At 41.9% G+C, this 288,358-nt stretch overlaps 2 protein-coding genes across 5 annotated transcripts; one reads left to right on the plus strand and one right to left on the minus strand.

Annotated features, from left to right (window-relative positions):
- Window positions 1-18,003: 18,003 nt before the first annotated feature.
- On the plus strand, window positions 18,004-100,331 carry LOC140195180 (uncharacterized). Of its 4 annotated transcripts, none has more exons than XM_072253087.1 (11): window positions 18,004-18,056; window positions 18,313-18,373; window positions 49,459-49,554; window positions 49,742-49,820; window positions 52,391-52,505; window positions 65,235-65,419; window positions 74,104-74,258; window positions 79,713-79,875; window positions 83,018-83,176; window positions 95,096-95,263; window positions 99,998-100,331. In XM_072253087.1, exons 1-11 carry the CDS (start codon window positions 18,035-18,037, stop codon window positions 100,205-100,207), a joined length of 1,413 nt encoding a protein of 470 aa, XP_072109188.1. In that variant the 5' UTR covers window positions 18,004-18,034; the 3' UTR covers window positions 100,208-100,331. The 4 variants fall into 4 exon arrangements, with proteins under 4 accessions (XP_072109188.1, XP_072109177.1, XP_072109207.1 ...); XM_072253076.1 differs by having other exon boundaries at window positions 18,031-18,216; XM_072253097.1 differs by having other exon boundaries at window positions 18,044-18,076.
- Window positions 100,332-109,198: 8,867 nt separating this feature from the next.
- On the minus strand, window positions 109,199-194,576 carry zbtb10 (zinc finger and BTB domain containing 10). The gene is made up of 5 exons (XM_072253062.1): window positions 193,422-194,576; window positions 138,099-139,071; window positions 127,191-127,259; window positions 116,306-116,481; window positions 109,199-115,131 (listed from the first exon to the last, which is right to left on the minus strand). Exons 1-5 carry the CDS (start codon window positions 194,163-194,165, stop codon window positions 114,781-114,783), a joined length of 2,313 nt encoding a protein of 770 aa, XP_072109163.1. The 5' UTR covers window positions 194,166-194,576; the 3' UTR covers window positions 109,199-114,780.
- Between the last annotated feature and the right edge of the window lie 93,782 nt (window positions 194,577-288,358).

Genomic DNA, 288,358 nt, shown 5'->3' on the forward strand with positions numbered 1-288,358 from the left:
CTGCGTAACACTAAGGGGCAGAAGACGCTGGTGGGAGTTGTGTACAGGCCACCTAACAGTAGTAGTGAGGTCGGAGATGGTATTAAACAGGAAATTAGAAATGTGTGCAATAAAGGAACAGCAGTTATAATGGGTGACTTCAATCTACATGTAGATTGGGTGAACCAAATTGGTAAAGGTGCTGAGGAAGAGGATTTCTTGGAATGTATGCGGGATGGTTTTTTGAACCAACATGTCGAGGAAACGACTAGAGAGCAGGCTATTCTGGACTGGGTTTTGAGTAATGAGGAAGGGTTAATTAGCAATCTTGTCGTACCCCTTGGGTAAGAGTGACCATAATATGGTGGAATTCTTCATTAAGATGGAGAGTGACATAGTTAATTCAGAAACAAAGGTTCTGAACTTAAAGAGGGGTAACTTTGAAGGTATGAGACGTGAATTAGCTAAGATAGACTGGCAAATGACACTTAAAGGATTGACGGTGGATATGCAATGGCAAGCATTTAAAGGTTGCATGGATGAACTGCAACAAATGTTTATCCCTGTTTGGCAAAAGAATAAATCAAGGAAGGTAGTGCACCCGTGGCTGACAAGAGAAATTAGGGATAGTATCAATTCCAAAGAAGCAGCATACAAATTAGCCAGAGAAAGTGGCTCACCTGAGGACTGGGAGAAATTCAGAGTTCAGCAGAGGAGGACAAAGGGCTTAATTAGGAAGGGGAAAAAAGATTATGAGAGAAAACTGGCAGGCAACATAAAAATGGACTGTAAAAGCTTTTATAGATATGTAAAAAGGAAAAGATTGGTTAAGACAAATGTAGGTCCCCTGCAGGCAGAAACAGGTGAGTTGATTATGGGGAGCAAGGACATGGCAGACCAATTGAATAATTACTTTGGTTCTGTCTTCACTAAGGAGGACATAAATAATCTTCCAGAAATAGTAGGGGACAGAGGGTCCAGTGAGATGGAGGAACTGAGCGAAATACATGTTAGTAGGGAAGTGGTGTTAGGTAAATTGAAGGGATTGAAGGCAGATAAATCCCCAGGGCCAGATGGTCTGCATCCCAGGGTGCTTAAGGAAGTAGCCCAAGAAATAGTGGATGCATTAGTGATAATTTTTCAAAACTCGTTAGATTCTGGACTAGTTCCTGAGGATTGGAGGGTGGCTAATGTAACTCCACTTTTTAAAAAAGGAGGGAGAGAGAAACCGGGGAATTATAGACCGGTTAGCCTAACGTCGGTGGTGGGGAAACTGCTGGAGTCAGTTATCAAGGATGTGATAACAGCACATTTGGAAAGTGGTGAAATGATCGGACAAAGTCAGCATGGATTTGTGAAAGGAAAATTATGTCTGACGAATCTCATAGAATTTTTTGAGGATGTAACTAGTAGAGTGGATAGGGGAGAACCAGTGGATGTGGTATATTTGGATTTTCAGAAGGCTTTTGACAAGGTCCCACACAGGAGATTAGTGTGCAAACTTAAAGCACACGGTATTGGGGGTAAGGTATTGGTGTGGGTGGAATGTTGGTTAGCAGACAGGAAGCAAAGAGTGGGAATAAACGGGACCTTTTCAGAATGGCAGGCGGTGACTAGTGGGGTACCGCAAGGCTCAGTGCTGGGACCCCAGTTGTTTACAATATATATTAATGACTTGGATGAGGGAATTAAATGCAGCATCTCCAAGTTTGCGGATGACACGAAGCTGGGTGGCAGTGTTAGCTGTGAGGAGGATGCTAAGAGGATGCAGGGTGACTTGGATAGGTTGGGTGAGTGGGCAAATTCATGGCAGATGCAATTTAATGTGGATAAATGTGAAGTTACCCACTTTGGTGGCAAAAATAGGAAAACAGATTATTATCTGAATGGTGGCCAATTAGGAAAAGGGGAGGTGCAACGTGACCTGGGTGTCATTATACACCAGTCATTGAAAGTGGGCATGCAGGTACAGCAGGCGGTGAAAAAGGCGAATGGTATGCTGGCATTTATAGCGAGAGGATTTGAGTACAGGAGCAGGGAGGTACTACTGCAGTTGTACAAGGCCTTGGTGAGACCGCACCTGGAGTATTGTGTGCAGTTTTGGTCCCCTAATCTGAGGAAAGACATCCTTGCCATAGAGGGAGTACAGAGAAGGTTCTTCACCAGATTGATTCCTGGGATGGCAGGACTTTCATATGAAGAAAGAATGGATGAACTGGGCTTGTACTCGTTGGAATTTAGAAGATTGAGGGGGGATCTGATTGAAACGTATAAGATCCTAAAGGGATTGGACAGGCTAGATGCAGGAAGATTGTTCCCGATGTTGGGGAAGTCCAGAACGAGGGGTCACAGTTTGAGGATAGAGGGGAAGCCTTTTAGGACTGAGATTAGGAAAAACTTCTTCACACAGAGACTGGTGAATCTGTGGAATTCTCTGCCACAGGAAACAGTTGAGGCCAGTTCATTGGCTATATTTAAGAGGGAGTTAGATATGGCCCTTGTGGCTACGGGGATCAGGGGGTATGGAGGGAAGGCTGGGGCGGTGTTCTGAGTTGGATGATCAGCCATGATCATAATAAATGGCGGTGCAGGCTCGAAGGGCCGAATGGCCTACTCCTGCACCTATTTTCTATGTTTCTATTTTTCTATGCTCTGGGACAGGAAGTTACTGCATCGGGTTGGGGGTCTGTTGAAGCATTCAGGCAGTGGAATTCAGGACTCTGAGGGGGGAGGTTGACTGGCATGTGTTGCCGTATCAAGAGTGAGAGTTGGTTGAGGGTAGCAAGCAGATGGTCAATGGTTCCCCGCTTCTTCTGGATTGTGCGCTCATGTCAGCAAATGACTTCTTTTTGGCAAGTAAGCTCTGCTGAGTCAATCGTTGGTTCACCCATCCTGTCAGGAAATGTAAAGAAGGCCTGACCCAAATGCAGAGAAGCGAGCATGATTTAGCAGTAAGCGATAGCTAAAATAACAAGCCATGAAGGACCATATAAGAAGAGAGAACAGATACCGAACAGACAGGGCAAAAAGGTAACAGATTCCTAGGAGCAACTGGTTGAGGCTGGCTGGTTTGGTAGGTGAACAAGGGCTTTGGATAGGAGCTTGGTTTAAATAAGCAGCAGATGATGAGTTGGAAGTGAGGCAGATTCTGTTGACTCCTGTTAGCTGGGTGGAGACTGGAAGGCGCCTAACACTTCATTAACAAGATTCTGCAAGACATGCTACACAGGTAAGTGTTTGTCTGCCTTGACGACATCCTCATCTTCTTCAAGAACCCCAAGGACCATGCCTGTTGCATCCGTTCATTCCTTCAGCATCTCCTCAAAAACCAACTGTATTGCAAGTTAGGAAAATGCCAGTTTCACATCCCGGTCATCTCCTTCCTGGGGTATATCCTTTCATTCCAAGGCATAACCATGGACCCAGAGAAAGTGTGCACCATCATTGAATTGACCCAACCATGCACCCTCAAACAGCTACAGCACTTCTTGGGCTTCTCCAACTTCTACCTCCATCTCATCAGAAACTACAGCCAAATCACCACAACTCTCACCTTCCTCACCACATAGCTGCCTTGCTGAAAACCTGGTTTGCTGCTGAGGAGCTCAGGAGAAGCTTCACCACAGCTTCTATTCTCTGCCATCCAACTCCCTCCAGACCTATTGTGGGAGAGGTAGATGCATCTGATATAGGCTCTGGGGCCATCCTCCCCCAGTGAGGAGAGGGCAGGATTACACACCTTTGTGCCTTCTTCTCGTGCACGTTCGATCCTCCACAGTGCTGTTATGGAGTAGGAGATAGGGAGCTACTCCCTAATAAATGGGCCATGGAGGAATGGAAATGTTGGTTGATGAGGAACACAAAGCCCTTTCTGATCTGGACTGACCACCAGAACCTCACATCCAGACCCACCAACTCAACCCATGTCAGGCTCACCAGGCCCTCTTCTTCACCAACTCCTACCGACCCAGCTCCAAGAATAGTAAAGCGGTTGCCCAGTCATGACAGCTCAACCCAGTTGAAATGGAGGCCGACCCTCAGCTCATCATTCCATCCTCACATAACCTTGCCCCAATTGTCTGGGACCTTGAGAACCAGATCCACTAAGCCCTACAGCGCAAGCCTGCCCAGGCTGACACACCTGACAGCCACATGAACATGCCAGTGGCCGTGCGCTCTGAGGCACTCCAGTGGGCCCACTCCTCATCCCCCTCTGGCCATCCAGACCCTGGATTATCTGTGACACTGGTTCTGGAGGCCCACCCTGATCACAGATGCACGTCACTGTCTGCCTTCAATGTGCCCAGTCCAATTCCGCCAGCTGGCAGCCATCTGGACCCCTGCGGCCTGTACCGGACTCCCAACGCCCGTGATCCCACCGCTGTGGGTTCCTCACGGGTTTACCACCTTCCAATGGAGCAAAAGTGATGGTGACTGTGGTGGACCTGTTCTCCAAGGCAGCCCGCATCATTGCCCTCCCCAAATTTCTGTCAGCCGCTGAGACAGTGGATCTTGTTTTCCAATCTGTAGGTCACCTCCACAGTTTCCCTCAGGGCATTTTGTCGGACTGGGGCCGACAGTTAGTCTCCCAATTCTGGAGACCCTCCTGCTCCGTCCGCCACACCCCGGTGAGCTTGTCCACTGTCTATCATCCACAGATCAATGGTCAGTCAGAAAGAGCCAATCAGTAAGTGAAGAAGTTTCTGCAATGCTTTGCTGCTTTGAACTGGCGTGGGAGTTCCTGCTGCTGAATAGATGGTCCAACGCTACAAGTGCATGTGGAGATGAGCCAAGGCGTCTTTGCTGCACACTCAGAAACAATATGCTCTGGTGACAGCTGAGGCCTCTCAAGCCAGGGGGAAAAGTCTGGCTGGCCTCTAGAGATCCTCCTTTGAAGGTTGAGAGCCGCAAGTTGGCCCCACATTATGTGGGACCATCCGTAGTTGAGAAGGCTACCAACAGAGCCTCCCATTGACTGCGTCAACCATTATCAATGACGATTCACCCAGTGCTCCGTATTTCCCAGTTCATGCCAATGGCTTCTTCTCCCCCTTGCTCCAGTCACGATCTCTCTCGCTCCTCCATGGACGGGTCCCTGGTCTATTCCGTGCGGCACCTCCTGGCACCTCACCAGGTGTGGGGCAGAGTTCAGTACCTCATGGAACATTCTTAGGTTTCAACTCATGACATCCTGGACAAGTCGGTCCGTCTGGATTTCCCAGAGAGCACAGGATTTAGATGCCTCTGGAACCGTGCCTAGGGAGGGGGTCCTGTCACAAGCATAGACTCTGACACGAAGTCAGGGTGCCCTCACATGTCACAATCACACTCATAAGAGTGCACATTCCAGCCAATTAGGATTTCTTTGTACCCACTTACTGCCCGTTACACTGCTGGCGTTTAGGGCAGCAATGAAGGTCCTCCATCTCCGTCTGTTCATACCACTGCACACAGATATAGAAGGATTCATCATTGCTGTGTCCAAAACAATTTTTTTTTCACCAGTCAAGTGTTTCTCCTTCTGCACTTGGGCCATCACTGAACATGGTGTCAGGGAATCCTTGATGACGGATGCTGCTTTCTTGTGACAATGGTCCATGTAAATGTGTTCAGTGATGGAGAGGGCTTTGCCTGTGATGGACTGGACTGGATCCAACACTTTCTGTGCCTATTTCTGCTTCTGGGCATTGGTGCTTCCATTCTGAGATGCAGCCAGTTTATACTGCGCATATATAGAAGTTTGCCAAAGTATTTGGTGACATGCTGTAAGGAAAGAGTTAATTGTGATTCCTCCTTAGTACGTGTTCAACAAAAATGGAAGTTCGAAGACAAAATAGTGTCAGCTTGGAATGTGGTGATAGTCTGGAGATGTGCACGAGTGCACATCCCCGAGATTAGATAATGAATTATGTTTTCCTCCCTACAGACCCGTTGTCTCTGTTTTCCTAAATTATGTGTCTCGGCTGAAGGTTGTAAGAGATAAGAGGCTGAAGCTGGTACCACCAATGGATGGATAATTGTGTTAGAGTTTTGAAGGGATCTTAAACAGGTATGAAAAGGGCCACTTCCTTAGCACAAGGTAGAGAGTTTTGTCTTAAGTTAGGTTACGACCAATGCTAGGGCTAAGAGCTGGGGAAGATAGGGACAAGCCTGTTGAAAGAGTTAAAGTATGTTGTCAGAGGTAGAGAGCACAGGCAGTGTGAAAGGTTGTCAGATCTGTGGCTCCCCTCTAAGATTGGCTTATTAAGTGGATGATAAGTAAAATGTTTTCTGCACTATTTCGGGAATCATTCGTCTTTCTATCCACATTGTATTTATGTTCGTTCCAATAAAGTGATTTTTTGTGGCTTTCAATACGTGTGCAGAGATTCCTATTGTTTGCAAATATGTATGTGAATGCCCTGAGCTGAATCAGTAAAGAACTCATAACAAATTTTACAATTATTTTTGCTACACACGCTGAATCTAAAAAAACTTCTGAGAAAGTAGAGGAACTGTCATGCTTCACAAACAGGAGAAAAACTGCAGATGCTGGAAATCAAAGCAACACACACAAAGTGCTGGAGGAACTCAGCAGGCCAGGCAGTCCAAAATGTCGATTGTTGACTCTTTTCCATAGATGCTGCCTGCCCTGCTGAGTTCCTCCAGCAATTTGTGTATGTTGCACTGTCACGTAAAAGCCAGGACCAACAGGCTCCGGGACAGCTTCTTCCACAAGGCCATCAGACCGATTAACTCACGCTGATTTGAGCGTATTTCTATGTTACATCGACTGTTCTATTTATTATAAGTTATTATATATTACTGTGATTACACATTGCACATTTAGACGGAAACGTAAGGTAAAGATTTTTACTCCTCATATATGTGAAGGATGTAAGAAATAAAGTCAATTCAATTCAATTCAATTCTTTGTAATAGTATTTACGTGATGGCCCTGGTTAGATCTTCTGACATGATAATGCCAAGGAATTTAAAGTTACTGGCCCTCTTCACCACTGATTCCCCCAATGAGGACTGGCTCATGGACCCTCCAGTTTCCTCCTCCTGTAGTCAATAATTAGTTCTTTGGTTTTGCTAACATTGAAGGAGAGGGTAGCTCTTTTGGCTCCACTCAGCCAGATTTTTATTCTCCCCCCCCATGCTGATTTGTCACCACTTTTGATTCAGCCAGCCACAGTGGTGTCATCAGCAAACTTAAATATGGCATTGGAGCTGTACTAGCCTCACAGTCATGAGTATAAAACTAGTAGAGCAGGGGACTCAGCAGACAGCCTTGTGGTGCACCTGTGCTGATTATGAGTGTGGAGGAGATGTTGTTGCCAATCCATACTGACTGTATGATAGATAGTGTTGATGCTGAGCAGTGGTCAATGAAGAGCATCCTGACATATGCATCTTCATTGTCCAGGTGTTCCAAAGTTGAGTGAAGGGCCAGTGAAATAGTCAACTGGTCAATGTTGTTGACCTGTTGTGATGGGAGGCAAATTGGAGTGGGTCCAAGTCATTCCTCAGGCAGGAGTTCATATGCTTGTCTTTTCCTATCATTTCAGATCTCCCCCTCCCCCTCCCACTTTCATAAGGGTCTCGGCCCGAAACGTCAACTGTACCTCTTCCTAGAGATGCTGCCTGGCCTGCTGTGTTCAAAAGCAACTTTTATGTGTGTTAGTTGATATGCTTCATGACCAACCTCTCAAAGAACTTGATCACAATGGATGTAAATGCTACTGGGTGGCGCTCACTGAAGCAGGTTGGCATGTTCTTTTTGGGCACCAGTCAGATTGAAGCCTGCTTAAAGCAGGTAGGTATCTCAGACTGCTAAACTGAGAGGTCGAAGGTATCCGTAAACACTCCAGGCAGTTGATCACCACAGCTCTTCAGTATTCAGCCAGGTATGCCCTCTGGACTAGATACTCTTCATGGATTCACCCTCCCGAAGAATGCTCTCATGTTGACCTCAGAGACTGAGCTAACAGGGTCACCAGGGGTTGTCAGAGTTTGTGAAGATGCCTGCATGGTTGGTTGTTCAAAGCGAGCATAAAAGGCATCGAACTCATCTGGGAGCGAAGCCTGTTGTAATTTATGTTGCTTAGGTTTGCTTTGTAGGAAGTGATTGCGTTCAAAACCTACCACAGCAGTCGAATATCCTTCTGTGACTCAAATTTAGTCCAGAATTGCTACTTTGTATATGAGATGATTTTCTGGAGATCACACCTGGACCTCTTGTACTTTCTTGAGATGCCAGCTGCATGAGCAAACTGAAAGATCACATGGAGCAGCTGTTCAAAATAATGGGTGATTTATTAAAAACCGGTGACTACCAGGAGACCAGCCAAAGCTGATCTCCCTGAGCGTGAAAGTGGTACAACTTTTACATTAACAAACAAGTAAAAATATGCAAATACTGGAAACCCAAGCAACACCCACAAAATGCTGGAGGATCTCAGCAGGACAGGCAGCATCTATGGAAAAATGTACAGTCGATGTACGGTCAAAAAGTACAGTTGAAGAAGTACGGCTGGAACATCGACTGTACTCTTTTTCATAGATGCTGCCTGGCCTGTTGAGTTCCTCCAGCATTTGTTGTGTACAGCTTTTACATTCTCAGTTGATGAAATTCCCAGTAAAACTACATTTTGATAAAAGAATGGTGGTGACAGGAAGACTTAATTAAGTAACAAACTAGGTCCTGATTACTGAATAAAATCCAGTTTTTTATTACAATGGATGCACGGTCTAATATAATTAATGAAGTTCCTGAAACCCGGGTGTCTTTGCTGCTGCATTCCATGTCTCTACTTTTGTCTGTGGTTCCCTGTCAGCATATTAGGCCAATCCACAACACTATTTATTAGTTATTGGCTCTCACTATTCTCTCTCCTACAACACCAGTCCTGAATGGCACTAATCTAGCCCTCAGCAGATTTTGAATCTCTTAGTCCATCCAGCACTTTTGGATGGAGAAAACTCTGGATAATTTTGTAGGAGTGTTTTATAACATCAGTGACAGAGTCCTTGAACATAACCCAGTCCTCTGATTTGAAGCAATCCTGTAGCCATTCCTGTCTACCATGACCAGTTCTTTGTTGTCCTTACTTGTGTGTTGCTCTTTAATCTATGCCTATATACAGGTAGGAGGAGGATCAGATCTCCCAAATAGTGTCGCAGTAGTTGAGTGCATTGGGTCCTCTAGTGCTGCAGGCGATGTCCTGAAGGTAATTGGGTAAAGATTTCTTCAAGCTAGCCTGACTGAAGTCCCCAGCAAGCATGTGAAAGGCGTCAGTGTAGGCCTAATGCTAAATTCCATCCAAATTTAATCTAAATGCTAGATTCAAGTTCACTTTCTGTTATCATATGATCTTAACGAAATCAAAGATTTTATTTAAATTACTGTAACTCTCGGTTCGGCTAGCAGCTTAATCTAGGGGAAGACAGCCCCCGGCCCAGCCCCCTTGAGAAATCTTGTTTGGGTGGATGCTGCATGATGAGTTCCCCTGTTACAAATCAGTACCACGAAATAACAAACTGTACACAATATGCAATTAAACGATTGAGCTTTATAATTCTTAATTTGACTGTCTAATGCATAACGTTGGAGCTTACTGTTTTCCCATCTGTTTGTTCTCCATTGATTCCACACCCCCCCCCCCCCCGGGTGTCAACTCCTGACCCCACTCCAAGTCTACTCCATCCTGCAGACTACAACTTCCCTGTTCTGGCATCTTCTCTCTCCATCTTCCGCTGAACAAAAGCATGCAAAACCTTCGCTCGGGCCCACAAGAAAGGAAAACATCTCCCCTCAATGGCCAGCGCGCATTCCAAAACCCCCATTATCTCTAGTCGTAACCCAAACACTGCGCTACAAAGAAACCATTACATTGACAGGGAAACCTTTCCCAGGTCGTTACATTACAAAAATGACAGATAATGAAATTAAGTTAATTTTAGAACTAGAAAGCCACTTGTTATATCATTAGACCATAACATTTGGAGCAGAAGTAGGCCATTTGGCCCATCGAGTTGGCTCCGCCATTCAATCATGGGCTGATCCATTGCAAAATAATTATAAACAGGGATACTATTTTACAATGTTTATGTATAGAAATAATGTTCTTATGAATACCCTGACTTATGTTATAACACTAACTTTCTGATTGTCTGGACTCTTAGATCACAGTCTCTTCCGGGGCTTTGCTATTGCTTGCATGGCACGTGGTGGGGGGCTGATGCTTTTTCTGAAGCAGTGGGGGTGAGGAAGAGGGAGGAGGGAGGAGGGTTGATGCTTTCCTGCTGCTTGTGCATGGGAGGGGGAAGGGTGGCTTTGGGGTTCTATGTTTTCCTGTCATTCATTCTTTGGGGTTTTTCTTCTCTTTTGTGGGTGTCTGGATAGAGTAAGAATCTCAGGATGTATAGTGAATACCTTCTCTGATATTAAATGGAACTCTGAACCATTCACTGTTTCTAATTTATTAATTTATTCATTGGTTCTTATTTTATCCTCTACATATAATGTATCTCTTAAACTAAATTTAAATATAACTGTCACTAACATTTTGAACATTTTAGAAGCCAATAGACTATAAATTGTCAATGCAGTTAGTGCTCCTGCCAGTTTGGGACACCAGAAAAATTGTGAAATCAGGTAAAAAGATTTTTAAACAATGGACAGATATGCTAAAATGGCATCTCTGCATATTCCAGGGGAGCCGTAAAGAATTACTGCAATTGCTGTATCTTTCTTATGTTGCATATTAGCCATCAAAAGACTTGTAGCCACAAAGCAAGTCGAGGTGATAACAATATGATGCCATTTCATACATATCTGATGCTGTGTCAGGCATGTGTTGTTTATATTTTGTAATTTCATCACAGAATTATTTTTATCATGATGTATACCAAGTAAAATAGATATTTATATGATTAACACACACAAAACATTGTAGGCACTCAACATGTCAGTTGATCTCGACCTGAAACATCAACTGCTTATTCTTCTTCATAGAAGCTGCTGAGTTTCTCCAGCATACTGTGTGTGTTACTCTGAATTTTCAGCATTTGCAGAAACTCTTGTGGTTATATGACTTATGCCTAACACATGGTTGCTGGTGGATCCAATTTTTCGGCTTACTTTTCTCATTTGGATGCATTACATAATCTGTGAATAAATCAAGACCTCATTGACTGAAACCTACAGGCTTCACAATAAATGAGGATGAAACCAGTTTGTTATTTCCCAGAGAGATTATATCTTGTGCAGATTACATTAAGGATAATGATTGTCTAGTGAATCACAAGGCAGTAATCAAATCAAAAGGTTTTCTTCCAGTATGTAGATTATTAAATGGTTATGTTTTTAATAGAACATGTCTGCTCAATATTTGAAAAACATAACCTTGGAAGTACTTCCTGCATGAAGTACATTATGTGTACATATGTTTACAGCCAAAACGGATTTTACTACCACAATTTACTTGTTTGATAGAATGATATGTTTAAAATTTTTGATACATGACCTGTGACATTACAGAATCTAAAGCAACACACACAAAATGCTGGAGGAATTCAGCAGGTCAGGCAGCATCTATTGAAATAAATTAACAGTAGATGTTTCAGACCGAGACCCCTTCTTCAGGATTAGAAAGGAAGGAGGAAGATGCCAGAATAGAAAGGTGCAGAGTGGGGAAGGGGAAGGAGGATAAGCTGGAAGTGAAGCCAACTGGATAGGAAAGGTAAGGGGCTGAAGAAGGAATCTGATAGGAGAGGAGAGTGGACCATAGGAAAAAGGGGAGGAGGGGACCCTAGGGGAGGTGATAGGCAGGTGGGAAGAGGTAAGTGGTCAGAGTGGGGAATAAAGAGGGAAGAGGAAGGGATTTTTTTTTCCCTGAAGGAGAAATCAATATTCATGCCATCAAGTTGGAGGAACTCTGACGGAATATAAGGTATTGCTCTTGCACCCTGCAAGATATATCGGAATGGGAATGGGAATGGGAATGTTTGGCCACTGGGAAGTTCTGCTTTTGGCAGATGAAGCAAAAGTGCTTGACAAAGGAGTCCCCCAATTTACAACTGGTCTCGCCAATGTAAAGAAGGCCACATCTGGAGCACCGGACACAATAAATGAATATTTAAAGAATATAGCTCCTCAGAAAACATGTTAAGGAACTGGAGCTGAAGCTCAGTGATGGATAGGAGTTACAGGGAGGTAGTTGCACCAAAGTTACATGAGGCAGGTACTTGGGTAACTGTCAGGAGAGGAAAAGGAGATGGAGTGATAGGGCTGTGGATGAGACAGTTGATATCCAAATAGATGCAGTGTGTGGTGAGATTTAGAGGAAGGACAGGCAAAATCACAGTCAGTGGAATGAATTGAAGCCTAACATGGGGCAAAATCGAAATGGGTGATAACTACAGGACTGAAGGTATTATATTTGAATGCATGCAGTACACAGAATAAGGGTAGATGATCTTGTAGTGCTTTTAGAGATTGGCAGGTAGGGCTTTTGTGGGTATAGGGTAGGAAAACTGTTGAATCCTTGTTGGTAGAATTAAGAAAATGCAAAGGTTTCAATATTCAGGTAGATTAGCAAATCAGGTTGTTGCTGGATCCCGAGAGAGAATTTGAGGAATGCCTACGAGATACCCCCAGGGGTGCCCGAGAGGCAGGGAGGAAGAGCACCCCAGTCGGATGGACATAAAGGCATTAGACCCAGGCAATGAACAAACGACGATGAGGAAGCAGTGTGCATGTGGCAAAATCTGCAAGAACGATGGCGGCTTGAAGACCCACCAAGCGAGGATGAAGTGTTTGGCGGGAGCAGGAGCAGCACAACGCGCAGGTGTCCAACCTGGTGAGACGAAGGAGGTGCCAGGCCCAGAGTCACCCCATAGTGCCCGGAACCTCCAAGTGTTGCAGACTAATCCTTTTAACATGAAGTCTAACAGGATGCGGATCAAATAGCCTGCAGCTAACATGACTTCACTGTGGAAGCAGTTTGATGAAAATGTTAACCAAATCCTGGAGGCAACGGCAAAGGGAGGGGTTGATAGGAAGCTGCAAGCCATGACAAGGGGATTTGCAGCCCGTTCCTTAGTTAGAGCCTTCAGCATTTTGGGCATCGAGGGAGAGAGGAAGAGAAGAGCCATCCGCAGTACCACCGATGTGGCAGAGAGGCCCTCAAGATGGCTGTGGCTCAAAAGAGGGGAGCCATGGAGTCATAAGTAGCTAGCCATCTAGACACATGGTGGGGTCTGATGAGTATCGGCTGGCTCAACTGGAGGAGGTTGTATGATGTTGAAAGACCCGAAACACCCGATGAATCCAGGAACATCACTGAAGGTGTGTCCAGAAGCATCAGTAGATGTATGTACACAGCAGAGCAGCTTGCAGTTGAGCCCACAAGGGAAAAGGCTATTCTAGATTGGGTGTTATGTAATGAACTGGATTTATTAGGGAGATTAAGGTGAAGGAACACGTAGGAGACAGTGATAATAATATGATAGAATTCACCCTACAATTTGAGAAGGAGAAGCTAAAGTGAAATGTATTAGTAATATGGTGGAGTAAAGCAAATTATAGAGGCATAAGAGAGTTGAATCGAAGGGGACACTGGAAGGGATGATGGCAGAACAGCAATGTTAGAGTTCCAGGGAGCAATTCGGAAGGCACAGGATAGATACATCCAGAAGAAGAAAGGAGTATTCTAAAGGCAGAATGGCACAACCATGGCTGACAAGGGAAGTCAAAGACAACATAAAAGCAAAAGAGAGGACATATAATACAGCAAAAAATTGTGGAAAGTTAGAGGATTAGGAAGCTTTTAGAAGCCAACAGCAGGCAACCAAAAAGCCATAAAAATGAGGGAAGAGATGAAATATGATTAATAATATCAAAAAGGATACCAAAAATATTTTCAGATATCTAAAGTATAAAAGAGAGGTGAGAGTAAATATTGGACCACTGGAAAATGATACTGGAGAGGTAGTATTAGGGACAAGGAAATGCAGATGAACTGAATATGTATTTTGCATCAGTCTTCACTGTGGAAGACACTAGCAGAGTGCTGGAAGTTTAAGAGTGTCAGGGAGCAGAAGTGTCGGGGTGCAGTTGCTATTACTAGAGAGAAGATGCTTGGGAAACTGAAAGGCCTGAAGGTAGATAAGTCACCTGGCCAGATAGACTACACCCCAGGGTTCTGAAAGGGGTAGCTGGAGAGATTGTGGAGGCATTAGTAATGATCTTTCAAGAAACACTAGATTCTAGAATGGTTCTGGAGGACAGGAAAATTGCAAATATCACACCACTCTTCAAGACAGGAGGGAGGCAGAAAAAAGGAAATATTAAGACTTGGCATAACTTCAGTGGTTGGGATGTTGGAGTCATTTGTTAAGGATGAGGTCTCAGGGTACTTGGAGGCACATAAGATAGGCCTAAGTCAGCATGGTTTCCTTATGGGAAAGTCTTACTGACATACATATCTGTTGGAATTCTTTGAGGAAATAACAGCAGGATAGACAAAGGAGAATCAGTGCATGCTGCGTACTTGGATTTTCAGAAGGCCTTTGACAAGGTACCACACATGAGGCTGCCTAACTAGGATTGGCTGATTGGCACAGGCAAAAAGTGGGAATGAAGGGAGCCTTTTTTGGGTGGCTGCCGGTGACTAGTAGTGTTCCACGGGCATCAGTGTTGAGACTGCTTCTTTTTACATTATTTGTATCAAAGTACATACAATATACAATCTTGAGATTCATTCTCTTGCTGGCATACTCCATAATGGAATCAATGAAAGTCCACAGCAACTTGAGTATTCATCCAGTGTGTGCAAAAGCCACAAAAGAAAGAAAGAAATAATAATAAATATAAAAATTGAGAACATGAGATGAGGAGTCCTTGACAGTGAGTCCATAGGTTGTGGGAACATTTCAGTGCTGGGGCAAGTGAAGCTGTGGTTATCCCCTCTGACTCAACAGCCTGATGGTTGAGGGGTAGTAACTATTACTGAACCTAGTGTTGCGAGTCCTGAACCTCCTGTGGCAGCAGTGAAAAGAGAACATGACCTGGGTGGTGGGTGACCCTGATGATGAATGCTTCTGTCCTGCAACAATGCTCAATGGTATGAAGGCCTTTACCCATGACAGGCAGGGCCATCTCCACTACTTTTTGTAGCACTTTCTGTTCAAGGGCATTTGTGTTTCCATAATAGGCAATATACTCTCCACTACACATCTATAGACGTTTGACTGAGTTTTAGATGTCATACTGAATCTTTGCAAACCCCTAAGGAAGTAGAGAGATTGTTAATGTCATATTAATGAAGAATGATTGAGTGGATTGATTTCCTTCCCCCATAATAAATCAGATACAAATAAGTATGAGCTAAATGCTATTTCACCAGGATGATAAGAAACAGAAAGAGATGTAGGGTATCTTAACCTCATCCCAGCTTCAGTATTGAATAAAATGATGGCACCTTGCCACTTTTCTGTTTTTCTCCCATATCCCTTGACTCCCTTAATATACAAAGATCTACTGATCACTGTTCTCAACGTTCTAAATGACTGAGCCACCACAGTCAATTTAAGTAGAAAATTCCAAAGATTTATTACATCTGGGTGAAGAAAAATCTTAAGTCCAGAATGGCTGACACCTTATTTTGAGACTCTGTCCCTGTCAAGCCCCAGAAGTATTTTTGTGTTTCAATCGGATATTACCATTCAAGTTTCATGAACCACTTATTAGCACAAAGACATACTGTCACATAAAGATTTGGTAGGAGGCAGGAGCACACTGGTTTGGGAAAGAAATACGACTTATAAAGGGCAGCATGGTAGCGTGGTGATTAGCACAGTGCTTTATAGTACCGGCAATCTGGGTTCAATTCCTGCTGATGCCCGTAAGGAGTTTGTACATTCTCCCTGTGACCTCACACGTTTCCTTCGAGTGCTCTGGTTTCCTCCCTCAGTCCAAAGACATACCGGTTGGTAGATTAATTGGTCATTGAAAATTGCCCCATGATTAGGCTAGGGTTAAATTGGGGGTTGCTGGGTGGCACAGCTCGAAGGACTGAACCCGCGCTGTATATCAATAAATAAATAAACATTCATCCCCACTTACAATAGTAAAGTAAGTAAAGGCATCCGTTAGTCTTGCGAGACCATGGATCTGTGCTTGGAAAGTCTTCACTCTCCAAGGCAAGGTTGTATGGAAGACCAGCAGTTGCCCATGCTGCAAGTCTCCCCTCTCCATGACAGCAATGCTGTCCAAGGGAAGGGCATTAGGACCCATACAGCTTGGCACCAGTGTCATCGCAGAGCAATGTGTGATTAAGTACCTTGCTCAAGGACACAACACATTCCCTTGGCTGGGGCTTGAACTCATGACCTTCAGGTTGCTAGTCCAATGCCTTAAGCACTTGGACACATGCCCACACGGGTATTTGATAGTGTGGATACTGAAAATCTTCACATCACTTAACATTACTGGCCTATATCTCAATATCACTTTTAACACACCAAAGACCTGTATAAGGTGGAAAATTTCATCGACAGGCAAGCCCAACTATCACAAATAACGCTATTGACTACAATGCTATTTTGGGCTTGCTTTGTGTGGCCTGCTTGTTTTATTTTATAGAAGGCTTTACAATTTTATATTTTCCTTGTGGAAGGATCATGCTAATCTTGTATTATTTCATTTTAAAAATGCTGTGGTTGTGTGGCATTGTTTGTTGAATTGACTAATGATTTGTTCCTAATAGTCACAAAAATCATTTAGCCCACTGCTCGTCCATATAACTGTTATGGCCTGCACATGCTGAGTAACACATTTCCAAATTCAACATTGTATCCCAAACTTTGTCTTAGAAGGAGATTAACTGGCAGAGAAAAAGATTTAATGAAGCTTACTTCAGTAAGTGCAACATCCCGATTCCTGGAATTTCTGTCCCATATTGAGGAGTGATTCTATCAAGAATCTTGAGGCTATGCATAGGGACCTAACGAGTTGCATGAAGCATAACCCACTCAAACACACGTACATACCGCTGGGTACAACCTGCCGCATGCATGGAAGAGACTGCCGGTTCCACATTTGCTTCATTAGCTATCTCAGAACCAAAATGGAAGCAAGTAAACCTTGTTCCCAAGTGACTGTTTAAGAAGTAAGACCAGTCAGTGCAGTATATCCTAACTGCACAAGGTGTCACATCATTCCCACCATTTCAAATAGTAAGTTCTGAAAAAAAGTTTGAGCAGTTTGGTTGCTGATAAATGTGCCAGCCAACCACTGAAATAGTTAAATATGTAACACACACACAAAAATCACTAACAAATTTCACAACATATGCAGTGATAAAAACCTGATTCTGATAATGATGTAGAATCTTAACAAGTCAGGCAGCATCTACAGAGGGAAAGAAACAGTCAATATTTCGGCCAAGACACTACATCAAGTCTGGAAAGGGAGGTAACAGAAGCCAGTTCCCTCCATAATGCTGTCTGACTTGCTGAGGTTCTCCAGCAATTTTTGCGCGTCACTCAAGATTCCGGCATCTGCAGAATTTCTTATGTCTCTGGTTAAATGTGTTAGCCTGATCACCACACTCATCACCCGGCGAGTGCAAATTATAATTTTTGTGTGCATGGACCACAATGATTATCATCCTACGATTTTCAACCGTCATAAAAATCCGTCGTATAAGTGAATTTTTGCACCACAGAGACACAAAAGCCATTACATTCCAACATCTCCCGTGGCAACATTTCTAGGCGGTCCGGTTTGATGATCAGCTGAAGCTTTAAGAACTTCAGCTAAGGCAGGCTCACAGTAACCCACTGAGATCAATCAGGGTCGCACAAGAGTAATTGCAGATAATCTTTCTAATTAAAAAAAAGTTTTCGGCGAGCCCAGCTGCATCAATGGAAGGTCCCGCCCAACGCAGCTCCAGGAGCCAGTTCCGCCAAGTCTCCGGGCAGTTGGGACTGGCAGCTGTTGCTGTGGCAACCTTGTTTGCTGTTGACAGTGCAAACTTTGTACAGTGTGGTTGTAGAGGAAGGAATGAATCCAAGTGAAATGTCTGGTGAGAGTCATCCAGAAATTGTCAGTAACAAGACGTATTTCGGGGAAAAGTTTTACTTTGGCTGAAATGCTAGAGGCTGCATTAAGGCCAGTAAGGTGTTCACAGGCGCTCCCTTCAGAAGACGACGAGTTTTGGTCTTGTGTTTTATTTAGTCTTGATAGTGAGTTAATTCTTGCTTGACGAAGCGTATCGCTTAACTGTTGAATCCTATTGCCTTAAAAGTTTGTTAAAAAGTTAATTTATATTTTCTTTCTAGAAAAAATGAGAAATTCCAGTGGGAAATTGTTGAAGAAGAGCAATTTGCCGCTTAATTTCAGGTACAAGAATTAGTGCAAGCACTTTGTGTGTGTGTTGCACAATAATTAGAACGTTTTCATGATATGTTAACAGTATGTAATCACTCTTGAATGGACTACATCTTGTTTTTCTGGTCATCCTCACTTTGTACTTTGACAGATTTGAACTCGAAGTGGAAATATTGGCGACATTTTTGTGTTAAGTACTGTATGTCAATTGAATCCAATGTTATTAACAATTTGAAGATATATATTTCAAAGGGAAGAAATTGGAAAACAATCTTTTTTTCCTCTTGACTAACCCAAAAGAGAAATTTTAGATTTCTCATGAGGCATGGGCTATAAAGAACAAAAGTTAATTGTTATCTTTTGTATTTAAAGAAAAACACAAGAGCTGAGATTTTTACTTAGTTTTTCTTTAGTAAGGTGCTGACACATATGTTGTGCTGGCATAATGATGTATGTCATTCATGTACTTTTTGCATATAACACAATGAATTATCTAAACAAAAATACTTAATATTTACAATATTACTGAAATATTAAATACACTGCACTCCACACTGCTTAGTTATAAACTCCCAAGTGAATATTGAATGCATCTCAACTCCAATCTCAATCTCTCTCTCTCTCTTTTTTTATATATATATTTTTTCTCACTTTTCTGTATAATACAGCTACTATATAGACATCCATGGCATAATAAATTTTACATTGTCCCATTCAGGCCTAAAGATTTAATCACTGTGGAGGATTTCTTACTGTTGTGAGATAAAGTGTTTCCTTAAAAAGGGGTTACTCTGCTTGAGACATTATCAAGTGAGGCTGTGGAACAATCTCAGATTTTGGGGTGTCCTCTGTGATAGTTGTACGAGTTGACTCTGGGACTACGGGAAGAGGTTCTGATTGCTTTAGACACTCTTCTTCTCTAACAATTGCCTCTGCCCTCCTCAACTGATCGATGTGTCATCTTCAGATGACATCAGACGCAGTCTCCACTGTATAGGACAGTGTTCGAGTTCTATCCTTAATCTTTCCAAGTACCCACTTTTGATCATCTCTGTAGTCACTTGCTATGACTGCTTGTCCAGGAATGAAAGTGTGAACCACCTTGTTTGAGCAGCCCTCAATTTGTCTCAGCTGTTTGTCCTGCATACTCCTTGTGAGATTGGGTTTGAGGAGATCCAAGAGATGACCCCGGAACAGCTCTATTGTGATATGCAAAGAGGAAATTGGTGAGCATTTGATTCTGTGTCACTGTAGTGTGTTCTGCTGACATTACTTGCAGTGTGTTCTTTAGACTCTGGACAAACCTTTCCCCAAGCCACTTGTAACTGGGTGGTACGGTGCAGATGTAATATAGAAACATAGAAACATAGAAAACCTATAGCACAATACAGGCCCTTCGGCCTACAAAGTTGTACCGAACATGTCCCTACCTTAGAGATTACTAGGCTTACCCATAGCCCTCTATTTTTCTAAGCTCCACGTACCTACCCAAAAGTCTCTTAAAAGACCCTATCGTATCCGCCTCCACCACTGTTGCTGGCAGCGGTGGTGGAGCTGGATACTATATTATATTAATGCTATATTCTGCTTTTTGACCTACCAAAATGAGCTACTTCACACTTATCTGGGTTGAACTCCATCTGCCACTTCTCAGGCCAGTTTCGCATCCTATCAATGTCCTGCTGTAACCTCTGACAGCCCTCCACACTATCCACAATACCCCCAACCTTTGTGTCATATTCCATTCATGTTCAGGAATGACTGAAACTGTTCGACAGCAAACTGTTGTTCATTGTCACTGACTAAGTGTTCTGGAACACCAGTCCTTAACAAGAGGCTTCTCGCACATCAGTAGTGTGTGGGGCTGTAGTGGAGACTACTGGGAACATTTCTGGCCACTATAGAAACATAGAAAACATACAGCACAACACAGGCCCTTCGGCCCACAAAGCTGCACCGAACATGTCCCTACTTTAGAACTACCTAGGCTTTACCTATAGCCCTCTATTTTTCTAAGCTCCATGTAGCCATCCAGGAGTCTCTTAAAAGATCCTATTGTTTCTGCCTCCACCACCACTGCCGGCAGCCCATTCCATGCACTCACCACTCTCTGTGTGTAAAAAAAAACAAAAAAAAAAAGCATACCCCTGACATCTCCTCTGTACCTACTTCCAAGCACCTTAAACTTGTGCCTTCTTGTGGCAGCCATTTCAGCCCTGGGGAAAAAGCCTCTGACTATCCACACGATCAATGCCTTTCATCATCTTATACACCTCTATCAGGTCACCTCTCATCCTCCGTCGCTCCAAGGAGAAAAGGCCGAATTCACTCAACCTGTTTTCATAAGGCATGGTCCCCAATCCAGGCAACATCCTTGTAAATCTCCTCTGCTCCCTTTCTGTGGTTTCCACGTCCTTCCTGTAGTGAGGCGACCACAATTGAGCAAAGTACTCCAAGTGTGGTCTGACCAGGGTCCTATATAGCTGCAACATTACCTCACAGCTCCTAAATTCAATTCCACGATTGATGAAGGCTAATGCACCATACGCCTTCTTAACCACAGAGTCAACTGGCGCAGCTGCTTTGAGTGTCCTGTGGACTTGGACCCCGAAATCCCTCTGATCCTCCACACTGCCAAGAATTTTACCATTACTCTCTCCCCCCTCCCCCCTCCCCCCTCCCCCTCTCCACCACTCCCTCTTTCTCCCCTCGGTCAGTTAGTGCAGTTTGATATGTGCATCCTCGAGTGGCTGTACAGGCTGATCCTTGACAGGCACTGCTTGCCACGTACTTGGCAGGTGAGGCCTGGAGGGGCAGTAGGGGCAGAAGCTCTGTTGCAGCGCTTCCTGTGCCTTTCTTCTGTTGCCTCGTTGAGCTTGTTCTCAGCAGTGTCCACACCTTTTCTGATGGCGTCCTTCCACTGTGAGCAATCTTGAGCCAGATCCTCCCATGTTGATGGGGCAATGTCAGCTTTCTTGAGGCTCCTGTGCGGAACATCCTTGTACCGTAGTCGCTTTCGAGTACCACTGGACAGTTGGCCGTACAAGATGTCCTTGGGCAGTCTTCCATCAGGCATTCTGACAACATGTCCTGCCCAGTGCAGTTGGGCTGACATCACCAAGGTTGAAACTGCTGGCATTCTGGCTCGAGAGAGGACCTTGGTATTGGAGACCTTGTCTCACCAGCTGATCTTCATCAGAGAGCGTAGGTGACGCTGCTGCAGTTGGTCAAGCTGGCGTAAGTGTCTCTGATATGGGCACCATGTCTCACATCCATATAACAAGGTTGATATGACAATGGCCCTGTATACCTTGCACTTGGTGGCCAACCTGATGTTCTGTGGCCAATCGCGATCTTTCAGCTGACCAAAGGCAAAGCAGGCTTTTCTGGCTCTTGACTCAATCTCTGCATCCAGAGAAGCTGAGGATGTTATTATGCTGCCCAGGTAGCAAAACTTGTTGACAGCATTGAGACGACTGTCATCTGAGGACAGTTCGTTCTTCGTACTTGAGCCAGGAGCCGGTTGGTACAAAACTTCCGTCTTTTTCAGGCTGATTTTCAAGCTTTGGGCTAAACTGGCAAAGTGACTGGTGACCTCCTGTAAGTCTTCGAGAGAGTGGGCAACCAGTGCACAGTCATCAGCAAACTGTAGCTCATGCGCCACAATGTCCCTGACTTTTGTTTTTGCTCTCAGTCTTGCAAGGTTGAGGAGCCTGCTATCAGCCCTCATTTATAGGAAGACCCCTAACTTCAGGTCTGATGTGGCATCCTGAAGAACAGCAGCGAAGAATAGTCCAAAGAGTAGGAGCCAGAACACAACCCTGTTTTACACTGTTGCTGATGGAAAATGGGTCTGACAACTCACTACACATGTTGATACAGCCTTCCATGCCTTTGTGGAACTGACGGATGATGTTGGTTAGGCGTGGAGGGGGCAACCGAATTTTGGTAGGAGCTTCCGCAGACCATCTCTACCAACAGTGTCAAATGGTTTGGTTAGATCAACAAGTGTGACATAGAGACTTCTCTGCTACTCAACAAATTTCTCTTGGAGCTGTCTCAGTGAAAAGATCATATCCACTGTACTACAACCTGTTTGAAAACCACACTGGCTTTCTGGAAGGATGTTGTCACTGATGTTGGACACCAAGCATCTAAGGATGATCTTCGCGAGGCATTTTCCCGCAACTGACAGAAGAGAGGTGCCACGGTAATTGTTGCAGTCTCTCTTGTCTCCCTTGTTCTTGTAGATGGTCACGATTGATGCGTCTTTAAAGTCTTGTGGTAGTTCTGCAGCTCCCCACAACTTTGTGAACAGCTGGTGCAGGCACCATGTCAATGTGTGACCACCATACTGGTAGATCTCGGCTGCGATACTGTCAGGCCCTGGTGCTTTGTTGGGTTTTAGCTGTTTGATGGCTTTGATGACCTCATGAAGAGTAGGGGGAGCATCTAGATCGAACAGTATGGGTCGGGGGTGTGCTTTGCCCAGTGCTTCATTGGTGATGGTTCCTGGTCTGTTCAGCAGCTCGTGGAAGTGTTCTTGCCATCTTTTCATGTGCTCTGACTTCTCAGTGAAGATGGATGTACTGTCCTTGCTCAGGAGTTGTGAAGTGCCTTGTATTGATGGACCATACACAACCTTGATTGCTTCATAGAAGCTTCTTAAGTCATTACAGTCAGTGAAGGCTTGTAACTCCTTGGCCTTGTTCGCCCACCACTGGTCTTTCATAGCTCTGAGCTGCCTCTGCAGAGTTGACTTTGCTCTCAAAGGGGCAGGTTTTTTGGAACTTGAGTTTGGGTGTCGAAGAAGAGCCTGGTGTGCAGCTGCCTTAGCTCTTAGAAGGTCTTGCACAGACTGGTTGCTCTCAAACCAGTCCTGATGTTAGAGCTTGACTTTCCCTGAGGTGTCCTGGGCAGTGCTGTACACCGTTTCTTTCAAGGCATTCCAGTGCTCAGTAATATCGTCTGGTGGATTCTCAACCAGTCTGCTTAGAGCAGTTTTCATGGAGGATTTCAGGGCATCAGCACACTCGTGATGTTTCAGTTGGTGGTGTTCAGATTTTTTGGTGGTTTGGCAGCATTCAGTCTGCGTGGAGGTTTGATCGATAGACATAGATCCGACCACACCATTTGATGATCAGTTGAGCACTCAGTTCCACGCTTAGCTCTGGTGATACGAATATCAGAGATGTCTCGTTGTCGGGTGATGACATGGTCAATGAGGTTCCAGCTTTTAGATCGTGGATGCATTCATGTGCGTTTGAGCTTGTCTGGCAATCTGAACAGTGTGTTAGTAATGCACAGTTTGAATTCTGTGCACATCGAGAGGAGCAGTAGACCATTATCGTTACTGTTGCCAACCCCTTGGTGTCCAATCACACCAGGCCACACAGTGGACTTCTTGCCAACCCAAGCATTAAGGTCTCCCAGCAACAGCGGCTTATCGGAAGTTGCCACGCTGCTGATGGTGGTTTTCAGCTCACTGTAGAATGCCTGCTTGACTTCACTGGGACTAGTCAGAGTTGGGGCGTAAACGTTGACTGTGGTGAGGTGGTGTTTTCCTTGCAGAGGTGTACGTAAGGTCTGGATTCGGTCATTTACAGCAACAGGCAGGGTTGGTAGCTTTGCTGCGAGGCAGTTCGTGATAGCCAAGCACACACCAGATTCTCTTCGTTCTTCTTCGGGCCTGCCAGACCAGAAGAATGTGTACCCTCCTTTCTCTTCACAAAGCGCGCCCTCTCCAGCGAGTCGGGACTCCTGGAGAGCCGCAGTGCCCACTCTGTAGTCCTTGAGCACACGAGCAACAAGTGCAGTGCGTCTCTCTGGGCGATCTGAGTTAGCATTGTCCAACAAAGTTCGTATGTTCCATGAGGCGACGATCAGATTCTGCTTGTGATTCTTACCGTGAGAGTTGGATGACGCCCCCCCAGCGGCGGCAGACTGGCCAGGTTGGTGTGAGTGGGCTTTGCTTGAACTACCTTTTCTGGGCCCTTCCCTAATGATAGGGTGAGCAGTGCGTCCCTAAACAGGGCTGCTCAGACGCAGAGGGTGCTGCCTCACCAGATCTCCGCTCTGTAATCCATGTGCGGCCACTCTCCCCCTGCCGCCTGCACGCAGACTTGTGACTACGGCTCCCAGATGGTCAAGCCTACCACTTCGCCACTTGTCTGTCGCTACAGGACTTGGGTGTGTTGAGGATACCCCACTCCTCAGAAAGGAACAGTGTGTGCGTGAGTGGATTTTGGGTGAGTAGGGGGCTGCACAGGTCCAGACCCACCCTCTCGACATCCCCTCCCGGATCCAGCGGCATGGTGGGGTCCAAGACGGCTGGGGGAAGTTCTGTTGCAGTGAATGGCCAGACCAAGCTTCGATGCAAGGGATGCCCTTTCCCCGCTTCACGGCACGTGTTTGCTAGATGGCCGTTGACCCCACGAGGGGGTTCATCCGCCCTTTGACAGGTCTTGTTTTTTGTTCTGCAGGGTGTCTTGCCACCCTCCTCAGCAGGCAAGCCTGGTGGGGGAGCGGTTTAGTCACCGACCACCCGACCATGCGACAGGTAGTACTGGGTTACATGGTACCAGTAGCACTTAGACGAGTGACCTGACATCATTTACCATTAATACTATATTCTGCCATCGTATTTGATCTACCAAAATGAACCACTTCATACTTACCTGGGTTGAACTCCATCTGTCACTTCTCAGCCCTCCACACGATCCACAACACCCCCAACCTTTGTGTCATCAGCAAACTTACTAACCCATCCCTCCACTTCCTCATCCAGGTCACTTATAAAAAATCATGAAGAGTAAGCGTCCCAGAACAGATCCCTGAGGCACACAACTGGTCACCGACCTCCATGCAGAATATGACCTGTCTACAACTAGTCTTTATCTTCTGTGGGCAAGTCAGTTCTGGATCCACAGAGCAATGTCCCATTGGATCCCATGCCTCTTTACTTTCTCAATAAGCTTGTCCAACCTCTCCCTATAACTTAATCCCTCAAGTCCTGGCAATCTTTTAAATCTTTCCCAGACTCTTTCCAGTTTAATAACATTTTTTCTATAGCAGGATGACCAAAACTGAATATAATATTTCAAGTGTATGACCAAGAAATTTGTGCTCATGAATGGTTCAGCAAAATTCATATGGATTCTCTGCCAGGAGAATGCAGGCCATTTCTGGGGATGGAGAGTTGCTGCTCTTGGCATCTGTCTGATGTGTTGGCATTCTGAACAGTGCATGCAAGCCACTCAATCTGCTGATCTATCCCACGCCATCAGACAAAGCTTTGAGCCAATGTCTCCATTCTGACCATGCCTAGATGGTTGGCATGTAGCTCCTCCAACACCTTAGCTCTCAGCAAATCTCAATCCCCATATAAGGCCACCCCAATCAAGGGCAAGTTCATCCCAGCACTGGTAAAAATGAGGAACTAGAATTTTTGCTGGACATTCCAGCCATTTTATGTGGCCGTACAGACCTGAGAGTGCAGGGCCTTTTCTGGTTTCCCTTTGGATCATCTCTGCTGTAATAAGAAAACATTTGATTTGCAATAGGGAAGATACATCAAGAGCAGTGTCCTTTTTTGTAAATTTTTCAGGTGTTTCTTTTTCCAAGGGTAAATGGAACAATCTATCAGCATTTCTATGATTAATTGTCCTCTTGAAATTGTATCTCTGCATTTATGCTGCTGTTAGTGGAACACCCTTCTGTGGATTGAAAATGGATACTGGTGGTTGATGATTGGTAATGAGGGTAAACTCTTTGCCATGCAGGTACTGGTTGAAATGTTTTAAACCCCAAACCAGACTGAAGGCCTCTCTGTCAATCTGTGTGAAATTTTTCTCTGCAGTGGTAAGGGAACGTGATGCATATGTTATAGGGTGTTCACTTCCATAACTCATAACATGCGACGTGACTGCACCTATACCTTATGGCGGAGCATCACAGGCAAGTTTCACTGGATGATATAGATCATAATATGTGAGTACAGTGTCTGATATCACCATTTCCTTTTAGAAAGCAACCTCACGCTGTTTTGCCCATTGCAATTTCTTCCTGATCTGTGGTAATGAGATCACAGTAGCCAGGTTTGGCAGGAACCTGTTACTACTTACTTACTGCCTATTTCTTACTGCTTGTGTTTAGGGCAGCAATGAAGGTCCTCTATTTTTGTCTGTCCTTGGCCATACCATTACACACAGATATAGAAGGAGTCTTCTTTGCTGTTTCTGTAACAATTTTTTTTGATCAATCAGGGTTGCTAGCTCTGAAGTGAGTCCCTGAACCTGGAGGACTGGTGGATCACTCTCAGTCTGACCTCTACCCTTTGACCTGTTTGGCCACAAGCCAAAGCACAAGGCCATGACTCCAGCCAACATAGCTCTATGGGTCATTGAGGCATGTAAGCCTCCAAACCCTACAACAAGGTTGTGGCTCCCTTTGTGGAGGAACCTGAAACAGTAATTGACAAATCCTAAAAAAGATCACAACTCTGACAAGTCTTTTGGCCTTGGGGCATCCACCACTGCTTGAATTTTCTCAGCACACTTGTGTAAATCTTGTATATCAATGGTGTGACCACAGTAAATGAAGCTTGGTTTAAAAAGTTCACACTTAATCGCATCGTGCTCTGTGCCTATAATCTTCTAATTTTTTAAACACAGTTGTGAGATTTTGGAGATGCCCCTTGTCATCCTCACCAGTAACAATGATGTCATCCAGGTAACACTGAGTGCCTGGGCAGCCTTGCAGCACCTGGCCCATACCTTTCTGCTCAAGTGCAGGTGCAGATGCTACTCTAAAAATAAGCCTATTATAGTAATAAAGCCCTTTGTGAGCGTTTATGGTGAGAAATGCTTTAGAATCTTCTTCCATCTCCATCTGTAGGTAGGCCTCAGCTAAATCGACTTTGCTGAAGTGTTTTCCTCCAGAAAGGTTTACAAAGATATCCTCCAAACTGGGCAGAGGGTATCGATCAACTTTCAGTACTGGGTTGATCACCACAGATCCTGATAGACCCATCCTTCTTTCTCCTGGAACCACTGGCATTGCCCATGGGATCTACTCAATCTTGGAAAGAATTCCTTCAGCCTCCATGAGATCTAGCTCATTGGCTACTTTATTGCAGATGGAATAAGGAATCCGATAGGCTTTGTAAAACTTGGGTGTGGCATTTTCGTTTAACACTATTTTACCTTTGATATGTGTGAATCAGTGCCATCCTTGAACATTGCAGTGGCATCATCCAGTACCTTTCTTAATTTGCTTTCAGTTGACTCTTGCAGGCGATGTGGCAAGTGAGTGGTGGATGGATCTCCGATTAAATTGTATTTGTCTCAACTAGACATGACCCCACAAAGCTGGCTCTTCTGTTTTTACCACATACAAGCCCAGAGTGGCTTGTTGGTTTTTCTGTTTCACTGTTACGAATGTCATTCCCACAGGAGTTTAATTTTCTCCAGTATAAGTTTTTAAATTGAATATCTTTAGACTTCAGTTCAGTATCTTTGAAATGCTGTTCAAACTCATTTTGTGGAATGACTGAATCAGCCTCACTAGTGTCCAATTCCATAATTAATTTTCTGTTCACTTCTGGTGTAAGCTATATTGCTTGTCTCTTTTTAGTTTTCACATAGTAAATCTCAAGGCTATACAGTCTTGTGTCACACTCACCATTGTCAAAATTTTCATCAACAGCATGCAAATAAGTGCTCTCTTTGAAACTGCAACTTAACTTTATAGCTTTTTCTCTTCCCTGTGCAGTCCGGCATGCTCTTTGCATGTGTCCTACTTGGTTGCATTTTCTGACCCTGCCACAACGGTAACACAGTTTGTTCAACCAAGCATGTTTCTGTTTAGATGTTGCAAATTTGTTCACACTCACTTTTATTCCTGACTACAACTCAGTTGCATCTGTCTGTGGTTTCCGTTGATACATTCCATTACTATTTCAACTGCACTTTTACACGTAAGTTGTGCTTCAGTTTTTGAATTCTTTCTTTTAAGATTTCACAAGCTAAACAATCTCTCAGTGCATCATTAAACCAACATTAAACTGACAATGCTCGGGCAATCTCTTCAATTCAGCCACGTGAGCTGAAATGGACACCCCTTCTTTTTGATTCTGCTTATGCAACCTAAAGCATTCTGCATTCAGCAATGATTTCACTTCTAAATGTTCCTGCATTACTTTCACAACATCAGCAAAGGTAATTTCAGCTGGTTTCGTTCGGGCAGTTAAACTTCTAACCAAACTGTATGCTTTTCCACCCAGCAATACCGGCAGTCATTTTTCATTGGTTATTTCCTTTGCTTCAAAATAATTCTCAATTCATTCAGTATAAATCATCCAGTTATCTGTTGTGCGATCAAATACATCTGCCTTTCAGATGTAGCCAGCCATTTCTGCCTCTTTAAAGAATGTATTATTATTATCACCTGGCAATCACTGTTTATGAACCCATAGCCGTACTCATTGTTTGCTAATTTCAAAGATTTTCTGCCCTCTTTTTTACTCAAACGTCTCTCACCTTCCAAAGAAAAGTGTGTTGCACTTCAATAGGTAGGTGGCTGTCTCAGGTTCGTTTTAAAACTTCCTTGACTGTTATGTTTTGTAACTCTAGTAACTAATCAAAAGAAAAACACAGGAGCTGGGATATTCGCCTATTTATTTATTTTTCTTTGGTATGCCACTCACATATGACGTGGTAGCGTAATGACATATAATACATACTTCTAACGTATAATCTAAAATGAATCAGGTGAACAAAGAGTGCTCAATCAAACAATATATTTACATTATTACTCATTACTGAAATATTAAATACACTAAGAGCTTAAAAAGCATACTGTTAATTTGCAGTACTTTTTAAATTTTGCACTTCAAACTATAGGAAGAAAATAGATTTACTTGGGGCATAACTGATCTATTAGTTAGCTGCTTAGTATTAGTAAAGGAATGCAATTGTGTAGTATAGAATTTAATATAAAATTCTTGGTGTTTTCAATAGCTGAATGGTCCAGAGTGGGGGCTACAGGAACAAGGTTTAAGATATTCAAGATGTAATATGGGAAATAAGATTCAAGATTGTTTTGTGTCATTTCCAGTACACAAGTGTAAAGGAGGATGAAATAATTGCTACTCTGGATCCAATGCAGCACAAATAAACCATAATATGTAATCAGAAAGCTTATATACGCACTGTACAGTAGGTGGCTGACTGGAAGTGATTAAGTAGTGCCGGTGAGGGGTGTGGAGGTGTGGGTTAGTGGGCAGAAGCTTTACTTCTTGTGGAAAGTAACTCTTTTTGAGACTAGTGGTCGTGGCGTGGATGCTCCATACCTTACTCCCTGATGGGAATGAGACAAAAAGTCCATGAGCAGGGTGGGTGGGATCTTTCATGATGTTACTGGCTCTTTTCCAGCACCTTTCTGTACATACGTCCTTGGTGGCAGGTAGGCTGGTGCCGGTGCATTGGGTAGTTTTGACTATCCATTGAATAGCCCTCCTGTCTGCCATAGTGCAGTTTCTGTATGATACAATGATGCAGCATGTTAGGATGGTCTCTACTGCGCATCTGTAAAATGACATGACTATAGATGTGCATAGTCCAGCTCTCTTCAGCCTCCTCAGAAAGTAGAGGCATTGGTGAACTTTCCTGATTGTATGGGATATGTTCTGGGACCACGAGAGGATGTGCAGTCCCAGGAGTTTCAAACTGTTTGCACTTTCCACTGCTGTGCTGCCAATGTAAAGAGGGGTGTGGGTGGTGTGAGTTCTCCTGAAGTTGATTACCATCTTTATTGTCTTGTTGACATTGAGGAAGAGGTTATTTGCCTGGTACCAGACCCCAAGCTCTACCACCTCCACTCTGTAGGCCATCGTTGGTGATGAGCCCCACCATGTCGTTGTTATTGGCAAACTTGACAATGTAATTACTCAGGTGCTTGGCCATGCAGTCATGTGCGAGCAGAATGTACAGCAATGGGCTCTGCACACAGCCCTGGGAGTCACCCATGTTGAGAATGATGGGAAGGGAGGAGCAGTTGTGCATTCTGACTGTCTGAGGACTGTTAGTTAGGAAGTACAACTCCCAACTGCACAGTGGTGTTTTTAGACCAAGAAGTAGAAGTTTGTTCACCAAGGTCTATGAACCAGCGTTCTGATATAAGTGCAAACAACAGGAATTCTGCAGATGCTGGAAATTCAAGCAACACACATCAAAGATGCTGGTGAACGCAGCAGGCCAGGCAGCATCTCTAGGAAGAAGTGCAGTCGACGTTTCAGGCTGAGACCCTTCGTCAGGACTAACTGAAGGAAGAGTGAGTAAGGGATTACATTCTGATATAAGTGTCCTTCTTTTCTAAGTGTGTCAGGGCCAGATGCATGACAGATGCTATGGCATCTTTTGCAGAATGATAAGAGAAAGAGTTGACATTCAATTTCATTGTTAGTGACTGGAGCAAGAAAACTAAGGTGACATTCAAGAATAGATTAGGTAGCTAGATGGACATAAAGGCGATAAAAGAAAATGGAACTAGAACAGTTAAGTATTAAAATATAATATTCTCTGACGTGGAGATAAATTGTTAATCTTTATGGTCTTGGGCAGAGAATTTCAGCATTGGAGCTTCCTTGTATTTTTATGTATAAACCCACACCTGGGATCATTCAAATCAGTATGCATTGAAAACTGAGCAGGTGGGTTGGGGTGCTACATAGCACCATAAGTCACAGGGGCAGGATTAGGCCTTTCGTCCCATTGAGTCTGTTCTGCCATTGCATCACAGCTGATTTATTATTCCTCTCAACTCTATTCCCCCGCCTTCTCCCGAAACCTTTGATACCCTTACTAATCAAGGACCTATCAACTTCTGCTTTAAATACACCCAATGACTTGGCCTCTTCATGTTCACTCCATCTAATCCTTTCAATATTCAGTAGATTTCAATGGGAACCCCCATACTTATAAATTCTAGCCAGTACAGGCCCAGAGCCATCAAATGCTCCTCATGCATTAACCCTTTCATTCCTGGGTCAGAGCATGTTCCTAGTTTGTAAGTTAAGTAAAGAAAATTGACAATTGCAGTTTACTAGCTTTTTCAGTAGAATTAAGAATTAGGTGTAAAAGATGGAATTATTTTCCACTAAATATACTTTCCACTTTGGTAGAAGAAATGCAAGGGTTGACTATTTTCTAAATAAAGAGAAAATACTAAAAACTGAAGTGCAAAGGGACTTGAGTCCCTTTAATCCCTATAAATGGTGAGCCTTTATAAGAGACTAGTCAGGCTGCACTTAGAGTATTGCCAACAGTTTTGGACCCCATATCTTAGAAAGGATGTGTTGTCATTGGAGAGAGTCCAGAGGAGGTTCACGAGGATGATTCAGGGAATGAAGAGATTACCATATGAGGAGTGTTTGGCGGCTTTGGGCCTGTATTCAGTGGAATTTAGAAGAACGTGGTGGAATCTCATTGAAACCTACCGAATGTTGAAAGGACCAGGTAGGGTGGATGTGGAAAGGATGTTTCCTGTGGTAGAGGTGTCCATAACTAGAGGGCACAGCCTCAAAATTGAGGGGCGACCTTTTAGAATAGAGGTAAGAAGGAAATGTTTTAGCTGGAGAATAATGAAGGTGGAAGTTGATTGTTTCCTGATTGGTCAGGACATCAAAGGGTATGGCGAGAAGGCAGGTGTATGGTGTTGAGTGGGATCCCGAATCAGCTATGATGGAATGGCACAGCAGACCTGATGGGCTGAATGGTCTAATTTTGCTCCTATGATAATGTCTGTTGTGTGCTGGGGCAGCAGGCTGAGGGTAGCAGACACCAACAGATCAACAAACTCATTCGTAAGGCCAGTGATGTTGTGGGGATGGAACTGGACTCTCTCACGGTGGTGTCTGAAAAGAGGATGCTGTCCAAGTTGCATGCCATCTTGGACAATGTCTCCCATCCACTACATAATGTACTGGTTGGGCACAGGAGTACATTCAGCCAGAGACTCATTCCACCGAGATGCAGTACAGAGCGTCATAGGAGGTCATTCCTGCCTGTGGCCATCAAACTTTACAACTCCTCCCTTGGAGGGTCAGACACCCTGAGCCAATAGGCTGGTCCTGGACTTATTTCATAATTTACTGGCATAATTTACATATTACTATTTAACTATTTATGGTTCTATTACTATTTATTATTTATGGTGCAACTGTAACAAAAACCAATTTCCCCCGGGATCAATAAAGTATGACTATGACTATGTCTTATGGGTGTCCTTGTGCAGGATTCCCTGAAGATTAATTTGCAGCTTGATGAGGAAGGTAAATGTGATGTAAGCATTCATTTCAAGAGGACTAGAATATAAAAGGATGTAATATTGAGACTTTATAAAGCGCTGGTGAGGCCTCACTTGGAGTATTGTGAGCAGCTTGGGTCCCCTTATCTTAGAAAGGATGTGCTGAACTGGAGAGGATTCAAAGGAGGTTCATGAAAATGATTCCATAAGACCATAAGACAAAGGAGCAGAAGTAGGCCATTCGGCCCATCGAGTCTGCTCCGCCATTTTATCATGAGCTGATCCATTTTATCCTATTTAGTCCCACTGCCCCGCCTTCTCACCATAACCTTTGATGCCCTGGCTACTCAGATACCTATCAATCTCTGCCTTAAAGACACCCAATGACTTGGCCTCCACTGCTGCCTGTGGCAACAAATTCCATAGATTCACCACCCTCTGACTAAAAAAATTTTTTCGCATTTCTGTTCTGAAAGGGCGCCCTTCAATCCTGAAGTCATGCCCTCTCGTACGAGACTCCCCCATCATGGGAAACAACTTTGCCACATCCACTCTGTCCATGCCTTTTAACATTCGAAATGTTTCTATGAGGTCTCCCCTCATTCTTCTAAACTCCAAGGAATACAGTCCAAGAGCGGACAAACGTTCCTCATATGTTAACCCTCTCATTCCTGGAATCATTCTAGTGAATCTTCTCTGTACCCTCTCCAATGTCAGCACATCCTTTCCTAAATAAGGAGACCAAAACTGCCCACAGTACTCCAAGTGAGGTCTCACCAGCACCTTATAGAGCCTCAACATCACATCCCTGCTCCTATACTCTATTCCTCTAGAAATGAATGCCAACATTGCATTCGCCTTCTTCACTACCGACTCAACCTGGAGGTTAACTTTAAGGAAATCCTGTACGAGGACTCCCAAGTCCCGTTGCATCTCAGAACTTTGAATTCTTTCCCCATTTAAATAATAGTCTGCCCGTTTATTTTTTCTGCCAAAGTGCATAACCATACACTTTCCAACATTGTACTTCATTTGCCGCTTCTCTGCCCATTCTTCCAATCTATCCAAGTCTCTCTGCAGACTCTCCGTTTCCTCAGCACTACCGGCCCCTCCACCTATCTTCGTATCGTCAGCAAACTTAGCCACAAAGCCCTCTATTCCATAATCCAAATCGTTGATGTACAATGTAAAAAGAAGCGGCCCCAACACTGATCCCTGCGGAACGCCACTGGTAACCGGCAGCCAACCAGAATAGGATCCCTTTATTCCCACTCTCTGTTTCCTGCCGATCAGCCAACGCTCTATCCACGTATGTAACTTTCCTGTAATTCCATGGGCTCTTACCTTGTTAAGCAGCCTCGTGTGGCACCTTGTCAAAGGCCTTCTGAAAATCCAAATATACAACATCCACTGCATCTCCCTTGACTAGCCTACTTGTAATTTCCTCAAAAAATTGTAATAGGTTTGTCAGGCAAGATTTTCCTTTAAGGAATCCATGCTGAGTTCTGCCTATCTTGTCATATGCCTCCAGGTACTCTGTAACCTCATCTTTGACAATCGACTCCAACAACTTCTCAACCACCGACGTCAAGCTAACAGGTCTATAATTTCCTTTTTGCTTCCTTGCCCCCTTCTTAAATAGCGGAGTGACATTTGCAATCTTCCAGTCCTCCGGAACCATGCCAGAATCTATTGACTTTTGAAAGATCATCGCTAATGCCTCCGCAATCTCCACAGCTACTTCCTTTAGAAAACGAGGGTGCATTCTATCTGGTCCAGAAGATTTATCGACCTTTAGCCTATTCAGCTTCCTGAGTACTTTCTCTGTCGTAATTGTGACTGCGCACACTTCTCTTCCCTGCCACCTTTGAGTGTCTGGTATCCTGCTGTCTTCCTCAGTGAAGACTGATGCAAAATACTTGTTCAGTTCCTCTGCCATCTCCTCATCTCCCATTACAATTTCTCCAGTATCATTTTCTATTGGTCCTATATCTACTCTCACCTGTCTTTCACTCTTTATATAGTTGAAAAAGCTCTTAGTATCCTCTTCGATATTATTTGCTAGTTTCCTTTCATAGTTAATCTTTTCTCTCTTAATGACCTTCTTGGTTTCCTTTTGTAAGGTTTTAAAGACTTCCCAATCCTCTGTCTTCCCACTAATTTTTGCTTCCTTGTATGCCCTCTCCTTAGCTTTAACTTTGGCTTTGACTTCTTTTGCCAACCACGGTTGCATCCTTTTTCCACTCGAAAATTTCTTCTTTTTTGGAATATACCTGTCTTGCACATTCCTCATTTCTCGCCTCCGGTTCATTACACAATACCCAATCCAGTACAGCCGATCCCCTAGTGGGCTCAACAACAAGCTGTTCTAAAAAGCCATCTCGCAGACATTCTACAAATTCTCTCTCTTGAGATCCAGTGCTGACCTGATTTTTCCAATCTACTCGCATGTTAAAATCCCCCACAATTATCATAACACTGCCCTTCTGACAAGCCTTTTCTATTTACAGTTGTAATTTTTAATCCACATCACTGCAGCTGTTTGGAGGCCTATAAATAACTGCCATCAGGGTCCTTTTACCCCTGCGATTCCTTAGCTCAACCATAAAGATTCTGCACCTTCCGATCCTATATCACCTCTTTCTAATGATTTAATATCATTTCTTACCAATAAAGCCACGCCTCCCCCTCTGCCTACCTTCCTATCCTTCCGATACACCGTGTATCCTTGGACGTTCAGCTCCCAGAGACCTGCATCCTTTAGCCAGGTCTCAGTGATGGCCACAATATCATACCTGCCAATCTGTAGCTGTACAGCAAGATCATCCACCTTATTTCTTATGCTGCGTGCATTTAAGTACAACACCTTAAGACCAGTATTTGATACTTTTTGCTTTGATTTCACTGCAACTTTAATGCACTGCAACTCATCCCAATGGCTACACATTTGCCCCATCACCTGCCTGTCTTTCCTGACATCTTTACTGCTCACTATCTTAGATTTATTTCTGTTTTCCCGTTCCTCCGCTCTATCATTCCGGTTCCCATCCCCCTGCCAAATTAGTTTAAACCCTCCCTAACAGCTCTATTAAACTTTCCCGCCAGGATATTGGTCCCCTTCGGGTTCAGGTGTAACCTGTCCTTTTTGAACAGGTCATACTTCCCCCAGAAGAGATCCCAATTATCCAAGAATCTGAAGCCCTGCCCCCTACACCAGCCTCTCAGCCACGCATTCATCTGCCTGATCCGACTATTCTTGCCCTCGCTAGCACATGGCACAGGTAGCAATCCCGAGATTACTACCCTGGAGGTCCTGCTTCTCAGCTTCCTTCCTAACTCCTGGAAATCTCTCTTCAGGACCTCCTCCTTTGTCCTATCTATGTCATTGGTACCAACATGTACCAAGACAACTGGCTGCTCACCCTCCCTCTTTAGAATATTCTAGACCCGATCCGAGACATCCCGTGCCCTGGCACCTGGGAGGCAACACACCATGCGGGTATCTCTGTAATGATTCCAGGATTGAATGGCTTGTCCTATGAAGAGTGTTTGTTGGCTCTGGGCCTGTATTTACTGGAATTCAGCAGAATGAGCAGTGACCTCATTGAAACCTATCAAACGGTGAAAAGCCTTGATAGAGCAGATGTGGAGAGGATGTCTCCTATGTTGGAAGAGTCTAACGTCAGAGGACACTGCCTCAGAATAGAGGGGAAACCTTTTATAACTTCAGCCAGAGAATGGTGAATTTGTGGAATTCTTTGCCATAGGCAACTGTGCTTTAAGTATGCATATTTAAAGCAGAGGTTGATAGATTCTTGATTGGTCAGGGCATGAGGGGATACAGGGAGAATGCAGGAGACTGAAACTGAGAGGAAAATTGGATCAGCCATGATGAAATGGTAGAGCAGACTCAATCAGCCAAGTGGCTTTATTCTGTTCCTATATCTAATGGTCTTATGGTAACTTCTGCAAAATAGTTTCGTAAATCTTGCTGGCATCACTTCAGGAGTAGTATCTGTCAGATTTGTGCTTTTTAAATTGCAGAAGTGATAATTCCAAAAGCATTTGTTCCTTATTATCTAATCAGTTAAGAAGGAGAGTGTGTCAACAACCTCCTTAAATTGTTGACAGTAAAAGTACAAGGTACGCTAGCAAAATCACAAATAATGGTCATCATTCAAGATAAGGGAAAGATAATTTAAAAGTGACTTGCTTTAAAATTTTTTTATTGCAGCTGATGGTGGCTATCTGGAATTCTCTGTCCCAGAGGATTGTGGTGGCTCGATCACTATGAGTATTTAAAGTAGTGGGTCTGTATTTTTGAAAGATTGGGAAATTCTGAGTTCTGAAACTGGCCGTTCAGCCATGAACACACTGAATGGCAGGCAGGCCTGAGGGGTCATGTGGCATATTTCTGATCCTTTTCTTGAGTTCTGGAACATGGTACCCTCTTTCAGGGATTTCATTCTGACCCTGCCCAAGTTGTCTAAACATTCTTTACACTTATGACTGTGCGGCTGAACATACCCCCAATGCCATATTTAAGTTTACTGACGACACCACTGTGGCTGGCCGAATCAAAGCTGGTGATGAATCAGCATATAGAAGTGAGATTGAAAATCTGGCTGTGGTTGCACAACAACAACCTCATACTCAATGTCAGCAAAACCAAGGAGGTGATTATTGGCTTTAGGAGGAGAGAACTGGAGGGCCATGAGCCAGTCTTCGTCGGGGGATTAGCAACTTTAAATTCCTCAGTGTTATTTCCAATAACCTGTCCTGGCACCACTCATAAGTGCAATTATGAAGATAGCACGGCAGTGTCTCTACTTCCTTAGAAATTATGAAGAATCGGTATGACACCTAAAACTTTGATAAACTTCTATAGATGTGTGGTGGAGAGTATATTGACTGGCTGCATCACCACCTGTTTTGGAAACACCCAATGCCCTTAAATGAAAAATCCTACAAAAGCTCCCAACTGCGATGTTATGAAAGTATGAAAACATCATAATTTAGAGCTGTGAGCTTTCCCACTAAATCCACCCTCTCCCACCCCACCTTCACAAAACAGTAACACAAAAATATAGGAGAAGAAGTCAGCTATTTGGCACTCAGTCCTATCCTGCCAGTTAATATAATTATGCCTGATATCAGCTGACCTTAGCTCCTCTTGTATGTTATTTCCCAATGCCCCTCTATTTATTGATCTATCAAATATTTATCCAGCTCCACTTTATACACTTATGATCCAGTTTCCATCATCTGCCAAGGTAAAGAATTCCAGAGGTTCACCGCACTCTGTGAGAAAAGTTCCTGTATGCCTCCATCTTAAGTGATAGGCCTCTTATCTTATAGTTGTGATTTCTTGTTTAAGACCATCTAACTCTTAAAAACATTCCAAAATTCACTGTGCTTTATAAGTTTCAATAAGGGCATACCTCATTCCTCAGTAATAAAATAAACAAGGAATACAGGCTTAAACTATTTAGTTTCCCTTGGCAGGTCAACCATGACAACAATAAGACATTCACGAGAACTGAGAAAGCTATAAAGTTTTGTGTATGTGTGATTAAAAATATCTGTGTAAATATTTGGGAGAAGTCAAACATCTCAGTATCCACAACTTAAATGAGTTTTTGCATTACAAACTAGATCAAGATTAAACAATCATTATTTGATGATATGTTGAACTATACAGTATAATCAAATTAATTTACACAGGAGTAAGAAACTCAATAGTATCATTGCTGATTCAGCATTTGTCAAGTTCACTTTCCGGCACTTTCCCTTCATGCTTGATTCTGCCAATAATTAGAAATCTATTGATCTCAGTATTAAATATATCCAGTGGCTCTGTCTCAAGTTGCCTGTGGCAAGGAGCTTCAAAGGCTCTAAAGGTTTCTGAGAGGAAAAAAAATCCCTCTTCTTACCCCTTGTTCTAACACAATACCTGAACTCTCCCATAAAGTGAACATCCTTTCATGATTTTTCCTGTTGTAGCCCCCCTAAGAATTTTAAATACAGTGGATTCCAGTTAAGTGGGCCTTGGTTTATTGGAGCAGCCACATATTTGAGACCATTCTTAAAGAACAAAAACTAATTGACCAATAACTGGGATTCCCTTTATTTATTTGTGACATCATGAGCACAGGCCTGGATAGTATCCAGGACATCTTCATGAAGCGATGTCTCAGAAAGACGGCATCCTTCATCAAGGACCCCCTTCACCCAGATCATGCCTTGTTTTCATTGCTTCCATCAGGAGGGAGGTACAGAAGCCTGAATTCAGGAACAGCTTCTTCCCCTCTGACATCCGATTTCTGAATGGACATTGAACCAATGAACACTACCTCACTACTTGTTTTATTTCTATTTTTGCACTACTTATAGAACATAGAATAGTACAACACAGTACAGGCCCTTTGGCCCACAATGTTGTGCTGACCCTCAAACCCTGCCTCCCATATAACCCCCCACCTTAAATTCCTCCATATACCTGTCTAGTAGTCTCTTAAATTTCACTAGTGTATCTGCCTCCACCACTGACTCAGGCAGTGCATTCCCCGCACCAACCACCCTCTGAGTAAAAAAACCTTCCTCTACTATCCCCCTTGAAGTTCCCACCCCTTACCTTAAAGCCATGTCCTCTTGTATTGAGCGGTGGTGCCCTGGGGAAGAGGCGCTGGCTATCCACTCTATCTATTCCTCTTACTGTAATATCTTGTACACCCCTATCATGTCTCCTCTCATCCTCCTTCTCTCCAAAGAGTAAAGCCCTAGCTCCCTTAATCTCTGATCATAATGCATACTCTCTAAACCAGGCAGCATCCTGGTCAATCTTCTCTGTACTCTTTCCAATGCTACCACATCCTCCCTATAGTGAGGCGACCAGAACTGGACACAGTACTCCAAGTGTGGCCTAACCAGAGTTTTATAGAGCTGCATCATTACATCGCGACTCTTAAACTCTATCCCTCGACTTATGAAAGCTAACACCCCATAAGCTTTCTTAATACCCTATCTACCTGTGAGGCAACTTTCAGGGATTTGTGGACATGTACCCCCAGATCCCTCTCTTCTTCCACACTACCAAGTATCCTGCCATTTACTTTGTGCTCTGCCTTGGAGTTTGTCCTTCCAAAGTGTACCACCTCACACTTCTCCGGGTTGAACTCCATCTGCCACTTCTCAGCCCACTTCTGCATCCTATCAATGTCTCTCTGCAATCTTTGACAATCCTCTACACTATCTACAACACCACCAACCTTTGTGTCGTCTGCAAACTTGCCAACCCACCCTTCTACCCCTACATCTAGGTCGTTAATAAAAATCACGAAAAGTAGAGGTCCCAGAACAGATCCTTGTGGGACACCACTAGTCACAATCCTCCAATCTGAATGTACTCCCTCCACCACGACCCCCTGCCTTCTGCAGGCAAGCTAATTCTGAATCCACCTGGCCAAACTTCCCTGGATCCCATGCCTTCTGACTTTCTGAATAAGTCTATCATGTGGAACCTTGTCAAATGCGTTAATAAAATCCATGTAGATCACATCCACTGCACTACTCTCATCCATATGCCTGGTCACCTCCTCAAAGAACTCTATCAGGCTTGATCTGCCCTTCACAAAGCCATGCTGACTGTCCCCGATCAGATCATGATTCTCTAAATGCCCATAGATCCTATCTCTAAGAACCTTTTCCAACAGCTTTCCCACCAGCTTTCCCACCACAGACATAAGGCTCACTGGTCTATAATTACCCGGACTATCCCTACTACCTTTTTTGAACAAGGGGACAACATTCGCCTCCCTCCAATCCTCTGGTGCCATTCCTGTGGACAACGAGGACATAAAGATCCTAGCCAGAGGCTCAGCAATCTCTTCCCTCGCCTCGTGGAGCAGCCTGGGGAATATTCCATCAGGCCCCGGAGACTTATCCGTCCTAATGTATTTTAACAACTCCAACACCTCCTTTCCCTTAATATCTACATACTCCAGAACATCAGCCTCACTCATATTGTCCTCACCATCATCAAGTTCCCTCTCATTGGTGAATACCAAAGAGAAGTATTCATTGAGGACCTTGCTCACTTCCACAGCCACCAGGCACATCTTCCCACCCTTATCTCTAATCAGTCCTACCTTCACTCTTGTCATCCTTTTGTTCTTCACATAATTGAAGAATGCCTTTACCCTAATGGCCAAGGCCTTCTCATGCCCCCTTCTTGCTCTTCTCAGGCCCGTCTTAAGCTCCTTTCTTACTTCTCTATATTCCTCAATAGACCCATCTGATCCTTGCTCCTAAACCTCATGTATGCTGCCTTCTTCCACCTGACTAGATTTTCCACTCAACTTGTCACCCATGGTTCCTTCACCCTACCATTCTTTATCTTCCTCACCGGGACAAATTTATCCCTAACATCCTGCAAGAGATCCCTAAACATCGACCATATGTCCATAGTACATTTCCCTGCAAAAACATCATCCCAATTCACAACTGCAAGTTCTAGCCTTATAGCCTCATAATTTGCCCTTCCCCAATTAAAACTTTTCCTGTCCTCTCTGATTCTATCCTTTTCCATGATAATGCTAAAAGCCAGGGAGTGGTGGTCACTGTCCCCCAGATGCTCACCCACTAAGACATTTGTGGCCTGACCTGGTTTGTTACCTAATACTAAATCTAGTATGGCATTCTCCCTAGTCAGCCTGTCAACATACTGTGACAGGAATCCATCCTGGACACACTTAACAAACTCTGCCCCATCTAAACCCTTGGAACTAATCAGGTGCCAATCAATATTAGGGAAGTTAAAGTCACCCATGATAACAACCCTGTTATTTTTGCACCTTTTCAAAATCTGCCTCCCAATCTGCTCCTCGGTATCTCTGCTGCTGCCAGGGGGCCTATAGAATACTCCCAATAGAGTAACTGCTCCCTTCCTGTTCCTGACTTCCACCCATACTGACTCAAAAGAGGATTCTGCTACATTACCCTCCCTTCCTGTAGCTGTAATATTATCCCTGACCAGTAATGCTACCCCTCCTCCCCTTCCCCCTCCCCCATCCCTTTTAAAGCACTGGAATGCAGGAATATTGAGAATCCATTCCTGCCCTGGTGCCAGCCAAGTCTCTGTAATGGCCACTACATCATAATTCCATCTATGTATCCAAGCTCTCAGTTCATCACCTTTGTTCCTGATGCTTCTTGCATCGAAGTACATGCACTTTAGCCCTTCTACCTTACTACCTTTACATCCTTTATTCTGTTTCTCTTTCTTCAAAGCCTCTCTGTATGTTAGATCTGGCTTTACTCCATGCAGTTCTTTCACTGTTCTATCGCTCCGGGTTCCATCCCCCTTGCAAATTAGTTTAAACCCTCCCTTACTTATTTAACTATTTTATATACAGTATATTTACTGTAATTCAGTTTTTTCTCTATTATTATGTTTTACATTGTATAGCTACCACAAAGTCAACAAATTTCATGACAAATGCTGATGATATTAAACCTGATTCTGACACTGTGCTGCTTAATTGGGACGTGAGACTGTTGCTGAACAGTTTCTAACTAGCATCAGTCACGTGCACTTGTATGACTGTTGGACACCAGACTGTACTTCGAGTGAACAGTTTTTAAGTAGCATCAGCTGCTTGAGTTTCTGTTTAAAAAGCAGTGATTTTTGTACTGATGGTTGGTGAGAAGTAAGCAGTAAAGCAATCTAGAATTGTTTTCCTCACTGTGATTTTTAAGCATTCAGGCTTGGATATGCCAGAAACAGCTGGGAGTGAAAATGAAACATTTCACTACTTCAACAAGTTAGAAATTACGAAAAATTTGAAGGTATCTACAACCATCTTGAATGTTACAATGAAAATGCAGTTTTGGGGGATTCAGTCATCAATAGCATTGTATGAAGGCAGTATCTGCACTAAGTGTCTGTGTTGATTTTGTTCACTTACCATCAATCAAAAGAACACAGCAGTGTGTACTGGATGAATTCCTCCTTCGATTACTATTAGGAATTAATACACATTTATTTTTTTTTTTAGGTTACCAGAATTTATCCTCCTCAGCCCCAATCTCCTGTTTTCTCCCCCTAACCTTTGCCACCCCTACTAATAAAGAACATATCAACCACCACTTTAAGTATATCCGATGACTTAGCCTTCACGGCAATCTGTCGCAATAAATTCCTCAGATTTACCACCCTACTGCTAAAGAAATTCCTCCTCATATCTGTTCTAAAGGGACATCCTTCTATTCCGAGGCATAGAGTGGGGGTGATATTAGAATGGATAGAGGATTGGTTAACTAATAGAAAGCAGAGAGTTGGCCTACCCCTGCTCCTATTTCTTATGTTCTTATGAGACTGTACCTCCTTGTTCTAGACTCCCCCACTATCCTCTCCACATCCACTCTATGTAGACATTTCAATATTCAATAGGTTTCAATGAGATCTCCCCACATTTTGCTAAACTCTAGCAGGTAAAGGCCCAGCACCATCAAATGCTTCTCACACACTTTCACTCCTGGGATCATTCTTGTGAACCTTCTCTGGACCCTTTCCAGTGCCAGCATATCCTTTCCCCGATAGTGTTCCTCATAATACTCCAAGTACAGTCTCACCAATGACTTATAAAGCCACAGCATTATATCCTTGCTTTTATGTTCTAGTCCTCTGTAATGAATGCTAACATTGCAATCGCTTTCCTTACTAACAACTTCAAAAGGTGTTGGAAAAAGACCCTTAAATTACTTTAGGTTTGACTGTAAACCGTGGAAAATATTTATGAAAAATTACTGCTAAGTAGCACTATACAATAATGTACCCCTTATTGTATTGAAAATCATCATGTGTAAGTCCCCCTCCCCTCCCCTCCCCTCTACTTCAATGCAAGAAGATTATACACTTATTAATTTCAGTTTTAGTTGTAATTAGTTGGTAGCTTCTGCTTCTCTACATGCTTTCCTTTTCTGACCAGGCCAAACATTTAAAGCTTTCCATGCCAATCTCTAAACTTGCATCTTTAGTTTCTCTCCCATATCTCTTTATATTCTTCATCGTCCATTGATCTAGTCTACAATTTGCATTAAACTATTGACCACCGAATTTCCTTTCCTAGCTTTGTTCTGTGATGTTATTAATAATCTGTGATGCTCCCGATTAATACCAACTACCTACTCTATCCTTGCAGGTTGCAACCCAGTCTCCAACATCCCTTTTCTCTTATTGGGTTGAGTTGTTCCCTTCTTGCACATGTTTTGTTACCATACGAGGAGACATCATCAGTGCACTGTTGATTATGGAGTGTCCTCTGAATGCTTGGCTTTTAGATACTTATCAATCAACTGATTGGTCACTATTTTGGAAACTCAGTTGTAATGTGTGGAGGCAATCTAATCGCTCATTGGTTGTGTGGCGGACTTCATGTGTTGTGGTCTGGAGTTTTGCCTGCCTTGGCTCATAAATAGGATCGAATCTACATGTTTGTTTATAGTATTGTTTGTGAAAAACCACGCTTGTAGGAATTCCCTTGCATGCAGTGTGTTTGCTTGTGCCATGACTTTCACTGATGCCCAGTTGAATTTATGTCCCCCTCGATCTTCACAGGTAGAGACTAGGGAGAATTCGTCATGCCGCTTTACAGCCAGTTGATGTTCATGGATTCTTTTGGATAGTTTTCTCCCAATTTTGCTGATGTAATATTTGCTGCAGTCCCTGCATTGGTCTTGTCTAATAGTTTGGTTTGTTCTTTTGGTCTGCAAGGTACTCTCTTCAACGTTGCTGTTGGCTTATGTGCAACTGAAATTCTATGTTCTTGGAGCAGTCGGGCTGTTATTTCCAAGATTTTTTCAGATGTGTGGAAGGACAACCTGTTTGGTTGTTTCTTGGTTGGTGCATTGTCAACCTCCTGGGCATCTTCGTTTGAAGTTCTGTAGCTATCAGTTTTGTACAAATACTTTAAAGAGGTACCTCTCCGCTTAATCCTTTAGTTCTGCTGTGTGTGTCTGCTCTTCGGAACAAAGTTTTGTTACGGCTCTTGTTGGGTACATTTGGATGATTGCTCTGATAATTTAGGATCTGAACTGTATGTGTTCCCATATGATAAACAGAAGTTTCCAAAGTGCCTTCTGTGATTCTACTGAAACAGAAACTGAGGGGAAACTACCATTCTTGGACGTGCTTGTCTCTTTTAAAGCATTTGCACAAAACGAATATTCACAGAACTTCATTTGAAGATACCTACGAGGTCAACAACACACCAACCAAGAAGCAACAAGACAGTGGACCCTCCGTACATTCGAAATATCTCAGAAATAACAGCTCAGCTGGTCCAAGAACATGGAATTTCAACCACGCATAAGCCAACAGCAATATCGAGGGGAGTACTCTGCAAACACGTGGCATGCAAGGGAATTCATAAAAGTGTTGTTTCCCGTGAACAATTCTGTAAACAAACGTGTAAACCTTGATCCTTTTTTTGAACCAATGCGGGCAAAATTCCAGACTGGCATTCAGAGGACACACCACAATCAACAGTGCACTGATGATGACTCCTTGTATGGTGACAAAAGTTTGCAAGTAAATTGCCAAGATGAGAGAACAATTCAACCCAATCATCAACCACTGGAGCTACACATTTTCTGAATTTATTTCCAATCCCTTTTCTTTCTTAGATCTCTTTTTTTTTTTTAGAAGAGTCGTAGCCTCCTAGATCGTTGCTCATCCTTCCCCAATCTTCTCATTTGAAATCCTTTGCCAATGTCAAAACAGATTCTGTCAAAGTTCCTAATGAAACATAGAGACATAGAAAACCTACAGCACAATACAGGCCCTTCGGTCCACAAAGTTGTGCCGAACATGTCCCTACCTTACAAATTACTGGGCTTACCTATAGCCCTCTATTTTTCTAAGCTCCATGTACATATCCAAAAATCTCTTAAAAGACCCTACCGTATCCGCCTCCACCACCATTGCCGGCAGCCCATTCCACGCACTCACCACTCTCTGCATAAAAAAAACTTACCCCTGACATCTCCTCTATACCTACTCCCAAGCACCTTAAACCTGTGCCCTCTCGTGGCAGCCATTTCAGCCCTGGAAAAAAGCCTCTGACTATCCACATGATCAATGCCTCTCATCATCTTATACACCTCTATCAGGTCACCTCTCATCCCCCGTCGCTCCAAGGAGAAAAGACTGAGTTCACTCAACCTGTTTTCATAAGGTGTGCGCCCCAATCCAGGCAACATCCTTGTAAATCTCCTCTGCACCCTTTCTATGGTTTCCACATCCTTCCCGTAGTGAGGCAACCAGAACTGAGCACAGTACTCCAAGTGGGGTCTGAAACATGTCTGTTTATGATATAGAAAATTAATCCCTTCTTGTTCTTCCCAGTCTTCATACAGTTTTTGATGTACACTGTTGTGCCGAAGTCTTTGGGCACATATATGTAGCTAGGATGCCTAAGACTTTTGCATACTACTGTAACAAAGGATGTTGGGAATTGCGAGGATAGGGCGCTGTGGAGGGGTGTGGCACAGGTGGCAGAGAAGCAGTACCGGGGCAGGGAATTGGTCTGGGTGCACACACTCAAAGCGAGGTCATTTGACTCCAAACGATTGGTTTATTGATCATTATAAAAAGTTTCTTGCTCCCTCCCCTCTCTCTTCTCCTTTTCCCAACCATAGAAACATAGAAAATAGGTGCAGGAGTAGGCCATTCAGCCCTTCGAGCCTGCACCACCATTTATTATGATCATGGCTGATCATCCAACTCAGAACCCCGCCCCAGCCTTCCCTCCATACCCCTTGATCCCCGTAGCCACAAGGGTTATATCTAACTCCCTCTTAAATATAGCCAATGTACTGGCCTCAACTGCTTCCTGTGGCAGAGAATTCCACAGATTCACCACTCTCTGAGTGAAGAAGTTTTTCCTAATCTCGGTCCTAAAAGGCTTCCCCTTTATCCTCAAACTGTGACCCCTCGTTCTGGACTTCCCCAACATCGGGAACAATCTTCCTGCATCTAGCCTGTCCAATCCCTTTAGGATCTTATACGTTTCAATCAGATCCCCCCTCAATCTTCTAAATTCCAACGAGTACAAGCCCAGTTCATCCAGTCTTTCTTCATACGAAAGTCCTGCCATCCCAGGAATCAATCTGGTGAACCTTCTTTGTACTCCCTCTATGGCAAGGATGTCTTTCCTCAGATTAGGGGACCAAAACTGCACACAATACTCCAGGTGTGGTCTCACCAAGGCCTTGTACAACTGCAGTAGTACCTCCCTGCTCCTGTACTCGAATCCTCTCGCTATAAATGCCAGCATACCATTCGCCTTTTTCACTGCCTGCTGTACCTGCATGCCCACTTTCAATGACTGGTGTATAATGACACCCAGGTCTCGTTGCACCTCCCCTTTTCCTAATCGGCCACCATTCAGATAATAATCTGTTTTCTATTTTTGCCACCAAAGTGGATAACTTCACATTTATCCACATTAAATTGCATCTGCCATGAATTTGCCCACTCACCCAACCTATCCAAGTCACTCTGCATCCTTTTAGCATCCTCCTCACAGCTAACACTGCCACCCAGCTTCGTGTCATCCGCAAACTTGGAGATGCTCCATTTAATTCCCTCATCCAAGTCATTAATATATATTGTAAACAACTGGGGTCCCAGCACTGAGCCTTGCGGTACCCCACTAGTCACCGCCTGCCATTCTGAAAAGGTCCCGTTTATTCCCACTCTTTGCTTCCTGTCTGCTAACCAATTCTCCATCCACATCAATACCTTACCCCCAATACCATGTGCTTTAAGTTTGCACACTAATCTCCTGTGTGGGACCTTGTCAAAAGCCTTTTGAAAATCTAAATATACCACATCCACTGGTTCTCCCCTATCCACTCTACTAGTTACATCCTCAAAAACTTCAATGAGATTCGTCAGACATGATTTTCCTTTCACAAATCCATGCTGACTTTGTCCGATCATTTCACCGCTTCCCAAATGTGCTGTTATCACATCTTTGATAACTGACTCCAGAAGTTTCCCCACCACCGATGTTAGGCTAACCGGTCTATAATTCCCCGGTTTCTCTCTCCCTCCTTTTTTAAAAAGTGGGGTTACATTAGCCACCCTCCAATCCTCAGGAACTAGTCCAGAATCTAACGAGTTTTGAAAAATTATCACTAATGCATCCACTATTTCCTGGCTACTTCCTTAAGCACTCTAGGATGCAGACCATCTGGCCCTGGGGATTTATCTGCCTTCAATCCCTTCAATTTACCCAACACCACTTCCCTCCATGATTTCCCTCTCCTTGCCCCCTTCCCACTCTCAGTCCACAACAGAGGTGCATATCAGAATTGGGTATATTATCACTCACATATGTCATGAAATTAGTTTTTTTGTGGCAGCAGTACGGTGCAATACATAACATTACTAACCATATATATACTGTATGTGCATAAGACTTTTGCACAGTACGGTATTTTTCCTAATTCACGACTTGCTCAATTATTTCTCAATTTTAAACTCTCTGAGCAAGATTTTGCCACCTAATCATGTGGTTCACTGTTGAATTTTGCCTGTTGACATTCCTGTGAAGTGATTCGGACTGGGTTTATTATGCTAAGGATATCAAATAAGTGCAAGTGGTTATTGATTGTAGTAATTTACTTAATGTAATTATGCATTTTAACAATATTTTGTGCATAAGAATGTAATAAAAAAAGCAAATACCAAATATTTGTATGTCAAAAAAGCTATGTTTTCCAAGTGTAACTCATTTAGAGAGACAGCACAGTACCAGGCCGTTTCTGTTCTATGTGGCTGTGCTGCCCAATTACATCCATTTGACTAATTCTGAATGTATAAGACATGGCTCACTTTATCTGGAGTTGTTCTTGTATCTCTAATGCAGTTTTTATTTTGAAGGTTCGATTTTTTCCTAAATCCTTCGTCTTGATACTTCAACTGTTCAAACTAAACTAAACCAAAATGTTGAGGATACATTTTGTATTATTTCTGTTTTTGCACTACTGTTCTTGCAATCTAATATACGTATATACTTCCTGCGATTTATTTATTTTCTATATTTATCATGTATTGCATTGTACTGCTGCCGCTAAGTTAACAAATTTCATGACATATGCCGGTGAAGTTCTGATTCTGATATTTGAAAATCCTGAAGTTGAGTCCAAAGAACAGAATATGTTAATTCTTCTAGTTAATTATAAAGGAAAGGTACGTCGCATCTGGAGTTTCTCCGGTTAGTGGACGATTTCCCTCCGTGCCTCTCTGACGTAGTGGGGAACCTCGTACAAGGCAAGTTACAGCAGTGGTTTGCCACTGCCTTCTGCCGGGTGAGTTTCCAAAAAGATCACCAGCTCGTAACCCAGCACGGATGGAAAGCGTGCAGGGGAGCCGGCTGGATTCGAACTCAGGACCTTTCGTCTTGACATCCGGCATTTTATCAGTGCTAAAAAGTGGCTTGCTCTATTTTATATATTATCTACAAAAATAAGTTCAAGAGGAGTGTTGTCTACATATGTGACTTGCCTCCTGTCTCCCAAAGCCTTACTAGTATCTAAAAGGTACATCAGGAATGTAATGCAATGCATAACACCTGTCTAAATTAGCCTATAGCTGTTCAAGAAGTTGAGTCAGTTATCTCAATCACAATGAATGCCTTGAATCTCTGCTTGATGTAAATGATTGCAAAATGATGAAGTAATACACATGCTTGGTTCCCACTTGATCTACTGTATTTCCATTTCAGAAAATGGACAGCAAAGCCACTGGCTTCAATTGAAACTGAATACATAAAGAATCTTAAGCAGCAGATTTGCCTGTTGGAATTAGAGACCAGTTTTCTATATCCTTTAGAATTTCTAGAAAAATAAAACTTAGTTCATATCTTGTATGTAATCAATAATAAAACCAAACATAAGTTATTTTGTTTTTTATCTATTAGGAATAACCATCACAATAGTAAACTCTAATGTTCTGTCAATATTGCTGATAACATTTTAAAAATTTGCTCCTTAACTGCAAGTATTAACACGAGAGCAAGCTAAGAAAGCTGCGAGTATTCCACCACAGATTGCACAGGAGGCAGAGAAAATGCTGAATGAAATGAAGGTATTTACAACTATGTCCTAGCAGATTTTTACAAATTTGAGTTAAATACAGCACTAATGTGAAAACACTTTAATATGTTCAGCATCCTCGATGTCTAGGGATGTTGGTTTTTAATTTTCATGTATGTATTGTTCCCTTCTTCTGTAGCATCATTTTCCCATTGTTTTTCCCTTACTGCTTGAAGATGATGAATTTGTATTGTATACGTCCTCCAGTTCTAGCAGTTCTCCATGATTCTTTGTTCCAGATAGCTGTCTGATGAATTTCCCTTCAGATAGTTTGAATGTGTTTTCTACTTTGTCCTACAGGCACACATTCTGAGTTTACTATTTCTGAGCTATGTACTAAGCACTTTCATTCTAGTGGCTCTGTGATCTCCTTAGACAAATAAATGAACCATGTCTTTAGGCTTAAATAGCCTATCCCTATAACACACTTACTACAGTTTCCCATTCATTTAGAATTAGAAACGAAAAAATAAATTATTCATACTTATTGTATTTTAATTTCTTAATAGTTTTTTATGTTTAAATGTTTTAGTATGTGCTTTTATTTTTCAATTTTAATTTTAAATTTGTTTTCCCTGTCAAGGGTTCTCAAATGTTTCTGATATTCAGCTACACTTAAAGACTATCAAGACTGCTTCCCAGTTTTAACAGGTTAGGCTTTACCCCAATCTTGCCTCATATGATAGGCTGTTGCAGTGTTCTGGGACCTGAGCATATCAGGTCTGCTCATTGCCGATGTCTTGCTGTATCTCACTGCCTGGACTTCCAAGGTGGTTGGTCAGGATGTCTGGCCCCTCACATACGTATCAATTCAAGAGGGAATGGACATAGATAGATAGATATACTTTATTGATCCCGAGGGCAATTGGGTTTTGTTACAGCCGCACCAACCAAGAATAGAGCATAAATATAGCAATCCAAAAACCACAAACAATCAAACAACAAAATGCAAACTATGCCAGATGGAAATAAGTCCAGGACCAGCCTATTGGCTCAGGGTGCCTGACCCTCCACGGGAGGAGCTGCAAAGTTCGATGGCCACAGGCAGGAACAACCTCCTGTGACGCCCAATGTTGTATCTCGGTGGAATATGGCCGGGGTCCAACAGCAAAAGGTTCAATATCCGGTCTACAAACACATTCCTCGATTGTAATATGACCCGGATTGCACCATCTGTTGTTCTAATCTAGTTTGATTCAGTTTACTCAAGGCCGAGATAAATGAACAGGTGAATCAAGAAGTGAAGAGATCAGTTAGGAAGGTGGAGTTGAAGCCTTGTACACCAAACAGCATTATTTGATTGAATGTTTGAGCTCGAATTACTTGCTCCAAATATTTCTTATATTTTGATATTTTTAAGCATGATTTCTTCATATGTGCATTCTGTTGTTTTGGTGGTATAGTTTAGCTTTCTTGACTTGTTAATACTATGCTGTGGTGATTAGACAAGGCTGAGTATACGATTGCCATGTATCTTTCAACATTTCCCCTTGGTTATCATGAAGCCCTTTGAATGATATGTATCATGCTTTTTTCTTCAATTACAACATTTTACATTTATATATTAAGTTCAATCTGTCTGGTTATGATAACTTATTGTGGAGTCATACACTGAAATAGGCCTTTTGGCCCTCTGAATCCATAGTGACTGACAGAGATCCCTTTTTACTGATCTACATAATCCTTTTTTAAAATTCTCCCCTCATTCCCATCAACTCCCCCAGATTGTACACCTACTAGAAATAATCTATTGATCCACATGTCTTTGAGATGTAGTAGGAAATCAGAGCACTCGATGGCAGGACTCTGCAGAGAGTGGTGCGGACAGCCCAGCGTATCTGTAGACGTGAACTTCCCACTATTCAGGACATTTATAAAGACAGGTGTGTGAAAAGGGCCTTGAAGGATCATTGAGGACCCGAGTCACCCCAACCACAAACTTTTCCAGCTGCCACCATCCGCGAAACGGTACCGCAGCATAAAAGCCAGGACCACTGGCTTCTTCCACCAGGCCATCAGACTGATTAATTCACACTGATACAATTGTATGTCTATGCTATATTGATTGTCCTGTTGTACATACTATTTATTACAAATTACTATAATTTGCACATTCTAAAGGAGATGGAATGTAAAAATTTTATTCACGTATGTGAAGGATGTAAGAAATAAAGTCAGTTCAGTCTATTCAGTTCACTCAGAGGAAACCTATGGGTTCACAGGGAGAATATACAAATTCCGCACAGGCGGGGTTGAACCAGGGCCCTGGTGCCGTGAGATAGTGGCTTTATTACCTGCACCACCCTGCTCCTGCAACTCAATTGTGCAAGTACAACCCTGCCCCATACTCCAAACTAAATTCTTTTTTAATAACCTTAATGAAAGGCATATTAAAAATAGCTCCAGGCTGTTAGGAGAACTGGAATGAACAAAGGCAAAAGCAGTTGAAGCAGACTGTAGATTAACTAAAAAGTATGCAAATTAAAATTTTACTTTTTTTTTTGATTTTGAAAAAGTACATAAGTTCTCAGGATGTTTCCAAATTATCTTTAACTTTTATAGGAACTGCAGGCTGAAATTGAATGTATCGAACTGGAAATTAGGAAGAGAGACACTCAAATTGCAACATCAAAGTCTGAGAAGGAACTTTTACACAGAAATCTTTATTCAGCACAAGGTGCCATTTGGTTAATTTTATTTTTAAAGAATTCAAATGTGTGGTTTAAATACATTATTCCTGAACGTGTCATATAGTAAATAATGAGAGAAGTCAACCAGATTTCAAGCTCGGATGAGAATGGCCAAATTTCCTATTTCAGTTTATCCATCTTGGAAAGCCCCCCTATGCCTTTCTATTCCTTAAATGAGTTAGGGTGATGGAAATACCTGTCTAGAATTTGGTTCTGAATATGAATCATTCTGTGTAACAAAAAATTCTGACGGCCTAATCAGTGGCAGGAGCAGGCCACATCAACAAGGTTTCTCGCAGGTCAGCGACGCATGTTTAAAAGTACAGAAGGGACAAGCAGGGCGGCCATTGTTGGGAGTAGGCCAGTGGTGAGAGTAGGGGTGTCAGGCTTTGGCTCTAAGGAGGTTTCGGCTCGTAAGAGGCATTGGCTCTGGGTAAGTTTTTGTTAAGATTCTCTTTTTTTTTCTCTTACTGTACCTAGTGTAGTAAATGGCTGTTGTGTGTTCTTCACGCCGGATGTTGGAGACTACGTCTGTAAAGTGCATCCTTGAAGACACTGATAGGGATCTGGAGCAGCAGCTGGATGACCTTCAGCTTGTATGGGAGAGTGAGGAAATAAATGATCAGAGTTACAGGGAAGTAGTCACCCCTGAGTTGCAGGAGGTGAGTAGCTGGGTGACTGTCAGGAGAAATGGAAATGTGAATAGGCATTTGGCAAAGAGTACCCCTGTGGCCATTCCCCTCAATAATAAGTATACCGCTTTGGATACTGTTGTGGGGGATGACCTCCCAGGGGAATGCCACGGAGACCGGGCTCCTGGCACTGAGCATAGGTCCATCGTGCAAGAAGGAAAGAGGGAGAAGAGGGGAGTGATAGTGATTGGGAAATCAATAGTCAGGGGAACAGACAGGAGATTCTGTGGACTTGAACAGGACATCCGAATGGTAAGTTGCCTCCCTGGTGCCAGGGTCAGGGATTTCTCAGATCACATTCACAGTGTATTTGAGAGGGAGGGAGAGCAACCAGATGTCTTGGAAAATATTGGTACCAATGACCTTGGAAGGAAAAGCAAAGAGGTCCTGAAAAGCATGAGGTTGCTTATTAAGTTAAGAGCCCATGGAATTACAGGGAAGTTATTGGTATAATTGGAGCATTGGCTGATTGGTAGGAGGCAGCGAGTGGGAATAAAGGGATCCTTTTCTGGTTGGCTGCCAGTGATTAGTGGTGATCCACAGGGGGTTGGTATTGGGACCACTTCTTTTTACGCTGTATATCAATGATTCAGATGATGGAATAGATAGCTTTGTTGCCAACTTTGCAGATGATAAGAAGATTGGTGGAGAGTCAGGTAGTGTTGAGGAAACGGGTAGGCTCAGAAGGACTTAGATTAGGAGAATGGACAAGAAAGTGGCAAATGGAATACAATGTTGGAAAATGTATGGTCATGCACTTTGGTAGAAGAAATAAATGTGTAGACTATTTCTAAATGGGGAGAAAATGGGGAGATGCAAAGGGACTTGGGAGTCCTTTTGCAGAAAACCCTAAAAAGCAACTTCCCGGTTGAGTCGGTGGTGAGGAAAGCAAATGCATTGTTAGCATTCATTTCAAGAGGTTGAAAATACAGAGCAGGGATGTGATGCTGAGGCTTTATAAGGTACTAGTGAGGCCTCACCGTGAGTATTGTGAACAGTTGTGGCTCTTCCTCCAAGAAAAGATGTGCTGGCATTGGAGAGGGTTCAGAGAAGGTTCACAATGAAGATTCTGGGAATGAAAGGGTTATCATACCTGTAACATTTGATGTAAATCAGTATTTATCACTCTTCCTAAGAAACCTGGAGCAATAGAATGTGAATTACATAGGACCATAAGTTTAATGAGTCATAGCACCAAGATACTTATAAGAATTTTGATGACAAGAGCTAAAAGTAAGATACAAGCTGAAATAGGTAAAGAACAAGGTGGTTTTGTGAAAGACAAAGGTACAAGAAACACAATATTGATGTTAAAGGTACTATCAGAACGAGCTATTCAAGGGCAAAAAGATTTGTTTGTTTTATCGACTACACAAAAGCATTTGATAAAGTGAAGCACAGTAAGTTATTTGAAATATTACAGAAAACTCTAGATCTAGATTGAAAGACCTCCGCCTAATCAGAAATCTGTACTGGGAACAAACTGCCACTGTAAGAGTAGATGGAGAAGTGAGTCAATTTACCAAAATCAAGGGAGGCATTAGACAAGGGTGTATTTTCTCCCCTGATTTATTTAATGTGTACAATGAAACAATATTAGAAAAAAGAAGAGACATCTTGGGAATCCAAGTTGGTGGTGAAAACATCAATAATTTCAAATATGCAGATGACACTGTGTTAATTGCAAGTACGGAGGAAGAACTACAAAACTTAATTGATATAATTGTTGAAGAAAGTGCAAAAATGGGTCTATCTATCAATTGCAAAAAGACATAATGTATGGTGATATCCAAAAAGAAGGAGAATCCTATCTGCAGGCTGAGAATAAATGGGGAAGACATAAAACAAGTACAGAATTTTTGCTGCTTAGGAAGCTGGGTGACATCAGATGGCAGGTATGACATGGACATCAAAAGAAGAATAGGGATGGCAAGAGACACCTTTACGAGAATGAAGAGTATACTGACCAACACTAAACTAGGCATGACAACCCGCCTCAGAGTACTGAAATGTTATGTTTATCCAGTTATGTTATATGGCTCAGAATGTTGGACAATATCTAGTAACATGAGGAAATGAATTGTAGCAGCAGAAATGTAATTTTTGAGGAGGATGCAAAGAATATCATGGATGAAATGAATATCTAACAAGGATGTCATGAACAGAGCAAACACAAAAAGGGAAATAATGTATGAGATCATGAAAAGGCAACGTAACTTGATTGGACATGTGATTAGGAAAGAGGAGTTAGAATGCATGGTAATTATGGGATAGATTGAAGGGAAGAAAGCAAGAGGAAGACAAAAACAAATGATGATAGAGACAGCAGCCAGAGAACTGGAAATGAATACCAATGAATTGATCCACTTGACCCGAAACAGGAGTGTGTGGACCATGGCAGTCAAAGCTCAAACTGGGCGTGGCACCTGATGATGATGATGAACGTTTGATGGCTCTGGATCTGTACCTGCTGGAAGGATGAGGGGGGGATCTCATTGAAACCTTTCGAATGTTGAAAGGCCTAGACAGAGTAGATGTGGAAAGGATGTTTCCCATGGTGGGGGAGCCTAGGACAAAAGGGCACAGCGTCAAGATAGAGGGGCATCCATTTAAAACAGAGATGTGAAGAAATTTCTTTAGCCAGAGGGTGGGATTTATTACCACAGGCAGCTGTGGAGGCCAGATTGTTGGGTGTATTTAAGGCAGAGCTTGATAGTTCTTGATTGGACACGGCATCAAAGGTTACAGGGAGAAGGGCAGGGAATGGGGCTCATTAGGGGGAAAAAAAGGATCAGCCATGATTTTATGGTGGAGCAGACTCAATGGGCCAAATAGTATAATTCTGCTTCTATGTCTTATGGTTTAAAAATGGATTCCATATGTTAATTGTACATTTGCCTTTAACTAGTTTGAGCCTGTGGCACATTTTTTTCGAATTTTGTAATTCAGCTTTTTTTAAATAATCAGAGGGAATAGTATTTTAGATGTATTGCCCTATAATGCACATAGCATTGTTGACAAGTAACTCTCAGTTGAGTAAGTAGGTCCCTGATTTGGCCCGTTTCATTATAAGATTTAAAACATATGACTGGAATAATAGTATTGACAGTATAGAAACAGCATAATTGGGCAAGTGAGTATTTTATGCTTCATATGAGTTCCACCATTCCAACTTCTAATCATATTAAGATGTATCTCTGTTTCTTTCTTGGCACCAACCAGTTCCCCTCCACCACCACTCTCCTCCGTTAAGCGGAACTTGTCCTCATTCTTAATAATAATTTCTCCTTTGACTCCTCCCACTTCCTTCAAACAAAAGGTGCAGCCACGGGCACTCGCATAGGTCACAACTATGCCTGCCTTTTTGTTGGCTATGTGGAACAATCTATGTTCCAAGCCTGCACTGGTTTCCTTCCCCCACTTTTCCTGCACTAGATCGATGACTGCATTGATGCTGCTTCCTGCACCCAAGTGAAACTCATTGGCTTCATCCACTTTGCCTCCAACTTCCATCCTTCCCTCAAATTTACCTGGTCCAATTTCCGATACCTCCCTCTTCTTTCTCAATCTCTCTGTCTCGATCTCTGGAGCCAGCTTATTTACTGATGTCTATTATAAATCCTCAGACCCTCACAGCTACCTGGACGATATCTCTTCCCACCCTGTTACTTCTAAACACGCCGTTCCCTTCACTCAATTCCTCCAACTCAGCTGCATCTGCTCTCAGGATGAGGCTTTTCATTCCAGAACGAAGGAGATGTCCTCTTCCTTCAAAGAAGGGCGCTCCCCTTCCTCCTCCATCACCGCTACCCTCAACCATATCTCTTCCATTTCACCCACCTACAAACGCTACACCTGCCCCTACACCACCTCCCTTACTACCGTTCAGGGCCCCAAACAGACCTTCCAGGTGAGGCGTCACTTCACCTGTGGGTCTGTTGGGGTCACATACTGTGTCCGGTGCTCCTAATGTGGCCTCCTGTATATCGATGAGACCTGATGTAGATTGTGTGGCACGTGGCCAAGTGGTTAGGGCGTTGGACTAGCGATCTGAAGGTTGTGGGTTCGAGCCTCAGCCGGGGCAGCGTGTGTGGCCTTGAGCAAGGCACTTAACCATACATTGCTCCAGTCTTCCCAGCTGAGAATGGGTACCATCAAAAATGCTGGGGGTGAACCTCGAGATAGACTGGCATCCTATCCGGGGGTGGGGGGGGTGGAGTCTCGTACTCTTAGTCGCTTCACGCCACGAAAGCCGGCATAAGCACTGGCAGACTTTAATCTTTAATCCAGTTGGGAGACTGCTTCCCCAAGTACCTACGCTTCGTCTGCCAGAAGAAGCGGATCTCCCAGTTTAAATTCCACTTCCCGTTCCAATTCCGATATGTCTGTCTATGGCCTCCTCTACTGTCGTGATGAGGCCACACTCGGTTTGGAGGAACAACACCTGATATTCCATCTGTGTAGCCTCCAACCTGATGGTACAAACATCGATTTCTCGAACATCTAGTTATGGCCCCCCCACCCCACCTCACCCCACCTCTCCTCTCCTGTCCTTCACCATAGAAACCATAGAAACTACTGCACAGAAACAGGCCTTTTGGCCCTTCTTGGCTGTGCCGAACCATTTTCTGCCTAGTCCCACTGACCTGCACTCGGACCATATCCCTCCATACACCTCCCATCCATGTATCTGTCTAATTTATTCCTAAATGTTAAAAAAGAACCCGCGTTTACCACCTCGTCTGGCAGCTCATTCCATACTCCCACCACTCTCTGTGTGAAGAAGCCCCCCCAATGTTCCCTTTAAACTTTCCCCCCCTCACCCTTAACCCATGTCCTCTGGTTTTTTTCTCCCCTTGCCTCAATGGAAAAAGCCTGCTTGCATTCACTCTATCTATACCCATCATAATTTTATATACCTCTATCAAATCTCCCCTCATTCTTCTACGCTCCAGGGAATAAAATCCCAACCTATTCAACCTTTCTCTGTAACTGAGTTTCTCAAGTCCCGGCAACATCCTTGTAAGCCTTCTCTGCACTCTTTCAACCTTATTTATATCCTTCCTGTAATTTGGTGACCAAAACTGAACACAATACTCCAGATTCGGCCTCACCAATGCCTTATACAACCTCATCATAACATTCCAGCTCTTATACTCAATACTTTGATGAATAAAGGCCAATGTACCAAAAGCTCTCTTTACGACCCTATCTACCTGTGACGCCACTTTTAGAGAATTTTGTATCTGTATTCCCAGATCCCTCTGTTCCACTGCACTCCTCAGTGCCTTACCATTAACCCTGTATGTTCTACCTTGGTTTGTCCTTCCAACGTGCAATACCTCACACTTGTCAGTATTAAACTCCATCTGCCATTTTTTTTAGCCCATTTTTCCAGCTGGTCCAAGTCGCTCTGCAGGCTCTGAAAACCTTCCTCACTGTCTACTACACCTCCAATTTTTGTATCATCAGCAAACTTGCTGATCCAATTTACCACATTATCATCCAGATCACTGATATAGATGACAAATAACAATGGTCCCAGCACTGATCCCTGTGGCACACCACTAGTCACAGGCCTCCACTCAGAGAAGCAATTCTCTACCACCACTCTCTGGCTTCTTCCATCGAGCCAATGTCTAATCCAATTTATCACCTCTCCATGTATACCTAGCGACTGAATTTTCCTAACTAACCTCCCATGCGGGACCTTGTCAAAGGCCTTACTGAAGTCCATGTAGACAATATCCACTGCCTTCCCTTCATCCACTTTCCTGGTAACCTCCTCGAAAAACTCCAATAGATTGGTCAAACATGACCTACCACGCACAAAGCCATGTTGACTCTCCCTAATAAGTCCCAGTCTATCCAAATGCTTGTAGATTCTGTCTCTTAGTACTCCCTCCAATAACTTACCTACTACTGACGTTAAACTCACCGGCCTATAATTTCCCAGGTTACTTTTCGATCCTTTTTTAAACAACGGAACAACATGAGCCACTCTCCAATCCTCCGGCACCTCACCTGTAGACAGCGACATTTTAAATATTTCAGCCAGGGCCCCTGCAATTTCAACACTAGTCTCCTTCAAGGTCCGAGGGAACACCCTGTCAGGTCCCGGGGATTTATCCACTTTAATTTTCCTCAAGACAGCAAGGACCTCCTCCTTTTCGATCTGTACTGTTTCCATGATCTCACTACTTGTTTCCCTTAATTCCATAGACTTCATGCCAGTTTCCTTAGTAAACACAGACGCAAAAAACCTATTTAAGATCTCCCCCATTTCCTTTGGTTCCTCACATAGCCGACCACTCTGATCTTCAAGAGGACCAATTTTATCCCTTACAATCCTTTTGCTCTTAATATACCTGTAAAAGCTCTTTGGATTATCCTTCACTATGACTGCCAAGGCAACCTCATGTCTTCTTTTAGCCCTCCTGATTACTTTCTTAAGTATTTTCTTGCACTTCTTATACTCCTCAAGCACCTTATTTACTCCCTGCTTCCTATACACGTCATACAACTCCCTCTTCTTCTTTATCAGAGTTGCAATATCTTCCTTATTCCTATTCACCTTGCCTTTAATCCTGACAGGAACATACAAATTCTGCACTCTCAAAATTTCTGCTTTGAAGGCTTCCCACCTACCGATCACATCCATGCCAGAGAACAACCTGTCCCAATCCATGCTTTTTAGATCCTTTCTCATTTCTTCAAATTTGGCCGCCTTCCAGTTTAGAACCTCAACCCTAGGACCAGATCTATCCTTGTCCATGATCAAATTGAAACTAATGGTGTTATGATCACTGGAACCAAAGTGCTCCCCTACACAGACTTCTGTCACTTGTCCTAACTCGTTTCCTAACAGGAGATCCGATATTGCATCCCCTCTAGTTGGTCCCTCTATATACTGATTTAGAAAACTTTCCTGAACACATTTTACAAATTCTAAACCATCTAGACCCCTAACAGTATGGGAGTCCCAATCAATATATGGAAAATTAAAATCCCCTACCACCACAACTTCATGTTTCCTGCAGTTGCCTGCTATCTCTCTGCAGATTTGCACTTCCAATTCTCGTTGACTATTGGGTGGTCTGTAATACAATCCCACTAATGTGGCCATACCTTTCCTGTTTCTCAGCTCCACCTACAAGGACTCAGTAGACAAGCCCTCTAATCTGTCCTGCCTGAGCACTGCTGTAATATTTTCCCTAACAAGCAATGCCACTCCCCCACCTTTCATTCCTCTGCCTCGATCACATCTGAAACATCGGAACCCTGAAATATTAAGCTGCCAGTCCTGCCCCTCCTGTAGCCAAGTTTCACTAATTGCTATAACGTCATAATTCCACGTGTCAATCCACGCCCTCAACTCATCCGCCTTCCCCGCAATACTCCTAGCATTGAAATATATACACCTCAGAAGATTTTTACCACCACTCACAACCTTTCTATTAGTGGATTTGCTTGAACTTTCACCATTCCCCATCCCCTTTTCCCTCTTTTACCTTATCTCCTTGCCTGCCCATTGCCTCTCTCTGGTGCTCCTGCCCCCCTTTCTTTCCTCATGGCCTTTTGTTCTTTCCCATTGGACTTCCCCTTGTCCAGCCCCATATCTCTTTCACCAATCAACTTCCCAGCTCTTTACTTCACCTCTCCCCTTCCCAGTTTCACCTTTCACCTTGTGTTTCTCCCTCCCCTCCCCCCACCTTTTAACTCTACTCCTTGTCTTTTTTCTCCTGTCCTGCTGAAGGGTCTTGGGCCGAAACATTGACTGTACTCTTTTCTATAGATGCTGCCTGGCCTGCTGAGTTCCTCCAGCATTTTTGTGTGTGTTATTGACAATAGGTGGAGGAGTAGGCCATTCGGCCCTTTGAGCCAGCACAGCCATTCACTGTGATCATGGCTGATCATCCACAATCAATACCCGGTTCCTGCCTTCTCCCGATATCCCTTGACTCCACCATCTTTAAGAGCTCTATCTAACTCTTCCTTGAAAGCATTCAGAGAATTGGCCTCCACTGCCTTCTGAGGCAGAGCATTCCACAGATCCACGCCCCTCTGGGTGAAAAAGTTTTTCCTCAACTCCGTTCTAAATGGCCTACCCCTTATTCTTAAACTGTGGCCTTCGGTTCTGGACTCCCCCAACATCAGGAACATGTTTCCTGCCTCTAGCGTGTCAATCCCTTAATAATTTTATGTGTTGCTTAGATTTTTGTGAGTTCATCAAGCTTTCTCCTTAAAAGCTTGATGGTAATCATCTCAACTGCTCCATGTGATGCTGAATTTGATCATGAATAAAACTATCTGTTATGAATAAGCTCAACAACTACTGTTAATCTAGTTACCATAGAGAAATATCTGGGTGAGGCAGTCAAACAGAGAGGTGGGAACAGCAGCTTCCATCTCATCCATTAGGAGGGGCTGAGAGAGGCTGTAGGATACAGAAATCTGCCAATAAATGGAGCCGTTGCTGCCAGTGCTGAGCAATGTCCCACAATCGCTGAGCCACTCCTACACCCATATCTCAGCACCGAGCAGCTGTATCGTTCACCCCAGCTCTCACAGCAGGGAAGCTCACTGAATTGCCTGCTGATGAGATCACTTTAACCATTCTATTACTGTGGGAGCGGAGTAGAGCAGAGGGCTGAGCTCTTATGTTCTCAGCACCGCAGTACTGTCATATATAATGTCATAAATTAACTTTATAACCACCGATTTACTGCTCACATTCCCAGGAGTACACCCTAAGCATAAAATAAGATACCTGGTCTATTTCTCGTTTCTAGACTGGCCTTCTTTATGTCTCCCAACTAAATCCTTCATTTTCTTTTCGGCCTCTTAGTTTAGCTCTTGATCTTATGTTTTTTTAAAGAGTCCCTACCTTGCTCAATCTTTCCCCATAGTTATAATCACTCAATTATAGTCTCTTTTTTTCACTGTATCTTGTAGCTCAGAATCCCATTTATAATATGAATATGACAAGTGTTCATTGTACAATGCTTACAAAATTTATCTGCTCTTGTTTTAAAAATGAACCCCAGTATTTTATTTATTGCTTTAAAACTTGCATCACTACTGTTATTGATTTAGCCAGCAGCAATCCAGATCCCTCTGCTGTTTTAAAAGTATTCATGCTGTTAAATTTCATGGATTATGAGGCTGCTATATTTCTTTTTTGTATATTGGTGGCACATATTCAGACTTTTGTTGAAAAGATAAACAGGTGCTGAGTGGCTGCTATGCTAATGATACATGCCTGTTGAAGGATTTGAGTTTGGAACTAAGTGATTATTGTCATAATTTAAACTTGCCTGGAGGTACTAAAGCAGACAGCTGCGAGTTTAATGCAGTGATGATTAGAAACAAATCCCCTGAACAGAGTATGTAGCATCTGCACAGCTGCTTCCACAAAATATGTTTCTGGACTCTTTGGTGACCAAAGTGAAGAAAATGCCAGTTTTTTTTTGACGAAACATTTGGAGGTTCAGAGGAAGATGGTGCCCAGGAAGAGTGTGGGCGGTGAGATGATTGCCCTCCTGTCCCTTCCTCCATCCCAGTTGTGCCCAAGTGAGGGATCTGAGTAAGAAAAAGATGCCTATCAGCAAATACTCCTGTACTCTAGGTGACTGCAATGTACTATAGCATAGCTTTCGCTCTCTTTAAAACCTCAAAGAGTTTCAATAAACAATATTGGCACTCTAATGAGATCTTGACTAAGTTCCTCTGAAGGTCTATTATGGTGTCTCACTTGTCCTTTTCAAACTTTCTTCAGTGAGCAAACATTGAATATTTAACATGGCTTTGTGTGGTTTTTAAAATAAATCCTCTGCAAGAACTTGACTTCAGATGATCTGTATTGGAAAGACATTGATTGAAGGGCTAATGGCAAAAGGCCTGTAGTCTCTTTATGTGCACAAGCATTTAATTGCCAATCAAATTTTCAGCAGATTTTTAGCTCTTGTCAGGCACCCATCGGGAAGGTGGAATTTTGACCTGCATTTGGGCTAAATGCAGGCATCATGCCTTAATCATGAAGACAAAAAGTGCAAGACGACAGGGGAAATAAAACAGGGAATGAAGCTAACAAAAATGCTAGGAAAAATTCAATGAGTCTGATGATCGTTTTCTTTCTTATAGTGATTGATGAATTTGGGACAAAGTAAGGGTGCTGCTGAGAGAAATTTTGTGATAGTATGCCATAAGTGTACAAATGATTTTTAGCGCAATGTTATCTTCAGATAAGAATTAACAAAACAAAACACTGAAGTTGCCAGATTCCAAAACAAGAAACTGTTAGTCAGAAGTCCCTGAAAGGTGAACTGGGTGGTTGTTATTCATTTTATTTATTTAAGCGATACAGCCCTTTCAGCCCTTCGAGCCACATCACCATTCACCCTTATTTAGTAATATGTCAAATGTAGAAGCACGTGTGACAAAGGCCACCCAGTTTATTTTTCAAAAGAATGGCTTAGGTGACTCAGTAGAGCAACAGAGGTTCTTTCAGAGCTTTTTAATTCTGCAGTTGATCTCTGAAAACTAGTAAACTTGGCCTGCAACTCTAAGTGTTTATTGGGATATTGCAGTGAATGGATTGTTATTGTAAACAGCAATAAAGGTTATTCCTGGATTAATGACACTGTGAGTGCTTGACCTTGGTGCTTCCAAGTTTATATGTAATAAGCAATATTTGAATCTTGTTTTTTATTAGTGTTATTAAATGAAGAGAAATGCTGATGCTTGTATCTGAACCTTTTTGAAAATTAGACTGAAGTAGTTCTCTCAAAACTTTTGCTTAAAAAAGCTTGTCAACACTAATTGACTTGAGTACTGAAAATTTGCTGTTATATCAACAGGAGCATAAGAAATGCAAGAGAACACTTAAGAAAGAAGTCAGGAGACAAGTGTGACATGTTGTACTTTGTGAGGACAAACTAGGGTAGGTCTTACAAGGTGAGTGTAGGGCACTGAGGAGTGTGGTAGAAAGAGGGATATGGGAATAGAGATCCATAATTCTTTGAAAATGGCATCACGGGTAGATAGGGCTGTAAAGAAAGTTTTTGGCATATTGCCCTTCATAAATCAAAGTATTGAGTACAGGAGTTGGGATGTTATTGTTGAAGTTGTATAAGACATTGACAAGGCCTAATTTGGAGTATTGAGGACATTTACAAGGATGGTGCCAGGACTTGAGTTATACAGAAAGGTTGAATAGGTTAGGACTTTATACACTGGAGTGTAGAAGAATGAAAGGAAGAATTGAGAGGCATACAAAATTATGAAGGGTATAGATAGGGTAAATGCAAGCAGGCTTTTTCCACAAAGTTGGGTGAGACTAGAACTAGAGGTCAGGGTTAAGGGTGAAAGGTGAAATGTTTAAGGGAGTGGTGAGTTTGGAACAAAATGCTAGTGGAACTGGTGGATGTGGGTTCAATTCCAACAATGAAGTGAAATTTGGATAGGTACGTGGATGGAGGCATATGGAGGACTATGGTCCAAGTGCAGGTCAATGGGACTAAGCAGATTAATGGTTCGGCATGAACGAGGTGGGACAAAAGGATTGTTTCTGTGCTGTAGTGTTTTATGACTCAGTTAAAGCACTACAATTTATTTTAACATCTTAAGATTAATGGCAGTTGTAAATAATTTAATTTCCATACCATAGATTGTCACAAACCACCTTAACATTAGAAATCTACAATGAGTTGTTAAGGGCCTTATTTTCTCCATAAATAATCTCCTCCCTTGTCAGTTATTACATTAGCTCTCAACCCATAGTCATTTTAACTTTCCCTTTCCATCTATTAGAAAAGAGAAGCGATAGGCTGTCTTTCTGTAATATGTTTTTAAGCTGTTTTTGTGTTCTAAAGGTAAAACTTGTTTTGCTCAGAAACAATCAGATTGAGGAAAAGATTGGCAGTATTTTCACACCTAAAGTCTTTCACCCTTCATCATAAGCAAAGATTTTTAGTAATCTCTTGCTATTGAAATGCATTAAGACTAAAAATATGACTGATATAGAGTCTAGTTCCAGAGAGAAGAGATTGTTGATAGAGGAAATGGTCCAACTGAAGAAACAAAAGCAAATTGCTAATCAGGACATTGCTTATAAGGAGTCTGAACTGGTGAAAGTCAAACAGGAACTGGAAAGGACAAATGCTGCAGCAAAAGATGGAAAACATCAAGTCTGGTTGCTAGAGAAACAGGTTTGTTTGGCAGAGTTATGGTATTTTTCACTTTGTTGAAATCTTACATTTTTAAGTGTATTTGTATATTCCATAAAAGTCTGCATTTCTCCAAGGTTAAAAACATTGGAAAATGGATTTAATCTTGGAGAAATGGAGACCTGACAAATCCAACATTACTGTCCTACTTTGGATCACAGGTCATTGAAATATGATAACTGTCTAGCATAAATTATTTAAATTTGCATATTTACCTAATCTGATTTTTTTATTTAATATAGTCACTGGATTCCAACTGTATAAAATTTCTATGGTATACTAAGGAAAAAGAAATGATATGCTTTAATTACTAAGCAATGTCTGTTCATAGGATTTTCAGGATAATTTTCATTCCTATTTCAAAATGTTAGAAGAGAATGACTTCCATTTACTCCATTTACTTCCATTTTTATGTTAGTAATGTCTCTCTTGATCATATACTGTACAGTACTAATCATATATGAGAATCAGCTGCTGGTTTCACTTTGTAATCTAAACCTCCAGTTATGTAACAATTAAAGTAATGGATTTTTAAAATAGACCAAGCTTCCGATTAAAGTCTTGGCTAAGTCACCCAAGTCTGTGGCCATTCCAGAGAGCCATTATATTTCAGAGAGGTATTGAGCTAAAGGAAGATGCATCTTGCCAAGTAATAAGCAGGAAATATTAAGTTTCTTGCTGGCCTGCTGAGGCCATGCCAGTACTCTTGAGATAACACAGCTATTTATTGTGAATCTCTTTTTGCTGTAGCCTCTAAATAGAATTATAGATTTGTCCAGCATGGAGAGTAGCCCTTTGGCCCTTGCTTGTCTTTGCCAACCAAGATGTATATTCAAGCTAATTCCATTTCCAAGAACTTGCTCCATATCGCTAAAGTTCTTGTCATCCATATACCTGTCCACATACTCAAATGTATCTAGTGTACCTTCCTTAACCATTTTCTCTTACAGCTGTTTCCATATACCTATCACCTGCTGGTAGATATAAAAGAGTTGCCCCTCAAGTTCTTATTGGACATTTCACTTTCAACTTTAAAACTATGTTCTCTTGTTTTGATTTTTTTCAACCTTAGGAAAAAGACCGCTTGCGCTTTCTATGCCTCTCGTGTTTTTAAATACTCTGACATCACTCCTTAGTCCCGTACGCTCCAAGGAGTAAAGGCCCACCCTGCCAAGCCTCCACCTGTAACTCAGTCCCTTGAGACCTGACAACAATCTAGTAAATATTTTTTTCTCCTTTTCCAGTGTAAATACATGTTTCTTATAACAAGGTGATCAAAACAGAACACAATATTCCAAGTGTGGCCTCACCAACTCCTTTTTTACAATCGCAATATGACCTCCAAGTATATTCAGTGCTTTGACTGATGAAAGCCAGTATGCCAAATGATTTCTTCACCACCTTGTTATTCCACTTTAAAGGAACTATGCACCTATATTCCAAGATCCCTCTGTTCCGCAACAGTACCTAGGGTTCTTCCATTCAATGTAAAAAATCCTACATTGATCTGTCTGAATTGTCCCTGTCTGAATTAAATTCCATTTGCCATTCCTCAGCCCACCTATACAACCAATCAAGATCCAACTGCAATTCTTGATGCTCTTCTTCACTGTCTACAGTACCACCCATCTACAAACTTTTCCTTGATTATTCAAGTTGTTAATATTGATGACAAATAATAACGGGCCCAGTATTGACCCACTGGGACACACTACTAATCACAAACTTCAATCTAAAAAACATCTTTCCACTAATACTTCTGATTCCTAACATCCAGCTAATTTTGTATCTAGTTTGTTAACTGCTCTTGAATGTCATGTGATCTAATCTTCTAGAGCAGCCTAACCATAGGGTGCAGAGGAGATTTACAAGGATGTTGCCTGGATTGGGGAGCATGCCTCAGGTTAAGTGAACTCGGCCTTTTCTCCTTGGAGCGACGGAGGATGAGAGGTTACCTGATAGATGTGTATAAGATGCTGAGAGACATTGATCGTGTGGATTCTCAGAGGCTTTTTCCCAGGGCTGAAATGGCTAACACGAGAAGGCACAGTTTTAAGGTGCTGGGAAGTAGGTACAGAAGGGATGTCAGGGGTAAATTTTTTTACACAGAGAGTGGTGAGTGTGTGTAAGGTAAGTACGTGTTCGGCACAGCATTGTGGGCCGAAGGGCCTGTATTTCTATGTTTCTATACAGAGCTTTATCAAAGTCTTATTGAAACCTGTATGTATTGCATTTTCCTTCCTTTATCAACCACCTTCATCATTTCATTAAAAATCTCAATCAAATTTATAAGACAAGATTTTCCATGTATAAAGTCTGGGCTGAATGGCCTACTTCTGCTCCTTTGTCTTTGTCTTATGGTCTAAAGTCATGCTGGCTAGCCCTAGCCTTTCCAAATTAAGTATATTTTATCATTCAGAATGACTTCCCGCCTACCACAGATGTTCAGTTAAAGTGTCTATAATTACCAGGTCTATCCTTGCAGCCCTTCTTATATGCACAATATTCTGCTATCCTCATGTCTTCAGACACCTCATCAGAGGATAATAGTGTTGCAGTATCTTATTAAGGGCTCCTGCAATTTCTTCTCTAGTTTCATCTATACCTGGAGATCTGTCTACCTCTTATATCTTAACACATGCACCACCTTTTCTGTAATGTGGACCACTCCCAAAACATCCCCATTAACTTTGCCAGATTTTCAAGTATTCGCATCTTTCTCCATGATAAAAACAGAGGAGAAATATTTTTTGAAAATTCTGCCCATCTCCAGCAGCCTCACAAATAGATGTCCATCTTGGTCTTTGAAGGGCCCTATTTTCTCCCCTAATCTACTTTTTAAAAATTCTTAGGATCTTCCTTAATTTTCTCTGCCAAAGTCATTTCATGCCCCCTTTTTGCCCTCGTAATTTCCTTCTTGGATATATTCCAGTATCCTCTATATAACTCCAGTGACTCTCAGTCCCAGCTGCCTGTATCTGACCCAAGCCTTCCTTGTTCTTAACCACTGTTACAATATCCCTGGACGTTCCCATCTCCCAGCAGCTTTGCCTTTAACAGAAACATGTAATCCTTGAAATCTTGCTGCCTCACTTATAAAAACCTCCCACTTACCAGAGGTCCCTTTGCAAACAACCTAGCCTAAACAATCTTTGCAAGCTCTTGTCTTGGCCAGTTCAAAACGCGGACCTGCAGACCAGTTCTGGCCCTTTCTATAACTGCTTTAAAAACTAACTGAACTATGGTCATTGGTCCTAAAGTGCTCCCCCACTGAGGCCTCAGTCATTTTCCCTTCCTTATTTCACAGGAGTATATCAAGCTTTCTCCCCTCCCTGGTGTGTCTCTCTGGTACACTGCCTGATGAAACTTTACTGATCAAATTTTCTGAATAAATTTTGCCTCTTCTAAACCTTTAACATGACGGCAATCCTAGTCAATGTTAGGAAAGTTAAAATGACCTACAATGACAACCCTATTATTCTTACATCTTTTCCTAATCGCCCTGCACATTTGTTCCTCTAATTTCCGGGGACTATAGTACGATCCCAGTAAGGGGATCCTCCCCTTCTTATTTCTCAGTTTCACTCATAAAACCTCACCAGACGATCCTTCAGTAATATTATGTCTAACTATTGCCGTGATGTTCCACTTAATCAAGATGGCATGTTGGTTTTGATAACAAATTTGAAAAACTTTCAATGCAAAAAAAATTTTCAGTGCAGTCGATTTGTGCAAAACCACGCTAAGTTAAAAAAATCAAAATAGTAGGTGAAGTAAATACAATCATTTGTTCTCTATGTTACTTCCACAACAAAGAATAGTCTTCAAAATTTATATTTTGTTTATTTTCATCAGATGTGTAAAACTACATAGATTTTATGCAGTACAGTATTGGACTATGCAAGCTAACCAGTTTACTTTGACCTTTTTACTCCTTAAGACTCACCTTCTGTTTTCTTCATCTAAATCTGTCAGCAGAAACTCCCTTCTGTTCTGTGCCCTCTTCAGGCATTCTGCATGAGCCACTCCTCGTGGTCATGAGTTCTACATTCTCACCATTCTTTCATGAAGAGTTTTTTTCTGAATTCTCTATTGCATTTCTGGCTGTCTATCTTCTACTAATGGTCTTACAGTATGTTTTTTCCTACATGGCAACATTTTTCTGTTATCCGTTCTTTCAAAGCCTTTCATTATTTTAATAGGGCTCAGCTGTCTTGTCTCAAAGGGAAAGAGAGCTAGTCTTTTCTGGTGTTTGAACACTTGCACTTTTGACATCCTCCTTGTAAATCATCTCCACGGCATCTGTATCCTTTTGATAACCAGGCCCTATTGTGAACTAAGCAATGTCTGATACCTTCCTTTTCAATTAAATCCTTCCTTAAAAACAAAAGCCTTGGGTCTGGTTTGGTTTTTTTTTGCTTTACTATCTTGTACTTCAACATTTAGTGACTGTCTTTGTACTCTGATCCTGTTATTACTCTATCTCTCTGGAGAGACTCTTAAAGAATAACTGCCCTAAGTGTACAACCATACATTTATCTGTATCTAAATCTCATCTGCCAAACACTTGCCACTTAGCAAATTATTGATGTCCTCTGTAACTTGCAGCGGTCTTCCTCAATAACATTTGCATATTTCTGTTAGATTTTCTGTGACTAAGATGACTGTCTAAGATTCTCTTGGAGTGTCCTGTTCCCCTTGAATATATCCTAATTCTAGTGATCATCTTGGCATTATATCCTATTCTAATAAATTATTGAATTAATTCCTCAGCTGTCTCTTTCCATAATTCTTAAAATATTTGCATCAGAGCATTTATCCTCTTTTGAATTTTTGTTTAATGTGTTCCCTCTTTAAATTTCTCTGCACTAATGCACCATTCTGTCTGTTTGCTTTTTCTGCCTGAGGCAAAAATGTTTCTGCTAATCCATTTATGGCCCTATTCAGCTCTTGTATCTTTAAAATGGTTTATTGTCTTAGATTCAAGGAATGATATAGCTCAGAAACATGTCCTTTGCCCCACCAAGATCCTGCTGATTATCGACTACACTAATAAAATTTAAATTTACATACATTCCTATCAACTCCTACCACTCACCTGTACATTAAGAGCAGCTTACAACACCCGGTTAACTTACAAACCCATAGATGTTTTGAATGTAGGAGGAAACAGGCACCCAGAGGAAACCCAGGAGATCATGCAGACTCCACACAGACAGCTCTAGAGGTCAGAATCGAACCTGGGTTGCTGGAACTCTGAGGCAATAGTGCTGTTAGCCCTGTCACTCTCCCAAACCTACCTCTTTATTTTATTTTACTGGATAGTTTAATTTCTCTGGATTTCCAACATCTGCAGAAACTCTTGTGCTTATGAGTTGCATTTCAGGTCTCTTTTAAAGCCCTTCCCTATAAGACCATAAGACATAAGAACAGAATTAGGCCATTCAGCCCATTGAGTCTGCTCCATCATGGCTGATCCTGAATCCCACTCAAGCCCATACATCTGCCTTATCGCCATATCCTTTGATGCCCTGACCAATCAGGAAACTATCAACTTCCACCTTAAATATACTCACGGACTTAGGCCTCCATCACTGTCTGTGGCAGTGCATTCCGCAGATTCACTACTCTCTGGCTAGAATAAATTCTCCTTACCTCTGTTCTGAAGGGTCACCCTTCAATTTTGAGGCTATGTGCTCTAGTTCTGGATACCCCCACCATAGGAAACATCCTCTCCACATCCATCTTATTTAGTCCTTTCAACATTTGGTAAGTTTTAATGAGATCGCCCCGCGTTCTTCCAAATTCCAGCGAGTACAGGCTCAAAGCTGCCAAACGCTCCACATATGTTAACCCCTTCATTCCCAGAATGATCCTTGTGAGCCTACTCCTCAACTCTCTCCAATGACAACACATCTTTTCTGAGATATGGGACGCATAACTGTTGACTGTATTCCACAAGTACGGCCTGACTAATGTCTTATAAACCCTCAGCATTATCTCCTTGCTTTTAAATTCTATTTCTCTTGAAATAAATGCCAACATTGCATTTCCTTCTTTATCATAGACTCAACCTGGAAATTAACATTTTGGGAGTTTTGCACGAGGTCTCCTAAGTGTCTCTGCACCTCTGATGTTTGAATTTTCTCCCCATTTAGATAATAGTTTGTACTGTTGTTCCTTTTACCAAAATCATTATCATACATTTCCCAACACTCTATTCCATCCGCCACTTTTTTGCCAGTCTTTCAATTTGTCTAAGTCCTGCTGCAATTGCATTACTTCCTCAGCACTACCTACCCCTCCACCTGTCTTCGTATCATCTGCAAACTTTGCCACAAACCCATCAATTCCATTATTTGTCAATGATTTACATAATGTGAAAAGTAGCAATCCCATATACTGACCCCTGAGGAACATCATTAGTCACTGGCAGCCAACCAGGAAAGCCCCCTTTATTCCCACTTGCTGCCTCTTGCCTGTCAGCCATTCCTCTATCCATACTAGTATCTTTCCTGTAGTGCCATAGGATTTTACCTTGTTAAGCAGCTTCGTGTGGCACCTTATCAAATGCCTTCTGAAAATCCAAGTAAATGACATCCACTGCCTCTCCTTTGTCCACCCTGCTTGTTACTTCCTCGAAGAACTCTAACAGGTTTTTCAGGCAAGATTTCTCTTCACAGAAACCATGCTGACTTTGACATTTTATCATTTGTCTATAAGTTACCCCAAAACTTCATTCTTAATAATAGACTCTGACACTTCCCCAACCACTGAGATTGGACTAACTGGCCTATAATTTCCTTTCTTTTGCCTCCTCCCTTCTTAAAAAGTGGAGTGACATTTTCGATTTTCCAGTCCTCTGGGACCATGCCAGAATCAAGTGATCCTTGAAAGATCATGACTAATGCATCCATTATTTCTTCAGCAACCTCTCTCAGGACTCTGGGAAGTAGTCCATCTGGTTCAGGTAACTTATCCACCTTAAGACCTTTGAGTTTGCCTAGCACTTTTTCCTTTGTAATAGCAATGGCACTTACTCCTGCTCCCTGACACTCACGGACCTCTGGCACACCGCTGGTGTCTTGCACAGTGAAGACTGATGCAAAATACTCATTAAGTTCATCTGCCATTTCTTTGTCTTCTATTACTACCTCACCAGCATCATTTTCCAGTGGTCCAATATCAACTCTCTCCTCCCTTTTACTCTTTATATAACTATAAAAACTTGTAGTATCCTGCTTTATATTATTGGCTAGTTTATCCTCATTTAATCTTTTTCCTTCCTATAGCTTTTTCATTGCATTTTGTTGGATTTTAAAAACTACCCAATCATCCAACTTTGCACTCACTTTTGCTACATTATATGCCCTTCCCTTGGCTTTTATGCAGTCCTTGACTTCCCTTGTCAACCATGGTTGCCTATCCCTGCCATTTGAGAACAATTTCTTTAGTGGGATATATCTATCCTGTGCCTTGTGAACTATTCTCAGAAACTTCAGCCATCTCTACTCTTCCGTCATCCCCACTACTATCCTCCTCCAATCCAGCTGGGCAAGCTCCACTCTCATGCCTCTGTAATTCGCTTTATTCCATTGCAATACTGATACATGCGATTTATGCTTCTCCCTCTCAAATTCCCTCTTATCTTGTATCTATGCCCACTAGTTTTGGACTCCCCAGTCCTGAGGAAAAGACTGGCCACCCATACTCTTCATGATTTTATAAACTTCTATAAGGTGACCTCCCATTATTCTGCACTCCAGAGAACAAAGATCCAGCATGGCCAACCTTTCCCTGTAAGTCAGGCAACATCCTTGTAAAACTGCTGCATCCTCTCCATGTTTGACAACGTCTTTCCTACAAAAGAGAGATGAAAACGACACAATACTCCAAGTGCACCCTCACTGACAACTTATGAAACTGCAGCATAATGTCCTTGCTCCTAAATTCAATGCCCTGTCTGACAAAGGACAGCTTGTTAAATGTCTTCTTCACCTCTCTGTCATCCTTGACCACAGACTACATTCCTTTCTAATATAAAGTTCCCGATCAGTAAATTTCTGTTCTGATCTTAAACACCATAGACTTTCACCTTCCTCACAAGTTGTGAATATAGCATGCCTCTCAGAAAGCGCAGTGTTTGTAGGAGCAGCTAGTCAGAATCTTGGAGACTGTTCTACAGGAGATGACTGGGGAGTGCAAGCAAATAGCTCAAAATGTGAAGGAGCCAGATAAATAAATTACATTCTTTAAAGTACAAAAAGCTTTGGAAAGTTCTGGGAATTAAGGTTTGGAGATTTAAATACTATTTTCAGTCATTTGATCCTTAACATTTTACTGCTTACTTTATTGCTTAATAAATCCAATCAACCAGATTAACTATGTTACAAACATATAATTTAAAAAAACAAGAATTATAAATTACGATTTATTTTTCCTTGTTAATTATATACTGTGATGAATTATTTCTTCATTAACAAGGACAAGCCATTATTTCAGAATGATTTTGAAATAGGTTTGTGCAATTGATAAGTGGAATTGACTAAGACCTTTAGGCCACTACTGGTTTTCTGATGGTAGAAGACAACAATAACTGTAGAGAAATCTGATGCTTTATCTCAATTGTCGTATCAGTTACATATTGTTCCTTAAAACCTTTTAAGCTTAGTCAGCATGTTGAGAAGCACCAAGCAGCAGAAGTTCAGCTTGAACAAAAGAAGCTGGAATTGTTAAAGGCCCAAGTTGCCCTTCATCAGTGTGAGGAGGAATACTACACTAGTACTGTGTCCATGCAAGACCACATTGCAAGAGACCTCCGGTGAGGAAATAATGGATTTGAACTGCATTATTTTTAATGAAAGCTTGTAAACTAATGAAAACGCACAAACTGCTGGAGGAACTCAGCAGGTCAGGCAGCATCTATGCAAATGAATGAACAGTCAGCATTTCAGGCCAAGATCCTCCTTCAGGACTGGAAAGGAAGGGGGAAGATGCCAGAATAAAAAGATGGGAGGGGGAGAGAGATAGCTGGAAGGTGATAGGTGAAGTCAGGTGTGTGGGAAAGGTAAAGGGCTGGAGAGGAAGGAATCTTGTAGGAGAGGAGAGTGGACCACAGGAGAAAGGGAAGGAGGAGGGGTCTCAGGAGGAAGTGATAGGCAGGTGAGGAGAGGTAAAAGGCCAGGGTGAGGAGGGGGGAGGAGTTTTTTAAAACCCGAAAGGGAAATTGATAATCATGCCATCAGGTTGGAGGCTTCCCAGACAGAAAATCAGGTGTTGCTCCTCCACCCTAGCATGGCACAAGTAACCGGAATTTAACGCAGACTTCCTCAGTGTTCATGTTGCATCTGGTAGACATGTAGGAGTTTATGGAAACACTATATTTGAATTCCTACTGTAAAGAAATAAAAGGCTGATTCCAGCATGAAGACTTTTTTTCTGTAACACCCTGAATGTCGTACAACTAAGAATTTAGAATGTTTATCCTGTGGATTGTACACAGCCCTAATAATTAAATATTTTTAAATTTTTGTTTGAGGAAACTGATTAATATATTTTCATGTTTAAGGTTTTCCAAATTCCCCTTTCCCTACTGATATTCTATCATTTTACAACCCCTGGTATATAGTATTGGAAAAATAAACTGGGTGGGGTGGGGGCTTGGGGGGAGTCTCAGTAGCTCAATGTCTATAACCATATGAGGTTGAACATTATTGAACCAATAATACTGGAGGACGGTATCTGTCAAATACAATTTGATTTTTTTCCCCTGGCTAAGATAAAATAAAATGCTTGTCATCTTAAACTGTGGTCTTGAGCTTGAAGGAAGAAAGTAGAATAATGGTGGAGTGAAAGTCATTAAATAAGGAGAGAGCGGTAAAGAGAGCCAACAAGTAGGACTCAGGGAGAAATCCCATATTAAATCCAACTCTGCACACACTGAGGATTGCCGTTCCCAATTGATTTAAATGTATATACTGTATGCGGAACAGATTTGAATTTTCTTTACAAGTAATATAGACAATAAATCTGTGTTCCACTTCCCTATTTTCCACACTTATTCCCTATCTATTCAATTTTGTTTTCCTCCTTCCAAACTAATCTAATCATTTATTTCAAATGATGCCACCTCTGATCTTTTGTGCTATTTTAAATTTCTTTTAAGTTCCATGAAATTATAGTGGTGTCAGTCAAGATAGTAAGGTCGAAGTTGATTCTGCACCCCAATACCACCTTTTTGTCCCATTCTCATCACCTCTGATTTTCCTTAGTGACCAAAAATCTTTCTCTGTGTCAAATACACTCAAGGACTTACCATCTTTGGGTATGATGTAAAAAGAAATTGCAAAATTTTATATCCCTTCGCATTTAAAAAAAACACTTCTCAGTCTTAGATGGCCTTGAGAACATGCCCTTTAGATCTAGATACACTGGCAAAGGAAAGTGTTTTCTACAACACCCTGAATCTTGTGTATTGGTAAGATGACTTCTCATTCTTCTAAAACCCAGTAACTCTAAAACTCTAAACCCTAAAACACAGTCAGTTATACTCTCCACCACCCTCCACCCCATCTGTGCTAATCACAGGAATCAGTCTAGTACATCTACGTTGCATGAACTCCCAGGGAAATATACTTAGTGAGAGACAGGAAATATACATGCCATGTTGATCTCTTTAGCTAAGGTCCAACATAGTTTGAGCAAAGCTTCCTTTGTCCTGATCCACATATGAGGGGTGATTGATATGTTCATGGCCTAAGGTAGTAGGAGTCAATCTTAGAAAACCTAGCACATTTATTTTTCAACATAGTCCCCTCCTACATTTACACGTTTAGTTCAGCAGTCGTGGAGCATACGGATCTTGGACCTCCAGAAAGTGTCCACAGATGGGTGATTGATAAGGTAGAAGGAGATGAGTTATTTAGCTCTTGTTATATGCACATGCAGGTCAACTTTGAGTGATTATGCAGAAAGTTTGAAGTTAATAACTCATCTCCTTCTACTTTAGGCCACGAACTTAGTGAGAGCTATTCAAATTGTTATTCAAATAACAAGCCATGGGTAACAAAGGACATTAAGGACATCCTGAACGCTACAAAGAGGGCGTTTAGAGATGGATATAGGGAGGAGCTGAGGGCAATACAGAGGGACCTGAAAGCCAGGATCAGGGAGGCTAAAGACAGGTACAGGAGGAAACTTGAGTGGAAACTCCAGCAGAACAACATGAGAGAGGTCTGGAGGGGGATGAGGACCATCACTGGGTTCCGGCAAACTAGCAACAGAAGAGCTGAAGGCAGTGTGGACAGGGCCAACGAACTTAACCTGTTCTTTAACAGATTTGACTTTGTGGCCCCTGCCCATCCCCCACATGAGCCATCTGTTGCTGGACCCCAATCAATACATATTCCACTCTCCCCTCCTACCCCTCCTCACAGTCCCCCACCCTGCTCTCATGACTATACCCCTTTCCCATACGAAACCACCACGGTGGGCTTCACAGCTGAACAGCTGAGAAGACAGCTGAAACGTCTCAACCCAAGCAAGGCTGCAGGACCGGATGGTGTCAGTACCAGGGTGCTCAAAGCCTGTGCCCCTCAGCTATGTGGAGTACTTTGCCATGTATTCAACCTGAGCCTGAGGCTCCGGAGGGTTCCTGTACTGTGGAAGACGTCCTGCCTCGTCCCTGTGCAGAAGACGCCGCGCCCCAGCGGCCTCAATGACTACAGACCGGTGGCATTGACCTCCCACATCATGAAGACCCTGGAGAGACTTGTTCTGGAGCTGCTCCGGCCTATGGTCAGGCCACACTTAGATTCCCTCCAGTTCGCCTACCAGCCCCGACTAGGAGTTGAGGGTGCCATCGTCTACATGCTGAACCGTGTCTATGCCCACCTGGACAAGCCAGCGAGCACTGTGAGGGTCATGTTTTTTGACTTCTCCAGTGTGTTCAACACCATCCACCCTGCTCTGCTGGGGCAGAAGCTGACAGCGATGCAGGTGAATGCTTCCCTGGTGTCATGGATTCTTGATTACCTGACTGGCAGACCACAGTACGTGTGCTTGCAACACTGTGTGTCTGACAGAGTGATCAGCAGCACTGGGGCTCCACAGGGGACTGTCTTGTCTCCCTTTCTCTTCACCATTTACACCTCGGACTTCAACTACTGCACAGAGTCTTGTCATCTTCAGAAGTTTTCTGATGACTCTGCCATAGTTGGATGCATCAGCAAGGGAGACGAGGCTGAGTACGGGGCTACGGTAGGAAACTTTGTCACATGGTGTGAGCAGAATTATCTGCAGCTTAATGTGAAAAAGACTAAGGAGCTGGTGGTAGACCTGAGGAGAGCTAAGGTACCAGTGACCCCTGTTTCCATCCAGGGGGTCAGTGTGGACATGGAGGATTACAAATACCTAGGGATATGAGTTGACAATAAACTGGACTGGTCAAAGAACACTGAAGCTGTCTACAAGAAGGGTCAGAGCCGTCTCTATTTCCTGAGGAGACTGAGGCCCTTTAACCTCTGCCAGACGATGCTGAGGATGTTCTACGAGTCCGTGGTGGCCAGTGCGATCATGTTTGCTGTTGTGTGCTGGGGCAGCAGGCTGAGGGTAGCAGACACCAACAGAATCAACAAACTCATTCGTAAGGCCAGTGATGTTGTGGGGATGGAACTGGGCGCTCTCACGGTGGTGTCTGAAAAGAGGATGCTGTCCAAGTTGCATGCCATCTTGGACAATGTCTCCCTTCCACTACATAATGTACTGGTTGGGCACAGGAGTACATTCAGCCGGAGACTCATTCCACCGAGATGCAGCACAGAGCGTCATAAGAAGTCATTCCTGCTGGTGGCCATCAAACCTTACAGCTCCTCCCTTGGAGGGTCAGACACCCTGAGCCAGTAGGCTGGTCCTGGACTTATTTCCTGGCATAATTTACATATTACTATTTAACTATTTATGGTTTTATTACTATTTATTATTTATGGTGCAACTGTAACGAAAACCAATTTCCTCCGGGATCAATAAAGTATGACTATGACTTATCAATCACCCCTGCTGAGTTATTAACTGATGAGTTATTAACTTCAAACTTTCCGCATAATGACTCAAAGAGCTGAACTGCATGTGCATGTAAAGAGAGCTGTATAACCAATTTCCCCCGGGATTAATAAAGTGTGACTATGACTGTGACTGTAACTCACCTCCTTCTACCTTAGGCCATGAACTTATCAATCACCCCGATGAGTTATTAACTGATGAGTTATTAACCTCTGTGTCCACACCCCTGCTGTGGACACTTTCTGTATGCTCCACGACCACTGGACTAAGTGTGTAAATGTGGGAGGGGACTATGTTGAAAAATAAATGTGCTAGGTTTTCCAAAACTGACTCCTTCTACCTTAGGCCACGAACATATCAATCACCCCTCGTAAAATATCATTTACCTGCTGAATAACTGCTGAACTCGTTTTCAGCTTTTACCTTTTGAGAAACAGCACACCAGGATTCCTTCAAGTATCAATAATTACTGGTTTTTCTCATTTAAAAAATTGTAGTTTCCTCTGTTCTACAGAGGTGTGAAACTTTTCCATATGGTGTATTTATTTCACTGCCACCTTCCTGCCTTACTTATTTAACATGACAGACCTTTAATCATTTAATTTTCATCCTGTAAAAAATGGTTACTCCACATAAGTAACTTCCATCAGTAACTAAGGCAGAAAGTTGTAAACTCAGCCAGCTCCATCATGGGCAGTAATCTCCCCATCATCCAAGACCCCTTCAAAAGGCGATGCCTCAAAAAGGCAGCATCCATCATTAAGGACCCCCATCACCCTGGACATGCCTTCTTCTCCTCCATGAAGGAGGAGGTACAGGAGCCTAAAGACACACACTCATCATTTCAGGAACAACATCTTCCACTCTGCCATCAGATTTCTGAGTGGACAATGAAGCCATGAACACTACCTCAGTACTTTTTCTCTCTTTTTGCACCCTTTATTTTATTTATACACACACACACACACATATATATATGATTATAAATATATGTATACATATATAATATAGTAATTTATAGTTATTATATTCTGCAATGAACTGCTGCTGCAAAACAACAAATTTCACAAAGTACACCAGAGATATTAATCTTGATTCTGACTCTGATCATTTCCTTACTTGTTCAAGTCATGTCATACATAATCCAAGGAGAAATAGAATGTACATGCTCATTTTTACTTCCAGGTAAAGGTTAACTGGTTTAATGTATTTCCAGAAATGAAATCAGTAGTCTGCAGCAAAAGCTGAGGGAGCAAGAGGTATTAGCAGAAGAAGAAAAGTTTCTCAGAAATAAAGAGGCTGAAGACTGTAGCCGCTTGACAAAAGAAAATGCCATTTTGCACTCTCAGGTGATGGAACTAACACAAGATGTGGAGAGGGTAGGTATAGTTTAAGAAAACTGATTGTTTAAATAGTTATTACTGTATATTGGGTATAAATAATCTGGTGTTATGTCTGCCTTTTTATTTTACAAATATGCAAACCAATACAGAGAGAAGTCTAAAATGGGAGGAGAGAACAATTTGAAGTTTGCTCTACTTGTAGGTCATTTTAAAAACAAACTGATCAATTGAGTGGTATACTGAAGGATATTGCTACTAATCATTTAGGTTAAATTAGGTTAAAAGCTAAATGTGTATAATTAAAGCAACACACCCAAAATGCTGGAGGAACTCAGCAGGCCAGGCAGCATCTATGGAGAAGAGTACAGTCGACGTTTTAGCCTGAAATGTCAATTGTACTCTTTTTCCAAAGATGCTGCCTGGCCTGCTGAGTTCCTCCAGCATTTTGTGTTTGTTGCTTGGATTTTCAGCACCTGGAGATTTTCTCTTGTTTGTGCATACTTAAAAACACCTAAAAGACAGCGACACTGGCTGAGTTACAAATTTGGAACAAAACACAATTTTAAGTGACATAAGCATGTTGTGCTTACCCTTGCTGTCTCGCTGCAAGATTCAGAACCATGAAGAGAATAGATCTTTTTGACTTAACAGTCCTAATAAATGAAAAGGGGCAAAAATAAAACTATTACACAAAAGTACACTGGTTGGTGCTGTGGGCTTTGGCCCAACTTTCAGTCTGCCTAGAGCATTGAGATTCCAGCAGACCAAGGAACCAACTGTAAAAACTGATTTCCATATGGTATTGTGATATTTCTGCAGTTCTTGGAATGGAATGAATCAGAATACTTGTTTTCTTTTGGAGCTGGATGGATAAATGCGTAACATTGATGTCACTCAAATAGTCCAGTATGCCATGAAATTAAAGTCAAGAATTTCCATATGGTCTGACTTTTTAAAATCCATGACAAAAAATGTAAATCGATTTTCTTTGAGAACTTTGGAAAAATATAGACTATGTTAAACAAAATTATTAACCTTAGTCATCTGTCAAACCCCGCCCCCCCTCATGACAGCATGCCAAGAATATCATTGATTGTTCATTCAGGGCTTTACATCTTGCCTTTTCAGATAGATTATGTATGATTAATCAGCATCGCTAACAGCTGTGTAATCACCCTCACAACATACAAATTTGTCTTTACATTTTCAGTAGAACCTTTATCATTTAGCCAGGACTGCAAAGAATGAAAGCTAGAGGGGGATGTGTGGAACTGTATTTTATATCATTGTACCAGAGGTACAATTGTCTCTTCTCCATTCTGGCCTGCAAATATGAGGGAGAAAGTAGTGGTTAATTTATATGAGTCACAGTTTTTCTAGTTCAGCTACTTTGTGGATCTCCCAAAGCTGTGAAACTGAAAGAACATTGAGGGATTCACTAAGTTTAGGTAAGTAAAATTATACATTTTTGCAAATCCAATTTAAGCACAGTTAGATCCGCAGTTCTATCTCTACCATACTAAAACTTACTGTAATTAGTGCCATAACTACCCTTTGTCGTTAAAAGGCAGTTGCTTGGGTTATTTGTTATCCTGTGCTGTCATTACTGAATATTGTTAATTCACTGCTACTACCTCCAGGTGCTACTGTTATGAGTTATTGGAATTTATACAATGGATAGTAATAATGATAGAGAGATGAGAATAAAGACTGATATATTGGCTGGCTGTCACGAGCAATTCAGAGTAGGTTTGCTTCCGAGGAAGAAACATGATTACCCTAAAAGTTAATGAGTGACTTTGTTACAATTCCTCATTATTTAAGAGGGATAAAGGCAGGTACTTCCTTTAAATAAAAGCCAGTATCACAAAGGCTGTTGGCAATGACACTAAGACTGCAGAGGCATACAGTGAACAATCCCTTCATAGCTAGAACAATAAGGTGTTAGCTTGTGTATAAACTTATTGCTGGTATTCCAGACCCTGACCATGATCCCAGCTCTGGCTACTGCCTTTTTATCGCTGGTGAAATTACTCTGATATGGAAAGGGGAGACTGCCTTTATAATGCTAGTGAGATCACTCTGCTATGGAGAGGGAGAATGTCACCCAGGTCTTCTACGTTTTGGAGGTGGACTTGGACTGTGGACTTTTTTTTTCAGTCTCATGTGTTTTTTGTGTGTTCTGTGTTTTTCGCCTGATCTTGGTTTTTTTTTGTATGTGGAGGGGGAGGGGGATTTGGGGGCTGATGATCCTTTCATTTCTTTCTTGGTTTCATCAGTATTTGGAGAAGAATTTCAGAGTTGTATAAATGAACCTTTGAACTTTTGAAGTCATTGCCTGCAGTTCAGGCTCTGAATCTACCTACACATCAATCAAAGTTCCTGACCCTGACTTTGCAAGAGCATTGATTGCAACAAGGATTTAGTATTTGTTTCACTGATTTGGCCATCTCAGTCATCATCTGAAAATATCTTCACCTAATTATTTCCCACATAGGCTGAAATTTTGCACGTGGTTATTTACATTGTCACATCATCCTCAGAAATCCTGTCCTGTACTATTGTTTATTGAAGCAGCTGCTTACCTATGGGTTACCTTAACTGTGTAAGTATTCCTTTAAATAGTGCTGCATATATTGCAATGCATTTGCAAATTTTTGGTCTCCTTAGGCATATTTGGTTCCTTCCTACTGAGACTAAAGGAGTGATTAGAATCTATTTAATATTATTTAGATTTATTGTTTGGCAGAGTTTCTGATATTACTTCGTGACATCTCAGATACATGTCATGCATCGATGAAAACGTTAACCTAACTTTTACTCAGGTTAATATTGTAAATCCATGGCTTTATTATTGAACCATTTCATTTATTATGATCTGTACTATTTACAATACAGTAAATCATTTATTATGTGTAGGAATAACAATTTGCTTAGTATTCTGGTAAAATTTGTTACTTAGTAAAAGGTGTTAATTTATCCAATTCTTCTTTCATTTAGAAGAATTGTTCTCTAAGTGCTATAGCAAAACCTACGTTTTCCTGCTGCTATTAGCATTGACGAAAGTTGTATCAATGTTTAATTAACTGAAATCAAAGTGTTCTGGAATTGCTTATTATCCTTAAGGCTTATAACTTAGAAAAACTTCATTATAAAATGGTTAAAAAATCTACTGCAGGCTCAAGCAGCTCGAGATGAGAAGAATTCCCAGCATTCAAATAGCATCACAGAATTAAAGTCTCTAAAAGAGAATGAAAGACAACTTGAATTGGAACTAGTCTTTTTAAAAAGAGTTATTGAGGAAGAGGAGGAGAAGGTCATCAGTGCCATGGAGCAGGTAGGTAGTTACTTCACTTGGGCATTGTGCAAGAGTTTTTTGGTTCCTCTCAGTTTTCATTGAGACATATCAATAATTATCATCTTTTGAATGTGTGGCAAGTCTGCACTGCAGATCAAGTAAAAGGTAAGTAACTTAGCAGCAATTTCAGATGTAAATAACACTTTCTGTACACTTTTATTTTGGATACAGAGTGCCTTCCATGTAGTTGATAATTGTATTCAAGGAAGACTGTTGCCCCTCAATCTACTAGGAAGGACAATTAACAAAATGTTTGATTAATTTCAATCCAGTCTTCCATGCACACAAATCTGGCAGTGAAAAAGTTGAAAATTAAAATTGCAGGAGAGCTTACCATTGCACACCAAGGATAAATAAATTTGTTCCCTCTCATTACTACAGCTCCAGATTTAAGGTGGTAAAATATAAATATTTGTCTTGGAAATTGACTGGTACCTCTAAAGGCAGGTTAACACCTTATAACCAGGCGACCATACGATATAGGAGCAGAATTAGGCCTGTGGCACATTGAGTCTGCTCTGCCATTTCATCATGGCTGATCCATTTTCCCCCTCAGCTCCATTTCCTGCCTTCTCACAGTAACCTTTCACACCCCGACTAACCAAGAACCTATCCACCTCCACCTTGATTATGCCCAATGACCTGGCCTCCACAGCCACCTTTGGCAATGAATTCCACAGATTTGTGACCCTCTGGCTAAAAAAAAAATTCCTCCTCACCTCCATTCTAAGTGGACGACCCTCTGGTTCTAGGGTCACCTACAATAAGAAACATCCTCTTCACATCCACTTTTACCAAGCCTTTCAACATTGGATATAATTCAGTGGGACCCCTCTCATTCTTCTAAATTCCAGTGAGTATATGCCCAGAGCAGTCATACGATAAACCTTTCATTCCTGGAATCATTCTCGTGAACCTCCTCTGAAACTTCTCCAATGTCGGCACATCCTTTCTTAGATAAGGGACCCAAAACTGCTTACAATACTCTAAGTGAGGCCTCACCAATATCTATATAGCCTCTGCGTTACATCCTTCCTTTTGTACTCTAATCCTCTCACAATGAATGCTAACTATGTATTTGCCTTCCTCACCACTGACTCAACCTGTCCGTTAACCTTCAGGGAATTCTGTCCAAGGACTCTCAAGTCCCGTTGCATTTTGGATTTTCAAATTTTCTGCCCATTTAGAGTATAGTTTATGCTCTTGTTCCTTCTACCAAAGTGCATGACCGTACACTTCATGACACTGTATTCCATCTGTCACTTCTTTGCCCATCCTCTTAATCTTTAAGTCTTTCTCCAGCCTCCCTATTTCCTCAACACCACCTGCCACTCTACCTATCTTCGTATTGCCTGCAAATTTGTCTGCAATTCTGTCATCCAAATCATTGACGTAAAGCATAAAAAGAAGCAGTCTCCACACCAACTCCTGAGCGACATCACTAGTCACCGGCAGCCAACCAGAGAAGGTTCCCCTTATTCCCACTTTTTGTCTCCTGCCAATCAGCCAATCCTCTATCCATGGAAGTATCTTAGAAACATCGAAAACCTACAGCACAATACGGGCCCCTTGGCCCACAAAGATGTGCCAAACATGACTCTACCTTAGAAATTACTAGGCTTAAGCATAGCCCTCTATTTTTCTAAGCTCCATGTACATATCCAGAAGTCTCTTAAAAGTCCTTATCATATCTGCCTCCACCACTGTTGCCGGCAGCCCATTCCATGCACTCACCACTCTCTGAGTAAAAAAACTTATCCCTGACATCTCCTCTGTACCTACTCCCCAGCACCATAAACTTGTGTCCTCTTTTGGCAACCATTTCAGCCCTGGGAAAATGCTTCTGACTATCCACACGATCAATGCCTCTCATGATCTTGTACACCTCTATCAGGTCACCTCTCATCTTCTGTAGCTCCAAGGAGAAAAGGCCAAGTTCACTCAACCTGTTTTCATAAGGCATGCTCCCCAATCCAGGCAACATCCTTGTAAATCTCCTCTGCACCCTTTCTATGGCTTCCACATCCTTCCTGTAGTGAGGCGACCAGAACTGAGCACAGTACTCCAAGTGGAATCTGACCAGGGTCCTATATAGCTACAACATTACCTCTTGGCTCTTAAACTCAATCCCATGATTGATGAAGGCCAATGCACCATATGCCTTCTTAACCACAGAGTCAACCTGCGTAGCAGCTTTGAGCGTACTATAGACTCAGACCCCAAGATCCCTCTGATCCTCCACACTGCGAAGATTCTTAGCATTAATATTATATTCTTCCATCATATTTGACCTACCAAAATGAACCACTTCACACTTATCTTCACTCTATCTGCAACTTCTCAGCCCAGTTTTGCATCCTATCAATGTCCCGCTGTAACCTCTGACTGCCCTCCACACTATCCACACACCTCCAACCTTCGCAAACTTACTAACCCATCCCTCCACTTCCTCATCCAGGTCATTTATAAAAATCACGAAGAGTAAAGGTCCCAGAACAGATCCCTGAGGCACACCACTGGTCACCGACCTCCATGCAGAATATGACCCGACTACAACCACTCTTTGCTTTCTGTGGTCAAGCCAGTTCTGGATCTACAAAGCAATGTCCCCTTGGATCCCATGCCTCCGTACTTTCTCAATAAGCCTTGCATGGGGTATCTTATCAAATGCCTTGCTAAAATCCATATACACGACATCTACTACTCTTCCTTCGTCAATGTGTTTAGTCACATCCTCAAAAAATTCAATTAGGCTCGTAAGGCACGACCTGCCCTTAACAAAGCCATCCTGACTATTCCTAATCATATTATACCTCAGGATCTTCTCCATCAGCTTACCAACCACTGAAGTAAGACTCACTGGTCTATAATTTCCTGGGCTAGCTCTACTCCCTTTCTTGAATAAAGGAACAACATCTGCAACCCTCCAATCCCTCGGAACCTCTCCCGTCCACTTTGATGATTCAAAGATTATCCCCAGAGGCTCAGCAATCTCCTCCCTTGCCTCCCATGGTAGCCTGGGATACATCTCATCTGGTTCTGGTGACTTATCCAACTTGATGCTTTCCAAAAGCTCCAGCACATCCTCTTTCTTAATATCTACATGCTCAAGCTTTTCAGTCCACTGCAAGTCATCACTACAATCACCAAGATCCTTTTCCATGGTGAATACTGAAGTAAAGTATTCATTAAGTACCTCTGCTATTTCCTCTGGTTCTATGCACACTTTTTCACTGTCACACTTGATAGGTCCTATTCTTTCACGTCTTATCCTCTTGCTCTTCACATACTTGTAGAATGCCTTGGGGCTTTCCTTAATCCTGCCCGCCAAGGCCTTCTCATGGCCCCTGTTAGCCTTATAATCTTCTAGATCTCTAACATTACCTAGCACTCTGAACCTTTTGTAAGCTTTTCTTTTCTTCTTGACTAGATTTATTACAACCTTTGTACACTACGGTTCCTGTACCCTACCATAACTTCCCTGTCTTATTAGAGCATACCTATGCAGAACTCCACGCAAGTATCCCCCTTTCCCTGAGAACATCTGTTCCCAATTTAAGCTTCCAATTTCCTGCCTGATAGCCTAATTCCCCTTACCAATTAAACGCTTTTCTAACTTGTCTGTTCCTATCTCTCTCCAATGCTATTGTAAAGGAGATAGAATTATGATCACTATCTCCAAAATGCTCTCCCACTGAGAGATCTGACACCTGGCCGGGTTCATTTCCCAATACCAAATCAAGTACAGTCTCTCCTCTTGTAGGCCTATATACATCTTGTGTCAAGAAACCTTTCTGAACACACCTAACAAACTCCACCCCATCTTTCCTGTGAATCTATGGGCTCTTGTCTTGATAAGCAGACTTGTTTGCGGCACCTTATCAAAGGCCTTCTGAAAACCAAGTACACAACATCCACCGATTCTCTGTTGTCTATTCTGATTGTTACTTCCTCTAAGAATTCTAACAGATTTGTCAGGCAAGATTTCCCATTCAGGATATCATGCTGACTTTGGCCTATTTTATCATGTGCCTCCAAGTACCCTGAGACCTCATCCTTAACAATCAACTCCAATATCTCCGCAAACACTGAAGTCAGCTAAATGGCTTATAATTTCCTTTCTTCTGCCTCCCTCCCTTCTTGAAGAGTAGAGTGACATTAGCAATTTTCCAGTCCTCTGGAGCCATGCTAGAATCTAGTGATTCTTGAAAGATCATTACTAATGCCCCCACAATCTCTTCAGCTGCCTCTTTCAGAATGGTGGGGTGTAGTCCATCTGTTCCAGGTGACTTACCTACCTTGAAACTCTTCAGCTTCCCAAGCAGCTTCTCCTTAGTAATAGCAATTGCACTCACTTCTGCCCCCGACACTGTCGAATTTATAGCACGCTGATAGTGATAGTGTCTTCCACAGTGAAGACAGATACAAAATACTCACCTAATTTATCTGCCATTTCCTTGTCCCTCATTATTATCTCTCCAACGTCATTCTCCAGTGGTCCGATATCTACTCTCACCTCTCTTTTACTCTTTATATATCTGAAAATACTTTTGATATCCTCTTTGATAGTATTGGCTAGCTTACCTTTATGTTTCACATTTTTAGTTGCCTTGTATTGGATTTTAAAAGTTTCCCAATCCTCTAACTTCTCACTAATTATTTACTCTATTATATGCCCTCTTTTGTTTTTATGCTGTCCTTGACTTCCTTTATCAGCCACAGTTGCCTCATCCTCCTTTTAGTATGTTTCGTCTTTGGGATGTATCTTTCCTGCGCCTCTGACTTGCTCCCAGAAACTCCAGCCATTGATGTTCTGCTGTCTTCCCTGCTGGTGTCCCTTCCAATCATCTTTGTGCAGCTCCTCCTTCGTGCTTCTATAATCCCCTTTACTCCGCTCTAATACTGATACATTTGACTTCAGCTTCTACCTCTCAAATTGCAGGATGAAGTCTATCACATTATGATCACTGACTTCCAAGGGTTCATGACACAAAACCCAATCCAAAACAGCCTTTCACCTAGTGTGCTCAACCACTAACTGCCCTAAAAAGTCATCATGTTGACATTCTACATATTCTCTCTCAGGATCCAGCTCCAACCTACATATTGAAATCCCCTATAACATTGCAGAGCATCAGGCAGAAGGTACTGGAGCATACGAACTAGAACGGTCAGGCTGGGTAACGCCTTCTTTTCCCCAGCCTATTAGACTTCTTCACACTGTGCTGCCACCCAGTACGCATGTACACCCTGTCTGAAGGCTTCTGCTCAAACAACACCCCCCACCCCGTCAACTTTATCTGTTATTCCTGCTGTTTCACATATTTATACTACTGCTTGCTTTATTGTAATAGTGCCAGTAACTCTATACTGCCTTACATAAACATGTACCTCACACCTTATGTCAACCTGCCAACTTCAGGCCATGTCGTTCCGGTAGTTGTGCTTATATTAGTTTGTGACTGTATGTGCTGTGTGTGACTATATGTGTTGTGTTTTGCACCTTGGCCCATAGGTGAATGATCTTTATGGTTGAATGACAATAGGCCTCAACTTGAATTTGATATGTAGGCAAAATATTGAGAAAGAGACAACAGGTCCTGGAAGCTAGAGCAATAAAGATGAACTTACAGCAGGGGTTCCCAACCTGGGGTCCGTGGACCTCTTGCTTAATGGTATTGGTCCACGGCATTTAAAAGGTTGGAAACCCCTAACTTAGAGGGTCAGGGAGCATCTGAAGAGAGAAATGGATAGTCGATGTATCAGGCTGAAATTCTTCATCTGGACTGAAGGATAGAGGGGAGATTGCCAGAATAAAAGGGCTTGAGAGAGGGATAAAATATTAATACTAGTTGAATTTTCATTGCGTGGCAAGACTTGCTTAGTCGTTGAAATGTGAAATGCAAGATTGTATATTTTCAAAATTAGTCAGGAACTACATAGGATCAAACAGCACATGAAGTAGCTATTTAATCTACCACATTTCTGCTGGCATTTGATAGAGCCATCTAATAAATCACACCCCCTCCTGCATTACTGCCCAACCTTTACTGGCATCCTCAATGAATGTACATGCTGTAGTCACAGCATAGTACGTATCTTTTTTTTTAGAAAGAGATACAGAAATAGGATAAGGAAAGTGGAGTTGTTGTTATCAGCTGTGATTTTCCAGAAGTAAGTGGTATCTCAAATCCATCTATCAGTGGAAAGTTCCGCATTGTTTATTGATGTTTTGATTAAGACCATAAAACATAGGAGCAGAATTAGGCCATTCAGCCCATCGAGTATACTCCACCATTCCATCATGGCTGATTCATAATCCCTCACAACCGCATTTTCCCACCTTCTCCCCATAACCTTTGACACCCTTACTAAGCAACAACCTATCAACATCTGCTTTTAATATAGCTGATGACTTGGCCTCCTTCCACAGCCATCTGTGACAATGAATTCTACAGATTCACTACCCTCTGGTTAAAGAAATTCCTCCTCATCTCTGTTCTAAACAGACATGCTTGTATTTAGATGCTGTTCTCTCTGGTCCTAGACTCCCTCACTATTTAAAACAGTCTCTCCAAATCCACTCTATCTAAGCCTCCCAATATTCGATGGGTCTCAATGAGGTCCACCCCTCATTCTTCTAAACTCCAGCGATTACAGACCCAGAGCCATCAAATGCTCATCATACATTAACCCTTTCGTTCCTGGGATCTTTCTCCTGAAGTACTCCAATGCTAGCACATCTGTTCTTAGATAAGGGGCCCAAAAATGCTCACAATACTCCAAGTGCCATCTGACCTATGTCTTGTAAATTTCTGCATCCCATCTCTGGCAAAATTTGAACAGTCCAAACTTTCCCAGTCTTAAGTTGCACATTCTTGATACCATTCAAGCAAATTGCTCGACAGAACCCTTTCGAGTAGAGTTGTGTCTCGATTTGGACACCATGATCTGTGGAGGTGATTTACAAAGAGAGGCATACCTGATTTCAGATTACATTTCAAAAGCCACAAAGGCCACATTTCAACTTCTACCTCAGACTACATTTCCTTTAACTTGCACTGATGTTGCTGTGCTTATTGTTTTTAATTGTGTAGGCTATGAATTTATGCTTATGCTGTGTTGATATGTTTGTAATGTACTGTGCTTCTGTAAAAGAAAAGGTAATTTCCATGGCATTTATAACCAGGTTACATATGCCTATGAAATGAAACGTGAAAGACTTTGTTTAGGCAGTTTGAATTGTCAGCTTTAAAAGATTCAAAAGATAGTTGAAACATGAAAATATTATGGCTACTGAACACCTGAAGATGGCATTATTTTTATTGTAATTTTCCATTTGAAACTATTCTGGATTTAAATAAATTATTCACTATTCAAATTTTAATTCCCGGGTAAGTTCAAACTCCACAAACAAGTTCGTACACGTTTGAAATGTGCTCTGTCTGCTTCACCAAATTTAAGTAAACTTTGGAGCAACAGAATACAGAACTATTGAGAGCAATGAAGATGGTGTTGGAGGAACTCAGTGAGTCAGGCACCCTCTATGGAGGGTGTATGGGGTGTCAGGGAGGGGTAGCACCTCTGGTGGGGGAACATGTCACGTCCTTTTCAGGGCGGTTAGTCCACCTTTGGTCCCCACCTGGCACTCAGCTCTCACCTGTGGCTCCCCGTAGCTGTTTGCATGCAACAGTGACCACACCCCGGGCAACGGCTTCGACAAGCCGGCTAAGCCAGGTGAGGGTAGCCGATGGGTCTCAAACCCTCGGTGTGATAGGGAGTTGTCTATCTCAGCATGTGAAGACAGACTCCGGCGGATTGAGCGGACGAGACCAATGGAAGGTCCAACGGTCAAGAAGAGGTCTCTGCAAGCGTCGTGGAACGTGTAGAGTAGGACAAGACACAGAAGACGTCCTGGTCATCCACTGCGCCTAGTCCCATCTCCAGCTGTCTAGACTCTGTCTTGCCACTGGATCCAGATCGGAATTGGGAAGAGAGAGTGAGGCTGACGCTGCGCAACTCTCCCTCACTTAAATCCAAATCACGCGCTAGTCTCGACACCATCATAATGGTGTCGAGGTCCTCATCGACGTCAACGATGGACGAACAACAACAATGGAGGGAACTGGACTGCCAATATTTTGGGTCAGGACTCTTCATCTGGATAGGTCCCTTTATGTTCTTCGAATTTACCATTAGTAATACCCAATGATATTTTGAAAAGAATTAACTTCTGTGACTTGTTTGTACATCCAGGAGCTGAAAGCTTAAAGGAAACCTTAAGAAATAACCAGCATGAACATATTGTGATTATACTTTTTCAGTCCAGAGAGAAAACTTTCAGATGGGACTCGGGCTATTTCTCTGAATGAGTTTAATAAAAACAAATTTTACTTATTGTGAATATATTAAAATAATTATTGGCGAGACTGGCATGTGCAAAAACAAGCTACTTCTTGTTCATAAACTTTTTGACCAATCTTGCTGTTTTTAGAACAAATGCAAAGAATGAATTTCTCTCTCTTATATTTCTATTGGATTATAAAAGTTTATAAGCACTGAAAGCTTCCAGAACTTTTACTTGTATGAGATTCAAGGTTCAATATTATTTAATGTCATTTCCAGTTCAAAAGTGTAAAAGAAACCGAAATTATTGTTACTCTGGATCTGATGCAGCACAAAATAAAACACAATAAGACAAAGAATACAGCAATTTAAAAACACAAATACATAAGATAACTTATATACATTAATTGTATGTCCATAAAGTGACACTAGGCACAGGAGTGTCTGTACATAAGGTGACTGACAGGAAATGATAAAAGTAGTGATGGTTGGGGGTGTGATGTGTTGGGGTGGGGTGGGTTTGTGGAGGAGGTGCTGATCAGCCTTACTGCTTGGAGAAAGGCAACTGTTTTTTGAGTGGGATGGTCCTGGTGTGGATGCTACATTGCCTCCTCCCAGAAGGGAGTGGGACAAACAGTTCATTTGCAGGATAGGTGGGTTCCATCATGATGTTACTGGCCCTTTTCCGGTACCTTTCTGTACATATGTCCTTGATGGCAGGTAGGGGTAGGCTGGTGCTAGTGATGCATTGGGTAGTTTTAACTACCTATTGTAGAGCCACCTTGTTCACCACAGTGCAGTTTCTCTACCACACAATGATGCAGCATGTTAAGATGCTCTCTGCTACACATCTGTAGAATATGTGAGTATAGGCGTGCATCGTTCACCTAACTTCAGCCTCCTTAGAAGTAAAGCCATTGGTGAACTTTCCTGTTTGTGTCGATTGGGTTCTGGGACCATGAGAGGTCGTGTGAGAATGTGCACTTCCAGGAGCTTGAAGCTGCTTGCAGTTTCCAGTACTCTGCTGCTGATGGAAAGAATGGTGCAAGTGGTGAGAGTTCTCCTGAAGTCAGTAACCATCTCCTTGTTGACATTGAAGAGGAGTTTATTTGCCTGACAGAAGGCCTCTAGCTCCTCCACCTCCTCTTTATGGTGATGAGCCCCACTATTATCATGTCATTGGCAAAGATGACAATATGATTACTTGGGTGTTTGGCCGTGTAGTCATGTGAAACTAGAGTGTACAGCAATGGGTTCAATTTATAACCGGGGGTGGGGAAACCATGCTGAGGTTGATGGGAAGCGAGAAGCAGTTGTGCATCCTGACTATCTGAGGTGTGTTCGTTCTGAAGTCGAACACCCATTTGCAGAGAGGTGTATTTAAACGAGGAGTAGGGTTCTACCCAGATATAATGCAGAATTTATAGGATCATAGAACGCTGCTGCACGGAACCAGACCCTTTGGCTCATCTAGACCATGCCAAACTATTATCCTGCCTAGTCCCATGGACCTACACATGCACCATAGCCCTTCACCCACCTTCCATCTATATACTTTCACAAACCTCTCTTAAATGTTGAAATTAAACCAACATCCACCACTTCTAATGGCAGCTCATTTCACACTCTCACCACCCTCTGAGTGAAGAAGATCTCCCTCTGATTCCCTTTAAATATTTCACCTTTCACCCTTAAATCCATAATCTATAGTTATAGTCCCACTCAACCTTAGTGGAAAAAGCCTGCTTGCATTTACCCTATCTACACCCCTCATAATTTTGTATACCTCTATCAAATCTTCCATCATTCTCCTACACTCCAGGAAATAAAGTCCTAACCTATTTAACATTTCCATATGACTCAGATCCTCAAGTCCTGGCAATTTCTTGTAAATTTTCTCTGTACTCTTTCAATCTTATTGATATTTTTGCTGTAGGTAGATGGCCAGAACTACATACAATACTCCAAATCAGGCCTCACCAACACCTTATGAAACTTCAACATAACATTCTAACTCCTGTACTCAATACTTTTGGTTTATAGAAACATAGAAAACCTACAGCACAATACAGGCACTTCGGCCCACAAAGTTGTGCCGAACATGTCCTGTGTTAGAAATTACTAGGCTTAGCTATAGCTCTCTATTTTTCTAAGCTCCATGTACCTATCCAAAAGTCTCTTAAAAGACCCTATCGTATCCGCCTCCACCACTGTTGCTGACAGCCCATTCCATGCACTCACCACTCTCTGAGTAAAAAACTTACCCCTGACATTTCCTCTGTACTTTCTCCCAAGTACCTTAAACCTGTGTCCTCTTGTGGCAACCATTTCAGCCCTGGGAAAAAACCTCTGACTATCCACACAATCAATGCCTCTCAGCATCTTATACACCTCTATCAGGTCACCTCTCATCCTCTGTCGCTCCAAGGAGAAAAGGCCGAGTTCACTCAATCTATTTTCATAAGGCATGCTCCCCAATCCAGGCAACATCCTTGTAAATCTCCTCTACACCCTTTCTATGGCTTCCACATCCTTCCTGTAGTGAGGCAACCAGAACTGAGCACAGTACTCCAACTGGGGTCTGACCAGGGTCCTATATACCTGCAACATTACTTCTCGGCTCCCAAGTTCAATTCCATGATTGATGAAGGCCAATACACCGTACGCCTTCTTAACCAGAGTCAACCTGCGCCACTGCTTTGAGTGTCCTATGGACTCGGACCCCAAGATCCCTCTGATCCTCCACACTGCCAAGAGTCACAATTAATACTATATTCTGTCATCATATTGGACCTACCAAGAAGAACCACTTCACACTTATCTGGGCTGAACTCCATCTGCTACTTCTCAGCCCAGTTTTGCATCCTATCAATGTCCCGCTGTAACCTCTGACAGCACTCCACACTATCCACAACACCTCCAACTTTTGTTTCATCACAAACATGAGAAAATCTCTAGATGCTGGAGATCCAAAGTAACACACGAAATGATGGAGGAACTCAGCAGGCCAGGTAGCATTTATGGAGAAGAGTAAACTATCAACGTTCCAGGTCTGATGAAGGGTCTCGTTGATTGTTCACTCTTTTCCACAGATGCTGCCTGGCCTGCTGGGTTCCTCCAGCATTTTGTGTGTGTGTTACTTTTGGTTTATGAAGGCCAATGTGCCAAAAACTCTCTTTATGACTCAATCTACCTTTGATGCCACTTTCAAGGAATGGATCTGTATTCTCAGATCCCTCTTTTACACCACTCAGCAAATTAAATACCTGAAGAAGGGGGTATTCAATCCACAATGAGTAAGATGCTGTTAAGGAAGGAAATAGAATCAGGAACAGGTGTTAATGATTAGATTCTGCCTTGTTCTACAAATTAATGTTTGAGAAATTAATTCAATTTGCCAAACAGGAGTGCCTGCTTGGTCAATGTTAGAGCCGTGTACCAAAGATCTAGGAGAACTTGAAAATACAAGAGTAAAAATATATTAAATTGATGAGTAGCAAGAACCTGGAAAGCAGAATAAATATTTAATTCTATTTGTAATTGCCTTTACAGATTCGACGTCTGGAGCAAGGGAAGAGTTCTGCAGCACTGAACAGGCAATCACTTCAGAACCAGCTAGTTACATTGGAGAAACGACATTCCAGTATCCAGCTGGAAATCTCCCATCACAAGAGAGAGAAAAACAGTTTAGTCGAACACATCTCTGAATTACATAAGCAGGTATTTTGATTTAAAGTGTGTAGCAATTATTTAAGTCTGCATTATGTTATAAAACAAATACCTGTCTTCAGCGCATGGTATGTCAAAAGTATAACAGAGTTATACAACCCTACAGCTCAGAAGCAGGCCCTCCAACCCCTCTTGTCCGTGCTGGTACGATCTTCTGCCTAATCCCATCTACTTGGACCCGAGGCCTGGGATGCACTGCCCGCTATGGTGGTAGAGGCAAATACATCAGAGGCTTTTGAGAGATGTTTGGATAGTCACATGGATGTATGGAAGATGGAGGGATATGGAAATAGTGTAGGTAGGAGTGATTAATGTTTGGGTGCTTTTGACTTGCTTTTTAGCTGGTTCGGAACAATATTTTGGGCTGAATGGCCTGCTCCTGTGCTGTACTGTTCTATGTAAAATTATCCTGTTCATGTACCTATCTAACCTCTGCCCATCCCCTACATGAGCCATCTGTTGTCAGCCCCCAACCAACACATATTCCACTCTCCCCTCCTACCCCTCCTCACAGTCCCCCACCCTGCTCTCATGACTGTACCCCTCCCCCCACACGAAACCACCATGGTGGGCTTCACGGCTGAACAGCTGAGAAGACAGCTGAAACGTCTCAACCCAAGCAAGGCTGCAGGACTGGATGGTGTCAGTACCAGGGTGCTCAAAGCCTGTGCCCCTCAGCTATGTGGAATACTTCTCCATGTATTCAACATGAGCCTGAGGCTCCGGAGGGTTCCTGTACTGTGGAAGACGTCCTGCCTCATCCCTGTGCCGAAGACGCCGCGCCCCAGCAGCCTCAATGACTACAGACCGGTGGCATTGACCTCCCACATCATGAAGACCCTGGAGATACTTGTTCTGGAGCTGCTCCGACCTAAGGTCAGGCCACACTTAGATCCCCTCCAGTTTGCCTACCAGTCCCGACTAGGAGTTGAGGATGCCATGATCTACCTGCTGAACCGTGTCTACGCCCACCTGGACAAGCCAGCGAGCACTGTGAGGGTCATGATTTTTGACTTCTCCAGTGCGTTCAACACCATCTGCCTTGCTCTGCTGGGGGAGAAGCTGACAGCGATGCAGGTGGATGCTTCCCTGGTGTCATGGATTCTTGATTACCTGACTGGCAGACCACAGTATGTGTGCTTGCAACACTGTGTGTCCGGCAGAGTGATCAGCAGCACTGGGGCTCCATAGGGGACTGTCTTGTCTCCCTTTCGCTTCACCATTTACACCTCGGACTTCAACTACTGCACAGAGTCTTGTCATCTTCAGAAGTTTTCTGATGACTCTGCCATAGTTGGATGCATCAGCAAGGGAGATGAGATTGAGTACAGGGCTATGGTTGGAAACTTTGTCACATGGTGTGAGCAGAATTATCTGCAGCTTAACGTGAAAAAGACTAAGGAGCTGGTGGTAGACCTGAGGAGAGCTAAGGTACCGGTGACCCCTGTTTCCATCCAGGGGATCAGTGTGGACATGGTGAAGGATTACAAATTGTTGGGGATATGAATTGACAATAAACTGGACTGGTCTAAGAACACTGAGGCTGTCTACAAGAAGGGTCAGAGCTGTCTCTATTTCCTGAGGAGACTGAAGTCCTTTAACATCTGCCGGATTCTACGAGTCTGTGGTGGCCAGTGCTATCATGTTTGCTGTTGTGTGCTGGGGCAGCAGGCTGAGGGTAGCAGACACCAACAGAATCAACAAACTCATTCGTAAGGCCAGTGATGTTGTGGCGATGGAACTGGACTCTCTGATGGTGGTGTCTGAAAAGAGGGTGCTGTCCAAGTTGCATGCCATCTTGGTCAATGTCTCCCATCCACTACATAATGTACTGGGTGGGCACAGGAGTACACTCAGCCGGAGACTCATTCCACTGAGATGCAGCACAGAGCGTCATAGGAAGTCATTCCTGCCTGTGGCCATCAAACTTTACAACTCCTCCCTTGGAGGGTCAGACACCCTGAACCGATAGGCTGGTCCTGGACTTATTTCATAATTTACTGGCATAATTTACATATTACTATTTAACTATTTATTACTATTTATTATTTCTATTACTATTTACTAATAGTAATATTACTATTACTATTTATTATTTATGGTGCAACTGTAACGAAAACCAATTGCACCCGGGATCAAAAAAGTATGACTATATAGTTGTAACAATTGAATCTGCAACTAACATTCTGCTGGCAGCTCATTACACACTCACATCACCATCTGAACTAAGTAGTTCCCCCTCAGATTCTCCTTAAATGTTTCACCTTGAACCTATTACCTCTAGTCCTAGTCTCACCACACGCGAGGAGAAAAAAGCCTGCAAGCATTCACTTTATCTATACCCCTCATAATTTTGTTTATCTCAGTAAGAACTCCCCTCATTCTCCTGCCCTCCGGAGAATAAAGGCCTAACCTATCACCCTTTCCCTACAACTCAGGTCGTGAAGTCCCAGCAACATCCTGTAAATTTTCTCTGCACCCTTTCAAATTACTGTAATGGTATCTCTCATGTAGGTAGGTGAGCAGAATGGCACATAGTACTCTAAATGCAAGATGATGCCAGCGACCAATGTCAACATCTTGCAGACAGTTCACTAAACTACTTCTCTTTCTTCTTTCAAATATACTTCTATTACTAATCTGGATGCGATTGGAGCCTGTAAGTTACATTTTGATAATGTATTTTTGGACTGACTGAGCAATCTCATGGTTTCTGTGCTGTAGTTTCTATGGTTCCTATGTGGGACTAGGCAGAAAATGGTTTGGCACAGCCAAGAAGGGCCAGAAGGCCTGTTTCTGTGCTGTAGTTTCTATGGTTTTGCTGTCTCTGAGGGAGGTTGACAAGGTTGAGCACGGAGTGTGCAGCTTAATGGTGTAATGCAATTAAAGTGTGGAACAAGATTGAACAAGGATGAAAGTGGAAGGGGAGCGGGTGTTCAGCATCATATAGCTGTGTTTGACCAGTTTCCTGCTTCCTTGCTGCTGCTGAAACAAGGTGCAGGGTCTGGGCAAGGTTTGACTGGCGCGGCTTGAGGATTGGACTTGTTTTTAAGAGGACTCTGTGGTTAATGTTACATATTTCTCATTACTAGTTTTTTAATAGCTATTTTACATGAATTTGATTGGGGCACTTCAATGTGGACTAGCTCTGGGGCCTGCAGTCAACAAATGATAGAGTTAAATTGAACTAAACTGAACATTCCTAGACTGCTTCAAGAATTCTGCAGTTTGGTGTTTAAGATGCTGTGTGTCATTCGCTCTTTATTTGCCATTTGCACAATTTGTTCTTTTTTCACATGTTGGGTGTTTGATGTTTTTTAAAAAACAGATTCCATGGTGTTTCTCTTTTTCACGGCAGCCTGTGGGAAGATGAATCTCAGGGTTGTATACTGTATACATTAATAATAAATGTACTTTGAATCTTTGAGTCTCAAAACTTCAACATAATATTCCAACTCCTGTACTCAATGCTCTGATTTATGAAGGCCGATGTGCCAAAAACTCTCTTTATGACTCTTATCTACCTGTGATCTCACTTTCAAGAATCATGGATCTGTATTTACTGGGTCCGTTCGTTCTACTGCACACCTCCAAGCCCTACCATTCACAATGCCTCACCCCGGTTTGTCCTCCCAAAGTGCAGCACCTCACACCTGTCTGTATTAAATTCCATCTGCTATTTTTCAGCCTATTTTCCCAGCAGGACAAGATCACACTGAAAGCTTTGATAGCCTTTCTCGCCAATGTGCCATCAATTTTGGTGTCATCTGCAAATATCCTGATGCAGTTTATCACATTATCTAAATAATTTTATATAGATGAGAAATAATAATGGGCCTGGCCCCGATCTCTGCAGCACACCACTAGTTATCGGTCTCCATTCAGACAGAAAACCATCGATCACCATACTCTGGCTTCTCGCATTAAGCCAAAGTTAAATCCAATTGGCTACTTCATCCTTCACCTGCTGGACCAGCCTCCTATTACTGACTTTGTCAAAGGCCTTGCTAATGCCCATGTAGACAAAGACCACCTTTCCTTTATCAACCTTGGTAACCTCCTTCAAAAATTCTATAACAATGGCTAGATGAGACCTAACTTGCAAAGCCATGTTGACTATCCAAATCAGGTCTTCTATCCAAATACTTAGATATCCTGACCTTGAAAATAACTTCCAATAATTGCTTACAACTGATGTCAGTCTCATTGGTCTATAATTTCTCTACAAAATGAGGTATGACACAATATTGCTGGATGCTATCCATATGATTTAAAAACTGTAAATGTTTTCTAGAACTAAGTATCACATTGAGCATTTAAAATTATACTTCATTAATTTAGCTAATCCTCAAGAGGATGAAGAGTTGAATTTTCTTTTGCTGAATAACAGATGATTTTAAAAATTAATTTAGCAGCTATAAGTAGTGGTAATTATGGTTTCTTGTTCCTAAACAAGTGAACAATTTTGATTACTATTAGATTGTAAAAATGATCAAATGACAATGGCTACTGCAGTTACTCTCATACTAAACTATCATCCATTAGTTTAATATAAGAGTACAGTTTGCAGCTGTACATACTGTATTTGGGGTGTGAAGATTCTATTTTTATAAACATTTATCAAATTGTAAATTTACTAGATGTAAATATTCATAATTATAATGTTCCTCTAGTATTTATTCCCTGGTATATCTTATTTGTTGTCTCCTTGCATTGCCAATGTAGATCTCTGAAAAAGATGCTGAACTTCTTCGAATGAAGGGATACATTGATACACTAGCTCAGGACCTGGGTGTCCTGAAATCACAACTCAAGATGGAAAGTTCTCTTCGGTCAAAAAGTTGCAAGGAAATTTCTAGCATTGTTGACACCATGCAACAAGTCGCAAATACTATAAACAGAAAGAATGTTAAAATCACATCAATTCTTCCCTAATTTTTCAAAATGATGCATGTTATTTTAAGGCTCGTGTATTTACTCCAAAATGTTCAGGTTTTTAAATTGGCATGGGGCATAAAGTTTTCAACCTTGAATTAAGATTAAAAGAAAATAAAACCAGACAGGGTAATATGATATTTTTTAATGTTTTAAATATTACATGTACAGCTAATCTCTTTTTGCTGACATAATTTTTGAAATAATTTTTGGTATTTGTTTACAAAGCCCTAGATTGCAAAAATAAAAGCAAGTACAAATATCATTCTAAGCTCAGAATTTTATCACTTTGGTTAATTTGCACCCCATGACTGCTTTATCTCAAATATTTTTTCTATTTTCTCCTCCATAATATCAATTCTATTCCTCACTGCTTGAGTTTATCTGGCATTCGAGCATTTTACATCTACAAACTCAACTAAACAGAGGAGGCTAGCTTTTGGCTGGTCACTCATCCACATATCTTAGTACTCATCAGAATGGGATTGAAAATTTATGGCCTTTGCTATCCTAACACTTACTTGATAGTTTATGCAATCACTTTGTATATCTTCAGCACTGATTACTGTGTTACGTAATACCTTGTGTCTTATCAGATATGATAGGCTTTCTAGGTCTAATGGAAAAATTGAATATTTGGGGTTAAGAACTGATACTCCCCTCCACCTATTTAAAATTAGCCAGTCTGTTACCTTAGGGATATTTGCAGTGCCTTCCAGGGTGGATACTGCTTCAAAGATTGATTTGATATACCTACCATATCTTATTTCCTGTTATTAATTTGTCAGCCTCGTTCTCTAGATGTCCCAACCCCGCCTTCCTATTTATACATCCATAGAAACTTTTATGTACAAGTTTTCCGACCAAAGCAATTTTTTCTTTTATCATCAGCTTTTTAGACTTTCACTGCTGAATCCAAAAAAACAACTTTCCAGTGCTGTGGCCTACTACCAGCCCATGAAACTTCGTATTTTCTACTTTTCAATTAAATATTATCCTTGACTTCCTTTGTTTACTACAGATTGTGCCTCTTTCTCACAGACTTTTTTTAAAAATTGGAATAAATTCCTGCTAAGTGTTACAGTCTAGCTGATTGAATATCATCAACTGACTTGTCCCTTAAGCTTATTTTCCAATCCACTTCAATTTCACCTTCAGGTCATTATACCTGCTCTTATTAAATTGAGTTTAGTTTTGCATAGAACATCAAGTACTACAGAATCAGAAAAAGGCACCTTGGCCTACAACATCGTGCCTTACTAAATCACTTCCTCTGACAAAATGTCCATAGCTCTCCATTCTCTGCACATTTGTGTGCCTATTTAAGAGCCTCTTAAACATCTCTGTCATATTTGCCTTCACCACCAACCATGGCAACGCACTTCCAGACACCCATCGACTTGTAAAAGAAAAACTTGCTCTGCACTTCTCCTTTGAATCCCTCTCTCAGCTTAAATGCATGACCTCCAGTATTCGATATTTCAATCATGGTAAAAATATGCCAACCACCTATCTATGCCTCTCATAATCCTATAAACTTCTAACAAGTCTCCATCACAACCTCTGCTACTCCTGAGAAAACAATCCAAGTTTGTCCAACATCTTCATATAGCACACAGTCATAGTCATACTTTATTGATCCCGGGGGAAATCGGTTAATTACAAGACAAAGGAGAAGTAGGCCATTTGGCCCATCAAGTCTGCTCCGCCACTCCACCATGGGCTAAGCTATTCACCCATCTAGTCCTCCTTAAACACCCTCAATGATCGGGCCTCCACAGCTGTATGTGGCAATGAATTCCATAAGTCCACGACCCTCGGGCTAAAATCTTATTTGAGATTACCTCAAAAAATTCCAATAGGTTGGTGAGGCAAGATCTTCCCTTCATGAAACAATGCTGGCTTGTGCCTATCTTGTCATGCACCTCGAGGTATTTCATAATCCAGGCAGCATCCTTCCTATAGTGGGGCAACCAGAACTGCATGTAATATTGTAGATGTGATCTAACCAGATGTTTTAAAGCTGCAACATAACTTCCTGATTCTTGAACTAGCTCAACAAATAAAGTCAAGTATGTCATATGTCGTCTCTATCACACTACCAACTTGTATAAACACTTCCAGAGAGCTATGGACTTGGACCCCAAGATCCCTCTATACATCAACACTGTTAGTGCCCTGCCTTTAGATTTGATCTTGCAAAGTGCAACATCTGACAAATTGGTCAGATGGTACTCCATCTTCTATTACTCCACCCTTTGTTTCAGCCAGTTTTTTTGGAACATTGTATAGCCTAGTCCTGGTCACCCTGCAACATCTCTATAACAGCAACTTATGAATTTGATCTAAAAGCTATCTGTACTGTCAAGACATATTATTGCAAATGCTATCTGTATTCAAATAAAGACTGCTAATTTAAGTCTGGGCTTGCTCTGTTCTGCAAACTTTAGGTTACATTTTCTGTGCATTTAAAACCTAGTTAATAAGTTGTTACTCTGTACCCTCCCAAAGTTTCTACATTTCAACATCCATTTCTTAGAAACATAGAAAACCTAGTTTGTTATTTACAAAACTGAGATAACACAACTTCAACTCCACATTAAAGTCACTATCCTATCTAATAAAAAAAAGACACAAAGTCTTAACAGTAATACTTGGAATTCTCTGCCACAGGAAGCAGTGGAGGCAAAGTTGTTACACATTTTTAATAAAATAAGAGTATTTCTTAATGCTTTAAAGGATATGTGGATCAGCAAATACAAAGGGCAGAATGGATTACTACTGTTGATGATTTGTTTCTGGATAAACGTGAATAATCTAAGAGCTGGTAAATTAGTAGACATATACTATGCAGTAAAGCAGCCAGCAAACTCAAGGACCCCATCCAGCCCAGACATTCTCAATTCTCTCCATTTTCCTCAGGCAGATGATAGAAATATTTGAAAGCACATACCACCAAGCTCAAAGGTAGCTTATATCCCATTATTATCCGACTCCTGAACAGACCTCTTGTACTATAAAATGGACTTACACTATAATTTACAGTTGCAAGCAAAAGTTTGTGACCCCTTTGCAATTTCCTACTTTTCAGCATTCATTACTCAAAATGTGGTCTGATCATTTTAGTTACAATAATAGACAAACTCAATCTGCCTAACCTAATAACACACAAACTATTGTACTTTTCATGTCTTTATTGAACACATTGTTTAATCATTCACAGTCCAGGCTGGAAAAAGTATGTGTATTTAATAACTAGTAGAATCTCCCTTAGCACCAATAACCTTCACCAAATGGTGAAGAGGAATTTTAGATCATTCCTCCATACAGACTGTTTCAGTTCATCAATATTTCAGGGATACCTTGCATAAATAGCCTTCTTCAGGTCATGCCACAGCATCTCAACTAGGTTAAGGTCTAGACTCTGATTTGGCCATTCTCATTCAAAAATGTTCTTTTTAAACCATTAATGTTGATTTACTTTTGTGTTTTGGATCATTGCTTTGTTGCATCATCCAACTTTAATTAAGCTTCATTCTCCTGTAAAATGTCTTTATACAATTTTGAATTCATTGTTCCCTCTATGATTGCAGGCCCTGGGGCAGTGAAGCAGCCCCAAACCATGACTCTACTTCCATCATGCTTAACAGTTAGGATGAGGTTTTGGTGTTGATGTGCAATACCACCCTTTCCCCCAAATATAGTAGTGTGCATTTCTGCCAAAAAGTTCAACTTTTGTCTCATCTGTCCACAAAACATAGTGGAACATCCAGGTGGCCTTTTGCAAACTTGAGACCTGCATTTTTTTTGGAGAGTAGTGGCTTTTTTTCCCTGGTGTTCTTCAATGAACACTATTCTTGTTCAGTGTTGTTCTTATAGTAGACATATGAACAGACTTCAGCAAGTTCTAGAGATTTATGCAGGTCTTTTACTGTTACTGTTGGGTACTTTTACACCACCTCCTTCATTGCATTGTGCTGTTGGTATGGTCTTTGCAGGACACCCACTCCTAGGGAGAGTAGCAAGAATATGGAATACTTCCATTTGCAGAGTTTCTCTTACTGTGATTTGATGAACACCCAGGTCTTTAGAAATACGTTTGTAGCCTTCATGCATCTTTACAATTCTTCTTCCAAGGACCTCTGAAAGTTGTTTTGATCGAGGCATGATGTCCATACAGATCTTTCTTGAGCTAAGCAGGCTCTGTCAGCAACCTTTGCGTGTCTTTTTTTAAATATAGGATAGGGTACCTCTACAACACATACCTCCAATCTCATTGATTGGAACAACTGACTCCAAATTGTTTTTGTTTTTAAAGACATTACCCCAGAGGTTCACATATTTCTTTTGAACCGAGATTTTTTTAAAATGGTGTACTCAAAATTGATGAGTACATTTGTTTGTACGTTATTAGATTAGGCAGATTGTGTTTATCTAGTATTGTGACTTAGATGAATATCAGACCACATTTTATGAGTAGTTAATGCAGAAAACCAGGTAATTGCCAAGGGTTCACAATTGTACCTGCACTGCACTTTCTTTGGTAGCTTTTACACTTTATTCTACACTTCCTGGTTTACCTTATTGTAGTTCAAAGTACTGTGTAATGATTTGATCTACATGAACAGCATGCAAGATAATCTTTCCACTGTATCTTGGTATACATGACAGTAATGAACCATTAGAACAATTTTTTTTTGGATTAAAGGCTAAGAAGCAATTTGAAATTTCTTAAAATGTTAGTGAGTTTTAAAGCATTCTTGCATGTGGTGACACTGACAAGGCAATTTTGCCAATCCTTGCCAGAACTAGATTTGTGTTTTGTGTAAAAATAACAGTTTACACATATGACATTAATGAATGAGAATAGGGAAATACTTTCATCGGGGAAGAAAATTTGAGATGATCAATTTACAGTTTTAAACCTTTAACATGAAAGGATTCTTAACTTCTCCCTCCACTGGATTTTCCACCATGGCATATTTTGCACAAAGGCATAAGTAGCTAGCAGGATGTGCTTTTTAAAAAGTCAATACTTAAAAGTAGATGTAGATACAAAACTATAGAACATGGCACTAGAATAAGATTGTCATTGTTCTGTTAGTGTCAGAACTAGTAACCCTGTGCTAATAAGTCTTTTTATATGCTGTAGATCTGTATGGTTGCTTTTCCAATCCCAGTCTTCTTTATGTGAAAGAAGCCATTTCCTTTTCCATTGACTTACACAAGGTAACTATTATATTATGTTTATCTTGAATTATCTGGTTTACAATTAATATTCACTCCCGCTCCTACATCTGTCACTGTGAATGTGACTTCACAGTGCTTTCAAATAAAAATATCCCATTTTGTCTTCTGTCCATCTGTTCCACAGCAGGAACAATGCAAGCATTGCAAATGATTTTTTAGTCTGAACAAGTTCTTCATGCCTGGGATAAAGTCAAATATCTGGACAAAAAGTATGCCGGTTTTCTGAAATAACATTACAATTTAAGTTTGTAATTGCATTATCGCAAACTGAAATTCTTCCAGGAACCAACACAATAGAACATTTCAAAATGTGATTGTTTATTTCTCCCTTGCATTTTTTTAAGAAAACTTCAACTCTAAAGTAATAACCTGTGTATTTATTAATACAGCTAAAGAACCTTGTTACAAAAAGGTAATTTTATTGTCCGCTTCAAAACTTGCAAGTAGCCTGAGTATAAATACCAAAAACTCCATACTAATTGCCTGAAATTGGGCTCAACTCCTGGAAACTTGTCCTGTTTATGACTAGAGCCAGATTCAGAACAGTATTTTCAAATTGACATAGTAAAACCAACTCAATATAGACAATTCTCCATTACATTAACAGCGTGTTTCACTGCCAACATTACCACCCAACACCACCTCAACCTGCTGCCTTTGTTCCATTGATGACTAGGAATGAGCATTTGAAATTTTGGATAGAGATTGTTTATCAAAATGCTTTTCTTGTCTAGTTGGGAAATGGTATCCAAAATAAGAATGCTGGCATATTTTGCCTTTCTGAAAATCAGATTGACTATACACATTTTATACATCCATTATTGAGTCATATTTTCATGTAATTTCAGTACTGACCTTACGATTCATTGTTCTACATATACTCCCATTCTTCTGAATACTTCCACCCACTGCCTCACTCATTCATACCTTTAAATTGCACTTGTTATCCTTCAACACAAACATAGCTTTAACTGCTCCTTGCTCATAATGTACACTTGCAGGTATCAAGCATAAATTCTATTAGTATGAAATAAATGAAACAAAGCAGAAAGTAAACAACTGCATAGTGCAGAACATGAACAACTTCCATTTATATAGCACCTTTAAAACAGCAAATTAATCCCAAGGCACTTGGTGGAACATATCAAGCTAAAATCCGATGATGGTAAGGCACACAAGAGCAATGTGGTAGATGATCAAAAACATACTCAAATGGGAGTATGTCTTTAAGGAGCATTTTAAAAAGATGGAAGTTGGTCAAGACTTGAAAATGTTTAAGCAGGAATTTCTGAAATTTATGGCCATGGCAGCTGAAGGTACAGGGACCATAGTTGAGTATGAAGGAGGAAATAATTTTTCTAAAAATTCACTTGAACATAACCAACACTTCTAATATTGCTAAAATTTAAGCTTAAAGATCAACTCTGTTCCCAGAACATGATTTAATACATTCTCAGAATCAGCCACTTCAATACATGAGACACACTAATTGTCTGCATTGACAGTGGAAATCACAAATTCAACACAGCTCTGATTAAAATCATGTTCTTATTCAATGGTGAAACATGAAAGTGTGATTAAAGATCCAAAATATCAAAACAAATCATTCAACATTTGTGTTGAGTTCAGTACAAGTATAGCACCAGCTTAGACAAGCAAAAATAGTCACCAATAATAGTTAAGTCTTTACAAAAAGAATTTACAGTTTACTGCATACAATCTACAAACTGATCATTTATCAAATTTACATATTAAATCACATCAAATCTAAAAGAAAATTAGTAATAAGAAAAAAAAGAATGTGCAACACAGAACCATTTTTCATTATTTAAAGTGAATTTTTTTATCTCATATCCATAATTCATGTATTCATAGTTACCCTGAGGCCTTTGGAGAAACATGAGAAGGTTTGGAGAAAAGGAATAAACTTGTTTACTCAAAATAATCTTTTTAAAGAAAGTCCAGGCTTTAGTACAACTTATTTAATACACAGAACACTCCTGGGCCTTAACTTAAATTTTAACATTCCACTTCAAAAATAAAAGGAGGTTGCAAATTAAATGTTTCGTCTTATCTGAATTCAGCCATTAATTACTCAGACATATTCTTCCATCTGGCTGCATAAGGCTATGTACTTCTGGATACAAGGAAGTATATCTTCTGGTTATGTGTTTAGATTTGTATGAAGAAAATCAGATTAAGAAAAATGTTTTTACACACACTGTAACATCATAAGTTTCAAGTGTCACAGTGGAACTCACAGAAAGTGAATCACTAATACTACACTAACTGTTAGGCAGCATTTGTTCATAACTGAATTCCACAAACATTGAGATGACCAATTTTTTAAAAATGTTATTGGGTGCAGAAGGAATGATCACAGAAGCTGATAGAACCCCTCATATTTATTTGACTAGTATCATAGAATATTTAACATGATTTTAAGTGGACAGTTTCTCCATTTCCCAGTTTCCCCCAACCTTTATCTGTTTTTTTTACAACACCACTTTGGTCTACTTCCTGAGGTTTAACTTATTCTTAACAAAATCAAGAGAAAATGACTTTGGTTTAATCACGAGCAAAATGCAAAGTTAAGATGCTGAAGTTGCATTAGTCTGTAACTGAAATAATATAGTGCAAGAACAATATTCAGCAGACCTCAGTGTATTGAATATTGATTTAGAGCTTGGAGTTTCTTTAACAAGTTCCAAAATTAGAAACACACAACTTATTAATTAATATTTTCCAAAGGAAAAATATTTCCATAATTTTTACATACAAGCATAGAGAAACAAAGATTCTGCCTTGGTAACGTGTCGCATACATAATAATTTTTTTCTTCTGTTCAGTGCTTCAAAACTACAGAGTTAGGTACAAAAAGCAACTAAGAATGTGTACATGGTGCCACATATTTTGACACTCACAAGAAAAAGAAATTGTTATACTGTTGATCTGGGTTTTGAAAATTAACATGCATAGTTCTCAGTCAGTGTTTACAGAAAAACAATCCTTAGGTACTACAGCAGTACAGCAAGATTAAAACCTCCAATAGGCAATTATGTAGGTGTTAATGCATATAATTGTTTTGAATTCAGGCAATGGATTTTATTTTCTATTGATCTCTATACTGAATTGAAAAATTCATCTTCTGGGTTACTGCTACCACTACCAGTGTGTAATGAAACCTATAGTGTTTGTTGTGAAGGTAGCGATACAATGCTAATTTTAGGTATCTGAAGTACAGTTGGGTTTTCCATTAAAATTACGACTGTTCTTTCTTTCTGGCTCAACACACACACATTTGAATGATTTTATCCCTTAGCCATGTCATCTACTATTGCCAGAAAATGAGAATACAGTTAAATTAGGGCTTCCATTTAATAGTGGATGTTTTAGTTTCAACCCAACGAATTAAACATTCACTATTGCGCTTTTGATCCCAAATTCATTTATAAATCATTTTTGCAAAGAAAATCCTCTGCCCTTAACTATTAAGTAACTTCAAAACAAAACACAAATGTTTGAGGACTATTAATCTCTCAAGAATGAATGTTTTTCTTAACTGAGCTGCAATCACTCTAATAGGAAAATATATAGTTGCTACAGTGTATATATATTATTTGTATAAAGTATTTTAAAAAAAATTAATTTGAACTTGTGTTACGCTGCATCAGTTGAAGGTGATGCATATCCAGAAGCTCTTCCTACCTTACAGAAATGGCTCCCAAGTCAATTCTTAAGTGACTTAATATCATTTATTATAACTTAATATCAACATATCGGTGCCCTTACACAATATCCCCCCTCCTCTTTTGGTACAAAAAAAATTCCATTATTGCAGAACAGCACGTTTGGTCTACACACTGAGTGAAATCAAGAAATAATCCCATCATCAAAATTCAGCTGAACAAATCAACCAATCTGTTATTTGAAAGTCATAACTCCTAAATCTGAGGTAAATTCCACAGCCAATTATGATATTCATAATTAAATTCAGAGGTTTACGACAAGGGCAGTTGACTTTCTACAATTTGGATTTTGTCAATATTGCATGTGAAGATTCAATTACCTTATTTTTCTAGTCCTGAAAACCTCCCTATCTTCTCCTTCCTCATATAAATAAATCAGCTGCTTTATGCTGCCACTATTAACTACAGATATTTATTACACACAGCAGTCTATACAGTGGAAATAAATCCATTATACTATATAAATAACTGGTAGGAAACAAGAATGGGAACAAAAATGTACTATGTTTAAAGGTCTGCAAAAATTACTTTCCAAAAGCACAGCTTATTAATTTTGTCTCATGGATAATTAACATAACCTGCAGAGTTACAAATTGTCAGACTTGCTGATCACATATACAATAATAAACTTTGTTTATGGATTAGACACACAACTACCTTAAACAATAGAATGCTATGTTTCATAATAATCAGTGGCGGGCAAATCCTCACAGGGCACAATTCTTGGGTCTCTGATATTTCTAAACCTTGTTTAGCCCCATATCCTTGAAGTGTGTCAAATACAAAATTGAAAAGGTTTAATCTAAATCAGTTAGTTTGCTGTACCCAATTTCAACTATAAATACCTGTTGACATCAAATGGAAAATTACAGCCAAAGACACAATCCTTGATATAAATAACATCTAACTGTTTGATCTAAGTCATATTTAAGTATTTCATTCATGTGGAATATTTGAAAACAATTCTTTTGCCCTTTAAATAATAAAATTGCTTTAATAAACTGAAATGATAAAACTAGAAGTATCTACAAAAAAAGACTTGGAATTGTACAATTTGCTTTTCAGAATAATTATCTCACAATCTCTTGAATAACCATAATACTGTATTTTGTCAGAATTCTTTGGTAATTATGGTTACTGAGATCTAAGCTGAGGAAGTTGGATCATGGTTCATCTTTTGGATCAGAAAAATATATCTTACTAACCACGGCCTGAATTACAGTGGCACTAGTCTTATGACTGTAAAATAATTTGCTTTATAGAAGTATCCATTTTTAGTACAGACCATTCCAATATGCACCAACACCTTCAAGACTAAGTAATTCTTTCCAGTAATGTATAATAATGTCCCATAGTGAAACTATCATGTTATTTCAACAGGGAGGATCCAATAAAGGAAAAGTAGATTATAAAGACTAATAGTTCCCTTCTGTATCAACATTAGTGCATTAATAATCTCACAAAATGATGCTTGCAACTCTAAAATATTCTGGCTGAGGTGCAGGGGCTTAATAGCATTGAAGCACACCAAACCATTACAAACATTAACAAAGAACAAAGGAAGATAAATGGCTGAATGTCAGTTTGCAGATAGCAGATGGAAACCTTAACATTAAAAAGTCTAAGAAATAAATAAAAACAATTATTGTCAGACCATAAATAAAAACAGGGCTAAAATGATCCAAGAGACAGCACTACATTCTTGGTGGGGCGGGGATGGTTGGCTGTGCAGAACGAACATTAAGGGGCCTCAAACATTTAAAAGGCAATATCTATAGTTTTATCAGAGCCAAGGCAAAAGTTTACTCTAACATGCACAATTGTCAATGCAGTGACATCGCTGTGTCCTGTTTCCAAACATGGTAAAGTGCATTAATACCAAAATGTGTGATAGTATAAATAGTAAAGATTGTATAAAGAATTAACTTCATACAATTCTAAGTTATCTTGATCTTAACTTTCCATAAAACTGCCTCTAGCATTAAAAAAGGTAACACATTCTTCAAAATTCTAAAATATTAAAAAGACGTAAATATGGACAAAGGCTACCAAGTTGCCTCTTATTTGGCTTGAAAATTTCTAGTCAAATAGATATGTTAAATCGTGATGACACCAGTGACAAAACCTAAATGGACTAGTGAAACTGGCAAGGAAGCAGTAAAATATTGAGCTAAACTTCCTTCAGTCGTTAGAAACATAATGTAAAAGGTGTAATAAGCCATTCTGCATTATTAATCAAAAGGTTCAGCAAGCCCATTTTAAATCAACTTCTTCATGTCTGTATGCAGAACTTACAGAAGTTCATACATACACAGAATTACCTCAGTCCTGATGAAGGGTCTTGGCCCGAAACATCGACTGTTTACTCCCATCCATAGATGCTGTCTGACCTACTGAGCTCCTTCAGCACATTGCTCTGGATTTCCACTCTCTGTAGTACCTCTTATCAAAAGTTATCTCTGTCCTTTTTAAAGTACAATACAATCCAATAGCCAAATAAGGAAATACTGCATTTTATATGGTACTGTCTTGGGCCCATGGTTTAATCTTCCCCAAATTACTTGATTCAGACCATAAATCAGACCATGTGATCAGCCACTAATCACATTTCCAATCAATTCCAGAAAATCCAGTTCAAGAAGTCTGTGGAAGTCTTTTTGAGTAGTGTCAGTATCACCTTTGATGTGCCTCTACATTTACTCAAGGTGCCCGTTTCACACTACCTCAGGATCATCAGATTAGTGCAGTTAAGACCCAAAAATTTAAATAGCTGAAATGCTGAGGACACAGCTTTCCAGAATACAAAAACAGTGAAGGAAATTTTACAGAACATAACCTCCTGCTGCCACTAAACAGCAATCTTTGTATCACATAAGACAGTGATAATAAACCTGATTCTGACAATTACCTTTTAAACTACCAGTCCCTATTTCATTTTCTCCAGTGCTGCAGTCTCCAATTAAGTTGCTGCTACTTCATTTGGTGAAACAGTTATCCATCCAATACAGTTGGAAATTTGAGATGAGAAAGGTGAAATAGAAATTGACACAGCTATGTGCTGAAAAACTCACCTGATCAAGATGTCACTTGCTTGATGTGCTCATTTACAATAACATTAAACGTCAACTAAAAATACCCATCTTTAATGGTTTCTATTCCTAATAGTTCTCTTTTCACTAATAATTGAACTTATATTTCTGTTTCAGTGTTCCAGAGCATTCTCAAAACAATGACTGCACATGATTTTTTGGTATGGAAAGCACAGGTTTTTGAAATCAATTCCTACTCCAAGATACAGAAGCACAGATCAAAAGTATCAAGAAGAAATCAAGAATAGTCTCAACTACAAAACTGGGGTAAGGGTTTACTGATTGTAACTGTAGCTTAATGGTTTTGAATACATAGCAAAAGTGTATGACTTCAAATGAATCACTGTCATTAGATATGAGAGTACTCAAAAGCATTGTTGTAGCTTTGGCTAGTGTACTTCCATTGGGAAATAAAGCAACTTGGGTTTTATAAAGGACTTAATGTTTCTAATTTCTACTCTACCCACCGTCCAAAATGGCTGGATTAAAGTAATACACTCAAACTCTTTCAACTGCATATACATTCACCAGTTCCGATGAAAGTTCATCAACCTAAAACATTAACTCATTCTTTTCTCTAAGAAGATGCTGCCTGACCTGCTGAGTATTTCAATAATTTTCTGTTTTTACTCATGCCTTTTGAAGCAGCTATATTTTAACACTCTTCAAATAACTTAGGTGTAATTTGAGAATTTGTCAGTTATTTCACAATGATCTGGCTTAATATACTTGAAAAGTGGGTAATTTGCAAATTGCCCTGTTAGATTCAACAATCTTCCTCTTCACCATCCCAGCAATTCTTCCTTCCACAATGGATCAGTTTTAAATAAAACAGCCAACTGAAGGGTGTTGGAAACAAAAGTATCAGCAGCCTTACTCAACGTGTAAAACAAAAGTCATACTCAATAGCAGGTAAATTGATGGACCAAGTTGAAGTGTTTTCTTTGCAAAACCACTAACACATAGTGGCATTTCATAATGTAGTGCATAAAGAATTTCAGACTCAAGAATGCTAAGGATGAGCATGCAAACTGGATATTATGTAGTTCATCAAGTAGCACACACACTGTTTTGTGTACACCATACCCAAACATTACATCTTCTCCTGTAAAAGGGAGAAAATACTATTCACTGCTTTTCAGTTAATCCGAATTCAGTTATACTGGTGTCTAATTTATTCATTATGACACAGACCTTGTCTGTCTCAGAACAAGTAAATTACCAGCTTAAACGTACACATCAAATTGTTTCCTCTCAGTTCACAGAAATAAGACTATAAAGCATGGTCTTCATTAATGATGTTGTATCATGAATTTCTTTTGCTTAAATGCCACAAACAGCACTTAGTGAAGGTGCCATATATACTGCAGATAACTTCTCTGTGGAATGCAGTAAGATTGAATGCTGACTTTGCTCATTTTAAGTGACACACAAACACTTCAAAAGTTTAAAGCTACTAGCACCTATATAATAATTGGCTTTCTTGCCTGCAAGGTTGAGCCTTGAAAATGCATAGAATAAACCAATACTCCAGACATCAAATTCCAAGTCCAATCCTTCAGAAATTTCAAACCCTGTTCATTCCACTATTACAGCTTCATCTGGGGATAGTCAAGCTCCAATTGCAATATTGTCTAAATTGCTTGCCTTTCATGGAAAGAAAAATACTGCTTCCAAGAAAGTTGAAAGGTGAACAAAGATCCTGAGTACAGGGGGTTGAGTTGAAAGGCTGAAAAAAAAAAAGAACAAAATTTTCTTTGGATAAAAACATGAATTTAAGATGACCCAAGATGACATTGTCACGACTAAACCTGATCAACTATTTTAGCAAACACTGACGTGAAGGAATATGAAGGATGATTGAGGAACGAGAGGAATTAACAGTAGTTTGCAAATCTGTTTCACCCAAAAGGTAATGTTAGCTGTGCATTAATTATCAGGAAATGCTAGTGACTTTAAAAAAAAAAGCACATGGTTTCAAGGAACAACTGAATGTTTTCATTTGAAAGAAGCAAAAAGGTAAACCCAGGGTTCACCATTGAAGAAATGATGTTTGTTTGTGTTTGATGGTCTTCTCCTGTTACAAGACAGTCTGTGGTCTTAGTTTCTTTTGTATACCAGTCAGTGAGATGGCTTCTGCTTGATTCGACACTTCAGGTCGCACACCACTACATTTTTGCTTAATACTTTCTTGTTTAGTTAGATTTGTGGGAAAAGAACATGGTTATATCAGTTTCGGTTATAATAAGGAATTGCCCATCACTGACTCCAAGACTCTTCCATCATTACTGTGGTGAAACCACTAACTACAATCATTAAAATATCAATTATCCAATAATTACAGCTATCAGAAAAATATGAAAAATTTAGTGTTTTGTTGCCAATCCATAATCATTGCAATTCAAATAAAATTCATAGTTTGCCAATACAGTGAAGAAACATAATTATACTTTTTAGTTTTACAGCACAAGGGCTGAAGAACCAGCTAGTCATTATCTAATATGACATATGTCTCACTAGCCCCAGCATCTTCCCACTGCTCTCTATCGATATCCCCTGCTCCTTCTTCATCTGGTACATCTTCACCAACCATTCTCTCATTTTCTTCTTGTTCCAGTCCACCTGGGTCATCCTGTTCTTCTTGCTGCTCTTTAAAAAATTCTGGATCAACCATCAGGTCCATACCATCGTGGTCACCTTTTGTCTGTCTATCACCACCAGAACAATCCAAACACACGCCGTATCTTCGAGATCCGTGCCTAATTCCAACACTGGCTGCTAGAGTGAAAAACTTTTTGCAAACCATACATTTGTATTTTTTATCCTTCTTGTGTACCTGTGGGGAAAAAAAATCAAGTTAGTCAATCAAATGCAAACAGGCAATTCTTGTTGTCAACATATATTTTCTAATAAAATTAGTAAATGGGAAAATGAAAGATGGTACACCGTAACTAATATACAATTCTGCTTATTGCACAAAGACTATAAGAGAAAAATTACTAAATTATTAGATGTTTACATACTAATCAGCTAAGAATTTTCCAAATATACAAGCTTTTATTCATTTCACCTTTTCCAGTCAAAGAACTTTCACCTGAGGTTATGAAAGCATAGATCCCTTAAGCACCAGAGATCAGAATCCTTCCCTTTCATTTTACACAAACTTAAAGTCTGCTTTGACTATCTCACCAACCTGTAAAGAAGTAAGTTCAAGAATTTCAGTCAGCACAGTGTAGAGGCGGTCAGAGGAATAGCTCAAAAACTGGCTGCAAACTTCACAGATAGCAAAATACAATATATGATAACAAAAAAAGGCAGCTCAGAGATAGAATCAAGATAATATGACACCAAACCAAGAGACAGAAAGGGAATAATCAAAAGTTTAGTTACTGAGATAGGTTTTAAACAGCATCTTAAGCAAAAAGAGGAAAATGGAGATGTTTACAGAAAGGAAATTCAGATTGGCTAAACACATAGCTACTTGAAATAGAAGGCCACAAGATCAGATAGATATTTGTATGGTCCAGGGATTTTTGAAGGGTGAGAAGGCTTCATGGCCAAGAAAAATTTAAACACTATGTTAGGAATTGTAAATTGAAGGCACAGGTGGACCATCTATCTAACACGTGTTACAGTATGATAATTCAGTGAGGAGGTACGATTTTGCAGCAGAAGTTCAGATGACCTAAAACTTGAGAACAAAAATCCAAACTGGAAGGTTCTGAAAAATGGAATATGGCTCAGATTTACTAAACATTAAACTAATCTACCATCATGATTATAAAAATTGTAACAAAGACTAAAGAATAATGCTTTGGTATGCCCGGTCCTTAAATGGAAGGTACAGCTAAGTTTATAAGCAAACATGTTTGAGGATGTTACTAGAATACAACAAGGTCATGAGAAAGAGGCAGGGGTGAAAGAGAACTAATCAAATACTTGTAACCAAGTCAGGTTCCAAGACCTTCAATCACAGGTTCATAGTTCTTATAAATAGTACCCATACTCACCAAGGAATGTCTCTTAACATGTTCTCTTCGTGTGAACAACTTTCCACAGATGTCACAAGCAAAGGACCTCACACCAGTGTGTATCAGCTGATGTCTCTTCAATGTGCGCCGATACTTGGCAATGTAATTACAATGTGGGCATTTAAATTTATTTTGGCTACCAATTGAAGCATCACCTGGTAGACATAAAATTGATGCAGTTTATTTACATTCCTGTTCAAAATAGGCATTGTTGAAAATTTGAAATTATTATGATGCAAATAAATGGCAAGGTAAATAAGCTTTTCAGATACACCCATGTGTAAGTATTTTCTCTTTACATAAATGGAGGTAGCATAAAATTATAGATAAATAGTTTATTTAATTGGAGCAGATTACATTTATTCTTTAAAAATAATTTTAAGCATGTTTAGGGGAACTGTCTTAATAAGGAAGGCAGTATTAATGAACATCGGGCTAGGAATCTGATGGCCATGTGGAACACGAGAATCAGCGATCACATCAGGTTGTTTGATGGCTGTGGAGAAGCATATTAACTACTTCAATGTTAAAACGTTCAATTAAAGAACAGCCAATTCCAATTACATGATAATGAGAAGGTAGGCAAAAAATAGAAACAAAGTTCAAGATTCAAAACTAATTGAACATTGGCTGGTCTTCAGGCTTCACTAGTAGCCCAAATATATTCTCATGAAGGAGGAAAAGTAGGGATTAAAGCCAGAACTTCCTGGATGACCAAAAAGGGTACAGAGTAACATTACGCAGAAAAAGCAAGTATATGACAGATTCCACATTGTTAACACAAATGAGAAACCATGTTGATTACAGAGAGAATTTCGTCAATGAATATGCTGTTCTGGAGCCTCAAAGATGTAATTGAGATTCAGAGGTGCAAAGGGACTTGGGAGTCCTTGGCTAGGACTCCCTAATGGTTAACTTGTAGGTTGAATTGGTGGTAAGGAAGGCAAGTGCAATGTTAACAATCATTTCAAAAGAACTAGCATTACATCCTTGCTTTTAAATTCTGAGGCTTTTTAAGACATTGGTTAGACCACAAATGATTGTGAGCAGTTTCTGACCCCTTATCTAAGAAAAGATATGCTGGCATTGAACAAGGTCCAGAGGAGGTTCATGAATATAATCCCAGGAATGAAAGGGTTAACATACGATGAGCATTTGATGGTCCTGGGCCTGTATACGCTGGAGTTTAGATGAAGGGAGATCTCATTGAAACCTATCGAATATTGAAAGGCAAACACAAGGAATTCTGCAGATGCTGGAAATTCAAGCAACACACATCAAAGTTGCTGGTGAACGCAGCAGGCCAGGCAGCATCTCTAGGAAGAGGCACGGTCGACGTTTCGGGCCAAGACCCTTCGTCAGGACTAACTGAAGGAAGAGCTAGTAAGAGATTTGATGTGGGAGGGGGAGGAGGAGATCCAAAATGATAGGAGAAGACAGGAGGGGGAGGGATGGAGCCAAGAGCTGGACAGATGATTGGCAAAAGAGATACGAGAGGATCATGGGACAGGAGGCCCAGGGAGAAGGAAAAGGGGGGGGGAACCCAGAGGATGGGCAAGGGGTATAGTAAGAGGGACAAAAAGGAGAGAGAGAAAGAATGTGTGTATATAAATAAATAAAGGATGGGGTACGAGCGGGAGGTGGGGCATTAGCGGAAGTTGGAGAAGTCAATGTTCATGCCAGCAGGTTGGAGGCTACCCAGATGGAATATAAGGTGTTGTTCCTCCAACCTGAGTGTGGCTTCATCTTTACCGTAGAGGAGGCCATGGATAGACATATCAGAATGGGAATGGGATGTGGAATTAAAATGTGTGGCCACTGAGAGATCCTGCTTTCTCTGGCGGACAGAGCATAGGTGTTCAGCAAAACGATCTCCCAGTCTGCGTCGGGTCTCGTCAATATATAGAAGGCCACATTGGGAGCACCGGACACAGTATATCACCCCAGCCAACTCACAGGTGAAGTATCACCTCACCTGGAAGGACTGTCTGGGGCCCCGAATGGTGGTAAGGGAGGAAGTGTAAGGGCATGTGTAGCACTTGTTCCGCCTACAAGGATAAGTGCCAGGAGGAAGATCAGTGGGGAGGGAAGGGGGTGACGAATGGACAAGGGAGTCGCGTAGGGAGCGATCCCTGCGGAAAGCGGGGGGTGGGGGGAGGGAAAGATGTGCTTAGTGGTGGGATCCCGTTGGAGATGGCGGAAGTTACGGAGAATAATATGTTGGACCCGGAAGCTGATGGGGTGGTAGGTGAGGACCAGGGGAACCCTATTCCTAGTGGGGTGGCGGGAGGATGGAGTGAGAGCAGATGTGCATAAAATGGGGGCGATGCTTTTGAGAGCAGAGTTGATGGTGGAGGAAGGGAAGCCCCTTTCTTTAAAAAAGGAGGACAACTCCCTTGTCCTGGAATGAAAAGCCTCATCCTGAGAGCAGATGCGGTGGAGACGGAGGAATTGCGAGAAGGGGATGGCGTTTTTGCAAGAGACAGGGTGAGAACAGGAATAGTCCAGATAGCTGTGAGAGTCAGTAGGCTTATAGTAGACATCAGTGGATAAGCTGTCTCCAGAGACAGAGACAGAAAGATCTAGAAAGGGGAGGTAGGTGTCGGAAATGGACCAGGTAAACTTGAGGGCAGGGTGAAAGTTGGAGGCAAAGTTAATAAAGTCAACGAGTTCTGCATGCGTGCAGGAAGCAGCGCCAATGCAGTCGTCGATGTAGCGAAGGAAAAGTGGGGGACAGATACCAGAATAGGCACGGAACATAGATTGTTCCACAAACCCAACAAAAAGGCAGACATAGCTAGGACCCATACGGGTGCCCATAGCTACACCTTTAGTTTGGAGGAAGTGGGAGGAGCCAAAGGAGAAATTATTAAGAGTAAGGACTAATTCCGCTAGATGGAGCAGAGTGGTGGTAGAGGTTAACTGATTATGTCTGGAATTCAAAAAGAAGTGGAGAGCTTTGAGACCTTCCTGATGGGGGATGGAAGTATATAGGGACTGGACATCCATGGTGAAAATAAAGCGGTGGGGGCCAGGGAACTTAAAATCATCGAAAAGTTTAAGAGCGTGAGAAGTGTCACGAACATAGGTAGGAAGGGATTGAACAAGGGGGGGATAAAACCGTGTCGAGGTGTGCAGAAACAAGTTTGGTGGCGCAGGAGCAAGCTGAGACAATGGGTCTGCCAGGACAGGCAGGTTTGTGGATCTTGGGTAGGAGGTAGAAACCGGAAGTGCAAGGTGTGGGAACTGTAAGGTTGGTAGCAGTGGATGGGAGATCCCCTGAGCGGATAAAGTCAGTGATGGTGTGGCAGACAATGGCCTGGTGCTCCTTAGTGGGGTCATGATCAAGGGGTAAATACGAGGAGGTATCCGCGACTTGTCGCTGTGCCTCGGCAAGGTAGAGGTCAGTGCGCCAGACTACAACAGCACCCCACTTATCGGCGGGTTTAATAGTAAGGTTAGTTAGGATTGCTGCGGAGGGAGTGGAGAGCAGAGCGTTCGGAAGGAGTAAGGTTGGAATGGGAACAAGGTGCAGTGAAGTCGAGACGGTTGATGTCCCATCGGCAGTTAGCAATAAACAGATCCAGAGCAGGCAGAAGACCCAGAGCGGGGTGTCCATGAAGAGGAGGAGGGCTGAAGACGGGAGAAAGGTCATCAGTGGGTGTGGAAGAGTCCTTGCCAAAGAAGTAGGCTTGGAGACAGAGATGGCGGAAGAACAGTTCCGCGTCATGGCGAACACGGAACTCGCTGAGGTGTGGGCGAAGGGGGACAAAGGTGAGGCCCTTACTGAGGACAGTGCGTTCTGCCTCAGACAGTTGAAGGTCAGAGGGGATGGTAAAGACCTGGCATGGATGAGAGCTGAGATCAGAGGGGGGAGGGGGGAGCCTGAGGTGTAGGGTTGGGGTGAGAGGAAGATGGAGCCTCTGAGGGCCCACGAGCTGACGGTGGGATCTGAGGGAGACGGGGTTGCAAAGTGGTGGTGGGGGAAGGGAAGATGGGAGTCACAATAACAGCACATAAAGACCTGGCCTGGAGTTCAAGGTTGAATATTGAAAGGCCTAGAGAGAGTGGATGTGGGGAGGATATTTCCTATAGTCGGGGAAGTCTAGGCCTCAGAATTAAGGGACATGCATTTAGAACAGATGAGAAAAAATTTCTTAAACCAAAGGGTGGTGAATCTGTGTGGGTTTCATTGCCCCAGACAGGCCTAGTCGTTGGGGTGGTGGTTGATATGTTCTTGATTATTCAGTGTGTCAAAGGTTATGAGAAGGCAGGAGATTGGGATTGAGAGGGATGATAAATCAGTCATGATAGAGTGGTGAAGCCAACTTTATGGCCTAATTCTGCTCCTGTGAGCTATGGTCAGGGATGGGAATGAGAGGAGAAAGGAGGGGAAGGAGGAAAGGCAGGGCAAGGTGAGTTGTAGGCACCATAATCTTCTAACATCTATAGATTCAGAGTAGTGCCCAAAGACTGGAAATTGCAAATGATACACTCTTATTTGAAAAAAAATGTTCTCAGAAAAACACTTTCAGTTAGTATTATACCTAAGCAGTGAATAAGCTTTTAGAAACAGTAAATAGGGTAATATTTGCACTTTGACAAATATGAATCAATTAGCAAAATTGGTTGTGTTGTGTATTTAACTTCCAAAAGCGTACAATAGATTAAATCTGTGAAATAAATATTAGGTATAGCAAATGTCTAAGTAATAGGAAATAGCAATAAAAGACTTTTTCAGACTTGTGGGAAGTGTACAGTGGAACTCAAAGGAGTTGTACTAAGTGCACGGCTTTTCTTCTTTATATCGATAAAGTGGATGTGGGTATACAAGGCATAATTTCCAATTAAACAAAACTTGGAGATAAAGTGAACTGTAAAGAGGATAGTAATAGACTTTAAGGATACAAAAGCAAACCACTGAGATGAAGATGTGGCAACATTGACTCAATGGGCCTTCTTGCATATTTGTTACTAACAGAAAGAAATATAAAAGGCAAATTTAAACTAGAGAGCACAATTGTAAGAGAGGTACAATAACAGAAAGATTTCGGATGTAATATTATTATCAAGGATTGCATTCATCTATCCAGCATCCTCTGACTTTCTACCATCACGCAGGAGACTCCAATAAGTAAAAACAGGAATGGTAGAAAAGGAAACAATTTCTTCCCTCAGGCCATTAGGCTTCTGAACTCCTAGCGCATCGCATTCAAAATGTCACTGTTTTGTACCTCACATTTATGCACTTTATTTATGTGTAATAAATCTGTAGATTTCATCCTTACTTTCATAAGTCATTATGTGTTATGTGTGTTATGCACACTACAGTTCTTTACACCCTGACTTGGAGAAACATCTCGTTTGATGGTATACATGTATATGACAATAAGCTTGACTTGTATGTGCATTGTATATCACAAATAAAAAGACATGGATACCATAGTTGTAAAAGCATATGACACCTTCGCCTTTACGTGTGGCGACATGGAAAACAAATGCAAAGAAATTATGAAAAACCTTCATAAAAGATTAGTTTGGGCTCAGATGGAGTATATCCAAGTCTGGGAACCACTATTTATGAAAGATGTGAAGGACTTTGTGGCTACAATGAGATGTATGAAAATAATTCCAGAGATGAGGTAAACTTTGTCCGGGTAAACTAAAGAACCTGGAATTGTTTTCTTTAGAGCAGAGATTGCAAGCAGCACAAACGAAGTTAGTATGACTTTGAGTGACAGACATAACAGATACAGTCTAGATATACACTTCAAACCAATTAGACTGCGGAGAAATCACCAGATGACTGGCATTGTACACTCATCTCTGTCACGTCTTCTATGGTGCCCTCATAAGCCTTTGATCCCAATTGATACATAAAAAAGAGATTTTGTCTCACTGTTCTCTGACTCAAAATAAATATGTCATCTTTGTCCTTGAAATGCAGGTTGAGAGTCTAAAGACCATAAGGTATAGATTACTTAACCCCAAGTTTGGAATAGCTCAAAAAAGTTGTGCAAAATCTTTGTTACTAGCTATTGTTACTGAGCTGATATTCACTATTTTAAAAATATACCTGTTGAAACATGAGGACAACATGCACAGACATATCAAATGATCTGAATTTTATCAACTTGAAACTCAATACCAACGTTGCAATTACCCTTATATCTCTATAAAAAGGTATACACCAGATTAATTTATGCATATAATTATAGAGCACCACAGCACAGAAACAGGCCCTTCAGTCCATCTAGTGTGTGTCAAACAGTTAGTCTACCTAGTCCCATCAACCCACACCATCCATCCATGTACTTATCAAAACTTCTCTTAACAGTTGAAATCAAGCCTCCATTCACCACTTCCATAAGACCATAAAATATAGAAGCAGAATTAGGTCATTTGGCCCACTCCGCCATTTCATCATGACTGATCCAATTTTCCTCTCAGCCCCAATCACCTGCCTTCTCCCCATATCCCTTCATGCCCCGACCAATCAAGAATCTATCAATCTCTGCCTTAAATATATATAAAGAATTGGCCTCTACAGCTGCCTGTGGTAAAGAATTTCACAGAATCACCACTCTCTGGCTAAAAAAAATTCCGCCTATCTCCATTCTAAAAGGACACCCCTCTATTTTGAGGCTGCATCCTCTGGTCTTAGACTCTCCCACCATAGGAAACATCCTCTCCATATCAACTCTATCAAGGCCTTTCACCATCTGATAGGTTTCAATGGGTTCACCTCTCATTCTTCTGAATTCCAGCAAATACAGGCTCAAAGCCATCAAATGCTCTTCATATGACAAGCCATTCAATCCTAGAATCATTTTTGTGAAACTCCTTTGAATCCTCTCCAGTTTCAGCATATACTTTCTAAGTTAAGATTCCTAATTGTTCACAATACTCCAAGTGAGGCCTCACCAGTGCTTTATAAGTTTTCAACATTACATCCTTGCTTTTATATTCTAATCCTCTTGAAATGAATGCTAACATTGCATTTGCTTTTCTCATCACAGACTCAATCAGCAAATTAACCTTTAGGAAATCCTGCACAAGGACCCCCAAGTCCCTTTATGCCTCACACATAAAAGTTGCTGGTGAACGCAGCAGGCCAGGCAGCATCTCTAGGAAGAGGTACAGTCGACATTTCGGGCCGAGACCTTTCGTCAGGACTAACTCAAAGAAGAACTAGTAAGAGATTTGAAAGTGGGAGGGGGAGAGGGAGATCCGAAATGATAGAAGACAGGAGGGGGAGGGATGGAGCCAAGAGCTGGACAGTTGATTGGCAAAAGGGATATGACAGGATCATGGGACAGGAGGCCTAGGGAGAAAGAAAAGGGGGGGGGAGCCCAAAGGATGGGCAAGGGGTATAGTGAGAGGGACAGAGGGAGAAAAAGGAGAAAGAGAAAAAGAATGTGTGTATATAAATAAATAAATAAACGGATGGGGTACGAGGGGGAGGTGGGGCATTAGCAGAAGTTTGAGAAGTCAATATTCAAATGCCATCAGGTTGGAGGCTACCCAGATGGAATATAAGGTGTTGTTCCTCCAACCTAAGTGTGGCTTCATCTTTATAGTAGAGGAGGCCGTGGATGAACGAGGCGACACTTCACCTGTGAGTCGGCTGGGGTGATATACTGCGTCCAGTGCTCCCAATGCCGCCTTCTATATATTGGCAAGACCCGACGCAGACTGGGAGATCATTTCGCTGAACACCTATGCTCTGTCTGCCAGAGAAAGCAGGATCTCCCAGTGGCTGCACATTTTAATTCCACGTCCCATTCCCGTTCTGATATGTCTATCCACAGCCTCCTCTACTGTAAAGATGAAGCAACACTCAGGTTGGAGGAACAGCACCTTATATTCTGTCTGGGTAGCCTCCAACCTGATGGCATTTGAACATTGACTTCTCAAACTTCTGCTAATGCCCCACCTCCCCCTCGTACCCCATCTGTTTACTTATTTATATACACGCATCCTTTATTTCTCCCTCTGTCCCTCTCACTATACCCCTTGCCCATCCTTTGGGCTCCCCCCCCCTTTTCTTTCTCCCTAGGCCTCCTGTCCCATGATCCTGTCATAGCCCTTTTGCCAATCAACTGTCCAGTTCTTGGCTCCATCCCTCCCCCTCCTGTCTTCTATCATTTCGGATCTCCCCCTCCCACTTTCAAATCTCTTACTAGCTCTTCTTTGAGTTAGTCCTGACGAAGGGTCTCGGCCCGAAACATCGCCTGTACCTCTTCCTAGAGATGCTGCCTGGCCTGCTGCGTTCACCAGCAACTTTTATGTGTATTGCTTGAAATTCCAGCATCTGCAGATTTCCTTGTGTTTGCGTCCCTTTATGCCTCAGTTTTTTTGTATTCTCTATTTAGAAAACAGTCAACCCTTTCATCCCTTCTACCAAAGTACAATACCATACACTTCTTGACACTATTCCATCAGCCATTTCTTTGCCCACTCTCATCTAAGTCCTTCTGTAGCCCCTCAACTTCCTCAACACTATCAGCCCTACAGCTATCACCTACAAACTTTGCAACAAAGCCATCAATTCCATCATCCAAATTATGACATATAATGCAAAAAGAATTTCTCCCAAAACAGACCCCTGTGGAACACCACTAGTCACCAGCAGCCACACTTAGTCCCACTCTTTGCCTCCTGCCAATCAGCTACCACTCTATCAATCCTAGAATCTTTCCTGTAATAGCGTGCGCTCATGGCTTGTTAAGCAGCCTCATGTGTGGCACCCTGTCAAAGGACTTCTGAAAAATCCAAGTACACAACATCAACCCTTTCTCTTTTGTCTATCCTGCTTGGTATTTCTTCAAATAATTCCAACAGATTTGTCAGGCAAAATTTTCCCTTAAGAAAACCATGCTGATTATGCCCATTTTGTCATGTGCCTCCAAGTACCCTAAGACCACATCCTTGATAATCGACTCCAACATCTTCCCAAGCACTGACGTCAGACTAACTGGCCTTATAGTTTCCTTTCTCCTATCTCTCTTTCTTGAAGAGTGGAATGACATTTGCAATTTTCCACTCTTCTGGAACCATTCCAGAATTTAGTGAATCTTGAAAGATCATTGCTAATGCTTCCATGATCTCTTCAGCCACCTCTTTCAGAACCCTGGGGTATACTGGTCCAAGTAACTTTCAGTTTCCAAACAGCCTTCTCTCTAGTTATGGTAACGTCACACTCTTCATGATTCCTGACGTCTGAAACTTCCACCATACTGCTAGTTTTTTCCACAGTTAAGACTGATGCAAAATACTTACTCACTTTGTCCACCATTTCATTAAGCCCCGTTACTACCTCTCCGGATCATGCAATATTCACTCACGCCTCTCTTTTACACTTTACGTATCTGAAGAAACTTTTGGTGTCCTCTTTAATATTATTGGCTAGCTTACTCTCAAATTCCATCTTTACCTTCTTAATGACTTTCTTAGTTGCCTTCTGTTGGTTTTTAAAAGCTTCCCAGTCCTTTAACTTGCCACTAACGTTTGCCCTATTATACGCCCTCTCTTTGGCTTTTATGTTGGCTTTGACTTCTCTTCTTAGCCATGGTTGTGTCATCTTTCTTTAAGAATACATCTTCCTGTTTGTGATATATACCTGTGCCTTCCTAATTGCTACCAGAAATTCCAGACAATGCTGTTCTGCCATCATCCCCGCCCGTATTCTTTTCTACCTGCAGCTTGTTCCACACTCGAACCACCCTCTAAGTCAGGAGTTCCCAACCTGGGGTTAAGGACCCCTTGCTTAATGGTATTAGTCCACGGCATAAAAAAGGTTGGGAACCCCTGCTGTAAATTAAACAGTGCCCTTAAATATTTCACCTTTCACCCTAAATCTATGAAATTAAATTCTGGTCTCATCCAAGCTCAGTGGGAAAAACCTGCTTGTATTTACCCTATCTATACCTCTCATAATTTTGTATACATCAATCAAATCTCCCTTCATTGTCTTATGCTGCAGGGAATAAAGTTTTCCTATTCTACCTTTCCCTGTAACTCAATTCCTCAAGTCCCTACAACATCCTTGTAAATTTTCTCTATATCATATCGATATCTTTCTTGTAGGTAGATGACCAGAACCGCACACAATAATCCAAATTTGGGTTCACCAGTGTCTTATAAAATTTTAACTTAACATCCTGTCTCCTGTACTCTGATTTATGAAGGCCAATGGTGCCAGAAGCTTTCTTTACAACCCTATCTACCTATGACACCACTTTCAAAGATTATGGACCTTTATTCCCAGATTCATACCCCTCAGTACACAACTACCTACTACAGCGCAAACAACATCCTTGATACAGAATGGCTTTTGGTGCAATAAAAGGCAACAAAATGAACACTGGTTGGAGTATGTATGTACATATTGATTATAGAAACTTTACTTGTATCAATATTTCTCAACACCTCTTTGCTCTTCCTTAACTACTAAGCAACCTGTCAGTATTGTCTGGAAGCTACCAAATGGTAATGGAAAATCTTGGAAACTGATATACTACATACTAGGTGACCCAATTAAGCTTTAACTCTATTATACCTTATTTTAGGATGGTGATTTCTTTCTCACAATTAAAATTTAATTGCAGGTATAAAAATAATTCACTGGCTGTAACTTCTTCATTTTTAAAAAGAAATACCAATTCTAGTTTGTTTTACCCACTGGAATTCTATTCAGTAAAGTTTATGTTGAATTTTACAATGAGAAATCATGGAAAAAAATAGCACATATTTATAGACAGGAAACATACTTGTATCAGGACACATTGTTGCACGATTTATACACGTTGCTTTTTTTGTTTTGCTCAATATGACATTCAAATTTGACTTTGAAAATACTTACCATTTAGCCATGTTTCCCCATTTTGCGCTTCCTGTAACAGTCCAAATCTGAATTGATCTGATGTCCCAGCTGGAAAGGAATAGGTAATTCCATTTTATTTTATGGCTCCCAATCGTAATTAAATTCATTGATTAATCCGGACAAATCTATTACTCTAGAGGAACCCACCAGGATTTACAAGAATCTAATGAATGCATAAAGCCCATTAAAAGTAAAACTTATCTATCCTCTATCCACATAGCTAAAGTTAGGCTGAGTTCCGAAGCATCATACGGAATATTACTCCATTCTCTTACCCAATTAATACCCACTGCTTCAAATAATTTAAGTTACTTAACTGATTTGATCTAACTATCTACAAGACGGTTTGATTTGTGTCTATTTTAATGCAAGGAATATTATGAACAAAGCAGATGAGCTTAGAGCGTGGATCAGTACTTGGTGCTATGATGTTGTGGCCATTACAGAGACTTGGATGGCTCAGGGGCAGGAATAGTTACTGCGAGTGCCAGCCTTGAGATGTTTCAGAAAGGAAAGGGAGGCAAAAGAGGTGGAGATGTGGCACTGCTGATCAGAGATAGTGTCATGGCTGCAGAAAAGGAGGAAGTCATAGAGGGATTGTCTATGGCGTCTCTGTGGGTGGAAATTAGGAAGAGGAAGGGGAATCTGGCACTGAGTCTGACCCTGTGGTACAGAAGGGTGGGATGGAGAAGAGGAGAACTGCCGTCATTGGAGACTCTATAGTCAGGGGAGCAGACATGAGATTTTGTGGGCGTGAGAAGGACACCCGCATGGTTTGTTGCCTCCTGGGTCCTAGGGTCCTGGACGTCTCTGACCGGGTGCACGACATCCTGGTACGAGAGGGGTGAGGTCCTGAAGTGTGAGTTTCGGGAACTAAGCAGAAAGCTGAAGAACAGGACCTCAAGGGTGGCATTCTCAGGATTGCTGCTAGTGCTATGTGATAGTGAGGGTAAGAATTGGAGGAGATGGCAGTTGAATGCGTGGCTGAGGAGTTGGTGCAGAGGGCAGGGTTTTAGATTTTTGGATCATTGAGATCTCTTCTGGGGAAGGTGGGACCTGTACAAATTGGATGGGTTGCACCTGAACTCGAAGGGGAGCAATATCCTTGTAGGTAGGTTTGCCAGCATGGTTCGGGAGGGTTTAAACTAATTTGCAAGGGGGATGGGACCCAGAGCAAAAGAGCAGTGAAAGAAGTGCATGGAGTAAAGCCAGATCTAACATATAGAGAGGCTTTGAGGAAAGAGAAGCAGAATAAACGGTGTAAAGACAGTAAGGTAGAAGGGCTGAAATGTGTGTACCTCAATGCAAGAAGCATCAGGAACAAAGGTGATGAACTGAGAGCTTGGATACATACATGGAATTATGATGTGGTGGCCATTACAGAGACTTGGCTGGCACCAGGGCAGGAATGGATTCTCAATATTCCTGGATTTCAGTGCTTTAAAAGGGATAGAGAGGGGGGAAAAAGAGGAGGAGGGGTGGCATTAATGGTTAGGGATACAATTACAGCTACAGAGTGGGTGGGTAATGTAGCAGGATCCTCTTTTGAGTCAGTATGGGTGGAAGTCAGGAACAGGAAGGGAGCAGTTACTCTATTGGGAGTATTCTATAGGCCCCCTGGTAGCAGCAGAGATACCAAGGAGCAGATTGGGAGGCAGATTTTGGAAAGGTGCAAAAATATCATGGGTGACTTTAACTTCCCTAACATCAATTGGCACCTGATTAGTTCCAAGGGTTTAGATGGGGCAGAGTTTGTAAAGTGTGTCCAGGATGGTTTCCTGTCACAGAATGTTGACAGGCCAACTAGGGGGAATGCCATACTAGATCTAGTATTAGGTAACGAACCAGGTCAGATCACAGATCTCTAAGTGGGTGAGCATCTGAGGGACAGTGACCACTGCTCTCTGGCCTTTAGCATTATCATGGAAAAGGACAGAATCAGACAGGACAGGAAAATTTTTAATTAGGGAAATACAAGTTATGAGGCTATAAGGCTAGAACTTGCGGGTGTGAATTGGGATGATGTTTTTGCAGGGAAATGTACTATGGACATGTGGTCGATGTTTAGTGATGTCTTGCAGGATGTTAGGGATAAGTTTGTCCCGGTGAGGAAGATAAAGAATGGTAGGATGAAGGAACCATGGGTGACAAGTGAGGTGGAAAATCTAATCGGGTGGAAGAAGGCAGCATACATGAGGTTTAGGAAGCAGGGATTAGATGGGTCTATTGAGGAATATGGGGAAGCAAGAAAGCTTAAGAAGGGGCTGGGAAGAGCAAGAAGGGGGCATGAGAAGGCCTTGGTGAGTAGGGTAAAGGAAAACCCCAAGGCATTCTTCAATTATGTGAAGAAAAAAAGGATGACAGGAGTGAAGGTAGGACCGACTAGAGATAAAAGGTGGGAAGATGTGCCTGGAGGCTGTGGAAGTGAGCGAGGTCCTCAATGAATACTTCTCTTCGGTATTCACCAATGAGAGGGAACTTGATGACGGTGAGGACAATATGAGTGAGGTTGATGTTCTGGAGCATGTTGATATTAAGAGAGAGGAGGTTTTGGAGTTGTTAAAATACATTAGGACAGATAAGTCCCCGGGGCCTGACAGAATATTCCCTAGGCTGCTCCACGAGGCAAGGGAAGAGATTCCTGAGCCTCTGGCTAGGATCTTTATGTCCTCGTTGTCCACCGGAGTGGTACCAGAGGATTGGAGGGAGGCGAATGTTGTCCCCTTGTTCAAAAAAGGTAGTAGGGATAGTCCAGGTAATTACAGACCAGTGAGCCTTATGTCTGTGGTGGGAAAGTTGTTGGAAAAGATTCTGAGAGATAGGATCTTTGGGCCATTTAGAGAATCATGGTCTGATCAGGGACAGTCAGCATGGCTTTGTGAAGGGCAGATCGTGTCTAACAAGCCTGATAGAGTTCTTTGAGGAGGTGACCAGGCATATAGATGAGGGTAGTGCAGTGGATGTGTCTACACGGATTTTTGTAAGGCATTTGACAAGGTTCCACACGGTAGGCTTATTCAGAAAGTCAGAAGGCATGAGATCCAGGGATGCTTGGCCAGGTGGATTCAGAATTGTCTTGCCTGCAGAAGGCAGAGGGTGGTGGTGGACGGAGTACATTCAGATTGGAGGGTTGTGACTAGTGGTGTCCTGGGAGCTCTACTCTTCGTGATTTTTATTAATGACCTGGATATGGGGGTAGAACGGTGGGTTGGCAAGTTTGCAGATGACACAAAGGTTGGTGGTGTTGTAGATAGTGTAGAGGATTGTCGAAGATTGCAGAGACATTGATAGGATGCAGAAGTGGGCTGAGAAGTGGCAGATGGAGTTTAACCTGGAGAAGTGTTACATTTTGGAAGGACAAACTCCAAAGCAGAGTACAAAGTAAACGGCAGGATACGTGGTAGTGTGGAAGAGCAGAGGGATCTGGGGATACATGTCCACAGATCCCTGAAAGTTGCCTCACAGGTAGATGGGGCAGTTAAGAAAGCTTATGGGGTGTTAGCTTTCATAAGTCAAGGGATAGAGTTTAAGAGTCGTGATGTAATGATGCAGCTCTATAAAACTCTGGTTAAGCCACACTTGGGAGTACTGTGTCCAGTTCTGGTCACCTCACTATAGGAAGGATGTGGAAGCACTGGAAACGGTATAGAGGATATTTACCAGGATGCTGCCTGGTTTGGAGAGTTTGGATTATGATCAGAGATTAAGGGAGCTCAGGCTTTACTCTTTGGAGAGAAGGAGGATGAGAGGAGACATGATAGAGGTGTACAAGATAATAAGAGGAATAGATAGAGTGGATAGCCAGCACCTCTTCCCCAGGGCACCACTGCTCAATACAAGAGGATATGGCTTTAAGGTAAGGGGTGGGAAGTTCAAGGGGGATATTAGAGGAAGGTTTTTTACTCAGAGTGGTTGGTGTGTGGAATGCACTGCCTGAGTCAGTGGTAGAGGCAGATACACTAGTGAAGTTTAAGAGACTGGTATATGGAGGAATTTAAGGTGGGGGATGATATGGGAGGCAGGGTTTGAGGGTCAGCACAACACTGTGGGCCAAAGGGCCTGTAATATGCTGTACTATTCTATCTACCTATAATTCTAGTGGGTGGTTTTTTATAGACCACCGAATAGTAACAGGGACATCGAGAAGAAAATAGGGAGACACAATTCTGGAAACATAATAAAAACAAGGTTGTTGTGGTGGAAGATTTTATTTTCCCAAATATCGATTGGCATCCCCCTAGAGTGAGGAGTTTAGATGGGGTAGAGTTTGTTAGGTGTGTTCAGGAAGGTTTCTTGGCACAAGATGTAGATAAGCCTACAAGAAGAGAGGCTGTACTTGATCTGGTATTGGGAAATGAACCTGGTCAGGTGTCAGATCTCTCAGTGGGAGAGCATTTTGGAGATAGTAATCATAATTCTATCTCCATCTCACTGGAGAGGGATAGGAACAGACAAGTTAGGAAAGCGTTTAATTGGAGTAAAGGGAATCATGAGTCTATCAGGCAGGAACTTGGAAGCATAAATTGGGAACAGACGTTCTCAGGGAAATGCACGGAAGAAATGTGGCAAATGTTCAGGGGATATTTGCGCGGAGTTCTGCATAGGTACGTTCCAATAAGACAGGGAAAGGATGGTGGGGTACAGGAACCGTGGTATACAAGGGAGGGAGGGAGGGAATGTCAATTCAGACCATGAGAGGCCTGCGTCAGGCATTTTCATGCCTTACAAGGCGCAGATTGGAAGTCTGTGTGGGGTGCCACTCCTTGCACAGACACTAGAGCAACATGTGGTTAAGTGCCTTGCTCAAGGACACAAACACGCTGTCACAGCTGAGGCTCGAACTAGCGACCTTCAGATCACTAGACGAACACCTTAACCACTTGGCCACATGCCCAACAAAGGCCGTTGAAAATCTGGTCAAGAAGAAAAGAAGAGCCTATGAATGGTTCAAAAAACTAGGTAATGATAGAGATCTAGAAGATTATAAGGCTAGCAGAAAGGAGCTTAAGAATGGAATTAGGAGAGCTAGAAGGGGCCATGAGAAGGCCTTGGCAGACAGGATTAAGGAAAGCCCCAAGGCATTCTACAAGTATGGGAAGAGCAAGAGGATAAGATGTGAGAGAATACGACCAATCAAGTGTGACAGTGGAAAAATGTGTCTGGAACCAGAGGAGATAGCAGCCGTACTTGATGCAACACACATCAAAGTTGCTGGTGAATGCAGCAGGCCAGGCAGCATCTCTAGGAAGAGGTACAGCTGACGTTTCAGGCCGAGACCCTTCGTCAGGACAAAGGGTCTCGGCCTGAAACATCCACTGTACCTCTTCCTAGAGATGCTGCCTGGCCTGCCACGTTCTCCAGCAACTTTGATGTGTGTTGCTTGAATTTCCAGCACCTGCAGAATTCCTGTTGTTTGAGCTGTACTTAATGAATACTTTGCTTCAGTATTCACTACAGAAATGGATCTTGGCGATTGTAGGGGGACTTACAGCGGACTGAAAAGCTTGGGTATGTAGATATTAAGAAAGAAGATGTGCTGGAGCTTTTGGAAAGCATTAAGTTGGATAGGTCACTGGGACCGGATGAGATGTACCCCAGGCTACTGTGGAAGGTGAGGGAGGAGATTGTTGAGCCTCTGGCAATGATCTTTGCATCATCAATGGGGACGGGAGAGATTCTGGTGGATTGGAGTGTTGCGGATATTGTTCCTTTATTCAAAAAAGGCAGTAGAGATAGCCCAGGAAATTATAGACCAGTGAGTCTTACTTCAGTAAGACTGAGTGGCAGGATTTATGAACATTTGGAGAAGCATAATATGATTCAGAACAGTCAGTATGGCTTTGTCAAAGTCAGATTGTGCCTTACAAGCCTGATTGAATTTTTTGAGAATGTGACTAAACACATTGATGAAGGTAGAGCAGTAGATGTACTGTATATGGATTTCAGCAGGGCACTTGATAAGTAAACACAAAATAATCTGCAGACGCTGGGGTCAAAGCAACACTCACAACACGCTACAGGAACTCAGCGGGTCGGGCAGCATTCGTGGAAACGATCAGTCGACGTTAGGACTGTAGGGGGAAGGGGCAGAGGCCCTATAAAGAAGGTGGGGGGAGGGTGGGAAGGAGAAGGCTGGTAGGTTCCAGGTGAAAAACCAGTAAGGGGAAAGATAAAGGGGTGGGGGAAGGGTGGCAGGGAGGTGATAGGCAGGAAAGGTGAAGAAAGAATAGGGGAAAACACAATGGGTAGTAGAAGGAGGCGGAACCATGAGGGAGGTGGTAGGCAGCTGGGCGAGGGGGCAGAGTGACATAGGGATAGAGGAAGGGAGGGGGAGGGAATTACCGGAAGTTGGAGAATTCTATGTTCATACCAAGGGGCTGGAGACTACGTAGACGGTATATGAGGTGTTGCTCCTCCAACCTGAGTTTAGCCTCATCATGGCAATAGAAGAGGCCATGTATGGACATATCTGAATGGGAGTGGGAAGCAGAGTTAAAGTGGGTGGCTACTGGGAGATCCTGTATGTCTTGGCGGATGGTGCGGAGGTGCTCCCAGATGCACGAGACACAGCCAGCTTAATGTTCTTGAGGTATCTAAACCTACCTCTTTCTTTATCTCAAAATGTTCTAGTATTGTAGCATGTTCTACACTGATCTCACTATCCTTCATGCCCTTCTTTGTAAATACCAGACACCAAGTACATGTTCTCTCCTTTACCCCTTAAGTGGTTTTATCGTCTCTCTAGTTTTCCTATTGTATTAGATATATGTGGAATCCCTTGCAATTCTCTTTAATCCTACTTGCCAAGGGCTTTTTATGGCCTATGTTCTTGTCATCGCAAAAAGACTAACACTGCATTTGTCTTCCTTACTACTAGCTCAACCACCATGTTAACGTTAAAGGAACATTGAACTAGGACCTCTTAGTCCCTTTGTACCTCCAATTTTTGCATTCTCTCCCCATTTAAAAATAATCTATTGCTCCTTCCAACACATGACAACACACTATCCAACACTGGACTCCATCTGGGGAAGTAGCGAAGTTACAGAAGGACTTATAAACAGATTAGGAGAATTGGCAAAGAAATGGCAGATGGAATAGTTTCAGGAAGTGCATGGTCATGCACTTTGGTCGAAGGAATGAAAGGGTTGACATTTTCTAAATAGAGAGAAAATACAAAAACTAGGGAGTCCTTATGCAGGATTCCTTAAAGGTTAATATGCAGGTTGAGTCTTTGGTAAGGAAAGCAAATGTGAGGTTAGCATTTTATTTTAAGAGGACTAGAACATTAAAAACAAGGGTGTAATGGTGAGCCTTTCTGAAGCACTGGTGAGGCCTCACTTGAAGTACTGAGAGCAGTTTTGGGCCCCTTATCTTAGAAATGATATGCTGAAACTGGAGAGGGTTCAAAGGAGGGTCACAAAAATGTTTCTAGAATTGAGTGGGTTGTCATATGAAGTGCGCTTGATGGCACTGGGCCCGTATTCACTAGAATTCAGAAGAATGAAGGGTGACCTCATTGAAATCTATTGAATGGTGAAAGGCTTTGATAAGAGTGGATGTGGATAACATGTTTTCTATGGTGAGAAAGTCTAAGACCAGAAGACACAGCCTCAGATTAGAGGGGCATCCTTTTAGAATGGAGATGAGGAAATTTCTTAAACCAGAGAATGGTGAATCTGTGGAACTCTTTGTCACAGGCAGCTGTGGAGGCCAAGTCTTCATGTATATTTAAGGCACAGGTTGATAAGATTCTTGATTGGTCCGGACATGAAGGATATGGGGAGAAGGCAGGAAATTGGAGCTGAAGGGAAAATTGGATCGGTCATGATGAAATAGCAGATCAGACTCAATGGGCCAAATAGCCTAATTCTGCTGCTACATCTAATGGCTATACTATTTTACCCACTCTCCCAACCTGTCTAAGCCCTTTTGCGGGTGTGAATTGGGATGATGTTTTTGCAGGGAAATATACTATGTACATGTGGTCGATGTTCAGAGATCTCTTGCGGGATGTAAGGGATAAATTTGTCCCGGTGAGGAAGATAAAGAATGGTAGGGTGAAGGAACTATGGGTGACAAGTGAGGTGGAAAGTCTAGTCAGGAGGAAGAAGGCAGCATACATGAGGTTTAGAAAGCAAGGATCAGATGGGTCTATTGAGGAATATAGGGAAGCAAGAAAGGAGCTTAAGAAGGGGCTGAGAAGAGCAAGAAGGGGGCATGAGAAGGCCTTGGCGAGTAGGGTAAAGGAAAACCCCAAGGCATTCTTCAATTATGTGAAGAAAAAAAGGATGACAGAGTGAAGGTAGGACCGATTAGAGATAAAGGTGGGAAGGTGTGCCTGGAGGCTGTGGAAGTGAGCGAGGTCCTCAATGAATACTTCTCTTCGGTATTCACCAATGAGAGGGAACTTGATGATGGTGAGGACAATATGAGTGAGGTTGATGTTCTGGAGCATGCTGATATTAAGGGAGAGGAGGTGTTGGAGTTGTTAAAATACATTAGGACAGATAAGTCCCCGGGGCCTGACGGAATATTCCACAGGCTGCTCCACGAGGCAAGGGAAGAGATTGCTGAGCCTCTGGCTAGGATCTTTATGTCCTCGTTGTCCACAGGAATGGTATCGGAGGATTGGAGGGAGGCGAATGTTGTTCCCTTGTTCAAAAAAGGTAGTAGGGATAGTCCAGGTAATTATAGACCAGTGAGCCTTACGTCTGTGGTGGGAAAGCTGTTGGAAAAGATTCTTAGAGATAGGATCTATAGGCATTTAGAGAATTATGGTCTGATCAGGGACAGTCAGCATGGCTTTGTGAAGGGCAGATCGTGTCTAACAAGCCTGATTGAGTTCTTTGAGGAGGTGACCAGGCATATAGATGACGGTAGTGCAGTGGATGTGATCTATATGGATTTTAGTAAGGCATTTGACAAGGTTCCACACCGTGGGCTTATTCAGAAAGTTAGAAGACATGGGATCCAGGGAAGTTTGGCCAGGTGGATTCAGAATTGGCTTGCCTGCAGAAGGCAGAGGGTGGTGGTGGAGGGAGTACATTCAGATTGGAGGATTGTGACTAGTGGTGTCCCACAAGGATCTGTTCTGGGACCTCTACTTTTCGTGATTTTTATTAACGACCTAGATGTGGGGGTAGAAGGGTGGGTTGGCAAGTTTGCAGACGACACAAAGGTTGGTGGTGTTGTAGATAGTGTAGAGGATTGTCAAAGATTGCAGAGAGACATTGATTGGGTGCAGAAGTGGGCTGAGAAGTGGCAGATGGAGTTCAACCCGGAGAAGTGTGAGGTGGTACACTTTGGAAGGACAAACTCCAAGGCAGAGTACAAAGTAAATGGCAGGATACTTGGTAGTGTGGAGGAGCAGAGGGACCTCGGGGTACATGTCCACAGATCCCTGAAAGTTGCCTCACAGGTGGATAGGGTAGTTTATGGGGTGTTAGCTTTCATAAGTCGAGGGATAGAGTTTAAGAGTCGCGATGTAATGATGCAGCTCTATAAAACTCTGGTTAGGCCACACTTGAAGTATTGCGTCCAGTTCTGGTCACCTCACTATAGGAAGGATGTGGAAGCACAGGAAAGGGTACAGAGGAGATTTACCAGGATGCTGCCTGGTTTAGAAAGTATGCATTATGATCAGAGATTAAGGGAGCTAGGGCTTTACTCTTTGGACAGAAGGAGGATGAGAGGAGACATGATAGAGGTGTACAAGATAATAAGAGGAATAGATACAGTGGATAGCCAGCACCTCTTCCCCAAGGCACCACTGCTCAATACAAGAGGACATGGCTTTAAGGTAAGGGGTGGGAAGTTCAAGGGGGATATTAGAGGAAGGTTTTTTACTCAGAGAGTGGTTGGTGCGTGGAATGCACTGCCTGAGTCAGTGGTGGAGGCAGATACACTAGTGAAGCCTAAGAGACTACTAGACAGGTATATGGAGGAATCTAAGGTGTGGGCTTATATGGGAGGCAGGGTTTGAGGGTCGGCACAACATTGTGGGCCGAACGGCCTGTACTGTGCTGTGCTATTCTATGTTCTATGTTTTGAAGTCTTTCTGTCCCCGTAACACTACTTGCCCTTCCATCTATCTCAGTATCATCTACAGACTTGGCCACTATGCCTTCAGTTCCTTTATCTAGATCATTAATGTATCACTGAAAAGTTGCAGTTCCAACACTGATCCCCGATCTCCGTTATCAGAAAATGCAGTCAACATAATCAACCTGAGAAGTACCCCTTAATGCTCTGACTTCTGACAGTCAACCTATATTCCAACCAAGCTAGTATCTTGCCTTTAACCACAAGTTTTTACTTTGTTTAGTAGTCTCACGTGTGGCATTTTGACAAACCTTCTGAAAATCCAAGGTAATAACATTCACCGAAATAAAACATAACAAAACATAATCTAAAACAAGATGTTAGATTCAGATTGAATGGCCTCATATAAAATGCTGCTAAGGAAATGCAACAAGTAGTGCATGAGTTATGCAGTAATATAACACAAACAATTTCAGAAAATATCAAAGCATGTTATATTCAATTTCAGATTTTTTAAAAGTATAATTATCATTGTAATGTAGGTAATGTTGCAGTCAATTTATTTATGGCATCCCACAACACAGCAATATTAGAACGATCAGATAATCAGTTTACTTTGGACGCAGGGAATAATCAATAATCTAAATTTAATACTACCTGAAATATTACTTCTCTGAGAACAGTAGTCACTCAGTGCTGCACTAAACTGTCAGCTAAATACATGCATTTGAAGTACAAATTGAACACAATCTTCTAAGTTATAGGAGGTAAAAAAGATTGTGAACATCACTGTAATGTGAACACATATGTAGAATATCACAAAATATATAACCCCAGTAGTACCTGAGAAAGGGCCTACAGGAATATCCTGCAATCCGTCCTCAGAGAATGTCATAGGAGGTTGCATCATTAAGTTTTCTCCAGCTCCATCTTCTACTTTTGGTGCAACATTGTATACGATTCTTCTAGTTATGTGGTTTTTCCTTCGTCCACTTCGTGGACCTGCTTGTTGCAGCATTAATTTTCCCAAACTTCCCCAAGAAAAAGCAGGATTTTGATCTTGAGGTAGCCCCATCTGCAGATCTTTTCCACTATAATCTGCAAAATTTTCTTGATTCCAGGTTGTATCATTAAGCTGGTAACTGTCATCTGGGTGCATTACTGAACCCATATCTAAACCATAGCCCTCCATTTCATACTTCACTCTTTCTTCATGCAGGACTACTGTGCCACAACTATTCACTGTATTTGTAGATTTCACCACCCAAGGACTACTGGGCTCGTGTTTCAACACAACTCCTGTATTGTCTCGATGGGAAGGGTTGGACGTTTTTACCTTCTCATACTGCACTATTATTTTATCTGCTGCATTTGATTTTGTACTGATGTTTAGGGCTTCTTTAATAAAACCACGGCATGCCTGGACAATGTCAGTCATTTGCAGATAGCTTGCTACAGACATAACTTCAATGACATTTTGGCTGGTTAAAACTAAATGCCCAGAGTACATGAAATCAAGAATGACTGTGAAACCTTGCACAGCAACAACATCAAGGTGAGTTACTGTAACTTGGTCACAACTCTCATTCGGAGTATAGCAATAGAGTGTCTTAAAGTAACGGCTGCCCGCAACTAGTATGTTCTTATGGGCTTTGAAAACCTGACCCTTCACTACAATGTTGACATCACACAGAATTCCTTGCTGTCGCTGTTCATTCAGTTCTTGAAGCAGTTGATAGCAATAGGAAATTTCATTTCGATCACTTTTGTATTCACTGTACAACTCATCCGCTGATCTAGATGTAACTGCAGACTCCTAGAAAAAAAAAACACAAAAAATCATACTGGATTTAGAAGAAACATAAAAACGTACAGCACAATACAGGCCCTTTGGCCAACAAAGCTGTGTCGAACATGTTCTTACCTTAGAACTACCTAGGCTTACCCATATTCCTCTATTTTTCTAAGCTCCATGTATCCATCCAGGATTCTCTTAAAAGAACCTATCGTTTCCGCCTCCACCACCGCCGGCAGCCCATTCTACGCACTCACCACTCTCTGCGTAAAAAACTTACCCCTGACATCTCCTCTGTACCTGCTTCCAAGCACCTTAAAACTATGCCCTCTCATGCTAGCCATTTCAGCCCTGAGAAAAAGCGCCTGAATATCCATTTGATTTTAAACAATTCAAAGTGAATTATGCAAGCCTAAAAAAATTTTGTACAATTATTTCTTGTGATAAAGAGAAATTATTTCTAATAAAGGGATAAACATTGATATTGAGTAACATATGCATACATTTTTTAACTAGGTTGTTCACACTTTGATTTAATTTATTCTATCGAATAAACTGGTACAGATCAAAGCACTTTGAACTACAAACATACAAATCAATCTATTGATCAAACACAATATTAGAATCCTAACATAAAAATGAACCACTAAATAAATGATAAAAAAAAATCTGGCTGATCAGGACCCTTTTGTTACTAGCCAGTTATTCACTACATTCATTTAGATTAGATTAGATTAGATTCAACTTTATTGTCATTGTGCCAAGTACAGATACAAAGCCAATGAAATGCAGTTAGCATCTGGCCAGAAATGCAAAGAATAGTGTTATTTACAAAATAACTGCGAATAAAAAGTAAGTGCTACAGCACACAAATATAAAAGTACTGAGACAGTCCAATATGGGTGCAATACTGTTTAGCGCTGTGATGTGAGGTTCAGCAGGGTCACAGCCTCAGGGAAGGCGCTCTTCCTGTGTCTGCTGGTGCGGGAGCGGAGGCTCCTGTAGCGCCTACTGGATGGGAGGAGAGTAAAAGGTCCATGGTTAGGGTGAGATGCATCCTTGATAATACTTTTTGCCCTGCCTAGGCAGTGTTTATGGTAGATGTTCTCAATGGTGGGCAATTGGGTGCCAATAATATGCTGGGCAGTTTTCACCACACGCTGGAGTGCTTTGTGGTCTGATATGGGACAATTGCCATACCACACTGAGGAGCAGTTGGTGAGTATGTTCTCCATGGTACAGCAGTAAAAGTCCATCAGTATCCTGGGACAGAGGTGATCTTTCCTGATGCTCCGCAGGAATTTAAGGTGCTGGTGCACCTTTTTGATCAGGATGGAGGAGGATTAGGATTAGGTCTCTAATCAAACACAGCCCCAAGAAATTACTGCCATTGGGAAAATCACATTGCAATTTTTTTGCCAACTTGCTTTGGTATTGCAATACAATGGATTATGAAAAAAGATTTAGAATATCATACAGAGGGGAGGATTAAAAAGATAGGAGGAGAGATTCAATAACAAAAAAGTCGATGGAATCAACTGAAGGGGATAACAGCAGACAAATCAAATAATAAAGGTCGTTGGTAAGAGATATGGGTGTGAACAGCTGAATTATTACAATCTTCATTTGAACTTTAAACCACCGCTGACTTTATTTCTCCAGATAGCAATAGTTAGCAATGGTAGGAACTCATTTGTCCCTGTCTCAGAGCAATGCATAGTACGCATAAGGGATCTACAAACAAACCACAGTATTTTTCTGGCCAGTGTTTGATTCTTCAATAAGTATATGCATATAGATGTTACTGTTTTAAAAAAATTGAGAATGGGCTCAGGGTGCACAATGTTGTAGCATCTACAAATTCCAAATTCCAGCATACACAAATCTATTTTCCTGCTTAAAAGAATTAAGTGGAATAAAAATATAACTAGTTCTAAACTAATTTTGCAAGGTTTCAATTCAAATGGAAAACAAAGGAAATGTAGTCGAGAAAAATCATGCAAAAATTATAAAAAAATAGAAAATGCAAACAGATCAAGACTTTGTTGGAAAATATCTAGCCACTTTGGCACTCACTATACATATTCCTAAAGGTTATATGGCAAAAATTGCTAAATAACCATTTATTGTTTTTAATTATTGACGATAATGTTAGTCTACACAATGCTGAACTTTTCATGATTATGCACATAATCTACTAATGAGCATCTAAATGAATCAAACTGCCTGCTCATTACATCTAAAAACAACCTGGAGATTAACAGCAAGTGCATCCAACCTCATGCTGTGCTGTGGGATGAACTATGCACAATGCATCGGAGACTGCAACTTACAAATAGGGTCCTGCAATAAAAATGGGGCCACTAATCCAATGGAAAAGGGTATGTGCAATTAAGATTTTTAACTGTTTTAGTGTTTTAAATTCAAGTTACAGCACCTAAATTGTTATGAAATGGTTAAAAATATTTAAATCTATTTTAACAGCTTTTGAACGTGTACTAAGAGATATTTAAGCAATCATTCAAAAGTTGCACTTTTGCCTGTCCTAGTAGAATATTTTAAATAGAGCATAACTTTGAGAAAATCCACTTCAACTTTCATCAAGCTACATATTCAACATTATCAGATAACTGGCATTTTTGTTTATGTCAGTTCTTATTCCTCATTCACCTGTAACGTTATCTCAAAATTTTCTCTCACCACAGTTCTATCAGATGTTTAAGCAATTCCAGCAATTTCAGATTTCTCAATTTCCAGTAACTGTTGTGCCTATATCTCTCAATTTTAACATTTTCTTTTGTTTCCGTTTTCATTCAGCTGTTAGTTAGATGGTACTGAAAGACTGTCACCCAGAACATCCATCCCATCACAGACATTTCCTTCATTCTCACTATTCTACAGCTTATAACAAGTTTATTTCCTCACCGTTCCAGTTCTGATGAAGGATCACTGATCTGAAGCATGAACTTTACTTGTATGACAGTATTAACAAATCTGCTCTTCTCCAACAGGATACGAGGAGTAACAGGGGTAGAAATACCAGTAATATAAGAGACATCTCTGTTTACCTCACAGGACATGTGCACCATGACTTTAACTTGAAAATTTTTAATTATGAAATTGAAATCTCAAGAAATGTGCAGCCCTCATTAGCAAATGCACAGTAACAATTTGGTTGCATCAAGAGCAACCTTTATAATTTTAACATACTGCCAATAAGCCACAGGCACAGAATCATAAACCTTGTAATACAGAATCAATCATACCCATGCCAGCTCTTTGAAAACTGATTAATGCTACCTATGCCAATTAATCCTAACTTTTCTGCTTTGTGTACTTATCAAATCCATTAAAAATAGTGAATTTACTTCCACCACAGATTTCTTACACAAATACTTTAAACCAGATACTTCATTACATAAACATTCATCTTGTCTAGTTTTTTGTGTCATGTAACTTAAATGTTATGTAAGAATTCTGTCCCAGAAATGTTCATAAGTTCAAAATTGTGGAATACTTTTTTCTCAGAAATGAATGGTGCAGACTAAAACTAACTGCAACAGCACTAAGGAAAGATATTGTTATCCAAAAGCAAAATGAGTACACTATTAAACATCACTTTTTTTTTACTACTTGATAGAAACATGATCACATCACTTAACAAACCTGGGTTCCTACTGATGAAAGGATGAAGTCTTTTAATCTTTTCCGTTGCTTTGAGTATCTGTACAAACACACATATCGAACTGCAAAGAGCTGTGGACATAACTCATCATGAAAGCCAGCCTCCTCTCCCACACCACCTTCCCATCAGAAATAAGAAACAAAAGCCTGACAGCATGTACCACCATGCTCAGGGCAGCTTCAATCCCACTGTTATAGAACAGTTGCGCAGAAAGATGGACCTTTGACCTCTCGATCTAAATTGCCATGGCTTTGCACCTTCTTCTCATCTGCCTGCACTTTCTCGGTAACTCTAATACTTCATTCTGCATAATGCCAGTTTTCCTCTTGTACTATCTCAATGTACAGAGCTAACTTTTCAGGTTCAAGACCCTGCATCAGAAGTGGTTAGGAGCCAGGCAAAGCTCGTTAATTAAACTGCTAAGGGTTAGGGAGGTGGGGAAGATGCCCCCTAATAAGGCAAAACTGGGATGATAATGCTATAAACAAGTTTATCTGGTCAATCAGTAGCTAGGGAGCAGTTAAAGAGAGAACATTGACACAAGAAATGTAGGAGTTGCAACATGCAATGCGTGAAGACACGCTCAGGCAGACCTCTCTGTAACACTGCAGGAGGTTACTGTTACATCAATAAGTCAGAGTAGAAGTGCAATGGAAAAATAAAATGGGAACTCATTGTCACCCTTGCGTACTGCATTCCAATAGAATTGAGCAACCCAGTGGGCCAAAGGCCTGCTATCTTATTATATAATTATGACTGTAGCCAGCTGAAGTGCTTACTTACACAGGTTTATCAACATTGACAACAAATTAATGTAAATATGAAAACTGTATTGATGATTAGTTATTTTTGGCTTTAATATCTCCAAAGTCCTGAAGCACAGGTTGTAAAGAGCTAAAGAAAAGAGCATTAGATAACAATATAGTTACATCTATTCTGTTAATGCAAAACTAAACTCACTGGAATCTAAGTCATAATACCACAAGACCATAAGATATAGGAGCAGAATTAGGCCATTTGGTCCATTGAGTTTGCTCTATTTCGTCATGGCTGATCCATTTCCCTCTCAGTCCCAACCTTGTATCCCTTCATGGCCTGACCAATCGAGAATTTATCAACCTCTGTCTTAAATATACGTAAAGGCTTGGCCTTGACAGCTGCCTATGGCAAAGAATTCTACAGATTCGCCACTCTCTGGCTTAAGAAATTCCTCCTCATCTCCATTCTAAATTGATGTCCCTCTATTCTGGTCCTAGAATCCTCCACGAAAGGAAACATTCTCTCCAGACCTTTCAAATTTCAATGAGGTCACCCCCCTCATTCTTCTGAATTCCAACGAGTACAGTCCTTGAGCCATCAAACGTTCCTCATATGATAAACCATTCAACCCTGGAATCATTTTCATGAACCTCTTTGAACCCTCTCCAATGTCAGCACATCCTTTCTTAGCTAAGGGGCCCACAAATGCTCACAATATTCGAAAATAAGGCATCTCCACTGCCTTATAAAGCCTTAACATAATACATACCTGTAGTAAAGTACACAAATTTCTGATTTCAGTGCTATCTACATGCAACATAATACCCATCTCCATATTGCTTGCATTAATAATACTCCTAAGATTACATGGCATATTGCCAACATAACTGGCATACATCAATAACATCAGACATGGCTTTAAAATGTAATATACAAATGCTTTTAACAAATGCCTTGGTACATTTAAGAGTGGTAATTCAGTACAGCTTGCACTAAGAGCAGAAAAAGGGTTTAATTACAAGATTCTGCAGGTGCTGGAAATCTAGAGCAACACACACACAAAATGCTAGAGGAACTCAACAGCTCAGGAAGCATCTATGGAAAGGAATAAACAGACGACATTTTGGGCCGAGGCCTTTATGTTTTATCATACATAAAACCCTAATGCCAGTAATCAGATTACAAAATAGTAAAAATGGTAAAAGTAATTTTTTGTTAAATTACCCTCCAGTAGCAAGTTTCTATGATAGTCCATCTTTAGTAGCCTTTCAAAACATAGTAACCAGAATCTTTACCCTCAGATGTTTTAATGTCTGCAACCTCATTGAAGATCTGCAAGCAAATTAATTAGAAGCTTAAAAATGTACAGCATAGAAACAAGTTATGTTGCCCCTCCTTATACATGCCAATCATGATGCCTATACATGCTAATCACATTTGCCTGCATTAGGCCCATTAACTCTCTATGTCTTTCCTATTCACTAACTTTTTATGCACTGTAATTGCAGTTGCCTCCAACAAAACCACTGGCAACCTGTTCCAGTATTCACCATCTTCTGTAAGAAAAACTTGCCCCTCAACAGAAACAAGAGAAAATCTGCGGATACTGGAAATCCAAGCCACACACACAAAATGCGAGAGGAACTCAGCAGGCTAGGCAGCATCTATGGAAAAAGAATACAGTTGATGTTTTGGGCTGAGGCCCTTCGGCAGGACTGGAGAGAAAAAAACCCGAGGAGTAGATTTAAAAGGTGGGGGAGGGGAAAGAGAAACACAAGGTGATAGGTGAAACCTGAAAGGGGAGGGCTTAAGTAAAGAGCTGGGAAATTGATTGGTGAAAGAGACACAGGCCATGGAAGAAAGAAAAGGGGGGAGGAGCACCAGAGGGACGTGATGAGCGGGCAAGGAGATAAGGTGAGAGGGGGGAAAGGGAATGGAGAATGGATGGGGGGAGGGGATTTCCCAGAAATTCAAAAAATCTATGTTCATGCCATCAAGCTGGAGGCTAACCAGAAGGAATACAAGGTGTTGTTCCTCCAACCTGAGTGTGGACTCACTGCGACAATAGTGGAAGCCATGGATAGACATATCGGAATGATAAGTGGAATTAGAATGGGTGGCTACTGGGGGATCCCGCTTTTTCTGGCAGACGGAGCGTGGGTGCTCAGCAAAGCAGTGTCTCAATCCAAGTTGCGTCTCACCGATACACAGGAGGCCACACCAGGTGTACCGGACACAGTACAAGACCAGTATATGACACTATACATTTTGTTACCTACCACCCCACCAGCTTCCACGTCCAGCCCGTAATTTTTTTGCAACTTCTGCCATCTCCAATGAGATGCCACCACCAAGCACATCCCCCCCCCCCCCAACTTTCTGCTTTCCGCAGGGATTGCTTCCTACATGACTCCCTTGTCCATTCGTCACTCCAGGCACATTATCTTTGCAAGCAGAACAGGTGCTAAACCTTCCTCTACACCTCCTCCCTCACTACTATTCAGGGCCCTAAACAGTACTTCCAGGCGAGGTGATACTTCAACTGAGAGTCTGTTGGGGTCACATACTGTGTCCGGTGCTTCCGGTAAGACCCTATGTAGATTAGGAGACCACTACGCCAAGCACATAAGCTCCACCCACCAAAAAAGTGGGATCTCCCAGTGGCTACCCATTTTAATTCCACTTCCCTTTCTCATTCCGATATGTCTATCCATGGCCTCGTCTACTGTTGCGATTAGGCCACACTCAGGTTGGAGGAACAAAACCTTATATTCCTTCTGGGTAGCCTCCAACCTGATGGCATGAACATCAATTTCTCAAACTTCGGGTAAAGCCCCCTCCCCTCCTTCACCATTCCCCATCCCCTTTTCTCTCTCTCACCTTATCTCCTCCTATCACCCCCCTCTGCTGCTCCTCCCCCCTTTTCTTCCTTCCATGGCCTTCTGTCCTCTTCTATCAGACTCTCCCTTCTCCAGCCCTGTCTTTCTTTCACCAATCAACTTCAGCTCTTTACTTCATCCTTTCCCCTTCATTTTTCACCTATCACTTTGTGTTTCACTCTCTCCTTCCACCACCTTTTAAATCTACTCCTCAGCCTTTTTTTTCCAGCCCTGCCGAAGGGTCTCAGCCCAAAACATCACCTGTACTCTTTTCCATAGCTGCTGTCTGGCCTGCTGACTTCCTCCAGCATTTTGTGTGTGTTGCCCCTCATCAGATCTCTTTCAAATTTCTACCTCTTTTATTTTGGTGCCCTCTAGTTCTATACACTCCTGCTCTGGGAGTAAGCTTTGACACCAATGTAGTTGATCAATTTGAATGCTTGAATCTGCTTTAAGCACAGTACTTTTTAAAACTCAAACTTCACATTAAAATTTCTTCCAACTTCTCAATTTGCTGTATTTGCTAGTGAAATACTGCTGATTCATTCCAAATTCAGTGTAAATCTCCTAAAATCTTCTAGGTTTACAATATCAATCTTCAAAATAAAGCAAAATTAACCATCACTAATAAATTTAATTTTCCAAAGCTGAAAGTAAAATTGGCCTCTAAATAAGCAGCTTAAAATACAGAACTTCATCCTCAGCATATGCTGTATAATAACTTTTTTTTAAGCAAGTTATACATCCATGTTTTGCCAAGCAGTTCAAGTGAATTGCAGAACACAACCAGGAAGAAAGACAAAATTACCAAATGAGCACTTTCAGCACCGAGCTTCACATCATTTGTACAGAATGGAATTACATTGATTACTTAAAACATTGGCTAATACCCAAGGCAGCTAACACACATCTACTAATGCACATTTTGGTTAGGTTACCTGGACAACAGCAATAACCACAATAATTTGCACTGTTTCTACACAAATTTTTGTAACTAGACTGTTAAAACTATATTTCCAAACCATAAAATTATACTGCTTTAAATATTAAATTTGCTGGTGAACACAGCAGGCCAGGCAGCATCTCTAGGAAGAGGCACAGTCGACGTTTCAGGCCGAGACCCTTCGTCAGGACTAACTGAAGGAAGAGCTAGTAAGAGATTTGAAGGTGGGAGGGGGAGGGGGAGATCCAAAATGATAGGAGAAGACAGGAGGGGGAGGGATGGAGCCAAGAGCTGGACAGGTGATTGGCAAAAGGGTTATGAGAGGATCATGGGACAGGGGGCCCAGGGAGAAGGAAAAGGGGGAGGGGGGGAAAACCCAGAGGATGGGCAAGGTGTATAGTCAGAGGGACAGAGGGAGAAAAAGGAGAGTGAGAGAAAGAATGTGTGTATATAAAAAACGGATGAGGTATGGGGGGGAGGTGGGGCATTAGCAGAAGTTAGAGAAGTCAATGTTCATGCCATCAGGTTGGAGGCTACCCAGACGGAATATAAGGTGTTGTTCCTCCAACCTGAGTGTGGCTTCATCTTTAGAGTAGAGGAGGCCGTGGATAGACATATCAGAATGGGAATGGGAATTGATCTCGCCGGCTCCAACACCTCAGGGCATATTCAAAACCCGGACTCCAGCAACGACCATGGACACCTTCAAAGCGATTGTGCAACCACCAACTGCGACTCCAGCCTTGAACTCCAGGCCGGCTCTTTATGTGCTGCCATTGTGACTCCCGACTCCCCTTCCCCCACCACCACTTTGCAACCCTGTCTCCCTCAGATCCCACCGTCAGCTCCTGGGTCCTCAGAGGCTCCATCTTCCTCTCACCCCAACCCTCCCCCTCCCCCCTCTGATCCCAGCTCTCATCCGTGCCAGGTCTTTACCATCCCCTCCAACCTTCAACTGTCTGAGGCAGAATGTCCTGTCCTCAGTAAGGGCCTCACCTTTGTCCCCCTTCGCCCACACCTCCGCGTTCGCCATGACGCGGAACTGTTCTTCTGCTGTCGCCGTCTCCGAGCCTACTTCTTCGGCAAGGGCTCTTCCACACCCACCGATGACCCCTTCTCCCGTCTTCAACCCCCCTCCTCTTCATGGACACCCCACTCTGGTCTTCTACCTGCTCTGGATCTCTTTATTACTAACTGCCGACGGGACATCAACCGTCTCGACTTCACCGCACCTTGTTCCCATTCCAACCTCACTCTATCCGAACGCTCTGCTCTCCACAACAATCCTAACCTTACTATTAAACCCGTCGATAACGGGGGTGCTGTTGTAGTCTGGCACACTGACCTCTACCTTGCCGAGGCACAGTGACAACTCGCTGATACCTCCTCGTATTTACCCCTTGATCGTGACCCCACTAAGGAGCACCAGGCCATTGTCTGCCACACCATCACTGACTTTATCCGCTCAGGGGATCTCCCATCCACTGCTACTAACCTTATAGTTCACACACCCCGCACTTCCCGTTTCTACCTCCTACCCAAGATCCACAAACCTGCCTGTCCTGGCAGACCTATTGTCTCAGCTTGCTCCTGCCCCACCGAACTTGTTTCTGCATACCTCGACACGGTTTTATCCCCCCCTTGTTCAATCCCTTCCTACCTATGTTCGTGACACTTCTCACGCTCTTAAACTTTTCGATGATTTTAAGTTCCCTGGCCCCCACCGCTTTATTTTCACCATGGATGTCCAGTCCCTATATACTTCCATCCCCCATCAGAAAGGTCTCAAAGCTCTCCGCTTCTTTTTGGATTCCAGGCCTAATCAGTTCCCCTCTACCACCACTCTGCTCCGTCTAGCGGAATTACTCCTTACTCTTAATAATTTCTCCTTTGGCCCCTCCCACTTCCTCCACACTAAAGGTGTAGCTATGGGCATCCGCATGGGTCCTAGCTATGCCTGCCTTTTTGTTGGCTTTGTGGAACAATCTAGGTTCCGAACCTATTCTGGTATCTGTCCCCCACTTTTCCTTCGCTACATCGACGACTGCATTGGCGCTGCTTCCTGCACGCATGCTGAGTTCATTGACTTTATTAACTTTGCCTCCAACTTTCACCCTGCCCTCAAGTTTACCCGGTCCATTTCCGACACCTCCCTCCCCTTTCTAGATCTTTCTGTCTCTATCTCTGGAGACAGCTTATCTACTGATGTCTACTATAAGCCTACTGACTCTCACAGCTATCTGGACTATTCCTCTTCTCACCCTGACTCTTGCAAAAATGCCACCCCCTTCTCGCAATTCCTCCGTCTCCGCCGCACCTGCTCTCAGGATGAGGCTTTTCATTCCAGGACGAGGGAGATGTCCTCCTTTTTTTAAAGAAAGGGGCTTCCCTTCCTCCACCATCAACTCTGCTCTCAAACACATCTCCCCCATTTCACGCACATCTGCTCTCACTCCATTCTCCCACCACCCCACTAGGAATAGGGTTCCCCTGGTCCTCACCTACCATCCCATCAGCTTCCGGGTCCAACATATTATTCTCCGTAACTTCCGCCACCTCCAACAGGATCCCACCACTAAGCACATCTTTCCCTCCCCCCCCCCCCACTTTCTGCAGGGATCGCTCTCTACGCAACTCCCTTGTCCATTCGACCCCCCATCCCTCCCCACAGATCTCCCTCCCGGCACTTATCCGTGTAAGCGGAACAAGAGCTACACGTGCCCTTACACTTCCTCCCTTACCACCAGCAGGGCCCCAGACAGTCCTTCCAGGTGAGGCAACAGTTCACCTGTGAGTCGGCTGGGGTGATATACTGCGTCCGGTGCTCCCGATGTGGCCTTCTATATATTGGCAAGACCCGACGCAGACTGGGAGATCATTTTGCTGAACACCTACGCTCTGTCCGCCAGAGAAAGCAGGATCTCCCAGTGGCCACACATTTTTAATTCCACATCCCATTCCCATTCTGATATGTCTATCCACGGCCTCCTCTACTGTAAAGATGAAGCCACACTCAGGTTGGAGGAACAACACCTTATATTCCGTCTGGGTAGCCTCCAACCTGATGGCATGAACATTGACTTCTCTAACTTCCGCTAATGCCCCACCTCCCCCCATACCCCATCCGTTTTTTTATATACACACATTCTTTCTCTCACTCTCCTTTTTCTCCCTCTGTTCCTCTGACTATACACCTTGCCCATCCTCTGGGTTTTCTCCCCTCCCCCTTTTCCTTCTCCCTGGGCCTCCTGTCCCATGATCCTCTCATATCCCATTTGCCAATCACCTGTCCAGCTCTTGGCTCCATCCCTCCCCCTCCTGTCTTCTCCTATCATTTTGGATCTCCCCCTCCCACCAAATCTCTTACTAGCTCTTCCTTCAGTTAGTCCTGACGAAGGGTCTCAGCCTGAAACGTCGACTGTGCCTCTTCCTAGAGATGCTGCCTGGCCTGCTACGTTCACCAGCAACTTTGATGTGCATTGCTTGAGTTTCAATTTCCAGCATCTGCAGAATTCCTAGTGTTTGCTGCTTTAAATATTGTTGTTAGAGATCAAACGCAATGCCTGTATTGAAATGGAGCTGTATTAAAAACATCACACATCTAACGTGATGGTAACCAGAGACAAATTTTAAACATAATAGAATAAATGAAATGCAGATCCACTTAGGTTCACTTCCATACTAGGCCTTAGACAAAACTGAGATAAATATCATGACAAAACAAGTAACATGAATGATAAGCTCAAGTATAATGGTGTACACCCAGACACAATTCTACATATTCTACAATATGGTACTCAATGACATGGACAAACAATCTCCTAATCTTCAGCTTTGACTGAGGTAAAAAATGCAATGATTTTCAAATATTTCTGAATTGTAAAAGTAAACTTGGTCTTTTTTTCCCAGAAGTCATAGTGAAAATTAAGTCAGTCTACTACAGATTTGCTTTGAAATCAGATTCCTAGGGTAGCCTGAATTTGATCTGCTTAAAATTGCTTGTTCTCTATGGAGAAGAAACCCTAAGCATTACAAAAATAATTGCTATGGACTTACTTGTACTCAGATGCATGACAAATGTTTAATATCAGGAAAAGACATAAATCTTTTGCCTGAATTTGACAGATGATAGGGACATTACAGAGGTCAACCCAAGATTCCCAAGGCAGATACATATTCACTTCTGGCTTCTGTCCTCTAACTATTCTCAATAGTGACCATACCAGCTCTGATTCTCAAGCACCTCTGGGAAGAGAGAGAGAGGAGAGAGAGGGACACTTTATTGATCCCAAAGTAAATTACAGTGTCACAGTAGCATTACAAGTGCATTATTTTAGCTATTGCACTCCTTCAGGCCTGGTTTCACTCTTATCAATGAAGCAAATTTTTGTTCTTCACCTGTACTGAGGCCAGTCCTTTGGTTCCCAATAGAACATTGCCTCAACTACTTCCCTGCAGGCAAAGCCTGGGGACATCCAACTATCTGCTAGCATCTTGCACTCTTAAGGCACATCAAATACCCTACCAAGATAGAAAAGATAGAAGAATGAACAAACTTTTTTCCCATTTCCTTAACCTCATTTTGTGATCTTTAGGTTACGTAGAAACATAGAAAATAGGTGCAGCAGTAGGCCATTCGGCCCTTTGAGCCTGCACCGCCATTCAGTATGATTATGGCTGATCATCCAACTCAGAACCCTGTACCTGCCTTCTCTCCATACCCCCGATCCCTTTAGCCACAAGGGCCATATCTAACTCCCTCTTAAATATAGCCAATGAACTGGCCTCAACGGTTTCCTGTGGCAGAGAATTCCACAGATTCACCACTCTCTGTGTGAAGAAGTTCTTCCTCATCTCGGTCCTAAAAGGCTTCCCCTTTATCCTCAAACTGTGACCCCTCGTTCTGGACTTCCCCAACATCGGGAACAATCTTCCTGCATCTAGCCTGTCCAATCCCTTTAGGATTTTATATGTTTCAATCAGATCCCCCCCTCAATCTTCTAAATTCCAACGAGTATAAGCCTAGTTCATCCAGTCTTTCATCATATGAAAGTCCTGCCATCCCAGGAATCAATCTGGTGAACCTTCTTTGTACTCCCTCTATGGCAAGGATGTCTTTCCTCAGATTAGGGGACCAAAACTGCACACAATACTCCAGGTGTGGTCTCACCAAGGCCTTGTACAACTGCAGTAGTACCTCCCTGCTCCTGTACTCAAATCCTCTTGCTATAAATGCCAGCATACCATTCGCCTTTTTCACCGCCTGCTGTACCTGCATGCCCACGTTCAATGACTGGTGTATAATGACACCCAGGTCTCGTTGCACCTCCCCTTTTCCTAACCGGCCACCATTCAGATAATAATCGGTTTTCCTGTTTTTGCCACCAAAGTGGATAACTTCACATTTATCCACATTAAATTGCATCTGCCATGAATTTGCCCACTCACTTAACCTATCCAAGTCACCCTGCATCCTCTCAGCATCCTCCTCACAGCTAACACTGCCGCCCAGCTTCATGTCATCCGCAAACTTGGAGATGCTGCATTTAATTCCCTCATCCAAGTTACAGCTCTTCATCCAGACATCTTTTCAATGGGGTGAATCTGCTCTTGCCACCCTTACAAGGCCATAATCTCCAGAACATAACTCTTCTGTGGATGAATAAACAAAGACACTCAACTCTTTCCCAAACTCCCTTACTTATTATCTCCCTTAGGTTCCGGTTAAGATGGCACTGCCAAAAGGATGCAACAGCTTTTGGTAGTCAAAAAGATAAGAAATCTGACAAAAACATCACTAAAAATAGCTTTTCTGAAGGAATTGTGTTAAGTTATTGATGTTAGCAGTGAAGGGACGAACAATGGCGAGGCGAGTTCGCGGAATGAGCCGAGAGGGTGTGTTGCAGAATTCTGAAGCTCCCATGCTCATTCAACTGGCCCAGTTGCGAGGTTGGATTGGTCTAGGCATCAAGCTGATTTTAAGAGCTTGAGAGCAGCTTCAGGCTGGGGGGCGAAATCTGGGCTTAGAGCAAGTCACTGGGTGGTAAAATATGACCCCAGAGCATTTCGAGCAGCAGTGCCTAGGTCCTAGTGTGCTGTTTAAACCATTTAAACGACAGCCCAGATCGGAGGCGAGAGCCAATTTCGCTTGCTCTCTACAACGATCACTCCTCTTTCCAAGGCACGGAGCCTTTTGCTGTTCCGTTGTTGGGTCAATTTAAAAGCTAGCCCAGATAGACTGTATAAAGACAATATATCAGTTGGGACACAGCCAATTTCGCTCATTCTCTGCAAAGGTTGTCTCCATGGCGCCGAGACTACAAAGACTGCCCTGGTTGTTGTGCCCCTGTGCCCACTAATAATGAACTAATAAGCAAGGCTTTGGCCTACTCTGGAATTCAGATCTGAGGACTCAATTTGGGTTCAGAATGCTTATGCTGGTTTCAACAGTTTGCATGTTTCTTTTCCTCTTGAGCATAGTGTTGGTCTTTTATTTTTATTTGCATATTTTTCTTTAATTGGGTTCTTTTGTGTTTCTTGCTTTTCAGCTACCTATGAGCAATCAAATCTCAAGGTTGTATAATTTATAATTTGTACACTCTGATAATAAATGAAACTTGAATTAACCTCTTTCCTCGAAGAAACAAGTCTTTTCTGTTCACCCAATCTCTCAATTTTGTACATATCAATTAAATTGTCCCTCCTTTGTTCCAAAAATCATCCCAGCTTCCCTATTCTCCACCTACTTGCACAATTTTCCAATCATGGCAATATACCTGCAAGTCTCTTACATCTGTTCAAGCATCCAAGGGTCATGGTTGTTTATTGTTGTTCTTCAGTACACAAGTGTAAGAGAGAACAAAATGATTGAAGATCCAGTGCAATATAAATAAAAACAATGAGCAAAACAAAATAATAAATATAAATATAAAAGCAATCCTGATGCTGGGTAGGCTGGTGCAAGTGAAATACTGGGCAGGTTTAGCTACTCGCTGTAGATCCTGCTATCTGCCGCAGCGCAGCTTCTGTATAACACAGTGATGTGGCATGTTGGGATGCACTCAATTGCACATCTGTAGAATGCCAGGAGTATTAATTGCATAATCTGGCTCTATTCAGCCTCCTCAGAAAATAGAGGCATTGGTGAGTCTTCATGATTGTGGAGATGATGTTCTGGGACCATAAGATGTGCACCCCCAGGAGATTGAAACAGCTCACAGCTCCATTACCATGTCGCTGATGTGAAGAGGAATGTGAGTGGTGTGGGTTTTCCTTTAGTCAGTAACCATGACGAGATTGAGATGAGTAAGGCGACCTCCCCCCCCCCCTCCCAATTTTAACCAGTTTTTACAGGAGCATCAAGAGTGTCCTGACCAGCAGCACTGCTGTCTGGTACAGGAATTGCGAAGTATCTGACCACAAGTCCCTACAAAGGAATGTGAAGACTACTGAGAGGAACATCAGGGTCTCTCTTCCACCCATTAGATATATTTATCAGGAGCACAGTATATGCAGAGCCCTTAGTGTTATCAGTGATCCCTCCTATCCATCCAACAATCTCTTTGACCTACCAGCAGACAGGATGTACTGCATCATTAGGACAAGAACTGTTAGGATAGAAAACAGCTTCTTTGTCAGCCACAAGACTACTGAACTCCCTGGTATGACCCAGGTCTCATCACATTTGAAGAGTCAGGAGCGTAATATAGTGTTAACTTATGAGGGGTGATTGATAAGTTCGTGGCCTAAGGCAGAAGGCGTCAATTTTAGATAACCTAGCACATTTATTATCCCTACATTTACACACTTAGTCCAGCGGTTACGGAGCATACGGATCCCTTCTTTGTAGAAGTCGGCATCTTGGACCTCCAGAAGAGGCACACACCAGGGGTGATTGATAAGTTCGTGGCCTAAGGTAGAAGGAGATGAGAAACTTCAAACTTTCTGCATTTTCATTGAAAATTGAACTGCACGTGCATGTAACGAGAGCTGTATAACCCATCTCCTTCTACCTTAGGCCACAAACTTATCAATCACCCCTGCTGTGGGCCACCTGGAGGTTCAAGACACTCTCATTACATGCACGTGCAGTTCAACTCTTTGAGTGATAACGCAGAAAGCTTGAAGTTAATAACTCACCTCCTTCTACCTTAGGCCACAAACTTATCGGTCAGCCCTGCTGTGGGCTACTTCTACAAAGAAGGGAGCCACATGCTCCACAACCGCTGGACTAAAGGCTGATTTATACTTGTGCGTACAGGGTATGCCGTAAGCCTGATTTATACTTTTGCATAGCCCTACGCCATAGCGAGCATGCGTAGTTGTGTCTGCGTCACTCTGCAATTCACCACCAAAACACTAGTTGGCGGTGGGGTTTCTATGCCACTGTGTTGAGTTTCTTCGTGAGGAACATGGGCGAGGAAATGTACTTCAAATATTTTGGGATGTCGGCAGGTAGATTTGACGATTTGGTTCATTGTCTCCAACCATTTATTTTACATCAGTATACAGGCATGGCAGAGAAAAGCAACCGGAAATGCATATAAGGAAATGCGATGCTACCAAGCAGACCAATCACAGTTGTTGTGGTCTGCGGCGTGGTAACGCGCGAGTTACATTTTTGGGGAGGCGCACATCACCCTACAGTGTACGGTACGGCGTAGGTGCAGTACCTACGGCGTACATTTGACATACAAGTATAAATCAGCCTTTAAGTGTGTACATGTAGGAGGGGACTACGTTGAAAAATAAACGTGCTAGGTTTTCTAAAATTGACTCTGTCTACCTTAGGCTACGAACTTATCAATCACCCCTCATATAACTTGCATCATATATTTGTTAATTTATTTGTGGCAATATTACTTTGTATGTTATGTTGGTGAGCTATACATTTGCAAGAAAAAGTTTGAACCTTCTGCAATTACCTGGTTTTCTGTATTAGTTACTCAAAATATGGTCTGGTCTTCATCCAAGTCACAATAATAGACAAATACAATCTGCCTATACTAATAACACACAAAGAATTGTATTTTCATGTCTTTATTGAATACATTGTGAATACATTCACAGTCCAGGCTGGAAAAAGTATCTGTATTTAATAACTGGTAGAATCTCTTTTAGCACCAATAACCTCCTCCATCGTTGGATAGCTCCTCCTATAGCTGCTGATCAGACGCATAATGGCAAGGAGGAATTTTAGACTATTCCGCCACACAAAACTGTTTTAGTTCAATAATATTTCTGGGATACCTTGCATGAGCAACTCTCTCCCAGGCTTAATTGGGTTAACAACATCTTAATTGGGTTAAGGTCTGGACTCTGACTTGGTCATTCCAAGTCACAAATGTTGTTCATTTTAGACCATTCTGTTATTGATTTACTTGTGTTTCAGATCACTGTCTTGATGCATCATCCAATTTCTATAAAGCTTTGGGCGACGGACCACTACCCTGAAATTTTCCTGTAAAATGTCTTGATACAACTTGGTGGAGGTTATTGCTGCTAAAAAGAGGTTCTACCTGTTATTAAAAACAAGGGTTCACATACAGTGCCTATAAAAAGTATTAACCATCCCCCCCACCCCTTGGAAGTCTTCATGTTTTATTGGTTTATAACATTGAATCAGAGTGGATTTAATTTGGCTTTTTTGACACATCAATAGAAAATGACTCTTTCATGTCACAGAACATAGCAATCTACAGCACATTACAGGCCCTTCAGCCTACAATGTTCTGCTGACCATGTAACCTACTCTAGAAACTGTCTAGAAATTCCCTAGTGCCTAGTCCTCTATTTTTCTAGGCTCCTTGTACCTATCTAAGAATCTCCTAAAAGACCCATTTTTATCCACCTCCACCACCGTCGCTGGCAGTGTATTCCACGCACCCACCATTCTCCATGTAAAAAAAAACTTGCCTCGGGCATCCCCCTTGTACCTACTTCCAAGCATCTTAAAACTATGCCCCCTTGTGTTCGCCATCTCAGCCCTAGGAAAAAGCCTCTGGCTATCCACACAATCAATGCCTCTCATCCTCTATCACTCCAAGAAGAAAAGGCCAAGTTCACTCCACCTGTTCTCATAAGGAATACTCTCCATTCCAGGCAACATCCTTGTAAATCTCCTCTGCACTCTCTCTATAGTATCCACGTCCTTCCTGTAGTGAGGTGTCCAGAACTGAACACAGTACACCCTATCCTTGTTATATGCATCTTCAGACAATGCGGATTCACAGTTATGCCAGGAACCTATTTCTACCAACGTCTCCTTATATGCGTCCAAAACTCTCAGTTATGCGAGGAGCACTGCTTTCTTGCCAATACAAGTCACGTGTGCACACCTCACAGTCTTACTGTTGGGATGAGAAGCAGCGCTCTCCTGCCAATACAAGTCAGGTGCGCATGCCTCACAATCTCACTCCTGCCAGTCTCACATTGGTTTTGGCAAGGTGTGGATGCACAATCTTGCGCTCTTAAACTTTTGTTGGTTTTACCTACGGTGCAGTGATTTTGTGCTTGAAATATTTAACTATGCCTCCCAAGCGTCCTATGTCATGTCCTGGGCCATCAGGCGAGTGGCAGAGAACCACTTTAACATTCGAAAAAACGTTGGAAATTATAAACAGCGCAGCATCAGCTGAAGGTAACACAGCTCTGGGACACCACTGTCGGGAACAGAATCTTGCCTTTAAAGTTCTTTTGTTGCTTGACAATGCGCCAGCCCATCCGAAACATTTGGACAGCATTCATCCTAACATAACAGTGTGTTTCCTGCCGCCTAACACAACATCGATGATTCAACTACTCGACCAAGATGTGATCCACATTCAAGGTGTATGTTTTTTTTATTACGGCAAACTATCTCTCAGATTCTGCAAGCAACAGACGATTTTGAAAATCCCGGGAGTTTACCAACTGTGAGTGAATGGTGGAAGTCGGAACACTTGGCACAAATAGTGATGGACATGGACCCAAGTTTAGAACGGAGTCAGCATTTCAGTCGTTCCCTGCCGTCAAGCCTTCTTCCCTACAAGCAAATTTATGCTGAAAAACAAAATGCTGCCAAGCAAACAACCCTCACCACTTTCTTCAAATCGGTTTCATCTCCTGCTACCGGCAGCTCTAAGAGTTCTGTGAGTCTTCATTCACCCCTTGCTGTGCTTGATATGATCCTGACAACCACAACCATCCACCTTATCCATGTAAAGCTGCCCGACACCAGAACAACCACTCATCTCCTGGAGCGAACACATCTGCCACTGTTGGTGAGTACTGTACTGTACACCCTAGGATGTTAACTTTGTATGATTTTTTACATTGAATATTACCTTAAATTGGTGAAATATAATACAATTGTTATCTTGTAGTACTGCTGAACTTTTGTGTCATTAGCAAACTTACTAACCCACCCTTCTACTTCCTCGTCTAGGTCATTTATGAAAATCACAAAGAGGAGGGGACCCAGAACAGATCCCTGTCAAAGTGAAAATAGACCACAAAATGATCTAAGTTAATTACAAAAATAAAACAATAATTGATTGCATAAGTATTAACCCCCTTTAATGTGACACACCAAATCATCACTGGTGAAGCCAATTGATTGTAGAAGTCATGTAACTAGTTAAATGGTGATCTCTAGTGTGCAGTCATGGTGTCTCAACTGATTGTAGTTTAAAAAAAAAATACACCTGTTTCTGGAAGGCCCAACAGCTGGTGAGTCAGTATCTTGGCAAAATCTACACCATGAAGACAAAAGAGCCCTCCAGGAGCTCAGCAAAAAAAGGTTATTAAAAAGCACAAGTCAGGAGATGGATCCAAGAAAATTTCCAAGTCACTGAGTATCCCTTGGAGTACAGTTAAGTCAATCATCAAGAAATGGAAAGAACATGGCAGCACAGCTATAAATATGCCTGGAGAAGGCCGTCCTCAAAAACTGTGACCATGCAAGAAGGGGGCTATTTAAAGAGGCCAATAAGAGACTTATGACAACTCTGGAGGAGTTACAAGCCTCAGTGGCTGAGATGGGAGTGACTGCATACAACTGTTGCCCAGGTGCTTCACCAGTTGCAGCTTTATGCATGAGTGGCAAAGAGAAAGACACTGTTGGAAAAAAAAATACTCACATGAAATCTCAGCTAGAGTTTGCCAGAAGGCATGTAAGAGACTCAGAAGTCAGCTGGGAGAAGGTTCTATGGTCTGAGGAAACCAAAATTGAGCTTTTTGGCCATCAGACTACACATTATGTTTGGCATAAACTAAACACCACATATCATCAAAAACACACCATCCTTACCGCTGTTTTTTATGAGCCCCACCACTGTCATGTCATCATGTCATGTAGCATCACTACATTTTTCCTACTGACTTTGCACCTAGGAAAGGACTACAACATTTCAATATGGCTGACTACAGTTAGCATGGTGACGGCCTCATGCTGAGGGATGCTTCACAGCAGCAGGCCTTGGAAAGCTTGTGAAGGTAGAGGGTAAAATTAATGCAGCAAAATACAGTGAGATCCTGGAGGAAAATCTGATGTCGTCTGCAAAAAACTGTGATTTGGGAGATTTGTTTTCCAGCAAGATCATGCCACCAAACAAAAAGCTACATAGGAATAGCTTAAAAATAAAGTTAATATCCTGGAGTGGCCAGGTCAGAGTCCAGACCTCAATCCAGTTGAGAAATTGTGGTTGTTCACTCACAATCCCCATGCAATCTGACAGAGCTTGAGCTATTTTCTAAAGAATGGGGAAAAATTGCAGTGTCCAGATGTGCAAAGCTGATAGAGACCTATCCACACAAACTCAAGGCTGTAATTGCTGCCAAATGTGCATCTACTAAATACTGACTTGAAAGGGGGTGAATACTTTTTCCAGCCTCGACTGTGAATAATTAAACAATGTATTCAATAAAGTACAATTGTTTGGGTGTCCTTAGCTTAGGCAGACTATTATGACTTAGATTAAGGTCAGAACACATTTTATAAGTAATTAATGCAGAAAACCAGGTAACTGCCTTTTTCTTGCAACTGTATGTACTGTGTTGTGCACCTTGGACCGGAGGAACACTGTCTCCTTTGGCAGTATACACGTGCACAACTGAATGACAATAAACTTGAACTTTGTCTTGTTGGCATTAAAGGTTATTTGCCTTCTCCATCTCACTGCTGTTTGTTATGAGCTCCACTACTGTCACGTCATCATGTCATGTAGCATCACTACATTTTTCCTGCTGAGTAGTGACTTTGCACCTAGGAAAGGATTACAGCATTTCAATACGGCTGACTACAGTTAGCATTTAAAATGCAACAATCTTGACAACCATCAATGTGCACATATATCTGAGAAAAGCTGACCCTGTTAAAAGATGACAACAGGGTGTTAATTTTAAAAAGTTCCTCCAGATTTAGTGTGTGTTGCTCTTAAAAGGACAGGAAGGCAGAAGGACTTTAGAGATAAATCTGACTAAGCCAATCAGAAGTGATGAAGAGAGAGAGAAAAGTTAGGAAGATAGAAATTTGCTTCATTGGAGAAATCCACAAGGAATATGTAATAAAGTTATGCAGAAAAGTAACTGTGCAGATGAGAATTTTTAAATTGAACAACTCTAAGAGCTAGTGAAAATGGCATATCCCAAGATAACAGGAGAATATTGCAGGGCGTATCCAATCAGCAGAGTATGGAAGAACTCAATATTATGGACAGGGAAAATAAAAACCTCACGATGATCGTATGGAGGCACCAAATGAATAAGGGGTTCAGTAGCTGATGCTCTGAGACAAGAGCCAAGTTTAATGAGCAAATCTCCTTAGGTTCAGAAAACAGTGCTGAAATGTTGTGAACAGTTTGGTTCTACCAAGTGGCAAGGACTCAAAGATCACAACAGAGGATAAAGATATAATGACTTGATTTTTTCCCCCCAAGGCTGTCAAAAGAAAACTGTCAGAATAACATTTCAACAACACAGAAGCAGTGGCAAAATTCTAAGAGGTGGTGGAAAACAGCAGAGCACCAAGGTGGATTAGGAAGTGCTAAGAGGAAATAAGTGTACCACTTGAAATTCTAAACACTGGAATTTAAACACATTGCAAATGAATTGTGGCAGATTCTAACTGCATTTTCATATCCCATAATGTGTTTAAGCACATCCAATCAAGAACACAATTGGGCCGGGGACACCACTGAAGCACATTCAGGATGCTTTGCCATAATACAACAGTCGAATTCCAAAGAAACCTCATTACAGAAACTCACATCATAAAATGGTGATGGAGAAAAAGGAGGTTTGGGGTAAGAAGATGTGTGCACAGTAGTGTAGTTGTTCATGTTACACTGTTACAATGACTGTAAGGAGTCTGTGTGTTCTACCCATGACATAGGTTTCCTCCAGACACTCCATTTCCTCCCACATTCTAATGACGTATGGGTTAGGGTTAGTAAGCTGTGAATATGTTTTGTTGGTGCTGGAAACCTTCAGCATATATTCAGACTGTCATTGATGGAAATGATGCATTTCCCTGTATGTTGCAATATACATATGACAAATAAAGCTAAATCTTTATCTTCTTTTATCTTTATTCCTTCCCCTGCAGGGCTTTCAAAAGTAAAGGTGTTTTTAAGTGTGAATCTGTGGAATTCAGCTGTGCAGGCCAAGTCACTGTATATACTTAAAGTGGAGGTTATTAGGTTTGTGGTTAATAAATTAGAGCATCAAACATTATGAAGAGAGGGCAAGAGGATGGGGTTGAGAGAGACAGTACATCAGCCATGATAGCACTCTCAACTTATTAACTTTATTCATTCTTTCACTAGAAAAAAAATCAACCAAGTTAGCCTAAGATGATTCACTTTTAGCAAATCTACATATTTATTAAACCACATTTTTCCAAAGTACAATTAGTTTTATCGTAGTCTACAGACCCTAAGATTTTGCTCACACATAAACTCATGAAGCATTAATAAATATTTTTCTGACCAAGTGTAGTTGTCCTACATTGTTAATTTTGTTAACGGAGTATGACATTTGAAAAAATCTTCCACATATCTGGTTTTGGTTTAACATCCGAGGATTAGGAAGTTGAGTGTAGAAGAGTCCTTGCAACTCCCATCCTAAAGGCAGTTGGGTCCATTACAACAATGTTAATTTCTGCTACAGCAAGCTAACTGATAGCAAATTATGTGAAAAATAATCCAAGAAATATTAATATTTACTACTGTTTCCAGCCAGTCACTTTCTCCAGAGGAAATAAAATCTTTCTTTCGGCTTGCCCTGTTTCAGTGCTGCCCAACAGAAATCTAATAGACACAGGAGAACTAAAGTCTAGTGATTTTACCTTTAACTTAACTAAATAAATTACTTGTTTTCCACTCCACCGCTCTTGCATTACTGAAGGCTCCAGTATCACTTCCAAGTGAAACAGCAATACAGGTGTCCCCCGCTTTCCGAACGTTCTCTTTACCACATTTCGCTTTTACGAAAGACCTACATTAGTACCCGTTTTCGTTAACTGAACGAGGATTTTCGCTTTTATGTAAAAAGACGCTCGCTTTAAACTTGTGTTTACCCCAAGAAAGACTACCATGACCATGAAGCCTTGCCCAGGCAGGTGTGCACATGCGTAACGTGCATGTACATGCGTGCACATGCCGATTTTTTTTTCAACAAATCGATTTTAGCTCAAACTTCCTGATTCTGTTAAGTGAAATTACACTGTATATACATTATTTCTACTTTATATAGGCTATTTATATCATTCCTGCTTTTACTATATGTTAGTGTTATTTTAGGTTTTATGAACGCTCAAAAAATATTCCCATATAAATTAAAGGTAATTGCTTCTTCGCTTTACGCCATTTCCGCTTATGAACGGCTTCAAAGGAACGCTCTACCTTCGGATAGCGGGGGAAACCTGTATATAGCTTTCTTTTGATTAGTATCCTATACTTACTGCTAATGATACAAGCTCTTCTTTCTCAGAGGTCAATACACTGACTCCTCAGCCAGACCACCATGATACCCACCGTTGACACACTGTTTCTTCACCACTTCAGTCAGTTATAATCTCTTTTAAACTGCACCATATTAAATAATTTCCCTTTTGTTAACATAGAACATAGAATAGTACAGCACAATACAGGCCCTTCGGCCCACAATGTTGTGCCGACTCTCAAACCCTGCCTCCCATATAACCCCCCACCTTAAATTCCTCCATATACCTCTCTAGTAGTCTCTTAAACTGCACTAGTAGTGTATCTGTCTCCACCACTGACTCAGGCAGTGCATTCCACGCACCAATCACTCTCTGAGTAAAAAACCTTCCTCTAATATCCCCCTTGAACTTCCCACCCCTTACCTTAAAGCCATGTCCTCTTGTATTGAGCAGTGGTGCCCTGGGGAAGAGGTGTTGGCTATCCACTCTATCTATTCCTCTTATTATCTTGTACACCTCTATCATGTCTCCTCTCATCCTCCTTCTCTCCAAAGAGTAAAGCCCCCAGCTCCCTTAATCTCTGATCATAATGCATACTTTCTAAACCAGGCAGCATCCTGGTAAATCTCCTCTGTACCCTTTCCAATGCTTCCACATCCTTCCTACAATGAGGTGACCAGAACTGGACACAGTACTCCAAGTGTGGCCTAACCAGAGTTTTATAGAGCTGCATCATTACATCACGACTCTTAAACTCTATCCCTCGACTTATGAAAGCTAACACCCCATAAGCTTTCTTAACTACCCTATCCACCTGTGAGGCAACTTTCAGGGATCTGTGGACATGTACCCCAAGATCCCTCTGCTCCTCCACACTACCAAGTATCCTGCCATTTACTTTGTACTCTGCCTTGGAGTTTGTCCTTCCAAAGTGTACCACCTCACACTTCTCCGGGTTGAACTCCATCTGCCACTTCTCAGCCCACTTCTGCATCCTATCAATGTCTCTCTGCAATCTTTGACAATCCTCTACACTATCCACAACACCACCAACCTTTGTGTCGTCTGCAAACTTGCCAACCCAGCCTTCTACCCCCACATCCAGGTCGTTAATAAAAATCACGAAAAGTAGAGGTCCCAGAACAGATCCTTGTGGGACACCACTAGTCACAATTCTAATGTTCTCTCTCCTTTTCTCTTGATTGGTACTTGGCTGTTAAATTATTAACATTTTCTTATACTGAGTGAAATTCAGTAAAATACTGAATAAAATCTCTTTACATCTGCTTCAGTCAAAAATATAGCTGGTGATTATGCAAAGTCAAGGCATCTTCCAACAATGGCACTATTATGTATACATACATACTGCATAATGGCACTAGATCCAAAAGAAAATTGGGAAAATAATCTAACTGCTCAATTTATACATTTAATGTACGTATTCCTTGAGCTTCATAGCTCTATGATTATTACTCTGCTACAGAAAGTGAGCAAATGTATTCAAAAACTATCCACTCTTGATAAAATTACTCAATTCATACCAAAATCCACTTTATTATTAGAGAGTATATTTAATGACATTTCATTATCAATATGAAGGTAAACTATTCTTAAACAAATAAGTTTTACTCAAGAATTTTTAAATTTACAATCCTGCAACTTCATTTCAAATTACTTCCATCAACATGTTACCATTAACACTTCATCTTAGCACAATGCAGCTTTAAATCCTCTTCATCTTCACAGTAGCTGATGACGGAATTACAAAATCCATCACCACTGGATTATTATTTAAGTATTCAAAAGAATGCATTATAAAAATTCTACAGAAATCCCAATAGTATATTTTCAATACTAGTAAAATGTTAAGATTAACACTGGTGTCAGTGCTGAGGGATGGGCACAAGTCCTTTCAGCAGCTAAGAGCACCATAGCAGTCTTTTGCTTAGCCTTTCTCGTTTTAGAAAGATATTCACATTTGAGCATTACTTCCACTATTCTTCTCAGGATGTTGGTAAACAATCTGTTGTTCCAGGGCAAAGGCAGAAAGGTGGGAGAATGGGGCTGAGAGGGACAATAGATCAGCCATGATCAAAAGGCAGAGCACACCTGATGGGTCAAATGGATGGCCAACCGCAATAGCTCCTACTTATGCTCTTCAGCATATGGCCAATGTTACTCAGCAACAAATCATTGGGCAAATCCAACACTATCTCAATTTATAACTAACTTTATGGGTTAAAAATATTAGCCAATTGTGACATAGCCACACATCTTAATTTCAAGTTCAAGTCTGTCATTCAACATACATGAATCTCCATGAACACAGCAAAATGAAACAGCATTACTTTGAGGCCTAGGTGCAAAACACAGTACTAACAGTTACACACAGCACAAGAAATATTTAGCACATACAAGATATCAGCAAAATACAGTCACAAAAAAAAACATAGTAGTTCAAGATCCTAACTCCATGAATGTCGCACTAGCTTACAGTCAAATGCCTGTCCTCTGCTGAGTGAACACTTAGGTCAGCAGTGACTCCAAAGGGCCCCTGGGTGGCTATATACAGGCAACAGCACAGCTTGAGCCCTAGTCCTTGCAACTCCCCTGGCATCGTCCAATAAATCAGCGTATCAGACTTGCAGCATTTCGCATTAACAATGTGCAACAGGGTCTTGTGATCACAAGAAAAGCAATTAAGACGATCACCCGCTGCTGGACTGCACACCTCCTTCGTGACCTGTCCCCTCCAACACCCCTCTAACACAGGCAGCAGCACGATCTGCACCAAGTCTAGCTCCTTCAGTTTCTCCACCAATGAGCAACTCGTTGATGGGGTAGACCTGCAGTATTTGAAGTTCTTAATGTTTAGCAGGGTCTTGTGATCATAAAAAATACATTTAAAAAAGACAACACCACCTTTGGTTGACCCTTGGAAGTTGCTGCGGCCGAACATGCCGCCATCTTACCTAAAAGAAAATACATGTCAGCCAGCACATTTCTTGTTGAAATTGAAGAGGGGAGAATAATCAACCTCAATCCATTCTTATTCACAATTGTTCAAAAGGAATCCCATAGTCAAAGTACAGCACAGAAATAGACCACTTGGCCCATCTAGTCCATGTGAAACATTTAGACTGCAGACTCCCAACGATCTGCACCAGGACCACAACCCTACTAGCTATCCACCTATTCAAACTTCTCTTAATGTTGAAATTGAGCTCACATGCACCACTTGAGCTGGCAGCTATTTCCACACTATCATGACCTTCTGAGTGAAGTTTCCCCTCATGTTTCACTTAAACTTCTTACCTTTCTCCCTTAACTTATGACCCCTGGTTGTAATCCCAGCCAACCTTAGTGGAAAAAGCCTGCTTCCTTATCTGTACCCCTTATCAAATTCTGCATACCTCTATCAAACCACCTCTCAATCATCTAAATTCCAAGGAATAAAGTCCTAGCCTATTCAATCTTTCCTTGTAACTCAGGTCCTCCAGAACTAGCAACACCCTTGTGAATTTTCTCTGTACACTGTCAACAATATTTACATCTTTACTGTAGGTAGGTGACTAAAAACTGCACACTGTACTCCAAATCAAGCCCTTCCAACATCTTATACAATTTCAACATAACATCCCATCTCCTGCACTCAATACATTGGTTTATGAAGACCAATGTGTCAAAAACATTGTTTACAACCCCATTTACCTGTGATGCCGCTTTCAATGAATTATGCACTTGTATTCCAAGATCCCTTTTGTTCTACCACAATCCTCAGTGCCCTATCATTCACTGTGCAAGACCTACCCTGTTTGGTCCTACTGAAGTGCAAAATCTCTCACTTTTCTGCATTAAATTCCATCTGCCATTTTCAGCCCAATTTTCCAACCGAAGCAGATTTCTCCACAAGGCATGACAGCCTTCCTCGCTGTCCACTACACCCTCATTCTTTGTGTCGCCCACAAATTTGCTGATCCAGTTAACCATCAATATCAATGATCTGGATGATAAACAACAAAAGGACCCAGCACTTAAAAAATATATATATACTATCAATAAACAAGACACTAAAGTTGAACTCAATTAACAGGGATTTTTCCACAAAATGCTGGCTTTCCTTTTACTGTATCACAAGAAGGGGCAGTTTAGTTATTGGCTCAAAATATTAAAAAAAATACAAAATTTGTAACTGCAAAAATAGAAAACACCTGTATAGAATTTAAATGAGCTGCACAGCAAATATTTCAAGACTTTATTTTAATGTATTTAAATACTATTTCATTAAAATTAATTTGTGTTCTTTATAAATGTTGAAGTATAGAATTTAATTCAATATTTCTTAAATAAATCATTGAAACAAAAGCATTTCAAAATCCCCTGAGAGCAGCAAGTGCTTGAACGTAATGGTAGGGCATTCCAAGGTCTAACCAGAGCCTACTCAACCTTGTTTGGGTTTCTTGTGTCAGGTGGGTCAGCCCAATCATATTTGCCTGCAATAAAAGCAATATCCAACCGAGTCAGCACCAGGGCAAGCAGCATAGGCCAGGGTGAGAATATCTGGCCAATTTCTCCTTTTATAATCAATGATTTGCTATAGCTTAACAGTTACCCATTGTTGCTAACCTCCTCCAGCCAGGCAAGATTCAAAGCAAATGTTGATAGTCGAAAACAAGTAAAAGCAGAAAATTTGCTTTCAGTAAGTCCAGCAGTCCAGGAGTAAATAAAGTTAACATTTCACATTGTCAACTGAAATGCATTAAGAGTGCAAAACAACACAGAGCACAGAGGTCACATACAAGCCCTATTAAGACAATGTTAGCATTTTCTGTGCTCTGTAAATACTTCCCTAACCTGCTGCATACTTCCAATAATTTTTTTTAATATTACCCCAAAGACTTGGGGTGCAGATCTCAGACAATCTCACCTGGTCCAGGAACACCACTGGGATTGTGAAACAGGCCCAGCAGAGATTGCACTTTCTGAGGAAGCTTAAACAAGCATCACTCCCCACTAACATCTTAACTACATTCTACAGAGGCGTGGTTGAGAGTGTGCTGACCTTTTGCATCACAACCTGGTACTCCAGCTGCAGTGCTGTCAACAAAAAAGCCTTGCAGAGGGTGGTTAGGGAGCAGACAAGGTTATTGGGGTCTCCCTACCTTCTGTTCAAGACCTCTTTCAGAGTCGATTCCTCCAGAAGACACGTACATCATTAAAGACCCCTCACACCCTCTCCGTGAACTGTTTGTTCTTCTGCCATCAGGCAAACGTTACAGGAGCATCAAAACTAAAACCACAAGGCTACTAAACAGCTTCCTCCCACAGGCAGTCAGACTGCTAAATAGCTGCTCTACCTGACTCTGCTTTGGACACCTAACTTGCACTGGACACTTATAACTGATTTTAACTGACATGTGGCTGTTGTGTTTTACTATTTATTGTTATGTTTATTATTTAGTGTTGCGTTTGTTATGTTATGATTGCACTGCCCCTGAGAAACGCAGTCTCATTCTGTCCTGCAGATGTACGGTTAGAATGACAATTTTATTTGGGTTTTCTTTAGCGCTGGAAATGGTTACATCCCAACACGCGGGACAGAAGCAAGGTCGCATTGTGTATTCCATGGACCAGCAAATACCGGCCAGCTTAGCGAACAGAGCAGCGGACACCCTGCTGAAATCCGGAGGAAAACACACAGAGGATGCAGAGGGGGATCACAAAGCCAAGGAAAGAGGACCGGGTCGAGACAACAGAGACTTTTGGAGAAGAGAAGTTCAGTGGGTAATACCATTCCACCTGACCATAAGTGCACTGAGAGGGGTAAGCGTAAAGGAGTTGGGTGCTTACTGTTCTGGCTAACAACGGATGGTGCAATCCGGGGCATATTACGATTGAGGAACATGTTTGCAGACTGGATATTGAACTTTTTACTGTTGGACTTCGGCCACATTCCACCGTGATACAACACTTGGCGGCATGGGAGGTCGTTCCTGCCTGTGGTCACCGAACGTGCAGTTCCTCCCGTGGAGGGTCAGACACCCTAAGCCAATAGACCGGTCCTGGACTTATTTTCCATCTGGCATAGTTTGCATTTTGTTGTTTATTTGTTAGGGGTTTTTTGTATTGCTATATTTACGCTCTATTCTTGGTTGGTGCGGCTGTAACGAAACCAATTTCCCTCGGGATTAATAAAGTATATCTATCTAACTATCTATCAATAGAGTTTTTTGAATCTTGAATCTTGAATCTTATCTCCCATATGAGAACTGGTTGAAGCTGTGTACTTGGATTTTCAGAAGGCCTTTGACAAGGTGCCACACATGAAGCTGCTTAACAAGCTATGAGCCCATGGTATTACAGGAAAGATTTCAGCATGGAAAAAGCAGTGGTTGATTGGCAGGAGGCAAAGAGTGGGAATAAAGTGAGACTTTTCTGACTTGATTAGTGGTGTCCACAGGGTTCTGTGTTGGGACTGATTCTTTTTAAATTATATGTCGATGATTTAGATAACGGAATTGATGGCTTTGTTTCAAACTTTTCAGACAATTGGAGTTACAGCGAAGTAGTCATTAAGTTGCAGGAAGCGAGTAGCTGGGTGACTGACAAGAGAAGGAATGGGAAATTTTAAGTTGACCTCAATCATATTGTGATCACTGGCAGTTCCTCTACCATAAGCTCCCTAATGACCTTCGGTTCATTACACCAGTGGTCCCCAACTACCGGGCCGTGAGCATGTGCTATGGGCCGTGAGGAAACAATATGATTTGGCGATATGAACTGATATGAGTCAGCTGCACCTTTCCTCGTTCCCTGTCATGCCCACTGTTGAACTTAAACGCACATGAGGTCCACAGGAATAATGTCAATATTAAACCGGTCCACGGTGCGCAAAAGGTTGGGGACCCCTGCATTACACATCACCCAATCCAATATAGCTGATCCCCCAGTAGGCTCAACGACAAACTGCTCTAAAAAGTCATCTGGTAGGCATTCAACAAATTCACTCTTGAGATCCATTACCAACCTGATTTTCCCTATCTATCTGCATGTTAAAATCTCCCATAACTATCATAACATTGCCATTTTCTATTACCCTACTGTAATCTGTAGTCCACATCACAGTTGCTGTTTGGAGGCCTGTATATAACTCACATCAGGGTCCTTTTCCCTTGCATTTTCTTTACTCAACCCACAAGGGTTCAGCATCTTCCAATCCTGTCAAACCTTTCCACTGATTTCATGCCATTCTTTACCAGGAGAGCCACACAACCCCCTCTGTCCACCTTCCTAAACCTCTAATGCAATGTGTAACTTTGGATATTCAGCTACCAACTACAACCATCCTTTAGCCACAGTATCATACCCGACAATCTGTAAAAGTGGAACAAAATCATCCACCTTATTTCTTATACTCCGTGTATTGAGATACAACACTTGGAGTACTGCATTTGCTACACTTTTTGATTCAGCATTCCTAATGCACTGATACTCACCTTGCTGGTTGCAATTTTGTTCTGCCTGCCCTTCCTGACAGTCTGACTGCAAGTTATCTTCGTTTTTTTTTTAAAACCATCTGTTCTATCCTGAGTCCCTTCACTCCAGTTCCCACCCACTCCCCTGCCAAATTGGTTACAACCCTCCCCAAATGATCTCTAGAAGGTAGTGAACCTGTGGAATTCTTTGCCACGGGCAGCTGCGGAAAACAAGTCTTTATGTACATTTAAAGATTGATAGATTCTTGATTGATCAAGACATGGAGGTATAGGGAGAAGTCAGGAAATTGGGGCTGATCAGGCATAATGAAACAGCAGAGCAGACTCGATGGGGCAAAAGATCTAATCCTGCTCCTGTATCTTATGATATATTATTAGAACAATGAAACACCTGTTTTTCATATGCTATAGGAGGCTTCAACTTTCAAAGTAAATTACTTCATTTTTGTTTACTTTTGGTAATAAGAAGTAATCAGGATATAGAGTTAAAAAAAATCAAACATGTAAAGATACAACAGGTCTTTCTAAAAAATAATCAGATTGAAAATGTATTGACAACATGGAAATTAATCGATACTAGGCTTTATGGAAAATACTGCAGCTGAAAGGTTTTTGGATGTTCTATTTTGATGCTTTAGAGCAATTACCAATTTGCAGTAATCTTGACCAAACATGAGCACTGGCAAAATGGATGAATCAAATAAATATACGAAAGAAATCAAAAGATGTTACCGTGGAAAAAATACTAGGTGAGACACTATTTTCTGCCAGTTTATTAGATAATTTCTTCTGCTTCTATCTAAATAATATTTATTTGATTTCTGCAAATTATTTTTACAAATGAAATGTACTATACTTTTGAGAAGTCACTTACAGATGCCCTTCCAGTCTGCAAAAATTTTGATTATATTAATTTGCACTTGGAATTCTGGTGTACGTCACTGGAAATTATAGCTGTGGTTCTTGACATCCAAATGAAAAAAAAACGCACAGGATTCAGTTACATTTTGATGTACTTACTGATATTTTAAGCTACATTTACATATTTGTCAACTACAGGTCTCAAACCTGTAGTTGCCATGGTCAGATTTAAAACAAAAAAATCTAAGTACTAGAGAAAGGCGGCAAGGCTCGATTTCTTTTTTTTAAATGTAGCTCTGCAGTTATTCTGAAAATAAGCAAAAGGAACACTATTTTCAGACTAGAGCATTCTTCCGACATTAAGACAAACAAACTCTTTTTTTCTAATTTTCATTCATATATAAATAAGAGGCCCATGAAGTACAACATTATACTGTTAGCAGAACAGTACCAAGCAGACATTTAGCTCTAATTAAAGAAGCCCTCATAGGATAAACCCCCCTTTCTAATTTTATATTAAGGGAATGACACCAAATTGTAAGAGCATCATACTTGTTTTATTGTTCAAAACCTCAATGGTGGAGTCCAAAATGTAGTAATCAACAATACATGATGCCCCCTCTAGTCATAACCTGAATAAATTAGTTAACAAGTAGCTTTCAAGCATCTACTTCTATAGTATAAAAACCATAAGACAAAGGAACAGAATTAGGTCACTTAGCCCATTGAGTCAACTTCGCCATTCGACCAAGACTTATTTATATTCCCTTACAATCATGTTCTCCTACAATCTTCGGCACTGTTACTTATCAATATCCATTTTAAAATATCCAATGGCTTGGCCTCTACAGCCATCTGTAGCAATGAATTCCACAGATTCATCTCCCCCTGGCTAAATAAATTCCTCCGCATCTCTACTCTAAACAGATGTTCCTCTTGAAATTCCTCCGCATTTCTGTTCTAAAGGGATATCCTTCTATTCTGAGGCTGTGCCCTCTGATCCTAGACTCCCCCACTATTGGAAACACCCTCTCCATATTTACTCTATCTAGGCCTTTCAATATTGAGTTGGATTCAATGAGATTCCCTTTTCATTCTTCTAAACACCAGTCAGTACAGGCCCAAAGTCCTCAAATGCTCATCATATTAACCCTTTCATTTCCAGGATCATTCTCGTAAACATTCTCCGAACCCTCCCAAACACCAGCACCTTTCTTAGATATAGGGCCCAAAACTGCTTACAATACTCCAAATGTAGTATAACCAATGCTTTATAAAGCCTCAGCATTACATCCTTGTTTTATATTCTTCACCTCTTGAAATGAATGCTAAAATTTCATTTGCCTTCCTTATTACCAACTCAACCTAGAAATTAACCTTTAGGGAATCCTGCACAAGTACTCCCAGGCCCCTTTGCACTTCCAACTTCTGAATGTACAGGCAATTTGCAAAATAGTCTACACCTTTATTCCTTCTACTGAAGTGTATGACCATTTACTTCCTTACACTGTATTCCATCTGCCACTTTTTTGCCCAGTCTTCTAATCTGTATAAGTCTGTCTGCTGACTCCCTGATTCACTACCATCTGCTACTTCACCTTTCACTCTGCATGTCAAAGAGTTACTGGAACAAGGTTAGATAATTATATTAAATGAAATAAAATTTATTAGATATTCCCAAGCTTCAGATACAAAAAACATTGCAATATCTAGCTTAATAACTAAATGTAAAGTTGGAAAATGGAAAAGATGATCAAACCCACAGGAGCATTGCAATTAACGTAATTCTGCACAAAGTCTACTCTTCCAATAATGTGTCCAAAACTACTGGTCTAAAAATCAATTGCAAATTTTATGAACTAATACTTTGCTGCTTAACATCAGCCAACAAGTGTTTTTTTACCTACGCTTTTTATACTCCAAGTAAAAAAATCCAAAACCATTTCTCAGTTCATGTAGACATGCAGTCTCTTTCAGGTCCATATAACCCTGCCATCAGTTTCCATCAAATTTCCAATGAAACACCATACAAGGAAAATGTGATCAAAAGTAGTAACGCAAGTTGCAACCAGCTGGCCTCCACACACCTTAGCAAAACAAATCACAATTGCAGCAATTTGAAAGTATAACTTTAGTGTAATTTGACAACCACAAGTTTTGTTTATAAAGGTCGAAGTAAATTATCAAAGTACATCCATGTCACTGTATATAACCCTGAAGTTCATTTTCTTGCGGGCATACTCAATAAATCCATAACAAAATCAATGATAGACTGCACCACACGGGTGTTTAACCAGTGTACAAAAGACAACAAACTGCAAATACAAAAAGCAAGAACATGAGATAGAGTCCTTGAAAGTGAGTCCAAAGGCTGTAGGAATATTTCAATGATGGGTTATGTGAAATTGAGTGAAATTAATCCCTTTGGTTCAAGAACCTGATGGTTGCGTGGTATTAACTGTTCCTGAACCTGGTGGTGAGTGTCCTGAGGCTCCTGGACCACATTCCTGACGGTAGCAGTGAGAAGACAGCACATATTGGGTGGTGGGGTCCCTGATGATTGATGCTGCTTTCCTGCAACAGTACTTCATGTAGATGTACTCAATAGTGGGGAGGGCTTTATCTGTGATTGACTGGGCAGTTCTGGAGACACATCTCCTAGGTTCTTGTAACTAATTTACTGAAATTTAGACTGTCAAAACTGACAGGATACTAATCATGCTGAGGCAGTTTGATCTGTTGAATCTATATTGTGTTTTGTTATTTGAGGTATAAAAGTTGGTAACATTTATGTCAATACTTTTTTAAACTACATAACTAATTTGATGAACAACTAATTTGATCCACAGTAATTTCAATAGTTTACACATAGTTATTCACTGTCAATTTGAGAACACAAGTTGGCTGAAATGCCACATTCACTTCTAAAATTTTCCTTGCTATCTCCTGCCCATCTTACTTCATAAATCAAGATTACTGTTCAAATTGAAATAGTTGCCTCCTGATTATTTTATTTAAAGTGAGTTACTACAGCCAATATATTCTATTGCTGCCCAATTTATGCATTTACCAGCATGGATCACATGTGAACAATGGTTATGATGATTTTGTTTGTATAGCCTAACCCTAAAAATATAAATCATGGATCTTAAGGTGGCTCACACTAACATCAGAAATACAAAAATGAATCTCAGAATAAGGTTTAAAATCACTGGCATACTGCATGTCGAGAAATTTGTTGTTCAAATTTGTTGCGGGAGGAGAAGATGGCAGCGCGCGCAGCTCTCCGATGAAATGATATCGTATCTGTTAAATAGGGACCGTGGACAATTCTGATTTGATAGAGACAGACGTGAAAGCACAGAGGAACATCTGGAGAAATGTCCGAAATGCCGGTTTGCTGCCGCTGTTACTGTGCGATCGAGAATCTCCGGAGGGAAGGCCCCAAAATCCCCGGCTTTGCCTGCTGCTGGTGATCGAGGCTGAGGTCGAAATGTTTGGATAGAGATGGTGCTTGGTACTCAGTATCGGAGGGCTGATCAGAGCTCGAAGTTTTCCGACGACTCAGAGTTGGACTGTGGTCGGGCATGGCAGGGAGAGTTTTCTTCCTTCTCCTGTCTTCGTGAGATGTAGGACTTTCGAGAGACTTTGAACTTTTTACCATCCAACAGCCTGTTCTTCATCAAATTATGGTATTGTTGCACTGTTGTAACTATATGTTATAATCATGTGGTTTTTGTTAGTTTTCCAGTCTTGGTCTGTCCTGTGTTTCTGTGATATCACACCGGAGGAACATTGTATCATTTCTTGATGCATGCATTACTAAATGACAATAAAAGAGGACTGCGTGTCCTCATAATCTAATCTAATTTATTTTTATATATACTTATTGTAATTTATAGTTTTTGTTGGTATTTACAGCAATGTACTGCTGCAACAAAACAAGTAGTGCAAAAAGGGAGGAACACTACTGACGTCGCGATCATTAATTCATTGTCCAATCAGAAAATCTGATGGTGCAGGGGAAGAAGCTGTTCCTGAAACACAAGTGCGTACCGTCAGGCTCCAGAAAAGGTAGAGAACGTGGCAGATAAATTCATTGATGAGTTTGCAGAGATTATTGCTGATGAAAATCTAACACAATGAACATCTGCATCAGTACATATGTATTATGAACAAATGTAAGACAAAGACTTCTTATCGATTGTACATAAATTCAGAGATGGAAATGAGGGCAATCCCAAACTATCTCAATACATATTCCAAAATAGAAACACTTCTGGCACCAAGTACTTTGGATAAGGAGTACATCTTCCTTGATGGAAGCATTGAAGAGAGGGCATGTCCTGTGATGGGGGGGGGGGGGGGGTCCATAATGATTTATGTCTCAAAAAGGCTGCACCACCTTTTAAAGGTATCCTGGATGCTGGGGAGGCTAGGGCGGCTAGGACCCATGATCCTGGTTGAGTAGACAACTTTCTCTGATCCTGTGCAGTGGCCTCTCCATACCAGTCAGTGATGCAACCAGTTAAGAATGCTCTCCATGGTACATCCGTTGAAATTTGCTGCAGTCCATGCCTCCTCAAACTCCTAATGGCACATAGCTGTTGTCATGCCTTCTTTGTAACTGCTTCAATATGTTGGCCCCAGGATAGATCTTCAGAGATGTTGACACCCAGGAACTTGAAACTTCTCACCCTTTACACCACTGATCTTCAACAAGGACTGGTAGTTGTTCCCTCGACTTCCCCTTTCTGAAGGCCACAATCAATTCCTTGGATTTACTACCACTGACTACAAGGTTGTTGTCGTGACACAAAAGCTGATCTATCTCACTCCTGTACATCTCTTCGTCACCATCTGAAATTCTGGCGACAATAGCCACGTCATCAGCAAATTTATTATGCCATTTGAGCTGTGTCTAGCCACTGTGAGTGTAGACAAAACAGAGCAGTGGGCTAAGCACACATCCTTGAGATGCGGTGTTGATTGTCAATGAGGATCCGTATAGGCTGTGGTCTGTCAGTGAAGAAGTCAGTTTCCAGTTGCAGAGGGAGGTATACTGGCCCAGGTGTTGGAGCTTGTTGATTAGAACTGGGGATATGATTGTGCAGTCAATAAACAGCAGCCAGATATGGGTATTATTACTGTCCAGGTGATCCAAAGCCAAGTAGAGAGCCAGTGAGACCGCATCTGCTGTATACCTATTGTGGCCATCAGGAAATTGCAGCATGGTCCAGACCTTGCCTAGAAAGGAGTTGATTCTAACCACAACCAACCTCTCAAATTACTTTATCACAGTAGATGTGCCATTGGGTGAAAGTTGTTGAGACACTCACTCTGCACTTCTTTGACACTGGTATGATTGTCGCCCTTTTGAAGCAGGTGGGAACCTCTGACTGCAGCAAGAGAGACTTGAAATGCCCTTGAACATTCCTGCCAGTTAGTTAGCACAGGTTTTCAGAGCCCTACCAGGTACAACATCAGGGCCTGATGCCATACGAGGGCTCACCCTGTTGAAAGGTGTTCTGACTTCAGCCTTTGAAACAGATCACAGGGTCACTGGATACTGTAGGGATCTTATTCTCTCTTTCAAAACTTGCATAAAAGGCACTGAGCTCAACCAGCAGTGAAGCATCACAGCCATTCATCAAGTCAGGTTTCACTTTGTAGGAAGTAATGATCGGCAAACTCTGCCAGAGCTCACGTGCATCCGATTCCATCATAAGAACATAAGAAATGAGCAGGAGTAGGCTATCCAGCCCATCGAGCCTGCCCCACCATTCAATAAGATCATGGCTGATCTGTCCATAAACTCAGCTCCATCTACCTGCCTTTTCCCCATAACTCTTAATTCCCTTACTATGTAAAAACCTATCTAACTGTTTCTTAAATATATTTAGTGAGGAAACCTCAGCTGTTTCCCTGGGCAGAGAATTCCACAGATTCACCACTCTCTGGGAAAAACAGTTTCTCCTCATCTCCATCCTAAATCTTCTCCCCTGAATCTTGAGGTAATGTCCCCTAGTTCTAGTCTCACCTACCAATGGAAACAACTTTCCTACTTTTATCTTATCAATCCCTTTCAAAATTGTTTCAATAAGATCTCCTCTCATTCTTCTGAATTCCAGAGTATAGTCCCAGGCGACTCAATCTCTCCTCATAGGTTAACCCCTTCATCCCCAGAATCAACCTGGTGAAGCTCCTCTGCACTATAGTCAGTACATCCTTCAAGTATGGAGACCAGAAATGCACCAGTACTCCAGGTGCGGCTTTACCAGTACCCTGTATAGTTGCAGCATGACCTCCCTGCTCTTGAATTCAATCCCTCTAGCAATAAAGGCCAACATTCCGTTTGCCTTCTTAATAACCTGTTGTACCTACAAGCCAACTTTTTGCGATTCATGAATAAACACTCCCAAGTCCCTCTGCACAATAGCATGCTGCAATCTTTCACCACTTAAATAATAATCTGCTCTATTATTCCTTCTAAAGTGGATGATCTCACATTTACCAACATCGTATTCCATCTGCCGGACCTTGGCCCACTCACTTAACCTATCTATATCCCTCTGCAGAGTCTCCACATCCTCTGTGCAATTTGCTTTTCCACTCATATCTAACCTCAATTACAATTTTTTTCCACCCTCAAAATAGCCTTCTTTAGGAGGTACCTGGATTCAAAGCAGTCCTGTGACTGCACTTCTGCCTCCTTGACCATACCTTTATGGTTCTCACCACCAATGCTGCGGACTTTAGTCTCTGCTTATACAATAGGAGTCAAGTGCTTGGAAATTCCAAAGTATGGGTGTGGGATGGCATGGTAAGCGTATGGTAGTATAACAGTGATCAAGTGTGTTGGCTCCTCTGGTTCCATTGGTAATAGTTGTTCAAGCTGGCCTCATTGAAATCCCCCACAATAATAGGGAAGGCATCAGCGTGTGCTGTTTTGTGCCTTCTGATTACGGAGCTTAGCTGCTATACTGCCTGTCTGATGTAGGCCTGAGCAAAAACTCCCTCGGTAAGTAAAATGGACAACATTTGACTGTGAGATGTTTCAGGTTGGGTAAGTGCACATGCGCCGGTCGTGCATGCAGCCTGGTACAGCCGTTCCAAACTATTCTCTTACTTTCTTCTTCTTACTTTTTAATTTACGTTATTTTTGTATTTTTTTTCTCACGGTAACATGTCGAAGCTACACCCTCTCTAACATGCTGGTACAGAGAGTTTTATTTGGATTCTCTTTAGTGCTGGAAATGGTTACATCCCGACACACGGGACAGAAGCAAGGTTGCATTGTGTATTTCATGGACCAGCAAATCCCGGCCAGCTTAGCTAACAGAGCGGTGGACACCCTTGCTGAGATCCGGAGGAAAATACACAGAGGGGGATCACAAAGCCGAGGAAAGAGGACCGGGTCGAGACAACAGAGACTTTTGGAGCGGAGGAGTTCGGTGGGCAATACCGTTCCAACTGACCGGAAGTGCACTGAGAGCGGTAAGCGTAAAGGATTTTGTGCTTACTGATCTGGTTAACAACGGATGGTGCAATCCAGAGTATATTACGATCGAGGAACGTGTTTGTGGTCTGGATACTGAACTTCTTACTGTTGGACTTCGGCCACATTCCATCGTGATACAGCACTGGCGGCACGGGAGGTTGTTCCTGCCTGTGGTCATCGGGCGTGCAGCTTCTCCCGTGGAGGGTCGGACACCCTGAGCCAATAGACTGGTCCTGGACTTGTTTTCCATCTGGCATGGTTTGCGTTTTGTTGTTTGATTGTTGGGGTTTTTTGTATTGCTATATTTACGCTCTATTCTTGGTTGGTGCGGCTTTAACAAAACCAAATTTCCCTCAGGATTAATAAAGTATATCTATCTATCTAAGCAGTATTGAAACAGAATGGATTCTGTTCTTCCAAAATGTGCATGAAGTGGAGGTTAATGAACTTCGAGAATATTATCAGCTGCTAAATTGAAAATTTGGTATCACTGTTTTTACTGGCTATACTTTTTTTCAAATTATTACATGGTTGTAAATATACTCCACATCTGATGAAAATCCACAGGGTACCACTGGGCGCCACAGTAGCGTAGCAGCATGATGGCAACAAAGCTCGGGGTGTCAGAGCTCGGAGTTAAATTCTGACGACAAATGTAAAGTTTGTGTATCCTTCTTGTGAGTGCGTGAGTTTCCTCTGGGTGTTCTGGTTTCTTCCTAAATTCCTTAGACATAGCAGTCAGAAGGTTAATTCATCGTTGTAAATTGTCATGTGATTAGGAGTAAACAGGTAGGTTTGGAAGGGCCTGTTTCACACTGCATCTCTAAATAAAACATTGAGCAACAAATGCGAGAATGAGGTGAGAGAGGCAGATGAAACCAGGAGAGGGAATGCATTTCTCCGCTGCTTACTCATCACTGAAAAATCACTGGGATCCCTTCTCTTTGTGATTTATAAATGTCAAATGAAGTGGGAAGGTGTGTCAGTAAGCTTGCAGGTGATACGAAGGTTGGTGGTGGTGTGGATAGTGTAGAAGGTTGTCACAGGTTATAAAGGAACATAGACAGAATGCAGACTGGGCTGAGAGGTAGCAGATGGAGTTCATTCCACTAGTGTGAAGTGATTCACTTTGGAAGGACAAACTAGAAACTCTGGTTTGATCACACATGGAATATTGAGTTCAGTTCTGGTCACCTCATTATAGGAAGAACGTGGAAGCTTTAGAGAGTGCAGGACAGTCAACGGGATGCTGCCAGGATAAGAAAGTATTTTTTTTATATAAGGAAAGGTTAAGCTTTTCTATTTGGAGCAGAGGATGAGAGGCATGATAGAGGCAAGTAAAATGAAAAGAGGCACAGATGAGTGGATAGTTAGTGCCTTTTTACCCCCAGAGCAGCAATGGCTAATATGAGATGGCATATTTTTAAGGTGATTGGAGGAAAGCAACCCCCGCCCATCCCCCAGAGTGATAAATGCATGGATGACCCTGTAGGAGATTGTGGAGCGGAAGAGACATTGGAGACATTTAAATGACTCCTAGACAGACACATGGACGAAAGAAAAATGGAGGGCTACATGGGTTATATTGAAGGGTTATATTGATCCTCCAATTTAATTACTTCATCACCCAACTACCTACTACGTAGCAAATAAGTCATTAAATGTTTTTGTACATACTTACTATTGAACAGGTTCATAAAACCTGCTTTAAATACACTACCAGAAGGACAGCAGCTGTAATACATGATGCAATCCAGATCTCACTGATAAGTGATGCAAAAAACATTGTAATTACATTGGCTTTTGCAATTGCTTCCCCAATGCCCCATGAAGTATACTTAAACACCACTAGATTCACCAACTGCTTGTGTAAGTTAAGCAAATTTTGTTGATAATCTCAGATCACTGCTAACAGTCTCAACTTTAAAACAACCCAAAGCAAATATTCAGTTATGCACAAACTAAAACAGACTAAAAACAGTCAACAATTTGAATTCAAATCAACAAGCAGAGCATTTATTTAAGCCACATCCAAGCAGAAACTTAGAGTTCAAAGATAGTGTTTATGAACTAATGACATTGAACGGTCAGATGTTTTTTAAAAAGCTAATTTAACTTGAAAGCCATTAATACAGACATCTTCAAATATTACATTTAATCTATTCTCCCACAAAAACCATGCTCTGTTTACAGACAAAATATGCAAAACACAGAAAACCAATGTTAAAAATGTTGTTCTTCACTGTCAATGATTTGCTTAAGTGTTGAACGAGCTAGTTTTTAAAACAATTAACAATTTATATCAATTCCATAGAGCTGAACTTGACAGCCTTGTTTATTTGACCACTTGTTAAATATTACAAATATCGCACAGAGTTGAGTTTATTTTTATATATTAAAATAAAAATAATCAATTATGCAAAATTAAGTAAAACACATTTCAAATGTAATGCTAAAATTGCATCAATAGGACTATAGTACAATATAATGAATAATGGAGTGTGGTGGTTATCACATTATTACAGTGCTAGTGACCGAGGTTCAATTTTGCCTCTGTCTGTAAAAAGTTTGTATTGACCCTGTGGGCTTTCTCCCACATTCCAAAATTGTACAGATGTGCTAGTGGGTTAATTGGTCACATGGATATAACTGGGCATGTTGGATCTAAAGGGCTTGTTACCGTGCTATAACCGCTAAATAAAATATTTTGTTAAGAGAAATATGGCCACCCCAATGGTAGCTTGGTCTAGTATCACATAAGACTTCCAAAATGAAAGGCGATTATTTGGCCCATTGAGTCTATACTGGCTTCCTGCATGAGCAATTCAAGTTGCACCATTTCCTTATATTCTCCCCAGAGTTCTGTAATTTCACTCTTTTCATACCTAATGAGCTCCCTTATGATCACCATGATTGAATCAGCCTCCACAACTACATCTGGCAGTGCATTACTCATCACTAAGCCATGTAAAATAAAATTCTCAAATCACATTTGGCTCAAAGCCAATCAGTGTCATTCCATGATTCCTACTTCTTGACTTCTTAATCATTTTGAATAGCTTCTATAAATTTTGTCTTCAAGATCTTAAATACCCTTAGCAGATCTCCTTACAATCACCTTTGTTCCATGCCAACTTCAGAATCATTTTACTATGTCTCTTCGGCACCCTCTTCAAAGTTTTCACATATTTCCCAAATTGTGGCATCCAGGAGTGGATACCATCATCCAGTTGTGCCCAAAGTAGTATTTATAAAGCTTCATCACACTTACTTTCTATTATATTGTTTGCTTCCATTTATAAAGCCAGTGTCCCAAATGCTTTTCAACCTTCCCTGCCAATTTAAACAAGTATGTGCCTCCAAAACTTTTTGCTCCAATACCTTTTACAATTATGTGTAGCTTATTTTACTACTTCTTTCCAAATTCAAAGCATATTACCAAAGTCCATACACGTCACTACATACAATCGCGAACAAAAGAAAAGCTGCACGTGCTGGAAATCCGAGCAACACACCCACAAAAATGCTTGAGGAATTCAGCACGCCAGGCAGCATCTCGGAAAAAGAGTGCAGTCGACACTTCAGGCCAAAACCCTTCAGCAAGACTGGAGAAAAAAAAAGCCCAGGAGTAGATTTTAAGTGGCGGGGGGGGGGGGGGGGTGGAGGAGAAAGAGAAACAAGGTGATAGGTGAAACCTAAAGGGGGAGGAGATGAAATAAAGAGCTGGGAAGTAAATTAGTAAAAAAGACAGAAGGCCATGGAAGAAAGGCGGGGGGGGGGGGGGGGGAACCAGAGAGAGGCAGTGGGCGAGTTCCTCCAGCATTGTGTGTGTTGCTCATCGTATATAATCCTGAGATTCATTTCATAGTCGCACAAAAAAAAGTTACACCAGAAACAGTCCATTTACACTGCCTAGTTCACAAGACACAGGAGCAGAATCAGGCCATTTGGGCCATCAAGTCTGCTCCACCATTCAATCATGGATGATCCTTTTATCCTCCCTCCTCAATCCCATTCCCCGGCCTTCTCAAAATCTTTGATGCTGTGTCCAGTCAAGAATCTATTAATCTTTGCCTTAAATACACACAATGATCTGGGCTCCACAGCTGCCCGTACTAACAAATTTACTGCCCTCTGGCCAAAGAAACTTCTCTACATCTTTGTTTTAAATGGACAACCCTCTGAGGCTGTGCCCTCGTTTCCCATGGTGGGAGAATCTAGGACATCCTTTCCATATCTACTCTGTCAAGGACTTTGAACAGGTTTCATTGAGATCCCCCCAATATCCTTCTAAATTCCAGCGAATACAGACCCAGAGCCATCAAATGTTTTTTGTATGCTAACCCTTTCATTTCTAAAATTATCATTGTGAACCGCTTCTAGACAGCCTTCAATGCTAGCATACCTTTTCTTAGATGAGGAGCCACTGTTCACAATACTCAAGGTGTGGCCTCACCTTATTAAGCCTCAGCATCACATCCTTGCTCTTGTATTGCAGACCTCTCGGAATGAATGCTGACATTGTATATGTCTTGCTTACCATCAACTCAACCTGCAAGTTAACCTTTAGGGTGTTCTGCACTAGGACTCCCAAGTCCCTCTGCATCTCAGATTTTTGGATTTTCGCCTCGTTTAGAAAATAATCTGCACCTTTACTACTTCTACCAAAGTGCATGACCATGCACTTTCCAACATTGTATTTCATTTGCCACTTTTTTGCCCATTCTCCTAAGTCTATCTAAATCCTTCCGCAGCTTAGCTATTTCCTCAACACTACCTGCCCTCCACCAATCTTTGTATCATCTGCAAACTTGGCAACAAAGCCATCTATTCCATCATCTAAATCATTGATATACAGCATTAAAAGCAGCGGTCCCAACACCGACTCCTGTAGAACACAACTAGTCACTGGCAGCCAACCAGACAAGGATCTTTTTATTCCCACTCGCTGCCTTCTACCAATCAGCCAATTTTCTAATCATGTTAGTAACTTTCCTGTAATACCATGGGCTCTTAATTTGGTACGCAGGCTCATGTGTGGATGTTGTCTACAAGGAATTTAGCATGGCATTTGACAACATCCCACATGTGAGGCTGGTCAACGAAGTTCAGTAGCTTGGCATTCAAGATGAGGTACTAAATTTGGTTAGACATTGGCTTTGTGGGAGAAGCCAGAGAGTGCTAGTAGATGGTTACCTCTCCGACTGGAGGCCTGTGACTAGGAGTGCCGTGGGAATCAGCGCTTGGTAAATTGTTGCTTGTCATTTAGATTAATAATCCGGATGATAATGTGGTTAACTGGATCAGCAATTTTGTGGATGATACCAAGATTGGGGGTGCAGTGGACAGTGAGCAAGACTATCAAAGCTTCCAGCAGGATCTGGACCAGCTGGAAAACTGGGCTGTAAAAATTATATCATTGATATAAATAACAAACAACAATATACCAAGCACTCAACTAGTCACAGACCCCCAGTCAGAAAGGCAACCAATTACCAACACTCTCTGGCTTCTCCCACAAAGCCAACGTTTGATCAAATCTAGTATCTCATCTTGAATGCCAAGCAACTGAACCTTCTTGATCATCCTCCCATGTAGGGAATTGTCAATTGTATTGCTAAAGTTCATTTATACAACATCCACTGACTTGCCTTCATCAACTTTCCTAGTAACTTCCTCAAATTAAAACTCTCTATGATTGATTAAACACAATCTAACACACACAAAGCCATGCTGACTGTTCCTAATCAGTCCCTGTCTATCCAAATACTCATATCTGGTCCCTTAGAATACCTTCCAATAACTTTCCGACTAATGTTGTCAGGTTTACCAGCCTATAATCCAGTTTATTCTGAGAGCCCATTTTAAACAGCAGAACAACATTAGCTGTCCACCAATATCTCACCTGTCACTGCAATTTCTGCACTCATCTCCAAGGGAACACCTTGACAGACCCTGGAGATTTATTCACCCTGATTTGCCTCAAGAAAGCAAACAGCTCCTCCTCTGTAATCTGTATAGGGTCCATGACATCACTGTTGCCCTGTCTCACTTCTATAGACCATCTGTATCACCAGTAAATATAGTTGCAATAAATCCATTTAAGATCTCCCCCTTCTCTTTTGGCTCCACACATAGACCATTCTTGTCTTCCAGAACCAATTTTGTCCTTTGCAATCCTTTTGCTTTTAACCTATCTGTAGAAGTCATTGGGATTCTCCTTCATCTTGTCCGCCAGAGCAACTTCATGCCTTCTTTTAGCCCTCCTCATTTCCGTCTAAGTGTTCTCTTGCATCTCTTATACTCCTTGATTTATTTATTATTAAGATACAGGATGGAGTAGGCTCTTCTGGCTCTTTCAGCCAAGCCAACCAGCAGTCCTCCGATTTATTCCGAGCCTCATCACTGGACAACTTACAATGACCAATTAACTTACCAACTGGTATGTGTTTGGACTGTGGGTAGAAACTGAAGTACCAGGAGGAAACTCGCGTGGTCACAGAAGAACATATTAACTCCGTACAGGCAGTGGCATGAATTGAACCCAGGTTGCTGGTACTGTAAAGAGCTGTGCTAACCATTATGCTACCATGCCACCCCTCAAGTACCTCATTTGTTCCTATCTGTACACCTTTTTTCCTTAACTGGGGCCTCAATATTTCTCAAAAACCAAGGTTCTCTCAACCTGTTATCCTTGCCTTGTATTCTGACAAGCCCATGCAAGCTCTGTACTCAGAATTTCACTTCTGAATACCTCCCATCTACTAAGTACAACTTTGCTGAAAACAGCCTGACTCAATCTACAAATCTGTTCCTCTAAATCCTGCAGACTGCTGGGTGGTCTGTAATATGGTCCCATTAACTTGGTCATACCTTTCTTATTCCTCATTTCCACCCATAACAGTTCTCTAGACTAGTTCTCCAGTCTGTCATGACTGAGCACCACCGTGACATTTTCCCTGACTAGCAATGCCACACTTCTTTTTTTAATCCCTCTCGCTCTGTTGCATCTAAAACAATGGAACACTGGAATACTGAGCTGCCAGTCCTGTCCCTCCTGCAACCAAGTCTCATTTATGGCAACAAATCATAATTCCATATATTGACCATACCCTGAACTCACCTGCCTTTCATACGTCACTTCTTACATTGAAATATATGCAGCTCAGGACATGAGTCGCACTATGCTTTTGATTTCTGACTTTGAGATTTTAATAACATCTGTCTCCACGACCTTTCCACTAAACCCACCCCCCAGTGCAGTACTAGCAAACCTTCCCACAAGGATATTAGTCACCCTGCCCCTCCAGTTTAAGTGCAAACCGTCTCTTCTGTGCAGATCCCACCTTCTCTGGAAAGAGCTCAATGATCCAAAATTCTGTAGACCTCCCTCCTACACTAACTCCCTAGCTATATGTTAAACTGTATGAACTTCCTATTTCTGGCTTCAATAGCATTTGACATGGGTGGGCAGCATCTGACCTGGAGGTCGCGTCCTTTCATTTAACTAACTCCCAAAACTTGTTTTGCACGACCTCATTCCTCTTCTTACTCGTGTCATTGGTACCAACATGGACCACAGCCTCTGTCTGCTCAACCTCCTACTTAAGAATGTGAGGATTCAATCCAAGATGTCCTGGGCCATGGCACCCAGGGAATCTCATTCTCATTCACAGAAACTCCTTTCTGGTCCCCCAACTAACAATTCCCCCATCACCACTGCTCACCTCTTCGCTTCTGAGCCACAGTGCCGGAGACCTGAACACTGTGACTTGCCCCTCCTACATCATTGCCAAAGTGGTATACTTCTTGTTGAGGGAGATGGCCACAGGTGTACTCTGCACTAGCTGTTTAATACCTTTAACCATCTTGACTGTCACAGATTTTCCTCTGTCCAGCACCTTGAGTGTAACTACATGTTCTGTCTATCAACCCCCAAATGATCTGAAGTTCATCCAGTTCCAGGTCTGAATCCTTAATGCGGATTGTTAGAGGCTGCAGCTGGATTCACTTCTCACAGTTGTAGTCATCAGGCACACTGGAGGTCTCCCTACCTTCCTACATTCCACTATCCTGCATGGCATTCCTAATGCTCTAACTAGGCAATTTATATATAAAAAAATGAAACAATAAGTAAACTGGGAAAAAAAATTTCCTTGACGGTATACTCAATAAATCCATAATAGAATAATCATAATAGAATCAATGAAAAACCATACCAACCAGGGCATTCAACCGGTGTGCCGAAGAGAAACTGTGCAAATACAAAAAGAAATAATAATAAATAAACACGCGATAAATATGAGAAGAACATGAGATGAAAAGCCCTTGAACACAAGTCCATAGTTTGGTACCAGGACAGGTCTTCTGAAATGGAACTTAACGTTACTGACCCTCTCCACTCCGATGAGGACTGGCTCATGGGCCTCTGGTTTCCTCCTCCAGAAGTCAGTAATCAACTGCTTGGTCTTGCTGACATTGAGTAAAAATTTGACGTTATAGCACCTCTCAGTCAGATTTTCAATCTCCCTCCTATAAGGTCATTCATCACCTGCTTTGATTCGGCCTACATCAGCAAACTTAATACGACATTGGAGTTGTGCACCTGTGCTGATGGAGATTGCGGAGATGTTGCTGCCAATCAAAACTGACTGGGGTCCACAAGTGAGGAAGTCAAGGATCGATTGAACAAGGAGGTATAGAGGGGCCATGGTCTTGAAGCTTATTGTTTAGTTTTGAGGAGATGACAGTATCGAATACCAAGCTTCAGTCAATAAAGAGCATCTTGATGTACACATCTTTCCTGTCCAGATGTACCAGGGTTGAGTGAAGAGCCAATGAGATGGCATCGACTGTGGATCTGCTGCACCGATTGGCAAATTGGAGTGGAACCAAGTCATTTCTCAGGCACTAGTTGCCATGCTTCATCATCAATCTCTCAAAATATTTCACCACTGTGAATGTAATTGCTATTGGACGATAGTCTCTGAGGCAGGTTACCACGATCTTCTTAGGCAGCAGTACAACTGAAGTTGCGTGGTGGGGTAGAGATAACTTTCAACCAAAGGAAGTGCAATTCACTCCTTCTCTCTGCCAGACTGTAAGTCACCCTTGTGCAAGGTGTAACACCTGCCTAGCCCTCCCGATCAGAGTCACATGAAGCCACGGAAACAGATGGGGCATATCACAGGTCCTGGTTATGTGACCACTGATGCCAGGCATACAAACTCTGAAGGGTGTTAATAATGGCTGGGATCACCCATCTTGTAAAGACATGGCCCAGAAAAAGACAATGGCAAACCACTTCTGCAGAACATTTCCCAAGAACAATCATGGTCATTAAACCATGATCACCTACATCTGGACACAACGATGAAGAACCAAACTCAAAATATTCCCAAAATAAAAACTCATCCATCACCATTATTTTTCACTTTAAACCTATTATTCTACTCCTAACAATTCAGTGTTGTTCCATTGCTTTCACCTTAAAATTTGGAAATTAAATCATGTACACCAAAACACTAATTCATTAATATAGCAGTGGCCCTACTTTTGACTTGAGGGGAAACTTTTGTATAATTTTCTCCAGAGCTTTTATTTTAGGATGGTCAAACTTCATGACATTACTATATCAAATCCACACAGCAGCAACTTTATTGGGCATGCTTGTAGTCTTCTACTATCGTAACCCATCTACTTCAAGTTTCAGGGTGTTGTGTGTTCAGAGGGGCTCTTCTACAAACTTCTGTTGTAACACATGGTTATTTCAGTTACTGCCATTATGTCAGCATGAACCAGCCCAGCCATTCTCCTCTGACTCCCCTCGTTAACAAGGTGCTTTCACCCACAGAAATGCCGCTCACTGAATGTTTTCTGTAAACTCTGGAGACTGTTGTGCGTGAATATCCCAGGAGGTCAGCAGTTGTGAGGTACTCACAATACTCTGCGTAGCACCAACAGTCAATCCGCGGTACAAGTCATTAACATCACATTTCTTCCCCATCTGATGTTTCACCTGAACAACCGAACACAGATGTCTGGTCTGCAGATGCACGGTGGTAAGTGTGCTGACTGGCTGCATTACTGACTGGTATGGGAACACTAATGCCTTCGAGTGGAAAAATCCTACAAAAAGGTGGTGGATTCAGCCCAGTACCTCATAGGTAGAGCCTTCCCAACCATTGAGCACAGCTACATGCAACATTGCTGTAGAAAAGCAGGATCCATCACCACCAAGGCTAGGCTCTTTTCTCGCTGCTACCATCAGGTAGAAGGTACAAGTGCCTCAGGACTCGCACCACCAGGTTCAAAAACAGTTATTACCCCTCAACTATCAGGCTATTGAATAAAAGGGGATAACTACACATTCTATTTCTGGTGTTCCTATAACCGATGGTCTCACTTTAAAAACCCTATCTTGTTATTTCATGCTGTCATTATTTATTGCTACTTATTTACATTTGTATTTAGACATTTTGTTTATTGATCCTGTTTACAGTTACTGTTCTGTAGATTTGCTAAGTATGCTTGCAGGAAAAAGAATCTCGGGTTTTATGTGATAACATATACTTTATAAAATCTAGCAGACATGGTCGTAGTTCAAAGTAAAATTTATTTATTGAATTGCAGCCACATTATTGGCTGATTAGATATTTGTATTAACAAGATGCACAGATGTACCTAATAATGACCAGCTGGAAAAATGGAGTAAAAAAATGGCAGATTGAATTTAACGCCGACAAGAGCAAGGTGTTGCACTTTGGTAGGACCAACCAAATCTTACACAGGGCACGGAGGTGTGGCAGAAAAAAGGGATCCGGGAATACAAGTCCATAATTCATTGAAAGTGACATAAGTTGATAGGGTTGTAAAGAAAGCTTTGGCACATTGCCTTAATAAATCAAAGCTTTGAGTACAGGAGATAGAATGTAATGTTGAAGTTGGAATAGACTTTGGTGAGGCCTAATTTGGAGTACCGTGTGCAGTTTTGGTCAAGTACCTACAAGAAAGTCGTAAACAATGTTGAATGCATCCAGAGAAAATTTACAAGGACTTTACTCCTTAGAACATAGAAGATTGAAAGGAGAATTGATAAAGGTATACACAATTATGAGTGGGAAACGCAAGCAGGTTTTTTTCCAGAGGTCGGGTGGGACTACAACCAGAGCCCACGGGTTAACAGTGAAAGGTGAGAGGTTTAAGGTGAACGTGAGGGGAAACTTCTTCACTCAGAGGGTCGTGAGAGTGTGGAATGAGCTTCCAGCACAAATGCTGCCTGCAACATGTAAGAGGGGTTTGGACAGGTACAGGGAAGGTAGAGGTATGGTCCCACAGCAGGTTGATGGGAGTAGGCAGTTTAAAGGGTTCGGCACTGACTAGATGGGTCGAAGGGGCTGTTTCTGCACCATACTTTTCTATAACTCTATAAAGTGGCTGTTGAGTATATACATCTCATCAACAAAATCTCAAAAATCTACCAGTTCCCAAGACCCAAAATTCCTTTAACAAATCTACACTTGTTTTTTTAAACTCAATCTTCACTTTTCTAAAAGATTGTTAATTCTGTCAACTGTCACTAAACACCAAATGCTAATAAAAATAATTCCTGGCCATCATTTCAGCTATTAAGTAGTGTTACTAAAGAAACTGAAAAATAGCACAGGTGTTTACATACGACAAACTGAGTAAAATTATGACCATTAACTAGAAGCAGAAATATGAAATGAAATAATGACATAATAAAATGTCAAAATAAATATCAAAAATGCTGAGGTAAATAAAACTGAAACTAGAATACAAGTTATCAGGTGAATTCATTAATTCTTAAAACTTATAGTAAAATCATTCTATCAACAGCAAGCTTTATGAATTGGAAATTTAAGCCAAGATCAAGTCTGTACAGCATTAATTCAATACTGAAAGCACACACTACCAAATTTCAGCTGAAAAAGATGCTCCTTTACTCATGTTTTCAAGAGGCTAAATTTAATGTGGTCAATGTTCCCATTCATTAAATATTTTGCCACAATAAAATGAAACTTTTTGAAAAGGTTAAATTTCAGTAAAAAATCTAAGAATCCAGCCATGCCATGTTTATTTAGAATGAGTGCAGAATAATGTGTGTTTAGGAAATATATATATATTTTTAAATTATTCTGTGATGTTATACAAAACTTACCGGGAAATAAATATTTCTCCAAAACCAATGTTGGGCTTTGTTTGGAATATCCAATTAAAGGTCTCTCAGGGGAATGCATTTTCCTCAAACAAAATACTGCCAGACAACCCAAAAAACAAATCAATGTCTAATCAAGAGTACTTTTAGAAGTATCCAATGCATATAGCTTTGAAGCTCAAAGGAAGTTACAAATGCATCTAGGCACTACATTTTCCCTTCTATGTTGAAAAGTCATGAGATGCATTCAACATCCTTGTTAAAATAATCCCAAATCTCAGAACAAGTTAAATTTGTAAATGCTATCATCTGTATTTGGCCAGATGGGTCAGGGAATGCTTCAATCAAACAAGTGATTAAAAAAAACTGGGGAAAAATTGCTTTGAATCTGCTCTATCCATACTATAAATCAAAGACTTCAAAACATAACTTAACGTGACAGCACATAACTATATGGATCAAAACATAATGAAAACTCTAGTCTTCCTCAAAGTCACAGAATTTTAAATGCCTAGACTCTAATCTAGTTTTTAAATTATATTCCTATCATTTTTCCCCAATTAGTGTCAATTTGAAATAGCCTCAAGCTTGTGTGCAATGCACCTAACAGAAAAGTTCTCCCACAAATCTTCCACCTGTGTTGTTACAAAAACTGACATGCATGAGGTAAGAAAGGTGTAGAATTGAAAAGGAAAAAAATAAACATGCATACATAAGTGAGTGACAGTCGACTCATCTAGGACAGATGCAATTACGGTAACTTGAGAACAGCCTGTCCTTTTAGATTGGTACAATACCTTTCACAAGGCAGCTGTGGCTTTTCAAATTACCCTCTCTATAAAAGTGGTCTAGGGGAGTTGCAAAGAAGCATTATAAAGGAAGGTTTATATAACTGCCAGCACAAGTGAGTGTAGCACATTTTAATGTTGACTTTTATACTCTTCAATTAACAAATACTCTTGATTGGTACAACTTAGTCATTTACTAAGGAAATATTACTCCTACAGCCTTATCCTATGTTGATTGCATCTACATCCAAATTCTCATTAATTAAAATGCTTTCAATCTGCTCTCATGTACAAAATACAACTAAAAGCAGCAAGAACTTTGTTGTGTCAGACTTGTTTGAAAAAAAGTCATCCGCTATTAACTGGTATAAAGATAATCTCTTTCAGCTATTCTAATTCCATGACAGAATGAAACAAATGCAATAATTGAAATAGGTCTGTAAATGGTGTGCCAGAAATTTATAACTGTCTTGACAATGGACTGAAAGCAGATTCCAATTCTTGATTTCCCTTCAAAATATAGTGATAATTCAAGCAAATACCACTGGGAGTAAAAGCAGGTACATCTAATTCATTACATTTTGATTGCCCGCAGAACCAAATCTCTAATTTACTTCAAAGATTAAAATGGATCTGCTTAGTGACAACCCAAACCATAATTCCCCACATTGTGCGGCTTTTAAAACATTTTAGTAAAATTCCAAAGGGTTTTTAGGGAAGAACTCAAAGTCTGATTAAATTATGTTCAGATTTCTAACTTTTCACCATTTTGTTTAATATTGCAGCTTCACAAAAATACCACGCTCTTATTCAACAATTGAGTGAATTTGAAAGCTTAAAAAAAAAACTGACGCGGACCAACTCAAAGTTCGCGACTCTGCATCAAATACTCAAAACAAGATTTCTTTATGGCTTTGTGGAACAGTATGGTTTAATGAATTTAAAGCCCAAGAATTCAAGCGATCAGTTTGCCTTTTCCTTCTCTTCGAACAGCGTATATCGGTCAGTAATGTGATCCCCCAAACTCCCCGTCGCTGCTATGTTCTGATCCAGTGATACGATGCCATGTAAACAGGGTACGAGATCAAATTCCGTTCCGATCGATAGATCCAAACCGAATTCAATCTGTCGTGCACAGGCAGTCGGGAGTCTGGGAGGTGGGATTTAGCCAAATAGGACGGGGGGAAAAAAATGTCCCCAAAGCCATAAAGGCTAATGTAGCCTAAGGGGCTACTAACGTAATCCGAGCTCTTTAAGTGTGAAGTAAACGGAGTCACGGCAATGGTTACTTTACGCCCCCTACCCTTGTTGAAGAGGCCCAGGCTACTTTCAGCAGGGTAATTTTTTTAGTTGCCTCACCTCCATACAGGCAGCTGCAGCCACAGCCGCAGGGTCATTCTCCCGGTGCTCGGCGTAGAGGTGGTGCCGCAATAACGTGGTCCTCCTGTAATTGCGGCTGCCTTTCACGAACTTGTTGCGGTTGTTGCAGCTCCCCGTGCCGCTGTTAGCCCGAAGGCACCAAGAGCAATACATTAGGCCTGTCTCCTGCTCGTACTGAAGCCACGGGAACTCCTGCAGCCACGACCTCTGGAAAGTGCGCTGCTGCGGTAACAAGAAGGACTGCGGTCTCCCCAACAGGGTCAGACCGGCTCCTGGCCGGCTATAACCGCTCGTTTCTTCATCATCATCATCCTCCTCTTCGTCCTCTCGTCCGACTCGAACTCCGGTCCCATCCCCGGGGGTCATGGCAGGCCCTTCGCACCTGGGTCCGTTCGGCTCCTCTTCCTCCGAATCGTTGCTGCTAATGGAGCCGCCGTCCACCACTCGCACCGACACCTCTTGCTCTGGGTACACATCGTCCACCACCACCGTCTCCACCCAGTCCTCCTCCTGATCCTGGGCGGCCTTCTCCTTGGCTCCGTCTCCACCGTCCACCGCAAGGAGAGCAGCCGGCTTGCTCGGACTACTCCGGCCGAGGGCCCCATTTGAGGCCTCTGTGTTGTTGTGGGTGTCGAGATCAGCTTCTATTTTCACCGCGTTGGCGGCGGCTCCCGCTGCCCCGGTTCGGAAAGCCAGCGAGCGCCTGTTCCTCTCACCGGACATTGTGTGTGTTAGTGTGGCGCCGATCCGATTCGAGCCAAGGTGGGGGGGATGGGGGAGGCTTCTCGCTTCCCGAGATTCCCTTCCCTTTCGTTTTTCCAGCGTCAGGTTAATTCGAAAAGTTAGGAGCGGGTCTCGCACCCTTCCCTTCCCCCTTGTGCTTGCGGGGCCCGGGCGCCAAGTGGAGCCTGCGGCTCGCCGTCGCCCAGCGTCCGTTCACTCGCCTGTTTTTTGTCCCGCTGCGAGCGGCCGCGCGCCCAGGCTCCCTCGCTCGCTCGCTCGCTCGCACGCTCCGTGGGTCCGCGCGCCCCAGCGCCAGGTCGCAGCGGTCTGAGTCCGCGAGACACGCAGCGGACGCCAACGGCCAACCCTCACTCCCACACTGCACCGCGCCGCGCGAACCACCGGCCGGCCGCCACCGCGGCCGCAGCTCCCGCTGGCCAGCCAATCGCCAGGTCACCCATCCAAATCCTGGTCAACCCTCCTTCCGCCAGCGACACTCTCCCTCGCAACTCCTATTCACCTGAGACCGTCGTGCCTGACATTAATGTGCAGAGTCACGGTAACACACTGGAACTACTCTCCTGGTGGAACCAGCGCCGGCTTCCTCCTCGTCCCTTTAATGTCGGGGTTGCTGTTAGGAAAGCTGTTGCTTTTGCGGGTTATTGTTTGTTCAGGGATACAGACCCGCTGATCAGACGTGGAATGTACAGCAGCAGAAGGCACCTTGAACTACTGAATGTTAAGATAATGTAACGAACGGTGTGGTTATTAAAGGGGCGGTAGAGTAAGATGAATTTATTATGAATACCTTTATAGTATCACTTCTGTTTTCTCCGTTAATCTGTTGCTGCTCAATTGGTTGCGAAGGTCTTGAAACAACGTGGTGGGGGTGGTAGAAAGAGGGTGAGCTGTAAGTAGCAGACAGAATTGGCCATAGGCAGAAAGTGACAATAAAATAAGGAAGTTTTGCAATAAACTGGCAATGAGAACAGGAGACAGAATGGTGATATAAAGTTACCAAATCTGTGAGTTTTGACTTCTGGAGCATAAAAATATAACGAGCTGCTTCCAGGAGGAACTCAGCATGTGGAGCGGCACCGGTGAAGAGAAATAGACAGTCGATATTGTTGAGGCAGGACCCCAAAGACCAACCTCTCAAAGCACTCCATCACAGAGGAACTGAGATAGGTTACCCCATTTTTCTTCGGCACCGGCATTGCCTTCCATGGATTAACCTTCCTGAAGGATGCTCTCTCGCCAGCCTCAGAAACTGAAATCACAGGGTCATCATGGGCTGTGGGGGTTCGTGAATCTGCTTCCATGTTCTGATGGTCAAAGCGAGCATGAAAAGATACTGAGCTGATATGAAAATGAAGCACCCCACCCCAACCGGATGGAATGAACATTGATGTCTTGAACTACCAGTAACCACCCTTCTCTATTCTGCATCCCCTTTTCCCTCTTTGCCTTATCTCCTTGCCTGTCCATTGCCCACTCTGGTGCTCCTCCCTCTGTTTCTTTCTTCTATGGCCTTCTGTCCTCTTCTAGCAGATTTCCCCTTCTCCAGCCCTGTATCTCTTTCACCAATCAACTTCCCAGCTCTTTACTTCAGTTCCATCTATCACCTTGTGTTTGTTCTTCCCCTCCCCCTACCTACTAATCCTAACTCTTCATCTTTTTTTCCCTGTCTGCTGAAGGGTCACTACCCGAAACTTCAACTGTACTTCTGTCACCCTCTTGATTATTAAGAACCTGCCTTTGAAAAGATCCTGCTTTTATCTGATCAATTTTTTTGGCAATCATGGTATCTTTCATCACAAATATTTTGAACTTGCTTTTTCTCACTTTCAGTATAATTCTCCTTCTTCCTGTTAGACCATAAGACAGGAGCAGAATTAGGCCTTCTGGCCCATCAAGTTTGCTTTGCCATAGTTTAAATTGTTGGTCCAGACATTGTGGGCTGTAGGTCCATTCCCTGTGTTGCACTGTTCTAAATTTTATCTCTTATTGCCATTAATTGCCCGTGGTGGGTAGATCTCATACCAAATCTGGGAAAAGAGAATGGTACTCTGAGCTCTACTATACCAAATTATGTCTAGTAGATTCATATAAAACATACTTAAAAAATGTTCTTAAAGTTTCACTAAAAATCTATCTCCTCAACACGTCATAGAAATTACAGACCTGTGTTGCTCAAGGTGGGATCAGAGCATTTGAAAAGGCATCAGGAATCTTGATTTCAATGTGGGAGCATGAAATAGCCCTGCAGAAGGAGTGAAAGGACTGAATAGCATTCTAAGCAGCCCACAATCCCCATCTGTATAAGAGTCTGAAGATTCTGCATTGGACTCTTTACCCATCTCAAAACCCACATAACTATAGTGGAAATAAGTCATGCCTGACCCCAGGTATTTACCTCGGGAGAGGACAAGAAGATTTAGCAAGATGCTTAGAAATACTCATGCAAATAAAGACATGAAAATCGATCTAGAGGTACTTGTAAAAAGGATACTTTCTATGAAGATATTTTTATTAAGCAAAATGTAAATTGTAAAGGTGTTCCTCATTAGTTTTAAACTAATATTGCATTAATCTGTTTTTAAAAAAATCCTAGACATACAATTATCTGAAATATTTATATTGTATCAAACATACAGTAATAAAATCATATTTAATATACTCAAATTGAACATACAAGATTTTCAGAATTCTTTGCAGTATGGATACATTTTCACATGGGAGAATTCAGAATAAGTGATTACTGTCCCAAGAAAGTGGCTGGCCTATTTAAGACAAAAATAGGGCATTTTGAGGAACTCTGTTCCTCAAAGGCTGTTGAAAGCAGGATCCTTTCAAAGACAGGTTCTTGATAATCAAGAGGATGAAAAGTTATGGCCAGTAAAAGGGATGTCAGAAATCAGATCAGATATTATTTTATCTAATGATGGTCACGTTAGCTGGGGGAGGGGGGTGAGAAGTGTACTGTTTCTTCTAATTTATGGTGGCTTCATTGAAGTGGTGCCAGAGAGGATGTGAGTCAATTTGTCACTGGTGTTTAGGTATAATGGTGCTGATGAATCTCAAGTTGATAGAGTTTGAGATGTTAAAGGCAAGGATTCTTCTGTCCTTGGGTGACTGATTAATGAGACTTACAGAAGGTGTTTGTGGACATTAGACTTCCCCCTCTTTTATTTTTCTCATCCTAATGCACTTCAAGTTGGAATTATTATCTTTGAAGATTGTTATCATTTTCTCAACATTGAAGACTGATTCAGAAAGCCATTTCATAGTGAACTCTTTTGGTGGTGATGTTCTGTGGAGGTGTCTTTTTACTCCCCTTACATCCAGCTCAAGTCCAAAGAGATTCATATTTGTAATGCAAATCTAATAGCCCATACATCTCATCCTGGTCTACCTAAAAAATCCATCTTAATTTCCCAGCTTAACAATTTCTTGCAGACTTTTGAGGTCTGCATACTTGCATACACTTTCCCCATAATTCATGAGGTTATATCATCCCAGAAGCAGTCCATGGCTAACTTGGTATTGTATCTCCACTAAACTTCCTGAATAGTGGATTTGTCATCATTCAATATTGACTTTAAAGCATTTTTTATACATTTAAAAATTAAAAGTGAAAACCATGATATAAGAGTTGAATAAAATTTTATACGCAGGACACTTCATTTTTTTTTGTTTCAAGGATCTCAACTGGGAGCTTACATCAATGGTTGTATTTTTATATTTGAAATTGACAAATGTGTCTAGTTTTTGTATGACATATGGTAATGCAGGATTTAATATTTTTTAGTGTATAAAGTTTAGTTAAGGTGATTTTCTTTTCTTTCTGAACGATTTCCCAATGTGATATCAGCATTGGGTGCCAGGAAACATTGTGATGAACACTTAGTGTCCTTTGGCAAGACTAAGTATCGAGAACAGGATGACTTGAACTTACCTCTGTCTGATATCTGGAATGAGAATGCATGTACTGTAAGTTATGTTTATAAAAGGCTATCAGATAGCTTTTGCATGGAGCCTTCAATGGTTTTGATTAAAAAATAATCAAAACTGAATATTTAGTACATGTTCTCTGCTGCTTTATTTCAATCATGAGTCATAAGTTATAGCAAAAGTATTTCAACATAAACAGCACTGCAACTGAGAGTTAAACTTAGCAAATGGGCTTTGTGGGAACAAATAAACCTAAACCATTAACACAGAAAACTACCTTTAAATTTGTACTTTTTGAGACACAAAATAGTTGGCATTTTTTTTCACTCTGTGAAAGATACTTCCATACTTTTAGAAGTTTCTTTTAACAACCATTGGAAGAAATCCCACAGAACTTCACACACATTGAACTACTTACAGTGGCTGTTGGGACAAACATCAAAAAAGAATGGTCTTTGGATTTCAGAAATGGATTAGATTTTTTTGTCTAGATTTTTTAGATAAAGAGCAATTTAGTCCAGAGTGCTATCAATGCCATGCAGCAAAAATGTTATAATTAAACTACAAAGATTTGAGATTTGTCTTTGATGTATTTTGATCTTTCCAGGACAACACTGAAATAAGCATTTGTATTGAGAATTTCAGTTATGTATTATAATTTAATTTGAACTAATCCTTAACCACATTTGGACCTTTAAACTACCTTTTTTCTCAATTTTTAGTTTACACCATTCAACATACAGGATGAAGACCTCAAATCTGAATGCCATTCTTATCTCTGTAGATGAAATGCTTGCAAATGACAGAAACTTTTCTGTGTTTTTTTTAAGTTTTACTGGTTGAGGATAAGAAGACAAAAATCTCTACTCCAACAAGAAGATTCTAGCCACCAATCCTAGACAGTCATTACTGAGCACTAACCCTCACCCCGAGTCATCAATATTGTAAAGTTGCACTGGCCACATTTAATTAGATTGGCTAAATTAACATAATGACTACAAGAACAAGTCAGAGGTTGAGTATCCAGTGGCCTGTGATTCAGCACTTGGTTCACCTTAGGTTTTACATTGTCCATAAGGCACCAGTCGAAATAGTGATGGAATACTCTACATCTGTGTGGATATGTGCAGCAATGACAGCAGAACACTGCTGGAACACAGCTGTTTGATTAGTAACTCATCCAATACCCAGAACAATACTCCTTCCACTACTCCTGCCCTGTAGCTGCAGCGTTTTTTAGCTCATCGAAAATTCTTGAATAGCAGTGAGTTTTCCTGTCTACAAGGATAGGAAGTGAATGAAAAGGGAATGACCTGCAAGCTCTGCCATAAAGATTGCTAAAATTACATTCAACTTGAGGGACAGAGTGTGAGTGGGGCTCGTGGCCAAGGTTAGTTGGTGAGGCTTTTTGTGCATGAGGGTGCAGCAAACTTCGGTATAACATTAGTTAGCTCCCGAAAGCAATATAGGTTAAACAGCCCAAATTATGTCCAGTATCTGTGGCCGATATGAAATGATATTAAATACGTTTAAGAGGAAGAAGAAAAGACAATACAAGATATATCCATTCCTGTATATTGCTTGAAGCACTGTAGTCTTCAAAGATCTGTATCAATATATTCAAAAACAATACTCGGGGGTATTCAGAAAAAAAAGCTATATATACAGTATATATGTGTGTTTACTTTCACAAAGACAAACTGATAATACCTTCCTTCCAGAGAACCAAGCTTTTCCCACTGACCAATGCTGGGATGCTGTGGTCACATTTCCTCCCTGACAACGGTCTGTAGGTTTCTGTATTTTGTCTGAGAAATGTATGTATCTCTAGTAAAGTAAAATCTGCGAGATAAAGATTGTGGGAAGGATGATAATTCAAACATTCTTACAGTTCATTATGCCTATGTATACATTTTTTTAAAAATCTCCTTGAAACTACATTTAACACTGGCATTAGACCTGTACACATTAGTATAGTGTATCAGTATTATGTGGTGACAGATCTCTGTACACCAGTACTTATCTCGTTATATGATCTCAAGCTTATGTCCACCAACACTATACCTACTGACCCTTTAGAATGGATGATCTGTGCTCACCATCCAGGTCTAGATTGAAACTAGCCTTGAGCCCAGCAGACTGGACTAGGGATGATATAATGGCAGGATGTCTGGTCCTAGGGACACTGATGCCTGTTTGGTTTCTGATTTCTGGACCTCAGACCTTTACAATTTCTGGGTCTCTGATCCTTGGCAACCATCATGTCCCTAAGCATGAAACACCATGGATCTTAAGAAACCTTGAACACATCACTGTGTGAGGTCACTCAGCCCTTCACTGACCCGCTCAACTATTCAGTACAATTACGACTGTTCCTTTATCTCAATACCACATTCCCACACAATCCCCAAAACCCTCATTGCCTTTTGTGCTTAGGAATCTATCTCTTTAAATATAGTCAACAACTTGGCCTCAACAGGCTTCTATGGTAGAGAATTCCACAAGTTTACTACTCTCTGAGGGAAGAAATATCTCTTCCATCTGTCTTAAACATTTAATCTTTCATCCTGATGCTTTAACCCAGTGGTTTCAGCCACGCCAGCCAAGGAAAATAAATTCCCTGCAATCCAGCCTGTCATGCCTTGTCATAATTTTGTACCTTCCCATGGAACCTTATGTCATTCTTTTAAACTCTTAAATAGAAGCCTGGTCGACACAATCACTACTCACTCAACCAAGAAGTCAGTCTGGTGAACCTTCTTTTTTGCAGTGCACATAAAACGGATGACTTCACATCCATGTTATAATGCATATGCTATGTATTTACCCATTCACCTAACAAGTCAAAATCACATTGGTTTTGCATCTTTCTTCAGTTCATACTACCACCCTCAAACTCCAGCTCTGTGACATCTGCAGACTTAGAGATGTTACATTGATGTTGAATGTGAATATTTTGCCTTAAGCACTGAACTCTGCAGCAGTCTGTCTGTCATTCTATAAAGTCCCCTTTATTCCTTTAGCTTCTAATCAACCAATTTACAAACCATGGCAGTATGTTATCCCCAATCCTAAGTATTTTGATCTTGTATGCTGATCTCACATGTAAGTCTTTATTAAGGACTTTCCAAAGTTCTAAAAACACTACGCATTATGTGGACAGTCCCCGATCTGCAATTGTAATCTTCACAGAGCAGATCATCAGTACTTTCAAATACATGCTTAGAGTTATTTTCTGTAACTCCAAAACCTAAAACTAATTGAAAGAAAACATGGAACTTGGAATAATGTGTGTACTCTAGTTTCGGTTTTACTTTAGTGAGGTACTCACTTATGACGTGGTGGCGTAATAACGTATGCTATTCATGTACCTTGACATATAAAACATAGAAAACCTACGGCACAGTACAGGCCCTTCGGCCCACAATGCTGTGCCGAACATGTACTTACTTTAGAAATTACCAAGGGTTACCCATAACCCTCTATTTTTCTAAGCTCCATTTACCTATCCAAGAGTCTCTTAAAAGACCCCATTGTTTCTGCCTCCACCAATGTCGCCAGCAGCCCATTCCACACACTCACCACTCTCTGCGTAAAAAATATACCCCTGACATCTCCTCTGTACCTACTTCCAAGCACCTTAAAACTGTGGCCTCTCATGTTAGCCATTTCAGCCCTGGGAAAAAGCCTCTGACTATCCACACGAACAATGCCTTTCCTCATCTTGTACACCTCTATCAAGTCACCTCTCATCCTCCGCCACTCCAAAGAGAAAAGGCTAAGTTCACTCAACCTGCTCTCGTAATGCATGCTCCCCAATCCAGGCAACATCCTTGTAAATCTCCTCTGCACCCTTTCCATAGTTTCCACATCCTTCCTGTAGTGAGGTGAACAGAACTGAGCACAGTACTCCAAGTGGGGTCCGACCAGGGACCTATATAACTGTAACATTACCTCTCGGCTCTTGAACTCAGTCCCACGGTTGATGAAGGCCAATGTGCTGTATGCCTTCTTAATTACACAGTCAACCTGCGCAGCAGTTTTGAGTGTGCTATGAACTCGGACCCCAAGATCCCTCTGATCCTCCACACTGAGAAGAGTCTTACCATTAATGCTATATTCTGCTATCATATTTGACCTACCAAAATGAACCACCTCACACTTATCTGGATTGAACTCCATCTGCCACTTCTCAGCCCAGGTTTGCATCCTATCGATGTCCCGCTGTAACCTTTGACAGCCCTCCACACTATCCACAATACTCCCAACCTTTCTGTCATCAGCAAATTTACTAATCCATCCCTCCACTTCCTCATCCATGTCATTTATAAAAATCATGAAAAGCAGGGTTCCCAGAACAGATCCCTGAGGCACACCACTGGTCACCGACCTCCATGTAGAATATGACCCGTCAACCACTCTTTGCCTTCTGTGGGCAAGCCAATTCTGGATCCACAAAGCAGGGTCCCCTTGGATCCCATGCCCCCTTACTTTCTTAATAAGCCTTGCATGGGGTACCTTATCAAATGCCTTGTTGAAATCCATATACACTACATCTACTGCTCTACCTTCATCAATGTATTTTGTCACATCCTCAAAAAATTCAATCAGGCTCGTAAGGCACAACCTGCCTTTGACAAAGCCATGCTGACTATTCCTAATCATATTATGCCTCACCAAATGTTCATAAATCCTGCCTCTCAGGATCTTCTCCATCAACTTACCAACCACTGAAGTAAAACTCACTGGTCCACAATTTTCTGGGCTATCCCTACTCCCTTTCTTGAATAATGGAACAACATCCACAACCCCCCCAATCCTCCGGAACCTCTCGTCCCCAACTGATGATGTAAAGTTCATTGCCAGAGGCTCCACAATCTCCTCCCTCACTCCCACAGTAGCCTGGGGTACATCCTGTCCGGTCCCGGTGAATTATCCAACTTGATGCTTTCCAAAAGCTCCAGCACATCATCTTTCTTAACATCTACATGCTCAAGCTTTTCAGTCGGTTGTAAGTCATCCCCACAATCGCCAAGGTCCTTTTCCTTAGTGAATACTGAAGCAAAGTATTTATTAAGTACCTCCACTACCTACCCCAGTTCCATACACATTTTTCCACTGTCACACTTGATTGGTCCTATTCTCTCACATCTTATCCTCTTGCTCTTTGCATGCTTGTAGAATGCCTTGGGGTTTTCCTTAATCCTGCTTGCCAAGGCCTTCTCATGGCCCCTTCTGACTCTCTTAATTTCATTCTTAAGCTGTATATCTAGAAACCCTTAGGATTCTCCTTGACCTTGTCTGCTTGAGCAACCTCATGCCTTCTTTTAGCCCTCCTGATTTCTTTAAGTGTTCTCTTACATTTCTTATACTGCTCAAGTACCTCATTTGTTCCTCCTTTTTTTTTCTTAATTGGAGCCTCTATATCTCTTGAATACTAAGGCTCCCTAAACCTGATATCCTTGCCTTTTACTCTGACAGGCACATACATGCTTTGTCCTCCCAAAATTTCACTTTTGAACACCTCCCACTTACCATGTACTCCTTTGCCAGAAATAGCCTGTCCTAATCCACACTTGCCAGATCCTTTCTGATACCATCAAAATTGGCCTTTCTCAAACCAAAGACCAGTCCTACCCTTTTCCATAATTACGTTGAAACTAAAGGCATTATGATCACTAGATACAAAGTGTTCCCCTACACAAATCTCTGTCACCTGCCCTGTCTCATTCCCTAACAGGAGATCAAGTGTTGCACACTCTCTTGTTGGGACATGTTCATACAGATTAAGGAAATTTTCCTGAACACATTTGACAAACTCTGACGTATTTAATTCTTTTACAGTGTGGGAGCCCTAGTCAATATGTGGAAAGTTAAAATCACCTACTATTACAACCTTATGTTTCTTGCAACACTCTGCAATCTCTTTAATTTGTTCCTCTAAATCCTGTGGACTGTTGGGTGGTCTGTAGTATTGCCCCATTAACTTGGTTATACCGTTCTTGTTCCTCAATTCCACCCCTAATGCCTCACTAGACAAGTTCTCCAGTCTGTCCTGACTGAGCACTGCTGCGGCATTTTCTTGGACTAGTAATGCCATTCCTCCCACTTTAATCCCTCCTGCTCTATCATGTCTTAAAAGAACAGAGCCCCGGAATATTGAGCTGCCAGTCCTGCCCATCCTGCAACTAAGTCTCACTAACAGGTACAATATCATAATTCCATGTATTGATCTATGCCCTGAGCTCATCTGCCATACAAGAGGGTAAACACTGTCCCCTACAAATACTGGCTGAAACATTTTACACCCCAAACCAGACTCAACACCTCGCTGTCAATCTGTGTGTATCTTTTCTCTGCAGTGGTAAGTGAGCATGATGCAAAGGCTATGGGATGTTCACTTCCATCATTGATCTACTTTCAGTACCAGGTTGATGATGAACTTAAAGTCACCACAGATCCTGACAGACCCATTTTTCTAGGCTATTGGGACCACTGGACAATGAAGTCTCTCTATTACAGACTGTAATGTTATAGGACAGTAGCAGATGCAGACAGTTAAAACAGCCACTCCAGGAGAAATCAGTGGTATCTGCTAGAGATTTACAGATGCAGCTCAAGGGAAATCATAAGTTAATTGCAATCCACCTCTACTACAAAAGCAGCTTTACAGTGATCATCTCTACTTGGCAGCTGCATCAAGACTCTCATCTGAAGGTATTATGTCACTTTTTTTCTCAGCCATGCTTTCTGTTGCCTTGCCTCACCTCATTCTACTGTTATTCTTTCAGTTTTAATGTAACATGAGGAAAACCATGTCCATTCATCTCCCTCATTATTTTTGACTGTTAATACAGTTCTGTGTCTTATTGAATCTGAGAATGAAGAGAAATTTGATGGAGGTCTGCAAAATTATGAGGGATATAGATAGGGACATTTAAGCAGGCTTTTTACAATGAGTTTAGGTGAGAGCGGAACTAGTGAAAGGTGAAATATTTAAAGGGGATATGAGGGGAAACTGCTTCACTCAGAAGGTAGTTCAAAAGTAGTGAATGCAAGTTTGATTGTAACATTTAAGAGAAGTTTGGATAGGTACATAGATGGGAAGGGTATGGAGGGCTATTCTCCAGGTGTGGGTCAATGGTACTACGCAGAATAACAGTTCAGCATGCACTAGATGGACCAAAGGGCCTGTTTCTGTGCTGTGATTCTATACCATATGATCTCAGCCCGGTACTACCCCTTAGAGATGCTGGTTGCTACTTACCAATGAAATTTTCTGGAAATGAGGCAACACCTTCTTTTAATGGAGCTAAACTAATTTTCCATTTAAAAAATCATTAAATGGAATATGGCCCAAATTTTAAAATTTTAAATGAGCATTTCTTAATGATGTGAAAACAAATGTATGAGAATCTTGGCATGCACTGGATGGGCTGAAGGGCTTGTTTCTGTTTTGTATTTTTCTATGACTCTATGACCTTAATCACCTATCACCTTCTCGCTAGCTTCCTTCTCCTCCTGCCACCTTTTTAATCTGGCATCCTTGCTCTTCATTTTCAGTCCTGAAGAAGGGTCTCAGCCAGAAACGCTGACTGTTTATTCATTTTCATAGATGCTGCCTGACCTGCTGAGTGCCTCTAGCATTTTGTATATGTTGCTTTGGATTTCCGGCATCTGCAGACTTTGTGTTTATGTATGAAAATGTACCATTATTTATTACATGAGCATAAGAGTAAAGGAACTTGAAGGAGACAAAAGTTGGCGAAGATATTGACAGGACCTTATAAAGCATACCTATTACATTGAAGGTATGACTGCTTTCTGTTTTCTTGGCTGCTGTGAAGAACTCATAAATTTCTTATGACATGATGTGTATTGCCAGGGGCATCATTCACTGTAAAATGTTTTTCTTTCTAGTACACCAGGATCATTGCCCTTAGATCACTCTCACTTCTGATACAGAATCACATTAATTCAAAACATGCTCTCTTGGCTTTCAAGCAATTGAAACTGACTCTCCACTGTAACATGGAAAACATGCTGCATTGCTGAAGTCAGATGTTACATTGCAGTCCTGACAACTCTCCATTATGAATGTTGCATTACATGAACAAGGGCAAGAGAGTTAGGTGTGCAACATACTCAACATTTATTCCTATTTCAGTAGCTAATAACATTGCTGTGGGTAGGTACTCCATTATAGTGTTCTATTACCCATGATTACATTGAAGGGCTAATTGGTCAAAAAATAGCTGAGATGTTTTGAAAGATTCTACTTAAGAGGTATTTTATTTATTTTCATTTCCAGGGATGTCATATGTTGGATTCATTATTTCTATATTTCATTGAATGATATCTAAAATATGTAAATATACAGTAGGAACTTGATAATCAAAACAAGTACGTTTTAGATGTTGTGCAAGTCAAATTGATACAGATTCAAAATAACTGTCCTGTTATATTTACGTGCTGTATCCATTTTTCCAAAACAGTACCAGTCCACCTTCCGTTGCAAAATAACCTGGTGAAAACTGTTAGGTTTTGTAATTCCAGAATCTAATTGAAAGAAAAACACAGGAGCCGGGATATTTGTCTACTTCGTTTTTCTTTCCTTTGTTTTAGTAAGGCCCTATAACGTGGTGACATAATGACGTATGCCATTCATGTACTTCTTGCATATAACGCACAATGAATTATGTATACAAACAAAGCTCAATCAGACAATATATTGACAATATTCCTCAAATAATACTGAAATATTAAATACACTACACTCCTCCATGCTTAATTACAAACTCCAACTTAATATAGAATGCACCTCAACTCAAATGTAACATTGCTCTCTAGTCATCTTATATATACTGTATATACTGTACAGTATACTATATAATACAACTACTATATAGATGTACACAGCATAGTAAATTTTAAATTGTCCTATTCGGGTCTAAAGATTTAGTTGCTATGGAGGATTTCTTATTCTTGTGGGTTAACATCTTTCCTGACAAGGAGGGGACGGGGTCACTCTGATGGGCAGGTGAGACTTGTGGCTGTGAAACAACCTCAGATTCTGGGCCCTCTTCCATGATGGTTGTAGGAGTTGACTCTGGGACCATAGGAAGTGGTGCTGACAGCTCTGGACACATTCATTCTTTAACAATTGATTCTGCTCTCCTCAACTGATCAATGTGTCATCTCCAGATGTCAGCAGACGCGAAGTCCACTGTGTAGAAGAGTGGTCCAATCCTGTCCTCAATCTTTCCAATTACCCATTTGTGATCATCTTTGTAGTTCTTTAAACTAGAATGGTTTAAACTAGAATGGTTGGGGGGTGGGAATCAAATTAAAGAGGCTAGGCGTGAGGAGGTTAGTTCACAACAGGGGGATGGGAACCAGTGCAGAGAGACAGAGGGGTGTAAACTGAGGGTAGAAGCAAAAAGTACTAAGGAGAAAAGTAAAAGTGGCAGGCCGACAAATCCAGGGCAAGCATTAAAAAGGGCCACTTTTCAGCATAATTGTATAAGGGCTAAGAGAGTTGTAAAAGAGCGCCTGAAGGCTTTGTGTGTCAATGCAAGGAGCATTCGTAATAAGGTGGATGAATTGAAAGTGCAGATTGTTATTAATGATTATGATATAGTTGGGATCACAGAGACATGGCTCCAGGGTGACCAGGGATGGGAGCTCAACGTTCAGGGATATTTAATATTCAGGAGGGATAGACATGAAGGAAGGGGAGGTGGGGTGGTGTTGCTGGTTAAAGAAGAGATTAATGCAATAGAAAGGAAGGACATAAGCCGGGAAGATGTGGAATCGATATGGGTAGAGCTGCGTAACACTAAAGGGCAGAAGACGCTGGTGGGAGTTGTGTACAGGTCACCTAACAGTAGTAGTGAGGTCGGAGATGGTATTAAACAGGAAATTAGAAATGTGTGCAATAAAGGAACAGCAGTTATAATGGGTGACTTCAATCTACATGTAGATTGGGTGAACTAAATTGGTAAAGGTGCTGAGGAAGAGGATTTCTTGGAATGTATGCGGGATGGTTTTTTGAACCAACATGTCGAGGAACCAACTAGAGAGCAGGCTATTCTGGACTGGGTTTTGAGCAATGAGGAAGGGTTAATTAGCAATCTTGTCGTGAGAGGCCCCTTGGGTAAGAGTGACCATAATATGGTGGAATTCTTCATTAAGATGGAGAGTGACATAGTTAATTCAGAAACAAAGGTTCTGAACTTAAAGAGGGGTAACTTTGAAGGTTTGAGACGTGAATTAGCTAAGATAGACTGGCAAATGACACTTAAAGGATTGACGGTGGATATGCAATGGCAAGCATTTAAAGGTTGCATGGATGAACTACAACAATTGTTCATCCCAGTTTGGCAAAAGAATAAGTCAAGGAAGGTAGTGCACCCGTGGCTGACAAGAGAAATTAGGGATAGTATCAATTCCAAAGAAGAAGCATACAAATTAGCCAGAGAAAGTGGCTCACCTGAGGACTGGGAGAAATTCAGAGTTCAGCAGAGGAGGACAAAGGGCTTAATTAGGAAGGGGAAAAAAGATTATGAGAGAAAACTGGCAGGCAACATAAAAACAGACTGTAAAAGCTTTTATAGATATGTAAAAAGGAAAAAACTGGTAAAGACAAATGTAGGTCCCCTGCAGACAGAAACAGGTGAATTGATTATGGGGAGCAAGGACATGGCAGACCAATTGAATAATTACTTTGGTTCTGTCTTCACTAAGGAGGACATAAATAATCTTCCAGAAATAGTAGGGGACAGAGGGTCCAGTGAGATGGAGGAACTGAGCGAAATACATGTTAGTAGGGAAGTGGTGTTAGGTAAATTGAAGGGATTGAAGGCAGATAAATCCCCAGGGCCAGATGGTCTGCATCCCAGAGTGCTTAAGGAAATAGCCCAAGAAATAGTGGATGCATTAGTGATAATTTTTCAAAACTCGTTAGATTCTGGACTAGTTCCTGAGGATTGGAGGGTGGCTAATGTAACTCCACTTTTTAAAAAAGGAGGGGGATAGAAACCGGGGAATTATAGACCGGTTAGCCTAACGTCGGTGGTGGGGAAACTGCTGGAGTCAGTTATCAAGGATGTGATAACAGCACATTTGGAAAGCGGTGAAATGATCGGACAAAGTCAGCATGGATTTGTGAAAGGAAAATCATGTCTGACAAATCTCATAGAATTTTTTGAGGATGTAACTAGTAGAGTGGATAGGGGAGAACCAGTGGATGTGGTATATTTGGATTTTCAAAAGGCTTTTGACAAAGTCCCACACAGGAGATTAGTGTGCAAACTTAAAGCACACGGTATTGGGGGTAAGGTATTGGTGTGGGTGAAGAATTGGTTAGCAGACAGGAAGCAAAGAGTGGGAATAAACAGGACCTTTTCAGAATGGCAGGCGGTGACTAGTGGGGTACCGCAAGGCTCAGTGCTGGGACCCCAGTTGTTTACAATATATATTAATGACTTGGATGAGGGAATTAAATGCAGCATCTCCAAGTTTGCGGATGACACGAAGCTGGGTGGCAGTGTTAGCTGTGAGGAGGATGCTAAGAGGATGCAGGGTGACTTGGATAGGTTGGGTGAGTGGGCAAATTCATGGCAGATGCAATTTAATGTGGATAAATGTGAAGTCATCCACTTTGGTGGCAAAAACAGGAAAACAGATTATTATCTCAGTGGTGGCCGATTAGGAAAAGGGGAGGTGCAACGAGACCTGGGTGTCATTATACACCAGTCATTGAAAGTGGGCATGCAGGTACAGCAGGCGGTGAAAAAGGTGAATGGTATGCTGGCATTTATAGCGAGAGGATTCGAGTACAGGAGCAAGGAGGTACTACTGCAGTTGTACAAGGCCTTGGTGAGACCACACCTGGAGTATTGTGTGCAGTTTTGGTCCCCTAATCTGAGGAAAGACATCCTTGCCATAGAGTGAGTACAAAGAAGGTTCACCAGATTGATTCCTGGGATGGCAGGACTTTCATATGAAGAAAGACTGGATGAACTGGGCTTGTATTCGTTGGAATTTAGAAGATTGAGGGGGGATCTGATTGAAACGTATAAGATCCTAAAGGGATTGGACAGGCTAGATGCAGGAAGATTGTTCCCGATGTTGGGGAAGTCCAGAACGAGGGGCTACAGTTTGAGGATAAAGGGGAAGCCTTTTAGGACTGAGATTAGGAAAAACTTCTTCACACAGAGAGTGGTGAATCTGTGGAATTCTCTGCCACAGGAAACAGTTGAGGCCAGTTCATTGGCTATATTTAAGAGGGAGTTAGATATGGCCCTTGTGGCTACGGGGGTCAGGGGGTATGGACGGAAGGCTGGGGCGGGGTTCTGAGTTGGATGATCAGCCATGATCATAATAAATGGCGGTGCAGGCTCGAAGGGCCGAATGGCCTACTCCTGCACCTATTTTCTATGTTTCTATGTTTCTATGTTTCCTTGCCAGGACTGCTTATCCAGGAGTGTAACATCGAGCCTTCTTGCTTGAGGAGCCCTCAATGTGTCTCAGATGTTTGTCCTGCAGAGATCTGGTTTGAGGAGAACCAAATGTGCACACAAGGAACAACCCAAAATTAGAATAGATGGTGAGTTGTTGGTTGTGGAGTGCGCTGCGTTGCGACATGGAAGGAGGAAACTGGCAAGCTTCTGATTCAGTGTAATGTGTTCTGCTGACATTGCTTGCTGTGCACTGTTTGGGCTCAAAGAATGCAAAGCTCATTGTGGCTGGTTTGGTTGGAGCAGCTGAACTTCACAGCAAACTCTAAGCTTTTTCACCCTTTGCACTCAGCAACAATATATAGAATCTGTATAACAGCATATTGAGGAAAATTCAGGAGAATCAGAATGCCAAATGCAAAGATTGTTATGGCCTTCAGTGTTTTGTGTCTCTGAATGCCTGATTCTGTAAAGGACAAGTATTGTCTTAAGGCATCATTTTCAGCTGTAGATGAAGAGTGGTGAACCAGAAACAAGTGAAAGTTAGGAAATTTGTTGTTGGGTAGGCCTTGGAGTTCAAAGTTCTAAGAATGAAGATGGTCTGATTTAACTTGAGAGGTTGGATGATGAAAAGGGGGTGGAGCAAATGGCAGGGGAACTGAGCTACATTTGAAGGGTAAGAAGTGGTAAGCTTGGTCTTCCAAATATAGAGTGGGATTCATTCAGCTCATTCAGATAAACAGTCCAGAAGCTGGTTGAAAACTTTAGATTATGAGAACACTCAGTCCTCTTTTATTGTCATTTAGAAATGCATACATGCATTAAGAAATGATACAATGTTTCTCTGGAGTGATATCACAGAAAACAAGACAGACCAAAGACTAACACTGACAAAACCACATAATTATAACATATAGTTACAGCAGTGCAAAGCAATACCATAATTTGATAAAGAACAGACCATAGGCACAGTAAAAAAAATAGTCTCAAAGTCCCAAGTCGATTGACTCCTGAGTACCCAATAGCAGGCGGCAAAAGGGAGAAACTCCCCGCCATAAACCTCCAGGCACCGTCAACTTGCCGATACCTTGGAAGCAGCCGACCTCAGCCGACACCGAGTCCATCCGTCCGAAAACTCCGAGCTTCCAAGCAGCCTCTCCGATACAGCCTCCTGAGCGCCATCCTCTGCCGAGCGCCTTCGACCTCTCCCCGGCCGCTGAAACACACAAAGCCGAGGATTTCGGGGCCTTTAGCTCCGGAGATTCCGGTTACCACACAGTAGCAGCGGTAGCAAAGCAGACATTTCAGAAGTTTTCTGTACTCTCACGTCTGTCTCCATCAAATCAGAATTGTGCACGATCCCCTACTTGACAAATAACAGATATTCATCACCGGAGTGGCCGCGCACGCTGTTGTTGCACCGCCATCTTCTCCCCCCCCCTTTAAAGAGTTGATAGCTAGATTTTCAGCGTACATGTGAAAATATATTTTATATTTGTGCATGTTCCAAGAATGGAGTGGCACATAGTTGAAGGTGAGAAAGGCAGGGTAGATTTTGGAAGGAACAAGAGCTAACAGTACAGAGGATTGAAGAGAAGAACGTTAGAAATGCACTGATGCTTTTTAAAAGATAAGAACAAAACCAGAAAAATGAACCATAGTGGTGAGAAACTAAGGTACAGTATTAGATGAGGCTGGTGTGATCAACTATGACAAATGGTTGAATGATAATGCACTACATTGTTGCTAGGATGGGTCCCCACAGATTCTTGATTTAATCAATTTTGACATTGTTAAAGAGATAGAAGCCTTTGTTTTTAATTTAGGGATCATTTGATGATTTTTTGGTGAAAGTGGCGTTGATGATTGGTGTTGAAGATCGCTTTTAAGAACAGATAGGTAACTTTTGAAGAAAATATTGATAGAATGGAGGCTAGAAAGGCAAGTTTGGTGAATAGGGTTTGGGAGGAGACTGAGTGAGCAAGGAGTAAGTATGATAGTGGAGTGATATTGAAACAAGGCTTAGGATAATGTGACTGGGCGGTGGAGCTGGATGCTATCAGGGATAGTGTCAAGGTAAATAATTGTAAGGTTTTTGCATATTGATGTGCATATACAGAAAAAGATCATTTCAATTTTAACTCAAATTGAGTTGACAGCTACAACTACACACTAACCAAACAGTAATAGATTTTCCCCAAACATCTGGAAAGTATTAGTGTCAAGAAAACATTATGAAAGAACTAAAGAACTAACTTTAGCAGAGTTAAATTGTTTGAGTTAATAATTTTAAAAATTAACTTGCCATAAAACTAGGATTCTGTTTTGTTGAAAATACACAAACAAAACAACATGGCAATGCTCTTGATTCAAACATTGGCAGCTGCTGGAGAAGGTCATTGTCAAATGAAGGACTGTACAGGTACTGCATCACTTGTGTTATTACGGGAGCTAACAACTGCTGGACTTAACACATCCTACTCCAATCTGTCATATTCATCACCCGGATTGCAAAATGACAACAGCAACACAAATGCCACTGTAGAAAATTCGATGTCATAGACCCCAAAATGAAAATTCTAATAATCAGCACCTCATAAACAACACAAGGAAATCTGCAGAAGCTGGAAATCCAAGAAACACACACAAAATGCTGAAGGAGCTCAGCAGGCAGGCAGGCAGCATCTATATAAGAGAGTAAACATTCGACAGTTGATGTTTCGGGCCAACACCCTTCATCAGCATCTTGTAACTATGGAGATATGGACAAGCTATGGTATGTATCTTGAAGCACTGGAGAAGTAACACCAATGCAGTCTCCACAAAATCTTCTTGATACTTTGGCGGGATAATGAATCAATGTTGGTGTCCCTTCCCAGGCCAACTTTCCCAACACTGAGGCTTTGATAGTGCTCAACCATCTCTGATGGGCGGGCTATGTTATCTGCATGCACACTTAACATCAGACTCCTGAAACAAGCACTCCAATCTCAGTCACAACAAGAGATATTTTGAAGGGCAAAAAAGAAAACACTTGAAGAAAGTTCCTTAAAAAAATGCAAAATCCTCGCTGACTCACAAGAGTCCCTATTCAACAACTGCTCAAAAACAAGAGGATCTGGAAAGGCAATGATCCTCTTTTGGACGTGGAGGCCATACACAAACAATGTGCTAAATACTCCAACCGCTCTGTAAGCACCAGGTGCCTGACCTAAGGCAGTGAATAGCTGTAGCTCCCATATACAATTTTTCAACTGCCTAAGACCTCAGAGAATTGATATGGAAGCAAATTTTCCTTAATTGTGTGAAACTGCCTGAAAAGAAAAAAAAGTTAATGTTGTCTTTCCATTTCCCTCAGTAGATGCTGCCTGACTCAGAGAGTTCCACCAGCTCCTTTGTGAATTTTCCATCTTCTGCAGTCTCTTATGTGTCCAAGAAAAAAAAGTAATGGACTGTATTTGTGATGGCTTAATGGATGAATTCCTGCAATTCTTTTCATTTTAGTTGCCATAACTGAAGCGCAGCAAAATATACAATAAACAAAACTTCTGCATTTGCTCATTATTGTCCCCTTTCTAAATGGACCCTATTTAAAAATAAGTTGTACAAGATCAGTCCTTGCTGTGGCTTGGATTCAACTTATTACCAGTTGCAGCACGTATACTTGTCAGCTCCTGGAATAGCTGACTAATTGCCTAAAACTATGTTGAACATTTACATGCCCCAGGATGTATTATATGTCAGTGGCAGGAGCTGTTGTACTGCAATATAGAGAAAGTAGAATCTAATGTGCCTCTAAGAACAAAAACATTTAAAAAAACACAATAAATATAAATATAAAAACTATCCTATAAAACGCAATGTGCAAGTAACTGTGGAACAGACTCGAAGGGCCTGTAGGGTAATATAATGGGTGACAGATGAAACATATTGTTCATAATAGAAATTGTTCTACATAATTCACAAACACCGTCATTGAGTTGTGTACACTTTTAGAGACGCTGTCTGACGTAGTGATGTCAGTATAAGGCGACCGCTTTTGGTTTGTTCTTAATGGAGGTAAGGGAGGTAATAAATATTTAATTATTTATGATTTTATATGGCTATATTTATACTCTGTTCTTGGTTGGTGCAACTGTGACGAAACCAAATTTCCCTCGGGATTAATAAAGTATGACTATGACTATGACTATGGGTTGTGGCTTTTGTTAAGCACATAAAACAACTCTCATATGCTTTATTCACAAAATTCTACATTGGCGACTTCTCAGTACACCTGTTCCTTCCTCCCATCATGGCATACAGCACTCTTGGGTTCCAGTTGATCTACGTTCTACCTTGTTCGTTTCTGTCCACCATGATGTACGTCAATACCCCATTAAGTCCCCTTATGATGGCCCATTCTGCATTTTTGAATGGGGCAAACATACTTTTATTGTAGGAGGAAAGAGGAAATCTGAATGTATTTCTGTAGATCAGCTTAAACCAACCCATTATGACCTGGTTGGTTCCACTACCATACCCTGTGCATCATGTCAGCACACCCCTGGATGAGCCCGATGTACCTGCTATAACTCCAACTAAGCGACATAGGACCCGACCTGGGCAGCTCACACAAGCTCCAGACAGTCTTACAATGCTGGTTTTGGTGAGTTCTGCGAGAGGTGTGTAATGGGTATTGTAGTGGTTGACAGATGACGCAAATTGTTCATAATAGAAACTTCTACATAATCCACAAACATTGTCATTGAGTTGTGGTGTTCACTTTAAGCAACGGTGTCTCATGTAATGATGTCAGTGTAAGGAAACTGCTTTCGGTTTGTTCATAATGGAAGTAAAGAGCTGTGGCTTTTGTTATGCACATAAAATGACTCTCACATGTTTACCTCAAAATCCCACAGGCTGAATGTCCTCATTCAGCTCCTTTGTCTCATTGTCTAGTCTTTCGTAACTGTATGAGTGTGGCCTTAAATACTGTATACTGTACAAGATTAGTTTATATACATAGACTGATTTTATGTACATAAAGTGACACTAGATGCAGGAGTATTTGTACACAAGGTGACTGACAGGACATGATAAAGGGACAGAGGGGCTCTTAGCAAGAGGAACTCTTCTAGGTAGCAGCAGGGCAAATGAAAACTTAGTAGGACAGTAACTGTGTCAGTGTAGGTATGAGGTGTGGAGTGTAAGTGTAAAGTGACAATGCATGGGGGATTAGACATAGGAGCAGAATTAGGCCATTCAGCCCATCGAGCCTGCTCCGCCATTCCATCATGGCTGATTTATTTTCCCTCTCAGCCCCATTCTCCTGTCTGCTCTCTGTAACCTTTGACACCCTTACTAATTAAGAAATTATGAAACTCAGCAGCTCTCAGTGGCAATGAATTCCACAGATTTATCATCCTCTGGCTAAAGAAATTCTACTCTGCTGTTATAAGACGATCAAATGGTTGCTTAATACTATAAGATGGACTCTTGACCTCACAATACACCTTGTTATTCATAATCTACCTTGCTTTGATCTTGTAACATGTTGTTTAGCTGCATTGCACTTTCTCAGTTGCTGCTATACTTTATTTTGCTTTCTGTTATTGTTTTCCCTTGTACCACCTCAATGTACTGTTGTTATAAAACAACGGGAGGCGGGAGGAGAAGATGGCGGTGCGCCGCGCATGCGCAGCTCTCTGGTGCAAATGATATCATATCCGTTAAATAGGGGCCGTGGAAAATTCTGATTTGATGGAGGATGGATGTGAAAGCACAAAGGAACATCTGGAGAAATTTCTGAAACGCACGTCCGCTGCTGTCGTTACTGTGTGGTCAGGAACCTTTCAGAGGGTAGGCCTCAAAATGCCCGGCCTTGCCTGCTTTTGGCGACCGAGAAGGAGGTTGAATCGCTCGGACAGAGATGGCGTTCAGTACTCGGTGTCGGAGAGCTGATCAAAGCTCGAAATTTTCGGATGACTCAGAGTCGGATTGCGGTTGGTATGGCAGGGAGAGTTTTTCTTCCTTCTCCCATCTGCGTGAGATGCGGGACATTTGAGAAACTTTGAACTTTACTGTGCTCACGGACTTCTGCATCAAGTTATGGTATTGTGCACTGTTGTAACTATATGTTATAATTATGTGGTTTTGTCAGTTTTTTCAGTCTTGGTTTGTCCTGTGTTTTGTGATATCACAGTGGAGGAAATAATGTATCATTTCTTAATGCATGCATTACTAAGTGACAATAAAAGAGGACTACGTGTCTTCATAATCATAAATTATCTGTATGGAGAGATTGCAAGACAAGATCTTCCACTGTACCTCAGTACATGTGACAATAACAAACCAATTTGGTAATTTAATTAGATTAGATTAGATTATGAAGACCCTCAGTCCTCGTTTATTGTCATTTAGAAATGCATGCATTAAAAAAATGATACAACGTTCCTCCAGAATGATATCACAAAAAAAATAGGACAAACCAAGACTAAAACTGACAAAACCATATAATTATAACATATAGTTACAACAATGCAAAACAATACGATAATTTGATAAAGAGCAGACCATGGGCACGGTTAAAAAAAGTCTCAAATTTTGTATCGTTGCAAATTTACTGATCAAGCCTTATGCACTTGCATCTAGAACACTTATATACTGTAAATAATAAATAACAAGGGTCCCAACACCAACCTCTGTAGCACACCATTAGCCTCCATTCTGAAGATCAACTTTCAACCAGGAGTCTCAAAGTTCAAAATAAATTTAATATCAAAGTACATACATCTCATCAAATACTACTGTGAGATCTATTTTCTTGTAAGCATTCACAGTATAACAAAAAATACAATCAAATCAATGAAAAACTACACAAGCAAAGACTAACCAGAAATGGATGTGCAAAAGTAGACAAAATGAGCAAATACAAAAATAAATAAATAAATAAATAATACTGAGAACTAGAGTTATAAAGTCCTTGAAAGTGAGTCCATAATTTGTTTTCATAAGTTTGTCCATCCTGACGAAGGGTCTCGGACCGAAACGTCGACTGTACCTCTTCCTAGAGATGCTGCCTGGCCTGCTGCGTTCACCAGCAACTTTTATGTGTGTTAGTTGTTTTCGGTGATCAGTGCAGTGTCATGTTGAGTGACATTGTCCACACTTGTTCAGGAGCCTGATGGTTGAAGGGCAATAACTGCTCCTGAACCTAGCGCTATGGAACCTAAGGCTCCTGTACCTCCTTCCTGATGGTAGTAGCAAGAAGAGAGCATGGCCTTGGTGTTGGGGGTTCTTGATGATGGATGCCGCTTAAATGTGGCATTGCCCTTTGTAGATACTCAATGGTGTGGAGACTTTTTTTTAGGCTTTTCCATTCTTGGGCACTTGTGTTTCCATACTAGGTTGTGATGCAACTAGTCAAGGCTCTCTCCACTGTGCGTCTATAGAAGTCTGTCAAGGTTTTAGATGATATGCTGAATCTGTGTAAACTGCTAAGATGGTAGAGGTGCTGCCATGCTTTCTTTGAAATGGCACTTGCCACAGATCCTCTAATATGATAATGTGCAGAAATTTTAAGTTAATGACCATCTCCACATCTGATCCCCTAACGAGCATTAGCTCATAGACCTCCAGTTTCTTCCTCCTGAAGTCAATAATCAGCTTCTTGGTCTTGCTGACTTTGAGTGAGATGTTGCTGTTGTGGCATCATTCAGACAGATATTCACTCTCCCTCCTACATGCCACTTCATCACGACCTTTGATTCGGACATCAACAGTGGTGTTGTGCCATCAGCAAACATAAATGTGGTGTTGGAGTTGTACTTAGCCTCACAGTCATAAGCATAAAGTGAATAGAACACCCTTGTAGTGTGCAGATAGTGATTGTGGAGGAAGTGTTGTTGCCAATCCGTACCGACTGGGTACTTCATGTAAGGAAAGCAAGGCCTAGGTCTTGGAGCTTATTGGTTAGTTTTGAAAGGATGATAGTGTTGAATACAGAGCTGTAGTCAATGAAGAGCATCCTGGTGCATGCATCTTCACTATCCGGATGTTCATGAGTTGAGTGACGAGCCAATGAAATTACATCTGCTGTTGACCTGTCATGATGGTAGACAATTTGAACTGGATCCAAGTCAGTCCTCAGGCAGGAGATCAACTGTTTCATGACCATCCTCTCAAAGTACTTCATCAAATGGATGCAAAGTTCCACTGAACGTGTCATAGATCTATCTTCCATGGCTCTCTGGAATAAAAACTTCCAGATTCACATGCCTAAAAGAAGAACTTCCTCCTCATTTGTCTCAACCAAACATTCCTTTATCCTGAGCCCATAACCTCCTAATTCTTTGTTCTCCTCCTCACAGCACCAATCCCTGAAAATCGTCAAAGAATTTGGAATGTTTCATAGAAACATACAGCATAGAAATCTACAGCACATTACAGGCCCTTCGACCCTCAATGCTGTGCTGACCATGTAACCTACTCTAGAAACCACCTAGAATTTCCCTACCGCATAGCCCTCTATTTTTCTGAGCTCCATGTAACTACCTAAGAGTCTCTTAAAAGACCCGATTGTATCTGCCTGCACCGTCACTGGCAGTGCATTCCGTGCACCCACCACTCTCCATGTGAAAAACTTACCACTGACATCCCCCCTGTACCTACTTCCAAGCACCTTAAAACTATGCCCTCTCATGTTAGCCATTTCAGCCCTGGGAAAAAGCCTCTGGCTATCCACACCTCTCAAATCATTTGTCATTCCAATTCCAATTACAAATACCCTAGAAGAGAAAATCTAGCTATCATCAGCCTGATGTTCAATGGTATCACCATTACTAAATTCCCCCACTAGTTCATGGCATCTATAAAAAGCTACCTGGGGTCATTTTATTCATATGATACTCTCCCATCATGGAACTTCACAATTAAAAAATCAAATTAGGATTTTAGGGCAATGCAAAGATTACAAATTTATATTAATGCAGGCTCTACAATATAATTTTAACAGCTATTGCAGGAGTAATAACAGAGTCAATGAACACATTATGGATGAACACATATAACTTATATATGAATATGCAGACTTAGTACAGATTTAGTACAATCACACCAACATGTCATGTAGAATAACAGAATCTCAAAGGTTCTCTGCTTCAGGGCAATTTACCTGAATTACAATGATTTCAGCAGTATATTTGTATTTATAGAAAGGCAGATAGATGTCATCATCAGATATGTGTGCCTCAGGGAATGTTATTTGGAACAGATGACAGAGGTTAATTGGAAAACACTGAACATGGGACCTAGCCTTCAGTTTCTAACCAACCTCCTTAATGTTTAAAATACAGAAAGAGGGTTGAATTCGGGGTTGGGTGAGGGTGTTCAGGTGCTGTTATAAAATCAGGAAGAATCAAGACCATAAAATAAAGTAGCGGTTTTAGAAATGATGAGAAGGATATGACAGGAACCATCAGAATATCACACACACACACACACACACGCGTACACGTCTTAATGGGTATAAACTATTGCACTTGTCCAAACCTGCATATGCTGAAAGCATTGTATGTGTGTGCATGTGTGCATAAGTGTGTATTGTCTATATACACATGTCCACCCAAGTGTGATCCTGGAACTGCTCGCTAGTTAATCAAGCGCTCATCCTATCAAGACTACAGACCAGGTGGTGTGGAACACCTGTGTGGCACAGTAGCATAGTGATTAGCATAACGCTATTACAACACCACTTGGCACGTGGCCAAGTGGTTAAGGCATTGGACTAGCTACCTGAAGGTCGTGAGTTCGAGCCCCAGCCAAGGGAACGTGTTGTGTCCTTGAGCAAGGCACTTAATCACACATTGCTCTGCGATGACACTGGTGCCAAACTGTATGGGTCCTAATGCCGTTCCCTTGGACAACATTGGTGTCGTGGAGAGGGGAGACTTGCAGCATTGGCAACTGCTGGTCATCCATACAACCTTGCCCAGGCCTGCACCCTGGAGAGTGAAGACTTTCCGGGTGCAGATCCATGGTCTCGCAAGACTAACGGATGCCTTTATTTTATTATTACAACACCAAAGACCCGAGCTCAATTCCACCACTACCTGTAAGGATTTTGTACATTCCTCCCATGACCTGCGTGGGTTTCGTCTGGGTGCTCCAGTTTCCTCCCGTGTTGCCAAGACTACGGGATAGAGATAATAGGTTGTGGGCATGGTATGTTGGCCCCAGAAGCATGATAGCACTTGCAGGCTACCCCTAGCTCATATTTAGACTGTGTTGGTCATTTCAATGTACATATGATAAATAAAGATAATCTTTAATCTAATCTAATATTTAGATTTAGTCTATGTTAAAATAATTCATACAAGGACATCTTCCACTCCTCAGAACTGAAGTAGAAATAAGTCAACTTCCATCCCACTGGACTGCAGCAGAAAAGCTTAAGAATAACAGCGCATTAATAGAACACAAATAAACATATCAAGGCAAAATTGGTAAATTGTAAAAATTAAAGCCCCTATACCTGAATATCACAAGATCACAAGACAAAGGAGCAGAAATAGGCCATTCGGCCCATCGAGTCTGCTCCGCAGCTCCCCCATGAGCTAAACTATTCACCCATCTAGTTCCAATTTCCGGCTTTTTCCCCATATCCCTTGATACCCTGACTAATTAGATACCTGTCAATCTCCTCCTTAAACATCCTCAATGATCGGGCCTCCACAGCCATATGTGGCAACGAATTCCACAAATCCACGACCATGGAAAGCATCTCTAGAAGATGGAATAAACTAAAAGCACATATTGAAATAAATGAGTTTGATTTAACAGTGTCCAGAAAAAGATCCTTGGCCCAAAAATATTGTTTCTTCGCCTCCATAGCTGGTGCCTGACCTGCCGAGTACCTCCAGCATTTTGTCTGTGTTGAAACCACAGTTATTGCTAGTATTGAATATTCCAAGGTTCATGACATTTCATGGGATCAGATGAACTGGAAAAAGATGAGATGGCCACCTCTATTAATAATGAATAATGTAAGGTCTATAGCAGATAATGAGGTTTGCTCAGAAACAGAGGAAGTGGAAATAGTGTAGGTCCAAAAATATTAGTGGACAGAATTTATAGACCTTCTAATATCAGCAGTAGTGTTGAATAGAAAATTAATGAAAAAAGAGCATTCAGTAAAAATTTAATTTTCGTAAAATTCAAATTTGCGAAGGTAATTTGGAGGGAAAGCTTAGGGAGCACATCTGAAGTAATTTCCTGGAACAACTAGGAAATGGGCTATTTTAGACCATCTCCAGTATAATGAGACAGATTTAAATAGTCATTTCAGAGTAAGTGATCCTCCGTGGCAATGTGATAATGTTTTATACTGAATTTTAAAGTGATACAATTAAATAAAACCAATTATATTGATATTATAATTTGGCTAAGATAATTTGAAAAACTAAATTGAAAGGAATGTCAATAAAAATATTGGAACATGTATATAAAAATGTAATAATTTCAAACAAATTAAGAAATTAAAACCATTATAAAAGTGATCCATTCATAGCTAATTAAGATGTTTATTGATGATATTAGTTTCAGAATCTAAATCGGGGTTAATATGTCATGAAGTATCTTGTTTTGCAGCAGTAGTACATTACAATACACAAAATTTATAAATAAAGGAGACATTATTACAAATGCCAAGAAACATAGTGGTCCAGATTGTACTGAACTATAGGCATCAGTTCCAAATAGAACCATCTGCTAACAGCATTGAGTGGGTTACAGCATTCCTGAATTCCTGTATGTTGCAATGCAGAAATCCACAATACACTGGAAATCAGATGCCATTCATACTCATGCAAGTGAGGTCAATACTGAGTCCAGGATTGGGGCTCTGTTATTCAAAAGGTTCAGATGCATTTTGAATCTTTTCACCAATCCTGGGCGACGTTTGTAGCACTATTTTGAAAAGATATTCTAATCCCATCAAACGGTTTGTTAGTCTCTGATTACCCGGGGCATTTAACAGTAGAAGGCCATCTGGGTCGTCTCAGGCCAAAGGTTAAGGATCTGCCTTCAGATATCTGGTTGTTGCCCATATAGCCCCACACTCAGCAGGATGAGCACTATGGCAAGCCCCAGGATTTGTTTTAAACTGCAGGGCTGCCAGAGGTTAGTGAGGCTTTGGCAATAGCACAGAAGGTGATTGTAAAGTTTGGGCTGGATTAGCACAAACTACCCTAGTATGTTTAATAAACTAGCAATGAAGAAGCAGAAAAATGAAGTAGTAGTAGCAGGTTGGGTAAAATTAACAAAAAAAATATTTCTTATACCTTTATAAAAAGGTAGAGAGTAACCATGAGTCCCTTAGAGGAATATTAATAAAATCAGAAGCACAAAACAAATACTCTTTGTCTCTCCACAACAAATGAATTTAAAACAATTACTTATAAAAAGAAATTCTGAAAGAATTAATAAATGTCCTAAGAGCTGATAAATGCAGTGGACTAAATATCTAGAAAGGAGCAAATCTGGAACTGCTACCTATTGTATTCCTAACAGTTCAGTAATATTTGAGAAATCTTGCATATACATTGTTTGGTTAAGGTTTCTTGTTTGTTTAAATAATTCATTATCGTTATACAGTATGTAAAAATACATGGATTGCATTCGTCATCATTTGCATACTTGAGTGCCTCTCTTAAAGTAAAACCTGAAGTTAGACTCACATTTCTGACTCCCACGTCTTCCTTTGAATTTTCTTCTTTAGTGCTCTTGGAAATCACCAAATTATTTCGATCAGTCCTCTATAGTAAAATGAATTAAGTCACTGATACTGCACCAGGTCCACAGAGATGTAAGTTGAGTGGGAACTGTAAATTTAGGGGAATTACATGAAGCGGAGGAACAGAATTTAGTTGGAAAAATCACAGTAAATCTGAAAAGAAGTTGAAATTTTCATTTTTGTTTAATGTTTTGAAAGTTACAAAAAAAAGAGAACTAAAGCACTGATAGCCTGCCACCAATTTTAAGGAAATTTTAGGGGTTGAGTCGGTGTTGAAGAAGGCAAATGCAATATTGGCATTCATTTCTAGAGGTGTAGACTATAAGAGCAGGGATGTGATGTTGAGGCTCTATAAGGCACTCGTGAGACCACACTTGGAGAATTGTGTGCAGTTTTGGGCTCCTTATTTTAGAAAGGATATACTGACATTGGAGAGGGCTTAGAGAAGATTCGCAAGAATGAGTCCAGGAATGAAAGGGTTACTGTGTGAGGAATGTCTGGCAGCTCTTGGACTCTATTCCCTGGAGTTCAGGAGAATGAGATGGGGGGGGGGGGGGAGGAATCTCATAGAAACATTCCAAATGTTAAAAGGCCTGAACAGATTAGATATGGCAAAGTTATTTCCCATGGTAGGGGAGTTTAGGACAAGAAGGCACAACAGAAACATAGAAACAGAAAATAGGTGCAGGAGTAGGCCATTTGAGCCTGCACTGCCATTCAGTATGATCATGGCTGATCATCCAACTCAGAACCCTGCACCAGCCTTCCCTCCATACCCCCTGATCCCCGTAGCCACAAGGGCCATATCTAACTCCCTCTTAAATATAGCCAATGAATGGGCCTCAACTGTTTCCTGTGGCAGAGAATTCCACAGATTCACCACTCTCTGTGTGAAGAAGTTTTTCCTAATCTCAGTCCTAAAAGGCTTCCCCTTTAACCTCAGGATTGAAGGACATCTATTTAGAACAGAGATGCGGAGAAATTATTTTAGTCAGAGGGTGGTAAATCTGTAGAATTTGTTGCCACGAGCGGCTGTGGAGGCCAAGTCATTGGGTGCATTTAAGGCAGAGATAGATAGGTTCTTGATTAGCCAGGGCATCAAAGGGTATGGGCAGGGGAGTGGGGACGACTGGAAGAATTGGATCAGCTCATGATTGAATGGCGGAGCAGACTCGGTGGGCTGAATGCTCCTATATCTTATGGTCTTATGGAACTGCTGGAATTCATTATTAAAGGTTTGACACAAGGAACTGAAATTAGAATTAGTTTATTATTGTCACATGTATCAAGATATAGCGAAAAAGCTTGTCTTGCATACTGTTTATAAAGATTAAATTATTACAGTTCATTGAGGTAGAACAGGTAGAATAATAACAAAATGCAGAATATGAAGTGTAACAGCTAAAAAGTAAGTGCAGTGCAGGTAAACAATAAGGTGGAAAGTAATAACTTGATAGATTGTGAGGTCAAGAGCCAGTCTTATCATACTAAGGACCATTCAATAGTCTTATGACTCTAGGCTGGGAGCTGTTCTTGAGACCGGTGGTACCTAGAAAATCAGAGTCTATGCAGTTCTAATAGATTTTTAGAAATTGCACAGTAACTAGCACATTAGGAATTGCCTGCATTGACCCCTTTGTCCATGTCCGGAAATGCCATCCGTCACTGGCAGAGGACATTTGTAATTGCTGCAGAAAATTCTTGTTGTGATATTACCAACTACATCTGCTCCTTAGCTTTATGTAATTCCCCCAAAATTCACACTTCCCACTCAACTTACACCAGCTTGGACCTGGTGCAAGATCAGTGACTACGTTCATTTTATTACAGAGGACCAGTTGTAATGATTTGGTGATTTCCAAGAGCACTAAGAAGAAAATCTTATTTTTAATGAAATGTTTAGGAAATTTCATGAGCATAATTTGAAGTAAATGTACATTTTACAATGAGAAGTAATGTACCATGCTTTGAAGGCTGATATCAATGGGTTACAAACATTGAAAGATAACCTGAAAGCCGTCATCGAAGTGCCAAAGCCAAATGTTCACCCTAGGATTGATGAAAAATTATAGGTGATTCCTTCTGGATATTACAACCATGCTCAGGTCATTGCCTGATGGATATGGAACAAGACATAACAAAAGGTATCTGGTCAATGTAAGAGATTAAGGAAAGAGTTGAAGCAAGGCGGTATTGCATTGTTATTATGTGAGTGAAAATTCCTCAACAGTGTAAATTCAAAAAAACACATCTCACCTAACATTTGGAATTAAGAAATCCCATCAATTTTTACTAGGCAGCTCTGTTGCCCTAAAAGTAATCATAAGCCACAATTAGAGATATTAAATCCCAAAGAAGCAATATAATGGTGGTATCAGGTATTTAGAGATGGGCTATCCCTCTTTTGCTGTATAAAAATAGAATCAAATGTAGAAATTCCAGGTAAAATATCATTGCAGATGTTCTATCAAGTCTACTGTGCAATAATCTTGATGTTAGATGTGAAAGGGGGAACTACGTGTCACATGAGATCAATAAGGGATCCGAGACAGGATAAACAGGACCTAATTAGGGATGGTCAACATGACCTTGTGCTTGACATGTCACGCCGAACCAGACATATAGATTTTTTTGCAGGCTAGCAAGAAAATTAATGAAAGAAGGTCAGTGGATGTTGTTGACATGGACTTCAGCAAAGGCCTTTGACAAAGTTTCACATGGGAGGCTGATCCATTATTTCAAATTTCTTGGCATTCAGGACAAGTGGTCAATTGAATCTGACATTAGTTTAGCAGGAGAAGCCAAAAAATGGTAGTAGATGGTTGTCTCTCTGACAGTGTTGCAGGGATCGGTACTGGGTCTGTTGTTGTTTATTATCTATATTAATGATTTAGTTGGTAAGCTGGATCAGTAAATTTGCTGATGGCATCAAGATTGAGGGTGTAGGGAGCAGTGAGGAAGGTTATGAAAGCTTGCAGCATGACCTTGTTGAGCTGGAAAGATGGGCTGAAACAAGGGAAATTGAATTTAATGAAGACAAGTGTGTGGTATTGCACTTTGAGAGGAAAATCCAGGGTATGATATATACAGTGAATGGTAGAGCTGTGAGATGTGCGGTGGAACAAAAGGACCTGGTAATACAGGTACATAATTCCTTCAAAGTGGGATCACAAGTTGGTAAGTTAGTGAAAACAGCTTTTAGTATATTGGCCTTCCTAAATCAGGACATTGAGTACAAGAAATCATAAATGCAAGAAAGTCTGCAGATGCTGGAATTCGAAAGCAACACACACAAAATGCTGGAGGAACTCAGAAGATCAGGCAGTATCTACGGAATAAATAAACAGTCAATGTTTCAGGCCGAGACTCTCCTTCACAGGACTGAAATAGAAGGGGGAAGACACCAAAAAAAAAGATGGGGGCTGGGGGGGGGAGGAGGGTAGCTAGAAGCCAGGTGGGTGGGGGAGGTAAAAGACTGGCGAAGAAGGAATCTAATAGGAGAGGAGAGTGGACCATAGATGAAAAGGAAGGAGGAGTGGACCCAGGGCTAAGTGGTGAGCAGGTGAAAAGGCCAGAGTGGGGAATAGAAGAAGGAGGAGGGAAAGAAATTATCGGAAGGAGAAATTGATATTTACGGCATTAGGTTGGAATCTACCCAAATGGAATATAAGATGTTGCTCTTCCATCTTGAGGGTGGCCCCATCTTGACACAAGAAGTGGCCATGGACTGACATGTTGGAATGGGAATGGGAATTGAAATTATGGCGGCCCAGTCAGAGGCAGGAGCGAGCCACAGCGACAAGGTTTCTTGCAGGTCGGCAGCACTTGTTTAAAAGGAGACCGTCGTGGGTGTTCGGGCTCATTCCGGTGGCCCAACTGGCAGTAGGAGCAACCACAGTGATGAGCGATTTCTCGCAGGTCAGTGACGCTTGCTTAAAGTTACAGAAGGGACAAGCAGGGCAGCCAATGTTGGGAGTAGGCCAGTCGTGACAGTAGGAAGTCAGGCTTTGGCTCAAAGGAGGCTTTGGTTTGAAGGAGGCCAGTCGTGACAGTAGGAAGTCAGGCTTTGGCTCAAACCAAAGCCGCCTTTGAAGGAAGTAAATGGTCATTGTGTGTTCTTCATGCTGGATGTTGGAGTTCTGGGAGACCTGGAGTCTCCCAGGGAACTACATCTGTGTGAAGTGCATTCAGCTGCAGCTCCCTGAAGACCATGTTAGGGATCTGGAGCAGCATCTGGATGACCTTCGGCTTGTACGGGAGAGTGAGGAGATAATCAATCAGAGTTACCCCCAAGTTGCAGGGGGCAAGTAGCTGGGTGACTGTCAGGAGGAATGGAAATGTGATTAGGCAGTTAGCACAGAGCAGCCTTGTGGCCATTCCCCTCAAAAATAAGTTTATTGTTTTGGCTACTGTTGTGGGCATGACTTCCCAGGGGAATGCTATGAAGACGAGGTTACTGGCACTGAGCATGGGTCCGTGGTGCAGAAGAGAAAGATGGAGAAGAGGGGAGCAGTAGTGATAGAGGACTCTATATTCAGGGGAAGCAGCAGAAGATTTTGTGGCCGTGAACGGGACACCCAAATGTTATGTTGCCTTCAGGTGCCAGGGTCAGGGACGTCTTGGATCATTGGTCTCTGGCATGGAGCCAGACGACTGGAAAATTGCAAAAGTCATTCCATCCTTTAAGAAAGGAGGAAGGCAGCAGAAAGATAATTATAGACCAGTTAGCCTGACCTCAGTGGCTGGGAAAATGTTGGAGTCAATTGTTAAGGATGAGTTTATGGAGTACTTAAAGACACAGGACAAGATAGGACGAAGTCAGTATTGTTTTCTGAAGGGAAAATCTTGCCTGACAAACCTTTTGGAATATTTTGAGAAGATTATAAGTAGGATAAATAAAGGGGATGCAGTGGATGTTGTATATTTGGACTTGCAGAAGGCCTTAGACAAGGTGACACACATGAGGCTGCTTACCAAGTTAAGAGCCCATGGTATTATAGAAAAGTTACTGGCATTGGCTGATTGATAGGACGCAGCAAATGGGAATAAAAGGGTCATTTTCTGGTTGGCAGCCAGTGACTAGTGGTGTTCTGCAGAATTTGGTGTTCGGACTGCTTCTTTTAATGCTGATAATATCAATGAGTTAGATGATGGCTTTGTTGCCAGGTTTGCAAATGATACAAAGATTGGTGGAGGGGCAGGTAGTGTTGAGGAAATAGGTAGGCTGCAGAAGGACTTAGACAGATGGCTCTGGAACTGTACTCGCTGGAATTTAGAAGGATGAGAGGGGATCTCATTGAAACCTTTCGAATGTTGGAAGGCCTAGACAGAGTAGATGTGGGAAGGATGTTTCCCATGGTGGTGGAGTCTAGGACAAGAGGGCACAGGCTCAGTATAGAGGGGTGTCCATTTAAAACAGAGATGCAGAGAAATTTCTTTAGCCTGAGTGTGGTGAATTTGTTTGCAGAGGCAGCTGTGGAGGCCAGGTCATTGTGTGTATTTAAGGCAGAGCTTGATAGGTTCTTGATTGAGCACAACATCAAAGGTGGCTGGGGAGAGGGACTGAGGAGGGGAAAAGGATCGGCAATGACTGAATGGCGGAGCAGACTCGATGGGCCAAATGGTCTAATTCTACTCCTTTGTCTTATGGTCCTATGGTCCAAAATGTTTGGCCATCGGGAAGTTTTGCTTTTGCCGGATGGAGAGCAGGTGCTCGACAAAGCAGTCCCCCAATTCACGACAGGTCTCACCAATGTAGAGGAGGCTGCATCGGACACAATAAATGAGCCCAGCAGATTCGCAGGTGAAACGTTGACTCACCTGGAAGGACTGTTTGTGCGTGAATGGAGGTGAATGGGCAGATGTAGCACTTGGGCCACTTTCAGGGATAAGTGCAGGGTGCGAAATTAGTAGGGAGGGACAAATGGACAAGGGAATCATGGAGGGAGAGTGTGATGAGGTAAAGATATGTTCAGTGGTAGGATCTCTTTGGAGATGGAGGAAGTTGTGGAGGATGATGTGCTGGATGTGGAGGCTCATGGGGTGGTAGGTAAGGACAAAAGGAATTATCACTGTTAAGTCAACAGGAAAATGGGGTGAGCGCAGATGTTCAGGAAACAGAGAAGATGCGAGTGAGGGCAACATTAATGTTGGAGGAAGGGAAACCCCATTCCTTGAAGAAGGAAGACATCTCTGAAGTCCTGGAAAGGAAGGCTATATCCTGGGAACAGATGCTGTGAAGATAAAGGAACTGAGAAAGTGGAATAGCATTCTCACAGGAAATAGGGTGAGAAGAGGTATGTACAGTCAAGATAACCATGGGGGTTGGGATGTTATGTTGAAGTTACACAAGACATTCGTAAGAATTGTTTGCCGTTCTGGCCACCCACCTCCATGAAAGATATCACTAAGCTTAGAAGAGTACAGAGAACATTTTCAAGGATGTTGCTGGGACTTGAGGACCTGAGTTGTAAGGGAAGTTTGGAGGGCTAAAGACTGAGGGGAGATCCTACAGATGTACACAGAATTATGAATGGTCTAGATAGGGGGAATGCATGCAGACCTTTTCATCTCAGGCTGGGTGAGACTACAACTACAGTCATAGATTAAGGGTGTAAAGTGAAATATTCAAAGGGAATAGAACATAGAACATAGAAATTTACAGCACATTACAGGCCCTTCGGCCCACAATGTTGAGCCGACCGTGTAACCTTCTCTAGAGACTGCCTAGAATTTCCCTACCACGTAGCCCTCTATTTATCTGAGCATTCAGCGAATATGCATGTCTCTGCAACACACAGCCCCTGAAACAAGAAAAACGCAGACTACTACAGACAAAGCCCATGATAGCAACTACTTTCACTTGTAACTTACCATTATCAACCATATGAATGGCAGCGAGAGGATTTTCTCCAAAGCTTTGACAAATCTGTCTCTGGAGCTCACAGTCATGGCAGGCAGGATTTATACATATGATTATTTTTTTAAAAATTCTGTTCCTTCAGATCACAGCAACGTATCCACTATGAGCTTTTTTTTTAACTGAGGTATTTTCCATTTCAGTTCATTATATTCAGTCTTATATTCTTTAGTTACAAACTTATTTCTACTATGTAGACAACAGGAATTCTGCAGATGCTGGAAATTCAAGCAACACACATCAAAGTTGCTGGTGAACGCAGCAGGCCAGGCAGCATCTCTAGGAAGAGGCACAGTTGACGTTTCAGGCCGAGACCCTTCGTCAGGACAGCACATTATAGGGTCCTGATGAAGGGTCTCGGCCTGAAACGTCGACTGTGCCTCTTCCTAGAGATGCTGCCTGGCCTGCTGCGTTCACCAGCAACTTTGATGTGTGTTGCTTCTACTATGTAGAGTTGTAAAGAAAATAAATATTCCACTTCAATTTCCCATTCTTTTGCTCACACAAAGAAGGTTTGTTTGCTTGAATTATCTGAAGGGAAACATCTTCACTCAGACAGGATTTCAAGTATAGAATGAACTTCCAGTGGAGGTGGTAGATGCTGGTTCAATTGTAACACTTCGACATTTCAATAGGTACATGGATGGGAGGAGTTGGGGGTCCATGGACCAGGTGCTAGTAGCTGGGACGGCAGATCAAGTTAACAAAGTCTTGATGGTAAAACTTTACTGCTGTAATACATTATGATTCTATGTGTAACAGTCATGTCTGAAATTGCAGACAAGACCAAGAAAGAAGAAATGTTGATAAAGGTTAATAAACAAAGACCTAGCCCCATGCTCGTGCTATTATACAGTTGTACTTCATAATTTACTCAGAGTAATAGTCAGAAGTAAAGCATTTTTAAAGAGCTGGCTTTATTTGGTCAGTGAATCTTTGTAAGAAAATTCAGTATTTGCCAAAACCATCTGAACCCCCTATGTATCCATCGTTATGGCCCACCAGACCTTTATTGAGAGATAAGTAGACCATAAAAAAGGAGATAACAGTTTTCCTGCTATTGATTGACAGTCACTAAAAGTGATTTAAAGTGAGACAATAGCTCTTCAACCAGTACTGAATATACTGTAGATGAGTTGAGGTCTATAGTTACATGTTGAGGTTTACACAAATAACTGGTTTTTGACAATGGCTGTCAGCTTCAATCAACTAGGTTCACAAACTTAATGAAATAGAAAATATCAAACATTATCTTGTTTCTTCACATCATCCGGCTTCAAATGGATCAAGTGAGAAATTTAGTCTGAATCGTTGAAGAAGCACTTCAGAAGAAAGCCTTACAGGGATATTCAAAGTTTAGCACGAGTTACCCATTGGCCTATTTCTATCCGTAAGACAGCTCCACACAACCACATAAAATAAATCCACACACGTACATAAATCTTGATGAAAGGGCGGTTGAAAGCACACATCAGCTTTGTATCATCAAATTTGGCCTTTGAGTTTTGTGCATTTGTGTCAAAAACACCACCCTGATGCTAATCAGATTCAAATAAAACATGCATGTCTGTAGCCTTAGAACACTGAGCAAACAAAGATGATGTGTGAAAATGGAAAAATAGCAAAAGTTTTCAAAAGAAGGAGATATTATTTATTTGAAGTTGTTTATGCGATTCCAAGTACAGTATTTGTGCAGTTTGAAAGACTTCTCCCTAAGGTGAAATAAGTCTAGATGGGAACCACCTGATCATGAAGTTATATCTGGGTTCCAATGCTACTCCAGATAATAGAGTTGCAAATCCAGGCAAGTCTGACAAGAAAGCAATTTTTGAATTCAAGCCCAGGACAAAACAGTTTAATAGTGGATTAAAAACCAGAAACAGTAAGGAAATCAAGAAAGTTTCAAAAACTTGTGTCTAGACCAAATATGTAATTATAATTAAATGCCTGCATTGATAAATGACTTGTATTTCACTGTTGCTATAAAAGCAGAAGGAGCAGAACGTTGTGAAACTTCAAAAAAATAGAAACTCCTTAATATGCACATTATGGTCGTCTTAGATAGCAGAGTCAAATGCTGTACATTTACATTTGCAGTTGTACATCTGCGTACAATCTCCTTTGGTTGACTAATCTTCTGGGTAGATCATGGAAGCATTTTTTTCACTTCTCTTATGTTTGTTTTTCATCTTGAACGTGATTCTGGAACTGTTGGAGATTGTGTTTTGCTGTTTGGAGATTGTTTGGTTGCAACAATGCTTTGCAGCCTCCAGGATTCGGAGAGACAAAGGCAGTGTGAGCAAACCTCATGGCGAGAGGCCTGCAGAATAGTGCGTGAGCCAATGTTTGACCCCGTTTCACAGATTACGGCTTCCACTGTTCTCTGATTAAAGTGATGAGGGCAATTGAAATATCAAGGCGAGTATGGAAGTTTGGAGACTGTTTGGGGGTTCCAGTGCTCTGAGTCTCTGACAGGATTCCAAGAAGCAGCGTGCACGAACCTCACAATGGTCAGGCCGCAGGACAGGGTACAAGCCAATGTTTGGCTCCGTTTCACCGATTAAGCCTTCCATTGTGCGCCAACTAAAGCGACGAGGGCAATTGAAGCATCGAAGCGAGTGTGGAGGGTGAGCACCGACTACCTGTCTTTCGATCGCTCTGCTATGCTACCAGAGAGGAGACAGCCTGCCGCTGTGGAAGGTGTTGACCAGACTTTTTCTGCATTTTGGATGTGGACTTGGACTATAAAATCTATTTTTTTCCAATTTAATAGTTTTTATATTCTGTGTTTTATCACCCGATCTTCTCGGGCTTTTTGGTGCAGGGAGGGTGATTTGGGGCCGATGTGCCTGATCACTTTGCTCGGTTTTTGTGCGGGAGGAGGGATTTGGGGGTTGAAGAGTCTGTTTTGTTTTTATTCAGTCTTTTATTGTGGGGAGGTGGGATTTAGGGTACATACTGCCTTTCTTTTCTTTCTTGGTTTCTTGGCTACCAGGAGAAATGAAAAAACATTTCAGAGTTATATGCTTCGATAATAAAATGAAATTTTGAGCCTTTGAATCTTTGAACCTTAATATCTTTGAGTCTGAACACGTCAATACTGTGTGTTCATGCATATAAACATTACCTCTTTCAATATACAATTTCTGCATCTTAATGCATTCTGAAATCATTGCACAGATGTATTTTATTGTTATCTGATTGTGTTAATTTCTCTGAGTAACTTTAATCTTTACAGAATCAGAATTACAATCAGAATCACGTTTAATATCACTGCCATGTGTTGTGAAATTTGCTAACTTTGCGGCAGCAGTACAATGCAATATATAATAATAGAGAAAAATACTGTGAATTACAGTAAGTATATTCAGTATATATTGAATAATAAAATTAAATAAGTAGTTAAAAAGTAGAAATAAAAAAAAATTATGATGTAGTGTTCATCAGTTCAATGTCCATTCCGAAATCGGAAGGCAGAAAGGGAAAAAGCTGTTCCTGAATCATTGAGTGTGTGCCTTCATGCTACTGTACCTCCTTCCTGATGGTAGCAATGAGAACAAGGCGTGATTTGGGTGAAACCGGCTTTTTTAAGCACTGCTCCTTGAAGATGTCCTGTATATTATGGAGGCTAGTGTCCATGATAGAGATGACTATGTTTACAACTCTCTGCAGCTCCCTTCAATCCTGTGCAGTAGACCCCTCCCCCATACCAGTGATGCAGCCACTTAGAATGCTCAGTGAGTTTGAATGTTTTTTAAAAGCTTTTCAACACTTCAGAACTACTTGTGTCTGCTTTACTCATAAACACTCCAAATTTTGAAACAGTTTTGACTGCTGGCCGGCAAACCTCTTTTCAGCATGTCTATGAAAAATTTTATTAGTTATAAAAGGATTTATGCCTGAACTGCAACACCTCAATATTAAGGTTCAGAAACAGTTTCAGCATTAAGGAAATAGTTTTAACAGCTTAGAATGTAGTTGAGCTAGAACAGCAGGGAACTTGTCACTGCCAGGAAACTCTGTGCTATGCAATGTTGGTGTGCCTAAGTATGTGTATGCTGGTTTATAAAAAACATATTTCAGAGTATAAAAGTAATAAACTATTACCGTGACTGTACAGTGCTCTGGCAAAGGCACCCTTGGGTTGCAGTGTGTTCTCATTATCAGCGAAACATAAGACCTCACTGAAACATAAGATTCTGTATTTTTTCAAGGGTACTACAAAAAGGTGCTTTCCATGGGATGGAACATCCAGTAAAAGCAGAATACTCTTGGGACAAAGGGTGTTGACCATCCTGAAACAAGCTACAAAATTGTGGGAATTTCCTGCCACAGAAGACAGTAGATATCTTGTCACTGAGTAGCTTTAAGACTTCTCATGATAGATTTCAGGAATCTGAGGATAGGACCAACCATGAATTCACTGAAGGTTTGAAGGGCTGTAGAAATTAGACACGATTTAGTCTATTTTACTTTAATGTGCTTATAGTATGGGCTCAGTTTAATTTATAGAGAGATTATGAAACATCTGACTTAGGTTCTATTCCTTAGGTTTACAGTATATTCACAACTTACAGATGTCAGAATGAAATATGTCATAAGAACCTTTAATGGTGGGTATCCAATCAGAGAAGTAGACAGGCAGACACATACGGTAGAGGCCTACATGGAATGGAAGGAAAATACAGAAGGTGTTGTCACATTGATAAAAATATTGCTCGAAAATTCTGAGAGCAAATAGGAAGTACATTGCACTTATAGAAAGTGCATTGGATACATAAAACGTTTTATTCAGGGTGCAGTCCTGCGGCTCTGGGAATGACCCAGTTCCTCACCAGAGTCGCTGACTGAAGCATCGTGGGAGATCAGAATATCAAGACAGCAGTTTACGCTGCTGTCGAAATAATCAGCGCTGCAGATTGTAATATCGAAACAATGAGGTGGTGGTCTCCCACTCTCTGTGGCAGGAGCGATACCTCCCTCTCAAAGTTTCAAAGGTTCACTTATCATCAAAGCATGAATCCATATACAACTCTGAAATTTGTATTTCTTCAGGTAGCCGCAAAGAAAAGAAAGAACATGAAAGTCATTCTGAGAAAAATACCAAACCACACATTCTCCCCCAGTACAAAAAAGAATGGCATCCTGATCTTCAACCTTCCCCACAAACAAACTAACAGAACCCAGCAGAACATTAATCTCCAAGCACCCTCCCCTCACACAACAAAACAGAAGAGGAATTGTCAATAAAAACACAGAATATAAAAATCATAGGTCTGCAAAGGTCCACTGTCAATAAGTACAATGCTCCAATACATAAATGCAGAACCACAATAACATCCTCCAATATCACCAACATTCACGGAAAGAGAGGAATGTCACACGAGGCAGAGAGGCCTACCCGCCTGCCACAGTGAGCTGCACAGCCATAGGCCGCTCACAGATTCCTTCTCCGGCAGTGATCAAAAGGCAGGCAGTCAGCGTTGAAACGCTCACGTCTTCTGCACTTGCCTTGATGTCTCAGTCTTCCTTGATGTTTTAATCAGTGATTAATGGACCCTTTAAACAGTGTCTGAAATGGAGTCGAACATCGGCTCGTGGCTGGTTCGAGGGGTTTCGGCCCAAAACGTTGACTGCACTCTTTTCCATAGATGCTGCCTGGCCTGCTGAGTTCCTCCAGCATTTTGTGTGTGTTACTTGTACATACAGTGGCATGCAAAAGTTTGGGCACCCCAGTCAAATTTTCTGTTACTGTGAATAGCTAAACAAGTAAAAGATGCACTGATTTCCAAAAGACATAAAGTTAAAGATGACACATTTCTTTAATATTTTAAGCAAGATTACTTTTTATTTCCATCTTTTACAGTTCCAAAATAACAAAAAAGGAAAAGAGCCCAAAGCAAAATTTGGGCACCCTGCGTGGTCAGTACTTAGTAACACCCCTTTGGCAAGTACCACAGCTTGTAAACGCTTTCTGTAGAGTCCTTCAATTCTTATTTGGGCAATTTTCGCCTATTCTCCCTTGCAAAAGACTTCTAGTTCTGTGAGATTCTTGGGCCGTCATGCATGCACTGCTCTTTTGAGGTCTATCCACGGATTTTCGATAATGTTTAGGTCAGGGGACTGTGAGGGCCATGGCAATACCTTCAGCTTGTGCCTCTTGAGGTAGTCCATTGTGGATTTTGAAGTGTGTTGAGGATCATTATCCTGTTGTAGAAGCCATCCTCTTCTCATCTTCAGCTTTTTTTACAGACAGTGTGATGTTTGCTGCCAGAATTTGTTGGTGTTTAATTGAATTCATTCTTCCCTCTACCAGTAAATGTTCCCCATGCCACTGGCTGCAACACAAGCCCAAAGCATGATCGATCCACCCCCGTGCTTAACAGTTGGACAGGTGTTCTTTTTATGAAATTCTGCACCTTTTCTTTCTCCAAACCTATCTTTGCTCATTGCGGCCAAGAAGTTCTATTTTAACTTCATCAGTCCACAGGACCTGTTTCCAAAATGCATCAGGCTTGTTTAGATGTTCCTTTGCAAACTTCTGATGCTGAATTTTGTGGTGAGGATGCAGGAAGAGTTTTCTTCTGATGACTCTTCCATGAAGGTCATATTTGTGCAGGTGTCGCTGCACAGTAGAACAGTGCACCACCACTCCAGAGTCTGCTAAATCTTCCTGAAGGTCTTTTGCAGTCAAACAGGGGTTTTGATTTGCCTTTCTAGCAGTCCTATGAGCAGTTCTCTCAGAAAGTTTTCTTGGTCTTCCAGACCTCAACTTGACCTCCAGTTCCTGTTAACTGCCGTTTCCTAATTACATTACGAACTGAGGAAAGAGCTACCTGAAAACGCTTTGCTATCTTTTTTATAGCCTTCTCCTGCTTTGTGAGCGTCATTTATTTTAATTTTCAGAGTGCTAGGCAGCTGCTTAGAGGAGCCCATGACTGCTGATTGATGGGACAAGGTTTGAGGAGTCTGGGTATTTATAAAGCTTTGAAATTTGCATCACCTGGCCTTTCCTAACAATGACTGTGAACACGCCATAGCCCTAACAAGCTAATTAAGGTCTGAGACCTTGGTAAAAGTTATCTGAGACCTCAAATCTCTTGGGGTGCCCAAACGTTTGCAAAGTGCTCCTTTCCTTTTTTCACTCTAACATTGTACAAAACAAAAATAATACACTAATCTTGCTTAAAATGTTGAAAAGAATGTTTCATCATTAACTTTATGACTTTTGGAGATCAGTTCATCTTCTACTCACTTAATTATTCACAGTAACAGAAATTTTGACCAGGAGTGCCCAGACTTTTGCATGCCACTATATATTGGTTGATTAAGCATTCCTGTTTGTTTGAATTATACATTACCAGTTATATGTAAAAATATGTGAATTGCATACATCATCGTGCTACCACATGATTTGTTGATCGCCTCGCTTTAAGTAAACACAAAGTTAGACTCACATTTCGGACTGCCAAGCCTTCCTTTGAATTAGTTGAAGGTTTTGAAACAACAACCAAAATCAGAACATGGCTAAAGTATGATGGAATAAGTCTGGCACTGTTGTGGAGTTTGAACTTACTTTCTGATTTAGAAGTGTTGTGACTGAACTGATGCACACCACAGGCTTTAAGTACATTTTAGCTAGATGTTTTTGACCCCTTCCGTTCATTTTGTTTCCTTCTAGTGCAGAATTAGTTGCTCGACATGGAACCAACGGCAGATGAAATTAGTTATCAATCCTACCTATCTTTTCTTCAGCTTCCTTCTGATAGGAAATATGCATTCCAGTTGGTATTTTTTAAGTTAGAGTTTTCAGTTCTCTGGAATCAACCTCATAAACATCCCCTGATTCACCTCCAAAGCCAATATGTCTTTCTTCAAGTAAGAAGACCAGAATTGCTCATGATACTCCAGGCATGGCTTCACCCTGCATAGTTGCAGTATAACCTCTCTGCTCTTGAATTAAATAATATTATGTAATAAGTTAATCTATGGTTTGCTATTACTTACAGATATTTAAGATAACTTATTTTGACATGCTTTAAATTAAACACTAGAATCGAAGAGTAGATGGAGGGAGTGGCTTTCTAACAACACAGGCCACCGCCCTTAACAACACCAGCATTCTGTGTGTGTTGCCTACATAAAATCGGTATGTTTACCAGCAGTAAGAACATGACTCCATGAACTCCCAAGTCGTGTGTTCAGGCAGCAACATGGGCATGTAAATTCATGTTTCTCAGGAAGTAATTCCCATCCCCACCTCTTTCTAAAGAGAAAACAGATTGAAAACTGTGAAACATGTCTGTGACAGCCTCTGTACAACAGTGTACAATGGGGTTTATTTGTCAGGAAATAAACCCCTGCAAACAGATATCAGGTGGCCTGCGAGTTGCCAGAACACTGATGATGTGCTGCTCATTGTTTAACACAGCTGTGACATTGTACACCTGAGGACAAGAAACTAGGTGGTGAAAAATAATAATTTGCAGAAGCCACCATTAATGAAGTAAACAGTACAACAGGTAGCACAGGTGCACTGCTCCATTTCAAAAACTATTTTAAGGCCTGCATAGTTGCTCTCTGCAGTGAATTATTGGAATCACAACCATTTATGTTTAAAAGATAAAAAGATTAAGGATGAGCTTTATTTTGCGCACATACATGGAAACATACAGTGAAATGTGTCATTTGCATCAATGAGTGACAAAGTCTGTGTGTGTGCTGGGGGCAGCCTGCAAGTATCACCATGCACTGCCACCAACATAGCGTGCTCACAATTTACCAGCCCTAACTCATACGTCTTTGGAATGCGGGAGGAAACTGGAGCACTTGGAGGAAAGCCACGTGGTCACGGGACTTGAACCCTGATCACTGGTACTGTAAAACAATGTTAACCACTATGCAGCTGAACTGCCTTTATATTTCTTTTTCCATTAACTTCTCCATCATTAATTTCTGGTTCCAGGATATTACTTGCTGCTCTAGTTTAATCCTTTAGGAACCAGGTAAAAATTATTTCGGGTCAATGCAGTCCCAATGCAGGACCCCTACCTAAAACATCGAACTCCCTTTATCTCTTCTTATGCTGCTTGATCCAGAGCTCTTCCAACAGTTTGATTTTTGCTTCTGATTCCAACATCTGAAATCCCTGGTGTCTCTGAAAGAAAATGTTTGACTTTAACTTTGCTTTGCTTTTTTATCATGTTAAGTTGATGAACTGTATGAACTATTTGTTACAGTTCAAGATATGTCCCTTTGGTTTAAATACTTTGCAGAGGGAAAGGGTTTCCAAAGCAACACAGTTACCAGAGAAACCAGGAAATAAATTACTTAGCCTTATTTTGGAGGATAATGTCTCTCCTGGTCACTCTGCCCTTTTGAGTTGTTTGCCTTGAGTCTCCTTGATACTTTGTCCTTTGCCAAGTCTCCACTAGGCGCGTTTGGACACGTATGCTTATCAGTCATTGGCACAGTAGACACATTATGCGGTGCAGCAGCTGTCTGAATTACTGGATCGAGTTGAAGGCGAGTAGTGTGTGAGCTTTGAAAGCTCTGTACGTTTTCAGCTGATTAGAACGTTTATTCAAGTCTTTGATTTTTCAAGTGAGACTTGCCTTCATTCCAGGTCAGACCCCTTCATTATTCTTCATATAACATGGGCTGTGCAGCGAGTTACCTTGATGCATTCATTCTTGAAGACTTGGCATTTTCTTATCTGTTCAAGATATACTTTGTATATGAATATCTACCAGGAGCATTCCTGCTCCCTGGACTGTTGATTCCATTTCAATGCTGCAGAACATATGCCAAGGAGAGGCACAAGAGAAGAATAAAGGGCTGATACACATGAAGACTACAAACGTTGTGCTTATGGCATTAATTCCCTCTCATGTAAGGTCATTGTCTCATGTTGAATCAGATAAAGTTCATTTTCAATCTAACATTCTGACCCCATATCTCCAACGTTATAATTTTTGTTTCATAGAAATTGCAGCATTATGTTCAGAGATGGAGCCAACTATAGCCTCTACAAAAAAGGCTGTGGTTTGTTAAAGACAAGTGTGCTATTTCATCCGCATATTTTCCAGGAGGTTCATTGAACTGCAACCTACACAGCCCTGACAAGAACAATATTCCAGTGCAGATTCCACCACTTTGCTACGTGCACTCAGAAAAATTTAGCAAAGGCACCATCTCCATGACCCAGACACCAAAAACCTACAGACTTCTGTGGGGTTGGAGACAGCAGGAGAGAGTCTCCTCATGGCTGTGCTTCCTCCCCTTGGGTCAGTTACCCTCCGAAGCACCAGCCACTCCTCGCCTCATGCTTATGCTTCTTGTGGGATGGTCAATCAACAAAAAATAACATTACTTTCTCACTAATTACATTCTCCATGTTAACTTAATATCCTAGTGAATCTGTCACAGAAACCGTCTTCCATATCTTTCTGATCTTCAGACTCAACTATTCCAATGTTTTCCTGACCTCATATCCACTAAAGACTGTAAATTTCAGATCTTCTCCTCTCCTGTACCATCTCATCCACCCATTATTGTATCCTCTCTGAATCAAGTTGGTTTATGCATTGAATATTTTTTATATATTTGTACAATATTTCAATTTATTCCTAATCTTTCCTTCCACTGCTACCAAGTGTACCTCTTTTAATACCCAGCACTTCTGAAATCCATGCAATCTTAATCACACCAAATAAAAACCAGGAAAAAATGAAGATTCTAGATATCTGAAGTAAAAAAAAGAAAATGTGGAAGATCTCAGCAGATCAGGCAGTAACTGTGGAACATGAAGCAATTCATCTCATGATCGTATATGTTTTAATCAAGTCTCCTCTTACTCTTCTAAACCCCAGCAGCACAAGCCAGTCATGTTCAACCATTTCTGCTCATATTAGGCATGGCAGACCCAACAACAGAGTATGGCTAACCCTGAGAATTATAGACCAGTAAGTCTTACTTCAGTGATGGACAAATTAATGGAGGAGATTCTTAGAGACAGGATTTATGAGTACTTGGAGAGGTATAGTCTGCTTAGGGATAGTCAACATGGCTTTATGAGGGGTAGGTTACGTACCACAAGCGTAGTGGAACTCTTTAAGGATGTGACAAGACTCATCGATGGAGTTGGAGCAGTAGTTGAGATGTATATAGATTTTATTAAACCATTTGATAAGGTTCCCCATGGTAGGCTCATTTAGAAAGTCAGAAGGCCTGGGGTCCAGGGAAATTTGGCTGTGTGGATACAGAATTGGCTTGTCCAAAGGCGGAGGGCAGTAGTAGGTGGAGAGTATTCTGCCTGGAGATTGGTGGCCAGTAGTGTTCCACAGGGATCTGTTCCGGGACCCCTGCTCCCTGTGATACGCAGAATGTAAGTATCTTGGATGAGGAAGTGGTATAGTGGGTAAGTAAGTTTGCAAATGACACAAAGGTTGGTGGAATTGTGGATAGTGCGGAGGGTTGTTGTAGTCTGCAACAGGACATGATGCAGATCTGGGCTGAGAAGAGGCATTTGGAATTCAACCTGGACAAGTGTGAAGTGATTCACACTGGAAGGTCAAATTTGAAAGCAGAATAAAGTGTGGAGGAACAGAGGGATCTTGGGGTCCACGTCCACAGATCCCTCAAAGTTGCCAGAGCAAGTTGATATGATTGTTAAGAAGGCGTATGGTATGTTGGCCTTCATTAGTTGGGGATTGAGTTCAAGAGCCTCTAGGCAAAGTTGCAGCTCTATAAAACCCTGGTGAGACCACAGCTGGAATATTGTGTTCAGTTTTGGTCACCTCACTATAGGAAGGATATGGAAGCTTTAGAGAGGGTGCGGAGGAGGTTTACCAGGATGCTGCCTGGACTAGAGGCCATGTCTTGTGACGTTATGCAGGTTGAGCATGCTAGGGCTTTTCCCTTTGGAGTGAAGGAGGATAAGAGGTGACCTTTTAGAGGCGTACGTGATGATAAAATGCATAGATAGAGTGGATAGCCAGAGACTTTTTCCCGGGGCAGAAATGGCTAGTACAAGGGAGCATAATTTTAAGGTACTGGAGCAAAGTATGGGGAGGGGGGATGTCAGAGGTAGGTTCCTTACACAGAGAGTGGTGGGCATGTGGAACGCCCTGTCAAGGGTGGTGGTGAGGCAGGTATATATACGTCTTCTTAACAATCATATCAACTTGCTCTGGGACATTTCATAAATGTATAGATAGGCACATGGATCATAGAAATATGGAGGGCTATGTAGGAAGGAAGGGTTAGATTGATCTTGGAGTAGATTATAAGGTCGGCACAACATTGTGAGCCATAGGACCTGTAACGTTCTGTGCCCTAACACATTAGCATCATTCCCTAAATCTGAAGCCAATGCTATACACGATATTGCAGGTGCAGTTTCACCAATGCCCCAGATGGCTGTGCATAATTTCCCCACTTTTCCATTCAATTCCTCTCCACATCACTCTGTGTTTCAGAGGTTCACAAGCATTCAACATTTACAAATGGTCAGCTTCATATTTCCCGACATCATGATCCATTTGCCAGATATTTGCCCGCTCACATAACATAACCCACCTATATCATTTGCAGCCCATTTATATTTTCTTCATAACTTATTTTCCTACCTATCATAGATCCTTATTCATGTTTTAATATCCTTCTTCCTTTATTGTTTTCCATTCATTGACTCGTATTCAACCACTCAAAATCAACTTCTTCCCCTTCACCATCAGATTTCTGAAAGGTCTGTGAGCCCAAGAACATTACCTCATTATTATTTTTATTTTGCATTATTTATTTATTTTGTAATTTATAGCAATTTTGTTTTTGAATTGTACAGCTGTCACAAAACAACAAATTTCACACCATATAAAACAGTGATAATAAATCTGATTCTGATTTCTATAAATTTTAGCTTGAATTTTAAAAGTTAAGAAACTATTATTACTTGGTACCCTTGTTATATTGCTCATTTGGAAAGATGTGTTTCACTTTGTGGATGCGTACGTTTGATGTGTCGGGCATCCTGTTGACGATGCAGTGCTTTGGGTATCGTTGAAGCTATACTCAATACTGCAGGCGTTCTGCCCATGTTTTCAGTGTTGCTGTTGATACTCAAAGTTTCAGCACGTCTGTTTCAGGTCGGTAGGAGATGGAGTAACACACAGAATTCTGGAGGAAGATTTCATTGAAACCTATTGAATATTGAAGGACCTAGATAGAATGGATGTGGAGAGGTTGTTTGCTATAGTGGGTGAGATCAGGACCAGAGGGCACAGCCCCAGAATAGAGGGACATCCATTTAGAACAGAGATACTGAGGAATTTCTTTAGCCAGAAGTGGTGAATCTGTGGAATTCATTGCCACAGATGGCTGTGGAGGCAAGTCATTGGGTATATTTAAAGTGGAGGTTGATAGGTTCTTGGTTAGTCAGGGCATCAGGGGTTACGAGAAGAAGGCAAGAGAATGGGGTTGAGAGGGATTATAAATCAGCCACGATGAAATGGCAGAGCAGACTCTTTGGGCCAAGTGGCCTAATTCTGCTCCTATGTCTCATTGTCTTCTCCTTGTGCTTGTGGAGGATTTTTTTTTCCTTAGCCTCTCTGTCATTCGTTGGCTTGACTGGCAACTTAAGTGCTATAGCTGTAAGTAACAATTAAGCAAGATTTTAGTCTTTTTTTGATATAAAAACAGGAAAGACTCACGGCACTCAGTTTATCAGACACTCGGTTTATCTGTAAAAAGATTTTAGTGAGATGTTTGACAAGGTTCTTCATGGGAGGCTCTTCCAGAAGATCAACATGCATGGAATCCATGGTGAATTGGCTGTTTGGATTCAGATTTGGTTTGATTCAGGCTGTTTAGTCTCAGAAAGACAGTATCCATTATTAAGGACCTCCAGCACCCAGGGCATGCCCTTTTCTCACTGTTGCCATCAGGCAGGAGATACAGAAGCCTGAAGGCACACACTCTGTAATTCAGGAACAGCTTCTTCCCCTCTGCCATCTGATTCCTAAATGGACTTTGAACCCTTGGATACTACCTCACTTTTTAAATATACATTATTTCTGTTTTTGCACAATTTTTAATCTATTCAATATACAGTACGTATACTATAATTGATTTACTTATTATTATTATTTTATTTTGTTTTTCTCTCTCTTCTATATTTATGTATTGCATTGAACTGCTGCTGCTAAGTTAACAAATTTCACGACAAACGCTGGTTATAATAAACCTGATTCAGATTCTGATTCAGAACTGGCTTGTCCTTAGAAGACAGAGGAGAGTGGTCGGAGGGTCTTATTCCAGCTGAAGGTCTGTGATTGGCGGTGTTCTGCGGGGATCTGTGCTGGGAGTTCTGCTGTTTGTGATGTATATAAATTACATTGATGAAAATGTAGATGACTGGGTTAGTAAATTTGCAGATGATATGAAGATTGGTGGCAAAGAAAACAATGGGCTGTAGATCTGTTGCAGATGTGGGCAGAGAAATGGCAGATGGAGTTTAACCCAGCAAGACCCCTAACAGTATCGATGAGTCGAGGGGTCATGAGGTCCATAACTCCCTGAAAGTGGCTACACAGCTTGGTGGAATGGTTAAGATGGCATATGGCATGTTTGCCTTTATGAGTTGAAACATTGAGTTCAAAAGTCAGGAAGTCATGTTGCTGCTTTATAACATTCTAGTTAGGCTGCATCTGGAGTCTACAGTCTGGTCAGCCCATTATAGGAAGGATATTGAGGCTTTAAAGAAGGTGCAGAAGAGGTTAACCAGGATGTTGCCTGCATTAGAGGGCATGTACTGTAATGAGAACTTGGAAAAACTTGGGTTGTTTTCTCTGTTGGTGGTGGAGGCTGAGGGGAGATCCGATAGAGATTTATAAGGTTATGAGAGGCACAGACAGAATAGACAGACGGTATCGTTGTCCCAGGATTGAATTGTCAGAGGACATCAATTTAAGATGAGAGGGGGTAATTTCAAAGGAAATGTGAGGAGCAATTTTTTTGTTACACAGAGTTTGGTGGGTGCCTAGTATACTCAGCTTTATTCTCCAACCCTCCCTATGCCCAGAAACTTTGACATCCTTACTAATCAAGAATCTATCAAGCTCTGTTTAAAATGACTTGGCCTCACACAGACGTCTGTGGCAATGAATTCTTCAGATTCACCAACCTCTGACGAAATTCCTCCTCATCTCTGTACTGAAGGGACATACCTCTATTCTGTTTCTAGTCTCCCCTGCTACAGAAAAATCCTCTCCACATCCACTCTCTTTTTTTTTGTGTGTCATACTCTACCAGAGCCTCGGTGACCACTTTTTTCAAGTGGTTGTCTTGGAGGAAAGATTCTGTGAGTGTTCCCCCACGTCCTTCTCACAGCGCAGTTTTTTTTTACGAGGCTGAGTTGCGAGTTTCGGATGGAAAACGTGTCCGGGATCGGCCTGACTGGATTCGAACTTGGGAACCTTCGCTACGGAGACCGGCGCTGATGTCACTGCGCCACCAGCCGGCCCCCACTCTATCCAGATGTTTCAATATTCAACAGGTTCCAATGAGATCCCTAACTCCTATTCTCCAAACCAGTCAGTACAGGCCCGGAGCAATCAAATGCTCCTCAAACATCATTCCTGGGATGATTCTTCTGAACCTTCTCTGTACCTTTTCCAATCCCAGCACGTCCTTTCTTCGATAAGAGGCCCCAAACTGCTCAAAACACTGTACGTCTCACTATAAAACCCAGGAGAGTTGGGTATAAGATCACCATAGTGCATATTGCTTTGCAAATTGTAAATTCCCTTGTAGCAAACTGAATTCCATTGTCACACTGCAATTTCTCATTCCTTGTTCCGCAAACAGGGCTCAACTAGTTTTGATAATTGCTGAGGCTCTCAAGTATTTCATGCTTCTGATGATTCGATACAAAATAAACCAGATATTAAAAAGGTATAGGTAAATGCATTAATGAACCAAGGAGCAGCCTTCAAAAGGGTGGTATGTCAAAAGCATTTAAATTTGACTCTCCAAAATAAATGCTTCTAAAGCACTAACATTTGCACAAACAAATCAACAAAGAACTAATAGCAGTAAAAATTTCCACAGCTATCACTGCAGAAAGAAATTCACAGTAGAAGTGATAACTGACCGTTTAGACCTAACCAACAAGAAAAAACCCTACATAGGAAAGACAAGTCTCGACATATCCTTAGTCAGCCATTATGCTCCTCTCTCACTATAGTAAAGTTTGCTGCTTCAGCCATTTACAATCTAATGGAAGGTTTAGAAGAAATTGATAAAGTATAACATTTCCAAGTCTGATGGCAATGTAAGTCTAGGTGGAAAGTGAACAGTGAAGAAGGTACAAAGATTCTGCAATGTGATGTTAACAGGAGGAGTATAAAATGGGGAAATAAGTTTTTTTCACTTTGATAGAAAAATAGGATGTTTTCAAATGATTCAAAGCCTTTAAAGACACAAGTTTTGCTGATGCTGCAAATCTTGAACAAAACACACAAAAAGCTAGGGAAATTCAACACCTTTGGAGGGAAATAGTCCTCTCACCTTGTACATTCTCCCGTCCCACTCTCATGACCTGCCTTCAACTCCCTTTGGTTCCCACCTCCTTCTCCTCATTCCTCTGTCCACAGTTCCACATGGTAGGCTTATTCAGAAAGTCAGAAGGCATGGGATCCAGGGATGTTTGGCCAGGTGGATTCAGAATTAGCTTGCCTGCAGAAGGCAGAGGGTCATGGTGGAGGGAGTACATTCGGATTGGAGGGTTATGACTAGTGGTGTCCCACAAGGATCTGGTCTGGGACCTCTACTTTTCGTGATTTTTATTAACGACCTGGATGTGGGGGTAGAAGGGTGGGTTGGCAAGTTTGCAGATGACACAAAGGTTGGTGGTGTCGTAGATAGTGTAGAGGATTGTCGAAGATTGCAGAGAGACATTGATAGGATGCAGAAGTGGGCTGAGAAGTGGCAGATGGAGTTCAACCCGGAGAAGTGTGAGGCGGTACACTTTGGAAGGACAAACTCCAAGGCAGAGTACAAAGTAAATGGCAGGATACTTGGTAGTGTGGAGGAGCAGAGGGATCTGGGGGTACATGTCCACAGATCCCTGAAAGTTGCCTCACAGGTGGATAGGGTAGTTAAGAAAGTTTATCGGGTGTTAGCTTTCATAAGTCGAGGGATAGAGTTTAAGAGTCGTGATGTAATGATGCAGCTCTATAAAACTCTGGTTAGGCCACACTTGGAGTACTGTGTCCAGTTCTGGTCACCTCACTATAGGAAGGATGAGGAAGCATTGAAAGGGTACAGAGGAGATTTACCAGGATGCTGCCTGGTTTAGAGAGTATGCATTATGATCAGAGATTAAGGGAGCTAGGGCTTTACTCTTTGGAGAGAAAGAGGATGAGAGGAGACATGATAGAGGTGTACAAGATAATAAGAGGAATAGATAGAGTGGATAGCCAGCGCCTCTTCCCCGGGGCACCACTGCTCAATACAAGAGGACATGGCTTTAAGGTAAGGGGTGGGAAGTTCAAGGGGGATATTAGAGGAAGGTTTTTTACTCAGACAGTGGTTGGTGTGTGGAATGCACTGCCTGAGTCAGTGGTGGAGGCAGATACACTAGTGAAGTTTAAGAGACTACTAGACAGATATATGGAGGAATTTAAGGTGGGGGGTTATATGGGAGGCAGAGTTTCAGGGTCAGCACAACATTGTGGGCCGAAGGGCCTGTACTGTGCTGTACTATTCTATGTTCTATCAGATTAGCTCTTCTGGCCCTACTTCTTCCACGCAAAACCTTCCAGAATCTCCCATCGTCCCCTCCTCCTTCACACACCTCACCTGATCTCACCTATCACCTGCCAGATTGTACTCCTTCCCCTCCCCCCACCATCTTATTCCGTCTTCTGTCCCTTCCCTTCCAGTCCTGATGAAGGGCCCTGTCTAGAAACGAACACTGTTTATTTTTGTCCGTAGATGCTGCCCAACTTGCTAAGTTCCTCCAGTATTTCTGTGTGTTGCTTAAAGTCCTTAAATGCTGATGCTCAGTGGGTATCTTTGTCCATGGAACACAGAAAATGAGTGTATAGCAAGGAAGTAAACATTGTATTGGGCTTTGCTGCAGCTTGCTTGGGATGCAAAAGATAAGGAAACCTCACTGCAGGTTCAAGACAGTGTGATTATGTGCAGGTTTTAATCACACTAAGGGAAAACATGAAGGGAAGGTATTAGTTTGGAAAATGAGGAATAAATATCAGCCAAATTAAGGAGATTGTATTTTTAAAAATGATCTAAGATATGTCATAGGCTCTTATCTGGGAGAGTCACAGAAGTTTACACGATAAAAAGGTGATTGTTTGGCCTTTTGTACCCATGTTGGCCAAAAAATGAGTTGTTCAACAGAATCAGAATCAGGTTTAATATCACTGGAATACATTGTGAAATTTGTTGTTTTGCAGCAGTACAGTGCAATACAGAATATTAAAAAACTATGTATTACAGTAATAAAAATAAACTAAATGTACAGTGCAAATAGACAGCAAAAAAAGAAAAGTAGAGGTAGATTACATGGGTTCATTGTACATTCAGAAACCTGATTGTAGATGGGAAGAAACTGTTCCTAAAACTTTGAGTGTGTGTCTTCAGACTGTATCTCTACCTTGATGGTAGTAATGAGAAGAGGTCATGTCCTGGGTGATGGAGATCATTAATGCTAGATGCAGCTTTTTTGAGGCATTGTGTTTTGAAGATGTTCTTGACACTGGGGTATCTAATGCTCATGATAGAGCCTTCTGCAGCTTTTTCCCGATCCTGTGTAGTGGCCTCTCCATACCAGATGGTGATCTAACCAGTTGGAATGCTCTCCACGGCAGTTCTGTAGAAATTTGCTGGAGTCTTTAGTGACATACCAAGTCTCTTCAAACTCTTAATTAAATATAGCCACTGTTGTTATTGCCTTCTTTGTAATTACATCAATATGCTGGCCCAGGATAGATCTTCAGAGATGTTGTTGACACACAGGAACTTGAAACTACTCACCCTTTCCACTACTAATCCCTCTATGAGGATTGGAGTATGTTCCCTCCACTTACCCTTTCCTGAAGTCCACAATCAATTCCTTGGTCTTACTAATGTGTCACAATGGTGGGGGGGGGGGGCGCGTTGGGAACAGACCCAAATGCAAGACACAGGCACTGAAGTACCAGGAACAGAAACGGACAAAACTAAATGACGGGACAGGACGCAGACTAGGAGCAGGGACAGGAACACAGACAAGGCTAGGGGAGCAGGACCAGGACGAGGGACTGGGAACAAGGAACCTGGGCGTGGACTCCGAGCCAGAGACTGGACAAGGACCCAGAAACTGGGTCTTGACTCTGGCTTGAACCCCAAAACCAGGCGAAGACGTGGCAAGGCTCAGGTTCCTGGAGGCCAGGCGAAGACGTGACAAGGCCAGGGTACTCCGAGGCAACTCCTGGGCAGGACGCGGGACTCCACCCCATGGAGGCAAGGACAGGGAGGAATAGATCCAACCGCAGGGTAACGGCAAACGGCCTGGCTTACCCAACAGAGGCAAGGGCAGGGAGGGACAGACACAACCGCAGGATAACGACAAATGGCCTGGCTTACCCAACAGAGGCAAGGGACAGAAGGGAGCTAGATCCGGGGTGGCTCCAAGACTTGAGGCGGTCAGTAACCTCGGCGGGCTACGGAACAGCTAAATCCATATCTCGATGACTGCATTAGCCTTCCACCAGTGGGTTGCTCCAAGGGGAGACTGACAACACAACCCAGCAACCACACTCAATCCCAGGGCCACTTATATTGCCAGCCCCAAGATGAGCATCAGGTGCTTATGGTTAAGTCCAACCAAAACAAGGGACAGTCGGAAGACCCAAAGTCTGGAGTCTGCGGACTGGACCGTGAACCGGAATGCGGACTTTGGACCGGACCATGACATAATGTTGAGGGCATGATAGGAAATATGGCACAGGCTTGACCTAAAAGCAGAGGATCAGAGATGACTCAGCAATGAACAATAACTTTGATAACGGACTGCAAAAATAACAAGCCACAAGTAGTCACAAAACAAGAGTGAACAGATACTAAAGACAACTGGCAACAAAGAAACTGAAAGCAAGGAGCATCTGGTTAAGGCTGGCTAGTTTGAAAAGTGAACAAGGATTGTGGATGAGAGTAGGGTTTAAATAGGCTGCCGGTGATGAGGTCGAAATGAATGGCAGGTGACTCCTGTTAGCTGGGTGGAGACTGGAAGAGGCCTTCATGCAGGCCTGAGAGTGCAAGGTTGTTTTTGCGATACCATTCAACCAGCTGATCTCTTTCATTCCTGTACACCTCCTTGTCACCATCTGAAATTCTATCAACAATTGTTGTGATATCAACAAATTTACGGATGGTATTTAAGCTGTGCCTAGCCACATCATCAGCGGTGTAGAGCAAGTAGAGCAGTAGGCTAAGCACATATCCTTGAGGTGCGCCAGTGTTGATTGTCAATGAGGAGATGTTATATCTGATCCACACTGACTGTGGTCTCCTAGTGAGGAAGTCAAGGATCCAGTTGCAGAGGAAAGTACAGAGACCCAGGTTTTGGAGCTTGTTGATTAGTACCGAGGATATAGGGTGTTGAACCTGGGGTCGAATCAATAAACAGCAGCCCAACATAGGTATTACTAAACTCCAGGTGATACAGGGCTGAGTGTAGAGCAAGTGAAATTGCATCTACTGCAGATCTATTGTGGTGATAGGCAAATTGCAGCAGGCTCAGGCCCTTGCTTAGGCAGCAGTTGACCCCTCAAAGTACTTAATCATGGTAGATGTGAGTGCAACTGGGCGATATTCGTTGATGCTATCACCCTGATCTTCTTGGGCACTGGTATGATTGTCACTCTTTTGCAAGCAGGACTGCAACCTCTGACTGCAGCAATGAGAGATTGAAAATATCCTTGAACACTTCTGCCAGTTGGTTGGCACAGGTTTCCAGTGCCCTTGGATCCCATGCCTCCTTACTTTCTCAATAAGCCTTGCATGGGGTACCTTATCAAATGCCTTGCTGATGTCCATATACACTACATCTGCACCAGGTGCGCCAAGATGCAGCTCCTAAGGGACCGCGTTAGGGAACTGGAGCTGCAGCTCGATGACCTTTGTCTGGTCAGGGAGAGTGAGGAGTTGATAGGGAGGAGTTACAGGCAGGTGGTCACACCGGGGCCACGGGAGGCAGACAAGTGGGTCATGGTTAGGAGGGGGACGGGGAAGAGTCAGGTAATATAGAGAGTACCCCAGTGGCTGTGCCTCTTGACAATAGGTACTCCTGTTTGAGTACTGTTGGGGGGGACAGCTTACCTGGGGGAAGCGACAGTGGCCGTGCCTCCGGCACAGAGTCCGGCCCTGTAGCTCAGAAGGGTAGGGAAAGGAAGAGGAGGGCAGTTGTAATAGGGGACTCGATAGTAAGGGGGTCAGATAGGCAATTCTGTGGACGCAGTCCAGAGACCCAGATGGTAGTTTGCCTCCCTGGTGCCAGGGTCCGGATATTTCTGATCGTGTCCAAGATATCCTGAAGTGGGAGGGTGAGGAGCCAGAGGTCGTGGTACATATAGGTACCAATGTCATAGGTAGGAAAAGGGAAGAGGTTCTGCAAGGAGAATATAGGGAGTTAGGAAGGGAGTTGAGAAAAAGGATTGCAAAGGTAGTAATCTTGGGATTACTGCCTGTGCCACGCGACAGTGAGAGTAGGAATGCAATGAGGTGGAGGATAAATGCGTGGCTGAGGGATTGGAGCAGGGGGCAGAGATTCAAGTTTTTGGATCATTGGGACCTCTTTTGGCGCAGGTGTGACCTGTACAAAAAGGGTGAGTTACGCTTGAATCCGAGGGGAACCAATATCCTGGCGGGGAGATTTGCGAGGGCTACTGAGGTGACTTTAAACTAGAATGGTTGGGGGGTGGGAATCAAATTAAAGAGACTAGGAGAGAGGAGGTTAGTTCACAACAGGGGGATGGGAACCAGTGCAGAGAGACAGAGGGGTGTAAAATGAGGTTAGAAGCAAAAAGTAGTAAGGTGAAAAGTAAAAGTGGCAGGCCGGCAAATCCAGGGCAAGCATCAAAAAGGGCCACTTTTCAACATAATTATATAAGGGCTAAGAGTGTTGTAAAAGCGAGCCTGAAGGCTTTGTGTGTCAATGCAAGGAGCGTTCGTGGATGAATTAAAAGTGCAGATTGTTATTAATGAATATGATGTAGTTGGGATCACAGAGACATGGCTCCAGGGTGACCAAGGATGGGAGCTCAACATTCAGGGATATTCAATATTCAGGAGGGATAGACATGAAAGAAAAGGAGGTGGGGTAGCATTGCTGGTTAGAGAGGAGATTAATGCAATAGAAAGGAAGGACATTAGCCGGGAGGATGTGGAATCGATATGGGTAGAGCTGCATAACACTAGGGGGCAGAAAACGCTGGTACAGAGCACCTAACAGTAGTAGTGAGGTTGGGGATGGTATTAAACAGGAAATTAGAAATGTGTGCAATAAAGGAACAGCAGTTATAATGGGTGACTTCAATCTACATATAGATTGGTGAACCAAATTGGTAAGGGTGCTGAGGAAGAGGATTTCTTGGAATGTATGCGGGATGGTTTTTTGAAACAACATGTTGAGGAACCAACTAGAGAGCAGGCTATTCTGGACTGGGTATTGAGCAATGAGGAAGGGTTAATAGCAATCTTGTCGTGAGAGGTCCCTTGGGTAAGAGTGACCATAATATGGTGGAATTCTTCACTAAGATGGAGAGTGACATAGTTAATTCAGAAACAAAGGTTCTGAACTTAAAGAGGTGTAACTTTGAAGGTATGAGACGTGAATTAGCTAAGATAAACTGGCAAATGGCACCTTAAAGGATTGATGGTGGATATGCAATGGCAAGCATTTAAAGATCGCATGGATGAACTACAACAATTGTTCATCCCAGTTTGGCAAAAGAATAAATCAAGGAAGGTAGTGCACCCATGGCTGACAAGGGAAATTAGGGATAGTATCAATTCCAAAGAAGAAGCATACAAATTAGCCAGAAAAAGTGGCTCACCTGAGGACTGGGAGAAATTCAGAGTCCAGCAGAGGAGGACAAAGGGCTTAATTGGGAAGGGGAAAAGAGATTATGAGAGAAAACTGGCAGGGAACATAAAAACTGACTGTAAAAGCTTTTATAGATATGTGAAAAGAAAAAGATTGGTTAAGACAAATGTAGGTCCCCTACAGACAGAAACAGGTGAATTGATTATGGGGAGCAAGGACATGGCAGACCAATTGAATAACTACTTTGGTTCTGTCTTCACTAAGGAGGACATAAATAATCTTGCAGAAATAGTAGGGGACAGAGGGTCCAGTGAGATGGAGGTACTGAGCGAAATACATGTTAGTAGGGAAGTGGTGTTAGGTAAATTGAAGGGATTAAAGGCAGATAAATCCCCAGGGCCAAATGGTCTGCATCCCAGAGTGCTTAAGGAAGTACCCGAGAAATAGTGGATGCATTAGTGATAATTTTTCAAAATTCTTTAGATTCTGGACTAGTTCCTGAGGATTGGAGGGTGGCTAATGTAACCTCACTTTTTAAAAAAGAAGGGAGAGAGAAACCAGGGAATTATAGACTGGTTAGCCTAACATCGGTGGTGGGGAAAATGCTAGAGTCAGTTATCAAAGATGTGATAACTGCACATTTGGAAAACGGTGAAATCATCAGACAAAGTCATCATGGATTTGTGAAAGGAAAATTATGTCTGACGAATCTAATAGAATTTTTTGAGGATGTAACTAGTAGAGTGGATAGGGGAGAACCAGCGGATGTGGTACATTTGGATTTTCAAAAGGCTTTTGACAAGGTCCCACACAGGAGATTAGTGTGCAAACTTAAAGCACATGGTATTGGGGGTAAGGTATTGATGTGGATAGAGAATTGGTTGGCAGACAGGAAGCAAAGAGTGGGAATAAACGGGACCTTTTCGGAATGGCAGGCAGTGACTAGTGGGGTACCGCAAGGCTCAGTGCTTGGACCCCAGTTGTTTACAATATATATTAATGACTTAGATGAGGGAATTAAATGCAGCATCTCCAAGTTTGCAGATGACATGAAGCTGGGCGGCAGTGTTAGCTGTGAGGAGGATGCTAAGAGGATGCAGGGTGACTTGGATAGGTTAGGTGAGTGGGCAAATTCATGGCAGATGCAATTTAATGTGGATAAATGTGAGGTTATCCACCTTGGTAGCAAAAACAGGAAAACAGATTATTATCTGAATGGTGACCGATTAGGAAAAGGGGAGGTGCAACGAGACCTCGGTGTCATTATACACCAGTCATTGAAAGTGGGCATGCAGGTACAGCAGGCGGTGAAAAAAGTGAATGGTATGCTGGCATTCATAGCAAGAGGATTCGAGTACAGGAGCAGGGAGGTACTACGGCAGTTGTACAAGGCCTTGGTGAGACCACACCTGGAGTATTGTGTGCAGTTTTGGTCCCCTAATCTGAGGAAAGACATCCTTGCCATAGAGGGAGTACAAAGAAGGTTCACCAGATTGACTCCTGGGATGGCAGGACTTTCATATGATGAAAGACTGGATCAACTAGGCTTATACTCATTGGAATTTAGAAGATTGAGGGGGGATCTGATTGAAACGTATAAAATCCTAAAGGGATTGGACAGTCTAGATGCAGGAAGATTGTTCCCGATGTTGGGGAAGTCCAGAACGAGGGGTCACAGTTTGAGGATAAAGGGGAAGCCTTTTAGGACTGAGATTAGGAAAAACTTCTTCACACAGAGAGTGGTGAATCTGTGGAATTCTCTGCCAGAGGAAACAGTTGAGGCCAGTTCATTGGCTATATTTAAGAGGGAGTTAGATATGGCCCTTGTGGCTAAAGGGATCAGGGGGTATGGAGGGAAGGCTGGTACAGGGTTCTGAGTTGGATGATCAGCCATGATCATACTGAATGGCGGCGCAGGCTCAAAGGGCTGAATGGCCTACTCCTGCACCTATTTTGTATGTCTCTATGTTTCTTTCTACTGCTCTTCCTTCATCAATGTGTTTAGCCGTTCTCTCTCCTGACTCTTACCCACTTATCTGTCTCCCCAGTTCCCAGAGTGACTACCTGCCTATAGCTCCTCTCTATCACCTCCTCACTCTCCCTGACCAGACGAAGGTCATCGGGCTGCATCTCCAGTTCCCTAACCCAGTCCCTTAGGAGCTGCAGCTCGACCCACCTGGTGCAGATACGGCCGTTCGGGAGGTTAGGAGTCTCCAGGACCTCCCACATCTGACACCAAGCACAGAAAACCGGACTCACACACATACTTTCTGCCTGTATTCTACACAGATAACTTACCTCACCTCGACCCTTTATCGCCGAAGCCCCATTGAGTCAAAGCCTTCCTACTCTGTCTCCATCTACTCTGACATCTGCTGTATAAATCTGTCTTCTTTTTAAACTCTTCTCGCTGTTCTCAGTGGCTGACGTCCAAGTGCTTGTGCAGTCGTGCCCCGTTCAAACCACTGAAAGAAACATAGAAACAAGGAAACATAGAAAATCTACAGCACAATACAGGCCCTTCAGCCCACAAAGCTGTGCCAAACGTGTCCTTACCTTAGAACTACCTATGCTTACCCATAGCCCTCTATTTTTCTAAGCTCCATGTACCTATCCAGGAGTCTCTTAAAGAGAGTGGTGAATCTGTGGAATTCTCTGCCACAGGAAGCAGTTGAGGCCAGTTCATTGGCTATATTTAAGAGGGAGTTAGATATGGCCCTTGTGGCTAAAGGGATCAGGGGGTATGGAGGGAAGGCTGGTACAGGGTTCTGATTAGGATGATCAGCCATGATCAAACTGAATGGCGGTGCGGGCTCGAAGGGCTGAATGGCCTACTCCTGCATCTATTTTCTATGTTTCTATGATCCTATCACTTCTGCCTCCACCACAGCTGCCGGCAACCCATTCCATGCACTCACCACTCTCTGAGTAAGAAACTTACCCCTGACATCTCCTCTGTACCTACTTCCAAGCACCTTAAAACTATGCCCTCTCGTGCTAGCCATTTTCACCCTGGGAAAAAGCCTCTGACTATCTTCTCACAGTTCTTACTGGCTGATGTCCATGCGCTTGTGCAGTCGTTCCCCCGTTAAAACTGCTGTAAGTAAAAAATAATAAGGATCCCAACACTGACCGCTAGTCACTGGCCTTCATTCTGGGAAACAACCTTCAGCTACCACCCTCTGATTCCTAACTCACTATTTTGAAGTAGGAGGTAGATTTTGAATCCAGTTAGCCGTCCAATTTTGAATCCACCTATCCATCTCTTTCTGGATTACAGGGGACCTGCCCTTCCAGACAACAATCTTCCACATGGGACCTTGTTGACGCCTTGCTGAAGTCCATATAGACAACATCTACTGCCCTATTCTCAGTTACCTCTTTGGTCAGTTCTCCAAACAATTCAGAAAAGTTCCTCAAACATGACTTTCCACACACAAAGCCATGCTGACCCCTCCTAATCTGTCCATCCGAATGGTGGTAGATCCTGCCCCTCTGAATTCCCTCTCGTAACTTCCCCACTGCTGATGTCAGGCTGACTAGCCCGTACTTCACTGGCTTGTCTTTGCTACCTTAGACCATAAGACCATAAGACATAGGAACAGAATCAGGCCATTTAACACATTGAGTCTGCTCTGCTAATCCATCATGTCTGATTTATTATCCCTCTCAACATTATTCTCTCCTTAACATTTGATGTCCTTACTAACCAAGAACCTGTCAACCTCTGATTTAAATATACTCAAGGACTTGGCTTCCACAGTAATAAATTCCACAATTTCACCATTAAAAACACTTTTACTTTTGAAAGTCCTATGGGGGAGGGAACAAAAATAAAAGATGAAGATTAGCTTCATTTATCACATGAACATTGTAACGTGCAGTAAAATGCATCATTTGCGCTGACAGTCTGAACATGTGCTCGGGAGCAGCCCACCTGTGTCGCCATGAACCAACATAGCATGCTCACAACTTTCTAATCCTAACCCTCATCTTTGGATTGTGGGGAAATACAGCACCCTGAGGAAATCCATGCAGTCATGAGAAGAACATATAAGCTCCTTATAGACAGCGACCCATAACCTTTGACACACTTACTAATCAAGAACCAATCATGACGCAGTAACTCAATGCATAAAAGCATACAGACGTGGTCAAGAGAGTCAGTTGTTGTTCAGACCAAACATCAGAATGAGGAAGAAACGTGATCTAAGTCACTTTGAGCATGGAATGATGGTTGGTGCTAGATGGTTGGTTTTGAGTATCTCAGAAACTGATGATCTCCTGGGTTTTTCACACATAGAGTTTACAGAGAATGGGGTGAAAAAGAACAACAAAAACAGTGAGCAGCGGTACTGTGGGGGGAAATGCTTCATTAATGAGAGAGGTCAGAGGAGAATGGTCTGACTGGTTCAAGATGACAGGAAGGTGACAGCAACTCAAATAACCATGTGTTGCAACAGTGGTGTGCAGAAGAGTATCTACAAACACACAACACATGGAATCTTGAAGTGGATGGGCAGTGGAAGACCAAACCAAGTGTTCCTTCGACCCGAAACGTCGACTGTACTTTTTTCCACAGATGCTGCCTGGCCTGCTGAATTCCTCCAGCATTTTGTGTGTTGCTTGGATTTCCACCATCTGCAGATTTTCTCCTGTTTGTAGTAGATATGAAGCAACCTCCTTGACAAAACAAGATACAGCAAGCATCATATGGAGACCCTTTTGGATGCAAAAAGGTCTGTCTGTCCCAATGTGGGGCTCTATATTTTATATGCTAAACATCAAAGGATATATCCATATTTACAATGGACCCACCATGCTTTCTTTGAAACTACGCACAAACTTCACACCTCCCAATTCGCACCCACATTACAGACATCTAAATGAATTTTAATCAGCATTGTCTGGTCTGTGATTCAAGGCTTTTAAAATTAAATCTACAATCTATATTCAGATTTGAAGACTGGTGGCTAAAGTTATCTGCTAGATGTGCTTAACGCAAAAACCCCTCTCACACCAGCATCCACTCCCGTGGCCATTTTATTTTGTACATTCCTGCACCTAATAAAGTGGTCATTAGGTGTAATAATTAACAATATCTAATAATTCGGAAAATCTGGCAAACCAGTGCCACCAAAGCTCTAAAGGCATTGGATTACAAGAGTTTCATTCTGTTACTCCATGATAATTGTAACAAGGTGAAGATTGTTATTGCTTTATGCATTTATTACCGCGTCAGCAAATAGCCATGCAATATATACCTTGTGTGTCCCTCTTTGAACACATCTGTGGAACCTCTTTGAAAATATTGTTGTATCAACCACTGCTGTTAGTTGAGTGTCATTTGCCAAAAATAACAGTTGTTTGCTCTACACTGTTTACGTGTCTTACTAAACAGCCATATGGAGAAGAAACTGCCAACACCACAGTGGTGAATCCAATTCATGATATATTTTATAACTAAAAATATACAGTACAATCATCTGTTGAAAGTGGAGAGATGACAGTACCTCAACAGAGGATAATCAGAAAGGCTTGAAAATGAGTGAATAATCATGCTTGAAACATGTAAATACTGATTAAATTTTTATTTTTATTTAGCAATGCAGTGCAGAATAGGTCCTTCTGACCCTTCGAGCCATGCTGCCCAGCAACCCCTGACAACCCACTTTTTTAACCCTGACCTAATCACGGGACTGTTTACAATGACCAATTAACCTACTAACTCGTGTACCAATGGACTTTGGAAGGGAACCAGAGAACCCAGAGAAAACCCACACCCGCCATGGGAAGGATGTACAGACTCCTTACAGAGGACGCTGGGATTGAGCTCTGAACTCCAACGCCCCGAGCTGTAATAACATCTAATTTGAGTCCCATTTTGCCTGGTGTAACGAATTTAATCCAAAATGTAAGAGCATGTGTCATGGAAACAGAGATGCTGTACCGACTGTGGTGCAGTTTAATCAGGGGTCCTATTAAGGCTGTCAGAAGATATCTGGTAAATTAATGCAAATGACTATATTTGAGCAGATTAATGACTGTTTTCCTTCTGGAGGATGGGTCTCACAATGTATATAAATACATTCTGTTTGACAGATGGGCTGGCCAACTGCCAACAGGGAGAACAAGAGGAAATTGGACAAATGCCACTGGATTCTTTTAGGCGCAGATTTCAATTCTGGAAAATTGCTCAAAGGCATTTATTTGTTCCTTTTCATGTTCTAATAAATACTCGGATGAATAGTTTGTGTTGATTCTCTTTTCATTGTGCAACAATAACACAACCACTGTCCTTATAGTCAGTGTCTACATTCCCCCCAGCGCTAATGCCAAGGAGGCGCTCTGTGAATTGTATGGGGCTATTAGCGAACTGCAGAATGCACACCCTGATGGACTGTTTATTGTCGCTGGAGATTTTAACCACGCAAACCTTAAGTCAGTGCACCCCAAATTCCATCAGTATGTGGACTTTGCAATGAGAGGGGAGAACGCTTTGGACCTTGTTTACACAAACATTCCCGGCGCGTACCAGGTGGAGCCCTGCCCCCACCTCGGTTACTCAGACAACATCTCTGCTATGCTAATCCCAGCATACAGACCGCTTGTCAGGCACTCCAGACCAGTTCTGAAGCAGGTGAAAACCTGGCCAACAGGAGCCATCTCTGCTCTTCAAGACTGCTTTGAGCACACAGACTGGCACATGTTCAGGGAGGCTGCAACCGATGGCGACTCGACCAGCTTAGAGGAGTACATGGCATCAGTGACTAGCTACATCAGCAAGTGCATTGATGATGTCACTGTGGCCAAGACCATCACTACACATGCTAACCAGAAGCCATGGATGACCGCGGAGATGCGTGCGCTGCTGAAGACCCGTGACTCCGCCTTCAGAGCAGGCAACAAGGCAGCCCTAACAACAGCGAGGGCCAAACTGTCCCGGGCCATCAGAGAGGCAAAGCGTGCACATGCCCAGCAAATCCACAGCCACTTCCAGGACAGTGGCGACACGCGGCGCATGTGGAAGGGCATTCAGGACATCACCAACTACAAGACAACACCACCTGCCTGTGCTGGTGATGCCTCCCTCCCAGATGCATTGAATAACTTCTACACTCATTTTGAGATGGAAAATGACGTGGCAGTGAGGAAGACCACCCCTCCTCCAAACGACCAAGTGCTGTGTCTTACCATGGCCGATGTGAGGAGAACCCTGTGTAGGGTCAACCCACGGAAGGCTGCTGGACCAGACAATATTCCTGGCAGAGTGCTCAGAGGATGTGCAGACCAGCTAGCTGAGATTCTCACTGACATCTTCAACATCTCCCTGAGCAGCGCCGTTGTTCCTACGTGCTTCAAGGCCACCACCATCATCCCCATGCCGAAGAAGTCTTCAGTGTCCTGCCTCAACGACTACCATCCTGTCGCACTCACATTCATCCTCATGAAGTGTTTCGAGAGGCTCATCATGAGGCACATCGAGACCCTGCTGCCCCCCTCACTGGACCCCCTGCAGTTCGCGCACCGTCCCAACCATTCAACAGATGACTCCATTGCCATCATCCTCCACCTGGCCCTAACCCAGCTGGACAAAAATGACATGTACGTGCGAATGCTGTTCATAGACTTTAGTTCAGCATTCAACACAATCATTCCTCAGAAACTGACTGGAAAACTGAGCCTACTGGGCCTGAACACCTCCCTCTGCAAATGGATCCTAGACTTCCAGACTGGGAGACCTCAGTCAGTCTGGATTGGAAGCAGCATCTCCAACACCATCACACTGAGCACGGGGGCCCCCCAGGGCTGTGTGCTCAGTCCACTGCTGTTCACTCTGCTGACCCACGGCTGTGCTGCAACACACAGCTCGAACCACATCATCAAGTTTGTCGATGGCATGACCATGGTGGGTCCCATCAGCAAGAACGATGAGTCAGTATACAGAGAGGAGGTGCAGCGGCTAATGGACTGGTGCAAAGCCAACAACCTGTCTCTGAATGTGAACAAAACACTCTTCCTTCAGTTAGTCCTGACGAAGGGTCTCGGCCTGAAACGTCGACTGTACCTCTTCCTAGAGATGCTGCCTGGCCTGCTGCATTCACCAGCAACTTTGATGTGTGTTGCTTAAAACAAAAGAGATGGTTGTTGACTTCAGGAGGACACAGAACGACCATTCTCCACTGAACATCGACGACTCCTCCATAGAGATCGTTAAGAGCACCAAATTTCTTGGTGCTCAACTGGCGGAGAATCTCACCTGGTCCCTCAGCACCAGCTCCATAGCAAAGAAATCCCAGCAGCGTCTCTACTTTCTGTGAAGGCTGAGAAAAGTCCACCTCCCACCCCCATCCTCACCATATTCTACAGCAGTTGTATTGAGAGCATCCTGAGCAGCTGCATCACTGCCTGGTTCGGAAATTGCACCATCTCGGATCGCAAGACCCTGCAGCAGATAGTGAGGTCAGCTGGGAAGATCATCGGGGTCTCTCTTCCCACCATTACAGACATTTATACCACACGCTGCATCTGTAAAGCAAACAGCATTATGAAGGACCCCACGCACCCCTCATACAAACTCTTCTCCCTCCTGCCATCTGGCAAAAGGCACCGAAGTATCTGGGCTCTCACGACCAGACTATATAACAGTTTCTTCCCCCACGCTATCAGACTCCTCAATACCCAGAGCCTGGACTGACACCAACCTACTGCCCTCTACTGTGCATATAGTCTTGTTTATTATTTATTGTAATGCCTGCACTGTTTTGTGCACTTTATGCAGTCATGGGTAGGTCTGTAGTCTAGTGTAGCTTTGTGTTATTCTACGTAGTTCAGTGTAGTTTTTGTATTGTTCATGTAGCACCATGGTCCTGAAAAACGTTGTCTCGTTTTTACTGTGTACTGTACCAGCAGTTATGGTCAAAATGACAATAAAAAGTAACTTGACTTGTCTTGACTTCTACACACCTTATCATGTCAGATATTTGTGAACTCAGCTGCCTAGATCAAAGGGGGTCCCTGAGGTCATCACCCACCCACTTTCCTCCTCACATGGTTTCATCTGTTACCTGCCAGCTTGCACTGCTCCCCCTGCCCACATCTTCTAATTCTGGTTTCTGCCCCCTTCCTTCCCAGTCCTGATGAAGTATCTTGGCCCAAAATGTCCACTGTTTCTATCCCTATGCTGCCTGACTTGCTGAGTTAGAACACAGAACACAGAATATTACAGAAAAGTAAAGGCCCTTTGGGCCACGATCTTTTAACCTAGTGTAAGACCAATTTAACCCTTCTCTTCCACATAGCTCTCCAATTTCTTTTCATCCATGTGCCTATCCAAGACTCTCTTAAATATCCCTAACGTATTCCTCCAGAATTGTGTGTGTGTGTTGTCCTGAGGTCTTCACATCTCGAAACTTTGATCATTAGATTGCTGCATTTGGTGCAGAAGCCAGCAACAGCAGAAGCTGCGGTATTATACACCTGAATTGGGTCTGGGCAAAAACAGTCAAGTGGAAGAAACTTCTGAGTATCGACATGAAATTCTAATCCTTAAATGGAAAGAAACTGTAATTGTATCTCATTTGTCCAACTTCATTTCTATAGATGCTGCCTAACCTGCTGAGTTCCTCCAGCATTTTGTGTGTGCTGCTCTCGATTTCCAGCATTTGCAGAATTCCTCATGTTTGTAGCAAACAGACCAGGCTAGGTTGCCAGCAACAAGTTGAGTACTCTGCCTGATTTCACTCTTTGTTGAAGTCAGGGGCTGTAAAATGGACAGGTAATGGGGATGGATCTGAATAACTTAAAAAGCAAATTGACCTTAGAAAGCTTTTCGGAAAGAGACTAGAGGGAAAGGAAGTGGCATATGTGACTGAAGGTGAAGGCATTCTGTTTTTTTTTGCCACCAAGTAAAGCAACTGAAAAAAATGGGAGCTCATTCAACCCATATGTTCATAAATAAAGCTGCCTTGGCATGAATCCTAAAAACTGATGAGAAACTAAAGGAGAAAGAGAAGGGTTCCAACCTTGATACAGTAGATAGGCTTTATTTTAACACAGCACTGTAATTTATAGTCACTGCACTGTAGAGCAACAATGGCAGATGCCAAGGATTAACACAGTCCTTATAGAACAGAATTTCTGTATGTTTAAAATAATCTAAAGACAAACAATGTATTTTTCAAAAGCAGAATTTGTTAAACTGTAATATTTTGAAACAATCCCAGACAGACCTCCTTATATGTGTTCTTCCTTCAACCGAAACATCTTGATCATCCCTCAATTTCATCAGAACAGCAAAAGTGGGGATGTTTTCAACTGATAAAAGCCTCAGACTTTGGATCTCCCTCCATGAGCTTCTTTTGTCTTTGTGCCCCTCTAATTTCACATAAGGATTAGACCGCATTCTCACTGTGGCCTAATTACTGTTTTATTCAACTGCACATTCCCTCCTACTTTTCCACAAGAGATGCTGGAAAACCAGATAACACACTCAAAATGCTGGAGGAACTCAGCAGGTCAGGCAGCAAATGTAGGAAGGGATAAATAGTCAGCACAAAATAATCTGCAGATGCTGGGGCCAAAGCAACACTCACAACACACTGGAGGAACTCAGCAGGTCGGGCAGCAACTGTAGGAAGGAATAAATAGTCGATGTTTCAGGCCGAGACCCTTCATCAGGACTGTATGTGTTACTTTCCATATGTTCTGCCACTTTCAGGGATCTCTGGATATATACTCCAGGGTTTCCAAGTAAATACGTTCCCATTGTAAGTATATGTCACCATATACGACTCTGAAATTTATTTTCTTGCAGGCATTCACAGCGGAACGAAAAAATACAATAGAATCAATGAAAAAATGCACACAAACCAAGACTGGCAAACAAACAATGTGCAAAAGAAGGTAAACTGAGCAAATACAAATACAAGCAAACAAATAAATAGGAAAAAAAAAATAAATAGATACTGAGAATGTGAGATGTAGAGTCCTTGAAAATGAGTCCACGGGTTATGTTCAGTGATCAGTTCAGAGTTGAGGTGAGTGAAGTTATCCTCCTGGTCCAGGAGTCTGATGGTTGAGGGGTAATGATTGTTCCTGAACCTGCTGGTGTGGGACCTAAGGCAGCTGTACCTCCTCCGCAAAGGTAGGAGAAGGCAGCATGGTCTGGGATGGTCGGGATTTGATGATGAGGCTACTTTCTTGTGGCAGCCCTCCTTGTAGATGTGCACAACGGTGGGGAGGGCTTTTCTGGTGATGAAATGGGCTCTACCCACTATCTTTGGCAGGTTCTCCATTCACTGTTGCTCTATGTTTCTCAGTCTTCTTCCATTGATTGTATATCGCCCAGCACTGTCTGCCCATCTCATATACATGAGCTCACTCTTCTTGATATACAAATCCATTTGCCACTTCTCTACCCACTTATATACTCCTTAGAGAACTATCTATAATTACAGAGACAAGAAAATCTGCAGATGCTGGAAATCCAAGTTTAACAGGCTGTAAGTTTTCACTGCTAATGTAATGGCCTCTCTGTAATGTTCCACTGCTGAGGTAATGGTTTCTCTGTAGCAGCAATGCTTGGGTCATGACTAGAGATAACAGGGCATGTTAAACAATGAGCGGGATGTTATTCTTTCTTATGTGTCTGGGAGAGGGATTTCAGGGTCTTTTGCCGGGGAGCGATGAGGAGAGAAGATGCGAACGGAGAGAGTTAGTAGACTGCTGGACAGAGTGGACTTGGAGCGAGGGTCTGAAGGTCAGCGACGATCGGAGGAGGTCAATGGTGGATGAACGGCCTTATCAGTGAGCTCCAACATTGTGCATTAGACTGTTTCATGAGAGTGGGCCCTTTTTCTTTTTTTTGCTTCTTTACTAACCATTTGGTCAAATTAAAAATTATAAAGCTCAATCATTTAATTACATATTGTGTACTATTTGTTATTTTGTGGTACTGATTTGTAACAGGGGACACATCACACAGCATCCACCCAAACAAGATTTCTTAAGTTTGGCCGGGCTGCAGGCTAACATCCCCTAGATTAAGCCGCTAGCCGAACTGAGAGTTGCACAAGCAACACATACAAAATAATCAGGAGGAGGAGAAGATGGCGGCATGACGCAGCGCGCGCGGCCTCTCTGGTGATGAATATCTGTAATCTGTCAAGTAGGGTGCCGTGCACAATTCTGATTCGATGGAGGCAGACGTGAGAGCACGGAGGAACATCTAGTGAAACTTCTGAAATGCCTGCTTCGCTGCCACTGTTACTGTGTGATCCGAAATCTCCGGAGGGGAAGGCCCCAAATCCTTGGCCTTGCCTGTTGCTTGGCGGCTGGGGTCGGGGTCGAAGCGCTCGGCAGAGATGGTGCTCAGTGCTTGGTGTCGGAGGGCTGGTCGGAGGCTCGAAGTTTTCAGATGGACTCAGAGTCGGACTGTGGTCGGGTGCTTCCAGGATGCTGCATCAGCAAGTTTGCAGCGCTGGAAGCTCATGGCAGGGAGAGTTTTCTTCCTTCTACCGTCTGTGTGAGATGATGGGCTATAGGGACTTCGAGACTTTTTTTAACCACGCCCATGGCCTGCTCTTATCAAATTACGGTATTGCTTTGCACTGTTGTAACTATATGTTATAATTATGTGGTTTTTGTCAGTTTTAGTATTGGTCTGTCTTGTGTTTCTGTGATATCATACCGGAGGAACATTGTATCATTTTTTAATGCATACATTTCTAAATTACAATAAATGAGGACTGAGTGTCCTCATAATCTAATCTAATCTAAAAATGCTGGAAGAACTCAGCAGGTCAGTTAGCATCTATGGTAAAGAGTAAACAGTTGACGTTTCTGGCCAAGATTCCTGATGAAGGGTCTCGGCCCGAAACGTCAACTGTTTACTCTTTTCCATAGTTGCTACCTGGCCTGCTATCTATAATTATAATTAGCGGCTTTCTTCCTCACTGTCAATCAGATGATTATTTTTAAGATAAGCTACTACTTTCTTAATCATGATTCACAAGTTTAAAACATTGACAATCAGTAATTGGTTTACTATTGTCACATGTACCGAGATACAGTGAAAAACCTTGCTATATCCACACATATCACAACATAAATATATTGAGGCAGTACAAGAAAAAAAGCAATAACAGAATAGAGTGTTACATTGACAGAGAAAATGTTGTCGAGATAGATAACAATGTGCAAGGGCCATTATGGCATAATTTTTGAGGTCAACAGTTCATCTTTATGTTACAAGAGCATGAAGAATGACTGAATTCCACTTGAAACTTTATATTTCCGGGGCGCCTAGGGGCGATTCGAGTAGCAGCAGTATTCTTAATGGGTACAATTAAATATTCTCATTTCAGCCTGATACAGCCAAAAAGCACAACTTCTTCCATGGTCAGTACAGTCAACAAAGATGTCTTAATGCGTTTAAACAAACTATCATTGCTTAAAACTGATGGAAACAACACAGATTGTGGTCAGAAGGGCCCACAGAGGACACCTCAACGGAAGCGTGGATGTAGATCAGGGTTACAAGTGCATTTAAGGAAACGAGGTTTAAACTCCCTATACTGACTACCTTGCTGGCAAACGTACAGTCTCTGGTGAATAAAATCGATGATCTCAGAGCTAGGGTGCTGAGTCAGAGGGACATTAGGACCACATGCGTCCTTTGTTTCATGGAATCCTGGTTAACTCCTTCAGTACCGGATGCAGCAATTCAGATCGACGGGTTTACTATATACCGTCAGGATAGATCTATAGCATCTCTCAAAAGCAGTGGTGGAGGTGTATGCCTCATGATCAACTCTTCTTGGTGCACAAATATAACAGTGCTGTCCCAATTCTGCTCACCAGACCTGGAATATATAGCAGTTAAGTGTTGTCCTTTTTACCTATCACAGGAGTTCTCCGGGGTCATTTTGGTAGCAGTTTACATTCCACCTCAGGCCAATGTCAATCAGGCTTTAGATGATCTGAGCAATGGGATCAACATGCACGAAACAGCGCACCCTAACACCTTCACTATTGTTTTGGAAGATTTTAACTAGGCCAGTCTGAAAAAAAATCACTAAGCAATTACCATCAACAGATCACTTGCAATACCAGAGGAAACAACACACTGGACCATTGCTACACTACCATCAAGAATGTCTATCGTGCTATTCCATGCCCTCACTTTGGGAAGTCTGATCACCTGGCTGTACTTCTACTCCCTGAGTATAGGCAGAGACTGAAGACTGCAGCACCAGTGGTGAGGACCAAGAAGGTATGAACAAGGGAAGCACAGGAGCGCCTACAGGACTGCTTTGAATCAGTGGACTGGACTGTATTCAGGGATTCATCTTTGAACCTGGATGAGTATGCTGCAGTTGTTACTGACTTCATTAAAACCTGTGTGGATGAGTGTGTGTCTACAAAGATCTACTGTACATTCCCAAATCAAAAGCCGTGGATGAACCAGGAGGTACATCATCTACTGAAGGCTAGATCTGTGGCATTCAGGTCTGGCAACCCAGGCCTGTACCAGAAAACCAGGTATGATTTGCAGAGGGCTATTCCAAGGGCAAAGAGACAATTTTGAACAAGGTTGGAGGCAATATCAGATGCACAGCAACTCTGGCAGGGACTGCAAGATATTACTTCCTACAAAGCAGTGATGCTTCACTACCAGATGAACTCAACGCCTTTTATGCACGCTTTGAAAGGGAGAACACAACTACAGCTGTGAAGATCCCTGCTGCACCTGATGACCCTGTGATCTCTGTCTCAGAGGCCAATGTTAGGCTGTCTTTAAAAGAGTGAACCCTTGCAAGGCAGAAGGTCCCAATGGAGTACCTGGTAAGGCTCTGAAAATCTGTACTGACCAACTAGCGGGAGTATTCAAGGTCATTTTCAACCTCTCACTGCTATGGGTGGAAGTTCCCCCTTGCTTCAAAAAGGCAACAATTATATCAACGCCTAATAAGAATAATGTGAGCTGCCTTAATGACTATTGCCCAGTAGCACTCATGTCGACAGTGATGAAGTACTTTGAGAGGTTGGTCATGACTAGACTGAACTCTTGCCTCAGCAAGGACCTGGACCCATTGCAATTTGCCCATCGCCACAATAGGTCAACGGCAATCTCAATGGCTCTCCACACGGCTTTAGACCACCTGGACAACACAAACACCTACGTCAGGATGCCGTTCATCAACTATAGTTCAGCATTTAATACCATCATTCCCACAATCCTGACTGAGAAGTTGCAGAACCGGGCCCTCTGTACCTCCCTCTGCAATTGGATCCTCGACTTCCTAAGCAGAAGACCACAGTCTGTGCGGATTGGTGATAACATATCCTCTTCATTGACTATCAACACTGGCGCACCTCAAGGGTGTGTGCTTAGCCCACTGCTCTACTTGTCATGGTCCGGTCCGTGAAGTCCTCACCTGAAGTTCTCGTCTTGCCTTGCATTGCTTGAAGCCTTGCCTTGTTTTGCCGGTAACTCTCACCTCGCCTGAAGTTCTCGTTTCGCCTTGCATTGCCTGAAGCCTTGCCTGGTCTTGCTGGTAACTCTCGCCTCGTCTCGCCTGCAGTCTTGTCCTGGAACCACCCTGTACCTAGCCCCCTTCCTGTCCCTTGGCTCCGCCGGGTAAGCCAGGCCGTATTGCCGTTACCGATGGTTGGTTCTGTCCCTTCCTAACCCTTGCCTCCATCGGGTGGTGATCTGTGCCCTGCCCAGGAGTACCGCGCCCTGCCCAGGAGTACCGCACCCTGTCCAGGAGAAGCCTCCTGCCTCCTGCCAAGCCTCGCCTCAAGTCTCCAGCCTCCTGCCTCCTGCTAAGCCTCGCCTCAAGTATCCAGCCTCCTGCCTCCTGCCAAGCCTCGCCTCAAGTATCCAGCCTCCTGCCTCCTGCCAAGCCTCGCCTCGTCTCCAGCCTCCTGCCTCCTTCCTGCCAAGCCTCGCCTCAAGTCTCCAGCCTCCTGCCTCCTGCCAAGCCTCGCCTCAAGTCTCCAGCCTCCTGCCTCCTGCCTAGCCTCACCTCAAGTCTCCAGCCTCCTGCCTAGCCTCACCTCGTCTCCAGCCTCCTGCCTCCCGCCTAGCCTCGCCTCTAGTTGCCAGCCTCAAGCCTGAAGATTCCAGCCTTCTTCCTCCTGCCTAGCCTCACCTCTAGTCTCTAGCCTCAAGCCTGAAGACTCCAGCCTCCTGCCTCCTGCCAAGCCTCACCTCTAGTCCTTAGCTTCAAGCCTGAAGACTCCGGCCTCCTGCCTCCTGCCAAGCCTTGCCTTTAGTCTCTAGCCTCAAGCCTGAAGACTCTAGTCTCCTGCCAAGCCTCGCCTCAAGTCTCTAGCCTCTGGCCTCAAGTCTGAAGACTCCAGCCTCGGCCTGCCTGCCAGCCAAGCCTCGTCCTTGCCTAGTTCTGGGGTGCGAGCCAGAGGCAAGACCCAAGTACTGGGTCCTTGTCCAGTCTCTGGCTCAGAGTCCAAGCCCGGGCTCCTAACTCTTTTGTCCAGTCCTGTTCCGGGTTCCCAGTTTTCGTGTCCATGTCCTTGCCCTCACCCTCTATCCTAGTCCTGTCCCTAGTACTTCAGTGTCTGTGTCTTGCACTTGGGTCCGTTCCCAGCCATCACCTTATGACACTACTCTCTTTATACCCATGACTGTGTGGCTAGGTATAGTTCAAATACCACCTATATATTTGCTGATGATACAACTATTGTTGGCAGAATCTCAGGTGGTGACGAGAGGGCGTACAGGAGTGAGATATGTCAACCAGTGGAGTGGTGCTGCAGCAACAACCTGGCACTCAACGTCAGTAAGACGAAAGAGCTGATTATGGACTGCAGGAAGGGTAAGATGAAGGAACACATACCAATCCTCAGAGGGATCAGAAGTGGAGAGAGTGAGCAGTTTCAAGTTCCTGGGTGTCAAGATCTCTGAGGACCTAACCTGGTCCCAACATATCGACGCAGTTATAAAGAAGGCAAGACAGTGGCTATACTTCATTAGGAGTTTAAAGAGAATTGGTACGTCAACAAATACTCTCAAAAATTTCTATAGCTGTATCGTGGAGAGCATTCTGACAGTCTGGTATGGGATTGGCGCAACTGCACAGGACTGAATGAAGCTGCAGAGGGTGATAAATCTAGTTAGCTCCATCTTGGGTACTAGCCTACAAAGTGTCCAGGACATCTTCAGAGAGTGGTGTCTCAGAAAGGCAGCGTCCATTATTAAGGACCTCCAGCACCCAGGGCATACCCTTTTCTCACTGTTACCATCAGGTAGGAGGTATAGAAGCCTGAAGGCACACACTCAGTGATTCAGGAACAGCTTCTTCCCCTCTGCCATCCGATTCCTAAATGGCCATTGAACCCTTGGACACTACCTCACTTTTTTTAATATACAGTATTTCTGTTTTTTGCATGATTTTTAATCTATTCAATATACATATACTGTAATTTATTTATTTATTATTATTTTAATTTTTTTTCTACTATATTATGTATTGCATTGAACTGTTGCTGCTAAGTTAACATATTTCACATCACATGCCAGGGAAAATAAACCTGATTCTGATGGAAACAGCATTTTTGTCACTATTGATTTTTATGATTTGCTTTTAGCTGCTGAGCCAATTTTTGACCCAATTTAGCATTTCTCTGTGGATTACACGGGCTTTTCAGTTGCTGACCAATCTGCCAGGTGAAACTTTGTTGAGCTCCACGTATACCTTATCCTCAATGACCCTCATTTCACCCTTGTACCACCTCAAAAGACGCAATCATTATTCATTCAGCTCCTTTCCAAAACTGGTTTAATTGTGGCTTTCCTAATAATGGTCCACACTGACTCTCAGAAATTCATCCCTATAGCCGTTTCATTTTTATTAGACTGAATTTTGCCCTTCGGTAACAATAGTTTTACCTTAGTAGTTTCCAAGGGGTCTGGCACTATGCTGTATAACCAGGGAGGTTGAGATGATGGTTAAAACCTCCGCTATTCTCTTCCTTGCTTCTCTTAACAGTCTGAAATTCATTTTATCCAGGTCTGTCCATAAAATTATTTCTGATGTCACTAAACCCTTTAAAATTTCCTCTCTTGTCATGCTTGCTTCATCCAAAGCTTTACTCTCTTCCTCACTACAATGTTCATTCAGGTCCCACTCTTGTACAGATGGGTACAGAGTATTTCACTTAGAAGTGAGAAGATCAGCTGAATTTTGAAAGCTGGGTTTAATTGTGACTGGAAAGTGAACAGGTGAACTTGTAAAATGATCTGAGAATATCTGCAGATGCTGTTAATCCAAGCAACATACACAGGATGCTGGAGGAACTCTGCAGGCCAGGCTACATCTGTGGAAAAGAGTAAATAGTCGATGTTTCGGGCCAAGACTTCATGAGTAAAAGGACCTATTTGTCTTTTCCACACGAATCCTCCTTCTTTTCCAAAAATTTGTGATCTTCCTTTCTTCTTCTGAGTATTCGATGGACCACCTTTCCTTAACTGCATGTATATTCCACCTCTTGATTTCCAATAGGTCACAGTCTCTCTTTAATTATTCTCTTGCTCTTTGAATATTTATAAATTACCATTTTATTTACCTTTATTTTACAATTTTATGTTTTTCAAACCACCCTTTAAGTTTCTAGTTTCCCTCTATTTACTATTTTATTTTACATGTGCACTTTACACCCTCTTTAAAACTTTCTACCAGAAATAAGCTCTCAGTATCTGATGTAAACTCTGCTGCCCTGTTTTTCAGAAACATAGAAAACCTACAGCACAATACAGGTCCTTCAGCCCACAAAGCTGTGCCGAACATGTCCTTACCTTAGAAATTACCTAGGGTTACCAACAACCCTCTATTTTTCTGAGCTCTGTGTACCTGTCCAGGAGTCTCTTAAAAGACCCCATCGTATCCACCTCCACTACCATCGCCGGCAGCCCATTCCACACACTCATCACTCTCTGCGTAAAAAACTTACCCCTGCTGAACATCCAGGGTCTTCACGTCCGACTTTGCATCAGACCTATTTTTGATAATACGTTTGCAACGTGCCCTGTGATGGTTTATTAAAGGGGCAAAATAAAACCAATTTGTTGCCGTTTAGCAAATGACAGATGGTTAACTGAGAGAAATCGCTGAATCTTTGGAGTCAGTTTTAGAGATGATACAAAGATAGGTGGAGGAGCGGGTAGTGTTGAGGAAACAGAGAGCCTGTAGAGAGACTTAGTTAGTTTAGGGAGATGGGCAAAGAAGTGGCAAATGAAATACAATGTTGGAAAGCGTATGGTCATGCACCTTGGTGGAAGAAATAAATGGGCAGACTATTATTTAGATGGGGAGAGAATTCAAAATGCAGAGATGCAAAGGGACTTGGGAGTCCTTGTGCAGGATACCCAAAAGGTTAACCTCCGGGTTGAGTCGGTGGTGAAGAAGGCAACTGCAATATTGGCATTCATTTCTAGAGGTATAGAACATAAGAGCAGGGATGTGATGTTGAGGCTCCATAAGGCACTCGTGAGACCACACTTGGAGTACTGTGTGCAGTTTTGGGCTCTTTATTTTAGAGAGGATATACTGACAATGGAGAGGGTTCAAAGAAGATTCACGAGAATGATTCCAGGAACGAAAGGGTTATTGTATGAGGAACATCTGGCAGCTCTTGGGCTGTATTCCCTGGAGTTCAGGAAAATGAGGGGGATCTCATAGAAACATTTTGAATGTTAAAAGGCCTGAACAGATTAAATATGGCAAAGTTATTTCCCATGGTAGGGGAGTCTAGGACAAGAGGACATGACTTCAGGATTGAAGGACATCCATTTAGAACAGAGATGCGGAGAAATTACTTTAGTTAGAGGGTGGTAAATCTGTGGAATTTGTTGCCACGAGCGGCTTTGGAGGCCAAGTCACTGCGTGTGTTTAAGGCAGAAATAGATAGGTTCTTGATCAGCCAGGGCATCAAAGGGTATGGGGAGAAGGCAGGGGAGTGGAAGAATTGGATTAGCCCATGATTGAATGGCGGAGCAGACTTGATAGGCTGAATGGTCTACTTCTGCTCCTATATCTTATGGTCTTATGGTTTTACCCTTAGCAACTTTACAGAAAGTGAGCAGGTGAACATGTAAAATAGAACATAGAACATAGAAATCTACAGCATGTTACAGACCCTTTGGCCCACATTGTGCCAACCATGTAACCTTATCTAGAAACTGCCTAGAATTACCCTACCGCATAGTTCTCTACCTTTCTAAGCTTCATGTACCTACATAAGAGTCTCTTAAAAGACCATCTATCAGGTTACCTCTCATCCTCCGATGCTCCAAGGAGAAAAGGCCAAGTTCACTCAACCTATTCTCATAAGGTACACGCTCCAATCCATGCAACATCCTTGTAAATCTCCTCAAATTTCTGAACAGTTCATGGACACTAATTCACTATTCCTCTTTTGCACGACTTATATTTATTTATTTCTCATTATTGTATCTTACAGTAATTTGTTACGTACGCAAAACCACAAATTTCACGACAATGTCAGTGATAATAAAGCTGATTGTGATTCTGACCCTCTCTGACAAGAGGATGTGAAATGTAATTGCTCCTCTTTGAACCGAGAGGGACTTGGTGACCCTCTTGCTCAGCACTGGAGAGTGGAATGTTACAAACAACACTGAGAGGCTGAATGTATCCAGTAATCAATGATAGATGATAGGGCACGGAGTGATTGGAGGTACAAAGTCATGTGATGAAGCCTCATAGAAACATAGAAAACCTACAGCACAATACAGGCCCTTCGGCCCACAATGCTGTGCTGAACACATACTTACTTTAGAAATTACCCAGGCTTACCCATGGCCCTCTATTTTTCTAAGCTCCACGTACCTATCCAGGAGTCACTTAAAAGATCCTATCGTATCCGCCTCCATCACCGTCGCTGGCAGCCCATTCCACGCACTCACCACTCTTTGTGTAAAAAACTTACCCCTGACATCTCTTCTGTACCTACTTCCAAGCACCTTAAAACTATGCCCTCTCATGCTAGCCATTTCAGCCCTGGGAAAAAGCCTCTGACTATCCACACGATCAATGCCTCTCATCATCTTATACACCTCTGACAAATCACCTCTCATTCTCCATCACTCCAAGGAGAACAGGCCACTTTATTTGAATTATTTACTTTATTTGCATTGATCCACTTCCTTTTCCCAATTTGTAATCTTAAGTTTCTCTTGTTATAATCCTTCTTTACGTATGGAGATCAAGCCTATGTGGTGAATCAGTATGGCTCCTCTCCCAGATAGCTTGCAGATAAAGAAGCTGACACTAGGGACTATATATGGTGGGTTTTCATTGCCTCATGAAGTGCTTTGAAGTGCTCACAAGCACACCTTAATCCTCCTGTATTTATCCTCTCTGCACCACACTGCACCTTCCAAGCTTTTCTACGATGCCCCTAGACTTTACTTCATGCACTTATTTGTAAGTAAGAGCTGTTACATCAGAACTCTGGTGATGGTCTCTTGTTACCTAAAATCTCCAGTTGTCACTTTGCCTCAATGACTCCCACCTTGGGAGAAAGCTCATATCAAGACTCTTATTATCAGGAACACAGAGATACTGACCACCCAAAAACACTTTTCAAACTACTTCAGTATAGGAGTACCTACCTTTAAGGAGATTGAATCTTAAAATATCATTTCAATGGCATCATTTATAGGACCTTCAGGTGATGAAACAGCTTTTGAAGTACAGTAATGAAGGCACATATGTAGGAATGCTCTGTTACTCATTTAAAAGAAATTGAAACTAAAATTTCATCCTTTAAGCAAGGAGGATGAGAGAAAGCACTTTAGGAGTCAAGTTCCAGTTTAATGATCATGCAGGCATACATAAATATAACCAAATGAAACGGTGTTCCTCTAGGGCCAAAGTGCAAAACACATTACCAACAGCACACAGCACAAATAGCACATATTATTATGATTTCAGAAAAACACAGAGTCACAAGGAACAAAAAAAAACAGGCCAAGTCCCTGAGTGGCATGTCTGTAGAATTGATGGTATGTTATCCTGGTCTAGCTTGCTCTTTCTCCTCCTGAGCAAACATCGGAGGGAAACACTAATGGGAGGGGCAAGCTTCCAACCCAGTGCGGATTCCAGAGCACCCCTCAGAGCCTCTCCCTCACCACCTCAATGTCTCCTCTCCTGGTGGGCTAAAACAGGCGGCTCCGACGGCCATTGTGTCTGTGCACAACTACATATATGTTAAATAAGGTACGGAGGCGGGAGATGGCTTTAACTGGTGTACTCACATTGCAGTGAGAGCGAGTGAGAGAACAACGTGCATGTGAAGACCACAGACCAATATATAGTGCTGGGGGGTGGGGGTAGGGTCATTGCTCTAAAAGAAGTAGATTCATACATTACAAAGGCCTCGGACTAGTCCTTGCCACAACTGAGGCAGTGCAACTCTCGTGCCATTAGTCTCAACAATGAACTGGACTTGCAGTATTCCACATTACCAATGTTCAACAGGGTCCTGTGATCACAAGAAAAAATTCCAAGACAATCCCTTGCACTGTGCACCTTCTCATCACAATGGTATGCAACAACACAACAAGTCTAGGCAACAACACAGCAAGTCCAGCTCCATTGCTATCGAACAACTCACTGATAGGATAGTCCTGTAGTTCTTGGTATTCAGCAGTGATTTGCGATCATAAAAAAGACACACAAAACAAACAAATACACCTTTGATTGGACCTGGCATCCAAGTATGCTACTCACCAGAATGTGAGCAGAAATTATTACTGGATTAGAGTCACTCAGAACAATGCCCAACATAACTAACCGCTTGTTTTTGTCTTTTTTTTGTCATATTGCCTCACTCTGCAATGATGATAGTCAATGCTTTTGACACCAGGATTCCTCAAGTGCTTAGCAGAACTTGGTTCTCGAGAAGCATTAGTGATTTATCTTTAATGGATGATGTATGAAAGGTCGGTATAATACACACTTTGTACTGTGGCCAGTCTCTAATTGCCAGCTATTCCAGCTTTGCAACTTACACCCACAATACCCGTAAGTTCTTTTCTCTGCTTTTCTGGTCATCCTGGATTTTTAACTAATAGTTTATGAGTGATCGAATCCTTTCAATGCCGGCATTCATCCCCAATTGCCCAGGATTGGGTTGCAGTTAAGATCTACCATCTTGGTTGCCAGTAGTTGTGTTTGAGTCACACTGGGAAAGGATGGCAGATTCCCTTCCTTCCCTCTGGGACCCGGTGAACCAGGTGACAATCTTTTAGTTTCATGGTCACAGTGATTTTTTTTCATCCATTTCCTTACTTGTAATTTCATTTATCTCTGCTGCTTACACCTCCACCAGATATTTTGTTATTCACTGTCATTAATCACCCTCTTTCAGCTGACTTCTCTTGTGTCATTGACTCTCTCCAACCTTCATTCTATCAAAGACGTTTCCTTCGGTTCTCTCCGCACCATTCCATACTCCACCAGCTTCAGCATCTATGCCGCTTGACGAACGGCTTCTGTCCCTTGATGTGGAGCTGCTCATATAAAGGTTATGTCCATAAGAGCATTAGGCATAGGAGCAGAATTAGGCCATTCAGCCCATCGAGTCGGCTCCACCATTCCATCACGGCTGATCCCGGGTTCCACTTAAACCCCATACACCTGCCTTCTTGCCATATCCTTTGATGCCCTGACCAATCAGGAAACTATCAACCTTAAATATACCCATGGACTTGGCCTCCACCACAGCAGTCCACAGATCCACTATTCTCTGGCCAAAAAAAAATCCTCCTTACCTCTGTTCTAAAGTGTCACCCCTAAATTTTGAGGCTGTGCCCCCTCGTTCTGGTTACCCCCACCATAGAAAACATCCTCTCCACATCTACCCTATCTAGTCCTTTCAACATTCGGTAGGTTTCAATGATATCCCCATGCATTCTTCTAAATTCCAGTGAGTACGGGCCCAAAGCTGCCAAATGCTCCTCGTATGTTAACCCCTTCATTCCCAGAATCATCCCTGTGAACCTCCTCGGGACTCTCTCCAATGACAACACATCCTTTCTGAGATATGGGGCCAGAAAACTCTTGACAGTATTCCAAGTGTGGCCTGACTAGTGTCTTATAAAGGCTCAGCATTATCTTCTTGCTTTTATATTCTATTCCCCTTGGAATAAATGCCAACATTGCATTTGCCTTCTTTACTACAGACTCAACCTGTGAATTAACTTCCTGGGAGTCTTGCATGAATGTCAGGAAATGATTGCACATTACCTAACAGACACTTTTTTAGCCATAGTGGTTTCTTGTTTGCCATTTCTAACGCCATCTATACATTCCCAATTTACATAAATTCATGTTGCCACCATGCTCTTACATTATTTTCTGAATATCCTGCTATCATTTCCTTAATAGATTCTAGCACTTACCTATTAGGTCAGGATAACTCAAATGGTTCCCCATTTTGCCTAATCGATATGCAGATTAATCATCCTTTCAATTGGTGCAACCTTGTCACATGCACTCAAATATCTCAGTTTATACTCTGGCTTAGTTTACGATGACCATTCCGTCCTATCCATTGTTATTTCCCACAGGGATCACAACTAGATCTTCCTCCTCCCACTGTTGAGTCCTTTTCCAACACTAAGCAAACGTCCTTAAGCCTGGCATCCAAAATCCCTTGTGATCTATGCCCATAGCTGCAGTGAAGGGTGTCTACAACTACACTAAATTCGTAAGCCACACTACCAAACACTGCTAGCAAAAACAAAACAGAAGACATCAACCTAAGCATCAAACACAAGAAAGTTTGGAGAACAGTCTCCAGTCAAACACTATCATATTTTATTCTGTAGTGTCCTGGATTCCTTCCACACTCAACTGTTCAGGCAGCACCTGTGGGGAGAGAAACATAGTCAAGGGATTGGGCTAGAGGGGCCCTTCATCAGAACTTGAAAAGTAAGAAAGAATGCATGTTTTACCTTGCAGGGAATGAGGGAGATGGAGCGAATTTAGGGTGCAGAGCAAAGTTGGGTAACAATTATTCTAAAAACTAGCAATTTGAGGCACAACAAAATAAAGAAACATTGAAATAGAAAAATCCAGTCACATGTGGGGAGAGGGAGATATATCGAGGAGTCATTATGGAAAATTATTAAATTCAGTACCAAGAGTTGAGGGCTACAAGGTGCCTTTACAAAGTATTAAGTGTTATTCTTCAAGTTACATTAGGCTTCATTGAAGCAAAACAGAAAACTAAGGCCTGAAGGATCAGAGTAGGATAGGTAATTAAAGTGGTAGGTAAGAGGAAAGTCACATTAAGTCTAATGTGTTGCAAACTGTGCTCGCAACGTGGTCAAGCAAATCATATTACAGGGTAGCATTATCAAGGACATTGCTAATGGAACTGAACACTGGATAAGAGAATAGCTTCTTCTTAATCTTATTATGAACATATCCCAAAACAGAAGGGAGCCAGCAGGAAACATATGGCAGGGTTCACAGTACCACTCTGTGGCTTACACACTTGATGAATGGTACTATTTTGTTGGCTTACTGTGGTAGCTTATTTAGATTTACTGTTTTCTGTGGTTTGCTAGTTTTAGATGTGGCCTGCTCATGTTTTCAGACTATCATCTGAAAAAAATTAAAGCAAGATTAAACTGGAATAAAAGTTCTAAATTTGGAGAAGGCCAATTTTACTAGACTGAGAAGTGATTTAGCAAAATCGAAGTGGATTCAGCTATTTTCTGGTAAATCTGTCTCAGCAGAATGGGGAGGGATCTAAAAAGGAGATTCAAGTGGTTCAGGGAAATGCATTTCTATAAAGAAGGACAAAACTGTCAGATCCAGAGATCCCTGACAGGTCCATACCAGGGGGCACCAAAGGAAGATGACAGTTGTGATGGGCTGTGTGAAGAGTAAAGGAAGTGTAGAGTGAAATGTTAAAAAGGGAAATTAGGAAAGAAAACAGAAGATAGCAAAAAAAAATACTTCCAGATGAAAAACAAAACACAATGATCATTTTTATGTAAAGAGCAAGACGATAATTAAGTAAAGAGTTGGGCTTTTTAAGGACCAACTAAATAATCAATGCTGAAAAGTGAAGGATTTGGGCTGTGTTCTTAAGAATACTTTGCAATGGTGTTTATGAAAGAAAGAGAGATGAACAGATAGACATGCAGGGGAGATGATAATGAAACTGTAGTTGAGAAGGAAGTGTGTGAAATACTGGATGTGAACATCATAATATATATATATCTTATTGTAATGAAGAAGTGCTCAATCTTGGGGAGGCTACTGCCCATGATGAAGATGACTGAGTCTGCAACCTTCTGCAGCTTTTTCTGATCCTATGCAGAGGCCCCTCTGTACCAGAGAGTGATGCAACCAGTCAGAATGCTCTCCATAGTACATCTGTAGAAATTTGCAAGATTCTTTGATGACATGCCAAATCTCTTAAAGCTCATAATGAAGTATAGCCGTTAGCATGCTTTCTTTATAATTGCATCAACATGTTGGGCCCAGGATAGATTTTCAGAGACGTTGACACCCAGGAGCTTGAAACTGCCACCCTTTCCATTGCTGATCCCTCAAAGAGTACTGGTGTGCATTCACCTGACCTCCTCTTCTTGAAGTCCACAATCAATTCCTTGGTCTTACTGACATTGAGTGCAAGGTTGTTGTTGCAACAGCACTCAATCAGCTGATATAGCTCACCTCCGTATACCTTTTCGTCACCATCTGGCACTCTGCCAACAATGGTTGTGTCATCAGCAAATTTATAGACGGTGTTTGAACAGTGCGGTGGTGTTGACTGTCAGCGAGGAGGAGGAAATGGCAAAGGCTCTGATCTCACAAGAAGTATTGGAGAAACAACGGATCAAGCAGTATCTATAGAGGGAAATGGATAGTCGACATTTCAGTTTGAGACCATCTGGAATGGAAGGAAAGGGGGAGATGGCCAGCATAAAATGGTGGAGGAAGGAATAGAGCAAGAGCTGGCAGGTGGATTGAGGGATGTAATAGGGAGATGAGGGTGGGAACAGTATCAGAAGCTGGGAGGTGGCAGGTGGAAATGATAAAGGGCTGAAGATGGTGGAGCAACACACACAAAATGCTGGAGGAACTCAGCAGGCCAGGCAGCATCTATGCAAAAAAGTACAGTCAATGTTTCAAGCTGAAACCCTTCGGCAGGACAATGGAGCATGGAATTAAGGGAAAAATGTGGCAAAGAAAACTAGTTGGAGGAGTGTGTGGGTGATGGACAGATGGAGAGGGAATAAGAAACCATTGCATCCAGTGCTCCCGTTGCAGCCTTCTATACATTGGTGAGACCTGACATCGTTTGGAGTACTGCTTCATTGAGTCCTCTGTTCTGGCAACCATTTTAATTCCATTTTCCATTCCCACACCAACATGTTTGTCCATGGCCTCCTCTACTGCCAGGTTATAGCCAAATGGAAATTGGAGGAACGACACCTCATATTCCACCTGAGCAGTCTCTAACCTGATGGCATGTGCACTGAATTCTCAGACTCCTGGTAACTGCTCCCCCTCTGTTCCTTTTCCCCTATTTTTCTATTTTCCCCCTCTTTTCTCTCTTTTCCTGATCCAACTGGCTCCCATCACCCTGTGTTTTCCCCTCCCCCTCTCTCTTCATCTGCCTATCACTCATATACTCTTCCCATCTCTGCCCCTCTCCACCTCCCTCACTTTATTCCATGCCTCACTGGAATTGATTAAAGGGTATACTGGCCTAATATAGAATTGGGATCAACTTTTATTTATTTGTTTTATTTTGCATGAAACAGCAACGTAAAAATATACTGTCGAATATGTAAATGAGATCATCATGTTAAAAATAACACTGAACGGAAATCTAAAAATGCAGATGTTGCAAGTCAGAAATAAAAACAGAAAATGCTGGAGACCGTCGGCAGGTTGGGCTGCATCTATGGAAAGAAAAGCAGAGTTAATCCCTTAGGTTGTGTGGTCTATTTCCAGCATTTTCTTGTTTATATATCCGTGACACGTAAAGCCCTCCCCACCATTGGGCATTGTCACAGTAAAGCAGAATCCATCCATCATCAGGGACTCCCACCACCCAGAACATGCTCTCTTCTCACTGCTGCCATCAGGAAGAAGGTACAGAAGCTTCAGGACTCACACCACCTGGTTCAGGAACAGTTACTACCCTTCAACCATCAGGCTCTTGAACCAGAGGGGATAACTTCACTCAACTTCACTCGCCCCATCACTGAAACGTCCCCACAACCAATGGACTCACTTTCAAGGACACTTCAACTCATGTTCACCCCCTCATTTCAGAAACAGAATCAGGTTTAATATGACTGGCATATGACATGAAATGTATTAACATTATGGCAGCAGTACAGTGAAATACATGATAAATAAATATAGAGAAAAAACTGAATTACTTACATTAAGTATACAGCATATATGCCTATTAAATAGTTAAATTAAAATAAATTGTGCAAAAAAAAAGAAATAAAAAAGTAGTGAGGTAGTATATGCAAACACGGTAGTATTTGCATGAGGTAGTATTCATGGGTTCAATGTCCATTTGGAAATTGGATGGCAGAGGGGAAGAAGCTGTTCCTCAATCATTGAGTGTGTGCCTTCAGGCTTCTGTACCTTCTTTTCAACAGTAACAATGAGAAGAAGACATGTCCTGGGTGGTGGGGGTCCTTAACGATGGACACTGCCTTCCGAAGGCACCACTCCTTGGAGATGTCTTGGATATAACGGAGGCTGGTACCCATGATGGAGCTGGCTAATTTTACAAGTTTCTGCAACTTACTGCATCTTGTGCAGTAGCAACCCCACCCCCTTATACCAGATGGTGATGCAGCTAGTCAGAATGCTCTCCATGGTCCAATTGTAGAAGTTTTTGAGCATTTCAGTTGACAAACCAAATCTCCTCAAACTCCAAATGAAATATAGCCGCTGTCTTACCTTTTTATAGCTGCATCAACATGTTGTGTCCTCAAAGATATTGACACCCAGGAACTTTAAATTGCTCACTCTCTCCATTCCTGCTCCCTCTATGAGGATTGGTTCTTGGTCCCTTGTCCTACCTTTTCTGAGGTCCACAATCAGCTCTTTGGTCTTACTGACACTGAGCTCAAGGTTGTTGCTGTGACACCACTCAACTTAACTGGTATCCCCTTTCTTGCTTCTGTCCGCCCTTTCGCCACCATCTGAAGTTCAGCCAACATAGGTTTTATCATCAGCAAAATTTATAGATGGCATTTGAGCTATGCCTAGCCACACAGTCATGGGTGTAGAGGGAGCAGAGCTGGGGGCTAAGCACACATCCCTGTGGTGAGCCAGTGTTGATTGTCGGAGAGGTGGTGACATTAATACCAGTCCGCACAGATTGTGGTCTTCCAGTTAGGGAGCCGAGGATCCAGTTGTAGAGGGAGGTACAGAGGCCCAGGTTCTGTAGCTTTTCAATCAGGACTGCAGGAACGATGCTGTTAAACACTGAGCCAATAAACAGCATCCTGACACAGGTATTTGTATTGTCTAGGTGATTCAAGGTCATATGGAAAGCCATTGAGATTGTGTCTACTGTAGATCTATTGTGGCGATAGGCAAATCGCATTGGGTCCAGGTCCTTACTGAGACAGAGGTTGATTCTAGCCATGACCAACCTCTCACAGAATTTCATCACCACAGAGGCGATCAAAAAGCTGTATGAAAAGGAAGGACAATTATTAAGGAGGCAGAAAATTAATCTCAGGGTTGTATATGGTGACATATACGTACAGTACTTTGATAATAAATTTGCTTTGAACTTCGAAGTTTGAAAATACACTGAGTTTTGGCGGCTCCGATGTTACTCTTTCCTCTCAAACAATAGCTCTGAATACAAACAGGATGTTGATCCCAGCTGAAAAATGGAATCGTGTTATTGCCTACTATGGACTTACCAAATACCATGGCATTTAGTAATTTGTACATATGCTACAAATAGAGCATTCTACATATGGAAGGAGGCTGGGAATCCAGACGTATATTATTCAACTGCAGGACATTCTGCCCTGAAAACCTGTGGTATGCATTCCACCAGATCCATTACTGAAATTCTTATTGATATTCTCATTTAGTCTTGGAGCCACTAGCTGCATTAATGCTGTTTGCATTAATTGAGCAGATACCCTAATAAAAAAAGTTTGACAGTTATGTGGTCGATATACAGTACAGTCTGCATAATTTCCTTAGAGTGGCAGATAGTTTTCTTTGCTTGGAATTGTATGGTTTGCATATGTACCCATCCTGCACCTAACCCCAGAAGATAAGTCTGCCACATGCATCGGGGAGTGGACATTGGGAACTTTGGGCCACTGTCAGAGTCTTCTAGTGGCTGCATTTCATTTACTCACTCCAAGCTCCACAGATTCAAAATAATCTGAACTACTTAGAGTCAAAAGTAATAAAGTATTTATTAAGGCATGCAGTGAATCACAGAGGTAGGTCCAAATGAATTGCTGCCAGATGGTAAACTGTCAATAGGAAAAGAACAGCTGGATGCTGAGTGATGGAAGCTTAAGCTGAACTCTGCACTTAGCAGAAAAATAACAGTAGATGAAGACAATGTTTACAAAGAACATAGAATATCACAGCACAGCACAAAGTCTTCAGCCCACGCCGCTGTGCCAGGTTTTTTAACCTCCTCGAAAATCCTGCCGTGCTGCGGAAGCGTCGCAGTTAGCGTGAAGCTATTACAGCTCAGGGCAGTTCTGAGCTCGGAGTTCAATTCCAGCACCATTCTGTGAGGAGTCCTTGTACATCCTCCCCACTGAATGTGTGGGCTCATTGGTTTCCTCCCACAGTCCAAAGACTGGCTAATTGGTCATTATAAATTGTCTTCTGATTCAGCTGAGGGTTAATTGGGTTTGTTGGAGGTTGTTGGGGCAGTATGGCTAGAAGGGCCAGAAGGGTCGGCTCCATGTTGTATTGTTAAATAAATAAAAAAGCTAATCTCATCTTTCCCTCCTATATAACCCTCTATTTTTCTATCATCCATGTGACTATCTAAGAGTTTCTTAAATGCCCCTAATGTATCTGCTTCAACCATCAACCCTGGAAGAGTATTCTGCACACCACCATTTTCTGTGTAAAAAATCTTACCTCTGCCATTCCCCCCCCCCCAATACTTTCCTGCAATTATTTTGAATGACAGCTCTTTGCATTAGCTATTTTCTCCCTGGGGAAAAGTCTATTAACACAATCTATGCCTCTTATCATCTTGTACAGCCCCATCAAATCACCTCTTATCCTCCTTCACTCCAAAAAGAAAAGTCTTCTTCTTCTTGTTCTTCTTCTTCTTGTTTTACAGCAATTGGCACCCTGCTTAATGGTGCATTACCACCACCTTCTGCTCCAGAGGGTGCAATAGACTTACATTCCAAATTCCTTCACCCAATCACGCACACACACACACACACATACACATACCTTAACCTACATTTTATCCTCCCATCTTTGGCCATCCTAGTACCCTATTCCTGCTTATTCATCATATCCTATAAAAAACACCTGTAACCCTTAAGAAAGCTAAAAATACCCTGACCTGTACTCTCTCACCCATGTCCAGCAACCCTTTTAATGTGAGGGTTCCTGCACCCCCAATTCTCTTAGATTGATTATCATCATCTCTCTCTGTATCCCATACTTCCTGCAACTCAGAACTAAATGTTCTACTGACTCCACTTCCTGACATTCGCCTCACACAATCCTGTCTGGTGTTTCCCTATCATTTTCAATGTTTTGTTTAACATACAGTGCCCTAGCCTTAACGTAGTCCACACAGTCTCCTCTCTTCTGTATCCACTACCTACCTAGCACCTGCAACACTTTTTTGTATTTGATATAAACGCCTCTCTTTCCCTTCCCTCTCCCACCTTTCTTGCCACATTTGGTTGATTTTTTCCCAGATTACACACTTAACCTCTGCTTTACTGATACTAATGTGCATTTCTATATTTTCTTTCTTTAATGCCCTCTTTGCCGACTCATCCACTCTCTTATTCCCCTTCACCCCTACATGTGCTGGAACCCATAAAAATTTTACCTGACCTCCCTGATTTGCAATTCTTCTGACTGACTGAAGGACTTCATAAAGTACATAAAGAAAAGCCCTAGCTTGCTCAACCTATCCACATATGACATGCCTTCTTTTCCAGGCTGGTCCTGGTAAATCTCCACTGCACCCTCTCTAAATCTTCTACATCTTTCCAATAATGAGGCAACAAGAGCTAAACACAAAATTCCAAGTGTGGTCTAACCAGAGTTTTATTGAGCTGCAACATTACCTTGCGGCTCTTGAACTGAATCCCCTGACTACTGAAAGCCAACGCACCACATGCCTTCTTAGCAATCCTATCATCTTTATTGTGGTAGATTAGTGTAACTGGAGGCCAATTTGCCAAGAACATTCATAAGAAATGTTAGCAAACGAGGGTTTTGCTAAAAGCAGTGGGAATGGGATCTCGATAATCCACGGATGATGCTACATCTCTGCCCTGGGGATACAATTATGAGGATAAACAAATATGTGATACCGTACTCTGCCTTCGTAAGTACTGTGTGCCCTGAAGCATGAATAAAAGTGTTGTAAACAAAACAAACAGCCTACTGTGACTAAAATGAAATGTTCATGGAAATAAGATAAATGTACCTTCTAGTAAAAATGACTGTCATACCCTGGACCAGGAGAGAATAGTTTATCATCTGTAGATGAGTTGTTTCTTGAAAATAACAGAGGATGGGCCATTTTCACCAAAAAAAGGATAATAACAAAATATCAGTAAATGGAAAGATGGAGTAAAAATTGAAAAGAAGGAGCTATTAGAAAGGGTTAATGCAGACAAGATATTCCATCTGGGAGGAATAGAAAGGTGGGGTGGAGATTTCTGCAAGGTTGAAGCAAGTTTTCAGTCTCCCTGGAATATGCAAGAGTGCCAGAAGACTAGAAAATGGTCATTGTGAAAGGGATGTACGGGAACACCACGCAAAGAGGATGCAAAGAATTTTGATACAGGCGACAAGATCGTGACTATTTAATTGAGGAAAATAGAGAAAAACTAATCCTCTGGACCAAGAATCAGGGCACACAGATTGAAAATTTAAGGCTACAGGTGGAATGATGGACACTTTTTCAATCTGGGTGTAGTTAGGATCTGGGATTCATTGACTACAAGGGTGGTGGAAGAAGAGTTGGTCATAGTATAGACACTTGTGAAAAAGGCATTACAGGGCCATGGGGAAAGAGCTTGGATTGTGCTACCTGGGGACAGCTTGGCTTCTGCGCTACTACTATTTGCACTGTTCAATGGATTTGTAAATTCTGAAGTATTGGGAGCAACAGGGTTGCAGTGATCATTATAAGTACCTTCTCAGCTTTAATATCTGTGTCTAATTGATAGCAGCTAAAACATTTCAGAAGATTTAACTTCTCTGAACCAGAGAAGCTTATTCATTTTTTATTTATTTAGAGATACAGCACAGTAACAGGCACATCAGTCCAAAACGGGGAGGAGAAGATGGCGACGCGACGCAGCATGCGCAGCTGCTTCGAATTGAAATTGTATTTGTTAAATAGGGGCCGTGCACAATCTTGATTTGATGGAGATGGACGTGAGAAGCATGGAGGAACATCTGGAAGAACTTCTGAAATGCCTGCTTCGCTGCCACTGCTACTGTGCGATCGAGAATCTCCGGAGGGGAAAGTCCCAAATCCTTGGCTTTGCCTATTGCCTATTGCCGGGGCCAGGGTCGAAGTGCTCGGCAGAGATGGTGCTCGGTGCTCGGTGTCGGAGGCTCGAAGTCTTCGGACAGACTTAGAGTTGGACTGTGGTCGGTGCTTCCAGGATGCTGCATCGGCATGTTTGCGGCGCTAGAAGCTCATGGCAGGGAGAGTCTCTCCCTTCAACCATCTGCATAAGTTGATGGGACTTTCGAGAGACTTTGAGACTTTTTTTTACAGTGCCCATGGTCTGTTCTTCATCAAATTATGGTATTGCTTTGCACTGTTGTAACTATATGTTATAATTATGTGGTTTTTGTCACTTTTTTTTAGTCTTGGTTTGTCTTGTGTTTCTGTGATATCATTCTGGAGGAACAAATTGTATCATTTCTTAATGCATGCATTACTAAATGACAATAAAAGAGGACTGCGTGTCCTCATAATCTAAAAAAAATGCCCACTTTGCCCAATACACCCACTAACTTACTAATCTGTATGTCTTTAGAAAGTGGGAAGAAGTGAGAACCAGAGGAAACCCATGCAGTCACGGGAAGAAGGTACAAACTCCTTACAGACAGTGATGGCATTGAACCCAGGTTGCTGGTGCGGTAATAACATTACATGCCACCCATTGGCATTGGATAATCCTCTCATTAACAGGGTAATTATTCCTTAAAGTTAGCTCTGACTCCAATGGACAATTAATGTGCAAATTCAGCAAAATCATAAAACATATATTAGCTGCTGCTTTCATGGTTGTGAAGTGCGACAATTCACAATTCATGGGGAACCTTGTCTTCAAAAGACAATTTACACATTAATAATGGCTACCGGAAAGAAGACTCAGCATTATTTTGGTAGCAGATTCCAGGCCATCATGTTAAACCGATGAGTGATACATTGCCAGTTCAAAGATTAGCCTGCCCATTTATCTATTAGTGTATGAAATGCTAAAAATCCATTAAGCAATTAACATAGGAGATGACACATGTGTGTTCAAAAGGCAGATATCTATTGTGCTTCAGGAGGGAGGTTTTCTGTTTCTAATTGGAAATGCATGGTAATTATACTGTATGAGCTGAAAGTAAGATGAAACCATCGAATAAAGGCACTATTTCAACATTAAGGAGAAAAAGATGCATCAGTTTACAAAATGTAATGTTATATGTTTTACCA

This window comes from Mobula birostris, chromosome 1 (genome assembly GCF_030028105.1).
Source record: "Mobula birostris isolate sMobBir1 chromosome 1, sMobBir1.hap1, whole genome shotgun sequence".
NCBI lineage: Eukaryota > Metazoa > Chordata > Chondrichthyes > Myliobatiformes > Myliobatidae > Mobula > Mobula birostris.

Coding starts and splice junctions, on each gene's coding strand:
- LOC140195180 (XM_072253076.1), top strand. CDS start 18,123: ATGCTAGAGGCTGCATTAAGGCCAGTAAGGTGTTCACAGGCGCTCCCT. Junction 18,374..49,458: donor AATTTGCCGCTTAATTTCAG/GTACAAGAATTA, acceptor TTTCCATTTCAG/AAAATGGACAGCAAAGCCAC. Junction 74,259..79,712: donor CACATTGCAAGAGACCTCCG/GTGAGGAAATAA, acceptor ATGTATTTCCAG/AAATGAAATCAGTAGTCTGC.
- zbtb10 (XM_072253062.1), bottom strand. CDS start 194,165: ATGTCCGGTGAGAGGAACAGGCGCTCGCTGGCTTTCCGAACCGGGGCA. Junction 139,072..193,421: donor CTGCAGCTGCCTGTATGGAG/GTGAGGCAACTA, acceptor TTTTTTTTCTAG/GAGTCTGCAGTTACATCTAG. Junction 127,260..138,098: donor TCCTGTAGGCCCTTTCTCAG/GTACTACTGGGG, acceptor ATTCCTTTCCAG/CTGGGACATCAGATCAATTC.